General features: G+C 39.3%; 3 protein-coding genes across 9 annotated transcripts; 2 read left to right on the top strand and 1 right to left on the bottom strand.

The window, feature by feature from the left end:
- The first annotated feature begins 16,978 nt into the window (after positions 1 to 16,978).
- On the top strand, positions 16,979 to 35,097 carry SNAPC3 (small nuclear RNA activating complex polypeptide 3). Of its 2 annotated transcripts, XM_048292673.1 has the most exons (10): positions 16,979 to 17,273; positions 22,707 to 22,784; positions 24,021 to 24,105; positions 26,040 to 26,144; positions 26,657 to 26,806; positions 30,248 to 30,330; positions 31,557 to 31,721; positions 32,744 to 32,851; positions 34,519 to 34,695; positions 35,051 to 35,097. In XM_048292673.1, the coding sequence occupies exons 1-9, from the start codon at positions 17,041 to 17,043 to the stop codon at positions 34,664 to 34,666; spliced, it is 1,155 nt and encodes a 384-aa protein (XP_048148630.1). In that variant the 5' UTR covers positions 16,979 to 17,040; the 3' UTR covers positions 34,667 to 34,695; positions 35,051 to 35,097. The 2 variants fall into 2 exon arrangements, with proteins under 2 accessions (XP_048148630.1, XP_048148628.1); XM_048292671.1 differs by lacking the exon at positions 35,051 to 35,097 and having other exon boundaries at positions 16,980 to 17,273; positions 34,519 to 34,777.
- Positions 35,098 to 42,557: 7,460 nt separating this feature from the next.
- On the bottom strand, positions 42,558 to 80,912 carry PSIP1 (PC4 and SFRS1 interacting protein 1). Of its 3 annotated transcripts, none has more exons than XM_048291079.1 (17): positions 80,806 to 80,912; positions 80,142 to 80,328; positions 79,126 to 79,202; positions 74,879 to 75,017; positions 64,511 to 64,627; positions 61,774 to 61,881; positions 60,909 to 60,980; positions 59,948 to 60,047; positions 58,161 to 58,236; positions 57,069 to 57,294; positions 56,350 to 56,468; positions 53,933 to 53,988; positions 52,680 to 52,750; positions 48,898 to 48,999; positions 48,000 to 48,219; positions 44,970 to 45,081; positions 42,558 to 43,327 (listed from the first exon to the last, which is right to left on the bottom strand). In XM_048291079.1, exons 2-17 carry the CDS (start codon positions 80,211 to 80,213, stop codon positions 43,264 to 43,266), a joined length of 1,731 nt encoding a protein of 576 aa, XP_048147036.1. In that variant the 5' UTR covers positions 80,214 to 80,328; positions 80,806 to 80,912; the 3' UTR covers positions 42,558 to 43,263. The 3 variants fall into 3 exon arrangements, with proteins under 3 accessions (XP_048147036.1, XP_048147038.1, XP_048147037.1); XM_048291081.1 differs by having other exon boundaries at positions 60,909 to 60,971; XM_048291080.1 differs by having other exon boundaries at positions 80,777 to 80,835.
- A 2,904-nt stretch (positions 80,913 to 83,816) lies between these two features.
- On the top strand, positions 83,817 to 241,208 carry CCDC171 (coiled-coil domain containing 171). 4 transcript variants are annotated; one of them, XM_048291285.1, is made up of 26 exons: positions 83,817 to 83,971; positions 86,913 to 87,055; positions 92,529 to 92,661; positions 94,599 to 94,773; positions 95,885 to 96,066; positions 100,999 to 101,145; positions 112,670 to 112,762; positions 114,051 to 114,211; positions 122,491 to 122,629; positions 131,576 to 131,678; positions 137,572 to 137,675; positions 140,431 to 140,520; positions 142,356 to 142,556; positions 144,460 to 144,627; positions 146,543 to 146,731; positions 156,262 to 156,766; positions 157,526 to 157,642; positions 162,606 to 162,832; positions 163,508 to 163,687; positions 165,989 to 166,174; positions 182,894 to 183,039; positions 185,728 to 185,782; positions 198,005 to 198,136; positions 219,983 to 220,132; positions 224,659 to 224,693; positions 240,906 to 241,208. In XM_048291285.1, the coding sequence occupies exons 2-26, from the start codon at positions 87,009 to 87,011 to the stop codon at positions 240,958 to 240,960; spliced, it is 3,720 nt and encodes a 1,239-aa protein (XP_048147242.1). In that variant the 5' UTR covers positions 83,817 to 83,971; positions 86,913 to 87,008; the 3' UTR covers positions 240,961 to 241,208. The 4 variants fall into 4 exon arrangements, with proteins under 4 accessions (XP_048147242.1, XP_048147245.1, XP_048147244.1 ...); XM_048291288.1 differs by lacking the exon at positions 165,989 to 166,174; XM_048291287.1 differs by lacking the exon at positions 224,659 to 224,693.
- Positions 241,209 to 268,214: the final 27,006 nt, after the last annotated feature.

The following is a 268,214-nucleotide window of genomic DNA, read 5'->3' as shown; positions in this document are numbered from 1 at the left end:
TGTATACAAGCTCTAAAGAGAATGTTTTCTCAGTGTTTCAAGTTTGGTTTACAGACAGATAAGAGGAGAAGATTTCATTCGAGCAATGAATTGGCTGGGCACAGAGGTATTCTGACCAAAAAAAAAAAATATTATTATGTTCTTGTATCAGGATATGAGATCCTTTGGGGGACAAGGTGGTTTGTATTCCTATCAATTATGCAGAGAACAGTTTCTTGGTAAGAAGATTAAGGCTCATACTGATAAAGAGACAGCTCAGACTTTTTGTAGTATTTAGAGTTTCCATTCAGAACCACAGAACTACTTTTACTGAACAAGGACATTTTCTAAGAGGACAGAATATGTTTGGTTTTCTGTGTTGAAGCAGAATGTAACGCATGAATAGACAAGATAACGTTTTGCCTGTTTCTAGTTTCTATATTGATTAGCTAAAAAAGCTTTCAAAATTAATTTTTAACTGAAGAACATAACAATTATTAAGAAGAAGAAACATTTTCACTTTTTATTTCATTTAGAAGGTAAAGTTTAGAATACTTTGAAGTTTTGTGCGAGCTCAATGTTCCAATCTCATTTCCCACTTTCAAAAGTCCTGATTTTACTTTTGGATCTTTAAATTTCAGTATTTCTTCAGTGTGCTCACTCTGAGAAATACTTCAGCATCACATGACTAAGGCAGGGCAAGCCTTTTCAACTCCAGTACATGAACTGCCAACTCATTCTCAGATTATGGGTGCACTGACAAGATACCATGAGATATGAATGCAAAGTGAGTTAGTTATTATAGGGCTATTATTATCCAGACACTTTCAGTTGTCGAAACTGCAAGACAATTTTCTGGTGAAGGCCGGTAGGATAAGCAACTTCTCATTCTCCATTGCACAAGTTACTGTTACCTAAAATGTTGTAAATCACCATAGATTGCTTTACTGTAATTTGCTTACATTTGTCTGATATGTCCATTTCTCTATCCTGTCTGTTAGTCTATCACAGAATCACACAGAATTACAGAATCAATTAGGTTGGAAAAGACCTCTGAGATCGACTCCAACCTAACACTGAACACCTACCTCCATGTCTGCTAGACCATGGCACTAAATGCCACATCCAGTCTTTTCTTAAACACCTCCAGGGACAGTGACTCCACCACTTCCCTGGGCAGCCTGTTCCAATATCTAATCACCCTTTCTGTGAAGGAATTCTTCCTAATGTCCAACTTAAACCTCTCCTGGTGCTGCTTAAGGCTCTGTCCTCTTGTCCTATTGCTGGTAGCCTGGGAGAAGAGCCCAACCCCCACCTGGCTACAGCCTCCTTTCAGGCAGTTGTAGAGAGTGATAAGGTCTCCCCTGAGCCTCCTCTTCTCCTGGCTAAATACTCCCATCTCCCTCAGAAGAAGTTCCTCACAGAACTTGTGCTCCAGACCCTTCATCAGCCTTGTTGATCTTCTCTGGACATGCTCCAGCACCTCAGTGTCATTCCTGCAATAGAGGCCCAACACTGGACAGAGGACTGGAGATGTGGTCTCACTAGTGCTGGCTGGGTACAGGGGGACAGTCCCTGTCCTGGTCCTGCTGGCCACACAATTGCTGACACAGGCCAGGATGCCATTGGCCTTCTTGGCCACCCGGGCACACCCTGGCTCATGTTCAGCCACTGTCACCAGCACCCTCAGGTCCTTTTCTGCTGAGCAGCTTTCCAGCCACTCTGCCCCCAGCTTTGTGGCACTGCCTGGGGTTGTTGTGGCCGAAGTGCTGGACTCAGCACTTGGCCTTGTTAAATGTCATGCCCACTGGTCTTGGCCCATCTCTTCAGCCATTCCAGCTCCCTCTGCAGAGCCTTCCCACCCACCAGCAGATCAATACCAACTTGGTGTCATTTGCAAATTTGCTGATGGTGCACTTGATGCCCTCATCCAGATCATCAGTAAAGATATGAAACAGGACTGGCCCCAGCACTGATCCCTGGGGGACCCCACCAGTGACCAGCCACCAACTGGATGCAGCATCGTTCACCACCACTCTCTGGGCCCAGCCATCCAGCCAGTTCTTAACCCAGCAAAGAGTGCTCCTGTCCAAGCCATGGGCTGCCAGCTTTTCCAGGAGAGTGCTGTGGGAGATGGTGTCAAAGGCTTTGCTGAAGTCCAGGTAGACACAGCCTTCCCCTCATCCACCTGGTGGATCATCGGGTCATAAAAGGAGATCACGTAAGGCTGGACCTGCCTTTCCTAAACCCATTCTGGCTGGGTCTGATCACTTGGTTGTCCTGTATGTTCCATGTGGTCACTCTCAAGATGATCTTCTCCATAACCTTGCCAGGCACTGAGATCAGGCTGACAGGCATGTCTCTATCCTGTCTGTCTGTCTTTCTATCTATCATGTCCTTATATCTGCCCAAGATTTATGGCATATTTTCTTCATTTAACCAAGCATTTCAGGTAATTTCTAAGCAGTCCTCATATTTCATTAGATTCATAATGCTTTATTCTCAATACACTTGGGGGAGAAGAAAGAGTTAAGGCTTAAGCAGAGCAGTTACATTATTCTTATCAGTTCAAGGAAGTCAAAAATAAAGCATGTGGCAAGCAGGCAACAGACTCTGCAGTGCTGTCCATATCCCTGACCTTTCAAATCAGATCAGACAATGCCTGGAGGTCACAAAAGACTTTATAAAAAAAGGGAAAAGTTGGCTGACAGCAGTCAGTGAGGTGCTCCCCATGCCACCTTGCTTAACACGCATTTACAAATACTTGTCACAAAGATGTTTTTCATTCAGACTCCCTCTCACCAAATACCTCGGCTTCATCCACGGTAGCAGCAATTCACCCTCTGGCAGTGGGAGTGGTTGTGCAGTGAATAGGAGTGCAGGACAACCTCAAGACTGCTTCAGGAGCTGCACATGGCCATTAATTCTATGATGCAAGGATATGCTGGAACTTCTTCATCTTTTCAACAACCATGGAACTTCCTTCCTGTTGAGTCAATTTACCTTTGTTAGATGTGGGCAACAGGTCTTTTATGAACAGGAATAAGCACAAGAATACTTCCTTGTCCTGGAGGTCATAAATTGCTAAGAACAGCTGTGCTTTACATGTTCCACTAAAGTGTTCCTGTTTGATACCTGAAATGTGGGTGTGCCCTGAGCACCTTATAAAAAATACTGAGTCCTAACTTGAATTCCATTCTTTGCCAATGACATCTATGGAAAATCTTGGGTTTTAAGCCTTTTGCATAATCACATTCAAAAACATATAGGTAGGCTAGAAGAAACATAATGGACTTGCAAAATAAATTTTGTGGCACCAGCACTGATGAGAAGGACAGTTTTCTGACAGTCTGAAGTCAACTGACATGGAGAAATAGAGAGTTCCCAAATGCCAAATGGAGAACCCCTCACACACTTGGGAAACTCATAGGTTTTCCTCTGTGATATTTTGACTGGGTCTTGAATATCTACTGGCTGTCTCAATAGGCAACCACTGCTAAAGGACCAGGGAGGGTTTTAGGCAGCTAATAAATGCTCCCCCTAGTACTAACAACAAGCAACTAGCAAGCCTTTCATCTACTAATATTGTAAAGGCATCTTCAAAGCGCTAGCTCAGAAAGCTGTTAGATTGCTTGAACCTCAAAAAAAAAAAGGTATCTTTGCATATGCTTATACCTATATGGAGACACACTGAAGAGTATATATATGGAGAGTGAAAGAGAAAAAAAGAAAAACTTTGGGGTTTGATACTGTTTACAGACTAATGCATGTGGGCGATGTCTTACTGTAAACACAGATGGCTGTGAACCACACTAGGTCATGCTGAGAAGCCAAGCATATATTTGCAGGCTTTCTATTCCCCACTGAAGCAATCATTACTCAGCAGAAGGGCATATATTTGTGTCCTTAAAATAAAATCTTTTTGATTAGACAGTTTTGAATTAAAATAAATAATAGATCCAGCTAGTTGAAGCTTAAGAATGGTGTGTCTGATCATGTTCTCTTTACTGACTACAAATAAGGCCTGCACATTTAGGTTTCAAAATTTTCTTATGAAGATGGAATAGGAAATGCAATGTCATGTCTCAAGTGTTCACAAGATTTTATGCCTGCTTGAGCCAATATGAAAGATCATCCATAATGGAAAATAAGGTAGAGCACTGGGATGCAGCCACATGAAAAGACAGATGGATAGACAGGACAAGACAGAAGACAGAGAACTAGTATGAACCTTGAGTAACTAGCTCTATTGCCTGTCCCGGTACATCCTGACTGGATGACCTTGTGCTGGCTACCTAGGCTTTCCTGCCACAGTACTGTAACGTGGGATAACAAGACTAACTTGCATAAGCAGGGTGTCATTAGGTTTGATACCCTCACAGGTATTTGCATAACCACATAAGACCATATAATTACCTAGAATATATATACACTACCTGCCTATAATAGGTCAGTGTACAGACCTTTGCTCAACCTCCAGAGGTCAATGGGCTTATCTCCAGATTAGTCTTGGCTTATAACTACATATTCCTCTCACTGGGAGCTGCAGAAGGCGAGGAGACCACAGAGACTGTCTTTCTCTTGCCAGTTTTTTCCTGGGTCAGTCAAACCACAGCAGCAGCCTTACTAGCTGATAATAACCAAATGTCTCCTAGGGAGCATCAGTAGTACTTAAACCTCTGTCCCCATACCATAAACACCTAGGACAGCTGAGATGGCACCAATTCATTTACTTTGTAGGCCTCACCCCATGCACTGGCTACACAAATAAGATGTCATCATGTGAGCTTTCTGCAGCAAAAAGTTGTTTTTTCCACAATGGGAAACCCAGGAGAGTACAGGCTAGCAATTGACCAAACGGTGGTGGTTTATTTGTTGCTTTCCCTTGCATTGCTGTGTTGGTCCATGGCTCAGAGGAGGATGTGGAAAGTATTATCAGTTAAGGAGCCCTGTATGACAAAGAGACAGGCTCAGCCACCTGGTGTCCAGAGGGCACACTGCCACAGGGAATGTGGACATCAGACACCCTGGGAACCACAGAAGTGGCAGTACAAATGAAGCCAGGGAGAACAGTATTTTGAGGACCAAATTAGTCATTCTTTGAGGGCACAAACCATCTGCAACCATACCCCTGTTCATACTGAGTGTCTCAGAGTGTCTAGTTATATACAGTAACTCTCAAAGAGTTCAATCAGTTGAAAGTCTACATTTAACAGAATGCAGATTTATTACCACAACAATAAGAGATAGTTATTAAATTTTAATAGTTGTAGAAAATCTTATTGATTGAAGCATCACATAAATCTGCAAATTACCATGGTTAAGAAACTGAAGCAACTTTTCAACACACTATTCAAATCTACAAAGCTTGCCTGCACGATCAGTGAAAAGAGAGGCACAGAGAATGCTCTCCTTGAATTCTTTGCCTAATTAAGCCTCCCTTGAGGCCTAACAGTGATTGAAAACTGCAGTCCTCCTTCTCATGCATTCCTCTTCTCTCCCTTTCATTGACAATACTGCTGCTCTGATCACACAGTAAGATGAACTCCGTGTTCCAGATGAAAAGAATGCAACAACAACAGCAACAAAACCCACAGGAATTAAAAACAGTTTTCAAATGGTTCACATGGACTGCCATTTCAGGTTCCTGCTGTGCCATCTGGTCTCACAAAAGATCTGATTTCTTCCAAAAATGTCATGCAGCATAGCTTCCAGGGTAAAAATGAATTATAACAACTTTCTTTTTTCCTTTGACCTAGTCTAAATCTCTTCTACTAGAAAGATGATTTGATTTTTCATCTGATAGTCTTTATGTTAACAGGCTTTAGGCAACACTTCCTCCTCTGCCTCCAGGAGTTCAATTTTTTTTTCAAGTTGAAATACTATGTGCCTTTGAAGTAAATATAAACCAGCATTAAACTTAGGCAGCCCAGATTTCATCTACTGAATACTACTTCTTTCCTAACCAAGAGTCATTGTTACAAGTTAAAATAAAAGATTCAGCCTTCATATACATGTGAAAAACTGCCATGCTGTCCCTATTTTGGAATGTCTAAATCTAGAACACATTTGCAATCGGTGAGTAATCACTAATAATTATCATCACTGACGTTCAATAGATTTGTTTAGAGGAATAGCTTCCAGTTTCTGATTGCAATGTACCTCCCTGAATTATGCCTGCACAATGAAAAATGTGTGCAATTATTGCCAGTCATGTCACTAATAGCTGGGCTTTATTTAGAAGATGGGAAATTATTTTGTTGGCAATGGCGTCGGAAGCCTATGTTGAAGGAGGTAACAGTGTATTTTGTTCAGAAGACATCAAGGTTTGCTTTCATACTACTCTAGAAGGGCAAATTAATTTGCTTGGCAGCATGAACAGTCTATCTGCCTCACACAGCTGATATTTTTAATAATGAAGTGGGATGTAGCTTTCATGTCATACCATACGGAGAAGTGAGATAATCTCTCTAGTAACTTGAACCACAGCAAGATATGAAGAGGATGATTGGGATGATGGATTTAACATAGAATTCTAGAGAAAGCCACTGATGAAACAAACATTGCAAGCAGGACAAAATCACAGAGTGTTTCAAAATTCACTTCTATTCTTTTGGTACTTTGTTGTGGTTTAACCCATTAGCAACTGAGCACCCCAAAGCCTCTTGCTCACTCTCCCACCAGCAGGATTGGGAGGAGAATCAGAACAGTAAAAGCTAGAAAACTCATGGGTTGAGATAAAAACAGTTTAATAGGTAAAGCAAAAGCTGCACATGCAAACAAAGCAAAACAAGAAATTCATTCACCACTTCCCATGTTCAGTCATCCCCAGGAAAGCAGGGCTCCATTGTGCATATTGGTTACCTGGGAAGATAAACACCACCACTCTAAATGTCCTCCCACCTTCTGCTTCTTTGTCCCACTTCATATACTGAGCATGATACAATATGGTCAGGAATATCTGCTTGGCCAGCTGGGGTCAGCTGTCCTGGCTGTGTCTCCTCCCAAATTTCCAGGCATCCCCAGTCTTCCCACCAGCAGAGAAGTATGAAAAGGGGAAAAGGCCTTGGCTCTCAGTATTAACACAAACATCTCAGTACTGTTTCTGGCACAACTCCAAAACATGGCTCCATACTAGCAAGTGTGAAGAAAATTAACTCTACCCCAGCCCAAGACAGCATATTCTTTAACCACAAAGTGTAAAAAATCACTCAGTGAGGTTTTTTTAACCAATTTATGAAAAAAAAAAAGAAGAAAGAACCATCGGCATGGAAAAACATGGGCTTTCAGTTCCTTACTTACAGAAATGCGGATCTGTTTGGAATCACCACCCACAGCTGAAATTTTTCTGCCTGTGATTGTCTGGATACTACAAATATTGAAAAGATTTACACGGCAGTTGTCAATAATCAGGATCAGAGGGCATAAACTCCCAGTAGAACATGTTATGATGGGGATTTGTGCTCTCCTTGGCCCATCAACATTTCATTCTTTGCAGCAGCCACTGTTAACCAAAAAGTTTTTACAAAAAACTCAACATTTTAGGGTTACTTTTTGTGCCAAAGGAAGAGCCAGTATACTGTAGAATTTTATTTGGCTGCTGCTAGCATTACAATCCATGTTAGCTCTGACTTTTCAGAAGAAGAGTCATTTTTTTCCCAAGCCCTCCGATTTTATACACTTGAAGTAAAGAAATTCAGCCAAATTAAATTTAATAAAGAAATAGATTTTATTACGTGGCCGAAAGATCAGTCACACAGAAAGCCACGATCGAGAAAAGCAGCCCCGAGCCTGGGGTCGGAGCTGGGTGAACACTCATAGATCTGACCTCTATCGCATCAGACCTCCCAAGTTCACAAATGCTGCTTCGGCTGGTCCCTTCTTATACAGTTCTTGGGCAGAGTCCGAATTAATTCTATTCTTCTCGCAATTTTAGCATATGCATGATGTTTTCTTGTCCCGAAGTTGGGCTGCACAAAGCCTTTCCTGGGTCTGATGAATTGTCTATCCTGGCTGATGAATGGGCTGTCTCTGGTTCCTGGAACAGTTATTTTTAGTTCCCGGAATGCCCAATTCCTTATCAGCTGAGATGTAGATATCAGAAGGTGGCGATCAAGTCGTCCTGGTGTGAATGTCCCAGTGATAAGATCCAACCCCACCTGGGGTGGAATCCCCACCTATTGATTACATCTGTGCTGAAAGAACTTCCTTTAGTGTTGTGAAATTTTTCTCTCAGCCAGGTTGGTGGAGGGGTTTTAAAACTCTGTCTCTGCATGGTTTTATTACATTTCAGTTTTATACATAATAGCACGAATTACATACTTTATTTACAACACACTGTTTACTAGTGAGATATAAAGTGGTTTTCTTGTGGACAGCTGTCAGGGTCCCTCCCCCCCTGCCATGTAGCCCTGGGAGAGGGGCCCTGAGGGGACAGAGATGGGGTTTCCCTGCCCCTGGTCAGCCTCGTTCCCCATGGGTTGTTTTGTGTTCCCCTGCCCGGGCAAGGACCCTCGGGTCCCGTGATTGAGCAGTTCCTCGGCAGATCCCGGCCATGCGGCTGGAGAAATAAACATCTCTGAAACATCTACCAAGAATCTGTCCATATATATTTCTTTTCCACGGGACTCCTGGTTTGATGCATCATGTTGTAGTATCCCCACTGTAACAGACAGCACTCCTTACTGCTAACTTGTCTCTATTTGGAGTTTTGGATGCTATATAGAGTAGAACACTCCATCACATCTATTGAGCTACTCAAGACAAATCAGACTTGCTGGTCTGGATATAATGATTAATATACTTTAATATATCTTAATAGATGGATATAAGGGACAAAGACCATGAGTAGTGCAGCACAAGAAACAGCCTAAGAGGCTCAAAACACTTTTCTCTGGATGTCCCTTCAGGACCCAAGGCAATATATCTTCGTACAGGCAAACTGGCCTGCCTTCATATCGATAGCTAGGAAGCCTCTTACTGACCTAACTGGAGAGCCTGACAGCTTCAGTGGAGTTTACTAAGAAAAAGTCTAACTGTACACAAAAGGTGCTCTTATCTGAGACTGCTTGAAGCAGAATTCTTCCAGTCAACTTTGTTATCTAAACACTGCTATGTTTGTTATTTTATCATCTCCCCACTCAGGACACCTCAATGGTTGACACACAAGAAAAGAAAACACAGCATTGATCCACTTTGAAACAACTTTGCCGTAAGAGCATCAGGCACAAAGCAAGGAACAAAAGTGGCCCCCTGCAAAGCAAACTGAAAAATTTACACACAGTCTATGCCAGATGCAGACACTTGTGAGCAAAATGCTGTCCAGAATGTACTTTGTTCATTGATTCTTGGCAGGAATAGAGCAAATGTACATGGACAGTCTCTGGCACTCACCCTGGCAAAATTGAACATTCATTACTAATATTCTCGAGAAATGGCAACAGCCAGTTTTCATCAAGGAGGTTATATCATCACTTGGTGTAATAGAAAGCCCTTTAAATTGCACAAAAATTGTTGCTAGGGGTAATCTACAGAGAGGGTACAAAGGGTAAGATGGGGACAAGACCCTCAGGCACCGTCAAGAACAATCATCATCAGGCTTGAATAGGGTTGAATATGGAGGAACTCTTCAGTAGGACATGACTGCTGGCACCCTGGGCAGAACACTGTGTCACAGCTGTCTACTCAATAAACATGCACAATAGTCCTGTCCTCTTTTCTCTATTTGTTCTGTGTACAGGACAAAACGGGGTCCTTGCACATGACTAAGGCTCTTGGAGGAGAAAAAAGGTAATTATAAAAAAAAAAAAAAGAAGAAATAATCGTTTGTTCCCTAATCAGATGAAGAAAATATTCTAAATACCAACAGAGACTTCTATATGTAGATTCGAAAGTCAGAAAAATGATAATCCTAATATAGTCTATAGATTACATCTATCTCTTTGAGTGGTCACCTTAACTATAAAGAAATAACAAAAGTTTTGCTGTTATAATGCTTTTGGAGTGGTGAGAATATATCTGTTAGTTCACCCTCTTCTTACTTAAAAAGGCAGCAAACATTCCAAATACTCATTTGGAGTGTTTTCAAGTCAGTCCCTATCCAGAACCATTTATTTCCTTTTCTTCCATTCATTTTTTTAATTATGCCAAAGTGTACAGATTAGTATCTGGTGACTACAGCATAAAATAACTATAGAAATTACCCAGCTGGCCCACTGAAATACCTTTCTGAAGTCAAAGACAGAAGGACATTATCTACTACTAAAATTTCAAGGCAAGTTAGTTGAAATTAGCTCTTTTCTTTAGGTTTCACAACTAAACTATAACAGTTCAAAACAGGTGGGTTTTTTAGATAGATAAAATCTTGTGTATTTTCAAGACAATGAAATTTACAGTGGTATCAAATGCATCTTTCTTTTCTTTGGAAGATAATCTTCTTTTTCCCAGAGAAGTAGAGAGTACTTCTGTAATCAGCCCTCCAAACTTATAAAACAGAAATAAAAAACTACAGCAATGAATTATAGAGTTGTGACAAGTTTCCCTTCACAGTCTTCAAAATAAAGTTCAGAATTGGAGAGGACAGTTACACATAGTGCAAATTAAAGATTCGCAAATTAAAGATTGTTACTGAATCTTCGGCCAAAGGGAGAATACGGATCAGACAAGACATCTTGCAGAAGCTCAGCTATACTCCTGCTTGACTAGTCCTTTACAGTCCCATAAAATCTTTGCATGCTTTGACTAGGAAATACTTCAACTAGAAGGGAAAAATTGCTCAGAAGAAGTTTATAGTTCCTTAGGTCTTGTACAAGCATACTGGTAGTTGACACTGGAAAAAGGCTAAGTAATTCTGTTGTAGTGCAACCTGTCCCTGCAAATATGCACCTTTTCTGTACTATTTCACCTTCTTAGGTAAACCGGTATGTAAAACTGTACTAGTAAACATTTTCTCAGTCTTCTGTTAGATATGTGACTTAGCTAGACTCACAAAAGGTTCCTATGCCATAAACCTGTAGTTTGGCCTTAGAAAGTGAAGTCACGTTGACTGTCATTAAGATTTAGATCAAATTTTCTGGAAAGAAGACCTGAACTTTTGATGATGGAAAAATTTTGGTAGAAATTTCCTGGAAGAAAAATGTATGTGATAAAGACTAGAGTGGACCTTGAAAAGAGATCCCACCAAGGTGGATCAAATACTTAATACATCCTACATCTTATAATTTCTAAATTTAATTGGCACCTTTGGCTGACTTCATTGCTTATTTCAATGGCCTACCCAAATTCAGCTGTCAGATTGATGTGGTTCAGCAACATCTAAAAACTAAACCCCTGTTTGTTCTGATTTGGATTATATGCATTCCATTTTTCAATCTTTTCTTCTTCAACTTCCATCTGTTTTAATGGCAGGCAAAAACAACCATTAGAGATAGATTAAAACCCTTGAGGGAAATCATTCTGACTACTCAGTATTCATGAGGTGAAAGCATCCTGTATTTGATTCTCAACTGAGTTATGTAAAAGCAATATTCAGTCATGAAAAAAAATCAGAAATTACCAATCATGTAATGTTTCCTTCCTTTTTTGTTTTTGTTTGGTTTGGTTTTTTTTAGTTGTTTCTATTTACCTTGAGTGAGAGCAAAACAACATACTATATGCCCTGGCAAAACAATGAGCTGCCCTTGAGAAATGCTCTCACTTTTGAGAAGAGATGCAAAATCATCTGAACCAAATATGAACTGAACCAAAAGTCAGTTAAACCTCTGTCTTTGGACATAATTATATTTTAGTTACACAGCTTTCAAACTGTCTGCAGTTTTTAATGTTTAAACAAAGATTAATGTAGAGCCATTATGGCCCATTACCATGCATTAATATTTTATTGTATTTATTGTAAAAGTAATGTAAGATATGTTTTGTCCCAACTATAGCTACATTTTAGGAATGCATAATTCTTGTTCAGGTGTAATAGTAAAAGATGCTAGTGGCTGACTTTAGGAGTCTTTGATGCAAAGATTGTTACACCCCTAGACCACTCTTCATTGTCATGGGAATTTTGGAAGCAGTGACAGGACAGACATTGTTAGGCCTTCTCTTTTGTTCCCACTCCTGGTGGGAACAACCGTTGTGAGGCAACCCTGTGTGTGATTATACTGTAAACATTACAGCTTATTTTAGGCCAAGTTAAAAAATGCTTGCTCAGAAGGGTTTGGGGAGTGCTTTCAACTGGGTTTGATCTGTGCTTTGGGTGCTGCTGTCCAGAAGTCAGCAGCATCCTTAGAGCAAAAGCCAGAAGTAGAGTGCATGACAAAGAAAACCTGACAACTGCTGAAAGTTCATGTCCTAAAATTATAATCCTCTGCATAGCTCTGTAATTGCTGTGCTGACACAGTCAGTGCTTAAAAAACACTGACAGTGTTCCTTGTCTGCCAAGGTACAATGATAACATAGAGCTCAGGCTTGGTGTAATGAAAAGGATGAAGCTAATTCTAAAACACTGAATTATGTTCAACACCAGTTTGCCAAAGGTATTTTTGGACTACCTACAAACACTAAGTTTGTTAGTCATGATACTCCTGCTGGAGCTTAAGTGATGAACATGGTGATTGGAGTGGAAGCCCAGTAAATCCACTGATGTGAGACAGGGCTGAGAATAGCATAGAATTTGATTTATGATTAAGCCACAAAACTACACTTTAATAAGCATTCTCATGTCATTATATTAAGGCTATGTCTGTTAGAGGAAGTACTATTCAATACTGCCATGGAATGTGATTAGCTTCACAAATATTTATGGGCTTCTGGAGCTGTGTAAATCAAGAAAGGAATGAAGGGTGTTTCTCGTGTTAAAAGACTGGCCTGGAACTCAGAGGTTTAGTCTTTACCTTAGACTCACCGGACCATTTAGGACTGGCTTTTCAAAATTGTTATGTATCACAGTGTTTACTGAATGTAGCTGTAATTGCGAACATGGAAGCTCTGAAAACCAGTCTTTCAAGCTCACAGGATACCACAGTACTACAAAATACAGGCTACCCGATTACTTCAGTAGCACATTAGTTACAATTTTTCTTGATTCCTCTTGCATGTACAGTGCTTTTATTAGTTTGTTTTCCAGTTGGCTTTTGTACTATCTTCTCTAACTCAGTGTACTTTCACTGCTCTTTGGATTTCAGCACTGCTCAAAGAGTTCAGCCTAATACCTGCAAAGTTTACACTCCTTGAGTTGTTCATACATCCTTCATTGCTTTATTGTTGAATTATTAAAGTCTTTCCAGCAGAGAAAAGTAAATACCTCTTGGAAACTTTTAAATGCCCATGTGTCTTATGCTTAGTATATAAAGGGCAGATTAATTCCAAGAGATTAAAATAAATAGCTCTTTTTGTTCTTAAGAGGATTTGGATTGAGTGGAGTGGCTTTATAAGTATATGATTGCTTAGTATTGAAGTTTGGAAATGAAACAGAAAATGTATTACCCATTCATGGTTTAAAATTACCAGCTTTGGTATTTTCAACTTAGCTGCTCCTTGAGCCTCTTATTCAGTCTTCCTGCTTGAGGTATATGTACTTTATGGGTTTGGATTTTTTTTAATGAATACAGAACTCCAAAATCAAACCCAACATGAGGAGGAGGAAGAGAGGCAGTGAGGGAAATCCATATATCTGACTGAAAAGCCCATGAGATTATTCCAAAAAGCATGAATAACTACAGCACAGCAGCCTCTAGCTCCTTCCAAACCTCGCTCCCCTCGTTGACAGTGCTGTGGTTAGCAGTGACCACCCTTGTGCTGGGGAATCGTGTGATGTCATTTTCACATGGTCTTACAAAAAAACCTGCTGACTGATTTCCACAGTGTTTAGTTTTCCAAGGAAGGTTTTTGAAACAAGTATCTTACCTCCTTTCTATGAACACTAAAAATCCCTGATAGCTTTCTGGAAGAGTAGGGTTTAATCCTGCAACTCTTGGCTGAAATTCCTCCTACCTGTTTATGTCAACGCTGCGCTTAGATCAGTACGGTTGTGTCACTTCCACCCTAGATGTGGCTACGCCAGATAAGCGATGGGGCGTTTTCAAATTTCAGATAATGTTGCAAGTATGCAAAGGGAAAAGGTATGTTCATAATATAAACAGAGCATTGGCAATAATAACAAACACATAACAAGGCAGGCATGGCCTTGGAAATTTGAATGAGACTCCTCACGGGACAACTAATAGGTTTCAGGGAGGATACAACAGGAAGTAGGGGCAACAGCCCTTAATCAAGAGCTTCTTCCAGTGCTGAGGAGTGTCATGAAGCACAAAGGTGATGGATGAAGAAATCAGAGGGTGTAACTGAGGAAGGAAACAGAGACTGTCTATACTTATAGGAAAAATGAAGCTCAGCAAAACTTTCATAATGAGGAATAATAATTACAATGAAGAGGCAGATGTTAATGAGAGCTAATAAAAGAATTCAACATTTAAATGCAGTGCAAGTCTAAATACAACTAGGAGAGATACAAGGGCTTTAGGCCATATTATTATTGCTAAGCAAAGCAAAATATGCGCTGGCTGGGCTTTCTTACATTCTGAACTCCACCTATATTACTTCGCTTTGTGAAACTACCAGGCACATCTCATAACCTTCTCTCTTGGCATTCTGCCCATTCCACATAGCATGCAAAGTCTCCCTCCATGAACTTTTTCTGGTCTTATCTTCACCCCTTGCTTCAACACCATTTGCTAATACACCTTTTTTCCCAGTATTATTTTTCTAGTTAGAGATGTAAGAGGAATAGCTGAGATAGCTGGAGTTGTTAAGCATGGAGAAGAGAAGGCCTCAGGGAGATTTCACTGTGGCCTTCCAGTACCGCAAGGGGACTTATGAAAATGAAAAAGAGTTTTTATAAAAGCAGATAGTGACGAGAGAAGAGGCAATGGTTTTAAATTGAAAGAGGGCAAGTTTAGATTAGATGTTAGGATGAAATTCTTTAGTATGAGGGTGAGGCACTGGAGCAGGTTGCCCAGAAAAGTTGTGGATGCCCCATCCCTGGCACTGTTCAAGACCAGGCCAGACAGGGCTTTGAGCAACCTGTTATAGTAGAAGGTATCCCTCTTCACAGCAATGAGGGTTGTAACTAGATGATCTTTAAGGTTCCTTTGAACTCAAACCATTCTTTGATTCTGTGATTCCATTAATATCTTGTCCTGAAGCAAGTGCAAAGGCTGTGGTTCAACAGGTATGTGCATCAGGTGTATCAGGTTAAGGCAATCCAGAATTACTTCTGTCATCTTCCTTAACAGATAGTGCTCATGGCAGTGTTACAAATAAAGTATGTAATTCGTGCTATTATGTATAAAACTGAAATGTAATAAAACCATGCAGAGACAGAGTTTTAAAACCCCTCCACCAACCTGGCTGAGAGAAAAATTTCACAACACTAAAGGAAGTTCTTTCAGCAAAGATGTAGTCAATAGGTGGGGATTCCACCCCAGGTGGGGTTGGATCTTATCACCAGGACATTAACACTATGATGGCTTGATCGCTATCTTCTGATATCTACATCTCAGCTGATAAGGAATTGGGCATTCCGGGAACTAAAAATAACTGTTCCAGGAACCAGAGACGGCCCATTCATCAGCCAGGATAGACAATTCATCAGACTCAGGAAAGGCTTTGTGCAGCCCAACTTCGGGACAAGAAAACATCATGCATATGCTAAAATTGCGAGAAGAATAGAATTAATTCGGACTCTGCCCAAGAACTGTGTAAGAAGGGACCAGTCGAAGCAGCATTTGTGAACTTGGGAGGTCTGATGCGATAGAGGTCAGATCTATGAGTGTTCACCCAGCTCCGACCCCAGGCTCGGGGCTGCTTTTCTCGATCCTGGCTTTTGAGACCGATATTTCGGTCGCATAATAAATGATATTTCTTTATAAATTTTGATTGGGCTGTTTTGTTTATCTTAGCAGCTTTGTCACACTACTCCAGTGGGGCATTGCCAGATGGTTGGCACATATATATTCTTTTAAAGTGTTGGTGTGAGCAGTGTTAGTCGGTTAAAAGGTTGTGTATCTCATTAGCCTTGTTCATTGTACCAATGCATTAAGTTTTTACTTTGGGAGGAGAAAAAGTGATTTTCCAATAAAGGATATTAAAGGAGTTTGTACCAGGTGGGGATCGGTCTTTTTTCCCAGGTAACAAGTGGCAGGATGAGAGGACCATCTTAAGCTGTGCCAGAGGAGGTCTAGGTTTGACATTAGGAAGAATTTCTTAACAGCAAGGCTAATTGGGCATTGGAATGGGCTGCCCAGGGAGGTGGTGGAGTCACTGTCCCTGGAGGTGTTTAAGGAAAGACTGGATGTGGCACTTAGTTTTGGTGGTCTAGATGACAAGGTTCGATCATAGGTTGGACTCAGTGATCTCATAGGTCATTTCCAACCTAGATTCTGTGATTCTGTGTGGAAGTGTTTGTACCGCTGTAAAACAATGGACGCGGTGCGTTTTTTAATTAACTGAGAAATTATTTTCGGGGGGTGGTGTGTGTTTTGTTTGGTTTTTGCTTTTGGGAGTTGTTTTCTCCCTAGCGAACTCTGCCCGCTCTTTCCCGCCTGGCAGGAGAAGCTCCGCGGCCGCTTTCGCAGTCACGCGGCACGGCCCACTCCCGGCCGCCCGCGGGCAGGGGCCGGCCCCCGCAGCACCGCCCCGCAGCACCGCCCCGCAGCACAGCACCGCTCCGCCCCGCAGCACCGCCCCGCAGCACCGCCCCGCAGCACCGCCCCGCAGCACCGCCCCGCAGCACAGCACCGCTCCGCCCCGCAGCACCGCCCCCAGCACTGCCCCGCAGCACCGCTCCGCCCCGCAGCACCGCTCCGCCCCGCAGCGCCGCCCCGCAGCGCCGCCCCGCAGCGCCGCCCCGCAGCGCCGCCCCGCCCCGCAGCACCGCAGCGCCGCCCCGCCCCGCAGCACCGCCCCGCAGCACCGCCCCGCAGCGCCGCCCCCAGCACTGCCCCGCAGCACCGCCGCGGCCCGTGACGCGTGTGGCGGCGCCGGGCGAAGGCGGCCGGATCGTGACAGGTGGCGATGGCGGCGGCCATGGCGGAGGCGGCCGCGCCCGACTACGAGTCGGCGGAACTGTACACGCGCGCGTTCCGCGTGGGCTCCCTGGGCCGCGGCTGGCGGCGGCTGCTGGGGCCGCCCGACCTCTCGCTGGCGGCGGAGGCGGCGGAGGAGGAGGAGGAGGAGGAGGACGCGGCCGTGGCGGCGGCGCTGGGCTGCGCGCCGGGTACGGCGGCCGAGCTGCGCGCCGTCTGCAGGTGGGGAAGCCCGGCTGTCTCCCGGCCGGGATTTGCGGCTCCGGTGTGAGGGGGACGCCGGTGGCCTCGGCTCGGCGCTGGTGCGGGGGGGGGTGGCTGGCGCTGTCGCCGGATGCCGCAGCGGTTCCTCAAGAGAGGTGGGAGGTGTTCGGGCAAAACCACTCCAGAGCAGCCTCTTCCGGGTGTGTGGCACGTGTTTTGTTTCTATATCCCGGGTAAATACAGAATCAGAGACTGTCAGAGGGTTGTAATGGACCTTAAAGGCCATATAACCCCATGGCATGTGCCGGGGCACCTTTCACTAGAGCAGGTTGCTCAAAGCCCCATCCAACCTGGCCTTGAATACAGCCAGGGATGGGGCATCCACAACTTCTCTGGGCAACCTGTTCCAGTGCCTGACCACCCTTACAGAAGAGAACTTCTTCCTAGTACTAATTTAAGCCTACTCTCTTTTAGTTTGAATCCCTTAAAAGCATCATTTAGAGTAGTTCAGGTAGCTGGCAGCATACAGTATCTGTTGAGCACCTCTTGGTCCTTGGCCTCAACTGACTTATCTTTCTCAGGGCTGGTGGTGAAGTGAGAGCTATGCAAGTGCTTTGAGGGGGTTGAAGCAGCAGCAGCATCTAACACGCTATAGCTGGAAGGCTTTCAGGTCACATGGATAGTAAGAATTGTCATTCACCTGTAGAAAAGGCCTGATTTCAGGCAGTAGTTCCTGTAGAAATCGTCACAGTTGGTGACTTATCTGTAGTCGATCAGTAAGGAAGACATGCCAGAGTTCAGTTCCTATCTGTATAGCTTTGTGCTTCAGCTGTCACAGTTCTGGTGACCAACATAAGTTTTTACCATTACTAAGTAAAAATAGAGGATGATGTTGGTTTAAAAAAAATGTATTCTGGTGTGGCAGAAGCTGTGATAATTACTCTGTAAGCTCTTCCAGTGTAGGTGATTGCTCCTGTGCTGTGCCTTATTCTCTCTGGCGACTTTGTTGCCTGAGCCTTTGTTGCTGTTTTCATTTGAATTCCAAGGAGTTTTTCCTGTGGTTTCTGTATTTTTCCCTACATTCCTTCTGCTTTTTTCTTCTATTCTGCTTTCTTCAGTTTACCACTTCTGCGTTTCACTTGCTATCTGCATTTGCAGTTTTGCATTTGTGTTACAGAGCAATGCTGTTTGAGGCAGAGTTTACTGTGAGCAGTGGTCATCTGGGAAAGAGAAAAATGACTGGTGATGTATAATGGGGAGAGAACTGATCATGTGGCAGCTGTTTGTTGGCTTTGCAGGAGAATGAAGCTGAACATGCACATCCTGGTGTGACCTTTCCCCTGTTCAGGCTGGAAATCCCAATCTGTAATCTCTGTGTGCTTTTGCTTTTAAATAAATAAATTTAAGAGGTCCTAGCCTCTTGAGTCTCTCCTTAGCATTGGCAAACTTCAAATCGCTACCTCTGATCACTTTCACCCACCTGCTCTGAGCTGCTCATATTCCTGTCTTGAGGAGACATGAGAACACCGGGCTACACCAAGATCTGTTCTATGATGTCCTGGGATCACGTTTATTTATTGGTGTAAATATAACTTTGTAAGTGCTGAAATGAACACATAATGGATATAAAGACACATTTTTCTGACTGTAAACTACTTCTAAGGAAAATTCTGTCAAATTAAGTAGCTTTTCTTTGGGTAGAAGAGAGACGGGAAGATGTGGGTATACCTACATGTGTTTTAAAAATAGTGTTGGATTGAGAGAATCTTTCGTGTATTCAGGATGAAGTTTTTCAATACCCATCATTAAATCTTTTTTAGAGTAGTGACATAGCATACATTTAAGTGTTTCTGATGATTTAGAGTCTTCTGGTGAGGAGAAATGGTATGTTTAAATGTTATTTAACTCTTTGGGCATCCAGTGCATTGTGGTTATTGGGGGTTTTTTGGTTGGTTGGTTTTTGTGGTGGTGGTGTTGTTTACTTTTAGTTTGTTTTGTTGGGTTTTTTTTGTTTATTTATTGGTTTGGTTTTTTGTCATTGTTTTGTTTGTTTGTTTTTGTTTTATTATTGTTATTTTATTCTATTTTCTTCCTGTAATACATTCCTGCAAACAGAATGCGGGGAAAAATTTGCATCGTCAATCACTTTCATTTGACTCAGTAAGAATACCTTGCATATTGCTCAACTTGTATGCCGATAATCATTCTAGAGATTGCTTGTGTTTTCATCAGATCTTAAATAGCTGTAAAACTGTGTCCTTATCTAGAAGATGCCATCAGTAATTCTCTTAGATAACCAAGGTGTCAAAAGAGTAAAGTTCTAGGTTTTGTTCAAATGTCTTAGCAGTCTGTGAGCAAAGAAGTTTACCTTGGTATTCGTAACTGGTGCTTGAGTGACTGAAGTCCTTCAATGTTGGAGATGCTGAGTTATGTTACCCTGTTTTGTATTCTGTGTGATTTGTTGCGTGCGTGTGTAGGTCAGGCTAAGCCTCAAATCACTGTGGGTTTTAGGTAGGTCAAGAGAGGTGAGGCTTGCAGGTACCTTATTCCGCTTCAGCCCTATTCATCTTCTTGGTTTATTAGAAGAGGTAGTTGTAAATATCTCTAGGGATGTGTTATAAAGCTGCATTAAGCTAGCATTAACGTCTTAACGTATTAGTATCTGGGGTCTTGTGGTATTAGTGTCTCAAAGGTGATGAAAGTACTGCCTTTAAAATATGTGCAATATAAAGAGTAATATGGATACTGTATCTGCTTATTCTGAAGTATCAGGCCAAATATTAAAATATCTTTGAATTTCTGAAACTGAGAAAAACTCATTGTGCTGCTAGAATATTCTGGGAAAAGTAAAGTCACGGTGATTAAAGGCTTCATTGGTAGTTCTGTTTCCATGTCTACATTTTCAGAGAGATGTCTTTGGCCTTCTTATTTCTGATCACCTTAATATTTCTTTCTAGGGAACATAAATTCATGTGGCACTTTGCATTTTGTTTTTTTCAAGTGACACTTTCAACTATTGTTCCTCATCACTGTCCTGCACTTCACCTTGGTTTCCATTAAACAGCGTGGCCAGTGTTTTTCCCTCTACTGTAACCGTGTGCACCAAGTGAATTTGTTGTGCAGGCAGGGAATAGTGTCTGTGGGGACACAGGAGGATCCCAAGCTTGTGGCTGTCAGGAGTGAGGTGTTGCTAGTGCAAACTCTGTATTGCATGCACTTGTGTGTCTGAGGTGTCTGACACTGACTTAGCCTTAATTTCTGGGGGGATCAGCTGTTTGTAAAGCCTGGTTTCCTCAGGACCATGGACCAAGTATTGCGTATGTGATTCCACAGGCAGCAGTGGAGTTACACGGGGAGTTCCACCATGGCTTGTGCATAAGGCCATACAGCAAAGCGTTTCAAGACATCAATGCATGTGATACAATGACGTATGTAATTAATTATTAGACTGAGTTTTAATACTAAAAAAAGCGCTCTGCTTTTCCTGTAGAAATCGAGGGTTTCTGACTTTTCAGGAGTGAGAAATGGCAGTATCAGTGCTTGCAAGGTTCCATGGAACTTGTCAGGGGTTCCCTTTACACTAGCCACCTTTCTGTCTTTACAAGGAAAAAGAGGAAGCAGCTTTTATGTCAATTATTTTACACAGTATCTGTTTGTAGCAGCTTTTCTGGGGATGTTAGCTTGTTCCCTGAGTCAGGCAATTAATGGGCATGGTGTGGATACTACAGCCAGAGATCTCACCTAGGACTATGGGAAGAAAGAAAAGCACAAGTATTGTTAGTGAGTTCTGACATATTGTTGGTGGGTTCTCACACAGAAGGGAAATGGGAAACTGTCACCTTTGATGCAAGTGAAATGGTAGGTAATAGACATTTTCAGATCCTGTGGTGTTTAATGAACTGCATACAAAGTAATTTCCTCAAAATGGTACCTAGTCAAGTGACTTGGGCTCTTTGGTGAATGGGATCATTGATCCATGTGCTGAAAGACCTTGGATAAATAATTTGGTCATGTTGTCAGTTTTACAGAAAGAGTCAGTTGTAAGTTGATTTATCTGTCAGGGGATATCATTTACTTGATTATGTGGGCTGTTCATAACATGGCTCTATGCTGCCTGGAGAACAGCCCCATCTAAATAGCTAATGCTTGAACTGTGTTCCCCAAAGCGCTGTTGTCCATCTTTGTGTTAGTTACTAATTACTGTTTCTCAGCGTGTTTCAGTCTACACTTGACACTTCGTTGTCTGTGCCACCACTTCCTCAAGTGGGAATCTAGGAATAAGGTTCATTCTGTTTCCAGGAGGTTGTGGCTAATTGCTGCAAAGTTCCTTTAAAAATGGTGCTTCTGAAAGAATTCCATTTTCTCAGTAACTTAAAAAATTATTGTCTGTTTGAGATGAAAACTGTAAAATAGAAAGTTTAAAACTTTTTATGTTCCTCGATGGTAAGTAACTAAACAACAGTAAATTCAAATTACTGTCAATACAGAGTGACTTTATTGGCTCATCGGAACAAAGCCATCTGTCCACAATCAAATTTTATCTCTGACTTTTGCTTGTTGTCCGCTGATAACAATTGATTCCAGACTTATATTTCTCAATTACTTTGTATTCGTATGCAGTTCCACTCCAAATGGTTACTCATTACTACAGCGATATTATTGTTGACATGGGGAATGTTGTAAGATTATAATGAAAAAGAATATAATGAAATCATAAATGTTATTGAGAATAAATGGTACCGTTCAAAAGTTTTTCCTGGACTTCACCAGTGGTAGGATTGTCCCATGAAGAGATGGGTTTGCACAAGAGTTTGCTGGGATTTGAACTGCAGGTGGACTTAGGCATTGGTGTAAGCCCTGCCTTTGTATAGTCAGCAAAAGTGGAGAGACAAAAGCAATCAAGTCTGATTCAAAGCAGGTGATACTTCTCTGTTTTAAATATTTTTTTTTTCTCAGACTATTTTTAAGCTGCATAAAATTCTTTTGTGGTTAATGCAAGATGCTTCTGGGAAGGACGGCAGGGGAAGGAATGCATGTATGATTCCTCTGAATCTGGTGTGCTGCCATGCACAACCTGAAATGGGAACCCATAAATGGGACCAGGTGGTGAAACCACCTCTAGGCTGCTGCCTCTTATACTTGCCAGACTGTGAGAAACCGCTGCCGTGTCCGAAGAGGATAGCTTTAGATTAGATTAGATATCAGGAAGAAATTCTTTACTGTGTAGAATGGTGAGGCACTGGAAGAATGTTGCCCAGAGAAGTTGTGGGTGCTCCATCCCTGGAAGTGTTCAAGGCCAGGTGGGATGGGCCCCTGAGCAACCTGGTCCAGTGGAAGGTGTCCCTGCCAATGGTGCTGGGGGGAGTGGAACTAGATGATCTTTTAAGGTCCCTTCCAACCCAAACTGTTTTATGATTCTGTGATTCTATCTGATTTTTTTTATTGTTCTAGCATTGATATGTTAATGTCTTCTAAAAAAGAAGAGGACCCAGATGTTATTCCTGAAGATAGCAGTCTGCTCACTCTTCGGTATGCTGTTACAGTGTTCTCACGGTACCCTTATTTGGGGTGGGGTGGAAAATCAGCACAGAAGTACAGCTGGCTGCTTGTTTCCTTTACAGGCAGTGGTGTACTTTCTGGAGCACCATAAAAAATACCGTAAAGGCAGAAACACCAGCTTATTATGGGGTCATTGGTTGAGTCTTCTGCTTGAATGTTGCTTAGGAATATTTTATTGATATATACAGAATATGCCATCTTTCTTATTGGAAAAGGATTTCTGGACGTAGTTGCTTCTGAAGTAGTGCCTAAGTTTGGAGTGTGCAGGGACCTTCTGATAATCATTTGCGTGAGGTTCCTCCAAAAAAACCTGTGTCTTATACCTTTAGTAACTCACAGTCACACTGTAACAGCCTAAGTGCTGATGCTGTATCCAGATAACTTCTTTATCTGAACCTACTCTGTTTTGTTGAATTTTGTTTTGTTCATAGAATTTGTTGATACTACTGGTTCATTTCAGAGGTTAATCAATATATGTTAGGTTTCTATCACTTAGCAAACTTGGAACTCATGCTTGTCCAGTTCAGACCTTTGTTGTACTTTACATAACACTAGTATAAAGAAATGTGTTTAGACTGTGATCAGTGTTAAGCCTGATTGTTACTGGAAATCCTTAGGAGGATCAGTAAACTTGTCCTGGATGTTAAGGATTTGGTGTTCATGCAGTGGTTAAATACATATATTTTAGTACGTATTCTACTTACAGTGCTCTTTCTTCTACAAATGATAATGAAGGTTTGTTTTGGGGTTTTTTTAAAGTGTCTATGCTATGGGGCTGAGAAAGAATATTTGTGGGTTGTTTCTTTCCTTGTGTTTTGCTTGAATGTGTATTCAATTTTTTTAAAGTAGAAGGAATTGTTGAAACAGCTTCCTCAAAGGTTGCAAAGTGTTCTGTCCTAGGACAGCCTCTTCAAACAACATTTTGCTGTGTTTTCTTGTGAGTGTAAAACTGCTCACAAACAACCTGTTATTTGTACATAAGGGGGAAAAAACCCACGAGCTGAAATCCACAAGCTGGCCTGTGTACTATCAGGTTTTAGGAGAGTCAGGAGATGAGTATTTTAAGTTAGTCTGTCCCACTAAGGCAGGAATCCTGCTCTTTGAAAGCTGCTCTATAGTAGCTTGTGTCATTTAAAAATATTAAATTCTTGAAATTCTACATGGAAATTGTTAAATAAAATTTTGTCTTGTGTTCCTGCCCCTCAGAATTAGAAAGAAGAACTTAGAGAGGAGAGAAGAAACAATTATTGTGGATCGGGCTTGCAGACAAGAAACTCTTACCTATGAGATGGTAAGTTGCCTGTCATCTCATAGGATCTCAAGACAGCCAAAATCGTACTTCTGGCTGCTCTTTTATTCACCACTATGAAATGTACACTGTAAATGTTTGCAGATTCAAGTTTGCAGGTAATGATTAAGGATAAAGACATTTTATAGAAAGATAGGACAGGAAGTCTGCTCTTAATTGTCTGTTAATACTGGAGGAAGTTAAGGAGGAACTCCAGCTCATTACGACTATATGACTGCTTTTTCTAAGTGCTGTGAAGCTTAGAGCTAGACAAAAAGTGTAATGTTTTTGCTCCTGGAGTCCAGTGTTGGAAACTAAGCTTCAGTGTGTGAATGACTGTGAGCTAGTTTCTGTAGGGCTGAAAGAAGAAGACAGTAGTGGCACAGTGGCAGTAAATTCCTAATTCTGAGCTTTGTAACCCAAGTTTTTCAGCCATTCTGAACTGCCAGGAACCAAAAGTGTAGTCATCAGCCCCTAAAAAGCCTTATTGGAAATTTTAAACTATGTTTAGTACCTTTTTTTAAAATTATGTCTTCACAGCCATTAAAGTCCTAAACAGCAAAACCTCATCTCATAAATGTTCATAGAATCATTAAGGTTAAAAGACCTTTAGGATCATTGAGCCCAACCATTACCTTAACACTGCCAAATCCACCTCTAAACTGTATCCCTGAGCACCACATACACACATTCTTTGAACTCTTCCAGGGACACTGAAGTGCTGGAGTCTATGGCTTGAACAAGCCATGAACTGCTTCAAAAATTAGGGACAGAAGTGTAGTGAGGAAAGAACCTCATGTGACTATTAGACATTTTTTCCCCTTGAAGCTTCCTGGTTTTTCATGAGTTATCATGTTTCAGCTGTTCACAGACCCAGGCACAATATGTAAACAACATGATGCAACTACTCTGCTGGGCTCTTAGCCTGGGGAATATCTGAGAAAATATTAGCAACAGAAGCCTTCATAAAGGGTTTCAATGAGTGGTGTCTTACTACTATTACTGAAGAATGAGCACATGGTCATTTACTGCATTCTTTAAGTGAGCTGTGTCAGAGCTGTGATTCTGTTGTTGGGGCCACAGTGCCTCTGTACAGGAGGAGAGCAGTAAGAAACATGAGTTTGGGATGTATCACATGAAGAGGGCAGATGCAAGGCAGAGAGCACAAGTATCTGTGACGTCTCACAGGAGTACAAGTTCCTGTTACTAAATCTGAAGAATACTCTGTGCTGGTGGGAAGTGTTTGTGCAGGAAGTATTCTCTCTTGATTTGTCGGAAAAGGAGGAAACTGCCACAGAAAAGTGCCCTCCCTCATTCTCACAGCTGGGCTATGTCTTAAACACGAAGCAGGATGGCAATGTAGGGATGCATTTACTTCTCTTCTAAAACACAGTACTGTGGCAAGGGCAGTGCTGGGTTTTGGGTTTGGATTTTGGAGAAATTGTGGCCTCCAGCTATGTCTAGCTTCCCCAATAAGAGGAAGTGTTGCACTAACTGTAATTTTCATATGCTTCATTCTGTGTATGTTTTCTAGGTCAGTGTTTCCCAAGTTGAGTGTTGCAATCCCCCTTTACATATGAAAGCATTCAAAGACTATTTCAATGCACTAAATGGTGAAAGTTGGTAGCTGCTGGTTTCCATGAGGGCAGAATGACAGCAGCCTCTAATTCCTTTATGCAGGGCCTTTCAATAGCCAGCTATCTTGCAACAAAGCTTAGAAATGAAGGAACATGCTTGAACTGCTAGAGCAGTTTCTCAGTTTTCCACCTTGGAGGAAGTAAGCTGTTTTCAATTCAGAAGGCTACATAGTCAAAAATGAGTTAGCATTTTTCAGCATTTCTTGGACTGTTACCCAGGGTCTATCATATATAGATATTTATATATATGTGTAGTTGCCAATATAATATATATATGTATATGTGTATATATTTTTCCAGGAGTCACATGCAACTGGAAAGAGGCCAGACAATCCAGCAGATCTAATTGAGGAGGGAGAACTTCTTTTAACTCTGAACATCTTTTATCCTGTTATATTTCAGAAGGTTAGTATGAAATTCTCTGGCTTGTATTGTGATTCTTTCCTATTCAGGTAATATCTTGCTCTCCCAAGCACTTTAAATCAGTGAGTCCACTGAAGACATGTGGTAAACCCTTAAACTCTGGCAATTTCTTAAAGCTTTTTCAGAATCTGGCTTTCATTCTGTTAGCAGTTTACATAACAAAACTTTTACAGTAATTACTCAGTAGCTAATTTATTTTACAGAAAGCTCAAAATCTGAAACTAAATACATGAAAACGAAAATACTCTTTCTGGATTTGGGATAAGTGAGCTCTGACTTTCTGTCTTTCTTGCGCTTTCTGATGGAGAATGTAACTTTTGAGTTTCTGAATAAAACTAATAAATGTCAGTCTTAGGAGAGGCTATGGCAAGATGCTTTCAGAGAAGTGATGTGCCAGATGCTACCAGTAATGACCTTAAGCTGTCAAATGAAGTGCAGTGCTAAGGTTGACAAGTTATAATTTATCTGAAGTTTGTATGCTGTGTTCTTTGTAGCATAAAGATCACAAACCCTACCAAACGGTCCTTGTACTGGGCAGCCAGAAGCTCACTGAGCTGAGAGACTCGATTTCCTGCGTCAGTGACCTCCAGATAGGTGGTGAGTTCAGCAGTCAGCCAGATCAAGCACCAGAGCATATCAGCAAGGTAAAACTTTCTATGTGGAACCTTCTACATGTCTAGGAGCCTTGCAAACATAGAGAGGGAGGTAGAATTTTGTTTTGTTGTTTTTTTCTTCAGCCCTAAATTCAGCTGCACTAGTTCTGCCTGTTGGTTGCACTGCAGGTAAATACTTCGTAACGGCATTACCAAGGTGATCTGTTTTGTGCAATGTCACAAAAAACATCATCATTGCTACTGCTAGAAAATAGAAACACTAGCAGTGAGTTTTGCATAGATATATCACTGTGGACTGATTTTATTTTGAGCTATATTCTCAAACACCAGAGGTAATAGCTAACTAAATGTAGAACCATCCCACTATGCTTTGTTGTTTGCAACTGGGTGCTGATCAAAAGTAGGGATGAAGATTATTCTTCTCTCCCAAAGTTGCCAGGTTCTCTCTGGATATGAGCAAAACAAGTCATCTAGTTGAAAATACTGAAATTGATCATATGTTGTATGACATATAATATATGTCATATGATTGAATGGTTGAGGTTGAAAGGGACTTGTGGAGGTCATCTGGTCTACCCCCTCCACTCATGCAAGGCCACCTACAGCTGGTTGTCCATGACCATGCCCTGACTTTTTTTGCATATCTCCAAGGATGGAGGTTGCACAACCTCCCTGGACAACCTGTGTCAGTGTTCAGTCATGTTCAGAGTAAAGAAGTGTTTCTTGAGGTTCAGGAGGAACTGCAGGTGTTTCAGTTTGTGCCTATTGACTCTGATCCTGTCACTTGGCACCACTAAAATGAGCCTGGCTCCATCCTCTTTGCACCCTTGCTAGAGGTATTGTGTATGTTAATAAGATTCCCCTACCTGAGCTTTCTCTTCAGGGTTATCACTTTCTCACCCACTCCTTTTAGGAAAGATGCTGCAGCCCCTTCATCTTCATGGCCCTTGTGGGACTCTTTCTCTAGTATGTCCATGTCTCTCTTACACTGAGTAGCCAAGAACTGAAGAGAGGACTTAAGTTATGGCCTCACTAGTTCTGAGGAGAACTGAAGGATCACCTCCCTTGACCTGCTGGCAATATTTCATCTAATGCAGCACAGAATCCCATCTGCTCCATCTGCTGTCTTTGCTGCAAGAACATGTTGGCTCATGTTCAGTTTGGGATCCGTCAGGATCCTTTTTGCCTAGCTGCTTTCCAGCTGAGTGGCCCCCAGCACACAGTGGAGCATCAGCTTCTTTATCCCCAAGGGAAAGACCACTTCTGCTTGCTCAACCTCACCAAGTTCTTGTTGGCCCATTTCTCTGGGCTGTTAAGATCCCTCTGTCTGGCAACAGGATCATCTGGTGTATCAGCCACTCCTTCCTGTTTTGTGTCAGCAGCGGAGAAGGTAATGGTAACAGACAGAAATTAACTGAAGAGTCTGAATGTAAAACACATTCCTACCACTGTGTCTTTGTGCAGGTCATCTGAGAAGCCGTGTCTTTGGTCCTGGTGTCTGCTTTTCCTGTGTTTTGACAGCCTAGAGTTAATAGCTCAAAGAGACCTCTGCGCACAAATGAGCATCCCCAGACTGGTCTGGTGATGGAGGGTACCTGATTGTCCATGGTTTTCCCATTTAGAATAAATAGGGAAAATCTTTATCAAATCCTTGAAGAGTGGCTGAGGGAGAAAAGGAGGCTCAAGGGAGACATGATCACTCTCTGCAACTATCTGAAAGGAGGGTGAGGAGGGTGTAGCCAGGTAGGGCGTCAGTTCTCCTGGGTAACAAGAGATAGGATGAGAGGAAACAGCCTCAAGTTGCACCAAAGAAGGTTTAGATGGGATGGATACTACGAAACATTTATTCACTGCAGGGGTGGTCAGACATTGGAGGCTACCCAGGAAAGTAATGGAATCACCATCCATGAAGGTGTTCAAAAATGTGTGGATGTGGCATTTGGGGCACAACATAGTGGTGAACACGGCAGTGCTGGGTTAATGGTTGGACTTGATGATCTTAGAGGTCTTTTACAACATTAACGATTTTATGATTCTATTCCAACCACTTCCTGGGAAGCAGGGCCTCAGCATCCATAGTGGCTGCTTTGGAAGACAAATGCTTTCCCCGTGAACCATCCCTTCCTTTTTTCCTCCAGCTCTTATTGCTGAGTGCAGCATCATGTGACTTTGGATCAGTTTGGGTCAGCTGTCCAGCTACATTCCCTCTCAGCCTCTCATCCAGCCCCAGCCCACTGGTCTTGGGGAGACTTGAAGTGACAGCCTTGAAACTGTGCAACCACTGCTCAGCAGTAGCCAAAACACTGGTGTATCATCCACTCCCCCTTGCCAAAAATGCAGAGCATGCACCAGAAGGGCTGCTGTGAGGTTAAGTTAACTCCATTCCAGCCAATCTTTGTGCACTTGATCAGAACACAAAGTACTTTTCACTGAAATGACAGAGAATTATTGAAGTCTTGTCCCTTGCACACACACACGTGCACACTCACACACAGCTATCACATGAGAGCACTTCCTGGTCACATCTGTATAAACAAGATAGTTGCAGTTCTGGAAGGTCCAGTTACCTCACTTCTAGGGTCTCACAAGAAAATCTATCATCCTTCAAAATGCTCCCTTAATTACAAAGTTTGTCACATGTAGACAGTCCATTTGTAACATTCTCCTCTATCAAAGATAATTAACAGTTTATGGCAGTCGTACCAGCAGTGCAAGAGTCACCAGATGCCAAACCAACTCCAGAAGCTGAGCTAACCATTAACCTGCTGCCACCATGTTCTCTAAACCGTATCTCCAAGTGCCACATTCACACACCTTTTCAACATTCCCAGGGATGGTGATTTCACCGCTTCACTGAGCAGCTTATTCCAATGCCTGAGCATCACCTGCTGATGGGAAATAGGGAATAAATCTCCTTTTTTTTTTTCTTTGCTTCTGCATGCTGCCTTTGCATTTTTCTCATTAAGCTGCCTTTATCTCAACCCATGAGTTTGCCTGTCTTTTGTTTCCCCAGTCCTGTTAAGAAAGAGAAGTGAGAGAGCAGCTGGATAGGTATCTGGTAGCCACCCAAAGTCAATGCACTGCATCTTGCTAAATTTTTAAAATATTATTCGTTTTTAAAGTCAGTGCCTTGCAATTACTGAATTTGGGCAGTGATGCTTATGTTCTTGTTCTGTGTTTTTGTAGAAGTCCATAACTGCTACGATGGGGACAAAAATAAGAGAAGAGCACTCAAGTAACCTGTAATGGCTTGAGAGCAGTATCCGCAGAGTAGCTGCATAGCTGGCAACCATATGAGCCTAGCTGTCACACCAGCATCTACAATCAGAGCAGAACTTTTCTTAGACACCTGTAGAATGACATCTCTTAATATAATTTACATACTTAAAATGCTTGGATTTTTGACATGTTCTTGTTTAAGGTGTTTAATCTCTCATAACACTAATGGAGACTTCTCTTTCTATCTCTCAGGATCTCTACAAATCTGCCTTCTTCTATTTTGAAGGCATCTTCTATAATGATAAAAGATACCCAGAGTGCAGAGATCTGAGCAGGTACAGTATTTGTAGATGGTAACTAAGGAAAACAGTAAGGAACATAAAATTTGTTTCATTTTGTTTATGACTTGTGGTGTTTCAGATACTGGAATGTCTAGAGTATGAAGCTGGAATGGACTTTTTCTACTGTTTTTCCATGTTTAATTGATTTTTATGGAGAAGTTTACTTGCTCTAGTTATTCCTTCCATTTGCTTCACTTTTGAAAAGAGTATGAATACATTTTTTAACCTGCAAATCCTGTTTTGCTCTGTTGAGATGGGATTTCTATGTAAGGTGACAGGTGCCATTTTGTACTGGCTTTTTACGTGCCCTCCCTACTTGTGATGGCAATTTGAAGACTTGCCTGTGAGGTAGAAGGTGGGTCAGAAAGACAACAAACTCAGCTGTGGTTGTCCCGCTCAGTCTTGAAAATATGCTGAATGCCTTCATTGTAAAGTCAACATAGTGTCTGTGTGACTGCTCAGAAAAGAAATCTGAGATTTTAAGGAAGTATGGTCTTGCTGATACACTAGAGAGATTTGGGAGATCAAAATGTTTAAAATGGCTAGTATGGAAGAGCTGAGTTTGGACCCTGTTGTTCTGCCACATTTGTATGTGACTTCAGGGAAATTAATATTTTACTTCTTGTCTTTCTGTCTCTGAACAACAATGATCTTCATAGAAGGGCTTGTCATAGCATACACAGCTTGTAGAATTAGATGCCTTGTGTGTAGGAGTGTGCTGAAAAGCCAAAAAGAAATTGACAGTGACCAGTGCCCTTCCAGTGCTAAATTTTGGTTGTAACTGCACTTGTCAGCTTTGTGTTTCTCCTTGACAAAAACAAAATAAAAAAAGCTTTTCAGTACTTTAAAACAAAGTTATTGACCAAGGGGGCAAAATGACCTGCTAGTAACTTGAATTACTGGACTACTTTAGAAGTGTTGTGCTGTGAACAGTCTGACCTGGATGGGTGCCATCAGGAGCATACACTGACTAAAACTCCTCAGGGAAGCTGCCTGGTAAGGACTGAAAGGCAGATGTTCCACTAAAGCAGTGCACAGTTTTATGGGGTTGTGGTAGTGCTGTGAAATCACCTTAAATTATTACAAAATGTTGTGAACTGTTTTGATTTCCATCATTTAACTGTGTCTCAGTAAAGAGTTTTGCATGTCCCCCAAGGCATCTTTTTCTGTGCATTCACAGTTCATAGCTTTGCTATGCTGATAGCCTTTTCTGTTTTCAGAACAATTATAGAGTGGTCAGAATCTCATGACAGAGGCTATGAAAATCTTCAGTCTGTTAAGATGGAGGACTATGTATTTAATGATTTATCCCTCAAACTTGGCTTTCCATACCTTTACTGCCACCAAGGGAACTGTGAACACATCATTATAATCACAGATATAAGGTAAGTTACTATTCTTTGGGAGTCCTTAGGCAAATGAAAGTAAGCCTTCTCTGGAGAACTTCAGCCGTTAAATGCTGAATGTTTGTTAGACTAACTTACTTGCTTTAAGATTATTCTACTGCCTTCTGCAGGGTTTTTCTTCCATATACATGGGAGTATCTCTGAAAGAAGAGGAGTAATCTTCCTTGCTTTTTTCTTTCTAATTTGCATGCAAAGACTGCTTTCTAATTAGTGTGGTATGACTGTTAATAAACAGGAACGGCAACCACAGTGTCAAGATCTTTCTATGTAGAGATGTGTGGCAGATATACATACTGGTTCTGGAGCACCAGGGAGTGGAATGTTGTAGGCTGTGGCTGGGCTCATCTGGACTATTAGTTTGAACTTGAAGCTGAGGGGCAGGAACTGAAAAGAGAATAGAGGAGTGGAAATAGTGGGCAGAGGTGGATAGGCCAGGAAGAGAAGGAGAAGGTGATAATGACTGTGAGGTGGCAACCACATCCACAGTAGAACTATTGTGTACACTTTACTTAGTGCATAACTAGAGAGAGCACTCCTCTGTTTGTCTGTAGTGGGTGGCAGGTCATTTTTTGTTCCTAGAGCCTGATGTACCAATGCATGATAATACATGGTGCTTTCCAAAAGGAGCACAACCCAAAGAAAAGCATAGATGTTGCACATAGATGATCTCAGGTTTATGAGCCTCTGAAGATTTACCTGGCAATAGCTAGTTTGTCTGCATAGGAGATAAAAGCTTTAAAAAGACCACTGAAAGGAGATGGTCTGAAGACTTCTGAGTTACTGCACAAACTGAATTTACTTGTGACCATCGAATCCACAGATGGTTCAACTAGCAGTCTATCTCCAGATCTTCACCTGTGTTAAGAAATGTTAAGCAGAAATCTAGTCATAGTTTACATGGAAATTTCAATTGTGTCTTGTCTTCAATGTCTATGCTTATGTTCAGATAAATTTCAATATGGCAAAGTCTTTATTGTATGAATTTATTTATTTCCCTCAAGGCTTATTCATCATGATGACTGTCTGGACAGGAATCTATATCCCTTGCTAATCAAGAAACATTGGCTATGTACCAGAAAATGCTTTGTGTGCAAAATGTATACAGCCAGGTATGCTATGTTCTTGACCCTATTGTCATCTTAATTAAGTCTTTCTAGGTGCTGCTACTAACTTAAAAAAAATAGTAAAAAATCAAAGCTCTGTATGTGTTTCATAATAATAATAATATTTGCTCTTCAAGCAGCTGACCTTTCTCTAACCAGGAAAAGGCTTCCTGCAGATAGTGTTCATTTGGAGTTGATTCAGGAGATTCAAAAGAACTAAAATGAGTAAGATCAGTTATTTGGCTCATGTTCTTTTGCATACCTACAGCTTGGCTCTCTTATCAATTACTTTTGAAATCCTACTTTTGGGGGGAAATGCTGCATTTTTCCCCTTTGCAAGACGTGTTTCAAATTCATTTACCAGAAATCGTACAGAGCTTTTGTTTAATCTAGCATCTATGCAGGTATAGATCTGTCCAACTCTTTTTTAAAAGGCATGTAACTTTCCCCACCTAAACTCCTAACCTCTACCTGAAAACTGTGTGCTCTGCACCTGTTCTTGAAAGAACTCTTTGTGATTTTCTGCAGTTAAGAGAGCACAATATGAATTTAGTGCTGTTTATACACTTTAGTGATGTTAATTTAGATATGAGACAGACTTTCAATAAACAGGAGAAATTTCTCTAAAGACTAGGCTAGGCTCCCTGATTTTATAGATCTGAATGATTTATTTGCAGAAACACTGGTTGCCTTTTTTTCCCCCAGGACAGCTTATGCTCTCAGCCTCTGTTTGACACAGCAGCTGTGTCTTTGTTGTCTTCCTTGTATGGCCTTAAGGCTTCCCTGGAATCATGCGAAGAGCCAATTCCCCTTGAGATGGGAGTCCATCCTAGTGTTCCTAGCAGAGCCCTGAGGATGCTTTCACAAGGGCCTGTGATCTGTGAGGCATTTGGCCATAAGGGGAGGTGGTGCCAAAGGGTCAATATGGGGGAAAAATGGGATGGGGAGGGTATTACCAGAGGTGATGTAAATGCATTAAATTAAAACCAGGATTAAGCACTAAGCTGAAGTGGGGACATGCTAAACTATGGACAGCAGAGCTGCTTTGGCTGGCTATCCTTTTTGTTCTAATCTGTGCAGATAGCATCTGTAATCACCAGAGGCCTTTAGCTGTTGTGGCCTCTTGAGTGCTATCATGCGTTAATTACTCAGTGACATGGCAGGCCCTTCTTGTATGTATTAATTTGTGTTCATGTTAACTTCAGTGCTTGCTGGAGTGTGCTGCAGTCCTCGTCTTGTCTGCCTCGTTCAGGTCCTGCTTTTAGACTCCTAAATGGTTTTGATTACTCAGAGGAGCTTGGGTCAGTACATGTCTGCTCCATACCACAGTTTCTTGCATTAAGGGAGAGAAGATTTATCTTTTATGACTTCAATGGTCTCAGGGTGGACAGAAGATTCCTGGGGGGTTTTTATGCACAGTACCAGCTACACAGGTTTGAGGAGTTTCTCAGGAAGTGCTGCTGTAGCTGCTGGGATTGACACAGAATGGGTGTGAAGTCTGGAAATGAGCTGTATGCTTGGGATGAGAGATACGCAATATAGGTAGTACTTAGTCTACATGAAATTATTACTGATGTTTGTTGCTGCCATCCCCAGTCCTGAGTAAAATGTTGAGATATTTGTCACAAGTGTGTTGCACTTGTGAAAAAACACTTGTGTTTTGTAACCTGCAGGTGGGTAACCAACAGAGACAGTCTGGCCCCACAGGATCCTTGTTTCTTCTGTGATGTTTGTTTTCGGATGCTCCATTACGATTCAGAAGGCAATAAACTGGGGGAGTTTCTTGCATATCCTTATGTTGATCCTGGGATTTTCAACTGAAACTGACATGCGCCAGGATGCATTTAGTGAACCACTGTTGGGGTCTCCCCCCCTGCCATGTAGCCCTGGGAGAGGGGCCCTGAGGGGACAGAGATGGGGTTTCCCTGCCCCTGGTCAGCCTCGTTCCCCATTGGTTGTTTTGTGTTCCCCTGCGCGGGCAAGGACCCTCGGGTCCCGTGATTGAGCAGCTCCTGGGCAGATCCCGGCCATGCGGCTGGGGAAATAAACATCTCTGAAACATCTACCAAGAATCTGTCCATATATATTTCTTTTCCATGGGACTCCTGGTTTGATATATGTGTGTTACAGTATCCCACTGTAACAAATGGTGGATGAAATGCTGGCAAGACACCGATCCCTAAGGACAGAAAATTCGTGAGTAAAAACCACTCTAGATCTCTCTCTTCTCACCTTGGTTTGGATATTTTCTCTGGACTATGGAAGAATCGTGGGAAATGTGGCTCTCTGAACCACAGAAAGAAATGCATCTAGAAGTTAAAGGAATCCTTGAACAACAAAACAAGAAAGTATTTGTTGCGGGAAATCTAGAACATTTTTTTAACTGGCTTTTCAAAAATTTCTTCTATATTTCTCAAGACTTACTTTTTGATATTAGTCCTCCTGAAAATCCTCGAGCTTATCACGAGTGTTTTTGGCACGAGATCTTGTTGGAGATGAAGGATCAAACAGAACATGCATTACTGATTGAACGCTTGCGTGGATCCCTCATGGTCAGTGAAGCTCTTCAGGAGCATTTGTATGGTCCCATTACCCCTAAAGCAAAGGATGGCCATAATCCCGTGGCCGAGGCCGCGTGGCCGCCATCCCAGGAGCGCGTGACTGCAGCCGTGCCAGCGGAGGTGCCTGTGCTGGATGCGCCCGGCCCCCTCGGGAGCGTGCGCCTTATCGCAGACCCCATCCCTATCTCGGGGTCCCCGGCCGCTCAACCATGAGTGAGGGAGCGATGCCACAGGCGCCGCAGGTGCCGTGGGCCACATGCAGCAGAGAGGCGGCCCCCACGAGCAGCCAGGAACCGGGGGTCGGCGTGGAAGCCCGCTCGGAGCATACGGCTCGGAGAGCCCTGTGGAGGGAGAAGCGGCGCAGCGCTGAGCCGAAACGAGGCCGCCTTCAAAGCAGCGTGGAGTTGGCGGAGCAGAACTGCTCAGAAGGCGCGGGGCCGGCAGCGATGGCAATGTGGGGCTGCGCAGAGCCCGGACACTCGCCGGAGCAGCGCCGCTTGGAGGGCGCGGAGCAGCCGCAACGCAAGGGCCCGACAGAGACATTGGAGTTGGCGAGGCAGCAGCCATGCGGGACAAGCAGCCACGACAAACACGCAAGCACGTGATAGGAGAAGTTGTAGCAACGAAAATCACAGGAACTGTGAAATGGTACAATGTAAAAAACAACTATGGATTTATAAGATGAGATGATACAGGGGAAGATTTATTCATCCATAGAACTGCCATTAAAAGGAATAACCCTAAAAATTACCTGCAAAGTGTAGGAGATGGGGAAGTTGTACAATTTGATATAGTGCAAGGAAAGAAGGGTTTACAAGCAGCGAATGTTACTGGGCCTGGGGGTATTCCAGTCAAAGGCAGCCATTATGCACAAAATTATAAACAATATCCATCCCAGCAACTTCCCTACCCACAACCTATTTTCCCCTTTTACCCTATACCCAATATGAACCCTTTCCTAAATTTACCCCATCCCCAGTTTATTCCTAATCCATTTGTCACCCCATGGCTTCCCTATACAATTTCCTTTCCCTACAACTCCTCTCTGATGCCGAGTGGGGGATGAAAAGGGGGAGGGAAGAAATTAAACCCTCTCCTGCCTCAGTTTCCCCACAAAGCACGCCCGGAGAGTCCTGTCTCCCTTCTGTCAGCCTTAAGATGTTCCAGAGAACCTGTCTGGACATTCAAAGACTCAGGAGGGTGGCTTGTTTTGTCTTGAAACTGTCCTTCTTGTTTTCAATGTTAAGTTTTACATCTCTTTTGTTAAAAATAAAATGTTGGTCCCGCCATGTGGTCCTGGGAGAGGGGCTCTGAGGGGACAGAGATGGGGTTTCCCTGCCCCTGGTCAGCCTCGTTCCCCATTGGTTGTTTTGTGTTCCCCTGCGCGGGCAAGGACCCTCGGGTCCTGTGACTGTGAGAGTTCCTGGGCAGATCCCGGCCATGCAGCTGGAGAAATAAACATCTCTGAAACATCTACCAAGAATCTGTCCATATATATTTCTTTTCCACGGGACTCCTGGTTTGATATATGTGTGTTACAGTAATCCCCACTGTAACAAACCACATTGTTGAATCTGTTGCTTTGGCTGTTAAAATCACTGGACAGCTTGAGTTTTTAGTGTACTGCTGGGTTTTGGGTTAGGCATGTAATCGTTTCCCGTGAGGTGGAAGGAGCCCTTTGCACTTGAAGTCTGCTTGATGTGTTTTTCTGAGTAAGTAAGAATGATTTTACAGATAAGTTGGCATGGAAAAATAGAATACACTTTTACAACATCACAGTAGTTTGGATGCTATGGACTGTAAAATGTGGATGTTTGAGATTACCTGGCAAAAGAAACCATGATTTTGAGAAGCTCTGTGCATCCAAGGCTCTGTAAACATCTGATGATGAGAACATGGTCTATGGATATCTTACCTTGAAAACTAAGGCGGTTGCCATCTTGGAACAAGGGTGGGTGGCACTGCATTTGTAGGGAGGAGAATGCTTTCTTAGAGAGAAGCTCAGAATGCTGGTTAAACTCTTTGGTCTTTCCTACAAATGAGAGCTTGCATCTGAAGGCTTCTGGCGTCCTTGGTTTCTGACTCTGAGGACTGATTCTGTGAAGAGGAAACTACATTTCACCATTACTGAATTGTAGCCTGCCTTTTAAATAATTTTGTCAACTGTTTACAGTGTTCATTGTGCACCTTTTTTTTAGCATAATTCTGTTATTTTAAGTAATGATTTTTTAAATTAAAATGTGACAAATTTGTAGTTCCTAGTCTGTTGTTAAACTGAAACTCTTGTCAAGACAGGATATACTTTTTTTAAAGTCTTCTGGAATCAAGATTTTAGTGGAGATCTTTGTTGTTTAGGAACATCAGCGCTAACTGCTTTTCTTTTGAAAACTTCAGCTAGTTCTGGTTGGTGAAAGACAGCCTACTCTGACAATCTACATACAGAAAAGTGACAATCTTATTCAGGTCCTGTAGCTGCAGATTCTGCCAGTGCTTACTTGATTATCTTAGATGTCTTGAAACAAACGTATCAGAAGCACTTGCAGGACTCCATTGATCACTTACATATCTTACTGCTTTCTGGTGGTGTATTAAGTCATGTGAATATAAATCTGTGCTTTTTTCAGGAACAACCAAAAACAAGTGGGGTTTTTTTTCCTGTCTTGTAAACCAGCCGGCTGTTGGTCTGTGTATTTTAGTGAACCAACCACTTGTAAAAGCAGGTGGTGTTAGTTCTCTCACCCTTCAGGAATCTGCAGAAATGGGAGTGCCCTGCCCACCACAACTGTGACAAGTCCAACTGCTGGGGCAGGGCTGTTTTGTGGTGCTGCAGCAGCTGCTTTAAAGGTCCTCTACAATACAGTTCTGGTTGCAACTTCAGCATTTGCCTCACAAGTTGCTATTCCTCATCTTTCCCCCATCTCCTCCTCTTTCAGCTGTCTCCCATAAACATACAGGCTTCCCAGTCTTCTTCAGTATTGGATCAGGGATCACATAGAGAACTAGCATGAGTTCTAAAGCAGCAGTCAGTAGGTTTTTTGTGGGGGCATTAGTTTTTCTTACTTCAGCTGTAGGGAGAAGGAAGTGGCAAAATGAGTTTACTCTTTCATTAAATTAATTTTACTCAAATATGCTGTCTCTCACATAAGCCATTTATCTTCTTAATTAAAAGCTAAGGTCGGATATATTTCAAAGTTGGTGTCTCTGCAGATTAAGAAATTTTAGTAGGCCAGTTCCATACTTCCAATAAGGCAGAGAGAACCTGGCCACAGTCTGGATGTGGGAGTTGAGAGCATTCAGTGCTTAACTACAAAACAGAGAAGAATCATATTAGAAGCTTGCTGTTTGTATGACCTGCTCCTATTTCATATTCAGTGATTAATCTTAAAAGACAAATGGAACAAAAAAGTTACACTGTCATAGTTTTTAAAGATCCCAGAAGCTGTCACAGGACAACTGGGTCTGGTCTTGATTTGGTAAGTCTTTCAAAATGACTCCTCTGAGTGAAATCCAGCATTGCATCCAGTGACCATTTGTAGCTAATTCTCTAAGACACCAGCTGGATATTTGTGTTTTAGCAACTTATTAAATGCTGTGTTTTGGTGATGAAAACATCCAAGCAGGTTTACTACTTCATGACAAAAAATGAGAAAAAAATTTATTTCAAACATCCCAAATGTCTTGGAGATTCTCCCCCTGATGAAAGTTTTTGCCTTGCTGACAAGGTGATACAAAACCCTGTTTCTTGTACTGAGGAAGAGGAGAAGTCCCTCTAGTATTACTGTTGGTATGAAGTTCCAAAGCAAAACCTGGTACATATAGACAGTGCTACTTCCCAGTGCTAACCAGGCACTTGTAACATTACCACAGGAGTCCCCTATGTATTTGAATGATGAGCAACTCAACAGGGCTGCCCAATATTTTAAGCTGTAGTAAACTCCATTCTTGAAGTAGGGATGCTGTTGTCAAAGCTAACTCTGCTTTATATTTTGTGCATAGCTGTGTTTCTTTCTGAAGAAAGAATCAGCCTTATTCCTTGTGAGACTTTTAAGTGACTGTCCAGTCAGTATCAGCTCTAATGTTTGTATCTTTTAAGAGACACAGCTCAGGGCCATGCAGATGACCCTTTCTACAGTCATGTCGTATTTTGTGAATTTAGGTTATTTCTGGTTTGTAAATGGGCAGTAAATTTAGGCAGCAAAAGCCCAAGCAGCTGCATGGGCAGAGTGATTGCATCACACAATCAGGTGCTTCATCTGTGCATCCAATCTCAATTAACTCTTTGAAGCAGTGGCATGTTGACCCATTATCTCTGAAACAGTTGTGACAGATGTGTTAGCTTATCAATACTTCTGTGAAAACTAGGGGATTTGGCAATACAGCATCCTTGTCAAATATACAGTACCTTTTTTTTACTTTTTTTTAAATTTTGGTATAAGGCTTGATAAAAGGGGATGGTCAAAACTGAGACATGTTTTATTATGAGGATTTCCAGTACCACCTTTACCAAAATACTTCCAAGGGTAAAAGTGGGAGTTTCTTGAGGTTTCAATAAAGTACATCTCATTACTACCTGGAATGTGGAAATCCACAAAACCCAATATATAGTAACTAACCTCTATTTGTAAGCTAAATGAGAACGCTGCTTGTCTGATGGTCGAGCTGTACAGCCATGTCAGTCATTCCCCTTAACATCAGTCTGTTGTGAAGTGTTAGATTGCCTGAAGCCACAGGTTGTGGAGTCCAACCATTGTGGCCATCTGCCAAAGACAGTTTTATACTGCAGCTGCCATGGTGACTGAACTTGCAGATTTAACTTCAGGTATTGTCTTCAAGATCTGAAAGCTATTCAAACACAGGAGCAGGCAACCTCAAAATGTCCGAAGGCAACCAGGTGAAGCAGAAGGCCAGGCTGGCTGAATAGGGATATTCTTTTTGAGTCTAGACAGACCAAGAAGGTGTATGCCTGGTGAAGCAAGGACAGGCGACATGGGAGGAATACAGAGATGGTGCTCCCCACTGCTGGGAGAACATTTATGTGGTCAAAGCTCAACTGGGGCTGAAGATCTCCAGAACTGTGGGCACAATAAAAAGAGAGTAGGCTTTTTTAATATATCAGTAGCAGAAGGCAGTGCAAAAACAACACTGGCCTTCACCTACAGGATGAGGATGGTCACCTCACAAACAGGGACATTGACAAGTCTGAGATGTTAATGCTTTCTTTGCCTCTCTTCAACATGGACTGTGGGCAATGGGGGTTCCAGTGCCCTGAGCTGGAGGACTGCAAGACTGATCAACTCCCAGTGGACCCTGAACTCGTGTGGGATCTGCTGTTCCAGCTGGATCCCTTTAAATCCATGGGGCTTGATGGGACTCATCCAAAAGTACTCAAAAGAGCTGTCCGATGTCACTTCAAAGTCTCTCAATGATTTTGGAATGGTTTTGGGAATTTGGAGAGGTCCCAGTCAACTGTAATCTGGTTAACATTGTCCCAGTTTTCAAGAAGGGCAAGGATGACCCTGAAAACTACAGACCTGACAATCTCACTTCAGTGACTGGTAAAATTACGGAGAAGACTATTCTATTGAGTTCTTGAAAACACCTGAAGGACAAATGCAGGTTTCAGTCAGAACCTTCATAAGGGGAAAGTCCTGCTTGTCAAACTTAATTTCCTTTTATCACAAGGTAACCAACGTAGTTAATCAGGGGGAGCCAGAAGATGTAATCTTGTTGGATTTCAGTAAAGCTTCCAATACTGTCTTTCACAGTATCCTCCTGGAAGAAAATGTCCTGTGCACAACGCAATAAATTCCTTGTGAAAGGGGTGAGCAGCTGGCTCACAGGTCGGGCACAAGGGGTTACAGTGAATGGGGTGACATCAGACTGGGGCCCTGTCACTAGTGGGGTTCCACAGGGCTCCATCCTCAGCCCTGTGCTCTTCAATATATCCATAAATTATTTGGGTGCAGGACTGGAAGGGATACTGAGCAAGTTCACAGATGATACAAAATTGGGAGGAGCTGTTGACTCCCTTGAAGACAGGAAGGCAGAGAGACCTTGACAAATCAGAGGGCTGGGCAATCAGCAACCATGTGAAGTTCAGCAAGGGAAAGTGCTGGAATCTGCACCAGGGATGGGGCAACCCTGGATGTATGGACAGACTGGGAAATAAGGTGCTGGAGAGCAGTGCCATGGCAAGGGACCAGTGCGTCCTGGTCAGAGGCAAGTTGAACATGAGTCAGCAGTGCCCTGGCAGCCAGGAGGGCCAGCCCTGTCCTGGGGGGCATCAGGCACAGCATCGCCAGCCTGGCAAGGGAGGGGATTGTCCCGCTCTGCTCTGCACTGGGGCAGCCTCACCTCGAGTGCTGGGGCAGTTTGGGGCACTGCAATATGAGAAAGACATTAAACTGTTAGAGAGTGTCCAAAGGAGGCCAGTGAGGATGGTGAAGGGCCTTGAGGGGAAGCCGTAGGAGGAGTGGCTGAAGTCACTTGGTTTGTTCAGCCTGGAGAAGAGGAAGCTGAGGGGAGACCGCATTGCAGTTACAACATCCTTGTGAGGTGAAGAGGAGGGGCAGGCACTGATCGCTTCTCTGTGGTCACCAGTGACACGACCCAAGGGAATGGCCTGAAATTCTGTCAGGGGAGGCTGAGGTTGGATATTAGGAAAATGTTTGTCCCCCAGAGGGTGGTTGGGCACTGAATAAGCTCCCCAGGTAAGTGGTCATAGCACCAAGCCTAACAAGAGTTCAAGAAGTGCTCTCATGCAGATGGTGTGATTATTGGGGTGTCCTGTGCAGGGCCAGGAGTTGGGACTTCGATAATCCTTGTGGATCCCTTTCAACTCAGCATGTTCTATGTGTAGTCTCAGGATTTTTAAACTCTTAATTTGTAACCCGGGTGTCCTCTGTCAAAATACCACATACAAGTTGTCCTAGTATCAGGCAAAGTCTGTGTTTCAAGAAACACTTCAGAGACCTTTGTACCTGTTCTATTCCCTTTCATGCCTCCAGGAATTAAAACACTTTACCAGTGTTTCTGCTAAAATTCTAGTTAGAGGTCCCCAAGTTAATGCCAAAGCAGTAAAATCAAAACAGTACTAAAACCAGACTCATGTTTTTCCTGTGAATGGTTCTGTCTATACAAGGATCTTTTTATCAGTTTAAAATTCTTTAATTCCATAAATTGTTTAAGACAGTGTTTTCCAACCATTCTGCATGAACAGGTTCCGTGAGAACACCACACTTTTCAGTATACGTACTATACCAAAAGCAAACCATAAAATCACATTGCAGTAAATTGGCACAACGTGTTTTGCAAGAACAGAACTAAACTTATTTTAAAAAAACCAAACAATGAAGTATACTCATACATTAACATTGTAACAGCTATAAAAATGCTGCTTTCAACTCCTACGAAACACAGTGAAAAGACATCCCCAACAAGAGTTGAAAACTGCACGAACAGAGGTCAGTATCATAGGAAGACAGAAGGTTTTATACAAATGAAGCAACTGGAGAGCTAAAAGTATTTACACTTTTTCCTGCTATTAACTAGACAAACATACAGTAGTAAGTTAAAAATATACTACAACTCTAAATCCTGTAAGCATTTTCTAGCTGGGATTTTCATCTTTTGAAATGTGTTACCTGTTAATACTGGATATAACTATTGGCAAAAGTGTTTAAATACTTTTAAACCAAGATTAAAGGGGCTTTTATTCCACAAAATTTAACTTCAAAATACTATGCTTATAAAATTATTTAGAATTTCAGCAGTCTATAGATTTCAAATGCAAAACTTAACAATCCTCTTTAATTTGTAATTTAAAAAAACACCACAAACAACAAAACTCCAGTGATGTCATTTGTTTTCAAAGGCAGAATCATCTGCTGGCTTTTCAAGCTCTCTCTCTTCACCACATGTCCTAGAAACAAAATAAAGCAATGTTATTGACCATATACAAGTGCAGCAGCAAGACTTATTCCAGGTGACTGTACAGTCTAGAGCAAGCAATGGTGATGCACACTCAGGAGTACATTTATTTAAGAGGTTTAACAGCTCTTTGCTTAGAGTCAACCACACAGGTGTTTTGGACATTATTTTGTTTACTTGTTTCTCACTTCTAAGAAACTAAATGTTGCAAATAAAGATGTACAAAAAATACTGAATGAAAGGAAGTTTGTATGCTGGAGAGTCTGGAGCTTGCTTGAATTCAGATATGTGGATGCATTTCTCAACATGCACTATATTTGCAAGGGGTTAATTTTAAAATCTGGTTTGTAGCTGGTATTAGCCAACAATAACTTCACACACCCTGTGTCCAGGTAGCCACAAAGTATTTTTTTTGAAAAGTGGGTTTGTTTCTTTATCAAAGATTGTTGGAGTGTCACAGCAAACACCACACATATGCTTGATATAAATCCTTATTTAACTTATTTAAGCAGAGGGCTAGAATGTATAACCTGTATGAGAACCTACACTTGTGACTCCACTATGTTCCTGTAGCATGCTGCTTGTTCAGACCAAATGAGTATTTGGTGTAACTGGTTGAAAACTCCCAAACCCACTTCAGTACTTCTGAGGCTGCCTTACAGCACATATCAGATAAATTTCCATCTTAAAGGGTTTTTTTTTGTTTTGTTGTGTTTGAGTTTATCTTACTGTAAACAACAATATTCCACTCTTTTCTATAGTTTTAACTTGGCAGATGGTCAAAAGAATGACAGGCAGCTGCAGCTTCTCCTGATGTGGATGAAGATAATGATGAAAGGAGCCTGCTCCAACACGTAACTGCTGAACAAAAAGAATCCCTGAGTGCAAGGTGCAGAGTGCTTGGAGAAAACAAAATGTACTTCAACAAAACAAACTCTAGGATAATTCTGGGCCTTTTCCTCATGTGTTACTAGATTCTATTCTGTGTTTCTCTTCCAGAGAGATTCACTGCTTGTTTCTGTTTATAAAACATATTTTTCAGTGAAACCAAGGTTTAAAGACTTAATGCCAGACAAATTCAAGCATGCTTATGGCTTCCTGTTTAAAATGGTTAAGTACATCCACCTCTATAGAGCATTAAGACTTCCGGACTTTCACAGATCTAAGTCCTAACCTGCAATTTACTTGCATTTGAGTGATTCTATAGCCAAACTGTAGAACATTATTTGGCTTGTCTATTGATGGCAATACATGAATTCATAAAAAATTAATAAACCCCATTAGTTTCTCCAAGACTTGGTTCAGGCTTCCTTTGCTTCCAACTTAATAGCCTAAAACACAGGAAAAAGCTTTTGCTTTGCCCTGTTCCACCACACACTGATTCTCTCCAATAGCAGGACATCCTTTAATGTTTTTTCAAGTCTCCACATGGCAGCGAGCAAAACAACTTTTAAAAATTCATTTAAATCTTAAACAGAAGATTTGCACACTGTTGTTCTCTCGCGTTGAGAGAAAATTCTGTGAAGAAAAGAGTACCTCAACATGGTTAAGTAACTTCAATCTACTGCTGTTCTATTTTACATGATTAAGCTAGAGTAGAACAGATCCTCAGCTCAGTAAGGCTATTAACTCACTTTTTCTTACTGCCAGCTTCATGCCTATCTTTCTTTTCTTCAGCATTTTCTCCATTGTGTTGTGACTGGTTGGTGTCCTGGGCTTCAGAACCTCCATTCAGAATCTTTGAACCTTTAAAATGAAAAAGCAGGAAAGTGGTACTTGCAGGCAATAAAACTGTATTATAATAGCCCCCTATAATTTCTTTACCTTAATCAAATAAAATATTTTAAGTGTCTTCCCCTCATCTTGATACCCAGACAGCTGAAACAATACAAAAGACACTAATGGATATGGCTTCAGCTTCTGAAAATTCCATGCAATGTGCCTCATCCCATCGTTTTGGCAGTGGGAATTGAACAGTATGTATTTTTCATGCAATTTCAAGTTCTTCCTGTGCTTGCTAGGCTACAGATCATAGGCCTAATGCTTGCTTGTACTCTCAGCAGTGAGAGAATGTACTTCAGCAGTAAATTCTGTTTACCACTCTAACACGTCAGGTAACTTTGGGAGATTCTTGTTACTTTAACTATAGAAATTAATAGTTCACATCACATCTCATTTACTCTCAACTCCAACAAATTATGTATAATGAAAATACAAGTTATATAAATAGAGTAGAAGTGTTTAGTGATAGCATGGATTCTTCAGGCTGGGAAACAACACTAGCTAAAAGGTGTATTTAGTGAAGTCAATGCAGAAATATTTAACATCTTTTAAAATTTCTATGATGGCTACATGTCTTCCTGTGGTATTATGAGCCAGTGAATTTTGCATTAATTGTTGAGGAATGTCACTGTCTGAACCGATGGTCCATTTTACTTGAAGTTGCAAATTTATAAGAGAACTCTATTAAACTATTGAGCTACAGTAAGAAAAATATACAAGATGTTACTCATCTAAATTTTTACAGGCTAAGACATAGTAAAAAAGCAGACTTGATCATTTAAAGATGACATTCTAGTACTTTATCTGTTTATACTCGCTCAGAATCATTTCTGAACTCAAAGGCCACAGGAGGAATTAGATAAAATAATAAATGCTATATTCCCTTGTTACAAAGTAGGTAATCTGATGCTGCACATCAAGTACCATCAAATACAGCATTATTCTGTTTTGTAAAGATAGTCAGGGTTCAGGAGTTCAGTTTTTAAAAAGGCAAAAGAATGCATGTAAAGATCAAAATTTCTTTTTACAGCAAAAAAAGAAAAAATTACTTCATAAAATATCCCCCTACTCTGATAGAACTTCTTCCCATTTTCCATGTGACTGGGCGACAATATGGTATTTCACTGTGTTCTGCTGAAGTTGTGTTAGCCTTATCTGGGCTGGCTTCACTAGCCAAACTATGCCCAGGAAGTCTCAGTGTAGCTTCTTTGTTAAAGTATTAGTTGTGCTGATCACTGGTTTGGGGAAAGATCTGATAGAACCTCTACTTCATCATATATTCTCTCACCAGAAAATGGTTACGATTTTAACATCATCCTGGCTTTCTTAGCAATTACAAGTATAGCAACATTTTTACTATAGTTGTTTTGAATCCTTGGCACCTCAGTTACAATAATTTGTTTAGTCTAGATCTGGGTGGTGTAACTTTTAAATGATTTTCTGAAAAAAACCAGTTCCACTCCCAGAATTCAATTTCAAAGTAAATGGAGTTTCTGTGAGGTGCTTGTGGAGATCAAGGATCTAAATAATTTAAATAGATGGGTAGAACTCCTACATTTTCAAGGATTTAAATTCATTTGCAACATAGCTTTCCAGTGTGTCTAATTTTGTTCCTCTATTTAAAAATGTGAGTATCTATTTAAGTACTATTATTGAGCATGCTTACTCTGGAAAGCTTTTGACAGTCGGCTGTACAAGTGCTCATGATTGATGTAAAATTGTATGGTTAAGAGTATAAATACATTCTTCTGCTATAAATGATTATTTCTTTACTGTTAGGCTGAATTACTAAAGTTGCATCAGGGAAGCAACACAGAAGTTGTTGAAGTGGTTAAAAGTTGCTGCTACGCATGGTAGAGCATGCATGATACAGAAAGAGGTTAATGAAGGAAACAAAGCAGTTTCAACTTCTCCCCCAGTGATAGAAGCCTCGGTACAAAAAAGTTACTGGAGGAATAGAAGATTGTGTTGGTTTTGGCTGGGGTGGAGTTCATTTTCTTCACGGTGGTTTGAGTGTGGGGCTGTGTTTTGGATTTGTGCTGAACACAGGGTTGATAATACAGAGCTCTTTTTGTTATTGCTGAACAGGGCTTACACACAGCCAAGGCCTTTTCTGCTTTTTGTATTCTGGTCTGGGGAGGAAGTTGGGGGTGCATGGGAGGTTGGGAGGGGCCACAGCCAGGACAGGTGACCCAAGCTGACCATAGGGATATTCCATACCATATGGCATCATGCTCAGTATGTAAAGTAGGGGGAAGAAGGATGAGGGAATATATTTGAGTGATCGCATTTGTCTTCCTGTTTCATGTGAGGGGGCCCTGCTGTCCTGGGGATGGCTGAACAAACACCTGCATGCCCATCGGAAGCACTGATTTATTCCTTGGTTTGCTTTTAAGTGCACAGATTTTGCTTTCCCCATTAAACTGTCTTTATCTCAACCCCTGAGTTTTCTTCCTTTTACACTTCTGATTCTCTCCCTGATCCTGCTAGTGGAGGACTGAGCGAGCAGCTGTGAGGGGCTTGGCTGCTGGCTTGGGTCAAAGTGCAACAATGGTAGTATGTCGTTTTACTTCACATTTAATGTTTTTGGTTTTTTTGAAATTCCATAACATTATCAAGTTAGATAATTTACAGAAGTAAAATTTGCAAAACTTAATTTTTGCAAAAGTCCTTTCCTTTAGCCAATTTAGATAAAACAGCCAGTAAATGGTACATCCAATTAGAAACTTAGTCATAGCAGTACTGTCCTTGTCAACTTTGGATATGAAAAGGTTTTTACAGATTGGCAAAACTCCTACATCAAGGATGTTTTGAAGCTGGCTCAGAAATTAACAGAGATGATGTCTTTTATGTGACAAGAAAGTAAAGCCACAGTGACTTACCTGTTTGGTCTTTTTCCTTTTCCATTTTTTTGTTTGCTCCTTTCTTCCCCTGCTCTTTGGTTTTATTAGCTTCTTCATGCTGCTTTTGCTCAGCAAGTGATTTATTTAGTACTTGGGAAAGAACAGAATCTCCTTCCCCAACAAGAAACATGGTCTTGAACTTGTTATATAACATTGTAGATTTCTCCATGATAACTTGGCTAATTTTAAATTTCCGTATCTGAAATCAAAGAAATAAAACAAGCTCCACTTTGGTCCTTAAGTATCTGTGTAATTTTATTATGCGCTAGATTCAATTCTTCATTTAACCTACATTGAGATCATAGACTTTTGCACTTGAAATGTCACAGAAACACAGAACTGCCAGGTTGGGAGGGACCTCAAAAGATCTCCCAGTCCTAGCCTTCATGGGAAAGGGAGCCTGGGTCACATTATCAAGCACCCATGATCCAATCACATCTCAAAAACCTCTAGCAATGCAAACTCCACCACATCCCTGAGGAGGCTGTTACAGTAAAACAATTGTTCTTACTGTAAAAAAAGAATAGATTTTAGTATCAAAATAAAACCTTTCCGAGTGCAACTTGTACCCATTGCCCCTCATCTTCCCCGTGTGTCTCCTGATGAAGACAAAGCCTCCACTCTCTCTTTGCAGCAGCCCTTTAAACTGCTGGAATACTGTGATGACTCTCCCAGGGAGAAAGGAACTAAACCCTTTAGTCTTTGCTTATAGGGCAGGTTCTCCAGCCCTTTGATCTTCTTGATGGCCCTCCTCTGGGCCTTTTCCAGTCCGTCTGCATAATTCTTGATCTGTAGGGATCCAGACTGGACAGAGTACTCCAGTAGTAAATAAAGCTGAACAAATTTAACATAATTTAACTAACACTGAAAATCTCACCTTCTTGAGAGTTAAAATCATCTCTGTATGTTTCTGAGCTTGTTGCATTGTGACTTGAAGGGATGCAAGCTCATCAAGAGCCTCAATACACCTGTTCACATCCTGTATATAAACAAGAAATTAGTCTGAAGACTTAACTTACATGTTAGTAATGTTTAATTAGCCATACTAATCTAACTTCTGTGTTCAGTGACACCTTCCTATAATATCCTTCATTTGACTATGTACTTAATTTTAGAACAATTTATGTAGTCAAAGTTGCCTACAAAAATTTAACACCAGTTGTCTCTAAGCTACTTCCATAAAAGGCAGATGATATTTGACTAACTTGTAACTTTTAACAAGAATTTTATCCTTTCAACATACCAACTCAAGTTTTACTCTGCTTTCATGATTCTAGTACTTCTATGCTTGAAGCTGTTCACCATAGTCAGGCTTTACCATGCACAATTTCTCACAAGTGATCAACCACTGAGAAGGCAGCAAAGCATCTTAACTGGACTGTAGTTAATATAGAGAACTGTCCTTGTAGATTCCCCACGTCCCCACTGTGCTTTGCCCTCTTTTTAAGTAAATTTTCTCTGATGCACCACCATCCTGGCTGAGGGGCTCAGCCATGCCCTGCAGTGGTTCATCTGTTGCAGCAGGCTGGAACTGATTATGTCTAGCACAGGGCAGTCCCCCACCCTCACTACCAGAACCTTGCCTCCAATACCCAGAAAAACTCTGCTTCCCTAGCTGGAACAGCTTGCTGCTCCTCACGCTGCCATACTTCTTCACTCACACTTATTTTCTTATCTTCATATTTTCTCCAAACTGAACACTCCCTGCTCTCTTGGCCTCCCCTTTTTCAACATATGCTCCAAGCCCTTAATCCATCTTTGTGGCCCTTTATTTGGCACCCTACAGTAGGTCCATATCTCTGTTGTTCTAGGGAGCCCAAAATACAGTCCAGTGTCCCATCAGCACCAAGTAGATGGCAACCACCACATTCCTTCCATGTTCTGGCAACTCCCTCTCTAATGCAGCCCAGAAAGCTGTTGGCCACTTCAGCACGAGCCACCAATATGCAAAAGCATATTGGTGGCTCATGCTAACCTTGGTGTCCACCAATACCCCCAGGTCATTTTCTGACAGGCTGCTTTTCAGCCACTCAGTCCCCAGCCCATGCTGGAGGCTTGACGTTATTGCTCCGTAGGTGCAGAACTGGAACTGAAGTTGATGAAGTTCCTGTTAGCCCATTTCTCCAGCCTGTTCAAGTCTCTCTCGATGTCAACACTACCATCAAACCTTTGATTTTTTTCTGTATCATGTGCAAACTTGCTATAGGTGTGGTTTGTATCATAATCCCAGTCATTAATGAGATGTTTTAATAGTATTGACTACCAGTGACTGGCCTGTAGCTGGACTCTGCCACCATTAGTTTTTTGTGCCCTGTTGTTCAACCAGTTTTCAGTCCACCCTTCTATCCACTTTTTGAGTCCAGTCAGTTTGTCTTTGAAGCTGTCCTGACAAACAGTGTCAAAAACCTTTTTAATCTTAATATAAACAACATCCACTCCTTTATCCACCAAGCCGTTCATCTCATGGAAAAACATAATTTTAGTCAAGCATGATTTCATCTTCATTAATCTATGCTGACAACTCTCAGAGCTCCTACTGTACTTCATGCCATTGGAAACAATTTCCTGGAGGATTTGTTCTGTCACATTTCAAGGGATTGGTGTGAGACTGACTGGCCTGCAGTAACCTAGATCCTCCTTCTACATGATGAAGGTGACATTTGCTTTCTTCCAGTCCTCAGGAACCGGCCCCTCATGACCATGACTTTTCAAAACCAAAATGGAATGGATGGACAATGACATCATCCAACTCCCCCAGCACTGTTCTGTTTTTTCTGTATCAGGTCTCTGTCTAAATGTTCTCTAATTTGATCTTTGTCCTCTGAGCATCAAGGTTTTCTTGTTTCAATCTTCCCATGGTTTCAGGGACTAGGATTCCTGAAGAGAACTGTACAAGCAAACTGAGGTCAAGATGACACTGGTTACCTTAGCCATCTCCTTTTTTACCAGACTGCCTATCCCATTCAGCAGCAAGCCCACATTTTCCTAGACTTCTAAGATGAATCAATCTTGAGAAGGAGGTAATCCCTATAAGTGAGCCAGATCTCCTTGTCCTGTCTTCCCTCCAGCACAGTCTCCCAAGAGATTCTTCCAAGCACATCCCTGTAGACATTGAAGTCTGCTCTCCTGAGTCCAGGGCTGTGATCCTTTTCACCCTGCTCCCTTCTCCCTGAACTCTACTATCACCATCACTGCAGCCAAGGTTGCCCCTGACCAGATCTTTGCTGTGTAGAGGAATCAGGTCTAACAGGGTGTCTTGCCTTATCAGCTCCTTCATCACCTGTGTTAGGCAATTACCACACTCCAGAAGCTTCCCGCATTGCTGTGAAATCCTCATGTCCCTTCAGCAGATACCAGGACATTTTAAGTTAGAACCAGAGATGTCTCCCAATTGTCTTAAGATGACTTCATTCTTTAATTCTCCCTGATCAGGTGATCTGCAGTAGACATTCTCAGGATGTCACTCATTTTGATTAGCCCACTAATCCTAACCCATAAGCTCCCAGCTGGCTTATCAGCTGTCCCAGTGCAAAGCTCCACACATTTCAACTGGTCTCTCACATAAAGTTATCCTTCATCTTGTCTTCCCAGCACCCATCTTTCCTACAGAGCCAGTAAACAGGTAAGGCAAGGCTCACCTCACTTCTCACCAAATTTCTGATACCAGTGAAACCACAGCCCTGCAACTGCAGACAGATGTCCAGTTCCCCAAGGTTGCTCCTCATGCTATATGTATTAATGTAAAGCCATCCCTAAGAGAAAAACAGGTGTGCTGACGTTCCAGAAAGGTTATGAGAGTTTTCCTCATTATGCTCAATGTGCTGATGCTTGTGGTCATGCCACTTCAATCCTGTTCTGCAAAGGAGTTCTGTTGATTACAAAGTCAGTTTACATCACCCTGCTGATGTCTGTTTACATCTCATTGCTCTCCTGCTCCACCATTTCCTCCTCTGCTACCATTCCCAGTTTGATGCTCTTTAACTAGGTTGGCCAGCCCCTTGGCAGCACTACTTTTGGGTCGATCCTGCCACATCCTAGCACACCTATCCCTTCCTTTGCAAGTGTTTTCCTCAACAAAGGGACCACCACCTGGGTCCCCATACCTTTACCATTACCCTCAGAGTCACATAGTCATGCTTGATACTTTCCAAGTGTCCCCTGACTGTATCACTGGTACCCAACAGAGAAAATCTGCTGCAGCAAACAAATAGTCATAAGGCCAAAAAGCCTCAAACATCTATCAGTAACATTCCAAATCCAAACCCCTGACAAGCAGCAGATTTCCCCTGACAGTTGAGTGGAGTCCGTGGACTGGAGCCTTAATCACTAGCATCAGGAAGTCAGCCACTACTGCACCCAATGTCCTGGTGTTTCCACATGGCTCAGCAAGCTGATCTGGCACCAGATGTTCTATTTTACGTAATTCTATCTGAATGTTTCTGGTAAATAATTTATTAGGTAGTATTTTCAAACAAAACAGATTTCATTTGCTGACGCTCATCTTTCACTGCCCACAGTAACCACATTTAAGAGCAGTTATCTTTCATATGGAAAAGATTCCTTTCATTTTCAAAGTATTAATTAAAAACAAGAACACATGTCAAGTATTTCCTACTGGAATCTGACACATGAATTAGTTTTAAAAAAATATATACTTACCAGATTATCAATTTTCAGGGAGTTCTTTATTTCTGCATGTATCCTTTGAAGCCTAGAATCCACTGAAGTTTCTGAAGATCAAAAATAGTACTAATGAATATTTCTCAATCACATTAGGTTTGCTTTTGCAGAAATGATTCTACAAGTATGAACCTCATACAGAATGCAGAAGAAAACAGGCAGGCATCCGACAGGTAGGTGCACACATAAATATGCCACAGGGCTTACAATCAGAAAAAAAGTACAGTTTTTAAAGCTGAACATTATTGGCAACCCACACAGTTTTCTCCTCAGGAGTAACAACTGAAAAGAATTTTCTATTCGAAAACACAGCTGTCACCCTCTAATTGTAGGCCAGCTTAACAAGAAGTTTTAATAAATATTAAGAGTTACAAAGATGGAAGACCTTCAATGACAGGACACCTGGATATTGATGGTTTGTTTTCAGTAAACTGGTCATGGTACAATTTACAGTCTAAATCCATCCAAATAAAATGTTCCCATTACACATGCCTCAGAAGCGTGAAAGATGAATAAACCTGGCGTTCCCCAATTCACATACTGAATGCCTGTTTAGATTTGCTATGTATTCTGAACAATAATGCAAGCAGTTTCCTTTAAGTCAAACCCATCTTGGATGGCTTTGGATAGTTTTTATTCCCCCTTTGCTGCAAACATTGGGTTGGTTGGAGTCCATACCACTGCATCTATACTATACTACAAATTACAGCCAGTGGTTTGGATTGCTCTCAAAGATGGGAGTACTGAAAAAGGAATTACTTATCCCTATGAAGGTCAGTCTGCAGGTATGGGTTAGAAGACAAGACCATAGTAATCTGAATCTCAGCTTCCTACTTAGTGAGAGGTGGTATCTAAATAGTTTCAAGAGGTCCCTCAGAGTACTGTGTTATGAGAAGATAGAAAGGAAAAAATGACAGGAATAACTGAAGGGATTTATATCAAAGAATAAAAGCTTTTTTTCTCGTGTTCATGAACTGAAGAGATTGAAGTTTAAAAGCCCAAAGGACAGTAAAGTCAGAATAGGAAAGACCTGTTCTACTGCACTGCATTGCAGAACAAAGATAGAAGGACAAAAATGCACTGTTTCACAGACCTGAAAGAAGCATCACAAATCAAACACCTCAGACTGAGACCACACAGCCAGCCTCAGCAGCACATTATCTTATCCAGGAAGAAATTCCATTCAAAATAAAAAATTACCAAAAAGTACTGTTTAGATTCTATAAACTAACCTCTCTTCTTCTCAATCTTCTTAACTTCTGCTTTCTTGCCTTCTTCTTTACTCTGCCTATCAAAAATGTTGAAATGTTTTTACAATGTTGTAAAGCCTGCTTTTTTTCCCCCCAGTTTTTGGATGAGATTCAATATTTTGATATATTACCTCAGTAAAACATCAGCATGCAAAAACCACAAAGAGCCAAACCCTGGTTTTCAAGGATGAACAACCTAACAAAAATTAATTAGCTAAGATACAGCTGATAAATCCTCCATACTCACACCCATATTTTTCTAGAAGCTGCAAATGCAAGGATTTTAAAAACAAGTAATTTCCAAACTGTATTTTGGTTTTTTTGTTGCACAGATTAACTGGTAAAATGGCTTTATATGGAATTAACTTATGGAGAAAGAAAATACTTTTATGGGTTTTAATATTTACTTTTATTTTAAAAGTATTTTATAATTATAATGACAAAAGGAGTAAAATTATTTACCATTACCACAGGGAATTTATGGAGAGATCAATTAATCATAATCAGCTCCTATATGACTATTTTCTCAAATAATTAATTGTAGCAGTACACATATCTTACAACTGACCATAAATGTATCAGTAATAATTTAAAAGTTCTTGAAGGAAGTAGTAATAAAGAAAAAAAGATTTATTACAAGTGCAGTGAAACCTCCTGGATCTTTTTCCAATTGTATCACTGAAAATAAAGCTGGGAATCAAGAAAAACAAAAAAAATTGTCTCCAGTTATAGGATGAAGACAGGCAGAAGTCTTTGAGACAAGTTTTTGGGCTCTTTATTCAGAGAAGATAATGAACTTCTGTTTAACAATTCCTCAGTTTTGTCTTACTGAGGGATTTAGAAGCCTCCTTTCAAAATTTCAGTGTATCACGACTAAATGTTCTGTGACTAGTTTTCTTCCTGTCATACTAATATGCATACATAAAACATGTAGGCCTTCATGTCTTACCATCTTCCATGTTTCTTTCATAAAGTACACAAAACTCATCTGCTTCAACTGGCAGCACAATCTCAACAGTACAGATAAACTTTATATATGTACAGAATGGTGTACAAAGCACCTTAACTAAATAAATACTAATGAAGTGGCTACCAGAAGATGGGAACTATGATGATGAGCAAAATAATCAAAACACGTATCAGCCTATACTAGTTTACTTTTTATCAATATTGAGTTTTGTGGTATTAGTCATCACCTATAGTTAAATTCATTATACTTTCACTAACTAATTCTCCTTTATCTTACTGAAACAAAACGTTATCTACCCTCCAATGCATAAAATATGACAGCTATTTAAAAGCAGAAATTTGGTTGTTATAACTAAATCGATACATGAGAGTTTGATTCCCCAAATCAAATCAGGATATGTTAAATAGTGATACTGTAGAAGTTACTAAGATGCTAAGGTAATTTATTATCTCTGAAACTGGAAATGCTTAGGTTTGCTACAAGTAAGTAGAGTATTTATGTTAGGTCTCCAGAGGAGTGACAGGAAGAAGACGAAAAAGTGCTGGAACATGAGAAAAAAAATCCAAACAAACTCAATTTTTGTTAATGAATGTGAAATAGATAAGATTTTTTTGTTACAGGTAAAGGGGACCTTCGTTCTCTCCCTTTCCTCCAAATTTTTACCTTATTCTCCCTTCTGCCCTCCCACCAATGGGGGGGATGAGAACATCAAGCTCATGTGGTGCAGCTTCTTCATTCATTTGCAGAATAGCTCTAGCGAATGAGTCAGATTTCTTCCTATTGTCCTACCCTCCAAGTTCCCGGCAGGATCTTCTCTCTATTCTTGCGCTTGATTTGTAGTAAGTAATCTTCTAAATGATGTCTGTTCTTTTTTTCAGTCAACTGGCTTTACAAATGCTAGAGTAATTATTTTTTCCTTGTTGTGTGTGACAGCATGTGCTCCAGCTGTCAGACAGCAAAGGAAATGTTTTCCTGGTAACCTATACATTCTGCACCTCATCAAAAATCCATATCCATGGATTAACAGGACCTCCGAAGTCCTACCAATTTAATCTAAAAATTTTAAGAAAAATATATGGCTATCCTGAACAGTTTTTCACACTGATCCCTTTTCACATGGATATTTCTAAGTTAGTTCTAAAAGGAACCCACCAGTTGTCCTCTGCTGGAGATTCTACATCACTGAAAGACTGACATAACTTAATTTCTATGTTCCATTCTTCCCATTCTCCCACAACAGAACATTTTAATTTGAAGAACTTTTTACTCTCTCCTCAAAAAGAAGTTAAGATAGAAAACCAAAAAGGGCAGGGAGGAGGACAGTAGAACACAGTGCAAACCAGTTCAGAAGTTTTTCAGAAGTTTCACCTACTGTTAGGTTCAACATATTCCTACAACTTGCAGGCATCACATGTTAAAATATACTCACGATTCAGACTCTGTCTGTTCCTCTTGCTTACGCTTTCTTTCTGTTACTTCTCTGTCATGTTGGCTTCTTACAATGTTTCTTCTGTGAGCTGCTGGAAAACTTCTTCCCCCTTTTTTCTTCTGTTTTCATTTGGCGTTTTATGATTGGAAAGAGAAAAGTAAGATTATTAAATTATTGTTTCTGTAAACAGATGAAACTACCCACACTAAGCATCTCTGAAAAACTCTACTCCATGGAGCAGCCTGACAAAAACTGGCTTTCCCTGAAACTAAACACAATTTCATTAGTCCTTTCTCCATTTTTTCTTTTCATTGGAGGGCAATACTAAGCACCAGAAAAATGAAGACATTACAAATTGTTGGCTAGAGATAGTTCTGTACCTTTCAAAAATGTGATTTCAAGGCACATGTTCTCCAGATGCACCCAAGGAAAACAACATCTGTCTTCCAAGGAACACAGATTAAAAAAAAAAAAAGGCTTGACACTTAGATCCTTTGTTAAAATGAGAAGTGTCTTAGAAAAGATGATTTCTTAGAAAATATTAAGAGGTTCCTGAAAGAATTATTTGAGACAAATATAGTTCTGAAACTTTTATTCTATGTATCTGTACGCCAGCCACAGGACTCCTACCTTCATTAAGAACTAGCATTAACTTAAGAAAGATCTCCAGTGATACTACTTTCCTCTGTAATAACTTTATCAGGAAAGCAAAATTATACCTTGTCCCCTTCTTGTTCTTCTCCTTCATCTTCAGAATCAGAAGCTGATCCAGAACCCACTTTTGCAACGTTTTTCCTTTTTGGTTCAGCCTCTTTCTTTCCTTCCTTTTTATCAAATTCCTTCTTTGATTTCTCCTCTTCCTTCTGACTTTCCTCATCTTTTTTCCCTTGCTTTTTGGGCTTTTCTTCTGGTCCTTTTTTCTTTGCCTTCTCCTCCTCACTAACACTAAAACAAAGAGAGTATTTAGGCATCACATCCATTATTTAGAGTAACTTAAAAAAACCAACATTCTAATGCAAGAAGGGTCTGGGTTTTTTAAGCACAGAACAATAAAAATGATGAAGTTAATTCACTTTTAGTTCACTTAACAACTTCAAAAATACCCTTTCTCTAAAATTAAAATCCACTACCTGTGGGGGTGAAAAAAACCCCAGCAAATAAATACCAGTATGGAGGGTCTAATAAAGCTAACATTAATATAAGTGCATAGATCCTAACTTAAAAAGTTCACACTCAATGGATTCTCCACATGCGGATGGGACTGCAGGACCCAGACTGCATGCACTGTAAACTAGGTTTATAAAGTATACTTATTCAAGTTGTTCATATTCCAAAACTATGCATCTGCCAATCTATAGAAACCTAAACCTATGTTCAACTTTTCCTTGAGTTACTAGAAGCGCTAGACTTGACATAACAACAAGATGACAAAACCAAAATTCAGGTAACTAACAGTGTTGCAATTCCATCAGAAACGATTTCTGAAACAAAAACGTAAGAATAGAAAATCACTGTTTTATTTTTGGGTGATGTTGTATTTTCTCCTAATAAACTTCTTTCCTCTTCACTCAGCATACAATCATATAAGGAATTTTGTATAGATTTGACAAATTACGAAGATTAAGATCTCTTTCCTGTTTCAGAAGCATCCTTCCTTGAATTACTCTGTATTATAAGAATATTTACACAAACAGTAACTTATACTGAACACTAAAGGGGCAAAAACCTGTCAGGAGTAGTAATTTTGAAGTCTTAACATAAGGAGTAACACAGCTGACAATGAATAAGCTTCATATTAAGAAGAAACTCACAAGTCACCCTCCGAAAGACATGACGGTTTCACCAACTTGGGTCTCCCTCTTGGTTTTGGAACTTTTACTTCAGAAGCTAGTAGTTACACAGAAATAACAGGTTAGTCCACAGCTACCATTTTGTTCCTTGTCTATGTGGAAAGATACTAACTCAACAGACGTAAGCCACACTTAAATGAAAATATAAAGCCTTACTTTGTTATTGTATAGAATTCAAGCGTTAATTGAGTACCAAACTTATTCAAGATCTCTTTGTAAAGTTAAAGGGTTAGCAGTTTTTTTAGCTGACTGGTGAATTAAAAACTTTCATGTTTTCTAGCCACAGGCTTTGACTACTAATTCTTGTGGTTTTTGCAATCTATGCAGTTGCGATTTGCTTCACATGTTGCATAACTGAGCCTTAAATTAGATAATGAGAAACCAGAAATCACACAATGAAAAGCAGTCACTTATGCTTACATTTATACAGTTTGTTGTCCACTAGTTTTACTCATATCTTGGGTCTTCCATTGCTTTTCAGGCTAACAAACCACTGTCAAGAAGTTCTACCACCATACTACAGTGCAGACCAAATCTCTTCATTTCCTCAGATTCGCCATATTGTTAGGAGTAAGACAAACAACCTGCCTTCTTGGCACTTATGTACCTCAAATGCTTGTCCAGTACCACAGTGACTATGCTGGCAGGAAACCTAATACTCAGTGTCTAAACGCTTAGTGGTCTTAGCACAGAGCACTTCTAAGCATTCTGTCAACAACAGAAAAGGCTGCATAGTACATTTTCCAAAAAGGTTTTTTATATAGGAGGCAAAAGCACCTCTTATAGATCCTTTCCTGCTCTTCTTACTGACAGTAGTTAGTGGAAAACAGCAAAAAATGGTGATGATAAAACCACAAATATTATAAATGCGTATTTAGTGCATGTAATGATATGGCAGTGGGGGATGAATTAATACTCAACTTTCTTACAGCTTCCACGGCAAAAGTAATTAAGTCTATTTAATTGTGGTTCCACTATTTTTATATTGTCAGCAGATACAGAGGACTATAAATTATTTGTTTCCCTGACTAGGTGCTCAAACAACATATGTAACTGCTGCAAGAACTGTCTTCCAAAGTAGTAATTAGTAATGAAGAATATCTGCAAGCCTACCATTAAAGTGACAATAGATCATTGTTAATTTGAAAGAAACAGGCACTACAGAACTATCACAAAATGGTTCTAACAAAAGATTCCAAAAAATCAGTTTTATTTTCTTTTAATTTGCCTATGAATTGACATAGACCATCTTAAACATATTTTTAAACAAGTCTCTTCAGCTTTTTGTTTTTCTTGTCCTCTGAACTCCACCTACAGGCTACTTGTTCCCCCAGTTCTCATCTTTGTGTTTTACGGATCTTCTAACTCAATCAATCAAAGTACTTCATAGACACTTAATGAATACAAACCTTTGTGGAGCAAAACTGCCAAAGAGCTCCTATCATATATCTACACTTTAGCAGTATTCTGTGAAGAAGACTGACCTATTCTAAAGGTAATACTTGTACCCCAAACCAGCCAGTCTTTAATTAAGAAGACTAAACATTAATACCATACCATACATTTAAATCCACTCACGTTCTGAACTCATGAATTTGAGATATTTTCTCACTACAGTCTATTAGCAAAATCTGCCTTTAGCATGCAAAAATACTCTGTAGTACTTCAGGGGAAGGAGATAACTCCGTGACTAATGCTAATGAAATATTTCTGTGGTGAAAAAAGTAAAATCATTCTTCTGAAGTTACCTGCTGGTCTTCCTCTTTTGGGGCTTACTTTTGGAGATACTGGCCCAGTAGCTGTTGCTGCCCCTGCTGCTGCTTCTTCAGCTTCAGCTTGTTTTTCAGACTAATTTAAAGAATGAATTTCACAAGTGAAAAAACACATGGCACCAATATCTCAATTACTTTCTCAGAAAAACACCTTCAAACTTCTAGAAATGTTATTATGCTATTGCTTGTACACACAAAAGAAGTCTCTGAACTTAGTAACAGATTATACTTAAGTATTACTCATTTCTCCAATCCCAACGGGAGAAAACAGACAAGAACTTAAGTGTCCTGGACAAAGGATAACTAGACTACAGGTACAGCATGCTACTTTTCTGTGACAAACATACTAAGGTCACAGATACTTCATACTCACCCCCCATCCCTGCTGTCAGCTGTAACTTCAGAAGCTAAGTGTTTTCAAACACAAAATTAAAATCTGCCCCACTTAACTGTAGTTTTCAGTTGGGTCAGTGCCCTGATGTGGCTTGCTGTGTGACCACAAGAATTTAAGGCTAGCGTATGCTGAGCAAGCAGCTGGAACTGCCTCTGTCAATGTAACTCTATATTCTCCCAGGTTGTAGAGACCACAAAATCACAAATTTGTGAAAAACGGAGTATTTCAGGTGTTAGTTCAGTGTGATGAAGATGTTAAAAGATTTCAGAGCTTCAAAGCAGGCTATTTTATTAGCAGTTTATCAACAGTTATTATCTTATTTTTTCTTTTTTGTAATGAGTTGTTTGGGAAAGATAGGGACTCCATATTCCACATTAAGTTTAAAAAGAATTTCATTCCTGCATATCTTTCAGGCACTTGAAAAAGGGGAGAAGGGTGTCAAACACTTCAATTTATGCACAATCTGTCATTAAAGGAAATAACATCCAGTATTATCACATCCAAAAAATTCCACTAAGGTGAAGTAATTAAACATACTGTTACCTTTCTTTTTCTTCCTCTTCTAGCAACTTTAGGAATAGAAGCATCGTTTGTTTTTACCACATCCTGTGAAGATTAAAAATGATCTTAAGAGTCTTAATAAAACAAAGATATATTTAATTTATCCTGTGTTTTTTTTTTACACAACTGAAGCCTCTGGCACATACTTTAGAAAAGAAACTTGTAACGTACATGAAGACACTTCCTGCTTTTAAATTGTTAAAATCAAAAATTATTAAACATTAGGAAGAAATTCTTTAGTGTGAGGGTGGTGAGACACTGGAAAAAGCTACCCATAGAAATTGTGTTAGCCCCATCCCTGGCAGTGTTCAAAGCATGGCTGGATGACACTTTCAGCAACCTGGTCTAGGAAAAGGTGTCCCCGTCAATGATAAGCAGGTTACATCTCAGTATTTTCTAAGGTCTGTTCCAAACCAGACCATTCCATGATTCTGTGATTATCTGGTACTTAGGACTTTTTCCTGAGAGATAAAAAATAAACTAAGTACTAAATAATATTCTGTTCTAAATAAAGATGGTAGGCAGTGATGTTTTAGTCTGTCTGGACCATTTATCTTGTCTTTAAAAGAGGTACATTTACAATACAGTAAGTGGTAAGTGATAAAAAACACAGTCTTCCACCGGTTTTAACTGATAGGACAAATCAGATTAAAAATTTCCTCTCTGATGAAAACTTCAATTTCTGGGAACTTCAGTGAGTGAACACACAAAGTGTTACATAATTAAACAGCTCCTGAAACTGTCAAAGTAGTAATAACTGTACTGTCTTAATACTCAGTAATAGATTTACACCAATAAACGTAAAATTAAGATGTTCTCTGTTACACAGAAAAAAGCTCTCACATACTTCTTTACTGGTTTTGTCAGAAGGCAGATCATCTTCCTTTGAAGTATCCATCTCCTTTTCTTCTGTTTCAGCTTCTGTAGTTAAGTTATTATCCCCTTTAGGAGATAACTGCAAAGCAAGTCAACACAGGATAAAAAAATGCATTAGAAAGTATTTTATAGTGAAAAGAGAACATGCTAATTACCATCACGCTGCTCTTCACTTTAATTAGTTTAAATCTGTAGGTACACTCATTTCTTAGGTACCCGTTAAAAGCCTAATCGTACTGGACTACTTCCTCCTGCAGCATCTCTTATGAGGAAGGGCCAAGGAAGCTGGGCTCTTTCAGCCTCATGAAGAGACAACTGAGAGGGGACCTCATCAATATGTAGAAGTGTCTGGAGAGAGGGTGCCAAGAATATGGAGCCAGGCTCTGCTCAGGGGTGCCAGTCCATAGCACAAAAGGCAACAGGCACAAACTGACACACAGGGAAGCTCCACCTGAACATGAGGAAGAACTTCTTTACTGTGCAGTGACCAAGCACTGGAACAGGTTGCCCAGAGAGGCTGTAGAGTCTCCCTCCCTGGAGATATTCAAGAACTGTCTGGACACAAAATCCTGTGCTGTGTGCTCTGGGATGACTGAACAGAAAGTTGAGCTAGATGACCCACTGTGGTCCTTCCAGCCTGACCCATTCTGTGATTCTGCATGAGAAGAGCGGGAGGGAAGGGAAGCTTTTCTTTCCAGCCAGCTTTCTGCAGTTTTGTGCCTCAGCTCTTTTGCCTCAGCTCTTTTTCCTTTGGAAAGTTGAACTTTTGTTTTCCTGGGACTTCATTTTTTTTTCTTTTTCTCTCTGCTGGACGGTTTCAACATCAGAATACATTGGGAGGATTTTCCACTGAGGCCTTGGCCCTGGAGGTGGGCCTACCACCCCGTCCCAGCTCCAAGGAGGGGGAGAGAGAGATCTACGGAAGGACTCTTGAAATTTTCCCAGGTTTCTCTCAGCAGAGTGAGGGGTTTTATTATTTAGCATTATTATCCTTTTCCTGTTTGTTAAATAAATAGTTTTTATCTCTTTCACTTTCCTTTGAGGAAAATTTATTTTTCCCAAACCTGGTGGGGGAGGAATGGTTATAGCCTGCCTTCTCTCAGAGGATATATTTCTAAATTTGACCAAACCAGCACAAATTTAGTGCCAGTTAAGGATACATGCCATGGCTGTGCTTCCTCACAGGTTCTTGTGCACCTGCTCACTGAAAAACCACGGGAAACTGACAGGTCCTTGGTGTAGGGTAAAAACTACTTGGCAAAAGCTAAAACATCAGTGTGTTATCAACATTATTCTCATACCAAACCCAAAACACAGCACTGCACCAGCTACTAAGAAGAAAACCAACCCTATCCTAGCCAAAACCAGGACATATAGTAAACAAACCACAAGTAAGTTGTTCTACCATTTGTGAGATTGTAATTCATGTACTTTTCCCTGTTTTGTTGGGGTTTTTTTAACCTTTAAAATACTAGTTTTGCTTTTGCGAACGCAGTTAAAACTAACCCCAGATAAGGAACAGGTGCTATGTATTTGACACATTTGCAAATTCTTCAGTTACAATTGTGAAACAATACTGAAGAACAGCTTGCAACACTTACAGAGAAACTACATTAAATCTTGACAAATAATCAAAATGGAAACAGAGGTTAAGAATAAAGACAAGTCTATTCAAAAGAGTCTGACATTTAATTTAAGGGCACTGCCCATCCCGTTGAGTAGTAATTTCCAGAAATTAGTGACGACAATGAGATATCATAAATGTATCAATCCCACCTGCATGACAATTTTTGTCGTTTTAGAATTCTATCCTTAAAACCACTGAGAAGAGTTGACAATATACAGTATCTCTTCCGTGCCATATGAAAAATATCCCCATATCAACATAACATTCAAGAAAAGACAAAAGTTCAAAGCAGTGTACTATTAAATCATTAAATGTACAGTAAGCTATGAAGCTTCACCTCTTACAGTATAAACTATGTACTGCTCCAGCAAATTGAAACAAAGGTGCTTCAGACTGAAATGACTTTTTTTTTTAGGATAAATGCAGTATGTTTAAAGAAAACACAATCTTGTTTTGGAAGGCTTCTAAGGTATGCACACATTTACAAAGCAAAGAAGCTAAACTCTGTCTGTAAAAACTATTGCATACTGATTTCTGGCTCAAGAGTTGAATTGATACAGCTATTAAATTCTCTATATCCTAAGTTGTTCATTAAGGATATGATCTAATTCAAGCCAATTCTTATAAATCTGTTCTGACACACACACTCAAGTACCCTTTCACCCATGACAGACCCTAATGCTCTGTTCCACTTTTCAATATGAATGGTCATAATTGAAAATTACAGTCATACCTGCCTATCATATGAAAAAGTCTTCAAAAACAGAAAGGGGTAAGTTTAACTAATTCTTGGTGATCATTTCCAACTTCTCCTGCCTAGGAAGTACTGTATGAATTTAGTTTAAGTGTATTATGATACAGAAATGCAGGCTGGTAAAGAAATTAATTTTCAAAAAACACACAGAGCACCATATAAGGAAAACAGAAGGACAGAAGTATTACTGTAAGTATATCTGAAAGGAAGCAAGCACAGGCAGTTACAACAGTAAACCACTGTTAAAGTATTTAAGTAAAGACTTGGCAATATAGTTTTGACTTGAAAATGTTTCTGGCAGAACAAAGCAGAAATTCAATCACTTACTTTTGGGACAGAATACTTTTTTCTTTTGGCTCCTGCTTTTTCTTCACTCCCCTCAGCAGGCTCCTGACTGCTTTCTTCAACAGTCTCATTGATAGGAGTGTTAACGGCTGGATGGGGCTTCAATTAAAAAAAACATCAAAAATGAGATCTAAATCCCCTCCTCACCTGAGGTGTAATCTCCCACATACATTACTGAAGAAAGCATCATGTCAAGGAATTCCTTATTAGAAGGACTAGAATATTAAATACATCTTATTCATTTTATTTCATTACTTTCCAGTTTTCGATTTAACTTGCAATTTCTTTATTATTAAACTTTAAAACTCTAGTGCTGTAACGACTAACTTCTCCATTATCAATACTGCAATATAAGTCTTTTCTTTTGAATAATATATCTTAACATATCTGAAAGTTAAGAAAAAAAACCTGTTTTGGTCAAATATAACTTCTGATGCTACTATAAAGAAGTGTATTTTAAAATACACTATCAATCCTAAGTGATTCAACTACTTGTTCCTGCAAATGTAAGCAGAAAAAGGATTACAGTAAGGTAATTGGTGAACTAGAAGTTAAAAACATAGAGATAAAGCCTAAATTACTCTTTTTTCTTCCATTACATTGTGTATGGCTTTCTCCCTCTTATATACTAGCTCCTGCAAATAAAGCTGGCAGAACTCCCCTGACGCTTCTTTTCCCCCACTGGGGAAGTGGGTTTGGGTTTCAGCCCAACCTACAAGCTCCTTTCTGCCCTCTCAACTCCCTTACGAGCAGTTACAAGCAACATCTGCGAAGTATAAATACTGCTCTCAGAACATTACAGTTTTGGCAATATAACAGAAAATCTGGCTCTCAGAAGGCCTTACTAAGATAAAAAATGCAGTGGAGAACTGCTAGAAAACAACCCATTTTGCCACTGCTTGGGTCCACTGGAGGCAACAGTGGCATTTACAAAGCAAAAGCAGATTGCAGCTTCTTGAGCCTAAACTGCAGACAGTGCAAACTGAGACACCCAGGTGCCAGAACTCTCCACAACTGAACACGTGGTGCTACCTAGGGCCATGGCCATCCACGGCAGCACCACCACCAGGAACTGGGGTATATCCCAGGAATGTCGTGAACCTCGATGCATGTGCCATTCTCATGGCCCACACACTGCAGTGAAACTGCTGAGTCAGTGCCACAAAACACCACTCAGCCAAGATAGAAATGAGAGGGCAGCAAGTCCCAGCAGAGCTCTACCCACCAACAGAGGAGAGAAGGATCTTCACAGGCTGCTGCAGATTCTTGGTGGTGACTACCTTTCTCATTTTTTGTAATTCTCCACTTTTCCCTACTTTTCTATTTTCTTCCTCACTCTCTTCTTTGACAGTGAATAAAAGTGAATTACTATTTCGATCACCAACATTTGACCTTGCCTCTTAATCTTGGTCCTGGTGTATTCGAGTCTCCCCACCTCCATGACAGGCTCAGGGCACACTCCCAGACTGGGACATAGGCCCAGTAAAAGGACAAAAAAAGAGGAAAAAAATTGCAAGTGAATGCCCTGTACAAAGAGCTGACAAGTCTGCCCCTTTAATATCATCAAGGAATATCTTAAGATGCATTCACCACCAAGACCGCAGCCAAAGAAATGTGTCCATTCACCTATGAACTGAATAGTGCAACGTATTAGCAGGCCGTAATACATTATTCTACTTTAAACATTGGGAAAATGGCATATTTACTCATCAGTTACGTTACCTTTCCTCTCAGTTTCCATAAGCAACTACTTGCCTTCACTTTCAAGATCCCTCACTGCCTACGCTCATCCCTCTGCTCGTGGGCAGGTGCCGGTGACATGGGTGGAACCAAGTCCACCCCTGCCCTGAGCACGCTGCCCATTTGGTCCTGGGGAGGTGACTGGCAAGGGGTGAACAGGCCCTCAACATCCCACCTCACCTGGGAATAGATGGTGCCTTCACCCAAATAGCAATGGGAGAAGGGGGAGAGAGGACGGAGGTCATGGATGGTCATGTGATGAGAGAGGATGGATGGTCATGCACAGAACAAGATGCCTGCAGAAGGCACAAGACGTTCTGAGGCAAAAGAGGTGCCAGAGTCAAGGACAGACTAAAAGAGGAGACACACAAGCCATTGCCCAAGCCAAGCTCCAGCCTAGAGGAGCTGCCTCATGTTGAGGAGTACATTTAGTGAAGGTAACTGGTATCATCGCAGATTGAGCTGTGAGCGGCAGAAGCCAGAGGCAAGAGATCTTGAACTTTGCATAAAAAGGGAATGGTGGCCAGCCAGGTGAGTGGACACTCAAGAGACAGCTGGGACCAAGTACTCAATTGTAAAACCCAACAGTTTCCAACCTTGGACTGCGACGGTATAAACGTCCAGGGCTTCCTTTGTCCAGGCTCCCTCCCAGGAAGCACTCAAGCTCTTATTCTGTGGTAGCATCATGATTAAATTATTTTATGGATCCAGCTATCTGACACTGCTAACAGAAAGTCAGGGTCAAGCCAGTAAGGAAACCTTGTTTGACTGTGTGAGTGTGGTCTGTGCAGGGAGTCAGCAGTACACCCAACGGGATCACTGGAGCTGTCCGCTGCAAAGGGCCTCAGACCCAGCTCAGGTGGTGGCAACTGTGACTGTCACAGTGTTTCCTGGATGGTCAGACATGGAAGTTCCCTTAACACCAAGCACTGGCAGAGGGCAGACAGAAGGTACACGCCAGGGTTGGGCTGCAGGCCATGGAGGAGCCCACACCGCAGTTGCTGCGTAAGAAACAAGGAACAGTGAAAACAAAGTAACTACTTCACACCCGACTTTCTCCTATACCACCACTGTCTTACCCAGGGGACACACTGTAACGTGCAGAGAGGACACTGGGGACTAACAAAGCAAGAGCAGAGGTCGCTAGAGGGAAGCATGTTTCTCCAACTCTTTTATTTTTGTCTTTGTTTCTTGTTACCAGAACTAGCCACAAAAAGCATATGGCAACTGACTAAACTGCACCAAATTCCCTGATGTGAATGTTTTGCGGCCTATACTATACCCCTTTTTGGCAAAGATGCTGGAGCCTCAGAAGCTGATTTCAAGCACTCTGCTACCCTTAAAACAAATACCAGCTTCCCCATAAACTCCCCAGCAACCCCAGGTTCAGCTAAGATAGACATAAGTCTCTTGTTCATAGCTAGTACAGTGCTGCGTTTTGTATTTAGTATGAGAATCAAATTCAAAACTCACAGATTTTTTAGTTGTTGCTAAAGAATGTTTACTCTAAACCAAGGAAAACATTACTTAGTAAAAACTAAAGCAGTGTTATCAAAAGGATTCTCATACGAAATACAAAACACAGCACTGCACCAGCTAAGAAAATTAACTCTATCCCAAGGGAAACCAGGACATTACACACTTAAACATCCACTCCTTCCCTGACTAAAATACCCAGAAGTCCTACCCCTCAAAAAAACCCTTAGCTGTTAAATGACAGTCACAGAGACTCACCAAGTAGATAAGCATCTTTCCCTTATTAGTAGGGGCTGAAAATATATGCACGTGTTTCCCCAGCTTTGAGGAGAGGGTAATATGGCAACATCCTTGTGAACAGGAAAGCTGCAACAGCCAAACACCATGGGAACTAACCAGAACATGAAATAAGATGCCTTTGAAGTCTCAGCACTGTGAATTGTATGCTGTTGAGTGAAGTACTGAAAAGAGAAGGCTCATTTCAACGCACAAGCCAAAGCAACTGAAAACAAACCAAAAACCAACTATCATACTACAATTTTTTTCTTCTTGGAAAAGCAGAAGGTTGCTCCATCTCATCTAAAATCTTTGGCATAACAGTGACATCATACTTTAAGAACTAAACTCAAAAGGAAGTGCTTTGGAAAAAAACCCCATGAAAGATGCATGATTGAATGACCTGACATTTTCAGAGATGTCTCAAAGAAACAATCCAAGTACATCCTTACTGGCAGCTTTTTTTCAGATTAAGTAACACTTACTGTGTCCTATTTTATTTTACAAGATGTCCCATCTAGAAAGCCTTTTGCAGATGTACTCCAATAGCACCAACAAGGACTACCCACAAGTAAGAACAAAAGCTGACTAAAGGGCTTGACTTGCTCCAAGTAAAACTCGCTTTTAATAACACCTAGCACAGGGTGGAAGGAGAAGACTATCAAAAGGAAAGCCTTCTAAAGTTAAAGGGCAAATTCAGAAGAAAATTTGCATAATCTACTGCATTACTGCATTCTTTCTGTAATTCAAACCGATCCAATCTTCCTGCTCAAGCAGGGAAACACACAGCTGGCTGACCAGGACCATGTCCAGAAGACTTCTAGGTATCTTCAAGAATGAAGACTCCACAGCCTCACAGAGCAACATGTAGCAGTGCTCGGTGACCCTCATAGGAAAAAAAAAGAATCTTCCTTATATTCAGAGAAAACCTCCTATGTTTCAGTTTATGCTCCTTGCTGCTGGTCCTGTCACCAGAAACCCCTAAAAAGGGTCTGACCCAGGCTCTTTGCACCCTTGCTTCACATATTTGTATAAATTGCAGAGATTCCACATAAGTTCACCAGGGCTGAGCAGTCCCAGCTCTCTAAGCCTCTCCTCACAGCATAAATGCTCCAGTCCCTCATGTTCATGGCCCTTCATGGGTCTCTCTTTCCAGTATGTTCATGTTCCTCCATTTGTATTGAGTAGCTCAGAACTGGATGGAGGACTCCAGTTAAACCATTCCTACTAAGAAAAGTTTCTTCTTCCAGTAATTTTAAGGTTCACTTAGAGGAACACTTTTAAAATATGACCGGTGGAAAAAAAAGCTTTTTCTTTCCTTTCAGTAAAAAAATAGGGAAAAAACTGTGAAGAACAACCCAATGGCTCTAGACAGAACCTGACCAAGAAAGACAGTGTGAAAAGTGATGCTGCTGCTGAAGCTGAAGAACCTGAATGGAACTCAAAAGATGAAAGAACTATACTGCAGAAAAGCTGTTACACTAAGAAAACCTATCTCTTGGCAACATGTTTTGTGTCTTCTTCCAATTAGAGATGTATCTAGGAATGTCTGATGCTACTGGAAGCACTGCTTAAATGAAGTGACAGATTTCTGCAGTGAAACAAAATATTAGACAAACTTTTTACTGTTGATTATTTATACCCAAATTTCAACCTAGTTAGAATGACTGGTAACACACAAGTTATAGTTTACAATTACCTCAGCCACCCACAGAACACCTCTTTTCAATTGTCAGGATAAGGTGTATCAATTTGTATCATACGTTAGCAGAAAGAATCTGTTTCTTATTACTACAGTCCTTCGCACTGTGATATGAGGATTAGCATCTCTCCATATCCCAAAGAAGAAAGTGTACACCTGGAATACATCACCTTCTGACAATACTTCAGAAACTCCTTACATCTTTTTCCATGTTCTCCTTCAAACTAGAAACACAGTAACTTGGGGTATCTTATGAAGCAGGAATTCATTGGTGCTAAAATGGCAACCTGGCATGTTGTGTAAGAGCAGCAAATAAAAAGAGAAAACAGCAATTCTTTTTTTTATTATTGCAGCATTGCCTAGAAGACCCAATGTAACCAAAGTCAGTATACATTCAGTGTACATAACAAAACTAAAAGTTACAGAATGTTCAGAGCAAGCAAAGACAAAATGAGTAAGAGAATTTGTCTTCATATTAAATTTGGGTCCTTTTATGGATTGCATAGTTCTGGTTTAAGCTTGGAAGTCTTACAAAAAGGACAAGAAGCAAGGAACTACTGATGGACAAAAATTGAATCAAGTCATGTGACAGGGGCTAAAAGGCAAACATTGCATTGCTTCCGACTGCTAGAATGAAAATACTGTGTGGTGGGCGGTGAACATACATCACAAGGGACAGAGAGTTTCAGTAAGACAAGTCCCAAGTAACACAAGAACCACTTCTTGTTAGGGTGACCAAAAAGGCTTCTCCCAGGATGCATTGCTCTGTTCTGTTAATCTATCCCAGTTTGGATTCCCCGGTTGGCTGTCAGCCTCTACCCCCTCCTCACTCCCCCTGAGCTTCCCCACTGGACCCCGTTCCCTAGTCCCGCCTTTGCCCCAGCCCCGCATAAAACTGTGAGTTCTGGGCTCATGTTTGTATTTGCCTCTGTAACCTTCGACAGTGTAGCAGCAATGAATGCTCCTGGCGGAACGCACCCAAATGCCCTTCTCAACTCTTTGCTACCGACTGTAGCACTGAACCCACCCGTGCATCTGTGGGGGTACACGGGATCCCACGGAGCTGGGCAGGGACCCCACAGCGCCTCAACTGAATGGCCTCGGACCATCCCTGACAGTGTCTCCAGTAGTTCCTAGATTTAAGTCCCATTTGAGCAGCCATAGCCCCAAAGAAACCTCTGAGTTCTATCAGGGGCTCAGCAGCGGAGACTGACAACCTTCTGGGGAAAGAGAAGACTGGTCTAAAGTCAGTGGACCAATCTTAAGACTTTTATTTGACCCTCTAAGGTAATATGGGTCACTTTTGTATCCTTTTTTGTTAATTGCCTTTTATCTTGAGGGTTGGGAAGAGAGGGAGATGGGGCAGAATTCTCTCATCTCCTGAGAGGAGTTTTTCTCCCAGTTCTAAGAGTCCTTGTTCGCGAAAATTATCGTTATACCAAGGAAGGTTTAAAACATTTTGTGCAGTGGTTATTTATGCAGTGGTTAGTTGAGCATTTAAAACACTTTGTGTGATGGTTGTTTACGTCGGGAGGTTATTTGCTTTACAAGCTAGCAAAAGCTGTTGATAGTCTTGTGAAACTATCAACAGATAGTTGAGATAGAACAGATAGAAACTATCAACAGGTTGAGAAATGCTAACCCCACTTTAAAAAACCCTTTACCGCTTCCCTCTCCCTGCATCCCTGATTCCTCTGCCCTGCTTCAAGAGAAACTGGGAGGTGGATTCTGCCAGAGTGCACAGGTTTGCTATCATCTGCCTGCCTCCGCCTGATTTCTTTTGATCCCTGCCCGGGGTAGTGATGGCCAGGCTACTCCAAGTTCCTTCCCAGACCTCTTCCCTGTACCCACTTCCCCAGTTTCCTCTACTTCAAATTTGCTCCAAGATCGCGGTGGCAGCAGAATCGGTCCCGCAATCCCAGCTGCTACCTTTATTTTTAGTTCTCCCGCCTCCACTCCCCTCAAACAAAATGGCGGATGCCACGTGGAAGCCCAAGTGGTAGTGGTGGGCTTTTCACCCGCACGTGGTCCCCCTCCCCCACCTGCTCCCGCTTATGTTACCGTGTGTGGTCCCTCTTCTATCCCTGGCCCCTCCCACACATCGATAACGTGCTGCGTTGGGCCCTTCTCCCTCCACTGAGAATCCGTTCCCAGCCGCAGATCTTGCATCTCTCTCCTGTGTCCCTGTCCCCTCCATCAGTGGCCCTGCTCGTGAGAACCAACCCACCTCTCGTTCCTTTGAGGCCAAGACCGAGAGTGGGGGTGGTAGCAGCTGGGGAGACTCCAGGATGCCTGGGGACAGCAGCACCTCTGCGTGCGCTGCCCTGCCTTCCTTTCCTCTGCTGCACAGCCGTAGTGAGTTTGCAGGTGTGCATGCTAGAGAGCAAGGTGCTGCAAAACCTGCTGCAAAAACGCAGTGCCCATACCTGCTTCGTGAGGGGAGGCTGTGAAGTGTTCGCACCCACCTGCTCCAAGCCCTGTGCCGGACCAGCTGCTCCCACCAGGCTCAGCCTGCCCCTAAGTGTCAGCTCTGTGCCCTAGCCAAGCTGGCTTCGGGCACCAGTAGCCCCAGTAGAAGCCGTGAGCAAAGCAGCAAAGACTCCCCTGCAAAGCCCCTAGGACTGCACCGGCACCCTGACCCCACAGGTTCCTACCACAGCTTGAAAACCCGCGAGCCAAAGCCGTGGAGCGGCACCGGCACCGAGCGCAAGAACAGCTGCTAGAGCTGCTGTCCGAGAGTGCCCTAAAGCTAAAGTCCAGCAGCAGCTACAGCCCCAGGCTGGACTTTCCTCAGCAACCGCACGGGAGCTTCCAGAAAAGCCGTGGCAAAGCCACTTTTCTCCCCCGTCGCTGCTGCCGCCAAGCCCGCCGGCAACCCCCTGCCAGCTCACGCCTGGCTGCCTCTCCCCGCCGAAGCAGGGGCACGCCCAAGCCAGCCACACTGCCTGTGCTGCTGCTTGCCATGGCCCACCCTGGCTGCCCACGTGGTGCAGGGGTTGAAAGGGGGGGTCATTCTTGTTCTCGGCCAGGTAGACCTGGCCTCCCCTGCTGTGGCAGTGAGCTGGAGCCACTTCCTGAAGGGATACTTTGTCCTGGCACCCCCCTGCCAGCTCCACTGCTGCTATGCGAATGCTGTGATGCTACCTAGTCGCAGCTACTGCCGCTTGGCTCCCCCAGCTGCAAGAACTCTGCCCACGTGGTGTCTTTCACATCAGCCCTAGCCCTGGCCGCAGCCCCCACTCCTGTGCTGCAAGAGAAGCAGAAAGAGGGGGTGGTAGCAGGAGCCAGACTGTAGGACTCAGACTGTTCCCAGAGAGCTGCAAAAACATCGTAAGGGAAGCAGTCGACCTGACCAGCTTGCACGTGCAGCTAAAGCAAGCAGAAAAGCAGCCAAAGAAACAGAACAGTGAATTCTCAGATTCTGATGCTAAGTGTGAAGATCAAAAGACTGCGGTGAAGAAGCCAAAGGTCACGTGATACCTGGAAACTGCCAGAGGAGAAAACAAGCCCTGCACCAGCCCAGCGAACACCATTGCTGTAGACACAACACCAACCAAGATGAACAGGGTACAGTCAAAAGAGCAGACAACCACTGCTTGGAAACGGAGACGGTGCAAAACAGCACTGATGTCCACCACAGACACAGACTCACCGTCCTGTAACCAGAACTGCAAACAAGACTTGAACAGGTAAGTCAAGACACCCTTGGTGTCTCCCCAGATCTTACCTCTTCTGTTGCTTTCCCAACAGTTAATTTTCCCTACCACCACCCTCTGCTTTGCCTTTCCCACAACCACACTCCGCAATACTCCTATTGACATGTTTTCTGTTAACTTGCACTCCTCTCTTTATTTACTACTTGTTATTTATCCCCTAACCACGTGTTCCCATACCTTTGTTAAGTTATACTATTCCCCTTTCCCCAAAGTAAAAGAGGGGGGAAGGGAAAGAACCCCCCCATTTGAAATGGGAAAATTTTAACTTTCTTTGAAACCCCAACAGAAGCAACTGCCAGAGCCTGTGCCCACATTCACCACCAGGATGCCCAGCACCCAACACCTATCACCCTGCCATCCTCTGGATGTTCCTGGTACCACCAGCAGTGAATGCTTGAACTGTGCCACAGCCCAAAGAGAACTGTGTTGCTTCAACCTCACCTTCGCCTGTGAGAGCATCCATAGAGAAAAATCCTCTAAAAGATTTGAGGACTTGCTGGTACATTAGGCTGTGGGTGCTTCTGATCATTTTGTTGGCTTGTGTATATTTGGTTCTTTGGGACACTGGGTGTTGGGATCCTTGGGGGAGGCCTTTTGTTTAATACAGAAAGGAGGAATTGTGGTGGGCGGTGAACATACATCACAAGGGACAGAGAGTTTCAGTAAGACAAGTCCCAAGTAACACAAGAATCACTTCTTGTTAGGGTGACCAAAAAGGCTTCTCCCAGGATGCATTGCTCTGTTCTGTTAATCTATCCCAGTTTGGATTCCCCGGTTGGCTGTCAGCCTCTACCCCCTCCTCACTCCCCCTGAGCTTCCCCACTGGACCCCGTTCCCAAGTCCCGCCTTTGCCCCAGCCCCGCATAAAACTGTGAGTTCTGGGCTCATGTTTGTATTTGCCTCTGTAACCTTCGACAGTGTAGCAGCAATGAATGCTCCTGGCGGAACGCACCCAAATGCCCTTCTCAACTCTTTGCTACCGACTGTAGCACTGAACCCACCCGTGCATCTGTGGGGGCATGTGGGACCCCACTGAGTGGGCAGGGACAGTATTAATACTGCACACTAAGAAAGCATGTACTGAAATCTTACAAGGATACTTGTGGACATAGGTATTTGGTTTCAGAATACAGAGGGTAGAGTGACTGAGACCCCAAAAACCCACCACTTTTCAAACACAGTCACAAAGTTAAGTATTTCAGGAATATATATAGTCATAAGTATGTATGTATCTCCAGTTAAACAACCTCCATCTCTTTTTATGCTATTGATACTAGACACAAATAATAAACAGTATTTTAAATTTTTAGAATATATGAAATTTTGTCTAAGCTGCAGTTAAACAGGAGCAGTAAGTCATTCCTCTGTGTCAGGAAAACACTTGTTGCCTTTCCCCTCCTCCCCCCAAAGCAACAAAGATTTGTAGTCTGCATAGCTTACCTGCTGATGAGAGAATTTCACTTTGGGATTATTGTCAATTTCCCACAACCCTTCATTAAAACCCTTTCTTTTATTTGGTTTGCCATATTTATCTTTATTTTCTGAGTAAGGGAATATGTCCTTTGGTCCCAAAAATGCCCTTAAGGAAAGAAAGAACAAAATTTGGATTTTAATTGGTTAGTATTTTCAAAGAAGTAAGCACCATGTGTTACTAAAGGTTAAATTCATTACTACTCTTCTGCTAGTCCTTAGTTTTTTAAACTTTGGCCTGCAACACCCCAAGGTTTCCATTACTACCACCACACAGAGACTTCCCTCCTTCCCAAAGCATTCCGTATCTGGGCAAGAAACGCTCACTGCTGCATCTTAAAGAGTGCAGCTAACAAGTCAACCAGCTACTGTGAACTGCATCAATTAAAAACTAAGCTTACAACCAAACAGAAAGAGCAGTTGTTTCCTTACAAAAGAACATCATGCTTAAATGTTAAGAATAAAGCTTTCTTTAATATTTTTATTGTGTTGGATGTGAAAAAACACCACCTGAATACACTAACTGCCCCCATCTTTTCAAGAATGCTACATAAAGATGTAATTAATTCAGCATTCAGTAGTTTTTCAGGGTCTGACAACAGAACCTCACAACTTGATTTATGAAATTTAAACAATAAAGATTTTCTTATTTTAAGCTTCTCCCCCAGTCATTTTCTTGATGAAGTAAACATGATTATTGTCTTATTTTTAAGATACTTTTGGAACAGTCTTGATGCTGCCTGTATATCTTTTCCAGACAAACAAAAACCACTCCTATCCCTACTGCAACCTGTCAAACTAAAGCTTTTACCTACTAGCTTTCCTCATATGAAAAAGTCACAGTATTCACTATTAGCATCTCCAAGTTAAGACTTGGGGAAACGAGATACCATGTTACTGAGAACCAATATTATGGTTTACGCTGAAGAACATCAAAGACTATTTCATTTCTGCTCTACCTTCATGGCCTTTCACAGTTAGGATTTCACTGTACCAATGTATATGCTGCTAACAGAGAAAGACCACACTTCAGTTGTACAGTCTCAGTTTCAATCCATGCCTTGACATGACCATGTTATTACAAATATATTACATCCAACTATTTGAAAAGTTGCAGATACTTGCTTTCTAAAGTACCAGCTCATGGTAAAGTTGAACAGATACTTCTAAGCTCCACACCACCATTTCCTTCATTATCCTTAAAAAAAAGCAGCTACTTCAGACTTACACTCTACTAAAAGGAGGGGGGAAAAAACCCACAGCATCTCATAGAAAGCTTAAGCATCTTCTACTCCAGCAATAAACACTCATTTGTGTGCACCAAGTATTAAGTAAGCCATTGTCAGATTAGACTGGAAATCACCTACCTCTTGGCAAGAGATAGTTAGAGAGGATTCAGCCAGTGTGGGAAACATGCACCTGGCAAAGCGTATTTACACAAGCCAAAAGGATGGGGAGGGAGAAAGAGCAATTGGAAGAGACAAAACCAGGAAAAACATTGCCTCTTTTCTTGCCTATTCTCTGAAAGAACGCATTTTTCCAGAGTCTCTAAGCCTTGGCCCCTATTGTCAGGCATTGAAAAACACCAGAAAACAGCTACTGTGAAATAGTTATGAGGCTTAGTAGGCTCCTGCAGTTTAAACCCCATGTACCAAAAAAGAAAAAAAGAACAAGAAAAACTGAATGAAAAGAGAATACACTAATACATAAAGTCAAGAAATTAGAGTTCAGTGTGACCTGTTTGTCTGTGACCAAACAAAATTTGTACTGGTATGACCTACTGCCACAACATATCCAAACAAAGTGCTTACTAAAACAGTAGCCATTTATTACTCTCCCCACATAGTAACATGTTCAGTTGGGGTTTTTTTTACAAAACTTAAGAGAAAACAAAAAACTGCAAAGTACAGGTTAATACTTATTTACAGTAATTTCATAAACAGAGTATTATTTCTAGAAGCCAAGTAAGAATTATTCCCAAGCCAGTCTTGCTTTCCTTTTCTGCATGGTTCCTTTTTCCTGCTGTAAACATCCACATAGCCCCAAAACATCATCCTTCACACAGGACTTTTTAGCATGATAAACTGATTATGTGGGTTTTCAGAGTTGCCAGTACTTACAGTAAGACAGACTGCACACATACAGCCTACTAAAATGCTGAAGGTACAGTGTTTAACTTTGCACAGATGTGTAAGTCTTAACTGTGAGAAGCATGGCACAGAACAAGTTTACCAAATTTATTTTAATTCCCATGGAAAAAAAATGCAAGGAATTGTTAACTGTACATAATTCCTGATGGATCACTGAAGTCACTATTTACAAATAAAAACCTAAACAAAATTACATGCCAAGGAACATCAGTCTCCTTTGTCACCTGATCTGTTCCTTACTGCTGTTATTCACAGGTATCTGCTGTAAGGAATACGTAAGGCCAAGAATTATAAAAGTTTTCTCTGTTACCACTCTACAGAACTTAAGATAAGCAACACATTTAAAAAACACCAGGAGACACATGGGTCATGGAACACCCTGTACATTGCAATGTGTGTGAAACAGAGGCAGGAAGTTTCTCTTGAATTCTGTGGATTTCTGAAATATAGTAACCTAGAGCCTAACAAAAACCAGATGGCAGCAAAACTTTATTTTGTAACTACATCGGAGTGAGGAACAGACATTTCAAGTTACTCATGCAAAGTATGAAAAAGCCCCCACTCACCAAACCTTTCACACCCAAACATCTCTTAGGAGCCCTAAGCTAAATCTGAAGCAGTACATAAAACTTCTTAAAACTTGCACAGGTATTCTTAAAGCTTTAGGTAAGAAGTTATTTCTATCTCCCTTACATTCAACATGCACTCCTGAACTTACTTACAACCACACAAAACCCCAGTGCAATCCAGAATGACACACACTTCACCAATGGCAGAACCAAAGCTGTATTGCACTGCAGCTGCCAAAGAGAAAGTTCAGTTGTGTGAAAAAATTTAAGAAAAAAAAGGTAACCTAACATATTTAAAATCATAATTAAAACAATGGACAAGACAAACCTTGTAACCTTGAATCGAATTCCAGGAACTCTCCTTTATCCACGAAATTACACACACACAAAAACCTCAACCAAACTAAAAAAATTTAGTCACTGAAAGATTTATTGAAAGATGAGATCAGCTAAAAACAAATACATGGGCCAAGTACATAGAAATCTTTTTCATCACAGAAATCACTTTAAAAAAAAAAATAGTAGTAACGAGTAATGTCAAGAGTAGGGGAAGCTTGCTCTTTAATTCAACAGGGCAATGTATCTTGTCTGAGCAAGGCTTACTAAAAGATAGGTGCAAAGTACCAGATTAAAGCAATTTCAATAGGGTTAATAAGATAAAAAAAAGCCATGTCTTTCCACAACACGTGAGAAGTGGAGAACTTGTGCACACAACTTCAATCTGCCATTTTATTAGGAAAAACAGAGTAATTAAAAGCACACCAATATAGGTTTTAATTGCTTGGGCTTCTTTTAACAACGCCAACAACAAATGGAGCACTGAATCTGATGATGTCTTAAATCTACAGTAACCAAATCAGTCATGCTATGAAGTAACAGTCATTTTCAGAAAGACAGAACTGCATACACCCCAGAATATTTTCTATTAAATTCAGCAGTGGAAGATATACAGTCTCTCAAAGCAAATACTGTATCACTGCAAAACATTGCTCAAAGTATCCAAAGATCAGTAGTTTGCAGATTGATAGGTATGAAGCTAACTTCACTTCCTCATCTCTCTCCAGATCTCATAAAAACAACACCGTCCCCAACCCAAAACTTCACCAGAAAAAAAAAAAAACCCGCAACAAAAACAACGGCGGTACATGTTTCTCAAATTTTGCCTATTTCACGTTCTTTGAGAATACAGTATTGAGAATTTTGAGGATATACGGCCTACAATTAAAACTCATTACAGAAAAAAGTAAAACCAGTCAGCCGCACCACTGTGGGTACAATTTTTTTTCTTCTGATGAGCAAAGCGTACGTGTTATGGTCTACCATTCACCTGAACAGCTTAAGCAAATGTTAGAGAAGCACATCTTGATAAAAGAGATCAATTTAGGAAGATGTGCTAATAAATACAATAGGGTGAAATACACTACATTCAGAGAAGATAACTTCTTGTCACAGCATTTTAGAATGAAAAGAATACAACACTGAAATATAAAGGACTTACGTCTCATGGGTGCCAAAAAAGAAAATAGGCATTTTATTCATAGGAGGTTTAACTGCCCCATCAGGAACTTCATCCACCTAAGAAAAACAGACTATTATAATTCAAATCAAATAACAATCAAGAACAGTTTAGGGGGAAATATGTAAAAGTTAAGCATTAAAATGGGGATAAAAATAGCTACAGAGAAGTAAAGCAGGTATTGAGATCTCTTTTGAACAGTATGTAAAAAAAATACACCAGAATGAAAACCAGTATTATCAACAATAGAAAATTACAACACTTTCAGTTTACAGCGATACTTTTCACATGATGACTTTTTTTAAAAAGAGAGATTATCATGTGTTACAGGTGAAAGGCACAATTCAATTTTGTTCACGTACTGCCCGTCCTTAAGCAAAAGCAACAGCAACACTTTGGACCATTATGCTGACCTGATAACTTGTGGAAGCCCAAATCTGAAGTACTACCAAAAGAATAACAAACTTTAAAAGAACACCAATTCGTAAGTCAGCATCTTAGCTAAATACCTTTCTACCTCCATTCCCACATCCCACAAATGACCTACAGCAGTCCCAGAACTTGGCATGCCTCTTCTACGGGAGCACAGAGAACACAAAAAAAGACTGGACACGCTACCCTATTTATCAGAAAGCACAGTAGACATAGCCCACTTAGGAGGAATCCTGCCATAAGTTCGTGTTTTTCTTTTGCCAAAAAAGAGCAGTTACTAGGGGACACTATTTTTGTACAGCTCCAGGGGCCTGCACTGCTCCAGTGTCACGCTACCATACAGCAGTCTTGATTCCGTAAAGCCGCGTTACACAAATTAGGACGAGTAATGACTGCTTGAGAGGGCTACTTGTTACGGATTTGCAATGTGACTGCAAAGCCGCTTCTACCCCCGCGAGCTCAGCCGTGCCCTCCCTCACAGGAGGCGACGCAGAAAGCGCCGCTCAACACAGGTGTGTGAGCACACCCCGCAGAGAACGAGGCAGGGGGAGGAGGGGGAGCCTTACCCTGGCTGGCCAATGGGGGTAACCTTTCATCTTGGCGAAGATCAAGTCTCCGGGTTTGAAATCTCGGCTCATGTTTTCTTACCGACGTGACGCCCTGTTGCCGCCAGGCGGGCCGTGCTGAAAGAAGGAAGGGCTCTGCGCTTCCAGCAACCACCGAGGCACTGCCAGGCACACGAGGAGCCGCTCACTGCCGGGATAATCACACCAGGCCGGGGGAGCATAGAAAAGGGCACACAAGAGGGCACGTCAGCAAGGGCGGGCGGCCCCTGGCTGGGGCGCGCTGCGCCGTGCCCGCCGTTCACCCCTACAGAGAGACCCCCTGGGCACTCCGCAGCCCCAGCCCCGGCCTGCGGGCAGGGCCAGGCCACCCCCGGCTAGGAGAGCCGCCCACCGCCTTGTCCCCATCTCCCCCGTCCCCGACCGGCCACTCGCCCCCTCACGCACACGAGCACGACGGCGCGAGAGCGCTGCGGGGGGTGGGGGGGGGGGGAAGGAGGGGGCGCGCGGAAAAGAAACTCCGCCTGCCCTCCTCTCCTTCCTCCATCCCTTTTTTGCGCGCTCTCTATTTCGCCCCCGTCGCCCCCCTTTCTCTCTCTCTCCCCGCAGCTCGCCCGCCCGCCCGCCCGCCACTTCACCAGCGGCGCTGCAGCTCCCCGCTACCAACCGAGCTAGCGACCGGCCCGCCGCCCGCCGCGGGAAATACGGCCGCGCCGCCTCCTCCCGCCAGCAGGCCGGTACCACCAGGCACGCCGCACCGGGGCGGCGGGGGAGCTCCGGCGTGCCGGCGGGGACTCGGCGCGCCCCGCCGTAAGACAGACAGCTCGGCTCCCGCCTCCACGCCTGAGGGAACTCAGGCAGCCACGAGAGACAAGAGCCCGCCGGACCCGAGGCAGGCTTGGAGAAAGGAATGGGGAAAGCCTCGCTCACTCCTTCTCCCCACAGTCGTAAAAGTGGTTCGTTCCTCCTCCGGTGGGGGCGGGGCGGCCGCGGCGCCGCTGGGGGAGCGGAGGAGGACGAGAAAGAAGAAAAGAGCAGGAGGAGCAGCCGCTGCAGCGGCGCCGCTGTGAGACCGCCCCCGGCCGCGGCGGGAGCGGAGCTGAGGCCAGCCACGTATACGGGCGAATGGGCCCTGCCCAGCCACTGACAGGCTGGCGTGGTTAATGATCGCCATCCTCCTTCGCAAACCGGGCGGGTGCGACTGTCCCACGGGTCTCTTTGTGTGTGTCATGCCCCCGCGAGCTCTGTTAGAGAGCCGTCCCCTTCCCGGGCGTCTCATCCCGTGTTGCTGCCGGCCCCAAAGCTGCCCGTGTTGCTCGGGTACTCCCCAGCCACTTGCTTGATGTCTTGACTTCCCCCAGCATCCAACAATCCACGGTTTTCTTAAGTCTGTAATAGAGTCCTTACCTGTTACTTAGTCGCCATTAACTCCTGGGTTTGGTGGAGGTTTTCTTTGGTTTGGTGGTTGGTTTTGTTTTTTAACTAGAACTGCTACTAATTTAGACTTTATGTTACTCCCCTTGTCCTCTCCACATATGTTCTCTCCAGGCTTGTTGACCAACCCGTATTAAACTTCCTTCTCACCTAGCATTTCAAGCCCCTGTGCCCTCCTCTCCTGTTTGTGTCAGCTGATCTCCTTGCTGAGTGCATCAGCCACTGCCAGCCTCCCCACAAATACCTTTCTTCAAAGAGAAGACCTCAAAACCAGATATAAACCCACGAACTTCTTTCTTACAGCTTGCCTGTCGTATCTAATTCGAGTTCTGCATCAAAAAGTAGCCCATCAGCTCTCTGTGGCTTTAGTCCTACGCGATGGCCCCACACAGTACCACCTGCAAGTCATTTGTATACTTTGTCTGTGCCATACAATGGAGGCCCAAACCAGTAGAAAGCTGTAAGAGTATTGGCACAAAAAATTACTCCTTACACTGTTTGCTAGGGGCAGACCCCTAGCCACTTGTGCTCAAGTTCTTGGTGTGTGGGCTGATGCGCAAGTTTTCCAGGTCAGTTTTCTGCCAGCTGCCCTCTGTGCTACTGGAACATAAAGGCAAGTCCTTGTGAGAAGAATCATCTTACCACTTTCAGTTTTGATACTGAAACTCAAGTCAGGCCCAAAACACCCACTGCAGTTGCCACAGAGCAAGTTGTGATTTGTTCTAGGCTCTCTCCTCCTTAAATGCAAAATGTTGCTTTATAAATGTTAACTGTAAAAACTTCACACCATCTGTGTTAAGCAAGAACAAACTGCAATTTTCTGATGGCTTAAATATGTCAAATTTGCTTGATTTTCTTGGAGGTGGCAAAGCTCATATCCCTGGCACCAACTTTCTCATAAAAAATAGAAAATCGTTGATATATTAAAATATATTTCTTCCTATGTAAAAATGAATGGCCATTTGGGGCAAAAGTCCCAATTCCTGGTGGTATTTAATTTAAAAGATATAGATGCACCACTTAGGGACATGGTTTAGTGGTGGTTGTGGCAGTGCTGGGTTAATGGTAGGACTCAATGACCTTAGAGGTGTTTTCCAACCTTAATAATTCTATGGTTCTGTATAAGAGATGTATTTTTCAGTATGGGAGGAAGGAAAGGTATTTGTTTGACTACATGCACGCAGCAACAGTATTGTATCTAAAGTAATTTTTGTGAATCAATGTGAAAAACAGTGTGTGGGACATTTTGGGCAGATAAGCTAGTATTACTGGTTCAGAATCTTCCAAGTTTTTATACTGCCAAAACCTATCGGATCATTCAAACATGATCTTAAGTCTGTTTCCTTTCATATTATCACATAATTTAAATTTTTGCATTAGTTAGGCCATTTTTCATCATAGTAATTTTTGACTACTTATCAGACAACAGCAGAGAGGATGTCCCCTTCAATCTGTATTTTTATCAAAAAAACCCCAACCATGCTGTTATTAAAAGAACTGCAACATGATGAAATCTATTTTTGTGAACCTGGGCAAAGAACTTATTTAGTTTGGCACAAGACATTTAGAATAACTGCATGATGGAGAAGCAGAAAAACCATAGGTAAAAGCCAATTATACAAATCAAGACAGAAATTAGAAATTAAGTTTTGAGTCTTTACCTTAGAGGGTGAAAATATTATGGAGCTTTTTTTTTTTTTTTCCTTTTAATTAAAACTTCAATTTGTACCTTGAAGGATATTTCACTGACATGTTACTACTATTATCCACTTTCCTAGGATATTGTAGGGTGGATTTTATTCACTCAGTCTTTTATGCTGTTGTTGTTTGACATCATACATGTTTACATGTGGGTCTTGAAATGTCTCAGTTGAGATGTTTCGAAGAACATTTCCCTTTGTGCAGTGAGGCGAACAGAAGGGGAATGATAACTTTGTTACCAGTCTCCCTCATCCACCCTGCTGTGATTTTTGTCCCATGGTCTCTCAAGATCATTTACCTGTTTGTTTCTCATGATCATCTGAGTGAAGGATGTGCTGCCCTGAATTTGAGGACATCCACATCTCAATCTGGCTCTCACGCCAGTCGGTCATTTTAATTTCCTACACGCCTGTTACATTTCTGGAATTCAGAATCCCTAACCCGTGTCTGTGTGGGCCGTGTGGGAGGTGTGGGCGGCGGCGGCGCTGCCGGACCGCCCGCCGATGACGTCCGGCCGCTGCCGGAAGTTGCCGTTGGGACGAGGTTCCGCGCGCCGCCGCGTCCATCCCGGCGGGACCTGGAAACCGCGCCGCGCTTCCCGGCGGCCGCGCTCGCTCGGCTGCCCGGAGCGGCCTCGGGGTGCTGCTGCTGCTGCTGGAGCTCTGTTCTGACGGTGTTCTCCCAGCCCTTCCTGCCAGGTAAAGCGCCAAAGCCGCCGGCACGGCGTGCGCTCAACCACGGGGCCAGCGGAGCAAAGGGATGCTGCTGCTTTGGTCTTTGGCTTGCTTAAAATTTTTCAGCCTGCGTTAGTGAAAACCCACTCGCTAGCCGAAACAACTGCTGGTGAGCTTTTATAGGTTGCAACACAGATGTGGTAGTTCCGCCTGGCTTTGTGTGTTTTAAATTAGTACATCTTGGTTAGAATTAATTTGCTGGAAGGGACCTTAGAGATCCTCCAGTTCCGTTCTTTTGCCGTGGGCGGGGACACTTCCCACTAAACCAGGTTGCACAGAGCTGGTCTCCAACACTTCCAGGGATGGGGCAACCTGTTACAGTACCTCACCACCCTCACAATAAAGAATTTCTTCCCATCTCCAGTCTAAATCAATGGCCTTCATAAAGTTAGTTAAGCACATTCAGTAGTTCGTGAGGAGAATATGACACAAGTTTTGTAGGTGACATCCATCGAATGTTTTGCCTCCTCAAGCAAAAACTTAACTGTTTTGTTTAATCGTGGGGCTCTTATGAGCCACTCCATGCCTGAATTTTTTTTCCGAATTAAAATAGCGTGCTTTTGGAGTGTATCCATTTGTGTGCTAGTAAACTATGGATGTGTATCTTAGAGAGAAATGTGGTATATTCCAAATCATTAGCATTCCCAGAAAACAGTCATTAGGTATTCCCCGCCCCCCCCCAAGTAATTAAAAGACTTAAAAGTAATTTCAGAAGGTTCTAAAACTTCAAAGTGGTGTGGATATATCACAGGAGATTTTGCTTATGTTTTGAGACAGATTTTTTTTCCTGCTGAAGCTATTTGTTGGATAGTGATTGTGAATTCTTCTGGAGGAAAAAAAAAGAGACTTCTGAGAAAATTTTAGTTGCACCACTTTTTTTTTTCTACCATTCAGATTTTGGTATAAAGCGAAATATATGTTTTGGCAATAAATATTAAGAAAAGGGTGGTATGAAAAACTAGTTTCTTAGTGTTCAGAGCTATGTCTTAATGTGAAAATTTGGCACAATTGATAGAGGTATAGTTTCCCATACCAGGCTACCTCTTTTTTTTTTTTTTTTAATCCAAGCAATTAATCTTTGTTGAGTACAGTACTACAAGTAGTCTGTCAAGATTTTCTTCTCTCATGTAAAGTTAAAGTTTTCAGTGTGCAAGGCGCCAATAATTTAATGGAACTAAATATGTCCTTAGAAATTATACTACTGTCCATACTTTAAAAATGAAGTTTTCAACTGTTTTCTCATTTGAGATGGAAAGAAAGCTGTGTTGTTTTTTCTAGGTGTGTGAGTGATTGTTGCATGGTAATTATTGGGTTTTGAGTCTTATGAACACATACACCAAGGTGAATTCTCATGGATAGATGTTAAAAATCACAAAGGATACATCTAGCTATTCTTTATTAATATACTGCTTTTATGTAAAAGCAAAACAAACAAACAAAAAAACCCCGAATCACAAACTCAGAGTTTTTAAAAGTAAGGGTTCTTTTTCTACATTTTCTGTTAAAATTATAGATTGAAGCATGAATGCATTTTTTTCTTCTCCATATTTTTAGTGCAGGTTATTAGCAACTGGAATGAATAAAATTATCATTTTATTAATATATTACACCAAGTGCTGCCATTGAGCACCACAATATAAAAAAAGGCATTAAAGTATTAGCAAAAGGAGGGCCACAAGGTTGGTGAAATGTCTGGAGGTGAAAGCCTTATGAGGAATGTCTGTGGTCACTTGGTCTGTTCAGCCTGGAGGAGACTGAGAGGAGACCTCATTGTGATCTACAGGGGGAAGTGGAGGGGCAGGTACTGATCCTTTATCTCTGGTGACCAGGGACAGGACTTGAGGGAATGGCATGAAACTGAGTCAGGAAAGTTTAGGTTGGATATCAGGAAAAGAGTCTTACCCCAGAGGGTGGTTGAGCACTGGAACAGGCTCCCCAGGAAAGTGGTCACAGCACCAGCCTGACAGAGTCCAAGAAGCATTTGGACAATGCTCTTGGGCACATTGTGTGACTCTTGGGGTGTCTTGTGCAGGGCCAGGGGTTGGACTCAATGATTCTAATGGGTGCCTTCCAACTCAGCATGTTCTATGATTCTGTAAACATGTGGCTGCAAGCCAGGGATGGTAAAGATGGAGTCCAGGCTAGTGTCCCGTTTTAGACTTTAATATGAATGTCCATCTGCTATCATGTTCAAAAATAAACCTTTATGGGTCATTACTATTGACTGTTGAATACAACTGATGTTTCATGTTACCTTGCTTTAATTAATGGAAAGAGATCATTAATGAGTTTGTAGTTCAACTTGAAGTAAATAATGGATTTCTTTAAGGTCTGCATTATAAATATATTGTCTGTATTGATTTCTTTTTTATTGTAACACTAATGATTTTTTTCTAAAAGTGAGTGGAGTTATAGTTCAATTTAATATTCCTCCTGTATAGTCCTAAATATTACTGTTTTATCTAATATAATAAAAATATGTTCAAATAGATTATTCTAGGTTTATGAAACACTTGGAAAACTTGCTATGTTAAAGGCTGTTATCAGACAGTACATGCAATCATAGTATACACATTTATCTTCAATAGAATTATTTTGAAGAGAAATGGAGTTTGTAATAGTCTTATGAGATAGAGGATCAATGTATGCAAACAAAATAGTTTTATTGATATTCAGAAAACCTTGGCAGGGGCTATTCTGCTATGTTACTATATATTTATATATTAATCTACAGTTTTTAAGCTTAAGAGACTAGAAGTACAATTCTCAGAGTTGACTAAAACTGTAAAATTGTAGTTGGTAATTGTTCACATAGTAGTAACACTGTTTTCTAATTGCTTGTGAGTATTAACAAATGATTCTTTCAGTATGCTGCCAATTAAACTAAAGCATGTCTCTGTTACAGACTTTAATCATCTTGGGAGCTTGTCAAGTAAGCGTATATACAGTCAACAATTCATTCTCCAGAGTTTATAGACTTAAAATCTACCTATTGGACATCATGAGTTCATCCTCTCCAGTCAACTACTCTGTAACAGAAGCTAGAAGGTGAGCTTCGTTTCTGTATTTTTAAGTCTAGTAATACAGTTCCTGATTTTGTGGTTTATTTTCTAGATCCCTGAAATTACGTAATTCAGACTGAAGAAGAACCAGATATGCTGTGATATATGCAAACTAGGCCATGTCAATACAGTTATTAGATCCTAGAATTACAGAATAGCTAGGGTTGGAACAGGCTTCAAAGATCATTGAATTCCAACTGCCTGCTCTGGACAGGGACACCTTTCACTAGACCAGATTGCTCAGAGCCCCATTCACCTTGGCTTTGAGCTGACTGTCAGGAATGGGGCATCCATAGCTTTTCTGGGCAACCTGTTCCAGTGCCTTACCACTCCCACAGTAAAGGATTTTTCTAATATCTAATCCAAACCTACTCTCCTTCTGTTTAAAGCCATTCTCTCTTGTCCTGTCACTACATGCTCATGTAAAAAGTCTCTCTCCATCTTTCTTGTAGGCTCCCTTCAGGTACTGGAAGGCCACAGTTAAGTCACCCTGAAGCCTTCCCTTCTCCAGGCTGTACAATCCCAATTCTCTCAGCCTTTCTTTGTAGGAAAGGTGCTCTATCCCTCTAATCAACTTCTTGGCCCTCCTGTGGACTCACTCCAACAGGTCCATGTCCCCCTGTGCTGGGGACCCCAGAGCTGGATGCAGCACTGCAGGTGGGGTCTCACCAGAGCAGAGCAGAGGGGCAGAATCCCCTCCCTGGCCCTGCTGCCCACGCTGCTTTGGATGCAGCCCAGGACACATTTGGCTTTCTGGACTGCCAGGGCACATTGCTGGGTCATGTCCTACCTCTCCTCCACCAGCACGCCTAAGTCCTTCTTGGCAGGGCTGCTCTCCATCTGTTCATCCCCCAGCCTGGGCTGACACCAGGGGTTGCCCTGACCCAGGTGCAGCACCTTGCACTTGGTCTTGTTAAGCCTCCTGAGATTCCCATGGGCCTGCTTCTCAAGCTTGTTCAGTTGTAGGGGACTGTGTCAGAGGCTTTACAGAAGCCCAGATAAGTGCCATCTGTAGCCCTTCCTTTGTCCACTAATGTTGACATGTTATCAGATGATAAATTGTCTACACCTGGTGAGCTAACACAATGCTTGTTCTCCTAAAACCACTGACCTGTGGAACTGCACAATGCCCATTGTGTAAGAAGGAGAACTGTAAGTTCACCAGCCCCAGTGCCCTGCCAGCTTGACTCTGTAACATTGCTGTCCCTGACCACTATGGACTACCAGAGAGACCCCCAGGACAGAAGAACACGTGCGTAAAGGAGAGGGAAAATATATTAATGGTAGCAGGGAAATGATTATCATATGCATGTTTATTCTGGGATGATCAATGAATATCTATGTAAAATACAGTAAATAAACAGAAACTTTCCGATTTTAGAAGGAGCTACCCCCTTGTGCATCTGGCTGAATAAAGAATGCCTGCTTCTTAATGCTACCTTGGTGTTAAGGAGTTTTTTATTTTACCAGATTTTTGGTAGCAGTCACTCCATCATTACAGGTGTGCATACTGGCCATCTGATGTGCAAAAATTCTCACACAGGCATAGGAAACATGGCAGAGGTAGTTTCTGTCTCCGTTTAGGAGCAATGACGTGGACTTCCAGAAGGGTTTTCTGCAATAGCTATGGAGGTAGAGGTTGGCTATTAGTCTTGCACATGGCTCTTCTTTTTATTAACCTGATACATGTTTGATCTTTGGCACAATTAAAGTAAACTTTAATTCATCCTGTTTATCTTAACTGTGAGAACTATTTGTCACTATTTAACATCTGATTGTAAAAAACTGCCGGTTGTATAGGAGTAGCAAAATGCCATGAGTAGGTACTTCGGTCGGGAAGTCAGGCTGCAGACTACTTCAACTGCAGAAGTTTAGCATAATTGCACTGCTACATAGTAAATGAAAGAAAGTTTCTCTGATACAAAATTACAGTTTCACCCAAATACGGAAGGAAAGCTAGTGAAAACTGTTTCTCTGCAATGTTCTTTGTTGACTGTGATTAGCTGACTTGTGAAGTGAATGTGAATTTTTGAGTGTTTGGTGATGTAGAACTCAAAATCTATTTCACCTGCTCGTACGCTTTCTTAAATAGTCTTAAGGTACTACCAAAAATGATGTCTTAGATAAAAGGTCTAGTTGCTAAAATACAGATTTTCATTCAAAACCAATGATCAATGAACTATGAATATGTGAAAATGGAAGTGCAAAGCAGTCTCTGAATTCCTTAGACTGCAAATCATACATGATTTGAAACTTTCCAGGGTTTTTGTGTGATTTTGTGACTTAAGCTTCCAAGAACTTCATGCTTGTAGCACTTCTACTTGTAAATGAATATGGAAAGAAGACTCTTCTTCAGTAGGTATGAAGCTTTCACAAAGCACTGCATGTGCTGATGTCACTGTGATGATTAAAGAAAATATCACAGAAATAAAGTGGTTAATTAAGGGTAATCCCTATTTTGTTTGAAGATGTTTAAGTAGACAAATAAAATAATGAAGAGGTAACATAATAATATTCCATCAGTTTTGTTGTCAGTGTTTTTTTAGTTGCTGATGTGGTTTTATAATAAGAACAAAAATAGACTTTTCTGCTTTATAAGTTTTTACTATTAATATTGTAAGTTTAGGAGCTGTGCATAAGAAGTTACTTTTAATGCTTTTTTTCTCCCAGTACTTACTGTTATGCTGTTCGTCTTAATGCTCTTATGGACATTTTTCATTTCTATAACATCCCTAATTTGCTATGACTTGTGGTGTCACGTAACTTGTTTGTGGTGGTGTTTTTTCCCCCTACTGGTCCAGTTAAGCACATAGTTTTAATTTTTCTCTGAGTGAGTTTTAGTGTGCATGTATCTTCAGTGTACTCTTTTTTTTTTTTTTGCTGAGTAATTAATAGAAGAGTTGAAAGGAAAACCTTTTTTTAAAGCTGATTGCCATAAAAACCAAGGTAGTTTGCTTAAAGATTTGAAGGTGTTTCTTTTTAATTACTATTCAAAAAGTAGTTGTTCCCTTGCTTTCATTCCATGTGCTCTCCTTACAAGAAGTATTAAATATCAGGCTTAGTAAGCAGAATGACCTCCCCACTGCCCCCAAACTATCAAAATGGTTACCCTTTTCTTAATCCTTGCTCTTTGCATTAGTCCTCCTTAGCTTTCAGTTTGAGTCCTGTTTTTCCCCCTAACCTCTGCTTTGTTAACTTTGGTGCCACCAAGTTTTTGGCTGTCTTTAATTGAGATAGATGCTTCTTTTACCATCTTTGAATAAGACTACTTGCTTTCTTTCATCTCTCTTTTCCCTAGCCATGGGAAAACAAAGGTCTTCCAAACCTATTATATGATGTCCACAAACAACCTTTTATACAGTTTACAGGTGCTCTTGATGCTGAATTCATTCTTGCCTTTTTTTCTTTTATATATTTTCTGTATTCTTTACACATATATTTGTAGCTCTGTAGCCCATCATAGTATTTGTAGATAGCATTTTACCTACTCTATTAGACAGAAAGACAAAATAAATTCTCCAGCGGCTCCAAGCTGGAGGTCCAAGGTTAGAATCTTGGGGAAGCCAAGGTTGAAACAACTCTCCAAGACACATTTTCATAAACAAAGTTTAACTCCTATCTAAAAGAGGGGGAATTCAAAGAGGGTTGAACGGGGGGGGATTTACCTCACCACTTATGTCTTCAATTGGGGATTTTTGTCAGATATGCTAATTTGCTAATCATATAAAGATTGTATATGTGAATTGTGCACCTAGGGATCCTTACAAAGATAACCCCTTTTTATCACCTAACTGTGCCTGGCTCATAATTTTAGGACCAGCGAAAAGGCATCACTCTCACTGTTCAGATTCCTCTTACTTCCTCCATGACTTACCACTCTATCTTCTTACTGCATTAGCTAAGAGTTGCTTAAAATAATGGTATTTTACTTACCTCGTTGCTGATTGTTTTGCCCTTTGAGATGTGTTGGTTCCTCTGGGTGTGGGTCTCGTAGTAAATACTGAAAGCTAATAATGTGCCACTGGTTTTCTTGCAGTACATACAGGTTTTAATGATCCTTATCTCCTACATTTATTAAAAATATAAAATGTGTTAAGTACATGGCACTCTGTGGAACAATTACTGATGACATACAATTATTCTGATCACACAGATGAAGTCCATCTTGTTTTTAAATGAAGATTTGACAGAATTTATTAAATTATAAAATATCTGTAGGCTGCACATAAAAACCTGAAATTTCATCATTTGTTGTTATTAATGTCTTTAAAGGCTACATTTAATCTAGAATACTGTCCCCCTTGTTGATGACATTTGTGCTAGTCACTTATTTGAGAAAACACATATCATAAGATAAATGTTCTTGTTTTAAAAAATATTAATGGTGCTTGTACATAAATCTAGGAGTAAGGTGGTAATTTTTTATATTTAGAAAAACCCAGTATACTGGATTTTAATTATACTATTCTTTCTGTAATTAATACTTAAGACTTCATGTAGACTGAGGTAAGCTATTTTAGTATTTTCAGCTCTGCATGAAATTACACCATTTTTTTGTTTAATTTAATCATGGGTTTTTTTACAGTTTAATTTATATTAGTGGCCCTGACAACTTTCACTTTTGTGTGGAGCAACTGGTTATTACAACCATACTTACACAGTTTTAACAATTTGAAAAATGACTTGTATCAAATAATGTGAACACTGATTTTCAGTTCCTGAAATAAGAGTTTTCCAGTTTGAAGTTATAATAATTGATTGTAAGATAATTAAGCTAGTTGATTAAGTATGTGTTTCTATACTAGTTTTTCACTCTCTACATTAAAACTTGTTTTGATTATTTTGATATTGCTTGTGATGCTCAGAGGCGAATCCTGTTACTTGCCAAGTAGATTTTCTTTTGGCTGAAAAAATAATAGAAATAAGATAACAATATTTTAAAGGAGTAGACCTTTAGTTTGTATTTTGTTTGTGATCAATTGTTTGTCTGTAGTTTAGATGTATATATCTTTGAAAACAAAATATGAAGAGTGAGGTTTATTCCACATGTATGAGTTCATTTTATGACAGTGATGTTTTTGAGACAGTAATCCATGTTAAAAAATGAGCCTTACTGCAGAGACAAACAGAAACTTGCTAGTCATTTTAATGTATGTTATTGGAATGATGTTTTTTGGCATCCTGGAAGTTTACTGGGTCCATAATAAAAATAATGAAACATAATTAAAAACTTATGTGCTTAAATTGACTTAGGGAAATTCGAAGTGCATATCTGATTTAAGTTCCTGCTGCTACATCTCTCATAGTTTACATAAGCAACAGTAGCATGACAACTGCATGGCATAATTTTACTTAAGTGAATGTATAGAGCTTTGCGTCCACAATCTGATAATTGAAATAAAGGATGATTAAAACTTAAAAGGAATGCTTATGATTTTTAAAGCAACAATATTTTGCAGCTTATGTAATGCGGAATGTGAGTTGCTACAGAAGAGCAATGAATTGGAGTTGGATGCCGTTTTAGATCTGAGATGGAAACTTCTTCAAGCTAAAAAAGAAAATTTGGACTTAACTATTCAACACAATCAGGAAGTAAGGACTTCTTTTTTATTTGCCTTACTTTATACTTGGAATAAATTAATCTTGTTTCATTGAAACAATACTCTCACATGGTGGATCAAAAGCTGGAAAATATCAAGGAAGGTGTCACTGTACAGACCTCTCATACCCGTTCATAGGTACTGTTAGCGCCTCTTGTCATTGTCAATAGTTAAAGGTGCGGTAGGTATCTTCAGCACTTCAGAACAGCAAAATGCAGAAGAATCTTGTGCATCCCCAGCTCAGTCTAAGAGATGGTTTGTTTGGTTTTTTGTTTTATTCCAGATAATTCCAGGGATCAATTTTTTTCGATCACACCACAGTTAATAAGCCAATGGGAAAATAACGATTTAACTGAAGCACAGGAGCAAGTCATTGTGGGAGAAGCAGGCATCTCTTAATTTGAGAGACAATAAATGGATATGGAACAACAAACTAGATTTATTGGCTGTATTTAGCCAAAAAAAGATGAATGAGCACCCACATCAACTGCTCCGGGCAGACTGCTAGTACCGTCCCTGCCCAGCTCCGTGGGATCCCGTGTACCCCCACAGATGCACGGGTGGGTTCAGTGCTACAGTCGGTAGCAAAGAGTTGAGAAGGGCATTTGGGTGCGTTCCGCCAGGAGCATTCATTGCTGCTACACTGTCGAAGGTTACAGAGGCAAATACAAACATGAGCCCAGAACTCACAGTTTTATGCGGGGCTGGGGCAAAGGCGGGACTTGGGAACGGGGTCCAGTGGGGAAGCTCAGGGGGAGTGAGGAGGGGGTAGAGGCTGACAGCCAACCGGGGAATCCAAACTGGGATAGATTAACAGAACAGAGCAATGCATCCTGGGAGAAGCCTTTTTGGTCACCCTAACAAGAAGTGATTCTTGTGTTACTCGGGACTTGTCTTACTGAAACTCTCTGTCCCTTGTGATGTATGTTCACCGGCCACCACAGACTGCTTAGAGCAGAATTGCTACCTATAGTAGTAAAACTACTTCTTCAGCAGCATAGTTTAAACCAGATTATCAACTGCCAGATTGGCATTTTAGCAAATGTGGGAAGTGTGCCTAGCAGCAATATGCTGAAACTGATTACAACTCAGCACCTACCTTTTCCTGTGTTTGTTAATGGGAAAACTGATATTCAAACTAAAGAAAAGATTAATTGAATGTATTTTTGATGCTACTTCATTTCAATACTAGTTTGCTACAACAGTATCACGGAAATCCTTTGTAAAGCGGGTGATTTCCCATGCATGAAGTTCTCATTAACAAGAATTTTGCGACTTTGTAGATGTTCTGAAGGAATATGTATTTTACTTTCCACCTTCCTGTGTTGAAATATCTTTACTTTGATTTTCTGAATCCAGTTTTTGGCAGGAAATATTGTTTCTCAGCCTGTATAAGATCCCTTTTGGAAGTGTTTTCTATTCTTAGTTTGTTGTGTGTTAGCATTAATAGCATCTGTTTGACTACTGAGCATTATTGGGCTGAATTTTATGCTCGTATGTATGTTTGTGAATTATTAGGTGTCTAATAGTCTAGTATCCCAACATGATCGTTTTTCTGAGTGCTACCAGAAAACTGTCTGTGGAATATAATGTTTCTCTTGTGGCATTTTTTCCTCTGAGGTGCAGGAAGATGACAGTAATATATGGTTAGTTTTTTTAAGGTGGTGTATTTTTGGAAAAATAGAGGGGTATGTTTAAGGTAGATGAAATTAATCTAGGAAAAGGATCAGTTTGCACAAACCAATAAAGTATCAAAGTGTGCATAAACGTGCATTTGCAAGATTGTATTTCAAATTCAAATGGAATAAGATAGCAGTTGTGAATGTGATTCCAAGTATCTTTTAAAAATATTCTGTAGGTGTCTTTCTGTAACATGTTGCACTTTTTCAAGGGAACGTTGTTGGCAGTTCTGTGAAACTTTTTTTCTAGGTGTCCAACTATGAAAACCAGATAATCAAATTACGGTCGCAATTTGAGAGAGGAGAGGCTGTTCGACAAGGTCTGGAGTACAAACTGGCAGTTGCCAGAAAAGGTGCCCATCTGAAAATGCGTACTGCAGAAGAAGAGTTAAGTGATGCAAAAAACAAACTTGTGGAACTGCAAGGTAGGTTTCAAAGAAGTAAGGATGGAATAAAGGCTAAGTCTGTTTCATGTCAGTAAGGTAAGTGAGAAGTGGGGGCTTAACTAAATTTTCTAGTTACTGCTGTTTTTCTTGAATCTCTCTTAGGTTTCTGGTCTCTTATCCATTTTTAGCTTTTGAAAACTCCTAAGAGTTCACAAAACTCTTACTGTCTCACGTGTGAATTAAAACTAACTGGCTGTCTGACAGTCCTTTCCTATCATTGTGTCCACTGATTCTCTGTGTCATCTTAATGTGTTCTCTTCATTTCATTCTTTTCTGACTAGGAAGAAATGTCAGAAATCTGGGATGGATTTGAAATAAAAATCTGTTGAAAAGTGCTGATGACTTAAGTGCCAATGCAGCTAGTTGTATTCAGTAAAATGAAAAGCCATTGTAAAGTATTTTCTCCTGTAAAGCTGCTTACAGATTAGGAAGACTTCCGTGGCATTTAAGCTTTCACAGAAGAGTGTATACAGTGTTCCCCATCTCAGGTCATTTGTGGGCTGAAGATTTAAATCTGTTAAGGACCAGTTAATTTTCCTTGGAAAAGCTAGATCTTTGCTTGGTAGCCCAACCTGTCTTAGGTTTGTTGATACTCTCTTTCATGGAACAGGTGCCTATCTTTACGGTCATTTAAACTGAACTCAAATTTAATTGATGCAGACTAATATCTATATCAAAAATGACATTTGGAAATAAACTGGCAAAATGTAGAAATCTGAAAATAAGTCTTCCGTTCTATAAAGATGTCATTTCACAGAATCATAGAAAATGCTGATTTGGAAGGGACCCACAAAGAGTTATCTCAAGTTTTTATTCTTTTCCAAGAGAAAAAAGTGTTTTAATTTTTAAAAATCTCTCAACCATTCCTATGTTCTTTTGGGAAACATGCAATAGGAGCATAAAATTTTCTAGTTTCTTCTTAGTGAAGATGGTGCTCTCCTGTGCTGGAATGTGAATGTTGCAGTGTTCCACAGGGTATCACAATATACAGAAGAACTGATGATTATTGTGTGTTTGGGGTTTTTTTTCTGGATATGTTTTGCTGTACTACTTGTTTTTTTTTTTCTTTCTCTTTTTCTTTAAACAATAGTATTCAATGAAAACCTTCAGCAGAAAGTGACAGAGACTGAGAAAACATTTCACAATGCTCAACAGAAGTGGGAAGAAGAACAGCAAAGACTTGCAAGGGCGAAGGATGATATCAGCAGAATTTATAACAATGAATATGTATTCCTTCTTAAGGAAAGAAACCAAGTAGAAACGATTTTACTGGTATGGTGTATTAATAGTTGGAAAGTTGCATGAGATAATGGCTGGAACTTTCTTAGTGTGAAGTGTATAGTGGGTTGAGGTCTTTCTGATTTAGGAAAAATTCCCCAAGAAGCTAAATGCTGCAGAGTGTTTCTGAAGAAGGTAGCCTTATAAAGTTACACGTGGTGTGTCACAGTCTTTCTTGCTTTGATGAAATGTGTTGTGGCTGATTTTGATGGTAAATGCCTAAATCAAGTTACCAGTGCACAGTCCATTTGCACTGTCATGCAATACTGAGTAAAATCAGGGGCACCTCACACCCACTGATTCCATTTCCCTGTTACTTCCCCGAGTCTGACATCCAATAGCCTGTGACTATGAAAATAGTTTGTGTAATATGAAGACCACATACTTTCAGCGAACCTGAACAGTGATGATAGGATTTCCACCTGTGCATTGTACATGTGTATCGTGTGAATAATTCACTCCATACCACATATGAAAAATAAGCATTGTTGGAAATTCTGCCATTTGGTTAGATAAAAATCACCTAATACTCAAGAGATGGTCTTGTAATCTGTTTAGAGTGTGGGGTTTTGTTCTTTAGTAATTGTATTTCCTGATTTATACTGATGTTTATATATCCTTCGGGTATCAAATGTGTAAAAAATAATAAAAGTATAAGCTTGTTTTTACTCTTTTTTTAGGCAGTCAAGCTATTCAAAACTGAAATATGTTTTGAAGAAATAATGTAGCATTATGGTGTGGAAGTGCTGAGTGAACATACCTAACTTTTACTTGCTCCACAGGGACACAAACAATTACACCACTGTACTTCAATTAGACTTCAATCTTTTTAAATGTCAAGTTACATATGTTGTATCTTAGCTATGTGAGAATACCATTTTGAGGAAAAACAAGAATGTATTCAGCTGTATATACTCCATTTTATGTATTCTTCGTAAAATGGACTGTATGCAGAGACTCTGTTAAGGCTGATAGACATTTGCATTGCATGTTGTACACAGAGAACAGATTGCTGCTAAAAGATTAACTTTTTAATATATTTTCTTCCTTTATAGTCCCTTTTAAGATGTGACAAACTTGTCTCAGTTGAGATGGGCATTGGTCAAGCGGTAGAAAATTTTCTGATTGCTTTCTTCCCATCCTGTCAGCTCCAAGCCTGAGACAGTACCAAACAGTCTTCCAAAATGACACTAAACAATCCTTGCCTGGCAGCTTGATAGCTGAGTTCTGACAGCAAACCTACCTGTTTGTTTACAACCAGTAACTGTTGTACTATGTTATGGTGCTATTGGTCAGATTCTATATGGCACGTGTAGGAACAGCTCTCAAAAGAAACAGGGCAGAGACAATCCCTTAATTATGTATATTGCAAAGCTACTGTGTACTGACTCTTCAGCTGTTTGAAGGCAAGATCTGGAAGGAATGGTGCAATAATGACACCTCTAGTAGAAATCAGGTAGTGTGTGGATAAATAGTGTTTCTGTGCATGGACTGCAAAAGGAGTTGCACTCTGTTGCTTGTCTTAATTACCAGGAGACCTGATGGTGGAAAAGGATCCCACTGATTTGAATTTTCTCTGAATGAAGGGTAAAAAGGAAATTCCCCCTCAGTAATTTTGTGGATATGTTGAACAGTACTTTGAGAGACTAATTGAGAGAACTGTAAAGGAATAGTTTAGGAAAAGAAAAAGAAAGAGAAGGTTTCAGAGAAAAATATGTGAGCTCTTTGACAGGTGATACCCTGAGGTCCTTCTCAAACCAACAGAAACATGAGTCAGTTTTCCTTCAAAGTCAATGCTTAAAAAACTAGGGTTAGGTTTAGGCTATGAGGAAACTTAGACACAGTTTTCTTTTTAAGTTGCTGGGTAAAGCAGGCTAAGAGTGGAGCTTTGGCTCTGTGTTCTGGCTAACAGTAGACTGAGTTATGTTGGGAAGGGTTTGGAATGGACTTGTCATCTTTTGTATAAAGTGTTCAGAAGTACATTCAGTGCGTTTAATACTGTATGAAAAGCACGATGTTTTAAGAAGTTTTCTGTACTCTTGGAAGTGACGTTTATTCTCAGATCAAAAGGAAGAGTGGATTGCTTGGGTCGTTGTGTTCTCTGTCAATGTGTGTTTATTCAGAAGTGGAAGGTGGTTTGTAGAAGCAGGAGTTTTGTTGGAAGAGTGTACTAAAGCTATATAATTGTTCACTCCTGAACTAAATGTGATTCACTACTAGATGCCAACTCCTAGTGTGCTTTGAATAGTAAAATTTTCAAATTTAGTTCAATTTTCCTGCTTTGCTATTGTAGTGTTCCTTTGCCCATCACCCTAGTTATAGTCATACATAGTTACAAAATTCTGGGAAATAGAAAATACATACATAAATGTTAAAGCTGGACTCGACTGTGTTGTTGTTTGAAAGCTTAACTGATTTAACTTGGCATATAAATGTCAGATGGGTCTCGGTTTGTTAACTAAAACTTCAAATGTGTTCCAGTCTTTTGTGTTGTGTATTTACAGTCCTGTTTTAAATAATTTATAGTTACTTTGAGTTATGAGATGAAAGCTAAATAAAATGGTCTTAATACGTACATAGAAGCAAGATTCTAAGCATGTATGGCCAATGCTGGTTCCAAAACTGCACTTCATGAACTACAAGTCTGAACTTGGTTATGAAAATGCTGAGGTAGGCATAGAAATGAAGTCAGTTTAATCTACTAAAATGTGTCTCTATGATATGGAGGAAAAGTAATCCTCTCTGCTTTCTAACAGAGAAAGGTTTGTACTGCGCTGTATTGAGTGTGCTTAGCATAGTGTTTGGTGCATGGTGAAAGATGTTGGAGTTCATTAGTAAGTGCAATAGCATCATCTTGTGGTCAGTCAGAAATACAGTATTTGTTCACAGAAGCGCTGTTTTTCCTTAGACTATTGGCGAATTGTGTTGTTTATACACACTTTAAACCATCCAACCAGCCATGTTTTTTATAAGCAAATATGTACAGTCAGTGTGTATATGACATGTAGATACACATGTATATATAGAGGTTTTTTTTAGCATGGTGAAGTATGTTTCTTTCTGAACCTTCGAAGTGCAGGTAACTGCTGGAACAGTCTCACACAGTCATACCATGTCTGAAAAGTTCAGAGACTTCAAGGTTCTGAAAGTCATGTTGACTTGTTTAACATGCTTGATGTATTACTCATGTCAGTTTTTGTCTGCTAGTGTTAACTACATTTCCAGCATGAAATATTTTGAAGTAGTATTTTTCCAGAAAATGATCTATTACTGATTTCATATGCAGTTTTCACAGCTCACTTTTGTTGATATGTGGAAGATAAATCTGAAGAGTAATATTTTTGTATCTTTGCAATATGGAGAAGATGAGAGTAGTTGTAAATTTGAGTAAAAATATTTTTTTTACCATGCTGATGGGAAGAAACCTCTTCATTGTCTTAGTATTACAGGAAAAGTTAGAGGATTACATTAAATTTAATCCATATCCAGGTAGACTGTTTTTGCAGTATTTTGGTTTACTGAGGTTCCTATTTTTCACTTCACTTGTTTCACAGGCATGCTCCTTGTTACCTTTTCAGAGAAGGCCAAAAAATTGTGCCATAGTGCCTCTTCATGAAAAAAGAGACAATAAATTAAAATTTTCAGTTACTAATTGATAATAATGGAGTGGCGCTAGGTGTTAGTAAGGGAGTCATGAATCCCTATTGTCATGCTTAAGTGGCCAAAACTTTCTACCTTCAGTCATTAATAACTTCTAAAATTTATTTTCCGAACTTCGGAAAAGACTCGTATTTCTTTGACCTTCATGTATAAACATGGTTCTGTCAAATTTCAATCTTCTGAAGGATCATTCTTTATGAATAATTCATTTTCCTTTCCTTCTTCTCCCTGCTCTGCAGATGCCTTATGATTAGTAATCTTCAGGAAAAAGATTATGTGATGTAAGAGTAATAGCAGAATTTATAGACCAACTGGTTTATTTTCACAAAATGTCTCTTGCCACGATAACTGATAGGAATAAATGAGCAGGAGGACTTACGGTAATCTTTCTGTGTTTTGCACTGGAAGTAATTGGCTCTCCAAAGGTCCTCCAGCTAAGTCACTGGATTTGTAGCTTGTTTCTGATACTAGTTATGGAAAAGCTTACTCCTGTCCACTAGACCAAAGCTATTCTTTTTTGAGGCTTCTGGAATCTCCAGCTTAAATATGCACTAGGCTACTGGGGGCTCATTATTTGGCTACTTTCCACCATGTCTGGTGTGGCATGAATGAGGATTTTGTGTTAGTGACTCCATAGAGCTGCTGAGTCCAATAGTGTTAGTAATTACACCAACCTGTAGCTTGGTTCAACTTCCGAAAGCAGAAATTGTGGTGGGGAACAGTTTAGTTATTTTATCTTTATGAGAACTTCATAGTTCATGTAGCTAATTTTTAAATTCAGTTTCTAGACAGAAAAGTCCTCAGAACAGTAGAAATTAAGAATATTTAGTCTATGGGAGTAACTTTCAACAAATGTCTGATTATTTGATTTGAAGTTCTAACAGTTAAATTATTAACAAAGTAAAACTTCTGTCTATGTATCATTTCATCAAATGCACTTAACTGTTTCCCTCTCCACCGTTGCTATTGAGCTGTGAGAGAGAGCAGATTGGAGGAGCAGCCTTTTAGTCCTTTAGAGAAAGGTTTCCTGCGGAGAATTGGCTCTGATTTTAGTATTACTGCAGAAGGTCATGTTCATAGTGAGTTTTGAGCCAACACATGTTACCTGGTGGTGAATGAAGAGCATATCTTATGGTAAATGGTTGACGTGTACTGACGTATTAGATTTTAATAACTTGTTCTGATGCAGTCTTTCCTCTTTTGATACTTCTACTATAATATTTTATATTAGAAAACATAACTCTTAATGCCTTATTTTTTTTGTAGGAGCTGAATAATGAACTGCAAAATATGCGCAAGAAATTGAGAGATGTGGAGGTGGAACACAGTGGCTGTAATGAGGTGCTGAGAAGCCAAGCCAATGAACTTAAATGCAGCACCGAACGAGAGAAGAGACTTAGAAAGGAACTTGAAGTAAGGCTTTTTGACTATTGCTATTAGTTTCAACAGCACTGACACTGAGCAATTTAATTTTTGAGGGATGGAACCTTCCAGTTAGGTTGTAATTCTAAGTACTTGATGAACAAAATATTGAACATCTGTTTTGCAGAAAAGGCTGAGCAGATGAATGCCACTTATATTATGAGCTTGGCTTGAGACTCATGTTTGAACAGCAGATAGGAAAAGGTTTATTTAAGTGTGAAAACAAGGCTAACTTTGCTTTAGGAAATCTAAATGTCTTAATTTGTCTATCTTCTTATATTTTTGGTTTATTGGATTTCTGGTGGAGAATCTGCTGGAGCTGCAAAAATTGCCAGATGTTGTGCTGGGTGAGGGAGTAGAATATTGGACGATGACAATGGTCCCACAGCAGCCTCTTCCTGTCTAGAGTTAGTTACTGCAGGCTTAGTTCTCCTCTCTGTTGAGTGACAGCCATGGTTGAGAAGTCTCTAGTTTTTGAGAGTTGCGACTTTGTAAATATGCTGTTTACACTAAAAAGCTAGTTTCCTCCTAAGTTTCAATATTTTATTTATCCACTGATAGGCTTTGTAGTAGTTATCTTATCTGTATGTACAGTCTGGATCAAGACTTTCTTGGTAGAACATTTGTCATTGCAGAAAAGCATAGTGAGTGGACAATTCTTTATCCTGATGTATATTTTCTACCAAATGCATCTTTAAATATTTTCTCCAATGAATTTAAAAGAACTGTCACTTCTAAAAGACCTTAAAGAAACAAGTGGCATAGTTTTCAGCTGTGGTTTTTTTCTGTTGTTTTTCTCTTAAAGGCAAAAGAAATGTTTTAAGCATTGATTTCTAGGTAGGTAGAGTCCTGCATTAAAGATGAAGCACAAAAGAAAATTCCTACAGGGAAGATCAAAGCTCATCAACTAAAAACACTGACTTATTGACCAATAAGGTAGACCTTTGTGCCCTCAAAGAATGCTACAGGAAATCTATTGTCATGTATTTTGAGCTGCACTTACTGGCCTAGGTGGAATTGCCTTCAGTTGGAAATTGTTGCATACTGTGGAGTTCCAATACCCCTTTTAAAAAACAGAGTTTTGCTTCCAAGTACTTGAGTAAGGACTCTTCTTGTGACTTCATGGCTTTTCATATACTAACAGAGAAGTTATGAGCTGAAAGGAGGAGGAGCAAGGCAGCAAATCATTTATCTTTCTAAATATTTTGATTGAATATACCCACCATGTGTAAATTTGAAAAGAAAGCACTTAGTTCCTTGAAAATGTACAATTGCTATACCCTAATGATGATCTTATCAGGGAATTCTACCTATTAACCACAATCAGATAAAATTTTTTTTGCTTCTTAATTTTTGTTAAACTATTTTAACTTTCTGAATATCTTAATAATGTAAGAAAATATATTCAGTCTACAGAAAAATTAGTCTTGTGGTACTATTCAAGCAGTGATTAAATAAAAGTATGTGATGAAACCTTTTGCATTTGAAAGTTAAAGAAAATTAGCACAAGTCTTTGAATCAAAAAAACCAAACTAGATTAGACTTCAATACATATTGTTTTGTCAGCTTGCATCTCACTCTACCATCTTAAAAGTAAATTGCATGTGTGTAATTATCTGAAAGGGCCTACAATAACCTTGTAGATGGTGATTGTACCACTTCCCTGGGAAGCCTCTTCCAATGCTTTGCAACCCTTGCCATGAGGAACTTTTTCCTCATATCCAGTCTAAACTTCCACTGTTACAGGTTGAGGCCATTTCCTCTCATTCTGTCACTTACTACTTGGGGAAAGAAACCAACCCCCACCTGGATGTACATCTGGTCCCACCACTCTCTGGGCCTGGCCATCTAGCTAGTTCTTTGCCTAGCAAACAGTGTACCTGTCCACACCATAAGCAGCAAGTTTCTCCAGGAGTATGCTGTGGGAAATGGTATCAAAGCCTTTATTAAAGACTAGAGATGTAACATCCATAACTTCCTTCATCCACTAAGCGCATCATAATATCAGTATCCAAGCTGAATTTCCATTCAGGTATAGAAGCCTTAAAGTAGTATGCCCCAGACAGAACTGTCTACATTTTTTCATGAAGTAGCTCTGTATTTTTCTTATCTCTTAATAGAATTTTTAGCTTATAGATTGAAATTGATGGATATAGGATATATATCTTCAATTTCCATGCTGACTACCTCATGTTAATGGTCATTTGGTTACCAAATGTATACTTAAGTTATTGGTGATGAGAACAAACTTCTTAAGGTGATTTTGTGAGGAGTAGTGTAATTCTACTTAAAACCCCAATCTTAAAATCTTATATTATGCACTACTTGAAACGCAATGGCGATGAACATTCTCTGGAGTTCACAAATCTGTTCTTTTGCTACCCTCTGCTGGACATAAGGGAGAAATCCATTGAAAAATACTTCGGTTTTCTTAATGGAAGGAAATGTTAAAGTTAGAATTTTTTCTTGTAGTACAATGACACTCATATGAAGAATTATATCCAACAGACTATTATAAAGAAAGGAGTGTGCAAAAAGCCTGCCTGCCCCCCATTTTGGTTTTTTTAAATTTTTTTTTTCTTCAAATATTCATCTGGTTTTATCCCTCAATGATCACTCTGATCGTGCTTGAAAAGAGGAAATTTCTAGTTTCCAGAGTTAGAAATTAAGAGAAAGAGTAACAGTAAGTTTCTGTGGACTTTTCAGTTGAAAGATAGCTGTTGCTGCACTGTCAAACCTGCTAGCTTTCCAGTTTCCAGTGATACCCATGCATTGCATAGACTTGGAGTGCTTCTGAGGTAGAAAATACACTGTGCCAGAAAAATCTGAGATTGAGAACCTCAGATATCATTCTGCCTTTTTAGCCTGAGGATCAGTAGCCAAATAAATTACTGATCTATTGCTATTTAACTCATCAAGATAATACTACTTATGATAATCAGTTTTCCAGAACCAGTGTCTTTTATTTTAGCCTTGAGCTCAATTTTTAATGAGGATTCTTGGGAAATACAGAAAACTTTTAATATAAAAATAGTGTTTCTTGTGATATATGCAGCCAAAAGGAAGGGTGGGAATGTGGTTTTGCAATGAGAATGTGGATTTTACCACAAGAAACAAAATTACTAGTTTATAAATTTCAAACTCTTTGCCTTATTCCTAGAAATACAATAATTTTCTATTATTTTTTTAATGTGTTTGAGGCTGCCAACTCTTAGTAAGCTGAAGCTTCAGGTCTCTCAAATTTTTTAAGTCTTTCTTATGAGGCCTGAAAAATGTTCCATAACTTGATCTGTTTAATTTCTGAGGCTGAGTGTATTGTCGTATTTCTGAGACTTTTAGTTTCCATTTAGAGACCATTCCATTAGCTTTCACATTGCCGTTTCTACTTCCCTTGTGTCCGGTGTGTATACTGACATGTGGCGCTAAACATGTGTGCTTGTATTAGCTTGGTAATGCTGCTGTGATGGGGAGATGACTGCAAAGAGGACTTGGAGAATGGTTAGTATCTCTGTTTGTAGGAGGTATATGTATGTGCAATACTTGAAGGCTGTGGGCTTATTTCTCACTCTATCTAAGTTAGTGAAAGATGAAACTTAGATCTCAACTGAAAACAAAACTAACCCCTCCCAAAACTGCAAACGTACGTTTTGGGTTTTTTTCTCTTTATGAACTGCACTGTTAAGTAAGTTATGGTTCTCATCAGAAAGACTTGCAAAAGCTCCAAGCAATGCAGGAAAGGACACATTCCTCAGTCAGCTGACTGTTAAACTGTTTGTCATCTATGACTACACACTTCTTGACAACTTACTCCTACTTCATCATCTGCTTTCTAGTGTCTCCACAAAGCATAACTATCATCTAGGAATTCTAGCTGCTGTGGCTCTCACATATTATTTACTACATGCTTAGTATGTAGTATACTTACATGTATATGTAGATCTCTGTATCTCTATATCTAACTAAAGAGGTATACTTTCTCTAGATAAAAATATTTAGTACTATGTGCTTAGAGGATTCTAAGCACTGCAGTTTTTGTAATGGGAGCTCTGTGGTGGCTCCAAAGTTGTATTTCTCCAGTGACAAGCTCACTGACATAATGACTTCTGCAAAGCATTTGACACTGTCCCGTACAACATCCTTGTCTCTAAAATGGAGAGACATGGATTTGATGGCTGAACACTTGGTGCATAAACAGTTGGCTGGATGGTTGCCCTCAAAGGATTGTGGTTGATGGCTTGATGTCCAAGTAGAAAGCATTCGTCAAACAGGGATTGGTATTGGGACTAGTGCTTTTTAACATCTTTGTCAGTGGCACAGATGATGGGATCAAATGCACCCTCAGCAAGTTTGCTGACAACATTGAGCTATGTGGTGCAGTTGATGCGCTGGAGGGCAGGGATCCCATCCGGGGGAACCTTGACAGGCCTGAGAGATGGGTCTGTGCAAACCTCATGAAGTTCAGCATGGCCAAGTACAGGGTCCTGCACCTGGCTCAGGGAAATCTGAAGCACAAATACAGGCTGGGCAGAGAATGGAGTGGGAGCCCTGTGGGGAAAGATTTGGGGGGTGCTGATGTGGATGAGAGGCTGGACAGGACCCAGCAGTGTGCGCTCGCAGCTCAGAGACCCACCTGTATATCCTGGGCTGCATCCAAAGCAGCATGGCCGGCAGGATGAGGGTGGGGATTCTGCCCCTCTGCTCTGCCCTGGTGAGACCCCACCTGCAGTGCTGCATCCAGTAATAGGGTCCCCAACGTAAGAAGTACATGGACCTGTTGGAGTGAGCCCAACAGAGGTCCAACAGGAGGGAGTCACAAAGATGATTGGGGGACTGAAGCACCTGTCCAATAAAGACCAGTTGAGAGAGTTGGGACTGTTCAGCCTGGAGGAGAGAAGGCTCTGGGGACACCTTATAGCAGCCTTCCAGTACCAAAAGGAGCCTACAAAAAAGCTGGAGAAAGACTTTTTACAAAGTCATATAGTGATAGAACAAGAGGGAATGGCTTTAAATTGAGAGTAGGTTTAGATTAGATATTATGAAGAATTTCTCTACTGTGAGGGTGATGAGGCACTGGAAGTAGCTGCCTGTAGAAGCTGTAGGTGCCCCATCCCTCGCAGGGTTCAAGGCCAGGTTGGATGGGGCTTTGAGTGAGGTGGCTTAGTGGAGGGTGATCTTTAGTATTTTTTTGCACACAAGCTATTCTATGATTCTATGCTAATGGACTTCCTCTCAGAGAGGAGCTTCCTCTTCATAGTCTCCTGTGTCATGATATTATTGAAGTCCAGTTTGGAGACTGGTTAGTCTTATCTTACTTTCAGACCAAAGTTGTTCCAAAACTGTTTCATGTAGCCCTCACGAGGAGTTAGCAACAAGTCACATGAGTCTTGTCTATGTGCATGTATAGAGTAACAGTGTCAATTCATGTACTGTTAAGGTCTTTGCTATCTACTGAGCATGAGAACCAAAAGAGTAATCTTTCTCCCATAAAGGACTTTAGAAAGGGGGTGCAGCTCAGATGGCTTCTCCAGCTGCAGCTCAGTAGGAGATTGGAATGGTCTTGGACTTCATCCAAAGGCAACCAAACTATATCAGTTCAGCAGTCCTAGTTGTTTTTACCCTTTCTTTAACCTAAAGTCAAGCATTTGGCTTATCTTGTAGCTCCCATGCCAGTGTAATTGTTTATCCGGTGTCATGCAGGTCAAGCATGGCTATTCTGTCACTGAGACATGCTTCCCTAGACTTTAAGTACAGGAAATGTGTATAGTGAGGCTTAGCCACATTGTCAGGCTAAAAGAACATTTACTTCAGTGGTTAAGAATTATTTGTATTTAAGTAACTTTATAGTTACTAAAAGGTTGTTTGTTTTCCGGACAGGAGATGGCTCCACCTTACCATGATCAAGAGGTATCAGTGTTTCTAACACTAGGTGGAAGTGGTCAGCACATCTCCCACAGTTGTGTTTAGACCCCCTGGTTTAAGCTATGAGCCATAGGGAAATGCTTTTAAGTAGGAAAAAGATCTGAGTCTGAATATGGAAACACAAACAGAATGGTTGTATGCTGATCCAGATATGAGTCACATGTGTGTCCTCTTCACTTAAAACTATCTTGGCTGAGCATTTCACATAGTGGTTGGACATAAGCCTTGGGTAAGTGTAAGTATCCTGATAACTGAACCATCTTGCAGAAGGGGTTTAAATAGAAGCAGAAAAGAGAAAACTTATTTCCATTGCTATATCTAAGCTTAGTAAGTGTTGTAAATGTATCTTTTACTTCTTTTCCCCTACTGTTTTCCTAGTTGCTTGTCTGATAAAGGGTATTTTTATCTAAATGTAAATGTCAAACAGCAGATGTGGTATTGCACAATGTATCATGTAGGTACTAAATTAAGGCTTTCAGTATGGAGTACACCACTACTCACAATATTGCAGTACTTCAGGCAAGTCTGAGGGACAAAAAAGTGGAAGCTACAAAGGACAGTTTGGAAAATGGTACTGGAAACTGTAAGTGTGTAGAAAGTGTCTCCTGGAAACCACATTAGCATTGATATGCAACGGGACACTGAAAAAAGTGACAGAACCTTAAGAGATTAAACCTAAGCATGTTTGCCTGAAAGTTTAAACGCTGGCATTGAATTTTTCTTAGTCAGTTTTATTTAGTGTATCTCAAAAGTCAAAATTGTCTGTGCTATCATGGAAACTGATCCCAGATTTGTTCTTTAAATTATGGCTGAAATCAATCAGCTTGAATATCTAAGGAAACTTCAGAAATTCCATGAGTTTGTGTCTTCTATTTTAAGTAAGATGTCTGCCTTCATATGTCTTGTTAGGTGCACATGAAAGTTACAAGGGACTGAATCTTTTTGAATAACCAATGTTTTCCATGTTGGATGAGCAAACACTGTGTAATCAGTGGAGAACTCACTTTTTGATCCATCTTTGAGATGGATTTGGACCTGACAAGAAGCTTTCCATGTTAAACCAGAACGTATTCCCATTTGACTCCCAGATAAAAGCCTATGATCTGGATATCTGTGGCCTGCAAGCTTGTTCTAGATTGTTTTCACACAGCCTCTTTTGTGTAGACAAGCATCATGTAAAATTTTCAGACGTGATTCAGTAAGGATACTGATTCTCATCTTTCATTTGATTCAAAGACGTTTGCCTGTCTAACTTGATTCTGATACTAGTGTCTTTCTGTTTGTCAGAGAGGAAAACAAAACTCCTTCCCATTTCTCCTTTTGGAATTCTTACCATGGTTTTACAGGTTAGACTCATCCCTGACATTTTTCTTCTACTCATGGAATGTGTAGTAGATTGTTCTCACTGGTGGAGTATGCAGCTTCTCACTGTGAAGTGAAGTGCATATAAGTAGAACCTGTTTGAACCTTCATCAGCAAAATAGAATAGATTTTCTATATGGCATTTTGTTGCAGCTGTGTTCTTCCCAGCTGAGTCTTCAGACTCAGCTTCGGATCCAGGTGCAAGTTCTATGGCTGATGTGCAGTTCGATAGACTGAAATACCAAGATTCTTTTCCTTAGAGCAGTCTAAGCAAATCTGAATTTTTTTCTATTAATAAATCTGTATTGATTAGCCATGCTTAAGTGGTAGTGGGTGGTTTGATATCTCTCATAAAGTTTGGGGTTTTTTTCTGACTGATTTCTCAATGATTTGCTGGCATCTGACTTTGTTTAAATTTGCTAGAGTTATGGTGAACGGTGAGCTTCAGCAAGGTAATCATAGAGCAGAGGAAAAAGAATATTTATTGCTCCACAGTCAGAATTTACATGACTTCCTCAATACACATATGTAGCTTTTCTGCAAGCTCTTTTAAGCATCCGATCTTTTGGGTATAGTATATAGACTGGTAAAATAAGATTAAGGTTTGCCTGAGTAATCTTCTGAGACTTTTGGAAAGAACACAGTTTACTCTTCATCTTTGGTTTCTAATAATGCAAAAAATTAGTGGTAGTTCTGTCAAATCTCTGACAGTGACTTATCTTGAATGAAAAGATTTGTTTCTTTCCTTGGCTCTTTGTTTTTTGGAGGTAAGTGAACTAATTTAAACAGGATTTTAAAAATCAAAATTGTAACAAACTACTGAGGCAAAGCTTTAAATAATCAAAGTCTAGAAGAAGAGGAGCTTCAAAAGCAACAATAGGGCATTGAGGTGTTTAACTGTAGGAAGAAACACCAGTTTTGAAGAAGTCACTTTTCTCATGCCTTTATATGGGGATACAATCTGTAAGATGATACTTTTGTGTCAAAGTTTGATTTCTAGTTTCTAATATGATTTTTCTCTGTATACTATCTTGAATCTGTTTGAATGCTTTACACTGGATACCTGTCAGGTACATCTGGCTCTTCTTTGGTTAGGAAGAGCATTCATAACTCTTTTCCAGTAGGCTAGATACACTGTCTTGTTTGTAAAAAGGAGCTGTTTCTCCTATTCCAGAGTTCATCACAGATGTCTGTGGCTGAAATCCTAATTTTTGCCAGTGCTTTTTTTTTTATAGGCATACTAATCCTACAAGTTAATTCTTCAGTGACTTGTGGCAACACAAGCAAAGGCAACATCTACAAATGTTACTGTTTAAATGGAATTGCTCCTACTTCAGACGTCAAAAGAATGATATATTGGCACTTAGAGATGTCTGCCTGCTCCTGCCTTCTTCACTTACAGCCCAGGATTTTCTTAGGACTGAGATTTCTATATTTCTGGGAATTTTTGTTTCCTTCGGACCACATGGCTTGTCCTTGCATTTAGTGTCCATCATGTTAACTTAGAAGACAGACTCTTCTTTTAAAGAGCTGTACCAAGAAGTGATACTGGTATGTTCTGTTTGGGAGAATCATGTTGCTCCAGTTTTTAGTTCTTGCACATGCCCTCATTCAAGCTATTATTTGTTATTTCAGTTTTTATTTTTCATCTTGAGACTGAAAAAATCTAACATTTTTAGGGGCTTCCATTTGAGAGGATAAGTTAACCATTTTGATGGTGTTTTGCATCTCTGGTTTCAGCTGGAGTGAGGCTGAGATGAAGGCATAGTTCTACTTTGGATAGGTGCTCAGGAAATAAAATAAGACTTAGAAGTGAAATTCAGTATAGAGCTTGTGAATTAGTATGTTGTGCCTGAAAACTTTACTCGCAAAATCACTTTTTTCATTTCAGTGTTTGCTGTAAGAACAGACACTTGAACAAGCCAGCTAAAGACAGAAAAGTGTTTTTGCTCTTTAGGGTATGCAGTGAAATATTCTCAGTGAAGTTTCCATTTCTTAATTTAATTTTTTTTTTGAATTACATTTCCCACTCTAAATGTTGTAATAGATACCTTCCTCACTGCTTCCTTTGTCTTCTGTGAAACTTAAAATAGAATTATTTTCAGACAGAGTTTTTAAGTCTTATAAAAAAGAAGTGAAATCCACATCACTTTAATTTATTGTTGACTTTTAATAGGCTGGCACAATTTTTTGAGTAAAACTGCCCTGTTAACAGATGTTCAGCTGTGGAAGGATGCTAAGGAGTCCTTCCAAACTGAAGCAGGGCATAGTTTTCTAATTCTCTATTAAGGGCAAAGTGAATTAGGAGCTGATGTTTGGAAGGAATAATACCTAGAGAATATAAAGTGTCCTAATCAAGCTATTTTTCACAGAGTCACAGAATAGGTCAGGTTGGAAGAGACCACACTGGGTCATCTGGTTCAACCTCCCTGCTGAAGGAGAGTCATCTCAGAGCACATTGCACAGGATTGTGTCCAGATGGTTCTTGAATGTCTTCAGTGAGGGAGACTCCACAACCTGTCGTGGCAACCTGTTCCAGTTCTCAGTCACCTGCACAGTAAAGAAGTTCTTCCTCACGTTCAGGTGGAACTTCCCTGTGTGTCCATTTGTGCCTGTTGCCTTTCATGCTATTGCTCGGCATGACCAAGCAGAGCCTGGATCCATCCACTGACACCCTCCTTTCAGATACTCACAGACATTGATGAGGTCCCCTCTCAGCCATCTCTGCTCAAAGCTGAACAGGCCCAACTGTCTCAGACTCTCCTCATAAGGGAGATGCTCCACAGTCCCCTAATCATCCTTCTAGCCTTCTGCTGGACCAGCTCCAGCAACTCCATGTCTCTCTGGTCCTGAGGAGCCCAGAACTGGACACAGCACTGCAGATGTGCCTCACCAGGGCTGAGTACAGGGGCAGCATCACCTCCCTCCACCTGCTGGCAGCGCTCTTCCTGATGCACCCCAGGACACCACTGGCCTTCTTGGCCACCAGCACACACTGCTGGCTCATGGACAGCTTCTTGTCCACCAGGACCCCCAGGTCCTTCTCCACAGAGTTGCTTTCCAGCAGATCAGACCCCAGCCTGTGCTGGTGCCTGGGGTTATTCCTCCCCCAGTGCAGGATCCTGCATTTGCCTTTGTTGGAGTTCAGACAGTTCTTCTCTGCCCATCTCTCTACCCTGTCGAGGCCCTTCTGAAGGGCTGCACGGCCCTCTGGGGTATTGGCCCCTGCTCCCAGCTCTGTGTCATCAATGAACTTGCTGAGGAGGCATCTGCCCCTTCATCCAAGTCACTGATGGAGAAGTTCAACAATACCAGGCCCAGTACTGAATCTTGTGACACAGTAGTGACAGGCCTCCAGCCTTGGGTCACAACTCTGGGATCTGCCATTCAGACAGTTCTCAGTCCGCCCCACTGTCCACTCATCCAGGCCACACTTCCTAGTTTGTCTATAGGATGTTGTGGAAGACCGTGTTGAAAGCCTTGCTGAAGTCCAGGTAGACAGTATGCACTGCTCTTCCCTCATCCATCCAGGTAGTTGTCCCATCATAGAAGTCAATCAGATTGTCTAAGAATGATTTCCCTTTGCTGAACCCATGCTGACTTCTCTGATTGCGTTCTTGTTCTCCATGTTGATAGAGATGGTATCCAGAAGGAGGCACTCCATCACCTTTCCAGGGATTGGGGTGAGGCCTGACTGGCTAGTAGTTCCCTGGGTCCTTCTTACCCTTTTTGAAGACATTCTTATTTATGAGAATAATCTTAGAAAGTACAGTGGCACTATTTGTGATTTTTTAAAATTAAGTACGTTAAGCAGATAAATTTTCGAAGAATCTTTTCTGTGCATCATGTCTCATTTATGAAATTGTAGATGCTCTATTGTAATGTATTTCAGAACATACAGACTCTGGTTATGTTGCTTCAGGTGAGCAAATAGTGGGGCAATAGGTAGAATGTTTAACTTTTTTTTTTTATTTCTGATCCTAGCTGATTATAAAAAATGCAGCAATAACATCATGTTACATCAATTTACTTAATTAAATAGAAAATATTAATTTAATAATCTATATATGTAAAAATTATTTTTTTATGTGTTTCTTGGTATGAGTTGTCAGAGTTCCAAAGTAGTTCAGATATATCAGGTTGGTGTATGGAGTCCTATTATACTTAATGAGTTGAATAAACTTGGTGTCATATCATCTCTCTGAACTTAAATATCCTCAAAATGTACTTTTAGGCAGCTGCAGTGAGAACAAAGAAACTGGAAGAAAGCATTGAAGCAGAGAGAGCAGCTCATTTAGCATCCAATTTTGCTTCAGAGATTATCCAGGTAAACTTTTTGTTAAATATTTCATAGAAGTTTACAGTAAAACAGTTGAGGAAGTTGTGAAGGTACAATGCTCCAAAAACTGTGAAGAACACTTGCTCCAGGGAAAACCCTGAACAGATTTATTGCAATAAGTGTCAAAATCATAAAAAATAATATATAAAAGGACAGAATAGAAGAATATCTGCTTTTCAGGGAACTTTAAAGTTATTAGAATAAATAATAGAATAAGATGTCACATTTGTAAGTTTGAGAATTGCCACTAGCATTTGAAGTGTGAGGGTAAAGGAAATGTTTCACAGTAGTTAAACACTACACTACTGTTTAAATATCCTGCCCTGTATCTTCTGAATGGCCACTTAGAGCAATTTGGAGATACGGTGCATACATCCGACTTCTCTAGGAGTGAGAGTGTAATGCATCCTGAAACTGCAGTTTCAAACATAATTTCTCAGAGTACATTTCATCTTCAAAGTTATGATACTTGCAGTTACCAGTAAAGATTGATAATACGAATAATAGTGTTGGACTCAGTAAAATAATTATGGTTTATTAAAAAAAAAAGTTTGAAAAAATTAAATGGTGATTGCTTAGTAATATCACATTAGTTAACAAACTTACTGGACTTTCGAAAAACTAAGCAAAAAAGAAGGGAATTTGGTATCTTTTTTTTCCTATTTTCCGAGTAACAAAAATAAGCATTGCCATTCTTCAATTCTTATTTTCTTGATCTTCTGTATGTGCAGGCACTTAAATTTTAAAAGTGATAATTAAACTAGTAGAAAATATTTAGTTTGCCTAATTTCCTCTCTGTTGCTGCAACATACAAAGGAACTGAGAGGATAACATTCCTTAAACTTAGACACTTACGTTTTTTGGTGAATAACTGATAAAGTCTTTTTCCTTGTTTACATACATGTATAAGCTAGAAGTGTGCTTTGTTCTGAGAGGAAGTGTAGTCTTTATTGTTAGTCCCACACTTCATGAGTCTATTTAAAAACTAGAATTTCCCTGGAAAGCTTCAGTATTAATAAGAACTGAAATTGTTCAGACACCTCTAGACACCTCCAAAGGAGAAGGTAATTTTCATCATCATATCTATTTGTCTCTGTTTTGAACCTCATGTATTCTTACATTTTTATATGTGTTCAATGTTTTTTACATGTATATGCTTCTATATCGAATTAATAGAATATACTCTACTGTAAAGCAGAACAGACCATAGAACAGCACTGAAGATCATGTTAGTGTTTCCTAACTTGCTTTAATTGCTTTTTATCACTTGGTGTAGTTAAGAGTTCAAGAACTTGAAGAAGCTGTGCATGTGGAAAAGGACAGACGAGAAGAAGCTCTTTCAGATTTAGAAATGATCAAGAAAGAGTTCCAAGGGTTAGAAAGTGCATATGAGAGAGAAAAACACAATGCCCAAAAGAACTTGGAAAAACTCAATGTGTAAGTTTCCCTTTAAATTAATTGTAAAATGGCAGTAGACAGCTTGATTACCACTTATAGTTTACATTTATATAGTTTTCAGTCAGTATGAAACAACTAAATCTGATGCTATTTCCCAAACCAACCTGAAGTTCAGAACCTGGTGTTCCATTAATAATAGGTCCATATCAGTAACCATATGGGTGGGTAAAGAAAATAGCTGATCTGTAACTGATTATTTGCCAAAGCAAAAATGTTGGAAAAAATAGTTATGACAGGGTCCTGTTTCCTGTGTGCTTGGGAGGAGTGTAGGAAAGCACACATGGCAGGGTTCCAACAGATTTTTTTCTTCTGTATAGACTTACATTTTTATGAAAATATTATTTTCCACTTTAATGAGCTAGATCAATCTTTAAGACTCCTGTTGAGAAGTTGTGTATCATTTGTAGTGGTGAATCTTCATTTTCAGCTTTTGAATGATTGTGGAAAGTGTTAACTAGCTAACGAAAATAGAAGAAGGGATGATGTGTATGAGAGCAGATGAAATTACCTGGGATTCCTTTCCTGCTCCGCACAATCTGCTGTGTCCGTGGTAACAGATGTTTTTTGGAAGAAAGGTTTTGCTATATTCCCTGGGCAGAGATAGGATACACTGTACCGAGTCTTCTTCCTTGGCTGAATGAAGTTTATATTGGGGTGAGAAAATGTCAGGAAGAAGAATGGTATTGCAAGGCAGAGAACTGAGGAGTAGGTGAAATAAATGATAGTAGTTCATGAAATTTAGGGGAAGAGGGAGTTTAAGGAGACATAAAGTAGGTGGCACACTTGGGGTGTGGGGAGAGACTCAAGGTAGTAGAATGGGTTGGAAAAGACAGAGTTTGCATCTGTCAGTCTAGGATTATGGGGGTCTGTACATAAAAGTATTTGTGGTGACTTGCTTGTACAAGCAGTAGAGGGGAAAAAAGAGACTGGTTTCCCTACAAAAAAGGAATTTTGTGGCCTGAGTGTTCCTATATTCATGCTTACAGAGATGTTTTTAGTAATATAGTTGAAACGTGTGCTGTATTATAAACATCTTAGAACTCTTTGTTAAAAAAAACATCAAGAGAGGTCTGAATGGGCGTTTAGATAAACCAGAGTCACATTAAAAAGTGAAAACCTTTTTCTCAAAGAAAAAGATACAACTTTTATGATAAAAATTTGTGAAATACAGTATGATAGTAATCTAAAGTAATTCTTCAGGGAGACTGCAGTCTTCAAGCTGTGAAACTGTTTAAGTGTATAAGTAAGATTCTCTACAGTTCTAAAACAGCATCCGTTAATTAAACTGTAATCTCATCCTGCCTGGTTGTTTTTACTTTGAGCATGGGTTCTCTGGCAGCAAATACATGACATTAAACTGATACCAAGTCCTTTGCCTTTCCTTGAACTGGAGAAGGCCTCCACCACTGATTTGACATTTTATTCCATTTTTATTGTTTTGTTTTTAAGAAGTTCCTTTGCGTTCAAACCAGCCTTTTCTTGAGGAATGGCTGTTTGATCAGTAGTTTTGTGTAACAGTCTACTTTGTACTGTCTGAGATTTTCTTGTATGTAACTTTTTATTCTTACAGAGCATATGAACTATGGTTCTTTCTTTTTTTTTCATTTTGGTTTGGTTTTCTTAGTTTTTAATTTGGTTTAGTGGGTTTTTTCTTTTCCCTCGGGTAGGTTCCCATATTTGAGTGGTCCAGAAAATATGGAAAAATTCATGTTACGAAAGTTTTCTTGAACTAGTGTTCTTCCAGTGTTTGTTCTTGAATCATTTCTTCACTTGTCCCAAGACCTAATATTCCGAAGTTTGTCTTTGTATTTGTCTTGGTTTGAAAGACAGATGTCTGCTAAGGAAGGCAGGAGCTTCCTTTGGAATGGCAGATGTGACCCCTTCCCTCCGAGTTATTATAATTTTGAGATCAAGGGGCTTTTAGACAAAGATGTGGGAAATAGGAATAACAGTTCTTTACTATTATATATCTAAATGTGTATAACCAATCAAACAAACACCAATAACTCTGGCAGTAACAGCAAACAATCACAAACCCAGTGCCAGCCTTCTCGGCTGTCGGGCCCTTTCCCCTCGGGTGCAGTTCCGCTCGCAGCCGGCAGGGGCGCTGGCGGCTCCCGGTGAGCAGGGCAGGTGCGATGGTTCCCCCGCGGCTGCAGGGGGCGCTCCGGAGCGAGCTCGGGGAGCACGCGGCTCTGGTGCCCTGGGATCCCGGGAAGGATGGGACAAAGGCTTCACAAACCCCTGGGCAGCTGATCCCGGTGTCCGGCCGGACCCTCGGGAACAGCAGGCTGGAATGGCAGGCTGGAAGGGTGGGGGAATGAGCACAAATCCCGGGTGGCAGACGAGATGTATGTAAACGGAGAACCCCCGGAGGTCTGGGCAGGCAGGGCGAGCAGGGCTACGACGTAGCAGAGGCTCAAAGCAACCGCGGGGCAGGGCGGCCATGGCCTGGCTCCCAGCGGGGTGGGGAAAGGCCGGCTTGGGATCCCGGGGTTTCTCTGGCAGAAGGAAAAGCAGCCGAAGAAAGCAGCCTCCCTCTCTGTCCAAATGCCGGACTGCCCACACACCCAGGTGAAAGAAAAGAGTAGCCAGCTCTTTTGTTTTTCTTAAAAGCACCCAGCCATTTGTCCCCCTAGCAACACGTATGGGGAAAATTCCTTTAACAGAAAAAAAAAGCCAGGAGAGCTCCTAAAACCCCAACAGTATTGAGGTTAGACCGGAAAAATTCATCATCCTCAGTGAAATATGGGGCTTTTTTTTTTTTTTTTTTTTGACTAATGCTTGTTAAGCTGTAGTAGTTTTCAGTCTAGAAAAAACTGTCCTGTCTTGTCAACATGGCTGCCATAACACGGCTTTCTGTAATCAGGCAGGGAGCTGTTAGTATGAATATGTTCTGGGAATCAATAAATGATAATAGTGATGCCATGAAGATTTTTGCCTTTTATACCCGTTATACCTTTTTACAACTTCTGTATTCCTAGTGCTTTTTCCCTACATTCTTGGACTTGTTTGTCAAGCTAGGAGACTAAACATCTTAGAAGCCTCGTAGCTAGAGATCAGTGTGCCCCAGACCCCAAGGTCCTCTCCAGAACACATTCTGTAAACCAAGATAGAACCATCCAGGGGAAGGTTCCTTGGGGAAGGGGGCTCACTTGAGCCTCTCATTGGGGAATCTTTGATAGATACGCTAATTAGTAAAACCTATAATGTTATACCCAATGTTGGGGGGGGACAGACACAGAGATAGACTCAGCGGGGTGCATCTCGATGCATATGACCTGGACGTGTACACCTTAAAATAAATACCAAGGTAAAATCCCTTTTCCCTTTCTAACCGTGTATGACTCTTGATTTTAAGACCAGGAAAGGCATCAATAGAGATAAATTATTAGCTAACTAGCAGCATTTTTAATGGTAAATTAAACACCTGTTTAGATATTTTCCAAACCATTAGAATTTTACAAGTTTTACCACAAGATCTGTTTATAAAACTTTAGATTAGTAAATTTAGTTAAAAAGGTGAACATCTTTAAGTAGTAGCTTTCCAGTTAAGTCTCTGAGAAACTCTTAAAGATATTTTTCTGTATTAAATTATTTGAACCAACATAAGGATAATGGTTAGATATTGAATTGTATTGTGCGTTCAATAGTTTTGCTCCTTGTGAGAATCTTTTGTCTAGATGTATGAAGATATTTCTTTGAGAATTGAAGGGGTGTGTGTCTAGGATATTTTTGATCCACAAAAGTTACATCTTTGAAAAATGGGAATAACTCCTAAATGAAAATGTTACTCTCAAAAAAGAAAAATAAAGAGATTTTTTTAGAGAATATTTTTCTTTGTTTGGAATTACTGCAGAAAATACCTGAATAAGTGTATTTTTTGTACTTAAGACTATGGAATACAGTTTTTACAGATATGGTACCATTTGCCTTAGGAATTTCAATATTAGTGCTTACAGAGAAGTAAATACTTGTGTTACTAAAATGCAGGATGAACCTTAAAAAGCCTTCACTTTTTGCTCTAAACAGGACAATTATGTTCAGTATTTCTTTTTCAGGAAAGCAATTTGCCCTATCCTAGAGGTTTTTTTGGTATAAAACAGAATTTATGCCTACTTGAGGCATCTGTTCTCTGTGTTAATTGAATATGAGAATAAATATTGTCTAATATCCAAACACTACTTTTCACTGCTTGCAATCATGTGTTGATTCAGGCAATTACTCCTAGCAGCTTCTGCCAGCTGAGTTTTTTGAAAGCAAATTGTCTTCTGTGATTTCAGGGAATGCAAACCTGTCCATGAAAGTTAAGACAGTTAAAACACAGTTAAAACAGTTGGTGGTTTTGTTAAGAGATCTTGAAGAAACATGAGCAGCCTATCCTCACAATTTTGTTAGTTGAGACACCTAAACTTCCAGACCTCTATAAAGATAGGTAGTGAAGGTCAAGCTTTTTCTGAGGTGGACATCAATCTACTCAGTTCCCTTGAGGTAATTACATGGTATGGGCAGGTACTGCCTCATCTGTTTCCTGTGCCCTTTTTATTCTTTGAAGCATACAAGTGTCAGTAACATTGGTGAATATCAGTGATTGCTTTCACTGGACCCCTTCTGAGAGAATACAAGAGCCTTTGATCTACTTACCTTTGAAGGGTCTGGTCCTTGGACTTCAGACAATGTCAGGATCTTGGCTTTTTCTTTTAAGACATAGTTTGGCATCCAAACAAATTTTCTCTTTTTCTGGAGGAGTTGCATGAGTTTGTCTTTAAGCCTTAGTCAAATGAAAGTCTTACAGACTTTTATTTGTTGTGCTAGAACACTTGTATGTCTCTTTAGCTGGACTTGATGTAGGTAAATAATGCCAAAGTTGGAAACTATATAATGCTGTAAGAATTTATTTTCTCAGAAAAAAAGGTAGTTGTAATAACTGAAACCAAGCAAACAGGCTTTTCTGGGCTGCATAATTTTTTATTTTCTTAGAAAAAATATAGTTGTAATAACCAAAACCAAGCTAACAGGCTTTTCTGGGTTGCATAATTTATTAATTAGCTCTGAACCCAATAGCACTATGTAAATTGGAAGCAACGTGGGATTTGGGTCTCTGTGTGAATTTACTTTTCTTGAAGAGTGAGAACATGACATAGAATAATTTGGAAATGCTTTTGCTGTGTTTCTGAAAGCTGTGAGAGTAGAAGCTACTTTGGGGGACTGAAACTGGCAAGTTTTGAAGAATAAGAAGTAAAACATCTACAGCTACAGCAGAGAATCAGCCAGGCTGATGCAGAAGCGCATAGGTATTTGGAGGACTGATGTGGTCCTTCAGCTATTGATATTGATTCAAAAGCTTCAAAGCTGGAAGAACTTTGAGCTGTTTGCAGTAGTTTCAGTTCTAGGGAGACAGGAGTGATAGGAGAAGATACAAAGAGATGAGCGACACCTGGATGTTTCTACTGCTGAGAGCTACATCAAATAATAGTTCAGGTTGAAAGGAATTGCAGGAGATCTATAGTCCAACCTGCTGCTCAAACCAAGATCAGCTATGACATCAGGCTTTTCAGGGTTTTATCCAGCTGGGCCTTGAAAATGTGGAGAATGGAGATGGCTCCTCTCTGGGAACCTGTTCCATAAAGCTGGAAAACATTTCTCCTTGTTTGAACCTCTTTGGAGTTCTTGTTCTGTAGCCAAACACTGCTGTGAAGTAATCGAGTGCATTTCCTTGATAACCTCCTTTCAGATACTGGGAGGCTTGTTATACACCATGGAGTTATCTCCTCTTCAGCTTGAACATACCAAGTTGCCTCAGTTCTTACATGTATTTCAGCTGCTAACCGTGGTGGTGACCATTCCCTTTGCCCACTCCAACTTTTTTCCTAGGTTATGAGGGATGTGTGTAGTTAAAAGTGGTCATTATCCTAGATGTGTTGTAATGACTGCCAACTAAAGGGTGATTAATCACTTCCCTTGATCTGGCTATGCTGCTATTAATACAGCCCAGGATGGTGTTAGCTATCTCCACTCATATGCCATGCTGTTGGTTTGTGACTGTGTACCATGGTTACTGGGTCCTTTTTGAGCATAGCTTCTATCCAGCCACAGTTACAAGCCACATCACTTTAGGATAGTCTTTCTTCCTAAATGCAGGTCTTTGCACATGTCATTGTGGAATCTCAGAAGGTTCATTCTGGCCTGTTCTTTCTCTGTGACTAGAGAATGGCAGCTCTTCTGTTGAGCGTATCAATTGTATTGTGTTGTGATCTACCCACACCCGGTTCACTGTTAGCTGCAGGTCTTGTGAGATTGCACTCTTGGCTTATTCCAGGTGATGGATAAAGCCATTAAACAGATCTAATACAGACCTCTACAGTATTACACCCATTCCAGCTACTACCATCTGGGCTTTACCATCAAACCACTTTTATCAATGTTGTAGTTCACATATCTAGACTTAAGTTGTAACGTAGCTGTAAAAATAGCTCTGTGGGAAAGTGCTAAAACTACTACTCACCCTCCTTTTGTCCACAGCCCTGATCATTTTATCATGGAATTTAACTGGGTTGGTCAGACATGATTAAGCTTTGGTGAATCCTCCCTGAGTATTCCTAATCACCTTTGCCTCTTTCATGAGCCCAAAAAGTTGTTCTAGAAGGATTTGCTTTGTAACCTTCCAGGGCTGAAATGAAGCTCACTCGCTTATAGTTCTTTGGCTTCTCCTTTTGACCTTTTCCAAATATAAGTGCGACATTTGCCTTTCTTCATTTGCCAGGGACTTCCCCCAATTTTTGTGACCTTTTGTGATGATAACAAGCAATGTCACTTTGACGTTGGCTAGCTTTGTCAGAACCTTTGAGTGTAGGTGAGCTGGCCTCTTCAACTTCTATGGGTTGAGTTCTCACAGGTTATCTCAAACTCAATCCTCACCTATTGCTTGCAATTGTTCTCCTTTTTGTGTCCTTTTACTGATCATAGAGGCTTGGGAGTAGACCTTGTCAGGGAAGATTGAGGAAAAAAAGGCGGTGAGTATGGTGACCTTCTCTCTCTGCTGTTGATAAAATAGCTGTTTTGTGTCGAAGTCTGTTCATGTTTTCTTTCCTACCATGATAGTGGTAAAATCCCTTCTACTTGTCTTTGTCATCTTTTGCAAATGCTAATTGCCTTTCCTGAGGCACCTCCTTTCCATCCCTATATACTTAGGCAATCCTTCAAAATTTTTCCATGGATTCCTGTCCCTCTCTGTGTCTCCTATATGCTGTTGACTGGCCTTGTGGTTTTCTCATGACCCACCTTTTTATCAATGCCAGGCTTTCTATATATTTGTTTTCTTGAATACCAGGAGGACTATGTAGTACAAGAATTGCTTGAAATTTTGAATTATGTGCTGTTGAAATCATGCCATTCTGAGTAGAATTGTCATGGTTTAGGAATGGTATTCCCCAATTTAGTGTTCCTACAGAAACACTCCAAACTGTGTGCTGCTCGATCATTCCCCCCCTCCTCTTCTTCCTCCTTCTGTGATGGGCTGGAGAAGAGAACTGGAGTAACAAAAAGTAAAGATCATGGGTTGAGATAAGGGCAGTTTACTGGACACAACAATGAAATAAGACAACAAACTGTAACAGCAACAATACTAATGACAAGGTGTACAAGAAAAAAAAAGCCATTGATTCACCTGTGATTGCTCCCTGTGGAAACCCCCAACCATACCCAGTCCCTCTGCCATGCTACCCACAAGGGAGAAGTCTTTTCCCCAGAAAAAGACATGAGGTGGTATAGAATAACCTCCAGGTCCTAGCCATGCCCACTCCTGGCTACTGCAAAAATGAACCCTATTCTGGCCAGAACCAGGGTAAGAATATAGTCAGGTACGGGGAAACTTCAGGAGCAAGTTTTGTACTTGAAATCAGTATTGATGATGCAAGATGTGATGTCTTTCTGAAGAGAACTAATGTGTTAATTAAAATACAATGACTTTTGTTTATTACATGTAATCTGGAGCCCATATCCAAATGATCAAATTAATTTATGACCGGAAGTCTAAAACACAAGCCTTGGTAATGGAAAAGAACATAACCATAACTGATAAGTTTTTCTTAGAAGGAATATATAAGTTTCTTCAGTTAAAAAAAAAACAAGGGGAGCAGCTTCAAAAGTTGTATGATGTGTTAACATGATGTGATACCCATAGATTATCTTTTAAAAATATGTAGAATACTTGACATAAGTATTTTTGATAAAAGTGTTCTAATGTTGAAACTTTCCAGATTGGAAAGAGAGTGTTTCTCCTCAAACAATCAAATGAAAGAAGTGATTGAGGAAAAGAAGAAGGTAATTATAGACCTCTCTGCAAGACTAGGAAATGCTGAAAAAAGCTGCAGAGAATTACAGATGGAACTTGCAATGGTAAGACAAACAGCCTATGGCACTCGTTGTTTAGGTTTTTTTAAACATCCTGTGAACATAATCTGCATTTGCTGTGCCAAGATGTGGAATAAATCTGACTTTGTGTTACTTCGATTTTTTATTTATATTACTTTTTTTTGTGAAACAAGTAAATATAGCTAAGATACTGGAGAAGCGAATTCAAAAATGCATTTTTAGTGATACAGCTAGTATTTAACTGAGGAGTTATTTGCAGAAAACAATTGTTTCAAAAGTATGGCTATGAGTCAAGAGTAACCAGCCTCTGCATTCCTAATGAAGAAGACAATTTGTAGATACGGATTATGATTTTGTGTGACGAATGTTGTACCTTCCTACACAAGCTGTTTTTTTCTCAGGTTTGATTAGTTACCATTGTAGGCTTGCTTATTTCTGTTTCAAATAATGTTTTTTTTTTAGTGCAAGCATTTGACTGCAAAAATTTTTGAAAATGTCTTATTTGAAGGTGACAAAGTTTTTAGTTGATTGCGTTTTTATGTTTTGCTTGGTCTGCATTTGTCATATTGGATATATTTTACAGAATTACTTCATTAAATCTTTTTCCTTTTATATTAGGAGTTGGTGCCTTCCGCTGTCTCTACCCACCACAACTCTGAATAACAATTTTGCTATCCTCTTCAATAGCAGGATGGTCAAAGCAAAAAGCTTAGGATATCTTCATTAATGACATAAATGAAGGGATAGGAGTGCATCCTCAGCAAATTTGTAGGTGACACCAAGCTGAGTGGTGCAGTTGACACATCTGAAGGATAGAATGCCATCCAGAAAGACCTGGACAAGCTTGAGAAGTGGGCCCGTGAAAATCTCAGGATGTTTACCAAGACCAAGTGCAAGGTGCTGCACCTGGGTCAGGGCAGCCCCCGGTGTCAGCCCAGGCTGGGGGATGAACAGTTGGAGAGCAGCCCTGCCAAGAAGGACTTGGGAGTGCTGGGGAATGAGAGGCTGGATGTGACTCTCCTGAAAGAAAGCAAGCCAAACATGTCCTGGGCTGCATCCAAAGCAGTGCAGGCAGCAGGGCCAGGGAGGGGATTCTGCCCCTCTGCTCTGCTTTGGTGAGACCCCACCTGCAGTGCTGCATCCAGCTCTGGGGTCCCCAGCACAGGGGGACATGGACCTGTTGGAGAGAGTCCAGAGGAGGCCACCAAGTTATCACAGGGATGGAGCAGCTCTGCTATGAGGAAAGGCTGAGAGACTTGAGTTTGTTCAGCCTGGAGAAGAGAAGGCTTTAGGGTGGCCTAATTGTGACGTTCCAGTACCTGAAAGGAGCTTACAGGAAAAATGAATAGAGTCTTTTCAGAAGGGCATGTAGTAACATGACAAGGGGAATTGCTCCAAACTGAAGGTTTACATCAGATAGTAGGAAAAAATTCTTTATTGTGAGAGTGGTGAGGCACTTAAACAGGTTGTTCTCATAACAGAAGTTGTGGATGCCCTATTCTTGGAAGAGTTCAAGGCTGGGTTGGATGAGACTCTGAGCACTAGGTCTAGCACTAGGTGTCCCTGTTTGCAGCAGGATCATTAGAACTAGATGAACTTTAAGGTTCCTTCCAAACCAATCTATTCTATAATTCTATGATCTAGAAAACCCTATCTTTCTTCATTGTGTAGTAGCATTTATAGTATTTCTATACTTAGCCAATTTTTTTTTCTAAACTTGTGAATTTCTCTTCTTCCTTTCTCTTGGACCTATGAGTGTAGGAGATGACCCACATTCAGGGAAGTAGCTCTTCACTGCTACTGACAGGCATTGTGCTATTCAGTATATAGGAGTAGAGATCTGCATCAGAGAGTCTTCAGATTTGTTGGTGTCTACTCTTCAGCTGATGGAGTTATTCCATACATTGTCTTAGTGTTATCCACTTCCCAGGTAGATGGGTAATTAATAAATTGAGGAAAAATAAAATTAAAAAAGCATTCTTCTTTTGGGAGGACACAGCTTCTTCAATGCAAGGATTAAAGTATTAAAAGACATTTGCTGCCTTAGTCAACCTGAAGAAATCATTTTATCAGGCACAAAAAGAATACAAAGAAAAATTCCTTAGTAAAATGTATGTTATATGTGATGAGAATTCAGGACAAAATTCTATTCATGCTAAGGTTTTTTGGTAATGGCAACAGTATTAAATGGTGTACTCAATATAAACATTGTGTTACTGAAATGTAAAAGCAAATAGATTGCCCCACTTGAAAGAACTGTCTTATTCAGATAGCAGGTTGTTGTAATTGTTTTACTTTACTGGAATGATTTCAAGCCACAAGATTGTCTTGAACAGGTAATAAAAATAACTCATTTTCTGAGGAGCTGTATTAGAGGTCCCCCATGGGATTAGATTTTTATCACCTTGGATGGCTTTGTATTTTTCCTGAAGACTTTCGTATTTGTTTGGGAAGCAGGAGTGCCTGTGTGTGGTCTTGTTTACTCAGTATAGACAGCTTTTTTGTTATTTTTCTTCCCAAAATCAAAAAGCAGAAGACTATAGCAGAAACTAAGTATAAATTGCATTCAGTATACTGTTACTAGGCTTCCCTTTACCTATACTAAAATTGTGTGAAACTGCCAGTGCATTCTCTTCTCTTTATTTCCCCCTCCCGCTTTCTTGATCTGTTAATTACTTTCTTATATTTTGTACTATTGTTAGACACCCTGAATATGTCTTTTCCACTTCAGTCTGGTAATCTTAAATTGGTTTCTCACGGTACTCTTAACATACAAGTTAATGTTTCTGTTTGTAAAATAGTTGTAGGATACAAAAAGTTCATTATTTTGAAACTTTGTATGAAAAAGTGCTTTTTTTTCCCTTAATGGATCAGTTGAATGTCAAGTTAAGTAGTTTTTCTGCTTGTAATTTTAAATATCACCATGTGGCAGAAGTGTGCCAGAAACTTGCATGGATCAAATGTGGTAGATCTGTTACTATCAAACAAAACTGCTTATGAATGCTCAGCATGAGAAGGCTCTCAATACTTACGTTATGTTTATTTGAATAAATTGGTCTCAAGCTTGTCTTATTTCTAGCTAGGGTTTCTAGAAATTTTTAGTTTCAAGGATACAAATTTAGAAGAATGGCCATTGTGATTTAACTTGGTTTAAAATGAAACAGCTCCAGCTGTATTCCTGCCTCGTGGAAAGAATAAGAGGTGTCTTTAGGAGTTTTAAGTTACTTGGGATATTTACATTTCTAGTACCTAGTTGTGGTTGATCTTAGTATGGGACAAACAGGATGTTAAACCTTTATTTTATGAGAAATGCATATTGAAATTTGGAGAACTTGGCAGTTCACCGGAATGCATGTTAGGAAAGTGAAATAATTTAAATACTGTATTTTAGTATAAATTCCTTTAATTTGGAAGACATTTCCAGCCCTTTTTATAGATTCTATCAGAACTAGCATAATTTGTCTATAAACTGTGTAGTAGATTACACACAGCCTGTCTTTCTCCCCGTGGCATGTAAATCTTTCTCTTACAGCCATGCCTGCAGTCATGCTCTGTTTGCATCTCAGCTGTCCGTAAAAGCCTTGTAGGTTATTGTACACTGAATGTCAGAACAGAAGTGTTTGAGAATCTAGTTCCAAGATGTACACATTAACAATCGTTCTTTAATAGAAGTGGCCTAGGTATTGACTGAACAGACAATGAAGCACCCTGAGGATTATAATTCTGTTCTACAAATTCTGTTGAGTAGAAACTGGTACACAATAGCAAAGATGTAAATGTCATCTATGCAATTTAATGTGGACAATTTCTTTCAGTTAAAAAAAAGAATCGCAATCCTAATACACACTCTTCATTAATTTTGTGCTAACGATTGTTAAGTGTTGTTTTACCCTGACTCTTTTTTTTCTTGCCTTAATATAGGTAGGAGTGTTTCTTCCCAGATGCTACTTCTATTTATGTCCTAATTTAAGAAAACTAGTCAGTCTGAAGCATATGCTTAAATGATCTTCTGCAAACAAACCAATTTTGTAATTTATTCGGGAAGTGCAGCGGTCACTCAAGCTGTGTTGTCCTGGTGTTCAAAGACAAGAATCTAGAATTTAAAGCTGCAGTTCTCAAAAAATTTTCTGACTTGGAAAAAAAATAAACCCTAAAACCCAAAGAGATATTTCATAACATTCTCTCCCACGAAACGTTGTTACAAATCTGTGTTTGTGGGACAAAGAATAGTTCCAATAAAATTTGAGCATTTTGTAAGACTGAGATACTAAATTTCTTGAGTGATTGTATTTAATTTACATGTGGCCAGATCCTTCTGTAGATTTTTTGAATATTCCAGCCGATATAAGAAAATAAAAGAAGTATTCAATAGTTTGATAACTTGAGCAAAAATAAGTAGTAGCCCAAGGAGAGAGTTTGGTGGTGAGGGTGTTGGTTTTGTTTTGGTTTGGTTTTTTACTACAATTTATGCCTGATTGCTGAAAAATTTGTGCCACTTTCCTGCTTTACAGAGCATCACTTGAGTAAAACCCGTGTTTTGTGAACTGTGGAGCAGTCTTTTGTATTACTGTAAATGCTTTGATTTGCTGCCCCCAAGGTCATGCCTGGTAAACGTTCGGATACTTTTGTAAAGAATTTGCATGACCACTTTGATACAGGAGTATCTGAACATGCTGCTCTTTGGTGGCCATGTGGATAGTTGTGGATTTGGCTCTTACTCTGCCATCACTAGCTGGGATTTGTACTTCAGACTGTGTGGGTGAATTAATCCATGTGCAAGAGAGCCCCCCAGGAACCCCTTGTAACTGTAAACAAAGTAGAGAAAGTTCCTCGGGAGTAATGGCAGTTCATTGTACAACTGGACCCCAGCTCCCTGCATACTGCTGCAGTGGTTTGTTAAGGTAAGGCCTCAAAGTCCTGCCCACATGTTTATTTTTAAAAGGTTATTGAACTTGAGATACAGATGCACATTTGCAGTATCAGGTTCTGTGAGCTGTCCTGGAACTCTGCGTAAAATTTACATTTATTTTAGCAAACCATGGCTTTTGGAAAATGCTGAAAAAACAATGAGACATAATTTCTGTATGGAACAGGAACAAAAATCAAATACTGGTAGTTAAGGAAAATACGTCTACAACCACGGTAGTAGGAAATTGTCCAGATAAATAAAAATACCCTTCTGGAAGATTAACACAAGTCTGACAGTGAGTGGAATAATTTTATAAGCAGTTGGTTTTCTGAATAGTCCAGGTTATCCTTACAGATACAGATACAAGGTGTTTGGAAAAAAGATTTTCTCCTCATTGGGGTCTACAGTATTTTTAATGAAAAATGCTTGGCTTCTCTTTAATTTCTTTGAAAGGACAATTGTGTTTTGAAATTGGTGATTAAATAAATATGTTGCTAAGCACATTTTCTACTAAAAGGTTTTCGTCCTCAAGAGTTGTTGTATGATAATAGGACCCTTTTTTAAGGAAATGAAGTTTGTTTCAAGGAAGCATTGTACATGCTAAAATTCAACATATATTCTGGGTTCAGAAGGTATGATTTTTCTCCCATGTTATCAGGTTTTTAGCCTTCAGTTTGAAATATATTGTGAAGATGAGAATTGTCTTTCGGAAGTATAGGAAACACTTCTAGTATATTTTGAGAATTTTAAGTTCTCAAGTGTTCATGGAAATGCCACTAATCTCAGGGACCTGGAATTCTCAAAGGCAGATTCTGCTAGTGAAGACTGAGGTGAAAAAAGCAATGAGAAGGCTTTTTCTCTGTCCTAGTCACCAGATCACTGCCTCATTAGTAATGGGCCCACATTTTGCCTAGTCTTCTTTTTGCAGGTGATGTACTTCAGAAAGCTTTTTCTGTTTCTCTTCACATCCCATGCCTGATTCAACTTTAGGTGGATTTTGGCATTCCTAAACATATCCCTCTAGGCTTGAACAATGTCTCTGTATTTTTCCAAGTTTACTATGTTTGAACAACCTTCCTTATGCTTCCTATTAATACTTGAATTTAGTCAGGAGTTCCCTGCATACCTATACAGGCCTCCTGCCTTTGGCTTTCAAGGTTGTTTTCAAGGATCACTATCTAGGTCAAGAATGGTCCATGCTGGCGTACAGGAAGTCAAGCAAAGTCAGCAGAAGACTTACTTTACAAATATTCTTCCACCTGTTTCTGCTAATGTGGTCTGTGAAGCAAACTCTCTTATATAAAGGCTTTAGTAATTTTGCCACCTGATTTCCCTTTTGAAATAACCTAGGAAACGCTTATACCTGTACTTTTCCAGCAGTTCTATGGGAATGGCATCCCCTAACAAACGTGTTGATGGATGGAGTTGTTGAGAAGGATTGTAGTCACATCTCCTGGAATAGTTGTATCTGGCAGCTGCAATTGATTGTGTTTGACTCTATACTCGTGCACTCCATTTTCCTTTTCAAAGTGAAGTATTATGCATACTCCCTGTATTTTTTCAGACTGAAGAAAACTAAGGAGAAAATAGCTACTGTTATAAACTATCAAGTGGGTGCTTGTGGAGGAGATGGAGCTATGCATATATCTGTGCATTACAAGTATAAGAGAAAACAGGAAAGTTATAATTACCTGTAAGGAGAAAACAAAAACCTTCACTATGAGGCTTGTGAGATATTGGAGCAGGCTGCCTGGAGGGTTTGCTGAAACACCATCTTTGAGGATACTCAAAACTTGACTGAACAAGGTTCAGAGCAGCCTAACCTGACTTTGAGCATACCATGCTCTGAGTGGGGAGTGGGATCAGATGACCTCCACAGGTCCTGTCAGCTTAAATTGAGTCATGATTTTATGACTGTATACATTCTTATTAGATACCTGTCAGTGAGACATAAGAAATCAGATCAATAATAGATCCTTCTGGTCTCTTAACCTGTGCCTGGATTTTCAGCAGTGTAATTTACAGTGTTTTTTTCTTCAGTTTCTGATAATGGGGACAGTGATTGAAAATGGAAGTTAGAAAGATACTAAATATTTTGCAGTTCAAGTGTAGAGAGACTGGCTAGTCTAAGTAATTTCCTTTTGATCTGTATTACTGTTGAAAAAGGATTAAAATTGACTTAGGAAGTGTAGATACAGTTAGCAAGTAAAGCACAGAAAAGTGGTGAAGGCTGAGTAGACTGGAACACACTGACTAAATTATGGTAAATAAACTAAACAAAATGGAAAAATTGGATGAGAAGATTGAAAAAAATTCTCACATTTGACTTTTCCATAGGAAAATGTTTGTCTGGGAAGATTTAGTCTGACCTTCTCTGTGCTGGAGTATTTTATGTAAAAAGAGCATTTATTTTATTATGATGTTTTCATATTGTTGTATTTTCTTATTTTTAATTTGTGAGGTCTTGGAGATGATGTAAGTACCTGAGAGTAAATTAGTTTAATGTGCTTGCATCCCATAAAATATTTTTACTGGATCTCAGCATTTACAAGCTCTATTTATATAGATAATTTTATGGAGTAGGAATTAAACCTTGGCTATTTTTCAATATATAGAAGTGACTTGGAAATTCTTTATGAAGTGTAGTACAAACTCTCACACAAGGAAAAGTGTGTAAATGCTACAGGGGACCTAACACTGAAATACACATATGAATAATATATTAGTTGATATACAGTACATATAATTAAAATTGAAAGAGTAAAGCAAATTTATAAAATATTTAAACTGAATAGTGAAGAACACTGCAGAGAATTAAACGCATTTCTTGGGTTTTTTTATCCTGACAGTTATATGCTACCAGTATGTAGCAGTTTTCCTGGGGAGGATGTTTCCCACACATGAGAAATTGCCTGGGTTCTTTGACATGCAGTGAAGCATAACTAAAGCAACAGTTTCTGGATGTGATAAAAAACAGTAGAATTTTGCTCAATAAAAAAGGTTAACTTTCCATTACCAAGTAGAAATGGGAATTACCCAAACAGGTGTTAGAATTTAGAATGGAAATAAATTGAGCAGTTGAAAGTCATGAGACATCTTTGACCATAACCTTTGTCATAAGAAAATCGTGAAGTTATTTAAATCTAGTTTCCTCTTGAATTGGGGTGGGGGGTAGGGATGGTCGGTTTTTGTTTATTTTTGCTGCTTTTGGGTTTTCTAAATTGCTGAGGTATATTACTTTTTGTCAGTCAGCAGCTAAAATCATACATTTCCTTGAGACATCAAAACTACATATACCCAAAAGGTCTTGTCTGGAATTATTGGATGCATGTCTTTGAAAACTGCAAGTTATAATATCAGATATAAATTGAAGGAATGATTTGGTATAGTCTTTCTATTGTAGTGATTTAAAAAATCTGCTGTAGTTCTTTTCTGGCCTCAAAAAATTTGGTGTCTAGATTTGAACAATAGACTGCACTTAGTGGATAGCTTTCTTTAAGAAAATTCAGTGGTGGGGGCTGAAGAACTGTGTAGCTTTATGTTCCATGCATGAGGATGAGTTTTTGGTATTGAAGAAATCCCTATCTAGCATGGAAGATATTAACAATTGAAGTAGGCAGGTTTGCAATGAGAATAGGTGTGGGATTTGACTGAGTGCCAAATCATGGATTTCTAGCCTGTCTGCCAGTAGTTTGGTGTCTTTCTGAATGCCCTTGTAGGGTATAACAATAGATTTCACTGCTTGCATAGATGGACAGAATTTAATGTCCATTAAGGTACTTCTAAAGCAGAAGATTATGAAGACTAAGTTTTTGTACAACCATCTTTTGTTTTTCTTTTGAAGTCCTTTAGTTTTATGTTGTGTGTTACAGGGTTCTGTATTACTTACTTGTTATGTCATGTTAGATCTCTTGGCTCAAGAAAAGACATACAAAGAAATATAAGAGAAATTTGAAGAGGAATAAGTATATCATTGTGATGTGTACTTCTTCTGTTTACTTATTTTAATGTGTTCTCTCCCTGCCCCCTCTTGTCTTGTCTGTTCCTCCTGTCAAATAAAGGCCAAGAAACACCAGGTCTTTCTAACAGAGACGTATGAAAACAACATGAGAGAGCTGGAGTTACTCTTGGACAGCTTTGCTATGTCAGGCCAGCGGACAGCAGGTTAGTTGAAGGTATAAAATGACAGATGCATCTGTCAATGTTCCAAAGTCACTACATTGTGGGAATTCTGCAGATGCCTCTTGCATTCCCTCTTCTCAACATGCTTTGATTTGATGACATGATAAGAGCAGTTCTCACAGCAGTCAAATGGCCTTGCTAGCTGAGAAAGGGTGACGGATTGTGGACCTGCTGTTGTCAGCCCAGAGCTTGATTTACAAATGCTGGGGTGTATATGATCGGTCAGAAAAGGGCTCACTTGCTGTGCTCTAAATCCAACTGAGAAAAAAGTCCTTACAGTATACCTGCAAAGGGAACAGATGTTTTGCCTGAACTGAGCCAAATTCTGAGGCAACCTTCAGCAACTTAAAGGTCATATATTCAAAAAGGTTGTGTAGGACACATGATGCAACACAATACTTTTTACAGTTGATTGTGGACCAGTACTATGTTACATTCATTTAATCTCATACAGAACAAATATTTCTCTGTTTTCATTAAAATTAATTGTAAGTCCCTGGTTGTCACTCTGCTACCTGGCTTTACATATAATTTTTGTATCAGACTCAACAAACTGCTGCCTGGTTAGACATTTGAAATAGTGGCTAATGTAAACAAGATGAACTTTAACATCAAGCTAGTGATTTATTTTAAAGCTGAAAATTGAACACTTTTAAAAATCTTCATTTAAAACTGTAATTCCTGTTAGAAAAATTATATACTAGACATAAAATGCTTCAAATTTACAGTGAAAGTAAACTGGAAGAAAACAAGTAAAATGTGGCTTACAGAGCAAATGGGTTTATTTTATGTATATTGTGCTATGTTTTTGCATTTTTTAGCAACGACAGACATAAATGTTTTGTTAAAAACACTATTAAATGAAGACACATATTTTTGTGTCGTCACAAAATGACTTTTTTTAGGGCCTGCTGCTGTTAAATTTCAGTAAGGAAACAACTTCTTGGGATTTCTCTTGTCATTAAAAGGCAAGCCTTGATTCTGTGTTGTATTGATTTCCTTGCATAGGCTATATGATTTTTTTGTTTTGGAGGTGGTATCAGTTTTATTTAATAATTATAAATGTAATTTCAATGATAGTACCTGTAGGTTTACAGTTGAAAATCTCTTTAAAACTGTATGTTTCCCACAGTTTTGCAAAGTTCCACGTGCTCAGAGAGACTTAAGAAACTCCTAGGGGAGCTGGATGCTGCTGCCAAAGTGCAGTTTCCAAAGCAGCAATTGTCTTCTGGATTGTAAACCTTGCTGAGAACAGCTTTCACTTGTTTCTATATTAGAAATTCAATAACAGTACCTTCAGTATTAATTTGCTTTGTTAGAGGTAAACTTTAAAAAAATTAATTTAAAGTGATCTTTTTTTTTCAAGCTTCAGCATCTCTGAAGAGGCTCTTGAGGCAGATAGTAAAATTTAGTTTTGCAGTGGATTGACTGAGTCTTCACAGCTAATATTAAACTAGACATCGACTAAGACATTTGTTCTACATATTTGCTATGCTTCTAAGTTGGAAACTTAATTTTTAATGCTTTTGCATTATTATATTATTCCTCTGGTGTACTTACAAATTTTTGTATCTAATAGTATTTATTAAAATTTAAAAAAAATGGTTATTATATTTGAAATGGGAGTGCCTAGGTGCCAATAAAAGTTAAAATCTTAAACAAATCTTTGTAGTCTAATTACTAGATGAGGGGCTACATGAGCCGCAGCTGACCAGGCAGTCTTCTTGTTGTGGTCAACTTTGAACTCAAGGGATTAGGAGATCTACTTAAAAATCTGTCATTATTAAGATCCAACACTAAAGATCCAGCCCCTTAATTCAAGTGCCAGTTAGACTGAGATTTTTAGGCTATATAGTAAAGAGAAGATAAAACTATATTTTTAAGATCATGTCATAGGTTGACACTGGGCTGATGCCAGGCACCCGTGAAAGCTGCTCACTCATTCCTCTCTGCAGCTGGACAGAGAACAGATAATTTAACAAAGGGTTCATGGGTTGTGGTAAGGACCAGGAGAGATCCTTCAGCAAATCCCATCATGGGCAAAACAGGCTCGACTTAGGGATATGAAGTGAACTTACTACTAACAAAATCAGGGCAGGATAATGAGAAGTAAAATAAGCCCTTAAAAACCACCTTCCCCCAACCCCTCCTCCTTCCAGCTCTACCTCCTACCCCAGTGGTGCAAGGAGACAGCGAATGGGGGTTTTGGTCAGTTCATCACTCGTGGCTTCTCCCGCTGCTCAGGGAGAGGGGTCATTCCCCTGCTGCACCCTGGGGTCCCTCCCACGGGAGACAGATCACTGAAAACTTCTCCAGTGTGGCTCCATCTCATGAGCAACAGCTCTGTGTGACCTGCTGCAATGTGAGTCCATCCCACCAGCAACAGTGCTCCCCAAAGTGCTGCGGCATGGGTCACTCTTCCACAGGGTGCAGTCCTCCAAGGACAAGCTGCTCCAGCCTGGGAGCAGCACCCCTCTCTCCACCGTGTTTTCCACTGGATCACAGGCATCCACTGGCTGTGGTGGGACTCCACCACAGGCTGCAGGTGGATCTCTGCATCCCCTGTCATCCTCCATGGGCTGCAGGGGCACAGCTGCTTCACCATGGTTCTCACAAGCTGCAGAGGAATCTGAGCTCCGGTGCCTGGAGCACCTCCTCCCCCTCCTTATCCACTTGGTGTCTGCAGAGTTGTTCCTCTCACTTGTTCTCACTCCTGCTCCTCTGTAGTCACAATTAAAACTGTGCCACAACCTTTGTTTTGATTTATTCTTAAACCTGTTGTCACAGAGGCGTTACCATCATTTCTAATTGGCCCAGCCTTGGCCAGTGGCACATCAATCTTTGGAGCCACCAGGGATTGGCTCTGCTGGACATGGTGGAAACTTCTGGCAGCTTCTCACAGAAGTCACCCCTGAAGCACCCCCACTATCAAAAACCAGCCCACGCAAACCCAATAGAGATTAAAACGTAAAGAGTTTTAGAAAGCTTTTCTTTTCTTTATACATTTCAAAATAACAAGCATAAATCCATGTGTTCTCCTTTTCTAGCAACCTTTATAAATTTTTCACAGCATCGTTATTCTTATTGGTCCATTTGCATGATTTCACTTTGTATCTTTTCAGTTCATCATATTTTGCAGTTATTCAACAGGGTATGTTCTTCGGAATGTTTGTATTCAGGAAAAAAGTAATTGCGGTTGTAGTAATCTGAAAAAAAAGTGAAATGAGTGCAAAGTTCTGAGAGTGTTATCTGCTTTGATAAGCATCACCATTTAATACAGGCCACCAGTACTGTTTTGGTCAAAAATCTAAAACACAGTACCGTATGAGCTGCTATGAAGAAAATTAACTCTTTCCTACCCCAGCCCAGTACAGCTAGCAGAAAGTCCAAAACATCAGGTTTAAGAGTTTATTCACTTGTATATGTCTGTTAGACTGCTATGGAACTTGGCATTTTCCCCAAATTCTCCCCTCAAACTCTTGGGCAATACTGGGCGTACACATCAAGTATTGGGTTGGGTTTTCTATCTCATTGCTGACATGGTGCCTCTGCCACAACAGAGTGCATTTGGATTACATTGCATGTCTCCTGCATAGTTGTACGAAGACAGACAATATTTGTGCAGCATTAAAGCCATAGGCTTGTTTTCAGCTAATGCAGATACGCTGAATGTGGTATTCCTGTTGGTAGATTGAGCTGCCTAGAAATAAGGTTACAGCAAAGGCAAGGAATGGCAGCATGGAAAGTTTACTGGCAAAATTCTAATTTTGGCAAACATGATGTTGATGACAGCATTGCAGATTGGGACTTAAAAAATGAAAACATTATTTAGATATCTTGACAAAAAGTATGGCATGGAAGATAACTCTTAAATTGACCTAATAGGTATTATTTTAAACTGAATGACAATTGTGTGTTACCATTTCTCTAGAGCTACAAGTATGAAAAAATAGTTTTTATCTTTTTCTGTGCAACAAGATCAATGCAGAAGGTTCCTGTAGTGGGTAGTAGTGAGAGGTTGGTCTTGTACTTGAGAAGACTGGATTAGAGCTCTGTGCAAGGCTATAGCTGTGGTTAAGTGATAAAAATTATAGTGAGGTGTCACTTGTCGCTTTCTTCAATGTGAAATCTGAGCTTCTCAAAAAAGGTCAGATTTTGTTAATTTTTCTTAGATTGATTTTAAGTGTAACATTGTTATTTGGGACATCTCTAGGATTCATAGGGCTCCTGAGTGTCATTAAGAAGATCATGCTTTTCCCTCTGTAGACTTTTTGAAACTGTGGTAAGTAGGTGGAGTGGCTGATAGGACAGGGCAGGGGTCTGTCACTGGGGTGTGCGTGCTGTAGAGCAGATCTTGCTCCTATTACTGAAAGCAACCTTGCAAGTATGTGTTGCTTTGAGTGTAACGCCTAGTCCAGTCTGAATAGCACTCTATACTTTCTGGTGTTACCAAACGTTGGAACAGAAGAGGCTAAGTAATTGAAAGAATTTCCAGAACGGAAGTTGGCAACACTTTCTGACCTGTGCACTTATGTAAGTTTTCCACTGAGTTCTATTGGTGCATAATGTGTAGCGTACAGGAGAAATCTCATCATTTTAATACAATGCCTTAGTAGAATGTTGTTCTTATTAGATTACTCTCATTATAGAATTCTTAAAAAATACTCATCCTGCAAGTACGTAAGTACACCTCCTCTAGCTGATAAAGTTTTATGGAGAGACAAAGAAAAGGCTCAGGCTTTAGTATCTGATTTGACTTTATGAGCCACTTTGTGTAAATTGCTTAATGACACTGGTGATAAACACGTGTATCATTGTTTAGCCGTGATGGGAGTTATGACAGTTTAGCCTTCCTGGATTTCAAATGCCACAGATTTATTCACTATTGCAAAATAAGGCTGCTATTAGAGTTGGTAAAGTTAGTTTTTCTTATAGAACATATTAAAACTTGTGGAAAAGTTAATACTATAATTTGTTACAAAGTAAGTTATAAATGCTTCTTAGGAATATAAATAATGCTGAGAAGAATGATCTGTCAATAACCTGGTATTGTGGTGTAACACCAGAAAAAAAAAAGTTCTTCTTGGAAACTGAATATCAGCTGACGTCTTGTGACCTCTCGATCAATACAGTGTTGGTTTGCTTTCTTGGCACATTGTTCTATGCACTTTGGACTGGTCAGACTTGTTCATATGTCTCTAATCAAGGCAACAAGATCAGAAGTCTTCATCTCAAGGTTTAATAAATATGTTTAGTGTGTATATAATGGAGATATCAGATTTGTAATTGAACTGTTATGTAGGACTCTTCAGAGAGATAATTTATTTTATTATTTCCTTTGGAATGAAGTTCAAGATAATTTAAAACGTTTTAAGTCCTCTCCAAGCATAACATAATCATGTGATCTTTGGCTCGGTAAGGCTTTAAGTAAATGAAGTACTGCATTATTATATGCATGCTTAGTCACAACAGCAAAATAATGTCAGGAAAAGTGTAACATTCTTAACTTTCAGACAAGATGTTTTTCAAAGTATGTAATTGTGTGGTTTTGAAGTTGGCTTATCTGACTGAATGACACAGGCTTGACCATGGTAGAAATAATATGTGAGACTGCATACCAAATGCATTAGGTATAAATATAACCCAGAATTTACAGTTCTATATCTTGTATTAAAGCTTTTATACAAGTGTCTTTCAGCTATATTTTCTGTTAAAGTGTGGCTATACGGCTGTATCTCTCTTGGCAAACAAGGCTGCTCTTCAGTGTTCTGTGTTGTCACTGAAGCCCTAACTAATTCTAATACCATGCATCCAGGGTGAGTAGTTTTCTCTCTGTGGCTTTCAGGCTTAATTTTCATTCCGTGTTTTCCTTCAGGCACTTGTGAGGACAAAGATAAACCTCTGAGCTGCTCTGTCGTTGAGACTTTGAGGTGTACCTTGACAGCTTACCAGAACAAGCTGGAAGATACGTCTAATGAGGTAACACTTGCAATGTTTGGCTCTCTATGTATTGCATTTGGCCTGCAGCAGTACATACGCTTTGCTTGTAAAAAAGGGCAGAAGAGTGGGAATGTTGAGTTGACAGCTTCAAGTACACCCAAGAAAAAATCTGTCACTACTATTTCTCTAAGCTTGCCCTACAGTGAAGTTTCACTTACATTTGTGGGGACTGGGAGAAGAGTTTTTTGTCTTTCTAGTTTAATTTGGTTTTCTGGTTCAACCTTTCGGGGTTATTTTCAAAAAACATTTAGGATAACAAACCATTCATATATAGGATTTTAGTTAAAAGATAATGATCTGTGTGTGGCAGCATATACTGCAGTGTTCCTTAATACGCAATGGTTGAGCGTCAATAGTCATTGCCATCAGTTATGTAAATGATCATACTCCCCTCTACTTTTAAAACTGGTACAATTTTCTGAGGAGAGTGTGTTTTGGATGGAATCTCTTTGGGAGCTATTTTGCAGTAATTTCAATTAAAATAGGACTGTTAAAGTACTGTCTTTAAGTTATCTAAGAAAGTAATGGAAATATTTCACTTTTGGGAATCTTACCCTTGGAAAAATCAGATGTTTTTCATGCAGTCCTACTATCCTTTTGTATCACTGACTGAGAAGTTACAGTGTTGCATTTATTTTGTTGTGTGTTTTGCTAGTGTGACAAAATTACTCCTCTTGAGTGTAAATGTTTTATTAATTTATAGCTTTAAAGGCTGTAGAAAGAAGTTAGCTGCACCATTAAAACTTTTTGTACAAACTTGTGATTAGTCTTTGAATAAAATTGGCAAATACAAAAAGGCAAGATGTGATAAGATTGTAAAAATGCCAGCACTCCATTTCTAGGTTTTGTCTTTTGTTTTGACAAATGCATAGTCTAGCTAGTCAGTCAACACATTAAAAAAATTAAAAAAAAAAAAGAAAAGTATATCAGCTTTGCCCCTTTTATTGGGAGAAGAACAGTCTCCCACAAGACCTTTGAGTTTGTTCAAGGGGCACAAAAAGAAGTGACCATGGAAACAATTATACTTTTTAAACAGCAAGCACTGTTAAGTCTCTCCCAGTGAGATAAGAGAACTGATGTGTACAGTCATTATAAAACTCTTCTGAGACCCAAGTCTGGAAGCTGAAGAGTAACTAGGAACATATTACCCACAGCGAATTGTTATTTGGGAGGAGGAGCATCACGTGATAGGCAGCACAGTTGAAAAGTCGACTCAGCAGGCTTTGGCTTAGTGATGTGCTTTGTTGTGAAACTGTGCCAGAGACAGCAGTGGGGAGACCAAGGGGGTGGCTTCTAAGAAAGCAAAGAGAGTGTTCTGACAGAAAGAAGAATGAACTGTCAAGGAAAATAAATCGCAAGCAGAGCAGGACCAACAGATGACCTGCCACAAGACTTCCCAGTAGGACTGTGTGTGACTGACCCTGAAGTTGTCATATGGAGCCAGAGATCACTGAGCATCTTCGTGGTGCACAGAAAGGGCAGTTCTCTGTCCTTCTTGATTACCCCTGCCCCCACAGAGAATGCTGCTTTTGGCTTTTTATGTGTGAGATATGTTTAATAATAAAACTTTTAAATAATACAATAATGCACAAGGGGACTATGAAGGGCACTCTGCAATAAACCCAGGATGTTTTAATACACAATAGGAAGGGTTTTAGTAAGCAACACAACAGTAAGCAAATATTAGTGCTTTTCCTTATAAAAAGATTTTCAACAAGATCCCACATACTGATGTATTTATTAATGTAGGTGTACACCTGTATTTATATGTGAAATATGCTGGTAAACTTGTCATGTTTCATCTTTATCTTACTATGTTAAACTTAGATGAAAAGATCTAGTTAATTTGTGTGACTGAAAGGTGTAGAAATGTTTTGGGATTTGTAGGTAACTAGCTTTTCACTTTCTGTATAGTGCAGACACCAGAATATGTTTGGGAAGAGGGAAAAGGCTAGTAAACCAATAAAAAGACTGGAAATACCCCAGTAGCATTCTTTAATTTACTATAATTATTTCTAAGGGTACTTCCAGGTTCCCTGACATCAAAATATAAAAATAAACATATGATTTCAAAAGTAATTAATAAATTTTGTAAATGGGGTATTCTGCTTCTGAGTTGCTCCTTAAATATCAGACATTAGCAGTATCATCATATAAACAGAGATACAGATTATTTTGATAAGTTGTTATCCTTTTTGAAAGTAGACAGTGAAGCTGGTACACATTATGGTACCTTGGTACACATTAAGCAACCTCTGGGGTGGTTGCTTTTAACCCTACAGTAGTCACTGTGCCTCTTTGGAACACTGCTGCTTTTTACAGTATGAGAGTACTATCCAGTGCTCAGTAAAGAACCATGCTTGTAGCTGGACAGTTTCTGCAAATGGCCACTGACTTGAAAACTTATTTTCTCAAACCACTCCCCAGATCATTATCTGAATTTATTACGCTTTCAAGTGCATTTCAGAGTCTGTGTTTTTGTCAGATGTTTTGAGAGTTAATAGGATAGGTAAGAGTGGACTCAGTTTGGGGTTCTTTTAAATCATTATAAAAGTTATTTAGTGCTTTTGTAATGGCATGTTATTTAGATTGTATGGCATACAAAAGCTGTTCGATGAATTGAAATAAATGTTGGTTTTTAACTTTTATGTACAAAATTCTTCCTTTATATTATATTGAATAGATCACTGCAGTCTTTCTGTAAAAGCCTGTTTGACTTTCATATTTTTCACAGCTTGAGAAAACGAAGGCTTTGTGTAAAAAGATGACAAAAGAACTTGAGATATCTGAGGAGAAAATGTGTGCTTTAAGACAAGACCTTAAGGTATGGTTTAATGAATTTAGCATAAAATTTGTAAGTTCTGCAAAAGGTATCTTTCTGGATTAAAGGTATCTTTTTTTCTTATCAGAGTAAGTCTCTATATCATTGTATTCCATTGAGCAAATGAGTTTACCTTTGCAAGTTTGTGTGAAGCCATGCTGCTTTATTCTGCTTACCACTATAGGCTACATAATTTCAATGATTGCACTTCTGAAATAATTAAAATACATTTATGAATTAGCAAAATATTGTTTTATATTGAAATCGGTAACAGTAATTTTTTTGTTTAACTGTTTTTCTCAAGAAAAGTAAAAGGGAGTTTAATTACCTCTGTGCATATGAAGGTCTATTTTATTAAAGATGTCTGTTCTTTTGTTAATTTTTTTGTTTGTGTTTATCCAAAAGGTCAATGCATGTAATGCATCAAGTTGTCTTTAACAGCTGTAAAGTGTGCAGCATAAAATTTCTTAGAGTAAAATTTACCTCAGATAAAAACACTTGAGAATTCTTTCCTTTAGTTTTGGAACAAATTTTTTTTTTCTGGTTTTGGCTGACACCACTTTTGTAATGTCTTGTCTGGTTAAATCAATAGCCAAGCGAGTGAGCAAGTCCTGAGGTTGTGTTTTAACTTAATTTCCCAACTAGTAGTGTATTGTATTACTGCCAAAATAGAATGTCTGTAAACCCAGTGTTTTTCAGATTCTTTTGCTGAGAATAGGCTACTTTGTGGTTTTATGCAGTGTTCTTCTGTAACATTCGTTGAATCTTCACATTAATGAATACTTGCACATGGTGTGTTCTCATCTGTTCTGAACTTTCTTTACTAATTTATGTTCAGAAGATTTAGGACTTCTGCTTCTGTTACAGCACCTTTTTAACTCACCTAAGATTTTTGCAACCCTTTGCAATAGATACTTGTATTCTTCATGCAAAAACTGAGCTTGCTACACACAGAGGGTACTGGTTTTTATGCAATGTGCCAGTTTTCAATCTCTCTAAATTTTTGGTAATATTGTATAGATGATCAAAATCTAGATCCAGTCTGAAAGCATTTGTGTTAGAAATTTAACATTAATATTTTTATGTTTTTATTTAGAAAAATAAAACTTGTCATTTTCTGATGAATTTGATAGTATCTTTTGTATGAATTTATGATCTACGAAGCTATGATTTTGCGAAAAATAAACAATGCTTTCAGTTTGACCTTTTGCAAACTTTAGCAGTGCTGGAAAGCCAGTGTATCTGCACAACATTTTGGCTCAAAAGGGGTAGCGTATTAAGTTCTTTGTTTACCTGGTGAGATCTTGGTGCTGGTAACATAATGGTATTTATGACCATTTCTGATTATTCCTTACTTCCCATGGTCAAGCCTCCAAAGAGAGTCTTTCACATTTTTTTAATCTTGCGTATAAAGACAATGGACAACTGCAGCTGTGTTGCTTACAGAGTCAGCTGTAACAGATCAGGGATTCACTTAAGAAAATAATGTATCTTTTCAATAGGTCTGAGAGCTTTGCACTCTGCAGAGGATAAGTTGTGTTCCTGTGTTTTGCATCTCATTTGTGGGGGTAGAGGGGACTGTGAAGATCACTGCGTCATGGAGCCTTTACCTGTCAGAGATGGATTTCCAATGCTGTCTAGTTGCAAGCTGTGGAAGAGGCCTATTGTCAATTTTGAAATTCTGTTCTTGAGAGATACTGTCCACCTAGCCTGGAGTCTTGTGAATGCATGTGGTTGTATGACTGTTTGTTTCCTCAGATGATGAGCACTTGACTAAGGTAGCATTTTATAAAGTAAAATTTATACCAACCTTTCTGTTACATTACTCTGTTTTACAGGAAGCTCAGGGTACCATGGCTGATGCCAATAAAGAGTTAAACCATCTGCACACTAAGTGTGCAGACAGAGAGACTTTAATAGAAACTTTAAAAATGGAACTACAGGATGTACAGCAATGCTGGGAGAAAGAGCAAGTACGTGCCGCAGAATCTGAAAATGAAATCCAGAAGCTTACCAGGGCTTACCAGAAGGATATGGAGGTATTACTAAAGACAAGATGACTGTCAAAGAGTCTTTATTTAATCTCAGCTTTATACATTTACATACATCAGATGGTTACTCTTAGTCTTAACAGATTTATCCCTAAAATATGATTTTAAGATACGTATTTTGAAATATGCGTTTAATATCTACAAGATCTCAGGACATATTGGTTCTCCTTTCTTCTGTATCAGAACTAATAGCTTAATCATTCCAGTATTTTGAATTTTTGAAAAAAGTTTATTTAAAAAGCTACGCTTGACGAACAATTATTTCTTTCTTTCAAAATAGAAAAGTTAACAGAAATGTTTTACAACTGAAACATGTAATAGTGTTGTTATCATGTGTTAATTACTGATCCACATGGCAATTGATAGATAGCAAATATGGAATTGAGGTAGATTTGCATGCATGGCACAAAACCTAGAAATTCTTATTTTTTATCTCTTAGCTAATTGTGGTGTGCTATGTGTGGGAATGGGTCCACAATGTCTTATTTCAGAACTATTATCTCTCTTCTTATATGTATTAACAGATGTTAATTTTGTTGCTTTTTCCGCCCAATAAAGCGGTTCTGTACTAGCAATGGCAATGATATACTTGTAGATGTTGTGCATATTGAGCTCATTACTTCCACAAATTTGGACATGGATGCCAACTGAGTAAAAAGGAAACATTCTTTCCACCTCTTTTACAGTCTGGTATTTAAATGGGGTCCACATGAAGCAGCTGGAATTGTTACACACATCAGATAATGATTAAAGTGAAGGAAACGAAGTCTGGCTATATTGTAAAGTCAGCATGTCTACAACCCTGTGGTTGCATTCAACATGTGTGAATTGATTTGGGGTCTTGGAATCCTGTTTTTCATGCCAAATGGATAATTATCATGCTAGTTTTATCACAGCTCAAACAAAAATGTAATGATGGTGGTACACTGGATTTTCCTTGGGGAATTTGTAGTTCTGTTAGATACAAAGTTAAAATAAACTAAACTACAATTTCTTTTTAGTTGCCTAAAATACTATGAAATAATTGTGAGAAAATGCACCTAAGTGTAATGGAAAGGGCTCAGAAAATCCCTGGTTTCCCATCTCGACCATCCGTAATTTCTTAATGTAAAACCTCAACCAAGGCCCCTGGAAAACAATGGGAACCTTTGCAATGGTTTACAGACTTTGTTCTTGTGACTTTTGAGATACAGCTTGCTATTGTTGTCTTAATCAAAGTTGCTAAGTTGCCTATATGTGCTAAAAGCATTAAGAGTAGAATTTCTATGGCATGCTGTTGTTGCTAAAGTTTATTTATTACTTGCATCAATTTATTATACTACTGACTAAAATCAGTGTAAATGAATGAGGTATGGCTTGTGGAATTTAACTGATGAAGATATAAGCCTATTTTGTCTGGCCATTTAGTCTCATACATAATCCATACAAAAACAATTTTAGAAAGACTTTACAGTGATAGTTGTATAAATGGTGTGTTGTGCTGCCAAGCCAATCAGAGAATTTTCTGCATGCTCTGCAGTTGTTGCAAGTGGTACAGTTTGAATATAACTGAAAATGTTACCATAAATAAATAAATTGCATGTACTAATAGCATGGAATTTTTTATCTGTATCAGTTAGTGGCTGTGGTGACAGTAGTACTGTTCTGTAGTTATATAATTTATTTATATATAGACAAATAATAGACAAATTTTGTAAAAACTGTTTTCTTACATTTGCTTCAATATGTATGACTGCAAATATTAGCAATTGAAGAATTTGAAAAAGGTTTGAGAATGAGCTGTGTGGGCTTTTATTCACTGATATGTAGTTCATTTTACTGCCCATGTGATGCATGTCTTTCAATTCTAACACTGTTCAGATACAACATGTAATTTTTCCTTTTGTTTCAGGAGAAACTAACCTTCCTTCATAGCTTATACCAGCATTTGATAGCGGGCTGTGTGCTTATAAAACAACCAGAAGGCATTCTAGATAGATTCTCTTGGCCTGAGCTTTGTGTAGTCTTGCAGGAGAATGTTGATGCCCTGATCTCAGACCTCAACAGGGCTAATGAGAAGGTAAGTGTCCTTAGGCACCAGCTACCTCTATTAAATTCAGTGACATTTGTCCACATCGCAGTATCATTAAAAAGGACTGACATTCATCTTATTTCAAAAAGAATTTGGACGTTAATAATTCAATACCATTAATTATGGCTTGTCTACAACTCAGTTTGATGCCATTGCTGTGGGCATGTAAATGTGACTGAAGTCTGTATGAAGTCTCTAAGCTCCACTTTCAGTGCAGGACATGCTAATAGTACTAGCCAATATTAGCCACAGGGACCTAATTAAAAGAAAATAAATTAATCTTACTGATGAAGCAATTCAAAGAACTTAGTCATTTACACTAATAAAGCAAGTCTTTATTTTACCATAAAACAGAAACAAAATGCACTTACTCTAGGAATATAATCCTTAAACTATGTGTTTATTATTCAGAGGTACTATTTGAAAGAGTGACAATGTATTTTTTTCATTTAATTGTAATTCGTGGACTATGAATTGTATTCAGAAACATGAATAGAAATTACCTATTTTTATAAAACATGTCAATATTTGCTATAGGGAGGAGCTGTACTTTTTGGAATTATTTTGATGTAAGTAATCTTATGTGGCCTTTCTCTCAAGAAATCCCCGCATTTTTAGGAAAGAAAAGACTTTGTTTTTAAATAAATTAAACTGATTCTGCAGACTAACATATGACAATCTTTAAGATTTCAGTTCGTTTTCTGCCTCTGTTGATCAGATCAGTCCTAAGACTAGTACAGCAACTCCAGAACTTGTCTGTGCTGACATTTTTTGAGACATAGTAAGGGGAAATCTTCTTTTGACATTTCTCATCTTCTGGAGTGACCACTCTTCTGGCTTGAGTAAGATGCAGGGCTTCTTACAAGTGAATTGTTTTAACTCTGCCCGTCATTTAATAAATACCCCAGCAGTCATTTGGACCTACCCCCTTACTAAAGGGGATAGGATGCAATCTGGATTATGAACATTAAATGTACTTTTCTATTTTGTTTTCAAAGTAGAGGAGGAAAGGGAATGGAAGAGAAGGGAGTGAACATTATTGGCAGTGTTTGGGGATGTTGTGTCATATTGTTTCTTGCTTTTTAATTTAGTATGATTATTGATATTGACTGTGACGTCTCTAGGGCTCTTATCATATACTTACGAGCTTTTAAGGGGTTTTGAGCAGTGTGTCACTTGTGTTGTACCCACTTTATTGCAAACAAAACTTTTGTCTTGAATTTCTCTGTGACCTATTTGAAAAGTAGCTTGCTGATACTCTCTAGTAATAAAGTGTAGGTGTTTGTATTTAAACATTATTGCTACCTTGATTCATTCCTCCACTTAGTTTGCATGGGAGCTCCAAAGTTATCCACAGAGTGAATCCATTTGTGCTTGTTAAAAGCAACTTCTGTATGCTAAAATGTCCTGAAATTCTTCTAATACTTAATAGTATCTGGAACATCCTGGGTTTCCACTAAAACAAAAAGTAAATTAAGGACTGTGTTTTTACTCATTATTTGCAATTCTTGCAAACTTCTAAAGGACTGGTATACTCAGATTGGTACTTTAGCAACACAAGATTTAATGCACTTGTGAAAAAAAAAAAAAAAAAAGAAAAGAAAAGGAAAAAAAAAAAAAAAAAAAAAGGTGTCCAGTTCAGGTTTTCAACAAAGAAAGCAACAAATATCTGCAACATGGTACAACAATGGCAAAACCAAATCCAATTTTTTGTTCACTTTCTTGCACAACTCAAGTTAATAATCTGTCATGAAAGGCTTTTACTTAGTTTTGATGAATATACTGAAGAAATTACAGTTTAGATTTTATGCTGGGATTGTCTGTGGTTAAACTGATATGTACAGTAAAGTAAAAAGGTGTTTAGAGAAGTAAAAGAATTTATTTTTAAATGTTTGTCACACAGATATCTCACCTAGAATATGTTTGTAAAAACAAGTCCAATACAATGAAGGAGCTTCAGCAGAGCCAGGAAGATGCTTTAAATAAAATGGCTGAACAGATGAAAGCACAGGCAAGCAGTTGGCAGAATGAAAAAAAGTATCTGGAACAGCAGTACGCAGGTCTCCTTGGGGAGGTTCATGCAAGGGCACAGGTATGGTGCTATGAACTTCTGATTTTTTTTTTCTTGTAAATATTTAATGGATTATTTCAGTAGTGTGAGCCCCTAACCAGTTTAAGGTTGTTTAAAATAAAAAAAAAAAAGCAAACTCCATGCTAGTATTAACTTCATTTGTAATAAGAAATAAATGTCTTTGTTAAAACATTCCAGAAGTGAGTTGCCTAATTTGGTTTACAGTTGCTAGTGATTCTTTTTTTTGAGAATGTTAAGGCTGTAAGATTGAATTTGCTTGGTTTAAGAATTATATAGGGCAGCAGTGATTATTTTCAGTGTCATGCTTTGCAAATACTGTGTAGAGGTACAGTAATATGGTGTCATCTGGGGATAAATTTAGGTATATACATTCTGACCCTAAAAACCAATTAGCAGTTACATTGGTAGATTTCAACAGTATTAAAGGACTGTTACACAGATGCTACAGTGAGCAGTGGGTCAAAAGTTTAAAACTCTTGGCACTGATTGTTAGACAAATTATTTGCAATTTAAAATGTTCACTATTAATTCTACAACCACCCTTCACCATCTTTTCAATCACATTCATCTACATGTGTTTCAATTAAAAGTGTTGTGAAATTGAGGAAATAAGGTATGCCTTGTTACTTGTGACTGCCACCTGCAACTTACTGCATCTGAAGGATGCTGTATTTGACTCAGATTTTAGTCTTGGAAGTCTTTGTGTGCTGAAAAATGTATCTATGAAGTATTTTTTTGACAGAGCAATTATGGTGACTTCTTAGGATTGAGTTATAATTTTGTAGATTTTTTTGCTTGATATTTACATTTCACATTGGATATTGATAAGGCTAGAAACATCACTATGAGTGGAATAAGTGACATCTAGGTTTATATTAAATTTCCCCAACTTCATGTAGTTTCAACTTATAGGTTTCATTTGCCAACAAAAAGAATGGTGGAATAAGGAAGCTTAATTGTAATTTTAAACATTACATTTCCTTCCTAAAGAAAAAGTGGAGTTACACAATTTAGATTACTTCCTCCTATGAATGATGGTTCCTACCTTTAAAAACTCCAATGTTTTGTGAAAAATAGGTGGTCTGCAGTACTGCACCATTCTTTGGGATGGTGCTGAACCTGCCAGTCTCTGCAGCTGAGTTGTATAGACAGCATGTAAAGCACGTACTGAAAAAGTGTATCTTTTTTGTGGAGGGCACATTAGGCATGTCTTTTGGAAAAAACTTCATCTGTCAGCTTGCTGTACGGGATTACTGAATCTCTAAAAGGAAAAACAATCTCTAAGGATGTTTTCCCTTAGAATCATCTGGGCATGTTTTCTAACACAGGTTATGTAATGTCGGAGTGCTAGATGGTAGTTTTGTAATCTAGGTAGTGCAATGTCTGTATACACTTAGATGATTCAACAGTCTGTTTTCCGTCTTGTGTTGCAATTTGTCTTCCTTACCATTCAGTGTCAAACTCTAAAGAAGACAGTCTAATTTCTTCTCAATTTCCAATTTGTGACTGACTTTTGCAAATACCAAATTAAGCCTTTCCCTTCCTATCATCCATAGGGTCCATAAATGTCTACTGTTAGGGCTGTCCTAGTCCTGATTGCCCATTTTTCCTGGCTTAACTGTATTTTACCTATTGCATTTTGAGCCAGTTAGCCATATTTTTCTTCAAGATCGCTGCTTTGTTTGATCAGAGGTGTGCAGACAGACTAATGTCATAGCCTTATTTCCAAAGGAAACAAGGAAAAATGTGCCACAAGTTACAGGATGTCTTCAAAGGATTTTTAAGATTTCCTAACTGCCAGTGATTACATAAAGATGCAGAATGCAATAGTTAAATTTAATTATTTTAGCAAGCTTTATTCATTACATTTTATAAGAAACATATAATCAGTGCAAGTGGAATATAATTTGCCAGTATTTCATTGTACAGCTGAGGGTCTCCTCACTCTAGGACACTTATTCTAGCACTACCAGGAAACTGTAGCAATTTGCTACATTTTCCATCCAAAGATCTGAGTGTTAATTGCAAGCACTTTAGTGAAATAACCCCTTGTAGGGTTTAGTTCCATTCTGAAAAGGGAAGATGAGTGATTTTTGCTGTTCTGCATCAACCTAACGGTACATCATGGGATGCTTCCTTTTATTTTTAACTTTGTCTTCAACCAGTGTTCCATGACTACTTCTCGATATTTTCTCCTCAGAGGTTCTGTGTTTTAAAAAAACTAAAACTTCTTTAGTTTTTCAAGTTGCTGATATGTGTGTGAAAGCAAACCATAGAGTGTCAATTCACACTCTCAAGAGTTAACAGAGAGCTCTAACTGCACAGCAGTATAAGTAATGTATCTTGAAAATTATTGTTTTGGTTTATTAGAACTGCAGTAGAGAGGGCTTTTCAGAATGGTCTCCTTATAATTAAACTGCTGGAAAATCTGGAGATTTTAGTGGCAATGACACTTGCTACTGCTTCTGTCCCCAGCCAGTACTGTTCAGGGTCCCTGGTTCCACAATAGGATCTATGAATGTTAATAGGTACTACTTCACAGCTGGTACTGTAGGTCAGATGGATGGTGTAATCAGAAAGCAGTTTTACTGTTTTTCTATAGGACAGAAATTCCCAGAGTAGCCTTATCACAGATCAGCAATAAACAAGACACTCTGTAGATACCACTCTTTGTCAGTGGTCTCCATGTTTGGAGAGTCAATGGAGCTTAAAATACATATCCTTTTTCTTTGCCTTTGGTAGCAGGAGTCTGGTCTTCTTGATTTGATAGTGTGCCATTTTGAAAATGTTACTATGCTGTTCCTTAGCCTCACACAAATTATTTATTATTTATAGTCTCACAGGAAATGTCCTCTGAATTTTAACTACCAGTTGTTGTTTGTTATAAAGACATTTATTAATCTGTCCCCATTTTTTGTGGCAACTGCTTAAAATAGAACGGTTTTATTCTGATATCCAAAAGAAACTGTATTGTAAGAGAAAAATTCTGTAACTACTTTAAAAATGTTAATTTCAACAGAAAAATAAAAGGTTTGCTAAACAGGAAAAGGAAAAAGTCCTCTGGGGAGAAGAAAGTGTTGGTTTTTTTTTTTGGTTGGAGGCCTTTTACAGCAAGGCAGGTGAATTAGATAAAGGATGGGATATATTGCAATTGTATGAAAAGTCACTGCCATCAGTCCAAAGGGAGGAAGAGAAGTGTGTGTAACTATCCTGGTCCTGACCTACCAGATGCCTTTGGTAGGCATGTCTGGCCCATGTACTTAAAACACAGCAAAGGGAGGACAGGACTGTTGATGTTGTTTATAGGTATAGATATATATACACACATTCAGAAAAATAAAATAGCTGAACTTTACAAATCACTGACTCACAGAATCAAAGAATGTGTCAGGGTGGAAGGGACCATAATGGGTCATCTGGTCCACCCTCCCTGCTCAAGCAGGGTCATCCTAGAGCACATTGTGCAGAATTGTGTCCAGATTGTTCTTGAATATCCTCAGTGAGAGAGACTCTACAACCTCTCTGGGAAATCTGTGCCAGTGCACTGCCAGTGCACAGTTCCTCCTCATGTTCAGGTGGAACTTCCTGTGCATGAGTTTTTGCCCACTGCCTCTTGTCCTATTGCTTGGCACCACTGAGCAGGGCCTGGATCCATCCACTGACGCCCTTCCTTTAGATACTTTTAGACACTGATGAGAATCATGGAATTGTTAGGTTTGGAAGGGACCTCTGGAGATCATCTAGTCCAACCCCCTTGCTGAGGCAAAGTCACCCAGGGCAGGTTACACAGGAATGCATCGAGGAGGTTTTGAATGTCTCCAGAGAGGGAGACTCCACGATCTCCCTGGGTAGCCTGTTCCAGTGCTCTGCCACCCTCAATATAAGGAAGCTTTTCCTCATATTGGGATAGAACTTCTGTTTCAGTTTATGACCATTGCTCCTCATCCAACATCAGTGTTGGGCAGCACTGAAAAGAGTCTGGCACCATCCTCCTGACACCCACCTTTGAGATATTTGTATGTATTGATGAGATCCCCTCTCAGTCTTCTCCAGACTAAACAGGCCCAGCTCCCACGGTCTCTCCTCATAAGAGAGATGCTCCAGACCCCTGATCATCCTTGTGGCCCTCCACTGGACCCTCTCCAGTAACTCCTTGTCTCTCTTGTGCTGAGGAGCCCAGAACTGCACACAGAACTCCAGGTGTGGCCTCACTAGGGCCGAGTAGAGGGGGAGGATCACCTCCCTCGACCTGCTGGCCACACTCTTCCCCATGCACCCCAGGATGACATTGGCCCTCATGGACAGCCTGTGATCCACCCAGAGTCCCAGGTCCTTCTCCACAGGGCTGCTCTGTAGGAGGTCAGCCCCAGCCTGTGCTGGCACTTGGGGCTGCTCCTCCCCAGGTGCAGGACCTGACACTTGCCCTTGTTGAGCCTCATCAGGTTTCTCTCTGCCCAACCCTCCAGCTGATCCAGGTCCCACAGAATGGCAGCAGAGCCTTCAGGTGGGTCAGCCACTTGCCCCAGTTTAGTGTCACCAGCAAATTTGCTGAGGGTGCATTTGATGCCTTCTTCCAGGTCATTAATAAACAAATGCAGTGAGATTGGAGCCTTGGGAACACCACTGACTGCAGGCCTCCAGCTGGATTCTGGTCTACTGATCAGGACCCACTGAGCTCTGCCATTGTCAGTTCTTGATTCACCCCAGGGTCTGTTCATCTAACCCACATTTCCTGAGCTTACCTGCAAGGATGTTGTGAGAGACAATGTGTATGAGGTCCCCTCTCAGTTGTTTCTTCTTGAGGCTGAACAGGCCCAGCTCCCTCATTCTATTTTAAGAAAGATGCTCCAAGTCCTTTTGTCACCCTCTGCTGGACCTGGAGGCAGGATCACCTCCCTTGTTGTCCTTACATGCTTGGACACATTTAATTCCAGATGCACCTTGACCTTCCATGTCTCATTTCTACTTACTCTGACAACCTCTCTGTCTTCATTCCAAGTGGCCTGACTCTGTTTCCATCTCCTGTGTATTTCCTGCTTATGCCTGGGTAATGACAGTTCTTCATTTGTTCATGCAAGTCTGTTACCCACTTTGCCTGACTTCTTGGTCATCGGGACGTGTTGTTCTTGAGCCTGGAGGAACTTGCCTTTGAATATCAGCCAACCCTCTTGCACCCCTCTTCTCTGCAGGAGCTGTTCCCATGGGATTCTTCCAAGAAGATCCACAAAGAGGCTAAAGTTAGCTCTCCTGAAGTCCATGGTTGCCATTTTACTTGCTGCTCTGCTTGCTCCTCCCCTGATGCTGAAGTCTTCATTCTCATGGTCACTATAGCCAAGGCTGCCCCCAACCTTCACATCCCAAACAAGGCCTTCCCTGTTTGTGTGAGGCCAAGCAGCACAACATTCCTTGTAGGATCCTCCACTGCCTGTGAAAGGAAGTTGTCATCATTGCTTTTCAAGAACCTCCTGGGCTGTTTGTGTTTCGTGGTGCTGGTTGTGCAGCAGATGTCAGGGTAGCTAAAGTCCTCCACAAGAACCAGTGTCCATGACTCTGAGGCTGCTTTGTGCTGCCTGTAGAAGGTCATCCACCTTCTCCTCCTGCTTGGGTGGCCTGTAGCAAACACCCACAAGTGTCATCCTCAGTGGTCTGCCCTTTCTTCCTGACCCTAAGGTCTTGACTCTCTCATCATCCACCCCAAGACAGAGATTGATACAGCCAAGTGTTGCCTCAAGAGAGGATAACTCCACCACTTCGCCTTCTTGGTCTGCCTCTCCTAAATAGCATTTCCTTTATGACAGTATTCCAGTCATGTTAGCTATCCCACCACATCTCTAATTGCGATGAGGTCAGAGTCCTTTGATTGCACACAGATCTCTAGTTCCTCCTGTTTGTTCCCCATTCCATGTGCATTGGCGTACAGGTACTTCATAGTAGTATTTGATTGTCCCAATGTCTTTGGATGCTTGTACTCGCTGAATATATTCCCACTTAAGCCTCCTTTTGCTGCTCAGGTGGTCACTGTAGTTCTCCCCTTCCCACACCTCTTCTTTGTTGAGCCTGGCCCTGTCCCTGTCCCCCTTCAAATCTAGTTTAAAGCTCTTTAAGTGAGTCCTGCTAATCCTCTTTTTCCCCTCTGAGACAGGAGGATCTCATTTGTTGACCCAGTGTCATACAAACTGACCCATGATCAAAGCCCCATGAATTCTGATGGTAACACCACTCTTGAAGCCAGGAGTTCCTCTGTGGGATTTTCCTGGGTTTTGCCCCATCATTTTCTGCAACTGGCAGGAAAGAAGAGAACACAATTTGTGCTCCAGATCCCTTGACCAATTATCCCAAGGCCCTGAGGTTCCTCTTGATCATTCACAGCCTTTTTATTGGGACTTCATTGCTACCCACCTGGTAAAGAGGTAATGGGTAGTGATCAGTTGGCTGTACCACTGGGAAGTTTCTTGGTGATGTTTCTTACCTGTGCTGCAGGGAGGCAACACGCTTCCATATAGGTTAATTCCAGTCAGCATATTGGGCTCTCCATTTCTCTGAAAAGGGAGTCACCAATTACTACTACCTTTCTTTTTTTCTTAATTGAGGCGGTCATGATGTAGGGGGTAGGTGCCCTGTCCTAGACAATCGGTCCAGCCCACATAAAGTTTCATCCACATCCTCATCGCTGTGATTCTGAGATTGCAGGGTCCTATACCTATTGTATAAGGGCACCTGGGAAGGTGAAATACTTTGGGAGGGGATTCACCTGCCTGTCCCAAGGAGAAACCTGTTTCCACTCACCTCTGTCTTTAAGGTCCCCTGCTGCCTGGTGGTGAGAGGGTGGGGGATCCATTGCTTCATGTGAAGTGGACATTTGAGGTGTAGTAGAGCATGGCTCCACCACTCAGTCTCTTCCTCAGACTCCCTAATACTTCTTAGTCTTTCTACTTTGTCTCTCAGCTCTGGCCTTAGGCTTTGTAGGTCACCTACCTATCATACCTCACACAGCTGTTGTCTCTGCTGCCCTGAGAGCAGTGCCAGGCTCCATCGTTCCCTGCAGCCTGAGACCTGGACTCTTGCGTGGTTTCGTGGGCACTCCGTCTGGGTTGCCCCATCCTTTCTGGTGTGCACAGAGGAAGTAAATTTTGTCCAAACACTTGAGCTCTATCACTGAGGGTGAAGATCACCAACTGAGGTAAGGGCTTGAGTTGGCAGTGTCTCAGTGCCCTTCCTTCTTGCCCTGCCTGTGCAAACAGTGTCATGGTGCCCTGGCTCATGTCTCATGCCCTGTTTGCCCTCTCTGTTCATCGTCTTCCTGCTTGCTTGCCCTCCCTGAGGACAGCTTTAGTACGTGTGGGGGTGGGCCCTGTCCCTTCTGCTGCCATCTATGCTCACTCAGAGCTCCAAAAGAAAAACCTTTTAAAGTCTCTGTGTCATTATATTTCTAGTTTTCAGTTCTGTTTCCATGTCAGAGTAAGGAAGAAGTAGGATAAAATAGTTTCGCTAGTAGCACCTGATTTTTTGTTAAGATTTCTTGGAATTGATGAAGCTCTGCAACCCAGTGAGGTGCCCCTCAAAGCTCAAACACCAAAGGAAACCAGCTTGCCAATGTTTAGGAATAAAAGTCCTTGTCTCTTTCAAGAACTGTGCTTTTAAGCTTTAAAGAAAATGTTAAAAACAGTGTTTCGTATAATAAAAGTAATTATTAGCCAGTTAAAGAAAGAAGGTATATTTTCTTGCAAAATGTACCTTTCTGAAGTCAGAGGCTATCTTACTTGCTTTTGCATATTACCATATCACAAAAAGCATAAAAAAAGCTCTTTAATTAGCAAGACCATTGAATGTTGGTATTGCTGCCCAACAGCCCTATAGGGATCACAGCTTGTAGATATTGGCCTTTCACCTGTGATGGCCAGAAACCCTAGGTTGTTTTCTAAATTTGGCTTACCTTTTCAGTTCCTTCCAGTCATGCTACCAGGGTTTTTATCTATAAAAATCAAACACTGTAAATAATGGAGTAGCACTGAAAGTATTGTCCATGTTCATACTTTATTTTAGCGTAGTAAAGTGACATATGTGGCCTGTAAATTGCATTTTGAAATTAAATCTTGTAGTGGCCTACTCTATTTTTGTATCACTTGAAGTATTTTAATAGCATTACAAATGCTTTCCCTTCCAAAAAAATTATAAAATATTTATTTGGTCAAAGACATTTTGTACTGACTAGGGTACATCTCTATAGAAGTGTGGGATCTTCTATTTTCATTCTAGAGACAGCTATGTATTTATTTTCCCTTTTTGTGCTTGCAGAATGGAGGAGGGAAAAGAAACTAGGCTGCTCTGCTCACCACTTATTTGGGACCTGTAGCAAATAGAACACAGGAGAATATGACTAGATGATACCATTTTGCTTCTTTTTAGACCAGTGCTAACAGGAATAATGTCACACCATGTTTAATAAAATTGTCTCTAGCTCTAAGAGAGGTATCTGAAACTTATCACAATCCTCTGTTTTCTTCATCATTTCAACTTGTAATTCCAGCAATGTTTGCCTTTTTGTGACCATGTTGTAGCTGAAGCATAAGCATTTAGCTTGAGCTTGTGCCTTCTTTGTGAACAGTGCCTAAAATTTATTATATCCCTATGCAAGTGGAGCCTGTTTAAATGTAGTCACTGTTTCAATCACAGCAGGCTCTCATGTATCAAGAACCCAGTTTAAGTCTCTGAGGTCACTTAGAGCTCCCAGCATAGTGTCTTGATTCCAATACTACAGTCTGCATCCTCTAACTGTAGTCCTGGCATTTCCTGACTTGTTAGCATCTTCATTTCTCTATACCAGTTTGCTATTTAAAATCTCCCTCTTTCCCTATTTCAGGATATATAGAAGAAAAAAAAATGTTCTGCAACTTAAAAAAATCTGTAATGGCACTAGGCAAAATAAAAATGTCTGCATTACACTGTTCTTTTGAAAACTCAATTCTGTATGAGGCCTAATTAATCTGTGAATATATAAGTAGGGGGTTGATTACAAAGTAATTAGGAGATCACCTTTACTTCCCCTTTTCCAGCTGCTGCCAATCTGTCTATATTTATGTTCCAGAGCTTTCCTTATTTTTTTTCTCTCCCTTACACTGACTTATTTCTGCTTTGTAGAACAATGCTCTTTCTGAAATTGGAGCATGTAATTGCTTACTCTTAAGTCAACTCTTAAAACTGTGTTGTGGACAACCAGGGGCAGGCTATTGGAGTACTAAGGATTATCATCAGGAACCAGGAATCCATTTGTAGCTGAAGACTGTGCAAACTTTACTCATACTGTTTGTTTTCATATATCTGGTTCTGCAACTGTTTACTAGGAGAGATACTTTCATCATCGTGACTAATAATGTTTGTTCCTTTAATGTGTTACTAGAATGTGAGGAAAAAAGAATTTTCTTTTAGCTTTTGTCTAGGTAAAAATTATTTTGTTACGTAAAAGATCTTGTTGTTAATATTTCTTCTGGTTTTTTAAAATTTTCTTCTGGCTTTTTTTCCTTTTATCCCAGGAACACCAAGAAACAGCAGAGAAAAATATGGAAAAAATTTATGTCCTTGAAAAAAGTCAAGAGAAATTGGCTCTTGAAAGCATTTCTGTGAAAAACACGTTAACACAGTTTCAGAAGGAGCATTCCTCGCTCCTGGCAGCCTGTGCACTATTGGCAGGTGCCCTGTGTCCTCTGTATGGCCGATTGTGTGCTATGTCTTCACAAAGAGACCTTCTCCAGGATCAGGCCAATATTTATGAATTAGTGAACCAGAAGATTAGGAGCCTAGTTCATGTGCTCTCGGATGATAAGGAAAACAATCAAGATGAAGCAAAACTAAAGAAAAGGAAATTCCAAGGCCTGATTTATGTATTCCGAAGAGCTGTGATTGCGGTTTTGGCGGCCAACAGACTTAAAGTTTTAGCACAGTCTTCTAGTTCCCTCTTCACCTGGACAAATGGCTTAAGAGAAGGCATTGGAATTACAGTTTGTGTAGGAGATCACAAGGGCAAGCGTAATCTGTCAAGTAAGCTAATTTTTTTCTTCTTTGATAAATGTTGTGTCAAATGACATGGTTAGTGAATAACCATAATAGTGAATATAATAATATTATTTTTAATAAAGTGTAAATAAAAATTTAATGACATTTTAACAAATGTAATTTCTGAATTTTTACTTTTTAGATAACTTGATAAATGTAATTTCCCCTAAAAGGAAATGTGTAGTCTCTTCAGCAATGCAAGTAAAGTTGCAACTACACATATGAACTCCCATTGTTTGATATCCTCAATATTTGCATTGTAGATTTCAGAACTAGGTGCTACTGCATCTGCTCTCTGTGATAAATTTCTTGAAACATTCCTACATTATTTACCATCAACATATTTTTTGAAAAGGTATATTCTCTTCTTCTATTAATAACTTGTAGTACTTATTTCCTACTGAAAAAAGCAAAAAAGTTTCTTACTGATTCAGGTAAAATATTAGTGTAGGATTTCTAGATTTCCTTTAGCAGTTATGTAGTCTTCTTGTTCCTTTCTGTTACCAAACCAGCTCATGCTTCCCCCTACAAGTCAAAATGGTGTAAAAAATGCTCTCCAAACTAGAAGATTTGTCTATTTTTCTGGATTAGCACACATGGAAGCATATTTAATATGGTCTAAGTTATCCCGAAAGTATTCTGTGGCTTATGTACTTTTAGGTTTTAGTCAGTTTCTGAAAGAGGAAGTAGTGTGCCTTATCTAAGTTATTCAGTTTTATTGGTAGCTACAATTCTGTTTCACAGGTTGTGAAGAGGAAGAGCTTGACTGTGCGGAAGCACTCAGCTGGTTTGCTAGTTCTAAACTCCTTGCTGCAATAATCAGTTCCGTCACTGAATTACAGGACGTTGTTAACAAACCAGGTAATTTGAAAAGTATATTCTTGTAGTTGAAAATTGAAAAAATAATCAGGGTGGTTACATCATCTCCATTTTTAGGATTTATCTAAACTATTCTGGATCAAATCTCTTGAGAGCTGTATTGATGAAACAGATTGGATTTTCTTTTATTGGTCATATGATACTTTATCTTTTTGGTATATAGAGTGACAGGAACAGAAGGCTGGAGAGTGCTTTTAGAAAGCATATATACCATTTTGCCTGTTTGGTTGTGAGATATTAAAAATAATCTGTGCCACACCAATAGATATTCGGCTGTTTTTAAACATAATTTGTTTTTAAAAGCTTCCAATGAAGCAACTTTTACAAGGTTCCTAGTTATCTTGTTCCACTGGTCTAATATTCAAAAAGTGGTTCCTGGAGCTCAACCTAAGATTTTTCCATAGAGAAAATCTATGTCGTTTTGTTTTACTTGATCTGTGTATTTCTTAAGTGCAGGCTCTAAAACTGGCACATATTCAACTTGGGACATTACAGCTGCTGACTGAAAGGAAATAATTTCCTATTGTGTTTTATATGATATGAATTTAGAATTTCCAAATCTGGAAAACAATTCAATTTCATGCATACTATTTTTGTGTGTTTTACTTGCTATCTTACAGTTTTTGAGAGAGAAATAAAATGCTCTCTGGTACACAATGTGTAGCAGTCCTTATTTTATGTCTCTATAGTGTTCCATCTCTATGCTTAGTTACGTTTGTGTCTAGATATCCTATTTTTCTCAGTCTTCTGCTTGTATAGAATTCTACTATGCCTATGGATAATTGCAGTGTCAGTCTCTGGAAATGTCACCTCATGATTCCTAGTTGTTAACTATTTTCCTTAATTTATTTGCAGTGAGAACTTATGTAAGATTTTGCTTGGTTCATCTGCACAGCTGCCATCCTTAGTTCTTTAGTAACTTTTAGTTTTAAAATACCAACACTTCTGTCACAGAAAAAAGGATATTTAAGGAGGGATAATTTATATGAATACATGGAAGTAGCAGGACAGGGATAAGATGATTCATTTCCCAGAAGCTTAAACAGCAAACTGGTACCAGAAGACATTGAAACGAAAGTTTTTTGATTCAGTTTCAGGTGCTGTCTTTGGTCATCCTGTTTTCAGTAACTTAAATTTACATCCTTACAAAGCAAAGTTTGAACTGTATTTCAGAATATTTACAGAGTTTATACTGCAAGTGCTCCTGTGTACAGAGTGTTGTGTAGGAATAGCAAATTGAAGAGGAATCGACAAACTCATCAGCAGCACGGATGTGCTGAAGTGACTAGTTAGAATATCCTAAACGTCATGGTATTTTGCCAGTTTGAAGTATATGAGAATTCTGGTGGTCTCTATTTACTAGATATCCCTGCACTCAACACAGGCTTGATTTTGAGAATTAGGAAAAACCATGCTGGGAATGTTAAATGGCCACAGTCAGTTTGGTGATCCTTTCATATCTTATTTTATTTTATTTATTTTTTATTATTTATTTTACTTATATTATATTTATATTTATAATTAATATTATTTATTTATTATTTAATTTTAAGTAATTTTCACAGAACGTCAAGGTCTAACTGCTCATGTATTACTTGGAGTTCTGTTGCTCATGAGATCAAGTCTCCTAAGAACCTTTGGTTCAAAAAATAGTAATAAATAATTTAGAGTTTGACATGAAATTTCCAGAAGTATTGAAGTAATTAGGCTCTGAAGGAATATATTTGAAAACTTCCACACTTAGAAAATTATATTATGTTCTATAAATAATATTTTAAATAAGACTTAAACCTTCAAACTGACTTCAGTGTTGAATTTAAAAAAAAAAAATTTAAATAGGCAGTCTCTTCATATCTTTAAATAATGGCAGCTCCAGATCAGACTACACATCACAGGAGAGAATAGTATAAGAAGGTGCTATCTGGATTGTCAAGATGGAATGGTTCAGTGTCTTAGAAATTATGTTTAAAGATAGCTAGGTTCTGGAGACCATTTGAGGCAGATGAAAAAAACCAAATCCAGATCACTCAGATGACACTGGAATATTTGGGTTTGTGTGCTCTGGTGATTGGACACACCTTTCTTGATCTTTTAAATAAGTGGTTTTGTTTTGACATTGATGATTGTTTCACTTCATAGTGTTTGTTAGTTTGGTTCTCATTCCAGCAAGTCTTGGAATGATCTCTTTTCTTCAGTTTCAATGCAAGTTCATTACAGTGTTGGAGTTTTTTGGTTTGCTTTGGGGTTTTTTTTTTTTTGGTAAGGTTAGTTTTTTAGGTTTGTTTGAACAGAATCTGTACTGTGATAAACCAGAGAAGGTAATGGCCAATGTTTTCAATACAAATATCACCAACTGTTATATATACAAAGCTTTTAAAGTTTGACATGAACATTTTAGTCTTGCATAGTACTAAGTTAATCCTGCTGATTTGGTGTTCAATTCACCAAAAGAGAGCAAACAAGAATTGTTTTTTCATCTTTCAGTGAAGTAACATTTGACACTTTTTTTTTATGTGTTTAATGTAAGACTTAATTGCTCTTTATCGTATATCTGTATTTGTGTTAATTTCTTAGGCACATCATAATGTACATAATTTAATGCTTTTATTATAATTCTTTCATCCTTCATGGCAGATACTTAAGTTGTATATAAGCAGCCTGTTCTCTTATCAATTATTATTGATACAGTTCCTTGTGGAATTGATTTATGTTTTCATTTCATCTTTAACTTACTTCAGAATAGTTCTGTGTATTTATTCAAAGCTACTCTTCATAAAAACAATAGAGGACATGACTATTTATCCCTATCCCAAGAAAATGCCTTATGTTGTGGATGCTGAACTGTGCTGGATAAGGGGAGTGCTTGTTGTGAAGTGGAATGATAATTTCAAAATGCTACAACACAATTGTCTGAATTATTATTTTAAATTTATTTTAAATACAGTTAAACATTAGATTCTAGACATGGGGAAAGGGGTGCCATACTAGGTACTGCACATATGGAGAAACACTATTTTCTGACTGGCAGCCAGTCTCATAAACTGAGATAGCAAGTGGAAATACTGGGAAAAGTGAATGAACAGTAGCTCATTGAGGGTATCCTTTTTGTGATACGTACCAAAAATCATGGCAAAGGACAGTTTTTGAGAAGGTTTTGGTATCGTCTTACATGGAAGGGGATAAAAATGTTCTAGTTTAAATTTTAGATTAATTTAACTAAACATTCAACTAGCGAATGTTCTATGACTGGAGAAAAGAGAGTGTCTTTGAAACTGAAAGACTAGTATGACAGGATAATCTGTGATAAGAGTTAAATTGATGAAGGTAGTTTTCTTTTTTGTGATCAGTAATAGGGAACCAACATAACGAAAAGAGAGGATCCTAGGCCAAAGTAGACGGAGCATTGCAATAGCAGTTTTTTCTGGGTATGAAAAGAGTAAATTTTTTTTATTGCAAAGGATGTTTAGTTAGTTGAAGTGCAAGATAAAAATGCCTCATAAGATTTTTAACTTTAAAGATGCTGTCTTAGTAGTGAAGAAGAGGCACATCTACAGTCGCTGAGGTTATGGAGAGCATGTACTCAAAAATGATACTCCAGTTAAGCACTGGAATCGTTGGAGTGGTGCTATTCTAAAACCAAGCAGGAAAATGGCTTTGAAAATAAAATATTTTATTTTATCATGTGCATTTTTGGTATTGTTTACAGATAAATCTCAACCTCACGTGTAAATGATCTTCTTTACAATGAGAATTGTAATAAAAAAATACCAATAATCATGTTCTGTTTGCTGTGTACCTCTGGCTTTTTCCTTCATAGTCTATAAACAGAAATTCTTTAACTTAAGCCAGGGTTATTTTTTTCTGTTTATACTCTTAAGTAAATACTTTAGTTCATTGCAGCAACAGGAGATCTGCTGTACTACTGAATGTAAATAAGCTCTTCCATGCTTGTCATCTTACACTGATAGTATCATAAGACAAGTAATGACAGATTAAGACCTGCCTAGCAGAGGGAAAACTAAATTACAAGACTTTTATTAAGGCATAAATAAACCTATTAACTGTTATCTGGAATACCAATTAGTGGAAGGAGCACTGACAATTTTATTTATCAACATTAAACACAATTATTAATTACAGACCTGACGAATCTAGCAGTAAGCAGGACATGTTGGGTGTGCTGGGGCCTTAAGTCCATTATATGAGAAGGATGATTACCAAAATCCTGTGGGGAAATAAGTAATTGTAGCTGTAAAATTTTAATTGCCTTGGAATAAGGTAAATTATATTCTCTTGTCTCAGAATATAAATAGTATGGCATTAAGGTACCAAGCCCCACTAATTTTGAACAGCAAATGATTTAGACATCTGTAGAGGGGAGGGAAGAGAAATCAGGAAAGCCTCAGAAATTTGCATTGTAAATATTGCAATAAAGTGATTTACCATTGTGCTATACCTTCTGACTTACTTGACCTGACTTCCATTTGCTTGCTTGCATCCATCTTGCATGTTTTCTGAATTACAAAGTTAGAACACTAAAGAAAGTCTTAAGAAAGTATGGTATTGGAGAACATGATAACAACTGGACAAATAGCCTTTGACAAACAAATTCTATTCTTTAGAACCTTATCCTACCCTCCCATTCATAAATTGATTGGAGTAGAATTTTGACTGCTAAATACACAATTTTTCCTAAAGTTTCTCTGTGAGATATTCCTTTTAACTCAGTCTTCCAGTCTTTAATGGAAAATTTCTATTGAGTATCTTAAAGGTGTTGTTTGTTGTGGTTTTTTTCACTGAAAGAAACTGAAACTAATAACCTACTTGATGTTTCTTTTCTGTGTTTTGGTTTGGAGGTTGTTGTTGTTGTTGTGGGGGTTTTTTTGTTTGTTTGACTCTTTGTTTGGGGGTTTTGTTTGTCTCTGTTTTTTGGGTTTTTTTAAAGGTACGAAGTCCTGGCTTTCTGGAAAGTTACTTTTAAGTGCAGCCAGGAATTCGTTTTCAAAACTTATGGACAAGCTGAATGTTATAATGGAGACGGTTCCCTTAGACCACAGCAAGTATATTACTTACCTCAAGAAAGACTCCTTGGTACAGAGCCTGGCTCATGGACTTCATAAAATAAATACCGAGGCCCTGGAAGCTGGATTGTGTGACAGAGTATCCAGTATGGTATGCATAATTATAGTCCTACTCCATGTAAGCAGTAGGTTCGTGGCCTAAGTGTTAGGATGAAGCTCTCTTGATAGTATGATTAATTTTGTTTCAGATTGTTTTATAAGACTGTTACATTGAAGTCAACTGTGTAGACATCAAAAGTTGATTCCTAACACCCAGCAGCATTAGGGCGTGAATTTATTTTTTCTTTTATGTCAAAAAATTTTAAGAAGAAATTTGATGTATCCAAGAAAAAGGATTTTTTAAAGTTCTGTCAAAATTGTATTTGCTTTGTAAGAACTAGCTTACTTTTGGCTTCAAGTAAATGTTATGGGGTTGGTTTTTTGCTGTGTGTTTTAGTGGGGTTTTTTTTTTCTGTTTTCTCCTGCTTTGTGTTCTGTCTTTCAGTAAAGATAGCCTTCTTCCCTTTAATCAGAGGGAAAGGAGAAACCTTCCAAAATAATTGGTCTTTTATTGTGGGCCTTACATGAAAATGGTACTTCTTGAAAACAGAATTTTTAGTAACCCTCAGGAGTAGGTGAAACAGGGTCACTTTTTTGCACTCGTGCATCTTAGAGATGATGAGCAAAATGAGAGCTTTGTCTAATTTGCTTGAGTATTACATGTGACTCTTTTATTGCTAAAATAGTGCATGTTAAAGTGCATACATTTGTTTCTGATTACTAACAGAAAAATGTAGAATCCTTGCAGAAGCAGATATTTGAATTTACACAAAGACTTCATACAGCAGAAGTGGAACGCCGCTCACTGCGCCTACAACTTGCAGAATTCAAATCGAATTTCAGTGAGATGAAGAAAGAAGCAGACAAAGCCCAGAGCCTGCAAGAGCAATTAAATATGCTTAAACAAGTAAGTATATTTGATTTAGAGGTGACTGTTTATAAGACACATTTTTGTGTGTTCTTTTGAAAAATGAGTATAAAATCATTCTAATAATAAAATAATTTTCCGGAAAATTTGCATCGTAAGTGTCACTAAACTAGAAGTCAGATGCGTTTAGAAATATTTCCCTTCCACAAGAGTTTCTTTTTGATTTGTAGAATGAGGTATTCTTGTTTGGTCTTCAGCAATCAAGATCATCTGTATGTTGAATATGTTGATGTGATTTATATACGCAAAAAAGCATTTATAGATTTCACTTCAGCAGGGTAAAATCAGCTGCAATGAGGCTATTGAATAAGTATGTCATGAGAACTTCAAAAAGTATAAATTCTGTGTGGATATTGCTGAATATTATGATAGACATTTTACTGTGTCTTTAACACTAGGCTATGTCCTGAGCTAGTCAGTGCAAATTTTAGTGTGGCTGTTTCCCTGAAGGACTACATTTATGGAAGGGGAAAAAAAGGCCCTCTTTTACATTCCTGCTAGCATATATGCATCAAATTCCTCTGACTCCTAGCTGTCACTGATTGATTTACTTAAACACTATGTATTCACTAACCTGTAAATACGTCTGACAGGAAGGAGAAGACACAACAAAAAGGTTCTTTAACCACTTGAAACCACAATATCATGACTAATGGACATGGTGTTCGGGGGATTGATGCCATTTGGAGGGTTCTCAGTTGACCCCTGTCATACATACAGAACTGTGCCTTCAGTCCTTGGAGGGGAAGAAACTTGTCTTGCTTTAGCATGCTGGAGGTTCACTAAGCACCTTTCCTACTATGCTTATTTCTTGTAGGTTGCATTCAGAATTGAACGGATGTTTTAACTATTTGAGATAGTGAATGGTTAAGGATTCTTATACATGCTTTACAGGTACACAGTACAACTAAAACAGTTGTGTCCCAGAAAAAGCAGTGTTTTCTGTAGCTGTGAGCAGCACTGGTACTGGAGCCTAGTTGGTAGACCTGTCAGTGTGTCCCAATCAAGACACTTCCAAGCGAATATTTAACAGATGGTCTCACATCCATTCTCTTTCCTCTTCCTAGCTGGTAAAAAATTGGTGGTTTTTTACTCAAACAGAAAAAATTATATCTAATAATTTTCAGTTTTGCTCATCCTGGGTTTTATTTGCTTACAATTCTGGGACAATTGGAAGAAATTATCACAGTTTAGATTGCCATTCAAATGTAGCCAATGATTTTACTTGAAGAACTATTTTGTCTTTCTGGAACAATTTTCCAAAGGGAGAAAGAGTTTGTGGGAACCCAGAATGCAGAGAATATTTCTCTGCCTGTTTTTGCCCGTTACCCTCCTGGACAACACTGTTTTTGACCTTCGTCCATGGAGAAAATTGCCTACCCTCTGGGAAGAATTAGAATCTACACTGGTGTGAACTAGGTGATAGAATACTATGTAAGATTGTCACAGGGTGAAAAATTTAGAGTTTTTGGGTTTATTAATATAGTAAGTTGATAAAAGCAAAAGACATCAAAATGGAGGATTGTTGTTGCTCTCCAGACCTTCTTCTTCTTCTACTACTCCATATTCTGCAGCAGAAGTAGTTTGGGATGATTGGATAAAGAATTCCACAGTTCCTGTCTGCATGACCAGACAATTTACTAGACATTGGTAGAAAAGTGAAATATCTTTCGTTTTAAGTTTTCTTTGAGTGATTTACCTTTAAAAGACCGTGTAATCTTGATAATTCAGCTTTTCTTGCATTCTCTACTTCATGCTATGTCTGGGTCACGGCAGTGGCTTGTATTTCACTAGTAAGACTTAAACAACTACAGAAGAAAAAGAAGGCTAAAAGTCCCGTTCATCTCTGACTCCTGGCAAACACTCTAAAAAGCCTCCCCCATCAGGGGAGACAAAATTAAGGCACTGGACTGCATCAGAGTTCAGGAAGATGTTTACAAGGGTTAACAAGATATGCACTAAAATGTGGGACATTGATCTGCATATTTCCTTCTAAATATTGGTTTTTTGCAACCTTGGGTGTTAATTTGAATAGAATAGCAAATGCATGCTGTTTATGGTAGCCTGAACGCTGTTTCGGAACATTACAGTGAATAAAGTTGTCCGGCCGTTTTATTGCTTGGTGGTCTGTCTTTGAGTTAAAAACCTTAAATAATAATAATAACCTTTAGCATAATTTTCTTTTAGAATTTAATATGTTTGCAAGTGGAACTTGGAAAGTCAAGCATGTAAACAGATAAGTATAGTTACATAATCAACACAATTTATTTCTCTTATCAGAAATTGATCACCCATGAGAGGTTTGAAAGTGTATGTGAAGAATTAAATAATGCATTACATCGAGAGCGTCAGGCACAACTGCTTTTGAATGAACAAGCACAACAGCTACAGGAGTTAAATAATAAACTAGAATTGCAATTCAGTGAGGAAGCAGATAAAACCCAAGTCTTAAGTGAATCTGTACAGGTAAGACGATTGTTGTTCTCAGTTAGGCACCTGAAATTTACTTTTTGGTGAACAAGCCAAATGTTGCAGTTCTTGTGCAAATAAAATGTAAATGCACACATTACCATTGAAATTTTAGGGTACTCCAGAAGCACTTTCAAGATGCTACTTCAAGGTATAACATCATTTTTCTGCTCTTGCAACTAGGTGATGTACACTAATATATGTGAAGTGTCTGAAATTTATAGGAGACATAAGTGACAGCAGTCCTAGCTATCCCAAGGTGTTTGCAATTTATAGAAAAAACAAATGAAGAAGTACAGGGATACTTTGATTTTTGATAGAGGTCACAGTAATATTTTAAAACCTGCACTGTCTGTTTCCTGAATATAATCCTAGGATGGAGAATACATTTATCAGTTAGGAATATGCAAGGTGACGATAGAGAGAAATCCTTTTTCATCAGAATTTAGAATTTTCTGTAGACATAATGAGTAATAAGGGAAAAGATGATGTTATCAGAATCTCTGATAACAAATGAAAAAACAGAGAGAGTATTAGAGGTTTGAAACCAGGTGGATATCTAACATTGGAAGAGAGAAAACTTTGTGATGGCAAGCCAATAATGGGTGATGACCTGAGCTCTGCAGCTTTTATTTATTTTCTATTTAAAGCAAGCTTTGCTGCTTGTATCTGCTCTTCAGCCCTACTACTGTCTTTCCATCTCCCTGGAAGAATTCACAGAAGAATACTCCCCCAGTATTCTGTGAATTGACAACTGAGCAAAAGAGACTGCTTCTCCAGTATTTTGAGAAATAGAAGCACTTGCGAATCTGAGAGACGAAGTGTCAAGCAGGAGGAGAGCCAAAATGATTCAAGCTGCAAAACTAGTAGAAATGTCAGAAATATTGAAAATATAACAATGAAAGTAGATGTCAAGGAGGATGAGTTGCAGCAGAGTTGAGATTTGAAGTGATGTATAACGGAGGATGCTGAAGGATGTTGTTAAATTTATTAAGTAGGGTTTCCACTAGTGGTATTATTTACTAAAAATGCCTTACCCTCACTAAGGGTAAAAGACAGTGACATTTCCAATTTACCTGTTGGGTTTTGTGGGTTCTTTTTCTCCCTCACAGTTCTACTTGTGGGTGTTTCATCTCAATGGAAGAATAAACTTGTTTAGTGTTTTCAGTCAGGTTGCTTGTTAATAATTGCTATTTGCTTTCTGATATAACTATAGTGTATGTATAAGCTGTGAGTCTTGTGTTTGACTTCTTTGAGAAAGGCTTGATTTAAGATTTTTAAATGGCTATTAGGAATATAAAGAAGGGAGGGACTAGAAGACAGATCCTATTTGAAGTCTTCATTTGTGTCTACTTTTTATCCATTAATACATGTTTTTTCACCATGTTTTACTTTATTTAAAACACACCTTTTCATTTAGTCAGAGAAAATGTAGAAAAAGGTCAATTGTAGGCAATTAAAATACAGGAGGAAGTTTTAAACAAGTATGTTGCATAGATTATTTGATACTGAATTATATTTTACAGATTCTGGTTTTTATTAATTGAAGGCTAGATACAATTTTTTGGAGACAGTCGTGATCCTAAAATGCATCCTAATTCTGCAGTCCTTTAACAGTTGTTTGCTACTGGAACAACTTCCTTTAGTGTAAAATGCTTGGTTATTGCTGAAAGCTTTAAAGATACAATGCAATGTAATAATGTAGATGATAGGATGGAGGCAAAGAACATTGACAAAATAAACCTTAGGGCTGAAGTTTACTACTTATAGATACACTGATTTGGTTTATTACTCTTTAAGTCTCAATCCTTTCCACGGAGGAATTTTAAACCAAATTTAAGTTATAGACTTGTTGCTGTGTACTGTCCCTCAACTTAGAAGATTAATTGATATCTCTCAATTTCTTTATGATGTTTACTACAAGAGGCAGCACAAAATTGCATTTTGGTTGTAAGAGCCTGTATCTGTGACTGTATCAAAAAAGGAGACAAGAACAGTTGTGGTAACATGTCAACACATGTTAATGATCTAGTGGTCCTTGATTTTTTTTTTTAGTCATGCAGATACAATTTTATAATGTATGCATCCTAAATCGTTATTTCACCTTCACTTTTTGTCATTGTTTTTTACAGTTCTGAACCTGTGTTGAATAAGTGCTTTCAAAATTCAAGTGGCAGTCTAATATAACCTACTTTGATACCAAGGAGTAAAAGTACTTTTTTAATTCTGAGCTCTATATGTTTGGTTTTTAAAATTTAAGAAAAAGTCTCTTCTCTCCCACAGTTTACCACAATCCAACCTTGTTCATGCCTTTATTCACAACAGGAAGAAATGGTCTTTGCCTTTGCCCTGACATTTTAATTGACAGTCCCTTTTCCTTAGCTAATTGGATTTTGTGACTTAAAATGTTTGGGTTTTTTTGTAGCTCTCATTTTTCACGACAGTGAAACAACCTAATCATTGTGATAATCAACATTGCCCTTGTAAAACACTGTTCTTAGAATTGTATAGGTTTTTAAGTGCTTAAGTAATAAAGAAAAAAAAAGCACTGTAAAAAGTGAAATAGAAAAATACATGCCTCCATCTGCATCTTAAGATACAAAATAATATTACTGGTATAGACTAAGTGTATATAAAAATTTGGTGAGTATGGTGACATACAAGTGAGGTCAGGTAGAGTAGAGTATCATGGAGTGAAAAAAAAAAAACTTGCTTTGAATTCTTTATTCATAATTTTTAAACAGGTAAGAAGAAAAATATTAAAATATTAGATACTTTCACTTTTTATAGCTTGTTTTTAAACTTACAGTTCAGCAGCAATCAGTAAGGAGATATTTTGGTATTCATGTACTTTCATAAAGTAGGCTTATTAAAGGAGTAATACTTAATTTCTTAGCTTTATCAGTTCAGATTTTAATCCTGTATATTTTTATCTTCTTAATGGCATATACCATGGAGACATCCAAAGTAGCCAATTACGTTCAAGGTCAGCTGGAACTAAGCAACTCTTTAATACCACTTCTTTTTATTAGGTGAGGTGAATCATTTGCTCTGATTCCTCATTCTGTGAAGAGAAACTTTTACACAAATGCTAAACAGGTATCAATAACAGACAAATTTTTAATTCCTGTTACCAGCTGGTCTTAATCAAGTAAAATTTTTTTTTTTTTTTCCTATTGATATGCACAGTCTATGTACTTACTTCCTTTTAGGTACGTTAGTGCCTGTAATAAAAAGAATATATTTTTAAGGTTCTATTTATGGAACAAGTTCTATAAATTGTTAATTAATCGCTCCAGTGCAATAGATGTTAAATCATTTAACTTGATACTGATATGCCTCAACATAGACTTCAATACTTGTTTTAGAAGAAGGTACCCTAAATTTTTGGTTTGTTTAATCTGCTGAGTTTAGTGAAGATGCCATTAATTTATGGCAAAATAAGTGAGGAAAAAAAATCTCATCCAAATGCTTTTGTAACACTCACAGCAGATGTTTTCTGGTGGGAAGATTTGGAGTGTTTATTTTCAGTACCTATGTCATTCAAATCATACATACATCCTCTCTGTCCAGAGTATCCTTCACTCAACAGGCATATCTGGATTCATTAAATTCAGATGAAGATTGGGATTTCTGTGTTTGTTAGAAGGGGATGTTTTCCTTCAGCAAGCTCTCAGTTTTTGGGTGAATTTGAGGTGAAGGTGGTACACAATTTTCTGCTTTTCATTGCTTTTCCTCTTCATACATTTATAGCCACACATTTTCCCTGAAACGCCATTTCAAATATTTATACAATTTCTTTTACTAATACCATTGCACTTACTTTATAAATCAGTTTTACAGTTATTTCTGAAAACACTGCAGTATTCTAACTTAGAGAAAGGTTAAATGACTTCAGTTACATGAGGAAGACCAAGTGATTTTCATGCTTCTCAAAAAGATTGCAGTAAGAATAGAAATAGGATTTGAGATTTTTTTTCCTCTGACATCTTAAGTCAAAAAGGTTGTTAGGATTTGGATGCACTGAGGGATATGTCGATTCTGAAAACTTGTTTGTCACATTGTCAAGAAACTGCATTTCTGTGCATTGCCTGATTAAATGTAAGGCTGTTCTTTAAAGAAAGTAGTATAGATGATTACCCCTAACATCTAACTTAACAGAGAATTTGTATTAATGAAGTTTAGCATGTTAAAGAGAAGCAAGCTCCCTTCTGAATAGGTTAGAAACAAAAATTCATAATTAATTAATTAAATATAGGGGGTTGTTGGTTTTTTTTTTTTAGTTTCCACACTATGTTCTGAACACCTAAATAACTTATAAAGTAGGTAAGAATGGATTAGTATTGTCATCTGTTCTGTTCTTAGTCGAAAGAGGTAATGTGTTTTCTTAGTACAATAAATTACAGGTTAAAGAGATTTGTCAGGTATTTCAATTTGTGTTAACACTATTTGTAAAATAAGTAGGCCTGTTCATTTGGCTCTGTTACATAATTTCCACTACTGCTAACTTCTTAGTCTTCAAAGATTTAGGTTAACTAGAAACGGTCATAGAGCTGATCCTTTGTGCTTTTTTGTTTGTAGGTTGCAATGCATTGTATGTGAAATTTAGGTTTATGGGATAGTCTTCCTTCTAGCAGCTGCTGTCTTTACATAATAGGAAGACACATAGCACACAATTGTGGGCTGGAGCTGAGAGCTTTTTTTTGCAAAAGGAAAGAGAACACAATTGAGATAAAGGCTGCATTCTGTTATTACTGAATCTGTATTTCAGATCTCTAAACTTAAACTTCACTTTAAATTTCACGCTTCTGTGGTTTGTCCAGGGAGTTAGATTCATAGAATCACAGAATATCCTGAGTTGGAAGAGACCTACAATGATCATCAAAGTCCAGCTCCTGGCCCTGCATGGGACCATTCCCAACTCACACCATGTGCCTGAGAGCATTGTCTAAATGCATCTTGGACTCTGTCCAGCTGGTGCTGTGACCACTGCCCTGGGGAGCCTGTTCCAATGCCCAATCACCCTCTGGGTGAAACCTTATTTCTAGGCAGGTCATGTCTGTGTATTTCCTTTGTTCTGTATCTAGAACATTCATCAGAATTAGCATTAGTCTAGAGGGAATGAAGTCAGTACACGGCTTTTAGATTTGTTTTTGTGCCATAGTCATCAATGATGCAGCCAAGCAACTATCAACCCAGTTGTTGAAGGTCTGCCTTAACTTTCCTGAGTCAAGTTTTCTGGAAAATATGTAAGTAATGACCAGAATGGGAGAAAGAATAAAGTTAAAATTTGTGGTTATGAACTCATTATATGTTTGCATTAACATGAAGGTCAATGCAACAATGCAAAATATTGTAGTATAAGTCACACAAACATAATTTAATTAGAAGCTGTTATTTTGAAAGGATATCAGCATTACTGTTGTGTTACTGTTTCATTTCTCTGCATTTCCTCTTTTGTCCAGTTTTACAAGTTGAATGTCAGTAATAGTTAAGTTTTGAGCAATGTTAGGGTTTTACATTGGAATTTGAACATGCATTCATACCAGGTGAACTTTTTTTTTTTAATTATGCCACTGCACAATATTTTATTGGTTGGTATTAAGAATATTATTCAGGTATATTATTTACTATCTTTACATAGCAAGAAAATAATAAAATGATATCCAAATTGCTGCTACTTTACATTGGAGGGAGAATGAAAGTAATTGGCAGTTTATTACAGAAGTAATTGGCAGCTTATTACATTTATGTTCAACCTAACAGATGTAAACATTATTTATCTAATAAATAAGAAAAAGCATCCCTAAGTAAGAAATTTTCATGTTTTATTTTTAACTTGCTGAAGAGTTTAAGATAACTCCGAGGAAAATGCTCTCACCATTAAAACAATTTGTATGTAACAGACTCTGAGAACACTGTAAAAAGTCATGTTTACATAACATCACTTTAGCTAATCTTTGAAAGCTAATTACAGCTAGGAGTTAAGTTCCAGGTAAGAATAGGTTTACCCTTCTCCAAAAAATTATGGAATAAGTTTGTTCATGCTAGTCTGATTCAGTAGTCTCATTTCAACAGTCACTTTATGAGTCATGCACTTAGGTGCCCTTCTGGTGGTTTGTGGAAGAAGGCAAGTAACCAGGACAGGTAGACTGGTGCATGGGAATAATGAAATTGTGGAAACAAGAGTCCACAAATCTGGACTGCAAGTTACTTCTCGACAGATGGCTGACGCCTTCGGTTTTTTGGTCCAATATATGACTGACTGGCTCACAGTGAAATCCAGAGTGCTTTAGTATTAATAGTGTAGTGACATTGCCTATTTCAGAGAATACTTTTTGTCCTGAGTCTGATCGCTGCACTATAGTACTAAAAAAAAGATAAATCTGACATTCTGTCAAAGTTTAGATAGAGAGAAAATATAACTTAAACAAAGTAATTGCATGAACTCACATGCAATTACTTTGCATTTGTATTTTTAGTCTTTTACAAGTAGCTTCTGATATTTTCTGGGTAGTCCATTTGTAGGAACTATTTGCCTCCCTTGGGGGAAGGAGAGAATAGATGGAACAATATGAGGATCTAAAAGCTTAATGGTTTTATTTCTGCATTGTAATTATACTAATAAATACCTCTGTCCATGACCTTAGAATTTATAGTGCAGTGAGAAAGATTTATTGACAAGTAATTTGGAAGAAAAATGGGATTATTATTATTACAGTGTGTGGTTATTAAGCATATGTATTTACATATCATTTATCCCTGTTATTTCAAGACCTTCACCTGTCTTTCAGTTTTCACTCAAAAACACTGAAAGGCTTCTTGGTAAATCCAGTGCCTGGGAGATCTTTTTTGTATTATTGGATCAACTACAAAGTAACTGTGTTACCTTGAGATGTACAGAGGGGATCAATAGATCTTTAAAACAGCATGTGATTTTTTAAAGAGTGTGTTCTAAAACCTATTTTTCCTGGTAGTGTAGATATCAATGTGTAGGACTTTTTGCTATACACATTCTATATCTTCTTGATATAGAAGTCCTTTATACATAGATTTGCTTTTTGCTGCTGTTTATCTAGGCTATCTCCAGGGCCTCATCATATTTCACCTTAGTCATGTTTTCCCATGTTCTCCCTTTCTCTTTTTGTGAAACTAATTCTGCAAATATCTTTATATCTTCTTCTGAAACCATAAGTAAAATCTTTCTAACAGCTATTGAAATATAGTTAAACTGTTGGAATATAATTATGTATCTAACTGGCATAAAACTAAAACAAGAGATGCATTGCTTTGCACCTGTGTTCCCTTGGCTGCATACTATGACACCAGCCATCCCTATCCTTCATATAATTTGATCTTTTAATTTAATTTGACACTCTATTAGGTATTCAGTGATTTTCAAGGGGAAGGTTTTTCAAAATTTGTACCAATTTCAGCTTCCAAAATCTGTACCTATGCTGTCCTCTTTTAATCATGAAGAATATGGACGCTCTTCCAAATTATAGCAGGGCAACAAATTCAAACAGAAATAATTTTTTATGCTGCCTAATTTTTTGTGTTGTCTTTTACAATATGAATTTGTGAAAAATCCAGTGAGGTTCTTATTGCTACAGCTTTTTACTTCTCTGTTAAAAAGACTTAAAAATGTTTCCAAATCTTTGTAGTTAAAGTAAACCCACCTTAATCGTGTTTGTTTTGGGGCTTTTGTTTGTTAGTGTTTTGTTTTGTTTTGTTTTGTTTTGTCTGTGGACTTTACAATAAGAAATTAAGTGATTTTAGAATTATGAATTAAAGATTCTCAATTCTAAGTAGCACTCCCAAGATTTCATTTGTAAATACTACTTCATTGTTATACAGGAAAATTTCTTAGGTGTGAGAATGAAGAAATAAGTGTTCTTAAAAAAAGTTAATCATAATTTACTAAAATAATTGTGTGGTATCACCTAGTGATAGGCATATTTATTGCTGTCATTTCTGTAGGTGAGTGAAATAGGTAACTTTCCAAGTTTTGTACTGTCATGGTACCATTTTGTCTTTTAGTTAGGAAATATACCAGAAGAGAAAAATATAAATAATAATTCAATTTTACAGTTGCAGTGATTTATCACTGTCACTGTTTAACTTGCCTGTTTCAGGATCTGTATTTGCCATGCTCAGGGAACTTATTCCTTGTTTTAGCTTTGTATTCTTGTTTGCCATTTGGTATGACTCAAAGCATATCCAGAAGGAAGTGAGACATCCAATCAATATGTCTTTACAGCACTTTGATCTCCTTACTGAATTTTGGGATGTAATATATCTTTGCTGCTTTTTCAAAATAATGATTTAAAAGTTGCCTTTTATGTAAGTTAAATTTTGTTTTATCGTATCTGTTCTTTTCTGCTAAGGTGACTACTCTCCAGTTTTTAATGAAGGGAAGGATAGGGGTTACCTGTATAGAAGAATAGACCTTTTAATACAAAATTTGATATTTATCAATTCTTTCTTATTTTATTGAGGTTTAAAAAGTAAAAGGGATAAAGAGAATCAAGTATACATGTTTTCGCCCTGCAGGTACTTCATGCAGGATGTGGCTGCCCTGATACTCAAATAAAACATTCATGCGCTAAATGATACTTGGGGCTCTGTGAAAACACACATACCTTGCATGTATGGTTTGGTCAGAACTCTTTCTGGATGGAAATGCAGTATTTGAATGTAGACTATATAAAGTGATAAATCTTATGAAGCCCACATTAATGTTAGTGCCATGCTAAAAAAAGAGTTTTGTCTAATTAATTAATTAATTAATTAAAGAAAATCAAAAACTCTTTATGAAGCAAGATCAAACCTTTGTGTGGCACTAATTGACACTCTTGGCATTGCCCCTAACTCCTCAATGCAATGGCTCACATTAATGCACTTGTGTCTGGTAGAATTGTGCAGCAGGCTTTTCCAAGAAAGGGCTGCAGAATAACCTGCAGCAGTAAAAAATCTTAGCTAGGACCACCAGTATATTGAGGTCATTGACAGTATATTTTTGTACTCAGAACTGAACCTTAAGTTCCATTTAGAAATGTCCTTGAAACTGTTCTGACGACTCCTAGTATTCCCATTTTTTGAACCAATGTCTGAAGAGAAGACAGAGACAGGGTACCATAATATTTGTTTCTCAAATTTAGTTCTGAAGCAGAATGCTGTGTCATTTAACCTGACTCTGATGACTTTTTGTCTGTGTCCAGATGGTCCCTAACTTCAGATTGTATTCCTTTTTAAATAAACAATGGGAATTAAATTGTGGTTATTTACTTTGTAAGAAACATTTTGTTGTCATTGTTAATATTTTATTGCTGTTACTTCTTCTTCTTCCTGAATTAACTGAGTGTTACCATTTAGAAATATTCTAAACGAATTTCTGATACAAATATAATGGAAGAGTATTTCTTGAGAACTTGAAATAGTCTCTTCCAGAGCTTAGAAATGTCACTGGTAATACAAGATCATTAAGACCAGTAGGTCATGATCAGAGACAGATGGTTTGAGGCCATGACAGATGAGAGAGGCTATAATGAAATGCAAGAAATTGGTACAATATGTTGTGTCCTCATAGATATACAACTAAATATTTTTATGTTTGTACATGTGATAGAGTAGCACTTTTTAAGTGAAGTCTAAGTGCTGATCGGGTTTTTGTCTTGCATAGTGTGTGCTAATGTGCACAATTAGATAATGTGTAGCAAAATTAAACAACAGAATTGCAGAGGGCAGAGCTACAGAGCAGCATCAGAGTTTGCTTGTAATGTTAGTGCCTCACAGGTACATGACAGTTATGAAAAGTCATCTTTTGCAATGTAAACCAGGTGCAAACCATCGTTTTGAAACCTTGGAACTGTACCAACTATAAGGCTGAGGGTCTACCAGGGTAAAAATTGTAACAGTGAAAAAACCTAAGAATATCCTTTTTCTGTGGTACTTAAGTATCTGATTTAAAGGCATGACACTGCCAAAGCACAGAAAATCTGCTGCTTATGGAGGGCTGGGTCTTTTCTAGTCTGTGGCTGCAAAGGGCTAAGTGTTGTGGTGGGAGAGAAATTTACATTTTTAAGGAGAAAAAAGAAGCATTAGTCCTGAGATAGCATGTCAGAAATCGAATAAGGAGTGAATTATCATGTACTCATGTGATCATGCATGTGATTCAAAAATTTATTCTCACTTAACCTCAAGGATTATTATTAAAACTCATAGTGATAAAGGCTGAGTTTTCCTAAAATTGTATTTGTTCTGTTAAGTGGTATAATCTTTCTCTGCAGCTTTCCAGTAATACTAACATAATTCACTTACCTTAGAAGATGATTAAAATTTCTAAATTATAACGTGCATAAATTTTATCATGTACTTCATCATTTTCCAAAAACAGTTTAAAAGTAGGTCTCAATTATTCTCTGTTTGGATTAGTGTATGTCTGAAAGGCCCAGTACATCTTGTTATTCAAAAGGGTCTCCCTCAACAGTCCATGGGGATCTAGGCTATGTGTGGGTAGTTTATATTTTGTAATTACTTCAGTTTAAAAGTTTTGTTTAGTTTTACTTTGAAGCTGAATGAGCATACGATGTGTCCTCTGGAAGAGATTTTATTATGTGGAATTATTCAGAAAAAGCTAATGTGTTTAAATTACTAAGCTCTTTTAATTCACAAAAACTTTAAAGCATATACAATTCAATGACTCCACAAAGCATTTTCAGTCATACTTTGCTAAACATCTTGAGCTAATGCAGTTGAAAAATAGATTCCTTTCTTGTTGATCAGAATAGATTTTCTGTTGAGAAATGTTTGTGCTATAGCAAAGAGATGTTAAACGTAGCTGTAAGTCTTTGAGGCACTGTAATCCAGCCTGAATCACTGCAGGTGAGCTGTTTGAGGTACCTAAACTTGCTTGGATGTCTAAGGGCTATGTTTCTGTCAATAAATGAACTGTTGTCTACACGTACATAGGTAATGAATGTAATTTGCTTTCATGACATGAGTCCCTCAAATTTCAAGTAACTTTTGTAAGAAAAATTTCTTGCAAAATGAAAATGTGTGCATTTTCCCTATCCCATCTATTGAATGACTCTCAAATAAAATTTCATTTAAATGTTTCTTAATACTCATGCTCTAGATCTTGTACAGCAGCTGTATATCACAATTGTTTTTAGAGCTACATGTACTGTAATTTAACTCATAATTGTCTTTAAATATTTGAGAACATTTTGATACTGATTTGGATAAACCATAGTTTGTACTCCAACATTATGAGGGTTTTCCATATAAAACAATCACAATCAATTGTATTTGACATTGTGTTAGAAATGTGAAAATATGTCTGCAAGTATGTCTTTATTCACGAGTATTTTGTTGGTTATTTATTAAAATGATTGTGCTGGTTGATATTTCTTTTGCTTAGTAGACCCACTCGTGCTATGTGACCTCATTACACAAGGCACTTACAAAGACATGAAGAACATTTTGCAGCTTGTTAGCTACACTGAGATCTGTAAACTATTTTTAACTGCTTCCATGCTATATCACAATACGTCAGAGAAGAGTCATATGGTATGTTCTTTCTCTCGGTGCCAGCATATGTAAAGATTGCTGTTGTCAGGATGAAGGTCCAGTAGCAGAGGTTGAAAAAATAACTGTTTTCTTCTGCAGTGCAGATACAGCTCATTCAAGTGTCCTTTTGACCAGTCATATTTCTTTTCCTAGTGAAATTTGAAGGACATAGGAAAGCATTTGTTTTTGAAGGGATGTCATGGGTGGTGAGCCACAGTTCTGCTTTGCAAGAACAGATCAGCCACGTGGAGTTCCTTTCAAACTGTTTTAAGACACTACTTCAGACACTGTAAAAACACAGTGAATCCAAATCTAGTATCTTGATAGTTTCTATTTGGGAAGTGTAAATCCATCTTATTTCTTGACATAGGTCCCAATGTACTTTTTAGGTATGTTTGAGTTTTTTTAAGTATTGATGAGAAGTCTCAGTTATGATTTTTTTTTTGGTCTCAGAACTTTTTTCCCTAAGATTTTTAATCCCCTCTTTTGATAGAATAAGTTTATTTTTATTTCTTCTTGATAAATAAAGATTCCTTTCAAAAAACATCCTGTGGAATTTCAGCTGTATAGTTTGAACTGATGTATTTGGTTTGCATTGCAGTGGTGCACACTAAAAATATGGTAAACATTAAATATTAATGTAACTTGCTGTACCTTTTGCATTTGAACCATTTGAAACTGCAGACTTCTCTAGGTTACTTGTAGACTTATGAAGGGCACTCAGAGACCATTATGTTTGCCAACAAGGATAATGGGAAATGTGTTTCAACTGGTGAAGGAATGGCTGCTGCCTAAACTTTCTATACTTCTTTTCATTGTGAAATTTTATTAGTTATGTGTGTAGGACAGCTTTCAGAATGTATTTTTAAAAAGTAATATTTTGCATCTAAATAGAGAATATACATATAAAACTTCATCTGAAAGAGAAAATCTTAAATTTCACAAATTAGTTCATAATACTTATACTGCAGAGCATTTGCATATTTTGTACTGCTGTGTTGTGTCTGTGTAATTTAAATCTAATTTACTAAGCAGTTTGATGTAGCTTTAGTTGATCTTGGAAAATACAGTCTCAGTATAAATGTGTCACACATGCTTTGCATGAATTTAAACTGTGTGGCTGTCATTGTTCATCTAGAGTGATTGTCCATCTGTTATCTTTTGAATAGAGTGCCTTTTTATGCGTAAAGAATGACAACGTTAAACTTTGATTTCTTTTTGTAATGGGTTTTGAATAAAAAGATTCCTTACTGCAAAACCTAAACTTGTTAAAGGAAGCTTATGGAAGGAGCAAACCAACAGGAGCAAACCAATGAGATTTTTCTTCAGTGCTATCAATTGCTTGCTGTTCTCTCTAACAAATGTTTTTTCATGCTTAATTTGTGAGAGAAAAAAAGTGTAAATCTAAATGTCTCTAATGGAAACTCCTTCTAACGATTCTGATGAAAACTCAACTGATCTCTGAGATTTTGGCAGACTGGAGAGGAAGGAGCACAGTGATGTCTGAATTAGCACCCAAATGCCTGAAAACCTGAGAAAGACAGATAACTGGCATTTTACGGAATGTTAATAAATCGGAGTTTAGCTTCTAAGTTGGTTCAGAATCACTTGTACTTGAAAGTGAAAGCTCAGCATCTTCACAGAACTATGTGCAAACATACTAGGTTTTTAAAACCTTCATTCTTCTTATCATAGTTAGCCTCAACTTTCTAACAGTTGTAATTGTCCACAGAAAACATTTCAAGATAAATGCATTATCAGGTTTTGAAATTTTCTTATTTTTGTAAATACTAAGACCTGGGGGGCAAAATAAGGGCTATATTGTGGATTAAGTGAAATATCTCAAGGCTGTGCTTTTCTGATAACTGAACCTGAAGTGACCTTTCTCAGACACAATTACAGAGCTGTATGTTTTTCCTTGAATTTCATCAGGGGTTTAATTAGTATACAAATAAAACTTCCCTTATCTTCCTTTCTACCTAATTGGCTTGTCTTTGCTTATATATGAAGAATGTGAAAATGGGCTGTAATTAGGGTGACCGTGTTAACCTTTTTTTCTCAAATGTACTGTTGCCTAAAGGCCTCAAAGCCTAAAACCAGTGCTTTGGATTATTGCTTTGCAATCACTATGGCTCTCCCATAGGTTTTCTCATGAGCAGAAGGGCTTTGGGTGCTGCAGGTTCCCACTGCTTAACGGGATCTTCATTCTTCTGCCCACTAAATGTTTATTGATTATCTCCCTGCTCCACACTCAGCCTCCAACAACTTAATATCAGGTGACAGTCAGGAGAGTTCTCCAAGTAATTAGAGTGGAGCATTGAGGGAACAATTAGGAGCAGAGTTATTAAACTTGATTTATCCTATTCTCTCCTGAACACTTTCTTGGATATCAGAACATCACACTTTCACAATCTACCCTAGCTGAGAAATTAGTGGCTAACCTGCTGCTTATCATTGTTGCCTCGCTGCCTTGAGGCACACCCTCTTGGTTTCAGTCACTCAGCTGGAAATATTAGAGTCCATAAAGTTTATCAAGGGTTTTAATTAGATCAATCTGAAGAAGCAAAAAAAGAGGCTTACCAGCCATTATTTTATAATACACCGCATTGTATTTGAACATTTCCAAGGCTTGACTTTAACCCACAGTAGCAAGAAGCTTCAAGTAATTGCCAAAACTGCTTTTGGAGTGCTAAAATCAGTTTCCATTTTGCTTAGATATTGCAATACTTACTACTAGATAAAGTCTGAATCCTTTGGAGATTTCTGTAAATAAAGATTTTGATTTATTTTTGAATATAATAGAGCAGCTCTTTAGTGAGATACTTGATTTAACCATTTCTATATTGCTTCATCACCAGCTAGTGTGGATTGCTGGCCATGCCCTTAAAAAAGTTAGGCCCTGCTATTGCCTCATTAATAGGCATGTGCTTGCAATGAGTAACCTAGATTAGTTAGCAGCTCTCAGATTTTTACTAGTGGGTCTTTTCACTTTGGGTCAGTAATGAAAGCTTTATGTAGGAGCAGACAACTCTTCGACCCCTGCAGAAGGATAGCTATAAGAAAAATGAAAAAAATATGCACAGTGTTCCTATTATCCTGTCTTTCTCTACTCTTTTAGACTGCTAGGATCTTGGAGCTAAAATGGGTTCAAGAGCATCTACATCAAAAATGTCTTACATCAAAATAGTTGCACAAATGACTTAAAACTAGGTTTTTCAATCAGGTGGGAAACTGGGTTGGACCAAACACTGATAACAGAGACCTTGTTCTGTGTTCAAATACATTCTGTTTGTCAAAGGTGGGAATATGGGTGGGGGGTGACTTGACTTGGTTTTCAGAACTCTTTCCTCTATGTTAAAAGCAAACAGTAAACACAATAATTGGAAGAAGATAATGCTCTTTGGTTTTGAATTAGAGATGGATCCCTTTATTCATGCTATTCCGCATTTGGGTTCTTGGAAATAACATTTCTGAAAATCTGATAATTCACAAATTCATCTGTTCAGACAGGGATTTGATAGGTGCCAGTGGCTTTAGGGTAGAATTTTTGAAAGCAAGACTTCTGGTTTTGAATATCCTTGTGCAGTGCATGAATGATATCTGTGTGTTTATCTTTTCTTAGGGGAAATATATCAATTGTTTATTGAAAATAATGACGTAAGAGTCAGAATAGAGTTATTCAACCTGCAGTCATTTGAGCAAGAATAATATTAACATTTCTGGGTTTAGAGTTTCTTAAATAAACTTCAAATTTTTTTTTCTTATAGTTGTGATTAATTTCAACCTAGCTTTTGTAAATTCCTGAACAAGAGTTCAAGCAGTGGTGCTGTACCTTCAAAATACACCACCATTGAAGTAACTGGTTGCCTTTTCTCTTTAGGAATGTTAGAAGAAAACTTATGCCAGTCCACAGATTACAGTTTATTTTGCAGGACTATGCAGTCCTATGATATACATTGCTATTTTATAGAAATTATCTCTATTGTAATGCTTTTTGAAGTGCCTCTGGCCCTTAGATAGGTCTGAAACTTCTTCAGATTAGTTGAGTTTTCAGTGCCCTCCAAATTTTTATCAGCATTTTGTATATACTATTCTTCATACTCATCCACAGCATAATACATCTCCATGTTTCACAGACCAGGACAAGTACTCATGAGTACAAATCATGCAGAGCATTCTTAGAATTTAAGCGGAAAACATACCCATAAATTTTTGAAAAAAGGTGTGCAAGAGCTCAGTCTTGCAACTATGCAGCCTTCTCTTCCGCATTGTTTTAGAATATATCAGGAAATACGCTATTTGTGAAAGAATGTTTATAACCACCTATTATAATTTCTTTCTAAAAAGGCAATTAACAGCTGTAAGTAAAATGTAAAATTTAACAAATCATGCAATCAAATTATTAATACTCCAGTCTATAAATGTATTGATTTATCCCAGCAGAAAGGAGAAACAACCAGCCAGGTTCTGTATTAATTAGTCCTGTGTGCTATTTTTCATCTATTGGATTAATCTGAATTGATTAAAGTATGTTGTGTTAATTCTAAGCCAGAGAGAAATGTGTAAAAATACACATACTATTTTGCATATTGGAAAACTAATCTTAAAATAGTGAAAGCATGATAAAATAGTGAGCTATTCTTAGCAGGAAGTGCAGCAAAATTGTACTTGATGCACTAGCAGAGAATATGAAATTATTTATTTTACTGAAATTTCTGAACAGTGCAGAATAATTAAATAAATGCTTCTTTGTTTATTCCCTTTCTTTGTGAATTCCTTTCTTTTATGTTTATTTTAAATTAAGTTTTGACAATATTCTGTTGTTCTTTAAGCTGTACTCTTGATTATTTCCTTCATGTTTAGATCTGGTATTTGTAAATACAGCACTTGTAGCATATTATATGTCCCTGCTTGATCCAAAAATCATTTTATTTCATAAATATAGTTGTACACAGTCAGTATACTAAAAACTGGGAGGTTCTGAGTCAGTAATGTTTTTGCTAGAGAATTCATAAAACCTTAGTATGCAATGGTCCAAATGTACTTCACAGTCAGTCTGTTTTCCACCTTGTTTAATAGCCTATGGCATAAACTGAAGTTAATTATTTGGGCTGACAAGTAACTCTGCTTTCTGTCTGCTTGCAGAGTCTCTCCGAGGCAACGATGGAGCTGAGAAGAAGAGATCGATTTCTGCGTCAGCAAAATAGACTTCTTACCCAGCTGGAGCAGGACAAGCGTCGACTGAGCGAGAGCATCCGTGATGCAGAGAGTGCCCTCTGCACGGCAGCGAAGTGAGCACTGGGACCTTGGGGAGATCACTTAAAACAGACAAAAGATCAATTCTTACTTTCATGCACAGGGTTTTAGCCTTCGCTAATGTAATGCTAGAAAACAAAAGTACATCTGCCTCTCTTTGAAATTCAGTGATAGTCTTCGAAAAAGAAAACTGTTAGTTCAAGATACTACATGTTACATTTTCTGTAGTTATCCCATAATAGTGCTACAAATTCTTGGTCCTGAAATAGCATAAGCATTTTGTCTGCCAATTACCTTACTGATTTGACAACATCTCTTTGGTAGATCCTTCACATTCTGTTTACTTAAAAAATGATTGTTTGTTCTAAAGGGGCTGAAACCCATTTTGGACCTAGTCTTATCTGTGGAATACTATAGATATTTCTGCTGATTTCAGAAAGTTTTGGATTTAGATGTAAACCCTGTGCCTTTTTGTACTATAACTTGAAGAGTGGAAGGAAATGTTCAGGGAGCATTTTTGAAAATATTGGTAGTCAAAAGCTGTTCCATTGACTTGAATGAGATTATTACTAACCTTTTAGAGTTATATAGTCAGATAAATTATAAATCCTTTCAGACTTTTTAATCTATTTCTGTTACAGTAGTATGCACTTTGAATATTATTGGTTCATGGCCTAGATTTAAAAAAAGTTCAATTTAAAATTAAAATTTCTCATTATACCTGGAGTATATTTGACCTCTGAAGAACAATAGTTTAGAAGCTTTAAGGGGTTTATGCGCCAGCAAAAGAATGTAATTAATATAGTGATATATTTAACAAGCTAATTAAAATGACAATATATTTGGTATAAATGTATCAAAGCAGATTATGACCCGAAGAAGGATTTGTTCTCAAAAGCTTTCCCCTTTTCACCCTAGCCCAACCTATATTATGCACTCCAGTAAGGATCGTTCCCTATGGCCATCCTTGTATTTAGAAAAGGTTTTTCTATTGTGAAAATTCCCAAACCAGTCATTGTTCTACCAACTCTTCATAACAAGTGCAAGTGTCTTTTTTTTCCTTTGGAACATGTAAGCAAAGTAAATAGACTTTGGTCTTATCCAGAAAATCTTATTTTAATATCTATTCCATGACCTAGGTGATTGTAAGCAATGCATGGGTGTCTTTCAATTTCTTCCCTAAATTTTTGTGGAGCTTTAAAAGACAGTAAGATGTCTAGCTTGTTCTGAGAATGGCTGTCTTGATTTTCTTTTAGTGGCGGCCAACAGTTCTTTCCACTTTCCTCCTGAGTAAGAAGCAATATTAATAAAAGTGTCTGAAACAGTGAACCTGACAAAAATTCAGTAGGCTTTTGGTAATTTCTCTGTATTGTGGTTTAACCCCAGCCAACAACCAAGTACCCTGTCAATCTAGTCTAAAGAAAGGCAGGATCCTGAAAAAAGAAAATTCTGTGTGGCCTTATTAGAAGTGTAAAAGCCAGTTCTACACTTCTGGCCACCTTCCTGTATTTTCTGTTAAGATAATATGAATCAAGAAATGACAAAGCATCATTGATTCCATGGGGAAGAATGCCATGATTTTGACTGGAGAAAAAGAGGCTGAGAGAAGACCTTATTGCTCTCTATAGCTACCTGAAAGGAGGTTGTAGTGAAGTGGGGCTTGGTCTGTTCTCCCAAGTAAAAAGTGATAGGACAAGAGGAAATGGCCTCTGATTGTGTCAAGAGAGGTTTATATTGGATATTAGGAAAAAATTCTTCCCTGAGAGGATTGTCAGGCATTGGAACAGGCTGCCCAGGGAAGTTGTGGAGTCTGGAGGTATTTAAAAGATGTGTAGATGAGGACCTTGGGGACACAGTTTGGTGGTGGGCTTGGCAGTGCTGGGATAATGGTGGGACTCAGTGATCTTACAGGTCTTTTCCAACCTAAATTATACTGATTCTGTGAATTCTGGTTTAGGTATTGTAAAAGCTCAAACCAAATATACACATAGCTGGCAAAATAAAAGACAGTCCTGAAATACTAAGGTGTATTATTAGTATTTCTATATAATTTCTTCTGATCCTTATCCCATAGAGGGTAATAGAAGAGAACTAAACCACTACACTGCTTTTCTGGCATGGATTCCTTTTGACTTCCTATGTTGTTTTGTTGGTCATGCTGTCCTTTCTCCTTAGTCATACGGTATTATGCAACTTCAGTTCTATTTCTGTCAGTCGTGAGTTGAGGCCAAGGCTCTTCATGACAGCATAACTGATGAAAGCTGTCTTTCTTACTGAAGCCCTAATCTACAAAAGGGCATTAGAGAATTGTTTCATTCTCCAAACCTCCCTGTTGTAAGGATAGGATCCTTGGCTGGACTTTTTTGGGAAACGTATGAGAATGCACTCTCTTCCTGCTAGAAGACTCCATTCAATATGCCCTTTATATCTAAAACTCTCCAAGAACACAATAGTTGTTCATTAATATGCCCATAATTACAGCTAGTTTAATTGGTAGTCCACAACAAAAGCAAATTTCATATAGAAACATGCCAAATAGTTGTACATAAACTATTTCTTAAAGTTTGCATTGGGGATATAAAAAGGAGAGACAAAAACATAATACTTAAGAGTTACCAACAATTATTTGAAAAGACATGATAGCTAAAAAGTAGCAGAAAATTAATTTCTAAATCAGTTGAGTTTCAGTTCTATGATCTACCTCTTTTTTTCTCTTGTAATAGAGATAAAGAATTGATCATTAGTCATATGAAATCTGTGGAAGACACTCTGCATAAGGTAAGAATTTAAAGTGATTCCTCTGATTTGTAATTCTAAACATATCAAAGTTTTACCACTGCTTTTGCTCAGGGAAGGAGAGGAGTAGAAATTCTAAAGTGGCTTCCTTTCCTTAGAGTTTGTTTCCACTTTCAACTTCTTTTATCCTAAAAAACTATTCATTTTTAGTGAAATAAAATAAAATTTTATAGTACACAAACTTCTTATTTTTAATATAAAACTTACTACAAAATCCATTTTCCTTCCCTTAATCACTGAGAGCACTATTTCTGGTTACCAAGTGAAGACTATTGAACATCCAAACAGCTGACAATTTCTGTGGAGTTAAATCTGCTGTGTAAGTCAGAGGTCATTTGGTGATGTTACATACATGGTGGCCATAAAACATATGGCTTTGTGCATGCTACTTTAGTCTTTGATATATGATAAAAAAATAAGGAAAAGAGTAAGTTGTAACCTGCAGTCAGAAGCTTCATGATATTTTTTGAGGACATTTTTTAAATTGAGTAATAATCTTAAGTAGTCTCTGTGACTTGCACTATTTTGCCCTGGTATAGCATCATTTGAAATTCCAACAAAGCTTTATATATTAATTATTTAGGTGAAAGGACTGGTTTTAACTGTAGCTCTAGTTGTTGATTGCTGTCTTAACTGTTTTCAGTCTAGAGCAACACAGAGCAAAGTAAGTGTTTTTATTACCTTGGAGTGTTAATTTCCCTTATCACATCTTGAATTCACAGCAACATGGGAATCTATTCTTCATTTTGGTTTTTGTGTTCACCAAAACTAATTTAATTTTCAGATACTTTTTTCAAGTCTTTCTTTCCTTTAATGTTCAAGAAAGTGACAGAACCTAAAACTGTGTATTTTAGCTGCAGCAAACTGTGCTGGTAGAGACTGTCTTTCTTTTTGCTCCCACGTTTTTCCTACTGGCTTCTTTTAAGCTTGAAAATTAATGTCATGCAGAAAGCGTTGCGTTTTTTCAGTAAGAGGTACATGTAATGTCCTTGGCATTCAGAATTTGTTGTTCTGGATTGCAAGGTTACATTTTGGTTTTGAAAGCAATGCACAAAGATTGAAGTGTTTGGGGAAAGGCTATAGAGAAGGTCACATGCTTAGTAATGATTAACCTGATGCAGTGAATTGATTGAGAAACAGCCATCTATTTTTTGAAAATTTTAGTTACCATATTGCTTCTTAATTTTTGGTGTACATAGTTCTTCGGCCCACATAGCACATTAGTGAGTAGCAAAATAATTTATCCTTTCTGGTTTGTCAACCTAAAGAATGAGGAAAACATAAGAATTAGAAACGTCAGGATGCTCCTTTCAGGAGGAACTAAAAAAAATTAATTGTAAATCATTCATAATTTGATGTACCATTTCTCCTAGAAGAACAGAGGTAAGTTATTGATTTTGTTTGGGAAATATCTGAAATGTAAACCCTACATCATAATGGTAACTAATTACCTAGCATTAGTGAACATGGCTTGTGTGTAAACTATAAAGTTTACACTGTTATTTTTAAAGGGTTTCTCACTCAGTGAACAATCAGAATGTGAAGAAGTGGATTAAGTACTAGTAAAGGAACCATAAGCCTATCTTACTCCACTAGAAATTGTGGGAATTACTTTCGTTTTAAGAAAAGAAAATGGTTAAAGTTCAGAATCATCTGAAGTTGGACTAGTACTACTATTAACTGCAGTTATACTTACGGGAGTTTGAAATTGAAGGTTTTGGTATTTCTGTGTTGATGTATTCACGAGCAAATATCCACAAAATTCCACTGCATCACTTCAAAATCTGTATTATTAATGCATAATGCTAAATTTTTACCTATAGATCTCAGAGGGATTTTACAGACATCCTTAGTAATCTTAGTTAGACTCAGGATAAGACAGTATACTCTGGTCCGTCAAAGTGGCCTCATTCCTGTCTGTACTCTATCCCTACAAGAATTCCAGAAGTCAGCAATGTAGGTACTAGATCATCTGCCTTTGGGTATACCGGGGTGTGACATTCAGCAAACAAAGTAAGAGAAATCAGAGCCGAAGGAGACAATCTCTGTGCATGCTTCTAATATACCGCTAGACCGGGGATCATTTACACCACTTTCTGCCCCACACGGTGACTGGATGGAACATCTAGTATCATACATTTGACTTTGCCGAAGCATGCTTGTGCCCAGAATGATTCTTTCAAGACCATTGCAGAACTACCTTTTTAATCTTCATGAATATTTATGAAGCATAACTGTTGAAGAGCTTGAGCACTGGATATGCTAAGAGTGAAAATATTTTTAGCAACTAGTTCTGTGTCCTTCATAAATTACAAGATGTTCTGTTGAAGGTTATTTTTTGTCTTTTCCTGGGTCTTGTCACATTAGCAATCTTTATCCTACTCCTGGAGCTGAATTATTTCCACAAAAGTTCCTGATAAAATAAGAGAACTTTTCTTCATCTTACACCATCTAAATATTATGGACAAATACCTAAATGCAAAGTGCATGTTTTAACAAATTAAAAAAACCAAAATAGAATATCACCAAGGGCAAACAGAGACCTCAAGAGGATTATGGTTTGTTTCAGTTTTATTCTCAAAATACTGAAGATTACAAAACGGTAATAGCAAAATGACAGCAACAGAAATAAATAAAATTTTTCTGAAAGAGTTCTGAAAGGAAATTCCATCTACTTGACATTCAAACATAAAGAGTTTTCTTAAAAAGTCTTCTTATAAAAAGAAAAAACATTTAAGAACATGTCATTTTTAAACCCATGGGCAGTCCTTTATTTATGTATGAAAAATAAGTTATTTCTTGAAACACTTTCCCCTCGAAAAGTTGAGCTTATTTTTGTTATAAATAGACCCTTGTTATGCTTGCTGATAAACTGTATTCCATTACTAATTTCTTCTCTACTTCTTAATATTCTGCTTGTATAAACAGTGCAAGAGACATTAGATCTATTCATTTTCTATAACTAGATTCTTTAACATTATCTATTAGTTATATATATATATATATATATTAGTTATATATATTACCTATATATATATATATAGGTAATAATGCCAAGGTTGTGGGTTCTATCCCTTTATGGGCCATTCATTTAAGAGTGGACTTGATGATCTTTGTGGGTCCTTTCCAACTCAGAATATTCTGTGATTCTGTGGTCCTGTAGTCCCATCAGAGGAAGAAATCATTTTACACTATCTCTGCTAAAATTGTCAGCCTTTCCCTTGTATTGCTCCTCAGTTGGAGTGTTTGTAGTGGGTTAGCCTTGGCCAGCAGCCTGATGCCCACCCAGATACTCTCTTATTCCCCTCAGGAGGACAGGGGGACAAAACAGGATGAGAAAATTCATGTGTTGAGATCTAGATAGAGACATTGCATAGTAGTTATTATCACAGGTAAAACAGTTGACTTAAGGAAATTATTTTAATTTATTTTTGAAGTAGATTTGGAGAGTTAGAAACATTATCTTGCCTTTTAATCTCAGCTTCACTTGTGACTCCTCTGCTCATGCTGTGAGGCACAGGGGCTTGCAGTCAGTCCACAGCAACTCTCCTCATGCTGTTTCCCTGCATCACTGTGGGCTCTCCATGTGGGCTGCCATCCTTCAAGAATATCTGCTTCAGTGTGGACTTTCCATGGCCTTCAATTCCTTCAGGAACTATCCACCTGCTCTGGCATGGGATCCTTCATGGAATATGATGTGGACATGTGCTCCAGCATAGTCCTCTCTCTGGGCTACAGGGAAATACCTAATCCAGTGCCTCAAGCATTTCTTCTACACTTCTTCTCTGACTTTGATGTTCAGTCTTTTTCTTCCTTCCTTCTCTCCCTGTGTGGTGGGTTTTTTCCGTTCTTAAATTCATTTTCACAGAGGTGCTACCAGCAGGGCAGTGGGGCTTAGCTGTGACCTGTGGTGAGTGTGGAACCAGAGGTATCTGGAACCAGCTTTGTCCTGCACTCATCTGTCCTCACAGAGGCTGCATTTGGTACACTACTATAGCTGCCTCCTTTTCAGCCTGCCTAAATCCCCGTTCTCTATGTTTAGCCTCTGCTACATGCCACCATGCAGAAGTCATTCCAGCGAGCCAGCCTTCACAGTGACAGAAAATTGTTTGTCTCTCCTTGTACTCTTAACTATTAAAAACTAGACAAGCTTATTCTATCATAGTTTTCAGCCTGTCCTGGCTCTTAGGATTCGGCTGTTTAAGCAGGTTAATAAAATAAAATGTACACACTGTTTTTCTCAATACCAGTTAGCAACATACTCATTCTGACACTTTGGGACAGGTCAGGGATCAAAGCAGCTATCCAGTGTGCTCTTTTCCTTCTGGCACTTGGTCAGAAAAATTACTCTTTGTCCACTTCTGTAGTGCACTTCACTTCTGCTGATTGAAAGGTTCATATGCTGGCTAGCAGAACAACTTCCATGCAGACCTGTCAGCAGTCATGCCTTGAAATCCTTCCACTGTTGTGTTTCACTGCCTCACTGCCACCCCTGTTGTCTCCTCTGAAATGTCCCTAAACTATGAGAGCTGGGTCCCATGGTTCTATCAGTTGAAAAAAAATATGAACACTGTATCACCCATCCAATTATATGTTTGTAAAAAATATAAAGACAGAATTATCTTTCTTTATCTAATTTAATGGTTTGGCTTTTTATAATACAGCACAAAGCAGTTGGAGATGGGGTGAGGTCACTGAATACGTGAGAATTAGTAAGGTTTTAGCAGTAGATTGTTATTTCTGATGTGGTCCATAACAATCAAATGCATTTCCTTATGATGACAGTTTTATGGCCTGCAAGGAATTAATTTACAATAGGTTTAAGTCTGTATACAAGTGACTACATCAGTAAAAACACTCAGTATAAGTGGCAATAATTGTTAGTTGCAGCAAGGAGACCACAAATTGATCAGGTCCTGGAAGAAGAGAACAGTTACGAGTCTTAAGTTAGCTGCCTCAGTCATACTCCAGTAGATATGACCTGTCACATTTAGGTACACTTTTTAGCCACATTTCTCTTAGTTAACTGGGATCTACAGTCCATCATATTATTTAGTTATCTCAATAATGATTTAATAACCCTTGTTTTAGAGATCTCAACTTAATTTTTTTTGCTTAGCCTAATGAAGCTCCCAATATGGTTTTTCTGTGTGTTAGACACATTAATATTAAGGGTGAAGCCTGCTTGCGTGTGTGCTCAAAGTCTGTGCATCACTGTGGTCCTCGGTTGTTCTCAAGTGGCCCTATCACAAGCCTGTTGAAACAGTGAGTATGTGTACATGCAAAAAAATCACAAAGAAAACCCAATTAGTTTGTTAAAATTCTAAGTAACTCCTGGAAGAAATTTATAGTAGGAAACCAGTTATTATTTCTCTGTGGTAAGAAAAAAATGCAGTAAAAACATTACTTTTTCTCCTCCTGCATCTCAAATGAGTGCTTCTTAATTTCAGTGTGTGATGAATGACTTTTGTTTCCTCTCCTAGTAATCTGACTTTCTTGATCCATGTTCCTAAAGATCAGTTGTGCAGGACATACAGGTGTTAGCACAGCTGGCTTGCTGATGACAACTCTGTCCATATAGCTGTCTAGTGTGTCATCACTCATATTGTTCAGTGTCATTCTGACCTAGCCAAGCTAAAAATGGTACTCCAGCTCAAGAGGGATTTAAAAACCTTCACAAAGTAAAGATAAGACATTGCCGAATGTCATATCCATGTGTTTAACTGTTTTCAGTTTCGACATCTCAAAATAACTAATTTCAGGATGCATTTGTCTTCGTCTTTTGGTTTTCTTTGTTGGTTTTAGGGTGTTTTTTTGGTTTTTTTGGGGGGTAGATTGTTTTGTATCTGTTGGTTGAGGTGGGTTTTCTTTTAGTTAGTTTGGTTTTTTTTTTAAAGGCTGAATAGTGTATAGTTTGCCTTCAGTAAGGAGAAATCCTTGTTCAGAGAATTGTGGAATTATTGGATACATTAACTGTTATTTTCTCCAGACATAGGTTTGTTTTCAGCCCAAGGTCACTGAAATCTTTTCATAGGGGTTGTATTATAGTACCCATCTTGCAGCTACAGAGAAGCTTAGGTGCCATGGTCAACATTTGCAAAAAATCAACTCAGGATCAGATCTTATTCAACAGACCATGTAGTCTGTGTATGTAGTAATATGAGAAAGCATGAATTAATCTTAGAGGTAATTCTGGGATGGTACTCAGCTCTGAAAATTAATTTCCATAATCTTGACTAGTCTTGAAGGGAAAAAAAAAAGCTGAAAAAAAAAAGCCAAGCACATCCAAAACATCAGTTTTATGAGAAATGTCTCCTTACACAAATACTGTTATGCAGTAATTAATGTTCTCTTAGAAACCACCTGTGAAATGGCTTGTTTCGTAATTAAATACAGATTTGTATGGCGGTAATCAGAAAGGATAGTCACTGAATCTGTATGCTAATACAGAAATTTTCAGTAGTTATTCTATTGAGGTAAATATTCTGTATAACTAATTGCGATAATGTATGGCTACCTACAGTAAGGTATGTCAAAATGCTATTTAAACCTCCACTATCAACTAAAGTCAGACCCTTGGATTTGAGGATGTATTTCTTCTTTTGATGAATGAGCGTGCAATGATGGGATGGCTTTTAATGACTACTCAAACCTAACTGTGATGGCCATGTAGTAAGTATCCTTTCAACTGTACCATGTATCTCTTTTCCCTTTCCCTCCTATAACACACGCTTGTCTAAGCAAAATACATTCTGATTTGGTGTAGTTTGATTTTTATCCTTCTTGGGGGGAAAAAAAAAAGGTTCGATGGGGTGTTTTTGCAGTTCAATTGACTAATTTGGTTCCAAATATCATTCCTCACCTCATTCTCTCTCTAATTGTGGCTATAGTTTTCCAGTTTTTAGATGTTTGATTTAAAGTGCCTTCAGTTTAAGATATGCAGTCTTGTCACGTGCAGTTTCTTTACTTCTGGAGTGATCCTTGATCACTGAAACATCCTGTTGGAAAATATTGTATCTAAAATTATATAGGCCCTCATTCAATAAGATGAATATACACTTCTTGTAGTAATTTCCTTACTTTCAGAGCAGACTCAGACTCTGGTGTTAAGACCAACCAATATTAACAGATTGACTCTTTGATCTGACAGGGTGCTGTGGGATGTACTTCTTTGGATATTGCTTGTGGCAAATTCCGCTGCAAAAAATTTGGAGTCTGTATTCCCTTAAATGGATAACACTTAGGTTGATCATGGTTTTCTACAGAGTCCACAGTATATGAATGTATCATGAGGAAAATAATCTGTATCAGCAACTTACGTGAAGAACTACTGTTATCAAGATCAGTATTATTGTTGGTGCAACTTCCTGTATATTCATTTGTATTTTTAATAGAGAGTAAGAAAACATCAACAATTCATACTAAACATAAAAAAAATTAGGACGTGTTCATGAAGGTTTAATTCTATCCAACAATGTATATAATTTTTTATTAGTGTTCTTAGTTCTATGATCATTTGTATAACACTATAACAAAGACTTGCCCATTGAAATCAGTTACTATGTAACTTACTTCTGTTAAATTGCTTCCCATGGCGAAGGACAGTGTCCAGCAGATGTGCATGTTCTTAACTTGTGTAATATGGCCCCACCCTGCGGGTTGCCCTGGAGGTACAGACACTATGCCTCTAAATCGGCCACATGCTTGCAAGACTGTGGTTAAGACTAAGATGTGGTTTGCATTCAAACTTCTTTCTTCTTTCAAAAAGTTGTAAACTCATTTTTGCCTATTGCATGTCACATGCAGAACACACAGCAGTGTGGTAGAAACCATTTTGCTTGTACTCTTTTAGAATGATTTCTGTATTTGCAGCTTCTGTTAAATCAGCAATATGGTCATCTCAAAGACAAACAGGTTAAATCACTGTTTTTCATTCGCTTGTGGCCAAATCACTGTAGATCTTGTTCTGCTCTTTAAATTGCAGATAATATGCTATTAAAAAAGTAGTAGGAAATGAAAGTAAAATAATCCCAAAAATCAGTATGTTTTAAATGCAGAGTTGATGAACTTTGAACTTATAAAATGTTCTGATATATAGCTTACATTGTGAAGTTTATATCCATAAATAATTTTTATTTTCTTTTCACCATAAGAAAGCATTGATTTAGGAACAAAATAGAAACTAAAATCTCAGGTTTGTTGTACCAGTCAGATAGCAACTGGGAAAAGACATTAGGAAGCACATTCTTCTACCATTTACAACTTGCTAACATTCAGTACTGTCTCTATTGGCATAACTGGACATACCGCATCAAACTGTGCATAGAAAAACTGAAGTGAGCACCACAGTGGACTGTAGACAAAACTATTGTTATCTTGAGCAGCAGAAAATTTTAAAGTTCATTTTTGGACATGTAGAATTAGCCCATCAAATTCTACAGCTTGGTTCGGTCAATAATGTAACTTCAGTTTATTATTCAGTTTCAGCTTTGATCTGAATTAATGAGTACTTTATTGATTTTAAATTGAGTGGCTATAGTGTTGTCTTCTTTGTTGCTCTCTTAATTAATTAAAAAGTTAAACACTGTCATAAGTCACTCTTCTTTATTTTAAAATGCTGTGAGTATTGTAGTAGAGTTGTGTGGATCCATTTGTGATTTTGCCTGTTTTCAGATAGTATATATTTATATATATATTTTATATATATATCTGAATATATATATATATATTCAGATATAGATATTTATATATGTCTAAACTGAAAAATCTAATGATCATATTTAGAAGCATACTGTCACAGTACTTAACTATACTCTGTATAAAATCATTCTTGCAACTTTTCACAGTATCAGCTAAAATTATGTTTACCAAAATCAGAAATGGCCAAAACCTTCACTAGCACTGGATAAATATAAATTTATATATTTTTTCTCTATATTAATTTTAGAGTACAGGGAAGTGAAACCAGCTTTAGACATTTTTAATCCTTGCAATAAGCCTGATCAGCTGAATAGTTGGTTTAGATTTTAACATTAAGCTCTCTAGCTTAGGGAGACCTTTCCGACTATGTGGTCCTGCTTTATATTTCATATGGAGGAAAGAAAATGTCATTAAATACAAAAAAGCTCTGAAAATCGCATTTTAAAGCTTAACTGCATAGGGTGGTTCTTCTGCCTGTTGAGCTTGCAGAAAAACCCTCTTTTAAAAAAAAAAATGAAATTACCCATTTTATCTTTGTCTCATGCTTCTTTAATGTAAGTTTGTATGTGTGTATTGTTTTTACTTCATTAGAGAATGAGGAAAAAATACAGTTTCCCAACTCCTGTCATTTTGTTTCTGGATCTCAAAAAGCCAATAGATGGAAGTTATTAAATTAGTTCTTTACTAAGATTTCATACAGAAAATCCAACATGATTGCATGCAGGCATGGCCATTATAGCTTTCCAGTCCTTGAATTGGTAGGCAACTTGGAATGTTTTTCACTTCTAGTGAAACAATATAGTGATATTTGTACAGTATACACCCAGTCTTTTGTTCTTACAATTTTTCCTGAACCCTCATGAGTATTTTTCAAAGGAAAAGTCTGCCTTAATTTTCAGTTTCTCAGTATGCATACTGATAATGAGATGTACTCTCTACAATCTTAAGTATTTACAAACACAAAAAAATGTTGCGTTTGTTTTTTTAATTGTGAATCCTCATATCAAAAATCATACTCTTTAAGAAGCTAATACATACTTTTCTGATGCAGTGGTATTAATGGCATTTGTTTACCACAATGCAGCCATTTAAAAAATATGGTTTATATTTTGCTGTTCAGTGAGTGTCAGACCCCAATACTGAAGTAGAGAGTTTGAAACTAATAGGGTTAAAAGGACTTCTCCTGTCTGTATTGTGTGTATATATTATACCTACATTGCTTATATATTGTTTTTTTCCCCCTAGTATTAGCAATCTGCTTTTGTACTTTGACATAGGGATTTCCCTTGTGAATTTTGTCACAGAAAAAAGAGAATCATCAATATCGCAGTTAAACTTGACTTTCAAAGCTAATAGTATCTCATTTGGGGGCTGAAATTTAATAAATTTTCTTTGATTCTGTTTGAGTTTTTAAACATCAAACAATGAATTGGCCAGGGTGCAGTAAAATATTTAGATCTATTGACTACGGTTCAGAAGGGTAGAAGGCAAAACACTGGTGGTTTGATGTTGATAAATTCTTAGTACCTTAATCCACATTAATGTTTTCTTTTATCTGTGTGCATACTGGCAGCAAAGACACTGAAAAGTTGGTGTATATATAAGCTATAAAAATGTAAATCCAGTGTGTGTGTGCGTGTGTATGTGTGTGTGTGTGTGTGTGTTTGTATTTAAAGCAATGTATTTTGTTATATTCAGCAAGGTTAACATCTGACCAGAATTACACATGCTGACAGAACACTCCAGAGAGCATGTTTGTTCCATAGGACTGTGTATCCTGAACCTAGTGCACTATGTGTGCAAAAAATGTGTGGAGGACCTTTCCTGTTATAAAAATTGCATCATAGTGCATATGTTTGGCAGCCACAGGTATTGACAGGAATTCTTTAGGTCAACCTGGGAAATGTAGGGCTCCCTATTCTCACAGAACAGAGGAACGAATAAAATAAAATCTTTTCTTCTTTGTATCAGTAGATTTGCACATGCTTCTTTCAATCAGAGCAGATTTCAAAGGCTCTGCTATTATCTGAAATATGTTCCCTCATAATCAACATTTTACAAGAATCTAATTTTGTGGTTACAGAAAAGTAATCTGGGATTTAAAATGAATAGATTTATGTTTTAATTCAGGTTCGGTGCATTTTTGTGGACAAGGCAGCTTCTAACAAAAACTGAAATTTGGCAAAATAATACTTAGCAAATGGTATATTTATTGATTTATATGTATTTGGTATATATCTAGTATATGTTTTAGTATATATTCAGTATATGTTTCAGTATTAGACTGTGTATTAGGTCATTAAAACAGTAAATTTTTTTTGCAGTACTCACTATTGCTACTCAACAGATGCAGTGTATTCCAAATGAATAGATTTAATCTATTCATTTGTACTAACGTATATTTGTACGTGTGTCTATCCATCTGTATTAGAATAAAATCCGACTGCTGGGATCTCCTGGAGGCGGACGTTGTAATTTTTGTATTAAACAGAATGAAAAATGGGTGTGTGGCATCATATGGTGTGTGAACATAAGTGGCGTGCCTGTGGAAGTTGCGCGTTAAATGCGTATAATCGCCTGTCCATGCTGGTAGACTCACGACGTGCTGCGATGTGCAGCGCAGGGCCGCGTTTCCAGGAGCGGCCCGGCGTTCCCGCTGTGCCGCGCCGTGCCCGCGGACAAAAGCGCGGGCGGCGCTCCGCGCGCGGCCGGCAGGTGGCACTGCGGCACCAACGGCGCGCGGGCGGCCCCGCGGCTCGGGCTGCGCGCGTCCCGCTGCCGACACCGCCCGGGCATGGCCTGTCTGGGCTTTGTGCAAATCCTCGCCTGCCCGCTCCGAACGGCGCCCTTAGAAACTGCGCGGAAGTCGATTAATACCACTTAGTGCGTTATGCCTTACACCGAGTCCGCAATAAGCTATCTAGTAACATTTTCTCTTCGGCCCTCCCGCCCCGCCCTCCCCTCCCCCCCCGGCCCCCCATTAATTGGAAAGCTACAGGTTAGTTCATTTTGCTTTGCTTGTGGATTATTCATTTTATTCTGACTTTTAACTGAGTTGTTTCTAAATGAACCTTATTCTGGAGGACTGATACCATAGTAGACAGAATCCACATGCCAGCTTCTCATTGATGTGATCACATGAACTTTTTAATTTCACAGCTTATGTTTGTTTCAGTTAGAAGTACAATTACTGTTTCTTTTCTTATGAGGTTTTTACAGGCGACAGATCTGTGAAATGTATACGCCAGCTGGGCTACAGAGCCCTTAGTGTCTTTTCTTCTCATTTCAGACCAGGGGAAGATGCTTTTTCTTCTTAACATTCTCTCCCAGCACTCTGAATTAGAGATTTATTTGCAACGAAAAATCAATTAGTCCTAAATTTATTCATGGATTTCAGGTCCAGCGATCAATGCAAGTCCACTCAGTGGGCTCAAGGGGACCCAGTTCATCCCAGTTAATGTGTCTGAAGGGGAATTACCATTGATGCTGTTTTTTTCCCTTTAGGTCAGAGATCAGGCCTTGCTGCCGTGTACTGCAGCAGCCACGAATGACTTCACCCTGGAGCTACCCAAACTGCACCTGGAGACCTTTTCAGAGGAAGGGCTGAAGGGCAGGCCAGAGGCTGCAGCATTTCAGGTTGGAGTATAAAATAATCCTGTTTCTTGTTTTCATTTTTTGCAACTGAGAACAAGAAGCTAGACCACTCTGAATGTTTGGAGAACAAAATGCTTCAAAACTATTGCAGTCAACAGTTGAAAAAGAAATAATTTTCATATAAACCATTGGACGTGGTATTTCAGAGATGATGTGAACTTTTAATTTTGCAGGTATAATGTTAAATAACTGACAGAAATATGACCATGGAAAAACACAAATTCTGTATTTGAAAATTAATATCACCCTATCCTATCCCCGTTTCCTCTGCTTAATTTACGCAAGATAAATAGAAATTAAAAATGGGGGGAAAAAAGGACAAGATTTTTATGCTGCTACTTGGTCAGTACCAGATTCTTTCATATTTCAGTTGTAGAACTAACAATGATTTTTAGCACTCACAATTTGAAAGAAACTGCTATTTGGAATACTTTAGTATAGAAGCTATTTTGTTTAAATACTTTTTAAATACTTGTATGTTTCAAAATACTAACTTCATTAGGAGGAAACTGGGGAAAAGAAATTAACTGAAAATGTACATATTTTCAGCTCTGAAAATGGATTGTGTGCAATGCCTCCTTATTGTTTTTAAGTTTGTTATGTCTTCTTCTATACAAACTATGCCTTAGTCTTTATAGCTGTGCAGAATACATTTTTGTTAAAAGCAGAATATTTTGTTTTCCCAATGAGAGAACAAAAGGAAGAGTGAGTACATTCTTCTTTCATTGTGGTCTTCTATCTGAATCAGTGAGAGTAAAGGTAGTCAAGTAAAGTGCAAGGATGTTAGACAATGCAAATATTGTATAATATGTATACTTTTTCATAGTAACCTTTTTTAATTGATTGTAGGTTTTCTGTTCTACACGCAGTATATAGTTGCAAAACCAAACATTCAAGAAAGGCAGATTCTAAACTGGAAATTTCTCACTGTTGCCCTTTTGCATGCATGTCTTTCAATATGAAAAAGATTTAAATTATGTGTGTATTATCATGTTTCCATAATAAAGTAGTAATATATAACACTGTGAGATTCTCATGCACCTTAGTAAGCACAGCTGCACATCTCTGGCAGAGGGTAGGTTGGAAATGCCTCTCCATACAGTGATGATCACTTTTAAAGCTGCATGAAAAGCTCCACAGGTGCATCTTTTTTCAAAGAAGCTGTCATGGAAATCACCGGCTTTTAAATATTACTGTTCTAATTCAGGAGCCTGTTTGGTGATATCTGCTTCTGTTCTTTTGTCTCATCCCAACTTCCATTCTTTTTTGACCTTCCAAGGATTGCAGAAGCATTTCCAAGACAGCCTATTTCATCTTTATTTCTAAGATTACAAGAAACAGTAGTATAAAAAGTTGCATTTCACATTTGTACAGAGTACTTATTTGTGCTATAGCTAGCACACAGTAATGTATGTGCTGCACTGATAGTGCAGTGATGTAAACCTACTTTTTATTTACCTGACAGCTTCAGTTACACTTGGTTACTCTGTGCGTACACAAACAGCTCCAATGGTTCAGTTTGTATCACTGTAAAGTTCCTTTTCTTCTTCCCTTTATCCTTTTTCCTTTCCCTTCTTTTCCTTCCCCTTCTCTCCCTCTCCCTAGTTACATAGTGCTTTTTTGATAATTTTCTAAGCACACTGTAGAGATTTTCTTGTAAAATTTTCCTTTCATATCTGGGAGTCAGCTAATTGATTTTAATTTCATGCAAAACTACATTAAGAGCAATCTGGTAATCTTGAACAAGGTAAACAGTGAGTAATCACTTTATGGACACTTCTCTTTAAAACCAGTGGAATTGTTTGCATACATGTTCTCTAGACCTGCTATAGTTAGTCTGTGATAAGTACAACTCCGTTAAAGACCGTATTATCTGCAAGGGTTAGACATCAGGATTTTTCTCCCAAGTCTAAATTTATTGGTATTTGATGGTATATTTTTTTAAATTGCATGAAAAATTAAGATCTTAAATTAGGCAGTGTGATAGGGATGAAGCACTGGCTATCAGAACTGGTGAGTACTGACAGAAGATGACATTGTTCTATTTTTATTATTCATGCATCCAGTTTGTAGTAGGTGGCTGAAATCAGTAATTAATTATATATTCATTGGTCCGAGCGTATCACTTCTTCATCATAGGGAAGTGGTATGCATCTTTTAAAGAATTGTATGCTCCAGCTTAGACCTTTAGGTAATGAAATGAAATACTTGGACACACCATTCTGTATATCTTCTCCAAAGCCTGCACTTTATGAAATAGCTCCTAAATTGCAAGGTTATGTAGTAGGTTGAAATGTTAAGTTATGCAACAAGAATATCCTTGTACTGAGCATCTTCTAAAGCCCCATGCAAGTAGTGAAAGTAGGCATTTGTTAAATTCTTGAGGACTGCAGCAGAATTACTATAGTAGTTTGAAAATGTCACTTCAGCTGGATAGGTAATGGAAAAGGTGCAATATTTCTAAGGTTAAAATTAGATTGCTATAGCTTTGAAACAGTCTCACCTGATATTTAATTGCTGTAAAGAATGTTAAGTCACAAAGCTGTGCCGTTTGCTACTTAAGTTAGAAAGTGGAACATTATAGTATTGTTTTCAAGCACCTGAAACACAATGAACACAGGATTTATGGTGTGCTGTTCTGGCCATGCTGGAATGTTCCTACTGGAGACAAAAATTGGAACCATATATGAAGCCTCCTATGAATATAGGATACAGAGTTAAAAAGGCAACTAAAATGACATGGTATTGCCAATCCTAGTAGCCTTGCTTGGCAGATGACTATTTAAATTAACCAGTAAAGGTAATCAGCTCTTTATAAAATACAAAATTCAATTGTGTTACATCTTTAGAACGAGGTTAAGGTTACTTAATAATCTTAACACTCTCTTCTGAAATAGTTTTTTTTGGCTCACAGAAAAAGTGGGCATTCAGGACACTAATTCTGAATTGTCTCAAGTACTTCTACATCAAATATGTAATTGATACTATGCCAAACATTTCTACCTAAAGACAGTTCATAAAGCCCCCAAATAAATCAGATGAGATTAAAATGTTTATGTATAAATAATTAAGCACCAGTATATTATCACTGTATGTTTCTTCTGTTTGGAGAGGTAGATGCAGAAGGATAGAAACCGGTATGAAAGAAACTTCTTTAAGCAAATTTAGGTACCTCAGACACATACGTTAATGTTATGTTTTAAAGGAATTATAGTTGATTTATGCTAAAACGGCTTCTAAACATTTATCAGCATGATCCAACCTATCTGAAGACATGACTCCAGATACTAGTTGAACACACAAAAGGAACAAGAAAAGGAACAAGAAAAGGATCTGGGAGTGCTGGTCGACAGCAGCTTAACACAGGCCAGCTGTGCCCAGATGGCCAAGAAGGCCAGTGGCATCCTGGCCTGGATCAGCAATAGTGTGGTCAGCAGGACCAGGGCAGGGATTGTCCCCCGGTATTCAGCACTGGTGAGGTCAGACCTCAAATCCTGTGTTGAGTTGTGGCCCCTCCCTCACTCAGTACAGGACAGACACTGAAGTGCTGGAAGATGTCCAGAGAAGGGCAACAGAGCTGGTGAAGGGTCTGGAGCACAAGTCCTGTGGGGAGCAGCTGAAGGAGCTGCGGTTGTTCAGCTTGGGGAAAAGGAGGCTCGGGGAACACATGTCCTAGTTTAAAGGACAGGTGTCTGCCAAGGAAGGCGGGAACCTCTCTTGGAATGGAAAATGTGACCCCCTTCCCTCCAAATTATTATAACTTTGAAATGATGGGACTTTCAGGCAAAGATATGGGAAAAGGAACAACAATTCTCTACTAGTATGTATATGGACGGCAAGGCAAACAAACAACAATGGCAGTGACAACAAACAAGGTTTCTAAAGGCAGCGCCTTCTCCGTCCCTCCTGCCGGCCCCCCGCCATTCCTCAGGCGAGGGCCGGGGCCGCGCTCGCGCCGCGGCGGCACCGAGCGGAGCCGGAGGCCCGGGGGCGCCCCCTCGGCCGCGGGCGCTTTCCCGCCGCGCAGTGCCGGCCGCAGCCGGCAGGGGGCGCCGGTGGCTCCGGGCCGGCCAGGGCAGCGGCGGTGATTCCCCCGGGCCGGCAGGGGGCGCTGCGGCGCGAGCGCGGCCCTGTCCCTCGCGTGAGGAATGGCGGGGGGCCGGCAGGAGGGACGGAGAAGGCGCTGCCTTTAGAAACCCACAGCGGCAGCTGGTCCCGGTGCCCCTCCGGATGGAGAAATGAGCAGCAGCAGGAACCTCGGAGGCTGGCACAGCAGAGGCGAGCGCACCCAGGGTGGCCAACAAACTGTAGCAAAGACTCCGGAGCTGTGCCAGGAGCCGCGGGGTGTCCAGGCGGGCATGGGGTGTCAGGTTAAATAAAACTGAAGCAGCGACACGAAACAGTGGGGCTGGACAGCGGCAAGGCGGGCTGTCACAGGAAGCTGATGCAAGCAGCCAGGAGACGCTCCCTCCGGGAAGGGATCGGGGGTCAGGTCCCCTCCCAGTGAGGCTGGGTGTTGGAAAGTCCCAGTTCAACAGCTGCTCCTACGAGCAAATGCTCACCCACAGTAAGGAGAAGGCAGTGCCACAGTGGCAGCAAATCCTCTGGGCAGCAACAGTCCACCCCAAAACCCGCACCTGTCCCACTCCGATCCCAGGAGAGAGAGAGAGAGAGAGAGAGAGAGAGAGAGCGAGGGGTGAGCCCAGCCCCTCAGCCCCCAGCCAGAATGTCACAGTATCTCTGCACTTCCCAAGGGAAAGCCCTTCAGCCAAGAGATGGCAGCAAACGGCACCCTTCGCCCTCCTCCCAGCCACATCCTTTGTCTCCCAGGTATCGTTGTTACGGTGGGAGAAAATTCCCTGAGAGAAAGATAAAAAAAGAAAAACCCTAACCTCCACGAACACCTCATTGCTCTCTACAGCTACCTGAAAGGAGGTTGTAGTCAGGTTGTAGTCAATCTCTTCTCCCAAGCAACTAGCAACAGGACAAGAGGACATAGGGCTCAAACTGTGCCAGGGGAGTTTCATGTTGGACATCAGAAAGATGGTAAGGCATTGGAATGGACTTACCAGGAAGATGTTGGAGTCACCATCCCTGGAAGTGTTCAAGGAACAATTGTATGTGGCACTTAGTGCTATGGTTTGTTGGTGTCGTGGTGTTCGGTTAAGGGTTGATGATCTTGGAGGTCTTTTCCAACAGTAATGATTCTGTGATTCCTCCAGGTGGGTTTGAGATGGTTAAGTTTTCACTTTGTCTTGCCTGTCTCTGCCTCCATTTTTGTCTCTCTCTGCCCCAGACTCTCATGCTCTGCTGCCTGTCCATGTGTCCTCTCTGCACACTCTCCGCTGCACACATGCCCTCATGGGTGTGTACTTGCTGCTGTGTGCACACCAACCATGCACACCAGCTCTCTGGTGCTCTTGCTTTCCCTCTCTCTGCCCTCCACACTCTTGAGCTTTCCTTCAGTCAATCTCTGCCTGCTACTCTGCCTGGGTCTTGCTCTCTCTTCAGCTTCCTGTGCCTCTTTCCCACTCTGTCTTGGTTGCTCTGAATCAGTCTTTCTGTCCCCACTGTTCTTCTGCCTCTCCCTCCCACCTGCCCCGACTTGCTCCCTCTGTCTTCAGCATGTATCCATCTGTTCATGCAGGTTTCGGAAGTCCACATGGTATTTATATGTACTTCTTTGCCGTTCTTAGGTGTTTGGAGGTATAGTCAAGTACTGACGTATCTTCAGTGTTAGCATATAATCATTATAAATTTACAAAGAAGTAGGTTCTTACCATTTATGCATTCATGCATGATTTAGCCATGCATTATCTAATTGTGCTGTAGGTCCATTTTTTGTAATTAATTGGACAAACATAAATGTAGTTTTAGGAGCTTCCTAATTTGTATTTATTTTCACGTGTTTATTAATTTTAGATTTGCTTGATAGATTTGGTGAAAGATATGCATAGTTCTGCTGATAATTTTCCTCAAAATAATAAACACTTCCTCATTTCTGTGTTTGCTTGTCAATAAAAAAGTTCTTACCAAATTGAGGAAGCAAGTGATTTCAAAGGTAATATTATAATTCCGTCATTAGATTTTATCCTCTGCATAGGGCTTGTCTTTCAAACATAAATCAGTTCTGGTATGAGAACTTAATGAGATGAACTAATCGTAGAGCAGCTGCTTAAAAACTGTGTTATTAGTATTTTAAATCTTGTACTTCTGTTTGAAAGCTTTTTTCTTTTATTAAAATGGCTGCTAAAAGAAAAAAAATATTTTTCTCTCTTAATACTTCAGAAAAAAGAAATGTTTTTTAGAGAGTCTTAAAGGTGCAACATGCACACTCTTGTAGTGTTTTATTTTTACTTACACCGTTTCACCAGAGAAGGAGCTATCAGTGGTATTATAGAGGCCAGAATGCTGCCTCCTCTAGAATCAGATTGCTGGTTTTTGTCAGGTAAAACTGGATCTTCACTGTCTGGGTGTTCAGCAGCTTCTATCAACAGCAGCTGGGCTGCCCTCCCACCTCCAAAAGGACTAATTTCTTCTCCTCCTCTCCAAAAGGACTAATTTCTTATCTAGTGTCAAAATGTGGTTCTCCTGGACTGACCACAAGCCTATCTAAAATATACTGTTTAAAGAGAAGAATGATTCTTTATTACTCTACTGCTAATTTACACTTTCAGTTTGGGTTGAAATACTCATAAATAAGTAAATGTTTCAAAAGCATTAGAGTGGGGCAACACCTCTTGCAACCCTGACCTTTTGCACATTTTAATTTATCTAATATAAAGTAGGTATAGGACTTAAGCAATAACTGACAACTGAGTAAAGTCTGAATAACCAGACTGAGGAGTTGCAAAATGGAGAACTCTAATTTAATCTTCTTGAAAGTGTTCAGCTGGTGTCTGGAGTCATGTCTCCAGATAATGTTGTATCATGCTGCTAAATATTTAGAAGCCATTTTAGCATAATTCGACTGTAATTACTTTAAAACATAAGATTAATGTACATTAGGAAAATATTGTTTAAAACTTTAAAAAGCAAGACATCTTGTAAATGCCAGTGATGTTGGAAATTTGCTTTCTATAATTTGAATTTACTCCTTCTCCTTTCTGCCACTTAACTGCTCAACTTCCTTTCCTCTTCACAGCATTTCTGTTAGCAGTCTTTTCCTTGCTCTCCTCTATGGGCTCTCTCTCCTTTCCTCATTTCCCTGCTCCTTATCATTAGCCTCTTTCCCTCACTTTCTCAGCCACCCTTGCACTTTTTAATTTCTTCACTTGCCTTTCTTCATGCTACTAAATTAGGACAGGTTATATGAAGAACCTTCTCAGAGGGTGTTGTAGTTAACTGGGACACTCTTGCACTCCAGCCATGCTAAGTCTTGGCCTTATAGACCATAAATATCAAAGTCAGTGTCTGCAATCACCACTTACTGAAAGCTCTCTTTGTGCCTGTGACACTACTAACTCTTGTCCAGCTCCTTTCATAAGCACTATTAGTTTTGTAAATCTTCTCAGCTAAGATGATGATTGTCTTGATTATCTTGAATGCCAAAGCTAGTGTATAATCATTTAACCTTTCAGTAACCTTTCTCAATGGAAAGTTTTCTTTTTTGGCCCTATCAAGCAATCATGTAACTACCCATCTTTATCCACTTAGACCTTTTCATACATTTATATCTGTTGCATGTGGGCGATGTTTAAGGAATTACCTGTGCTAATATGCAAGGAAGCTCTTTAAGAACTGTGTAAAATACAATCTTAATTCACTAAGTTTATTTATTTAGTTTTGCTTCTGCTTGTAATCCTGGGATTTTTTGTTTCACTTGGTTACCAGGCTGCTGCATCTTATAGCAGGAAGTATCTTTCTTGTTTGCCACTCACTATTCTTTCATGAGAAAAATTACTCTAGAGTCATGGTGATCTCAATATGTATCCAAAGCTGCGTCAGTGAATAAGGGTGGACTCCTAATAGTTAATTGCAATAACAAAGCATCATTTAATCACAAAAGATATCAAATATAGTTTTCACAGCACCTTGTTAGGCAATTTTTTTTACTTCAGAAATCCCGTCTTTCAGAACTGCATGGGTTTATCTGTGCGCTGTATCTTCAGAAAAGGAGTAGTTTTAACAGATAACAACTGTATAAATTTGTGACTGCATTTTTTTAGAGAGTGAGCAGTGTGTACCATTGTAACACAGACAAGTCCATTAAGAAGTGTTAGATGTTTAATTGTTGGTAATCATGTGGATTACAAATTAAATTCATGAAGTAAATACCAGGAAAGATTAGGAATTGTCTGGAGTCTTAAATTTTTTGTACTGGTTCTTTTAATTTCAAAAACTAAGAAAAAATGCTGAGCAAGTGAGTGTAAGCAATAGAAGTTAGTAAGGCAGTAGACTTTATTACACAAATGTTTAAGTAGCAGACACAGAATCAGACTATTTTCTATTCTTAATTATATTTTAAAAAAACCCCCTTCAAATGCTGAAACTTTGTTTAGTCTTTTTTTTTTGCTTAACTGCTTAGTAGTCCATTATTATAAAACATATGTCTCCCTGTTATTTTTATCAACTGCTTACAGAGTAAGAAAAAATAATTAAATATTGCACTACATTAGTACAAGAATTTTGTAATGGAATCAAGGGAGACGTTTCTGCCCAGATATTGCATTTTGTTGGGCCTTGTAGTTAAAGACCTGGAAGAGGAAGGGTTATCAACAATTTGAGCGACTTTATTATGGCTTAGTGATTTGCTGATTGATTTCATTTGATGTCAGTTAAAGCTCTCTTAATGTCAAGCTTTCTTTGCATAATGCCTTGAAATAAAGACTGATGAAGATTTTTCAGATTGATGCTGCTTACATAAACTGACCCTGATTTGCCCTTCTGCATGACAATGTAAGTGACAGCAGTTAGACAAAAATATAGCAATGAATATGCAACTTAAGGATTAAGAAAAATACAGTAAACCTTTCAGAATATAAAACCAGGCATAAAAAACAGGCTGTTCTCTTATTTCCACACTTTCCATGTATTGAAGAAATAGACTGGGATAGCATCCCAAATGCTATTGAAATTCGAAAAGGATAAGTTTTGAATGGATTAAAAGTTAAACTGTTTTGTTTTACCAGATTCTAACAATTTGTCACTAATTAATTTTGGTGGGGGGGTTTGTTGGGTTTTTTTGGTGGTGTTTTGTTGTTAGTGGGTTTTTTGGATTTTTTTTGGTGGAAAGGGTTATATAAATTTTGGCTTATAAATGTACATATGTTATTAACTGCAAATTTTATTTTTTATATTGTTATTTTGCAGGAATCATAGCAAGCTATTTTGAAGCTGTCATCTTGATTTTTCATTAACTGACTTGATTGCTTGTCTAGTGACATATGTTGCTAGTATCCTAGGATCACAAATTCCAACATTATATTGGACTGTGAAAAGGACAAATTCTTGGGATTCATAAAATCTTTGCTATAGGGGTTCCAGGACTAATATGCTTTAAGTAGGGCACTCAGTACTTGTCCATTGCAGTACCCAATTTCATGATAGTATTTTAGAGCTCTCCCTTCATTATGGTCTCTCATTTTTGATCTCTCCCTGTTAGATGCAAAAAGGTGGTAAGAAATTAGGGGGTGAGGAGAGAATGGAGACAGCTGGAGGGTGCTCTAATTAATGGAAATAGGATGAATGTGGAACTGTTGTGTAAACCTGAATAATAAGGATACACAGCCTGCATGTTGGCAAGTTTACCTGCAAAGGATTGGATTTTTTATGGCTTTTAAGAACATAATATCCATGGAATGATAAAAATTTGTTTATCTTCCTGGAACTTTGATAGAACTTGAGATTCCTCTGGATTGCTTCAACGTCATGATCTTTTTTGATAAAAGAGCAGTTCCAAACTAAAGATCAGGAGGGAAGAGTAATCTCTTCCACCTGTGCGGGCAAACTTATGTTGTACATTTAATGCCTGTTTTTAGTTCTGATTTCTCTCTGTTAAGAGGCAGATTGTGTGTTCTTTAGTACCAGCACCCATTGGTGGATCCTCCTCTTCCTGATTCATCTTAATTGACAAATACTAAAGGGAGAGATCAGAGAGCAAAGCCTCCTGCCATTGCCACAGTGTATAGTGGCAGACTTTCCCTCTAGCCAGTTTTCCAATCTTGAATACTTTTGGTCTTGGATTAATATTGTGCAAGTGAAAGATTACAAGTTGAGATTTAAATTCCCAAGTTTTTACACATGCTGCAAAGACCACAGGACTGGGGTTTGAGCAGAGATTCCCCTACATGTCAAAACGTGATGTTTGCCTGTACCTTGGCAAAGGTCACTATCCTAGATGCCTGATTTTTTCTGCCTGTATTCCACATGAGACTTGTTGCAAATTTTACTCCTTTGGGAAATAGACTGTGGGACTGAATAAACATTTAATGCCTAGAGGGCACATAGAATAGCAGTAAACTGATTGTCCCTGCTTAAAAATAGCTTGGGCAGGGAAAATGACAAAAGAAACCCCAGAGTATAAGAAACAGTGCAAAAATGTCTCCTCAGCCTTCACCATTTTTTAACAGATTAACAGATAGACTTTAACAAATCAACAGATCTTCTGAAAAAAAATTATATTTGTGTTCAGCACCCATTTATTGTCCCATTGCTCTTTGAGCCCACATAAAGCTAAGTATTTTCACATGACTTGTGGAAAGGACTTCTGCAACTTAACAACACACTTTCTGAAAAACTGTTTTTTAGGTTTGTTTTGAAAATGGCTTCTATTATTTAATTTAATGTTAATATGTTAATGTTAATAAATATTCCCAGTTTACCTTCTTTATACTAGTCATGTTTTCTCATTGACTGTCATAATCACTTTCATTCTTGGACACTCCATCAGAAGTTTCTTTTCAGGTTGCTTTCCTCATTGCTGAACTACAAGAAGGTGAGAACAGTAGAAATCATCTCTAGTTTTTAGAGTTTTTGAGCTATGGAAGTGATTTCTCTGTTACCAACATTCATAGGCACAATTACTCATAAATTACCTAACTGCAAGTTGTGGTCCAGCTCTGAAAAATGGATAAAGGAAATAGTAACAACATCAGAGGGCGTTTGAAAAATGCTACTCTCTTGGGTGTTTTTAAGTTATGATGGCGTAACTTAAGTTAGGTTTTTCAGTTAGGATTCATGGATAAGAACCAGCTGCTTTTGTTGATCCACCATTAAGGTCACCGCTCAAGTACATGATACTGTGATACCTGCAGTCATTACCACATTCAGTAAAAAGATTAGAAAGGGCTTTCTCAGTCTCATTACAACACCCCATGATATGGGATGTTTTACTTCTGATCCTATTAGTGAAGAATACTTTATGCATTTTAGACAAACTCATCTCACCAGTCCCTATCCTCCTTGGTTTTCTCCTTTCACGGTTGCTATAAGCATCCAGTTCTATAAACAGAATTCAGAATGTCACTTTATCTCTTATGCTTCTAAGGAATTGGGTCTGATTGTTGACTGTTGACCAGACCAGGGAAAGGACCTTACTTGCCATGCTCCCAACCTAATAATCTGAATCACATTCTGCAATCTTACTGTAAGTTCCCATTTACTGGAAAGGCACTTGGTGCATTTGCTGAAGACAAAGCAGAAAGTAGCATCTTCTGAAACATTATCTAAAAGGCTCATCTGGTAGAAACACATCTTTGAATTGTTAGTCTGAATGAGGACAACCACAGCTTTGCCATCAGAAAAGTTAGTGTCTTCTTCTCTTTTGTTAAGGAAACTTCCCAGTCTGGCCATCCATGAGACTCTCTGGCAGTGACATTCCCAATGTCAGAGACTTTCACTGCTGGTAGTGAAGCCCCTTCACAGTTGGTGACTCCAGTGAGCTGATGGGTGCCCTGCTTGACTCCTTACACAGCCCACAATCACCTACAGTCAGACCAGGTTTCCTTACAGGTTCTACCCCAGGTTTCCCATAGCAGTGTCTCAGATGTCTCAGCCCATAAAGCCATTTATTCATGGCACAGTAACACAGAAACAGCTTGAGCTGGTGCCTCTGAGCAGGACCCCAGCAAAGGAACCCCAGATCTTTTACACCCTCAGTCTCCCCACATGGAAGTCTTGCCCTTCCTCCTGAGTCTTCAGCTTCTGTACCCACTTTCTGTATCCATCCACCTAGCTGGTGTCACCAGTCTTCATCTCCTTTGTTATCCAAAAGGCTGGCAATTCCCAGCTCCTGATGTGCCTGTCATTGTCCATTCAGCTGGCTGCTGTCATCCATCTTCATGCCCCTTGTTATCCTAAAATTTGGCAGTTCACAACCTCTTGTCTCAGGCTCCCACCCAGAGCTCAGTTTACATCTCAATCTGAAGCTTGCCTGTTCAGCTATCTCGACCAGATGTATTACTCAACACTTTCAACCTGTTGTTCCAGGTTCTCACTTAGCTTGTTGACCTCTTGCACAGAAGAGGCCAGACTTTAGTATAGTGGAGCATCACTTATCCACCAATTTTTAGCTTGTGTTGGTTGGGATTTATACCTTTCTGAGCTGAGCTAATCTCTCATATGATAAATGCCAAAAAGGCAGACAAACACAATCACTTTTTCCCAACAAGAGTTTTCTTCAGCTGTAAATCCATTGTTATAGAACTAAATATTCAGAGATGATAGGGATCATTTTATTTGATCTTCCTCAGATTATGGTGGTTAAAAGCAAACTTTGTGAAAAAAAAAATTATTTATCTAATACTAACCTTTAAGGACAGCGAATTGTCAAGCTCAGTGATGATGCCACTTCTGTCAGACATTTGCTCTGGAAAGAGGGATGCTAATGTGGGTGCTCATTGTGAGGGTCAATATTAGGTTTACTGTGTTCTTTAAATTTCCTCCTTATATTTTGGAACAAAAGCTGCTGTCACTGGAACTTCTAATAAAACATTTTCATAGCATAAATTAAATATTGAAAGTAAGTCTTTTTGAAAATCTAGGCATTTGCATGTTGTTGGGTTGGTTTTTTTTTTTTTTTTTTTTAATGTTGCTAAAGTTTAAGACTGTATGAAGCAAATTAGTTATCTCATTAGCAGCTGAGTTTAGGCAGAATGGAGGGAGGATACCTGTCCATCTGTCCTGGGATGATATTATAGGGTTATTTTATTCCTTAACCACCTGCTCGATGCCCAAGGACACCGTGTCTTTAAGATGGACCCGGGGGCAGGGCCGGGGCCGCGGGACCCGGTGCGGGTCGGTTCCAGGCTGGGCCCAACGGCTCGGGCTCGAAGGGTCTCAGCGGGGCTCCGGAGGGAGTGCGCGGGGAGCGCTCTGCTGCTCTTGGGGGTTTTTTGTTGCAGCTAGCTGGAAAACGGCTGTGTTGGGGTTTTTTTCCCCTTCCCTCCCCCTTGCCTCACTGCCTTCCTTCCCTTCTCTCCGGTCTGGGGTGCCTGTGGGGTGGCCCCGGCTGGTCCGAACACCGGGGAGGGCCAAGCCATTGCGCGAGGGGATGCACAGGTCCTCTAGCTTCGCCTGCTTCGAGGAGGAGGACCGGGACCGGCAGGCCCGCGGGGTGGCCCCGGCTGATCCGAGCCCTGAGGAATGCCGAACCGTTTCACCGGCTATGGGGAGGAGGACCGGCACCCAAGAGTCAACAGGTTTTCTGTCATGTGCCCTGCTCCGGGCTGCTGCGTGGACGTCCCTTTCCCCTTCCCTTCCCGGAGTTTGGGGGAGCCCAGTTGCCAGCCCGTGTGTTTTTTCCTTCCCCGGGCACTTGTTGTATTTTGAGGGTTTTTTTCCTCTTCTACTTTGTCTTGTTCTGTGTTAATAAGCAGTTCATTTTTTTGGTTTTTTTCCACGTTCACCTGCTGTTATCAATTTGTCTCATTGGCAGAGGAAAGGGGAGGTCCTTTCCCTTTGGAGGAGACGCTCATTCTGGAGCATTTCCTCCCGAAGTTTTGTCTCCAAAACGGAGACATCATCCTGTATGTGGCAGTTAACATTAGATTAAGGGTGTGTCCGTGAATTTGAGGAATGCAGTTCAACTTTTCTTGGTAATTATGTTCTCTAGAGAAATTGACTAGGGCTTTTTCCTGTGGTGGCATCATAAATTTGTGTAATTAACTGGAATTTTGGTGAGAAGCCAAAGTGAAAAAATTAATTTGCTATCCAACCTAACAGGTATACTTTAGATTTTCCTTGCAAAACTACAAAATATTGCTTTATGTAGGATGAAATACTTACGTTGAATTAAAATGCAGTGCTACCATGAGCATTTTTAAGAAAAGCAAAAGAAATGAAGCAGGTGTTTCACAAAACTTTGCACAGGTTTCTATTCCCTAGGCCCTTTAGACTTGACCATTCACCTAAAATCTGATACAAGGATTAGGACTCAGTAGTGAATATTTATGTGTGAGCCACATAATCACAGTTGTCATATTGAGTAAACCTGCGAGCAGAGACCTTTGTGTCTCCTAGTAAATGGCAATTAGAGCATAGAGTATGCTCAGCTTTTTGCATGGAAAATAAAAAGTGGATATATTTCCACCTTCTATCCATATGTAAAATATTTAATTCAGCATGAAAATGTTTTATTATACAATTAAAAACCAGCTTCTTGTGGCCAGAAGGGAATAATCTATACCCCTTCATAGCTCTAGTCAAAATATTTAAGGAAATGGCTATACTGAGCCCAGATTTTGCGGGGTAGTCATTTTTTCCTCTTGGAGTCAGCGACAGACTTTTTCTACAGTGGTTAAAACTAAGTCAGTATTTTTTTCGTAAGTAAAGCATATTTCTTTCCTAAAAGTAATTGAAATTGGTCTTAATTAAGAGACCACTATTTAAAACCAATGAAAAAACAATATTCTAACTTTCAGTAACCTACTGTGTTGGCAAATAGTTGAATTAGTTAACTTACGTTGGACAGTTTGTGGACAGCATTTCAAAGAGCAGAAGAATTTGTCAGATCTCACATTTACATTCCATGTGAAGTTGCTTTAGATTTTTCTACTTAGTAATCTGATAGATTAATGTCTGCTTCTCTCCCTTCCTTAAACTTTTCTCCTACACATTCACCTATAGTTAATCAATAGATTTTAGACAATTAAGACTTAGTGTTTAGGTAACATTAATGTATAAAAATTGTTTTGTTTATATAAGGTATCTTATCCATATGTAGGAGTTCCTTAAAGTGAGAAAGACTACTAAAAGACTTTCTAAAATTTATTTTACTAACATATATTTGGTTGTGGAAAACAAAATTCTATACTTCAGTTTTTGTGTGTTTTTTTCTGGTTCTAAGATGTCACTTCAATAGGCCAAAAGCAGTATCATCAAGATTCAGACAACTTGTACTTCCACTTGACATTTCACCTGAATTTTCATGAGAAGTTTTACTCTCTTCTTTCTCCTCAAGACTGAATGTGTGATGGGATACTACCATGTTTTATAATAAAACTGCATCCTGACTTTTCTGTAGTGACTGCTGCTGTTTGGTTCTTCTCATCAATGGTAATGCATTATGCTCGCATTAGGTAGGTTTTCATGCTCACTTTAAAGTGAACTTTATAGTAGTGTCAGTGACTTCCCTTCTCTCTTTCTTTAATCCCTGTCTAGAATATACACTGCAAAAGAAGCCGTAGACAGGATACCAGCCTGAAATGTCTATCAGTTTCTATTTCTTTCTCACTAAAACCACTTGCATGAAAAATTCTAACCCATCCTCACAAGCTTAAATATTCATTTTGAATCCAGACTGTGTAAGAGGATGAGAAGAATACAATTCAGTGGTAACATTTTCCCCATTGCTGTAGCTTAAATTACAAATTCTTTGGGGCAGGAATTGTTTCTCCTTCACATTTTGCATGTAACTGTGCTTGACTTTGGGCAATAGACAGTGAGAACAGCCCTTGCATGTAAATGTTATTGGCCTATAAAAACCTGCATTTCCTTAATTTTGTTAATTGACAATTTTCTTCCATGATCTAGAGCTATTTTTAAGTAGTCAAGGCTACAGGTAGCTCCTTTGCTGTAAAATTCTCAGGATGCTTTCTACCTATCATACCAAGTAAACACATTTGTCTTAATTTATCAGTTTTTAAAAGATCGAGGTAATTTCTGAAAGTCTTACACGTCGTAATAATTTTCATGGCAATTGTTGTTACGCCCATCCACTGTGGTTTCTAGTAGAAGCACTTTCCCTTCCGTCGCTGTCAATTTCAATGCTCCCTTTTCAATTTTCTTGTAGGAAGTCGTGTCATTACCTCTTGCAGAGAATCTAGCCTTTTATTTAGAGCTTCATTCCCTTGGGCTATCCGCTGAGACCTACAGGGTAAAGTAATTGTTATTGAAGCAAAGGGGATAGAGTTAGGCCCCGTGTGTGGCACTGAGTCAGCTTTCGTTGGGGGAAAAAAAAGTTGTAACAAAACTGACCTGCTTTTTGGCACATTTAAATTGTGCATGCCACGCTTGAATGGAACTGAACAAAAAGTTTAGTGTTGAAATGAGATACAAGGAGAATAGATCATTAAAGAAGTGCCAAACAGCTGCAAAAGTGCAATTTTGCTGGATGCAGTTTCCCTTGAGGTTTTTTCCCCCATGCCAGAGAAGCTGCTGTATTTATATCCTTCACTGATGCCACTAGTCATTTTGGACTATGGGTCAAGGCAGCCAGGATGGGTTTTCAAATGCTAAAATGTATGGGGGAAGTTCATTGTAATAATTTCTTCTCCAAATATAGGTCTTCTAAATATATAATAATTATCCTGAAATCTTGTTTCTGAAAACAAAAAGTAATTGATGTATGTTTTCTTTCCTGGGCTCATTTTAATGAGTCTTATTTATGTCAGTTCAAAGCAAGGCAGTAATGACAGGCATGCAGAACTCTACTCCATGGAGTTTTGCTTTCACACCAGTTGTTTCTGCCTGAATTCCACTTCAGCCAAACTCTGTACCATAAATTAAATTCTTGGTCTTTTCAGATTCTCATGTAATCTAGTTAACCGGCATTAATCTTTCATTCTTCTGAAGTTCATTCATTATTCTTTCTCTTGTTCTTTTTTATCTGTTTGTAGTCCTGGGGTACCTTGCTACGTGCTAACACTGTGTTCAGTTGAAGAATTCCTGAAGGAAGAACCAAGCAGTCAAACATGAATTTCAGCTTTTCTGTACATTTTTGGTTTCTAAAGTATGTTGTGTAAAGTAGATGGTCTTGTTATTCTGGCTGCTCCATCTGATGTTACAAAGTCAATGCATATATTGTCAGGCTGTAGTCTGACACCTTTTAATAAGCATCATTTCAGCATAAGGTCTCCTTTCTTTAGGTTCATTCCTTCCAAACATGAGATGCAGTTCTATGATAAGAGCAGGCCAAATAAGTCCAGAGTTAGTGTTATAACATGGATCTAAAAATGAGGAAACAGATTTTTAATAATTTGGTATTTTATTTGTAACTTCAGAATAGTGTAAAACTTCAGATGGAAATTTTCATTTGCTACAGTTTGTAACTCATAATCCAAATAATTTTTTAAGCTGTGTTCTCAATGGCCAAACACTAAGGACAAGGGAGACAACCTAGATAGTGTTTTAACTGGGAATTTAAAAGATCTTTTTTTTAATGTATGATGAATACATTAACACTTTGATGAGCGGTCTTCTGCTAATTGGCATATGCTGATCTGTGTATTTCTTGTTGTATGTTTCTACTATAACTTCAATGAGAACAGCTGAAGTTTGAATAACCTTTGAATTACATGAGTTAATTTTTTAAAAAGATCCGTTTTCTTTCTGTGTTTCCAATTTCTTGGAGATTGTTACGTAATTTGTCAGTAATAAAGTACTCCTGCAGATTGAATTCTTTCAGTCTTGTCGGTTTACAGGCAGCAATACATGCAGATGCACTTTTACAGCATCTATAGCACTATCCACCTGAAAATTACTGGTTCTAGAAATCGTGTACAGAACTAGACACTGCTTGGTTATTCAAAAGTACACAGCATATTAGAAAAAAGTGGGTTTACATGTCCCTTGGAGAACTGTCCTAAGCTTAAGTGTTCTCCGTCCTTTTAAAGATTAATATGGAGAAAGAAAGCATGGCTTAGATTTTGCTCTTTTGCTCTGATGTTCACTGGTTTGCAGTTTATAAACAGCATCAATTTGTTTTATTTTTACTCTCAACTTTGGTTTCTCATCTTCACCAACTCGTAGCCAAAGCTGAAACTTTTTATGTATACCTTCATATTAGAGATGAGACATCTCTGAACAGGTCATAAGGCCTTCTTTCACTCAAAATCTTCCGAGGCCCTTTTTCTAATTGAATAAAGATCTAAAATTTAAAATACTTTGTTCCTTTATGATATGACTAACACCTGATTTTTAAAAAGTTTTCTGATTTTGTACTGAAAGATGGTTAAAGTGCTCTTAGTGATTTTCTAGATAGGGATACTGTTTTAAATATTCAGTAGCTATAAAAAAAAAGAGATCGTTTGAAGTACTTAGGCTTAAAATAATCTGTCCATTGAAAGTTATATTTGAAAATGGAATTTTGGGCACTCTTGCACATTTTCTTCCTAGTCCAACAACTTCAGCCTAAAAGCATCCTTTTTCCGTGCCAACCACAGGAATATACTTTCATCTTGTGTGTTGTAGCCAATTATCTGGGAAGTCATGCATCTGTTTTCATGAAGCGACATGTGTCTTGTTTTAGTGCTGGAGCAGGGGTCTCTTCTCACATTGAAGACACTTTTGGATTAAAAGCACTCCTACCATTTGCTTCTGCTATATCAGTAGTATGTGATGGAGGATGTTGGTGTCATAAATAATAGTGACATCCTCTATACATTAAAGCATTGTGTGGGGTGAAAAGAAAGGAAGGGTATCACTGTAAAAAAACCGAAAACATTCAGCGTCTGATTATTTATTCTTTTTATTTTTTATTAATGTGAAGGAATGACTTACAATTTGTGCTCTTAAAACTGACAGTCTAGGTAGATGTCAACCATTACCTGGATTTGTGTTCCATCCCTAGGATGACTTTGTAATCACTGAATTAGGTTGAGTTTGGAAGGGACCTCTGATTGTCCTTTGGTCCAAGCCCCTTGCACAAGGAGGGAGGAATACCTAGAGCCAGTGATGTTTAAAATCAGTATTCTTCAACTCCACTACTTCTGTGGCCTCCTTGTTTAAGTCTTCTCCTCACTAACTTTCCCTCAATAGTCATCTGTCTGAAAATGTTTTAGATTTTTGAAAGGAGTTGCAATAATATCGGTTCCTGAAAGATTTGGGGGTCACTACATCTTGCCTTTCTGAACAGAAGTCATTTTCTGGTGTGTATTCTTGTAACATTTTGTCTGTAACTGAAGACAAATTTTTATTGCTTTATGGTCTGTTCCCAGTTTTAATGTCACACTTTTACCAGCACATTCAAAACCAGAAGTGCTCGCTTAAATGCAGACAGTGCAGATGTGTATAATTGCCAAAGTTTATGTTATAAAAATTAATCAGGAATGTTGCTGCAACATCTTATTGTTATGTGTACTTAAAAACTATATATACATCTTACTGCTATGTGTACTTAAAAACAGAAGAAAACACTTGTTAGCAGGAGAGGAAGAAATTTCTGCAGTTAGATTTGCATTCTGGGAAATTCTGTCAACTGACTTTCTTAATCACAGAACAGTTTCCAGAGCTGCAGATATATTTGTAACTGCAATGTTCAAATAGGGATCTAAATTGAAGTTCTGAACTCCTTTACAGATGCATTTAATCATTAGGTGACAGATATTATAACTTGCAAGTGGCCAGGTTCTATGCCCGTTCCATGTGTATCAGGCTTTCCAGTAAGTGTAACTTTTGTATTATTGAGGACAGATCTGTCATTCAATCTGTGACTGACATAAGTGACTTAAAATCATTTATGCCTTCCAATGTTACATCTAAAAATCCAATGTATTTGCCTTTCCCCAGATGTCATTTACAGTAAGTGTTCTTCATGCTCATGCCACCCACTGGAAGACCCAAAAATAATGTTTGTCCTAACCTGTTCCTGAGCAAGAGACACCTAAACTGACCCTGACTTTTTGCTGGGGAGTTGGGATATACTGTAAGGAATGTGTACTTATGGGTGCATAAATGCCACCTTCCACATTGGTAAGGGATCATTAGTAACTGCAAAACTACTTTCTTCTGTACTAAGAAGAAATCTAAATTATTAAAAAAAAACAATTGCCATGTCTGAAAATAAAAGCTCATGAATACATTTTTCCTAGATTTAAAATTTTCAAATTAATTAAACGAGAGAACAAATTAAATATATGAGTAGGTCAGCAAGGAATTAGAAACTGCTGTTTCAGATAACTGCATGGACCTAGTGCCTGTGGAGGTGTAGGATGAAGCTGTATAGGTTAGTGGCTCCACTAGATCTGTAGTAGCAGAGGTAAAAGGAAGAAGTTAAGGAAATGTCTCTCTACATTCTAGTTCAGAGAAACTTTTAAATACTGTGCGCGAAGTAATTAAAAGAACACATGAGATTTTTTCTCTGAGACTTGAGACACAGCTTGTTATGCAATGGTATAATCCTTGTTTGTGGGTCACAGGCCCAGGTCATAGTCCTATTTCAACATGTGTCTCATTTTTAACATGGGGGCCGTTGCCATTTGAAGACTCTCAGGCAGTATTACGTAGAGCATGAGCTATATCCCCATTACTGCTTGGTATTGTTTCTGAATAGATGCAGCATTTTAGTTGTGTTGAGTGAAATAAAAAAATTTAAAAGCAGGATTAGAACTGAAAGTGGCAGACTTAGGCTATGTGAATACACTTTCAGGGTTAGCACCACAGTATTTAAAACATTTTGGATATTCTTTTTGATAAGAAAAGATATGATGGGGTTGACTTGCCACAGCAGTTTATTACACTTCACAATGAAATAACCTGATTGATTTCAGCGATGTTAATTTTTATTCTGAAAAGCAATAGTCTGTTTGAAAACAAAGAAAGGAAAACAGTAAAAACCTTTTGTGAATGCCTGTTTGTGGTACTAAGTTTATAAGTCTGTACTACAGACATATTCAGAAGGCCAATTTCATATTATCTGTAATATATTCTTACAGTTGCAACTTGCTGCAGCTCATTTCAAAGGGGAAAACTGTAACTTATAAACTGTTATTAACCAGTTGTAAAGAAGACCAATAATCTCAAAAGTGTTAGACTATTTAGGATAGATATAAAGTTACCAGTAATGTCAAATCATTTGTTCTCTCTTGTGCTGCTAACTTTATTATCAGTCTGATCAGTATTGCATGACTGGGACATTCTTACACTATATACATGAAAACAATTATATTTTCCCAGATACACTGTAATCAGATTATTTATTTCCAGAGATCTGTAGTTTTACTGTATTTCTTTTGTTTCTGACAAATTAATTTTCTTAACATGAAGTGGGAGGACTCATTTTGAAAGTATGAAAATTTACCTGAAATTGTGTAGTGATTCTTTATAAACATAAATTGAATGTGCATCAAGAATTATAGTTAAATAAAAAATAGTATCAACTATTCAATGCAGTACTGCATGTTTGAAAACAGCTCACTTTATAATTGGGGTGCACAGTCATTTGCTTTTCCTCGATGCTGTTAATATTTCAGATTTTTGAAGAAGTACAAAATCCTATGTTAGACCTTTGTTTAAGTCCTGACTTACAACCTAACTGCCTGGCTTACATCTTTTGTTTGATTTTTCCAATTAATAAAAATTAGGGCTGATTTTTTAATGATTTTGGATGTATGCTACTTGGCATTTAAATATAGCTTGTCTGGCACTGATGATTTACTTTACTTTTTAAAGGCTGTGATTCAGAGTTTCATGGAAGTCTACCAACTTGCAGTTTCCAGAGTTGAAACATTAGTGAGAGAAACAGAATCTCTTCAGCTTCACATTGCAACCATGAAGTCCAGGCTCCAAATAGCTAGTCTTCATGAAAGTGACCTTAAAATGGTAAGTCTGCTTTTCAAGTAATTTTTGTCATTTGAATGTGGTTTCTTACCCAGCATCTCCCTTCATGCTGTATAGTTTCTGTAGGGAAATACAATAATATTTATCTATAAACATAATAGAGCAATAAAACTAGTGTCAACAGAAACTTTTTCTGAAGAGAAAAGGAATGGTAAAAGTTAACACAGGGTTTAATTTTTACTACTATATCTTCTACAAGGACCTGTTCATTGCTGCTGGAAAAGTATACATTGTGAAGTTTTAGTTTTACCGGTACAGTAAATAGTTGAACTTTGGACCTGAAGAATTTTACATCTAGAGATGTAGTATATTAAAACAGAATGTTATTATCTTCATGTAAACAAAGTGTTTGTTAGGAGTTATTTTTATAATTGTTGTTACTTCTCACTGAAGTTACAAGGTTAAAATTAAATTTCAGGAGTAATTTATTGTCTAAAATTATTTCCCACAAAGGTACTTGGATTTGCTTAAGGCTAATAAGGTGAGTCTTCAGATTTGAGATCTCTCTCTAGGGGAATTATTAAATGCAGATTTATTTGTGTCACACAGGACAGACACATAAACTGTCATAAATATATAGCCAAGTATCTCTAGAATGAGACTGCAGGATGTGCAACTTGCATACACTCAGTGTATTTCTCCTCCATCTCTTTTTATTTTTTCACAGAGGATAAAGGAGAAAGCTTTGGAGTTCATTTTATTGGTTGTTGTTGTTGTGCTTCCCTTCCTCCTTTCTTTTCTTTTAGTCTTGTGTAGTAAATAACCATAAAGAAAATGAGTATTGTTTGTCTTTCTTTTTGAACCAGAAGATTTGTAAGAAGAGAGCTGTCACAATGCAAATAACATAAACACACTAGTAAACATATATTCAAAGGTTGTGACTATGGCTTTGGCTTTGGTTGTTTCCAACAGAATTACATTAATTTCTTAACCTGCTTCTAACAGCACAGTGGGAAATTAGTGCGAATAGAAACTATGTTAGTCAGTGCTGAATTTATTTTGACATCTTGAGGTGACAATTGTTGAATGAAAACTTTATTTGTGACTACAAAACCTTTCTAAGAAATGAAATTACTTCACTGAAATTGCTTTTTTCCTCCTCCAACCAGACTCTTTTGATGTTTTCTGCTAGGTTTATGTGTGTCCTGCTGAGCCTGTGCCCAATATAATTGGGCTGCTCCTTTGCCTGTTATGATTGTTTTTGTTGTTTAAATCAAGATGACCACTTGTGTACTGAAGACTGGGAAACTTGCCAAACTTGCAGCAAGGTTTGCTTTCATTTGGATTGAGAAATCTTTTAGCAAAGATTATGCTAGTCCTGTCTTTGAAGGGCTATGCAGCAGCCTGATATGTTACAGTGAAAACCAGCTCTCCAATGTTTGTGATTAAATGCTGTGTTTTTAAAGTAATTTGTATCTGCATGCAGTGTCAATGTAAAGATGATACTATTTGCGTTGTGGAGGGATCTGTTAGCCCTCTACGGAGAGCAATAGTTCTTCCTTTAGATGCAGTTTAATTTGAATCTAGGCCTAAGCATTAATAGGAAGTGTTTTAAAATTTTAACGTAAAAGTGAAAAAATTCAGAATGAGAATCTCAAGCTGCCATGAAGAAAGTATTAGTGATTATGGTTTATTTTGTATTATTTGGGTTTTCAGTAAATTTCTCTGTATGTTCTGCATATTTGTAGAAGTTGTATTAAGCATAAATTTTAAGAACTTCAGGCATCGCAGCTTTGCAGCATGACTTAGATTTTAACATTCCAGTTGTTACTGTTCTGTTCCGATTTTGAGGAATAAATTCTGCACTAAATTGCTTTCTCTAGTAAAAAAAGTAGAACAGATTTTTGTTACTTTTTTTAAATGAAAGGGAGCAATGACTTCTTGAGCACGTATTTGGTTTCAAAATTAGACAAGCTTTGTTAGTTTTAATTCACCGTGTTCAATCATATATCCATTGCAGGCAAAATTTTACATGGAGGAGACAAACACAGCACTTGGACTGTATCAGTTGCAGGCCTTCATATAACATGTGTTTGTGCTCCCTGAACAGTAACTATTGCTCAGTGCTGAAATATATTTTTGAAGTCTTCTGGTTGTGTATTGTGTGGACTCTTACATTATAAAATTGGGTTTTATCTCACAATGTTGTGGCTGTCTCTTGATGTCTTTTATGCTAGTTGCTTAAGGATCTTGCCCTGCCAGCTGTCCATTGCATTCAAATTTGGGCCATTCATGAACATTGATATTTTCCATGTTCAGATGGTATCACTTTCCTAATTGACCTGTTTCTACTGAAATTTCATAACTATGCCACCTTTCTTTCTATTCACACCACTTCTTTCTTCTGCTGCTTTGGGTTTTGCTGATAATTGTATAACCAAAATTGATGCCGTAAGGCAAAATTGGTGGTTCTAACTCCTAATCTTTTATCTCAGGCTTTGAATTGACATCTCCATCCTCCAGTCTATTTCTAGTCCAAGCACTTTCCTTCTGGTCAATAGAGTTTAGATTCTGAGATTGCTATATGTGGTCATGCTAACGCCAACAGAGAGGAACAGGAAGGGATATGGTTATGATGGACAGAGGTGAGATGAACACTGGAAACACAGCTTGCAGAGAAGAGAATTATGGGGGGAGAATTGAAGTCAGTGGCAGAATGTCTCTCTACTCTCCATTAGTGCCCAGCTATCTATCTGTTGTACTTGTCTCTGATAATTCTTACTCTGTGCAGAGAAAAGCCCTGTGCATTTTTAATTCTTGCAACTCTTTAAAATTCAGTATGGCTGAAAAACAGCTTAGATCTTCTACCAGTCTACTTTTCTTCTTCTTTCCACCCCTCCCCCTGTTCCCCCCCTTTTTTATTGTTTTCTATTCCTATTCCTGTATCTCTTTTCTCTTGGTTGGATGGGTTCCTGGTTGGCTGGTTTGGTTTTTTTTACTTCTTCTGGTTTTCTGTTCTTTACCAGCTGGTTCTGAAATTTCCCTTACATTTCTAAATTGTCCTTTTTTTTTCCTTCTATTAGGAAACTATCACCATTTTGTAATAGTCCTTCCTGCCTATTTCTTGTTCAGCAACTTCCAGTAATATAAACATCATGAACTGTGCTGAATTCTGCTGCTTTTATTAATTTTAATTCTTCTTCAGATACGTTAGTTTATTAGTATACTTGCACATTCATTCAGAGTAGCAGTAATAAGTAGACCTTGAACTGAGAGCTTAGAAGTGCTGTACTGTGCAGTAGAATAGTCATAAGCAGTTACTTTGTGGGTGCTGCAGAGCAATGTGTCATCGTAGTTAGTCACATGGCAAGTGAATCCATGTTGTCCAAGGGGTTTTCGCTGCAAGTGCAGCATTGCAGAGTGTAGATGCAGTGACAATGTCTTTTCCAGTGTGACTGGACACATAGGAGGCATAGTGAACAGAATTCAGTCCATTATAAAACTTTTTCAGGACGTGTTCTTGTAGCTTCCAGCCCTAAGATTTTATGCCCGATCTCAGTACTGCTGTCAGAAGCTTAAGAAGGTAAAATAATCTGGTCTCAGTTCTGGCAAACAAAAGAAGCCACTTTTGTTATGACAAGTGGTCAGGTGCTTCTCTGAACCTGAGTGTGCACTGATCTGGTGATACTTCTTCCTTTTTCTGTTTTTAACTCAGAATCAAATGAGAATAGAAAATGAAGAGGAAAGTACAGTAATTTCTAAAGATGATGAAGAGAGAAAAGCTTTGTGTGTACTGGAGAAATGAAAACTGGGGGACCCAAAAGGATAACTTTATCTGAAAGGGGGAGAAAGTTAGTTTCAGATGGATGAGAGGGGTGAAGTAAAGAGGTCTGTAAATGTAGCAGAGTTCTCTAACTAACTATGAAAACAACTGTTGTCTTTTGATGCTTCTCCTAGCTGAGGTGAAAGTGAAATCACTCATTGGTTTATGTGGCTTTGTGTCATATCTTTTTTGCCATAGTTGTATCTGTGTCTGTCCTTTGTCTGGAAATGTCTACTGATATCCCTTAAAAGTATTGAAAATACAGAAATGGTGAGTTTTGTTGAGATGAGGGAAGCAAGTAGAATGATCTTTTGCATGAAAATTACGTATTTGTCCTTGAGATTGTAGAGATTGTAGTAACTAACATATGGTTTCATACTTGTGTGTTGAAAAACTGCACTAAGGAAGATGTACACTTTTCTCCCTAATCAAAGCGGTCAGCTCTCAATTCTTATGATCTACTTGAACCCCATTCATGGGGGGTAGAGAGAAAAGAAATATTTAATACTCAAACTTATGAGTTAACTATTCCCCTGACAGTTTCTTCCTACTTAACCAGGCCGATCATGGCAGTGGTTTGACATGTCTTTCCCCTATACACCTTGTTTCCTAGTCACCAGTTCAGTCTGTGTTTTATAGCTACAACCTGCATCTGACAGGGATGCATTGTCCCAAATTTAGAATTATGAGGATGGAACTATAGAGAAAGAAGAAATCCCAACTATTTGCCTTATCTCTGATGTAGCTGGAGGAATTCTTCCCAGATGTTGCAAGAAGCAGGTATGTCCTGAATGAAAACTCTCCTTGGCTTTTTCACCATCTCATGTAACCTTATGCACAGTTGAATTTGTTTTGTGAAAGCTTTGGAGATACTGGTTCTTAAATTTCCTTGCAAAAAGTAGTTAGACTTGCTATTTTTATTGTTACTCTCTGTCTTGATGTGTTTTCCTGGAAATAGTCTTGGACAGAATTCAGTAAATATGGACCTCAATAATCATAACTTTGCTCAGTATTGTTACTTACTAGTGCTTAGTTGCTGTAAGACGTGAATATTCCTGAAGTGATAGTAGGTAAAGAAAAATCTGACAGGCCCACAAGGAAAATTTCCCAATCATTGAGATGGTCATAGACATGAAAGTGTATCAGACAAGTGAAAATAGAAAACTCTAGTCATAAGATTTACTAAGTTTAACGTCTCTATAAGACTGAATCCACCAAGCAGTAATATCTCCCTGAAATTATGTTTTTATTGAAATATTTGCATTTCTCACCTGATTTTATGTAACTGGGCTTCACTTGCCAGCCTTACTAGGTAGCCAAGGAATGCACATATCCTAATGCAAATGATCACCTGTTCATGTGCTACTGCTTACACAAGTAATAGTTGTGACCAAAAATAATGTAGTTTAGAATACTAATACTACTACTAATAACAACAACAACAAAAACAATCTATATTATAAATCACATTTGTAACTTAGGGTAATGTAGTAAAAAGCAGTTACAGTAATACAATAACACATTTGCTACTTTGTAAAGAATGCTTCCTTTTCTATGCAAAAATTTTTTTGACACTCAATATTCTAGGTATGTGAACTTTAAACTTGTCAGACTGTTGTAACATATTTGAAAATTATAGTAATTTGATTAAAATGTTGCCTATAAGGCAAGAGGTTCATTTAATAGAATCCATATGTAATTAAAGTGCAGAACCAAATGTAATCAGACCCCAGTGACTGGTGCCTTCATATTGATAGTTTTACAGTGGCCTCTGGGGTTGAAAGTTTATGTTAAAGTTACCAGTGTAGCTGTGCTCCAGAAAAAAAGCAGGACAGGGTAGCTGTTGAAGCTAGTGTCAACGTCCCAAACTGATAATCACACAACAAAAGTAATTGATAGTCTGAATTTTAGGGCTGTCTTCCACTTGACAGGTGGAAGAAGCACAAGACTGCTGTGGTGTGCTAGTCCAAATTGCATTCTGCAGCAGCACTGCTATGTATACATTCCCAAATGAGAGAAGTATGCCCAATGAGAGCAAGTAATGGTGTATTTTTTTAGTAATACAGTTGCTTGATTTGTGTGAATTCATGTTTGAATCGTCTGAAAGTTATAGACACAACACTATGTACCAAGCCACAAAAGAAGTTTGAAAAAATTTCCTGAACTTTAAAAAAAAAAAAAATATTTTCTCTGGACAGTTATAAGAGTTGACATCCTGTGTTAGAGTTCTCTAATCATCACCAGCACAATTTACAATCAGAACACACAGAGAGCCAGTTCAGACCAGCTCATCTGTTGACTTTGGCAGAAGCCCTTAATCTCACTGTGTGCAGCTGCCACTTGAGAGCTGGGGACTCGGCAGAGAGCCGAAGGAGGCTGGGATGCAGGGTTGGTCAAGGCATGAACACATAGGCCTGCTTCATTTCAACAGCCGTACACTGCTTTTTTTAATACTCTTTTCATTTTACAGCCTTTTTTTTTTTTTTAAAACCTGAAATTAAATGAGGACCTCTCATGAGCCACTGCGCTCCAGGCATAAGAAATTGTAATGTCTGGCTTCCAGAAACTGTCCCGTCAAAATGTGCTTCTGATTAGGTGGCTTAATTACAGCTGTGAAAACAATGTTGATTTAGGCCTCAAGATTCCAGTGCATGTCAGCCGTTATTAGCTAGCCTTGGACTGAAGCCACCATTTTAAAACTCTGTACCACTAAAGTCACACACTGCCTGACAACTTTTTATTTAGGCAGAAATGTTGCCAGAAGCAACACATTTTATGCAAAATATTTTTCATTGCGCAAATTTCAAATGTGACACAGTTGATGGACATAAAATGGGTAGTTATGGGTGGACCTCACCAAGTCCAAAACCCAACTTTTACAAAAAAACCCCTACCCCAACACATCCCCCTCCCCCATTTCAAATAGTTTTTCTAAAGTTTGACTGACATAATGCTTAATTTTAATTCCTTTAATTCAGTTTTATTCCAAATCCAGCTTGTTGGTTTAACCACCCAATTTTATTGCATCTAAATTTTCCTGACAGTTTCATTTGCTGTTGGGAAATAAAATTGCCATTTTTGCAACATGGGAAATAATGGCTAGTTTCAAAACCAATATGTTTGAAACTTCCTTTGCCTGAAGCAGGTTAAGGCACACACTCAATTTACTTTAGGGGAAAAAAGCTCATTAAATAGTTTTTAATATTTTAATATAATTTAAGTAACTGCTTTCACAATGAGAAGGCTTATTAGGCCCGTGTATTTACACCTGCAGAGAGGTAAATGTTTGGGTAATTAGGTGGTTTCCAATAATTCAGTTTTCAATTGCAGGGTTAATGCTGCAAACACTGTAGATGGACAGAATGAGTTCGCTGCATTTAAACATTACATTTACACTTGTAGCATTTTCCTTTCAAGTGCTTAAGAAAGAGGCTTAAGTGGGGTTGGTTTGGGCTTTTTGGGGTGTTTGGTTTGGTTTGGTTTTTTTTCTTTGTTTGGTCTGTTCTTCAACTCTCCTTAATGACATGAATTGGCTAAGGAATGTGAGAGAATGTGTGTGGGTGTTAACTCTCAGCAGAGGTCCGTACTTGGGAAAAGTAAGATCTACATTCTCACTTCACTGTTGCCATGAAATTCCAAATGTCCATGCTGTGTGTTTTAATGGAAACCATGAAGTTCCTAAATGACCGCAGGTTTGTTCCGCTGTTAAGCACAAAACAAATCTTTCAAGTCATTGGCTAAGTCTCAAAAAAGGAGGGTCATGTTTTCAGGAAGGTAATCTCCTTTCCTTTTTTTTCCTTCATGGTTTGCATTTCTATGGCATTAGAAATGTGTTTCTAGTGAGGTACTGGAACTACCAGCTCACAAACAAGGGTCCTCAGTTCTCAGGACTGAAAACAAGACACTTGGAAGCTAAAGCTGTATTCATCTCTTACCCTAAGTGCAGGCCAGTGCAACAATTGTACCTTCAGGGGCAACTAATTGGAAATGGATTTAGAAAAACTAATGATTTGGATAAGGAAGCAAGTCTAAACTATAGGTTCAAGTTTGCCCTATAAAAAATCATCATGTGTTCATTCTCTGCCTGCAACAGATTAGAGAAGAGCAAGGCAGTGAATGCCTACGCTTCATTTTGTTCAGTTTTCAAAGGAGAAATACTGGAATGAGCTAGTCTTCTGTTTTCTTTGCAAATACTAGGTGGAGTTTCCTGAAAAAGAATGTTTCAGAAATGCCCCAGTTGCTGTGGAGGGCAGCTGTAAGTCAGGAGACTTTTACAGCTAAAAGCCATGTGATGGCTTTTTCCTTATTAGACACCTTTGCACTAGCCTTTTGAAATGCTTTTCATTGGTAATATGCAGTGAGTTTTATTCATCGGCCACATATATTTGCTTCCTGTTTGCTACATACCACTGTTTCTTTTGCCTTCTTCCCACACCTGTCAAAAGAGCATTTCCAGGACATAAAATTAAAAGAAACATTAGTGTATTATTACATATATTGTTAATGCTGCAGTAGAAATAAAAGCATTGGGAGTGCTAGACAGGCTGTTATTTTGAGAACTGGATATTATAGACCAGGACATTTAACCCTGGGAATAAGTTTTTACAAAAGAACAGAGCCAAGGACACAATTTTACTGGCTTTATAGAAGAAAAGGAATATTCTCTACAAAGGCAGACAGATTCACTTCTTTCCAGACTCAAGGACTTTTACTCAGGCCAGAAGGTGCTTCCTCCTCCCTTTTGAAGAAGTTATTTCAAGAAAGAGAGCTGGGAAGCTTCTATTATTCCCCACTAAACTGTGGGTTAAACATAAAGGGAACGTCTGTTTGTTCTGACTCTGAATTTGCTGAGAAATTTTTGGAGGGGATTAAAGCATAGCTGTGCCTGAATGAGTCTAGCGTAGATGCTTAAATGGTGAGTGAATCCACGCAATCCAGTCTGTCATCTTCCTGATATTTTCTTGACATTTTAGATTTAGATCCTACAAGGTATACTGTTGTGAATAATTATTTTGTTTTGACACCTGTTTGGTTTTGTGTTTCAAGCTAAGTATGTAAAGCACTGTTTATAAGGAGAAAATTCAGTGCTGATCTTCAGATATTAACTTTGATAAAGAGTGCAAGATGTGTAGATGCAACCTGTGGATAGCAGTTCACTTGATCGGGATGATAGGTAATAGAAGGACAATTTTTGTTGTCTTTTTGCTGTTCTTGTTTACTTTATACTACTAGCTCACTGCCTAGATCACAGGGGAAAAAAAAGATTAGAGTATGACCTAGGGCAGTGTTGCTGGGAGCCTGCCCCTTTCTCGGCTAGCCTCAGAAATGTGTGTATGTGCAGCATGCACTTAAAATGTAGCATGGTTAATGTTACATGCACCCATTAAGAAAAATAATAATTAAAAAAATATACATATAAATGTATACACGCACGCTCTTTAAGTTTTGTAAAGCAAAATCTCATGTTAAGAGGTTTGTGTTTCCCTCTGGGTGGCTGAGAGGCAGTCATAGCCCCACCACCAGATCATTTGGTGCCAGCTAGCAGTCAGCCTTCCCTCCACAGGAGACAGCTGTCTCTGATGCTCTGTCTCCTCTTAGTTTCTGCTTCTGATGCACAGACCGGGAGGAAGGTCATGGGAACACAAGGCTGGGTATTGTCTCTATCCTAGGTCCCCCAGCAGATTTTACTATCAGAACTCACCTCACTAGTTCATGCAAGGGAGGGTGGATCCGCTTCAGGCCAAAGGGAGATAGTGAGCATGGTAAAGAAGGGTAGCTGCAAAACAGTCTACTTTATTTTGTGCTTTTCTGGAATTTATGAAATCAGCTTGTTATCTTGTTAACGCTCTTTTCCCCTGCCGTCTCCTCTAACTGTGCATGTTTCCATCCTTTTCAACTGTGAAGAAAAACTTTGCTTTCCTTTTTGTGACATGTTTGCAGTAGAATAACATATTTCTTGTAAAAATGCATATGTTTACCTACTTTCATTAGCTTACATTTTGTACTTTAAGCATAAAAGTTAATGTGAGAAATGAAGAAAAACCAAACCTTTGAAATATGTTAGAGAGTATGACTTGCAGAGATAGAAAAATAGGAAATTCAATTAGTGAACAAAGCATAATATTGTTCTTAATTCATAATTTTATTCCTGTAATGTTGGCATAATTTAAGGGAATACTGGCAGCAAGTTACGTCTTCATATTTCTTTTCGTTGGGTCTTACATTAAGACCATCTGTTTAATATTTACCCAGGGTTTTATTTATTTATTTATTTATTTATTTATGCTGTTTCTAAATTATGTGTAAAAACTTTTCATTGAATTCTGTGAAACCCACATTATGTGGAGAGGGCACTGTTTTTCTAGCTGATCATAGCAAGGACCTATTTTCTCCAGAGAGTGAACTCTGTGAAGCAGTTTGACCTGTTGAATAAACTAATCATTGAACAAATTTTTAAAATGGGAAATGAGCATTCCGTAGGGTAAAGAGCTTAGCTGTCAGCTAAAAAGATGTTATTATGATAATAATCTTGATTATTCAAATAACATTTGTTTTGTTCAGTTTATTTAACAGTTCAGTTAAAGAAAGAGATTTAGAAAGAAATGTGCTTCTTAAACTGAATTTCACTTCCCTATTTTACAAGAATTTGGGGTTTTGTTGACTTGTTTTAGAAATGCCATCTTTTGGGAAGATAGGAACCTCTTTTTGTCAAGCAATCAATTCACCCTTTTTTTTCCCCTCTGTGGAGGGGAGGGTACCTTTAAAATGAACCGTGAGTAATAAAATTTACTAAGAATATGGTCACGAATAGTGTGGTTAATCACCAGCAAAATTTTCCTGGTACAGGAAAAGCAGTGACATTGTGATAATGCAATCATTCCATTTCATCCTTCAGATGGTGTAACTCCTTTAATTCCTAAAGGAATTCCTATTTTCAGAGAGGCACCTATAGAACTCTTAAAGCCGCACTGATTTAAGACATCACACTGGGTCTCAGCTGATCTGGTCTCAACTGATATTGGCCCATAAGCTCATAGTTCACTCAGTAAATGTTGCCATGAAGCTGACATTGCAATACTTGCCTCTCTTAAATTTGTATGTTGACCAATACTTTGAAAGCCTTTTATCCTATCTAGGTGTTGCAGGTGGTTTGACACATACAGTTTCTGAAGGCCAGACACAATAATGAAATAATTCACTAATTTTTCAGCTTTTGTTGAGTACTGAGGGCCTCCTTTGATCACAGAAGGATCATCTCGTGTGGTGATTATATGCTTATGGTCAGGGGCCTGTTAGTCTTTCAAAGCCTGTGTGACATCATGTTTCCTTTCACAGGGTCTATTAAAACCATTTCATTCTTTTGGGAATCTGAGCATTAAACATTGTAACTTAACCAGGGCTTTGCGAAGCTTCCTGACACATCAAGTTATACAGTTTAATTTTAATTTGTATATGTCAAAACATATATTGCTTTAAATATTTTAATAACTTACTGAAGTTTACTATGCTTTAAATATGAGATTTTTTAGAAGACTGTAATCTAAATGGGAGCTCTGAGTAAAGGAATTGAAGGTATAATTCTGGAACATACAAGGCACACCAAATTACTGAAACATCCCTGTTTTGGGTTTTTGGTTGGGTTTTTTTTTAGAAAACCTAATTTTTTTAAGTTGTATTACACTTTTTTTGTTTTACAAACCAAAATGCTGAAAAAACTTTCCCAAATCTTCCTCTATGTTCTTCATGACTCTTCTGCTAAAAGTTTTACATACCTGATGAAAGTTTGAAGTGTTTTATGTGTCGGTGGTTTCTGGATTTTGGGCTGTTTTTTTATTTGTTTAGTGTTATATGTGGTGGTGGTGGTGTCTGTTTTTGTTTGTTTGGGGTTTTTCTGTTGTTTTTAACTTTGTGCTTTCAGAACACACATTTGGCTTAAATATATATGAAAGGATGAAATTCCATTAGCATTTTTTTAATGTTTATTCATCTAAAATACGATTGGTATGCAGGACATACTAGTTCCATTTGCCTAGTGGACTCACTTGAACTGCATATTCAACCTCACAGAAAGAGATGATCTATTACCTGAGCTAAGACCAATTCTTGGAGGCTGTGCTCAGAAATCTAGTAAGTATAAAAAGTTCTGTTGAAGTAATTATTAGATTTTTTTATTTAATTTCAGTCTGAAATATAATTGTATATTTAGATTTGGCCAAATCCAATAGAGACAGTAAACCTAGCTCACGCACACTCAAGTTGTTTATAACTGATAAGCTTGATTCCTTGCCCAGTTAATGTAATTTGGATCTTGGATTTACAGAAGACCTACATGTTAGCCATCAACTGAAACAGAGCCTAAAATATTTTTTCTAGGCTATTCAGATATCAACTGATACTTTATAAGCAATACTGCTGGAAAGCCCACTGTTTTCCCTGACCATTACTATTACAAAACTACCCTTTAGAACTCTGTTGAAGATACACTGTTTCTGATGTTGCATGTAGTCTGTGGGAGAGGGAATAATTCCCTCCTGAAGTTACTTCAGCTAAGTTTTACTGGGGATCAATGAACATTAAAGTACTTGCCTTGAATAAGCAAACAAAACTTAGAGAATGATACTAAACCTACAGGGAGCCAAATATACCTCTTCCTGGTGAAGAAGTAATCTTTCTGTAATCTAATTTATGGGGGAGCGGGATGGAGCCCTTATCAGGATTTTGGCTAGGATGTAGAAGCCTACACATCGGCAGTGGTCTATCCAGAAAATCTACGTGCATTGGCCAGTGCTAAAAGGATGGAACCCTTTGTTCTCCTCATACCTTGATGATTTTAATAATAAACCTTCATTTTGAGAAAATTAAATTGGCAGTAACATTAGTTCACTTCTAAACATGTGGTGTAAGTCAGTCATTCTTTGCTCCATCACACGAGGATTTTTTTAAAGAGACTTCTCAGTTTAATACAGTTATTTGGGTTAACTGAGATTCAGATTAGCCTGTAGGCTAATGCAACTGTGCAGATGTTCTGACTCAAAATGCAAGTGTTTGTATTTTGGATATCAGATTCCAATCAGTCAGTTTTTCAAATAGGTGCAGATAGGTTGCATAAACCATGTTTGTATCCAGTTTATGCTCCTATTTCCATTGTCTCCAAAGAGTGAACTTTAATCTACTCTTCGGTAGCGGATAGTAAAGGCTGTCAGATCTTGGCATCAGCATTTTCCTTGTCACTTCAGGATTATGAACAACAGCAGGTTATAATCTCAATACCTAGTGAACCAAAATAATATTTGTTCACTTACAAGATCTACAGTAATAATATTCACTATGAGGCCATGCATATCCTTGACACTTCATTTTAATTCTGAGTAATGCCATTTTCCTACATGGAATCTGACTGAGGTGTTCACTATATTTTTTTCATTGCTGCAAAACTATCCACTTCTGCATCAGCAGCCTCTTCCAGAGTATGTGAGCTCCCGTTCCTTACGATTTGCTGCTTTTCACCACCTTTCATAAAGATAAGTTGTTCTATGTTCTTCCCATAAATTCCTGTCAAGAGAGGAGTCTGCTTTACATCTTAATCAGTGTATTTCTTTTTTGTTTTCCTTCCTTCATGCTTAGGACTTCTCCTGAGCTTCTACTTTCTACAGTCTCAATGTCTGCTTCTCTTTGTGAAAATAAGATTTCTTGTGTGGAAAAAATGCCCTTTCAAAGATTTTTAAAGAGAAGTGCAAGGGGACTTTTACCTGTAGATAAGCTGGGAAAGAAAATAGATTACATAACCTATGTGAGTTTGCTGTAGTTTAGCAAACCAGAATCTTAAAGGGCTATGTAGATAATCTTTTGAGTCCTGTCTTGTTGGAATTGTGGTAGTTGAAACCCATAAGGCCACTAGAAGGTATTTGCTATAGTGGCTGTTATAATTTCAATGTCTAGACACCAGTGCTCAATCCAGACTCTTCCACCGTCTTCAGCTAAGAGCCCTTGAGCATCATCAGTACTTACTACATACATATTGACTTTTCAACGGACTTTTCTGACCTACTCTGTATATTTATATAGAAATATGTTTGAGAGAGCTAGTGAGCAAATTGAAGTATTCTCAAGGCATCTGTCAGCAAAGTAACAGTGAGTTGCATGTTTGTTCTTGTTTTTCTATAAGCTATCAAGTGAATCCTAAAATGTTGATTTCCATATTTTTAATAGTTCATTTGTTTTATTAGCTACACAGATCCATATTTCTAAAAATATTCCCAGAAAATACTGCATATTTGGCAGAAATGCATAGCAAAAATTAATCTTCTGAATACCTAAAGATTTTTTAATGCAAGAAAGCTGAATCATAGACACTTGCATTGTTTGCAGACCTTCCTCCTTTATGTTGCTAAGTGCTACTATTGTAAATAATTACTTTTTCCCCTCTTTCTGCTTGAAACCAAATTGATGTTACAGTATATTTTTGTTAAGTATAAAGCGATCGAAGTATTTTACTGAATCAGTGTAATTTCTTTTTTTGCCAAAATTTCTTTGATTATTAGCTCTAGGATAGTTTTTGGTAAGAGACAAATAAATGCACTGCTGGCAAAGATCCACTGTCCTTGTTCCATTTAGTAGCAGAATGCCTAAATTGTAGTTGCGCCGGTTCGTTGCAAACAGACAAAAAGGAAGGTAGCATTTTGCTGTGTGTGAGCAGTTAGGGGGCAAGCAGACACCGTGCACCTTGACCACCTATTATGAAGCTTTTTGCTGCAATGTCAAGTGAAAGCGAGTTAATTGGGTGAAGCTGTAGAGCATGTTAGGGGCATGGTAAAGGGTTGCTGTCTGACAGCTGAATGTCAGCAGAAGCTAGTGAAGTGTGGCTGAGAGACAGAGACCTGTCACAAAGTTCATGTGGACTGTAGCACAGTTAGGGAGATGAAACGTGGTTCTGTCTCACTTTCTCCCTCATTGCATTCAAGCACCTTAAGATTTCACACTGTATGTGTCAACCCTTGTTCTCTAAGCTGTTTTCTCCTAACACTTCTGCATTCAAATGATTGGACAGAAGATGCTAATGTTTGGCAAAATGAATGTAAATATACTTTTTTCCTTTTTCTGCTAGAGCAGCAGTATACATGCAACTCAGATGAAACTTTGAAGGCTTACGTCAGACAGTCCCACTGGATAGGAATTCGGATGATGGCTGAATACATATCTCACTAGAATATGAAGGTTGACACTTTAACTAGTGGAATAGGGACTGTTTTCCCAGAAGAAAAGGCTAAATGGGGGGATCCACTCTGTGAGCTGGTGGTGCCTTAGCATGGTGGTGTGAGTCTTTTAGTCTCTTGGTTGTAGTCTTGTTCTCCCCTTCTTGCTGGAAAGAAATGGAGAACTGAGAGGGAACCATGAGAGAGCGACATACTGATCTAAGGCAGTGAGAAGCTGTGGGAAAAGTCACATAGTAGGAAAGCCTTCCTTGGAAGCAAGAGAGGCATCAGTTAAAGGCAGCGATGATCTTACACACTGCTGTGAAACATAGAGTGGTGTCATAATACTAAGTGTAGTGTACCTTTCAGTGTTGTTTGCAGCATGCAGCACAAAGTAAAGCAATAGTCATTTGGGCTGGCCACCAGGATTCTAAATAAATAAATAAAAGTTGCTTCCATTCTTGAGAGAGTGGAAAGACAATGATGGTATCATGGGCAAAATGTACTAAAGAATTTGGAAACTTGGATTGAAATCAAAACAGACTGGTCATTTCACCGTGAAAAAAAGAGCACAGCATTGTGTGTCTAATACTTTGGTACTATCAGTGCAGTGCAGAGAATTTGATCTAAAAATGGGAAACTTCCCTGTGTATTCCACTGAAGCATCTTGAACAATGACTTGTGGTCTAGGCTGTGTGTGGAATTTGGCCAAAATTTTTAGAAAACATCAAAATTAGCAATGCAGAAGCAAGTTATTTGTCTTTAAGCCAACAAAACACTGAAGATAAAGTGTTCATCTGGTGTGATAATCCATCCAATCCTGTGTGTTCTTCAAACATACCAGATTTAAGTATGTTTGAATGAAACAGAATTTTCTTTTAGAAAAACAAATACAATATATAATGAAATCTTTCTCTTAATTGCTTTTAATTGAGCCTCCAGAGTGTGATTTCACTGAACAAATTAAATGCAAAAGCATTAGGAAAGTAAGAAAAAATTGTAATTTGCAGATATTACAGACTCCTGTTTGTTTAAAAACTCCTGAAAGTGGAAGAGGGAATTCTTGATAATGAAAAAAGCCATTAGTATTGTTGGCTAGCAGCACCCAAAGTGTGCTGTGTGTCTACCTTCCTGACTTAATATGTAATGAGTTGGCAGCCCATAGAATTATTCTCTGATAGCAAATTGTTTGCACAATCCAGGCAGGAGTGCTGACAATTAAAATTTATCCTGAATGTTACCATTTTCTTATATTGTGTCAGAGCACCAATTTAGTTCTACTGCTTCAGCATACAGAATTGCAAGATCACTGACATGGGAAGAAAACTTTCCAGTTTCGGCCAGCATACAATTCCTACTTTGAAAAAGTTTGTAACTAGCACTGTATTGCACTGATATCCATCCCCAAGTAATACTTTCCATTTTAAATACCTGTTTGTAGCATTTTATTTGATTATTTCACTGAGAGTAAGAAATGGCTCTTGGAGTTACTTTTAAGAGAAAAAAAAAAAAAAAAAAAAAAAAAAAAGAGCAGCATACTGGAAGTGCCGTGGCATTGTCTGGCAACAAGCAACTCAGTTTTGGAAATAGCAGTCTGAGTAGGAGGTTGTGAATGATCTGACAATGTACATCTTTCTCTATAGGGAAATTGGGTTTCCACATAAGTGCTGCAAAATGGTTATTGAAGACAGTGGTTCTTTTTTTAACACTTACTGGAATTGATATTGCAGAGTGAAATGATTCAAGCTGCAAGGATAGCATAGGTGGGAGAAGCTGAAAAGAATATTATTGGCTATTTGATTTGCTGTCTACTGGTATTACTGTGTATTTGTATGTACTGGAGTTGGGCTGAGAGGAGTGAGTATCAGAAATCGATTGTGGAGAAATATATTGACTGTTTCTCACTTTTCCCCCACCATATGTAGTTAAATTACAATTCTTCCTACTCTTGAGAAACTGTGCTACTGTCTTTCCAGAGATCTTAGGGGTTGCTAGAATTCTGAAGAAACTACAGCTTGCTCCTCCCTCTGCACTTCTGTTTACTGTCAGCCATCTTCATACACCTAAGTATGTCCTGTGTTCTGGTGAATTCCAGATCACATTTTGGCCTCATAATTCAACAGTTGTATTGCATTTACTTTGAGATATAACACTATACTTGTTATTGCACCTACATCATCACAGACAGGTAGGGAAATGTCATAACTTGTATTCAGTATTAATCTTTATGCTCTTTTGTCTCTTATCTGGTCTCTTCTGATTCTAAGCAGTTTCATGGCTTTTTCACCTCAGTTGAAGTCAGCTGTTACTGCACGCATAAGCCAGAAGCCTTAATGCACAAAACCCTTATCACTATTTATTACTCTGATTTTCTAATAATATATATTTTTAATAAGGTAGCATGTTACATATCAGAAGAAAGCAGAAGAGAAGTTTGGGCTACTGTGTTTTGAAATTGAGTATTTGAAAGCAGTTTGAAGTGACAAAAACTCGTGGTGGGAGACCTGAGAAGTGGAAGAAGTTTTTGTAATAACATACATAGCTGAGGGAAATTGAAAAGCTGTGAAAATTTTCCAGTAAAATTATCTTTGTGTAGATTTTGAAGGCTGAAACTGTTCTGACTGATTTGCAGCTGCAGCTGTAGATTTTTGTCCTACAATTGAAGATAAACAGTATACTTGCTACTTCCTTATGAAATTATCTGTTTGCACCGCTGTCATAACACATGCATAGTTGTCTCATTTCAAGTGTCCAACTGTGCATATTATTCCACAAATATGGATATACAAAAGCAAAATGGGTATCTTTGATCACAATGTGATGCTATTGGGTAGGCTGGCATTGCAATAAAAACATAATATAAGGGTATTGTAAGTTATGGTATGAAAATATTGCCTCACAATATCATCATAAAAAAGTAACCCACTATAAATGAGTTTTAACTGTGGTAAAACAGCTCATATATCATGAGACAACCTTTAAACTAGATCCTAAATTTGATCGTAGGTTAGTCACAGAGCACCCATGGAGAAGAACTGTTTTAGAAGTCTTTTCCACGTCTAGTAAAAAATTGCTTGAGTTAACTAAGATTTAGAAAGCAATTACTCCATAATATAGACTAACTTCTCATATTTTGTCTTTGAGAAAACATGTTTTATAAAGTTAGGCTATCAAACTTTGAAAAATGTGCACAGGACATGACCAATTACTATATTACATAAATATTTTGAAGGCATATTTTTGCTAGACATATGTGTTCTAAATATCTATTTACCTGGTGACATGTAACAGTTGAGACGGAGTCATGTACAGCTTACAGGGTAAATAAAAGTGCTGTGCTAAAGATTTACCCAAACAGACACCTTATTTAAGATAAATAATTCCTCTTTTAAAAATTACCTAAATGCATATTTATATGATGGATTATCACCACAGCTCTGGCGTAGTCATTTGAGTTTGTCAATTTAATACATGTTTTAGAAAGGTGTCTAAATACAATAATGGTGAAAGAGGTCTGTTGGGGAAATTATAACTGCCTTTAAAATTCCTCTGTAAAGGTATGTGTTCAGACAATGAATGTTATACCAGTTCTGAGTATTTTTTTCTTCTATAGAATACTATTTTTTTATTCATCATGAGGTTATATAAAAATATTGGATCATAACAGTTCTTATGAGTAGCAGCCAATTTTTTTTTACATCAATCACATTGCTATTAAATCTGATTTCCCTTCTGTTCAATGACTAGTATTCTGTTCTTTGTAAGAAGTAGAGCACAGACTCTAGATAACTAAACCAGAGCTTTTTTTTTCCCCCAACAGTGAAGCTTTTACAGTAACATAGTCTATTGACTTGCTGCCAATCATTAAGTTTCATACATTTTTTTTGCAACTCTCAAAGGAAATCTGATTTCTTATCTCTTTACTGGGATGTTGATGCCATATTCTTCAGAAAAAAACCCCCTCACTACAGCTTGGAAAAGAGTAATATGCGCGTGTAATCATAGCATAAGATTTTTCATTCATTGTGGTATGCTGATTAATTTCAACCCAGTTGAAAGCAGTAAAAACCAATATGTTTAAATTTGTCTTCAATATTTGTTATCCAGAGTAAAACCCATTTGTAGCTTCCACCTTATTGATTTAAGTTTTTTTACATGTGGAAGTTTTTTTGGAACATCACAAGTTGTTTGCGTATTTCAATACTGTTGTAATGGTTTTAATGAATGATCTTATTTTAGAGAGAATTTTGTGTGTGTGGTCAGCTGATTAAAGTATACAAAGAACAACAGACTGTTAATTGGTGTAGTAGCCTTCACTGAGATCCCATTTCAGGTCTGCTGGTACAAACGGAGCAAATCTCATTTGTGCATTGGCTTTTTAGCAGTTCTGATTTGGTAGAGAGTTGACCCCAGAAGGACGGAAAAACCGGAGTGTTACAGATCTTACCTGCTAGTCCTGCTGGTTATCTCATCCTCATCTGCACTATAATTTAGAAAAACTCAAGGCGCGACCTCATTTTAACTATGTACTTGAAACAGTCATTTAAATTTGCTACTGTATGGGTTCTTAATGAAGGTCTAACATAATCTGGTTGTTTACAGTGGCTGCAATACAGCTTGTGGTGAATCAGGAAATAAAAAGAGTCCATATCAAAGGGAACTGTTGAAGTAGGTGTTAGAGGCAACAATTGATTTTTCTTCAGCAACAGTAAGAGAGGAAAGGGGAATCTTTCATGAATGTGTCTTTATATGCATGATTGAGACTGGATTTGTTGAAATATGAATATACACATACCCTTCAGCTTCTCTCCAGATATCTATGAGTATGTGTATTGGAATCTGTGTGTCTGTATATATGGGTTTATGCCTCAATGTGTGTGTGTGTTTATATATCCATGTATACTCTTCCTTAAATGCTGAAGAGAGAGTGTTTTAAGCCCAAAGATACTGAATGGTCATTTAGTGTGTTAATTTTTTTATTCCATAATTATGCTTTGCATGTGATGCTTTCACATATGTTAAAACCTGATGAAATGTTTGTTATTTTCACATCTTGTAGTGCATTGGTAAAGGGAAGAAGAGCAATATGGCATTGAGTTTTCTTTTATTTGTTTAGGGGAATACAGAATGTCTTTCTTTACAATTTTTTAAAGAATTATTAGTACTGATATACTAATATTATCCATAATCTTTCAAAGTAGGATGCCTGATGTTTTGGTCCTGGAAGTTCTTTAATGTTGAATTTTAACTAGTCTAACCTTTATATCTGTTTGACTGAATGTTGAGACTTATTGAAGTATGAGTCATGTTCCCATCAATGTACATTCAGTGTATATTTTCTGGGCATTTTCTAACAGGCTAACATTTGAATAGCATTAAGTGTATGATTTCAATTGATGATAAAATACATTTAAAAGTAAACAAATGCCTTCCATGCTTAGCATGACGTATGTTTCCTAGTAACAGTGGCAGGGAGACTGTGGAAAAAGTTTGTTTATTTGATAAAAAATAAATCTGGTCATTATAATGAACAGGGGTAAAAGTTCTCGATAAGTATTTGTAGCACTTCAAATAAAGTAGGTTATTGTTTTCTAACACTTACTAGTGAGGAATACCTGAGAAAATGTCCTTTGTTTCTTTTTATTAAATATGACTGTTGGTTCTCAGGTACCAAAGTAAGTGTTTAAAACAAGAAGCAAACACTTGCAAATACTTCATATACATACCTTTGTGAAAGGAATTTAACAGTAAATGTAGATTCTCTTTTGGTTGTTTTTTTATTCTTTATTTATCATTCCAGGAAACAAGAGGTAGTTCAAACATCAGCATGGCTCCAAGCTAGAAATTCAGCCTGACCAGAGTTCTATCCCAGACTTTTTGGCATTGCAAGCTGAACCTGACACATCCATCCTACAGTGTTATGCAAAACAGAGACAGTTCTCTGTCTTCAATCTGTATCTTCAGCCTGGATGTCACATCCAATCCCAGAAGAACAATGAAAAATGGATTTTCAGATTCTTAGTATCAATAATCTTCTAGAAGGGAAAAATTGTATTAATGTAAAATGATGCCATTAAAGTGTAATTTTGTTGCTATCTTTGAACTGGAGTTCAGCGCTTGTATTTTTTGACATTAATTTTATGGTTTTATGAAAATGTGCATTTGTATGTTCACATTTCTGCACTTGTCGGTTTTGCATACTGAAGCAGTTATTTCTTTAAACTTTTATTTATTGCTGTTGTTCATTTTTTATGTAGTATATTTTTAAATGTTAAAGAATGACACATTTTGGGTAATTTTCCTCAGTCTTAAAAAAAAAATCAATAAGCCATTTTAGTCTCTATCTATCAAAGTTGTTTCATACTTGTCTATTTTAAAGCAGGACTGCAATACTTTAATAGGATTGAGAGAGCTATTTGAAATGTATGCCAATGATTCCTGTCATTTCATGGCAGCCCTGCCATGGTTCACTGAGCCCCCTCTTTTCTCTTGTCAGCTCAACTGAAGACAAGCATTTAGTTGCAAACTTTAAGCAGGTTGTGCAAAACAGAAATGATGTGACTGCTTCTCTTCCTGCACAATAATGTCACTGCTGGTCAATGTGAGAAGGTCAGGTTGCTCCTTGTAAAGCTACATGATACCACTTGCCTATTTGAACAAGTTAAGTTAACCACTGAATCTGGTCCCTGCAGGCACTGAAAACTCACCCTTTTATCAAGTCTGAATTTCATAAGAAAGAAGAACAATTGTGGAGGGAGGATTTCTGATGATATGTTTATATACTTTATAAGGACAGTTCCCAAACCAGTGTTGCAGGTAATGTATTTAGTTTAAACTGAAAGACTAAAAAGTAATGGCTGTTTTGACCTTCAAATAGACTCCTTTTTTGTTGTTGTTGGTAGGACCCAAGAGTGACGCCCATCTTTGATGCTGACAGAATTTAAAGCAAGGCCATTGCCCTGCATTTTCTGCCTTGTAGCACACAAAAGTAAAATTGTATGTCAGGCCGAGATGTCGGGGAGCTGACAAGATGCCCCAGTGACATTTCAGCTGGAAAGAGCAAGTGTCTTGCAACCAAGTGGTCAAATATCAAATAATAGGTCAAGCAGGAAGGAGCTGAGTTCTAACCACAAAGAGGTTTCTGGTAACTTACTTGACAAGCTTTTGGGTGCTTTGTGGCTTGACAAAGTGATGTTCTGTTGGGTATCGCTAGACAGACTGTTCTTTATCGCCTTCAGAAGATCAGACATTGACATTGATTAAACTCTTTAACCCTTAAAGGTTAAATCCTAGCATTTTCATCATTGTGAATGAAGAACAAAAGAAATTTTGTAATATACCATTTGTTTTCATATTAATCACAGAACTCCCTAGTGCTATTAACTTTTGATGTGCTGTGTAGTTTTTGACAAAAAGATTGAATGCAAAATCTATAGAATAGATTGTTTCTCAGTATGGGCCAGTGATACATTAGAAAAATAATATTATGCATTATGGAATTTGTAATTTCTTCTAATATGTCAAATGTAGGATTTGTTTCTAAAGCTTCATGACTACTACTGAAGTTCTATTCAAAATACTTCGGATAGAAAAGAATATTTACATAAATGATATACCACTTAAAATGAACAAATCTTCCAACTACCCTTGTTTTCAGGTACTCTAGAATCATAAAATATCCTGAGTTGGAAGAGACCCACAATGCACCAAGTCCAAATCCTAGCCCTGCACAGGGCAATCCCAAGTGTCACACCATGTGCCTGAGAGCACTGTCCAAATGCATCTTGTACTCTCTCAGGCTGGTGCTGTGACTACTTCCCAGGGGAGCCTGTTCCAGTGCCCAGCCACCCTCTAGCGTGAAAATCCTTTTCCTGATATCAAACCTAAACCTCTTCTCACACAGCTTAAGGCCACTCCCTTGGGTCCTGCAGAGATCAGTGCCTGCCCCTCCTCTTTCCTTCTTGAGGAAGTTGTAGACTGCAATGAGGTCTCCCTTCAGTCTCCTCCAGCCTGAACAAACCAATCCACTCCTAATATGCCTTTAAATTTTCAACAGAAGACCTTAAATCTAAGGTAGCTCCAAATTTTCAGGTATTCTCTATTGTACAGTCCATTGCTCACAGCCATGACATGCATGTATGTGTGTATCATAATACAGAGCCATGAAATGTCAAATAATAAATCCTGAAGAATTCTTACATGTAAGAGCTGACAGAGGAAGAACATTCCTTTTCTTTATGTATTTAGTCTTGAATACTGAAGAAAGAAGTTTTCATTTTCCTCCAGTTGTCTTGGCTCCACTCTTCCAATGACAGTGACTATTCTTAAAGGCACCACAAGTACTGTATTCTGCTCTTCCAAATTTAATGTCAAAGATCTGTTACATTAATATGAAGAATGAAAGAATATATCTCACTGATCATTTTCCTCTCTACTGCGTATAGATGCATTTAAGCACTTTACTTTTTAAAGTATATTCTCATGGTACTCTATAGTTTGAGAAAGAAAGTGCCTATTTTTTGCTATGTGGTCTCAAACTGCTGAAGATTTGCAGCCTACTTGTCCTTTTCCCATCATTGCAAGTCTATGTGATATTGTGCATGTAGAGACAGAAAAAGGATTACTTTCTGAAATCCATATCCTATTGAGAGTAGGACTATCTCCTCCAGTTATTCCAGTTACAGCTCCAGTCATGGGTTTATGTGATTTCATGGGGACCATAACAATGGCAAACTGACTGCAGTTAATAGGAATGGTCTAGCAAGCTATCATTTCTCACAAGAACTAGTTTGTAAGTTTTCATTGAAGGAGAACATCTACTTCATTCATTCTATTTAAATATTGAGTTACATACAATTTTTCTTAAAGCTATCCACTTGGAAGGGACTTTGAAATATCTTTTATTTGGCTGTCAGATGTCCCATTTGTAATCAAAATCTCCTCTTTCTTATATTGTGAAGAAGCTGAGAGTAGTAAACTGGATTACCTTTAGTGTGATACTCCTGAGTTGCTTTTCCACGCATTTGATAAATTGAAATTGTGATAAATTCCAAATAAATAGAAGATCCCCTGTTAGTAGTTTACAAATGTAGTTTGTAGTTTACCAAAGCATATTTTTCCCTATCTTTTGGGGACACAATAAAAGTCATGCTTGTGTAGAATGTGGCAACACAGTTCAGTAACAGTAGCTCTCAAATGAACATCCTGTTACGTACCATCTGCGCTGCCTTGCTTTGAAAATTACAGAGCTCGAGACCTTGATCCTTACTTACAAAGCTTTTCATTTTTAGGGCCTAGAATTTGAGGACGACTAGTTCCACTTGTATAATCTCAGCTTCATCATCAACACTCCTCCAGAAGAACAACCAGTTTCTGTATAAGAAAGCCCATGTTTGGTGGGGCTAAAATGTTCTCCATGGTTTTTGAATGTGGTGCAACAAATAATTGGCTTTTCTGATCAGTCTCAAAATTAATACTAATTTATTTACCCACCAAGCAACACATCTCTGAAAAGAGACTGTGAAATACATTATTTCTTCCCTGCAGTAAGTTTTATAGCTGTTAGTACAAGTTGGTGTGTGTGCCTGTGTGCATACATATGTATATCTTTCTCAGCAAAGATTTTGGTTATTGGACTGACTATATTATCACTCCACATACTCTAAGCAATTCCTACTACACCAGTAGTACAGAGGGGTTTTTTGGCTCCTGCCTCCCACAACTATTTGCAAATGCAGCAGAACCTTTACTGCCTCTCAAGTTGGATAGACATTTATGGGAGTATCCTCCATTGTAAAAGATCTTGAATGCCTTTACCAAGTTAGTCCAAGGGAGCTGAGGTTTGAAGGCACCTCTGAAGATCACATATTCCAGCACCGCTGCTGAGAATACAACTACAACAGGTTGCTGAACACTGCCTTTTGTCCTGTCACTAGGCACCACAGAGAATAGTGTGACTCCATATTCTTTACAGGTATTTACACAAGTTGGTAAGATCTCCGTGAGCCTTCTCTTCTACAGGATAAAAAAAACACAGCTCTTTCACCTCTTCTCATATGACAGATGCTCCAGTCATTTTATTAGTCATCTTTTTGGTCCTTCACTGGACCCACATTTCCATCTCTCTCATGTGCTAGGGAGCTCTGGACTGGAGCCATTACTCCAGATACAGAGTCACCAGCGCTGGATAGAGAGGAGAGATTGCCTCCCTTGACTTGCTGGCAGCTCTCTTCCTGATCCAGAGGGGCTGTTGGCCTGCTTTGCTGCCAGGGCACATTTCTGCCTCATGGTAGAAGAGGAAGACCAAGAACCTCCAGGTACTTTTCTGCCAAACTGCTCTCCAGACAGTCGGTCCCCAGACAGTCTCGGGTCCCCCTCCTGTCCTGGTGCTGGAGGCTATTCTCCCCAGGCAGAGCAGCCTTTCTTCTCTTTACTTGAATTTCATCACGTTCCTGTCAGCCCTTCTCCAGCCTGTCAAAAGTCCCTCTGGATGGCAGCAAACCCTTCTGATCTGTCAACCACTTCTCCCAGCTTAGTATCATCTGCAAACTTGTGTATTTTGCACTGGGTGCCACTATCCAGGCCATTAACAATGTTATGAGTCTGTACTGGTCCCCGTATTGACCCCTTGGGTACACCACTAATGACTGGCCTCCAGAAGGACTTTGTGCCATTGATCACAATCCTTTGAGCTCACCGGTTCAGACAGTTTTGCAGCTGACTTACTGTCCATGTATCTAGTCCATAATTCCTTACTCAACAAGTGGGACATTTTATTTTGTAAATGGCTTCCCAAGTTTCCAAACACTGCTAAAGCCCTGGATTAAGTGAAATGCAATATTTTATATAACCTCTTTGTCAATTAGGTCAGTTTGATCATTTGATTACTTACAAGAGCATCTGATCATTCTGCTGTCATTCTGTACTTGAAAGGTTTTCCAGTGCTTTGAGATAAATTTGCATGTGCTATAACTTAGCTCCTAAAAAAATATTTAAACTCTCTTCTATACAAAATTGCTTTAGTAGCATTTTTCTCGTGTTGTGTTTTGTAGCTCTTTGATTATTCTCCAGTGAATAAACCCCAAAAAGCCCCTGGCAGCTTCAGAGTTTGGATCAAATCTGTATGTGAAGTGCGCCTCTCTTCTACTGCTGGTGATGGAATACCAAGCTTACTCAGCATTTCTCTCTCCATTATGTTGTTGCTTGGCCTTGAAATCCAAACTAACAAAAGAATCTATCAGGACATTCTTCCCTAACTTTTCATCCTGTCCAGTATGAAATTAGTACATTTTGTCAAACTTGACTTCCCTTTGGTCTTTGTAATCTGATCATTTTTGGACAACCATTTTGCATCATACTCTCCATATGGCCTAAAAATATACCTCAGTATTTCCTCAGAAAATGCTTAAGTGTCTTCTTTCCTCTTTGATGAATATTCAGCTAAACCAGTGGAATCTACAGCGATTTTTGCATAAATTATTTAACATCTTTATGTACAAAGTTTAAACTGGAAAACTTACATTTTCTGATAAGTACTCTGACTCTACTGTGACTTCAGTTTTACAGACTTAGACGTGACTTTCAATTAGGTCTCTGCAAATTGTCCTTCAATGAGAGATGGAAGGTGACATGCTCTTTGTCATGCTAACATGGATCTGATCACTGTCATGGGGAGCACCATGTAGGAATTTTGGGCAATTTATATAATTTTATGTATTGCAGTTCAGTGCTTTACAAACCAGCCATTCAGCAATGCATATGAAACTGAATCTTTGTCTGCTATTTCTGGTGTCCAGTGACTGATGAATAAAATTGAACAAGGACAAAGCAAAATATGAGGAAGTGTCTGAAAACTAAATTGTTTCCAAGGAATGCTCAGCAGGAGGTAGAGAGATCCACTGAATAATTTTTCTTCAGTTCTTCATTTACCACCTCTACTGTACCATGCTTTTTGTCTCTTTATAAGATAATAGTACTAATAATTATTACTGATATCAGATTGCCTTCTCATGGCTCTACTGTGTCCGATTAAAGCTTCATAAGAGGTTGGAGTTTGTTTTGACTAATCCCATGAAAGTCAGTAATTAAAAAATAGAAAATGTTACATTTAAAGATTAGATTTTAAGCGCAAGTATTGTCACCATTATTGTATGAGTATCCTTTATTTTTCTTGGTAAATAAATATTTTTAATCTCCAACTGCATGATAGTAACAGGGCGATTGTTCAAAATTAAAGCAATGCTAATTATGTTTAAATAACTACATTTCTGTTTGTGGGATACACAGCTAACCCATATAGCAGCCCCACTAACTGTTGACTTGTAGATGTCTGAATGGTTTAGTTCACACTAGTGGTGTGGTCTTAAATTTCCTGGAAACAAGCATCATAAACACTGTACTTGTGAGAAGTACAATTAAGAAAGGCATAAACCTGTAGATGTAATGTAGAAACACAATACAGGAAAAATGCTGTTAGGGTTAAAAATCTGGCACATGTGCATAGCAAAATAAGTGGGGGGAACTTTTGTATGGATCAGGCAAGAGTTTCAGTAACTTTCAGTGTATGCTGTGTCGACTTGCCATCAAGACTTCATAAAGACATAAAGTCTTTCTAATGCATGGGATTCTACTAGCACACATGAGGAGGAACGCAAAGCTACACTCCATCCTGTGACATTCATATATATCATTTGAGATTTTTGCTGACTAAAAAGCTTTTGAAAACAATTTTTAAACCTCAGTCCATGAGGTAATTATCAAAACAAAAGCAAGAGAATTGTGAATTAAATATTAAATCATTTCCTACCTCAACACCATGTGAAGGTTAATAAAATTTGTTCCCATAAAAAATAGCATGGGAGAAATCTTAGTTGCAATGTTTGCAGTAGTAGATAAATCCTGGTTTCAGGCTGCATTCTCAATTGGCTTTCTGAAACAAATTTATGTCAGACATTTGGGGTGGGAAGCTGTATATATTAAAGCACTGACCTTAACGAGAGTCATGCAGCTAAAATCCTGCACTGTTCTTTTAAAATGTCAGGGGTTAATGTTATTTAAATGCAGTATTTGGTGGTTTAATTGAGTCATGCTTCGTTGTCTTTTACTGCACATTAATGCCAATGAAACACTGATTGTTGACAGAAAGTTCTCTTCAGCAAAGTATACACTGACATATCGTGCTGCTATAGAGAAACCAGTGTGCAAGACAGAATAGTCATACTCTGCTGGCGCAGGAATCCTGTACTGTCTAAATGGTGGCAATATCCATAATACACTGACAGGAAACGTGAGCTAGGCTTGGTTTTGTTGTATATCTTTTCAGACTGCCTCTTGAGACAACTGGCAAGACTTAATTATTGAGTCTTTAGACAAATAAATTAATCTCAAGGGGTTTTTTGTTGGATGTGTCACACAAGTTAGTAAATGTACCTTGAAAAATACAAAGCCAACTCCTGAAAAAAGTTTTGTTATAGAAGTGCCTTCTGACAGCTTTTGTAATCTGGCCTTAGGACGCACCGATGGCTTTTCTTCTTGTCTTTGTATAAGTTTGGAAAAAGTAACTTCATATTATTTCTCTGAATACTTCTCAGTGTTAAGTCTTCCTTTAAGCCAGCTTTAAACCCCCAAGAGGGAAGAGATGCTGGCTTGGCAGTTGAGATGTACAAAATAGTGCAAATTGTGGACTCAAAAGCTTTTGAAGAGAAATACAGGAAGCAACAAACATTAGTTTACAAAAGCTTGTGTGCACACTGGGTAGGATATATTTGGTGGTGTGCTTTTGCACAGTAGAGTAACTATTCCAAAGTAACTGCCCTCATATGGACAGCTGCTTTATACTTTCTTATTTTGGCTGGAGTAGTCTGCGTGCTGTTTGTCTAGTCCCATAGGACTTTGTTACACTTTTGGACTCTGAGCTTTCCAGGATTTTTCTCATGACTGCAGGGTGGTTTCTGGAAGTCATTAGAATTCTGTCTTGGAAATGAGTTTGCAAATGCTCATGAGTTATGACTTTCAAAAAAATTTTTTCAAGCCCATGTAATTTTCCAAGTTGATATCAGCCAGCCTGCTTGAAGCTTGCAATTGCAAATGGACCTAGCTTGTAGAAAACTTTTGATGCATTTGGTGAATTTCCTGATCCTTATACTATCTTATTAGGTGACATTGGTACATCACACTTGGCCTTCTAAGGGAATAACTAAGTGTTTGAATCTTGTGTGAATAGTAAATCACGAAGAGTGGTTTTGTGGAAAGTTGTAATAGTGAGCTTTTTAGTAGCAGCATTTAAGCTTGCTTAAGGACCTGCCTTAATGGGTCTAGCTAAATATATTTAGTTTTCCTCCTCATGTCTAAGATATTATGAAAGTGTCGGAAGCAGATTAACTGCTTCATGTAGGAATGACTGGTGACATTTGCAGATCTGCGTCTTCTTCCAAGATCTGCATTGAGTCTGTTGTGTACTACAAAGAGCTGTATAGTTCAGCAAGTAAGACCTATAGAGCTCTGACCTGTGGGGACTTAATTCTCTCTACCACTGGCTCAAGGGCAAAAAGCAGTTCTTTCTAGCTTCCAGAAACTCACAACTGTGCTGCAAAGAGCACTGAGCAATACAGAGGTATGAAGCCATAAGGAGACTTGTGGGAACCTCCTGTATTTCAAAGTCTAATTGTCCATGCAATGCATCTGTATATGAACATATGAATTAGGTATTGGCTTTTTGAACATGTTAATGCTGTATTTTACTTAAGTCTGTGGTGTGTGTGCACATATTGTGTGCCTTGCCCTGAACTACTTACTTTTCCCAGAAGCACTTGTAGCAGTCGGGTAGAACCAGCTGTTGCTTGCTGAACTCTTTAGCCTCTATCAAGGCATAATTTGTTAAATTATTAGCAAGAAAAAAGGGGAAAGACAATTATTAACAGCAAAGTGTGAAGAATTTATTGTTTGGCATTGTAAAAAAACCCCTTTTTAAAAGAGTGAGCCAAATATTATCTTAGGCTAACTACAAAGCAGAGCTAGTCATTTTGCCAAAAAGCTCCAAGAAAAAGATATGTAAAACTGACCAGTTAGAAAAATTGTCATAATGTTTTCCTAATGGATGCTCTAATTTAGGAAAATAATGTATAACAGGAAAGAATATCTAGAAGCAGCTTTAATTGTGAAGGATCAGAAAGAAAAGAAAACCAGTGAATTAGGTTCAGAGGAGACCTGTAGCCTTGTTCAGGCTCTGGTTATTTCTAAAGAGAGGCTCCTGTGATTTTATCAATAAATTAGGATTTGGACACCAAATACTGCTGTGGCTCCCTATAAGAAAAAGAGAAAGAAAACACTTTATGTTTAATGTCAATTGCTACTTGTAAAACCAAAACAAACCAACAAACAAAAAATCTCCCAGTTTACCCTTTGAGATGGAATTCCTTTGTCCAGGAGTCTGATTGTAAATTCTCATTAAGACCAAATTTCTACCAGTTTTACTCCAGTACCTTAAAAAAATGTTTTCACTCTCAGATGAAAAACATTATCAATCTGCAACATCTGTTCATTGTTATGTCTACTGTATTAATGTCCTGCAGCCTGTGAATGTGTCTTAATTTACTGAAAATGCAAATTTTCTCCAGTGTGAAACACCTTTACAACTGTAACTACATCAAAAGTCTTCACTGAGTATTCGTGGAATACTTGTTTGTGTTGCACTTTTGTGACTGTATGAGTGGCTGAGCACTGCACAGAAAAAGGTAGGGAAATCAATGAATGTTACTACTGAGATATTGGATTTGCTAGAATATCAAACAAATTGCTTAAAACCTAGGAAAAGACACCCTGACTCAACTGACTGGAGTAACAGTAAATTTAAAAGGAAGTGATAAATAGGATCTCGTATGAATGGCTCAGGCTTGTTTTTCTGTAAGCTAAACTTAGAAGCTGCTGCTTTTCTGCTTAGGTAAAACCTAATACCTTTGTTAATGGATGTAGTGTCCATTTGCCTACCATGGTCCCCTGTTATCACAGGTTCTAACCAGACTACAAAAGGATGAAGATTCACAAGCCATATAATGCCATTCTCTGCAAAGGAAATACAGGTTGCTTCCTCTGTAAGAATTGGGTAGTTTTACACTGGGTTGAGGAGAACCATATCATTCTTCCTATTTCAGCAAAAATGTTTCTGTCTCACGTACACACACAGCTTGACTTCCTAAAGGGTACGGATTAAACAGTTGAGGTTATTTGAAAAGTGTCTGAAGTTCTCTTCCTAGCCATAAAGAATTGCACTATAAAGATTTATAATTTGAAAGGGAGGAGTTTCCTCTTTTCTGCTGCTGCACAAAAAAGACTTAGTTTCTTTTAATAACTGAAATGGTTTCTACCTCTGTCTGAGTCTACAAGAACCTCTTAGAAAGTTCACAGAGCAGTTACAGTTCACCATGTGAGCTAGTCAAATGCAAACTTATTTCTTTGAACAAGCATTAGTCATCTTTTTGATTAAACCAGTTGTCTAATGAACATCCAATTTAGATACTATAATTTTTATAGACAAGTCTGAGGACCTCAGGAAGATATGAAACTTAGGGACATGAAGATGAAGTGTGTAGAGGTACTTGGGTTGACTGTAGACTGGAATCTGGACTGTAGCCCTAAGAAAAGTCTTGTGATGGAAATTTCTGCATGGCTTCCACAAGCTTTTTTTTTTTTTTACCCTCTAGTTTCCTGTTCTCCATTTCCTGTACATCTGCTTTTTTTTTTCTGTTGTGTGTGTATATGTATATTTATTTTCACAATCAAAATTCTTCCTTTTCCAGAATGAAGGAGTACTCTGTGAGAATGAATGAAGGAAGAAAGTAGATCCAGGTAGTACAACTTAGAGTGTTTCTAGAATTCCTCCTGTATTAGAGCAGAGTTTAAATATCCTATCAGAAAGATAGCGTTAGTCAACTGGGTTGTAAACCTGATACTCCAGTTTTCTTGTTTTGACCACCAACATAAGTCAATTCTAAGTAGTATTTTAATGCATTATCTTTGCCCTGGTTATACATATTGTGAGGGTTTTGTCTTAAAACAGCTGTCCTATCCCCAAAGAAATTATTTTACCATTATTACGTGAACTCAGATGCTTTTCTTAAAAGAATCAAATTCTGCCATACACATACCACAGAAACACCGAATCACAGAATATGCTGAGTTGGAAGGGACCCAAAAGAATCATCAAATCCAACTCCTAGCTCAGCGCAGGACAGCCCCAAGAGTTACACCATGTGCCTGAGAGCACTGTCCAAACACTTCCTGAACTCTGTCAGGCTGGTGCTGTGACCACTGCCCTGTGGGGCTGTTCTGGTGCTCAACAACCCTCTGGGTGAAACACCTTTTCCTAATATCCAACCTCAACCTCTCCTGAGACAGCTTCAGGCCATTCCCTTGGGTCCTGTCACTGGTCACCACAGAGAAGCGATCAGTGCCTGCCCCTCCTCTTCACCTCACAAGGAAGCTGTAGACTGCAATGAAGTCCCCCTTCAGTCTGCTCTAGGCTGAACAAACCAAGGGACCTCAGCCACTCCTCCTACAGCTTCCCCTCAAAGCCCTTCACCATCCTCACTGGCCTCCTTTGGACACTCTCTAACAGTTTAATGTCTTTCTCATATTGCAGTGCCCAAACTGCCCCAGCACTCGAGGTGAGGCTGCCCCAGTGCAGAGCAGAGCGGGACAATCCCCTCCCTTGCCAGGCTGGTGATGCTGTGCCTGATGCCCCCCAGGACAGGGCTGGCCCTCCTGGCTGCCAGGGCACTGCTGACTCATGTTCAACTTGCCTCTGACCAGGACGCACTGGTCCCTTGCCATGGCACTGCTCTCCAGCACCTTATTTCCCAGTCTGTCCATACATCCAGGGTTGCCCCATCCCTGGTGCAGATTCCAGCACTTTCCCTTGCTGAACTTCACATGGTTGCTGATTGCCCAGCCCTCTGATTTGTCAAGGTCTCTCTGCCTTCCTGTCTTCAAGGGAGTCAATAGCTCCTCCCAGTTTTGTATCATCTGTGAACTTGCTCAGTATCCCTTCCAGTCCTGCACCCAAATAATTTATGGATATATTGAAGAGCACAGAGCTGAGGATGGAGCCCTGTGGAACCCCACTAGTGACAGGTCTCCAGTCTGATGTCACCCCATTCATTGTAACCCCTGGTGCCCGACCTGTGAGCCAGTTGCTCGCCCATCACATGATGTGTTTATCCAGCTGTGGGCTGGACATTTTGTGCAGAAGGATCCTGTGAGAGATGGTATCAAAAGCTTTACTGAAATCCAAAAAGATTACATCAACTGGCACCTCCTGGTCAGTGAGGTGTGTTACCTTGTCATAAAAGTAAATCAGGTTTGATAAGCAGGACTTCCTCCTCATGAAGCCATGCTGGCTATTAACAACTATTGCATTGTGTTTTAGGTGCTTTTAATAGCTCTCAGAATAGTCTTCTCCATTACTTTGCCAGTTACTCAAGTGAGACTGACAAGCCTGTATTTTTCAGAGTCCTTCTTGCCCTTCTTGAAAACTGGGACAATGTTCACCAGCTTCCAGTCATCTGGGACTGCTCTGGATTCCCAAGACCTCTCAAAAATCATTGAGAGAGGTTTTGTGATGACATCAGCCAGCTCTTTGAGGATTCTCAGATGAATCCCATCAGGCCCCATAGATTTGTAGGGATCCAGCAGGAGCAGCAGATCCCACACAAGTTCAGGGTTGATTGGGAATTTTTAATTCTCTCTGTCATAGTCCTCCAGCTGAGGGCACTGGGACCCCCTTAGTCCATCATCGCTGTTAAAGACAGAGACAAAGAATGCATTAAATACCTCTGCCGTGTCCTCATCCTTGTTTGTGAGGTGACCATCCTCATCCTGTAATGGGCCAGTGTGGGGTATGCCCAGCCCCTGCCCTGGAGGGATCTCTGCTGAGATAAGAGATTTCACAATCGCCCAGCAGGACTCCCTGGAAAGGCAACCACTTCTTTGATCACCACAAGAAAAGACAGACCCACAATCCTTTAGGAGACACTATGCAGATCCTTTGTAACCCATTGGTCCTCACCCATCTCAGATCCTCTATAACCCATTGGTCCTCACCCATCCCCTGTATCCCTATAAAAGCAAGCCCGCTGGCCCTGTGGGGCTCAGAGAGAGTTCTCGTCCCTGGCTTTCCCCTTTGCCGGAGGGGACCCACAATAAAGCTACCTTCGTGTGGAACCAGCCACACGAACCTCTCGACTCTCTCTCTGGTCTGGCTTGGCCTGGAGGCTGCCCCGCAGAGCTGAGCTGGAATCATGAGCTGACAATCACTAAAGAGCTGACAGCCTCTGCAAGGGCCCTCCTGCCAGCAGCTGAGGGAAGACACCGGGCCTCGGGAAGGCGATTCCTTTTGGGACCATCTCCCCGGGCCGGTCACCTCTTCCTGGGCCAGAGCTGCTGACCCCTTCACCAGCTGTAATAACTGGCACCCCGAACAGCCTTGAACTCCGGACCCCGGACCTGGCCTGAGCTGCGTCTTGACATCGCCAAGACAGAACCAGCTGTTCGTGTGCTGATCCTCTGAAGACAGACCTACGTTTTAGCAGGCCTTTCGGATGGGGACAGTTCTCGAGTCCCTCATCTCCCACCTAGGACAAAGTCCCTGAGGATCGAACTGCCGGACCATCCCCCCAGCAGTAGACCTTTCTAGGAGCCAGCCTCACCAGAAAACGGGATTTGTAAGTTTAAATTTGGAGGTCTCCTCTTTCTTGTGCGCAACTTAAAGTAATTTTGGGTTTTTTTCTCTTTTTTCTGCTGAGGGAGAAACTAAGATGGGACATAGGCAAGCTAAACCCAGCCTTTTCCAATCTGAGAGAGACCTATACCCCTTTCTTGTAACCCTTCGCTTAAAATCTGACTTTAATTTCTCTAAAGGTATTCTTTCTAAGAAAAATCTTAAATCTTTCAGTAATTGTATATCTCGAAATTTTCCTGATGCTACCACAGACTCTGTCCTTTCTGATCCGTTCTGGGACAGAGTGGGGAACAAACTGTATTCCTCTCAAGCCTCGGGAAACCTCTCTGTTTCCAAATTCATTCCTTTATTTCATTTATTGGTTAAAATGTGTCATGCAAAAACCCCCCCTCAGCCGAACTCCTTCTCTGCCCTTCCCCCCTCCCACCCCCCCTCTCCGCCTCCGGTAATGGCCACCCAGAGCGCGGACCCCACCAGCCGCTCTGGCCCTGGCCCGGTTGGGGCGCCGGCCACCCCACTTTCCTACCCCAATCCCCTATTTCCAGCAGTCCTCCCATACCCAACCCCCCCCGCTCGCCCCCTCAGTTCTGCTGCCACCTCCCACGCAGCGCACGTGGCACCCATCCCAGACCCATGCCTCTGAGCCGCCCCCAGCCCCATCTCCCTGTGCCCTTGGTATTTCGCAACTCTTCACGCATGACACCACCCTTCCCCCTCTCGCACCAGCCCGTGGTGCCTCTGACCCCCCCCCCCCCCCCCCCCCCCCCCACTGCGTCCCACCCCACCATGTCCCAGCTCCCTGCCGCGTCCCTGCTCCACGCGGTCCTGCCCCCCCCACACCCCAGCGCGGCGGCCCTGTCCCAGCCAGCCGCCCCGCCGCCGCTGCCCCCCCCCCGCACCCACGGAGCAGCCATGGTACAACACGGGACCGGTCCCGCAGAGCTCCGTGCGCACATCATGGGGCACGGAACAAGAGTCACGCCCCCCGCCAGCATCCGCCCCTTTCGCCGCCATCCGCGGCACCGCCTCAGGCTACCGCCCGAGGAGTGGAATCTCCCTTCCCCCTTCCCCCACCGCCAATGGCCCCAGCACCCTGGCAGGCGCCGGCACACCCGCTCTCCCCCCCTCCCAGCTGCATCTTGCGCAATCCCTGATGCTCCCCCTCTCCCTGCACCCCCCCTCTCCCTACCACGGGTTCTTGCACAATCCCCATCTCCTCCGCTCCTGCCCTAAAGCCCACCGTCCCCCACACCCTCCTACAGCCCATCCCGACTCCACACAGAATTGCGAAACCGGCACTACCTGTAACCCGACCCCCCCCCCCAAACGACCTGCTGCTGTACAACCTCTCCACCCCCATGCTGCCACAATAGACCCCCTTCCCACCCCTCAAACCACCCCCGACCCCCCACTATCCCTGCCCTGGCTAAAGGAAAGCCGGCATTTCAAAGATGCCGCGCTACACCCCCTGTATCCCGGCCCCGCCCTGTCACAGCTTATCCCTCCTTTTCAGATGACAGTAGCAGCAGCTCTGACTCTGAATCTGAGGATCAATGGGCACAGACACGCAGGGAAGCGAACCAGGAGGGAGACTGGGAGTTAGCCCAGAAAATCTCAGCCTTTCCAGTCATTATAGGGAAAGGGAGGAGGGGTGGTCCAACTACAAAAACATGGGAACCTATCCCATACAAAGAAGTCAAAGAGCTTTGCAAGGCAGCAAAAGAACATGGGAGAGGGTCACATTTCTTTAGAAACTTATTGGAAGCCACTTTCTCTGCCTATACATTAGTACCACATGATATTATAAACATTATTAATTGCATCCTTTCCCCTGCCGAATATATCTTATGGGAAAGGCATTGGAAAAGACATTTAAAAACACTGTCTGACACTTATGCTAAAGATGCAAATCAGACAGATTGGACAATAGAACAACTGGCTGGAGAAGGTGACCTCCAAAAACCCTCAGATCAAGCTACAACCTTACCTGAAGTAGCATTACAAGACATAGCTATTGCAGCTAAGACATCGCTGCTCCTTACTCCTGATGATTCTGTTCCTATACAATATTTCTCTAACATCAAGCAGTCAGCAAATGAAAGCTTCATTCAGTTTGTTGATCGTTTAAAAGCTAGCTTAGAGAAACAGATAGAGAGTCTGGATGGACGAAAAGAACTTTTGGTTAAACTTGCCATGGTAAATGCTAATGAAAAATGTAAGAATATCTTGAGGGCCCTACCCATGGACACAGAACCCACAATAGAACAAATGATAGAGAGCTGTACACGACACACATCTGTAGAACACACAATGACCTAAGCAGTTGTAAAAGGCATCACAGAGGGAGTTTCTGGTTCATTTGCTGCAGCAGTCTCTAAGGAGAACGCCCGCTGTTTCTATTGTGGCGAACTTGGACACTTTATAAAGGACTGCCCACAAAGGTCACCCACCCAGGACCATCGTGCCGCCTACCAAAGGCACCAGAGACAGCAACAGCACCAGCAGTGTCCAAAAAAACTTCTATTGGAGTGCGCTGTCAAGGCCCCGCGCTCGGACAACAAATCAAAGGCCATACCACCCCCGCCCCGGCTGTGAACTCCACATCGGACCACTGAGAGCAGACAGCTGGACCTCGCCCGGCACCATCATCCCAGATGACACATGACAAGGACCCAACACACGGAGTGCTACTGATGGGAACCAGACGTCAACTGGTAACATCACTGCCATTTAACTTTGTTGACAAGCGTTTTTATCGTATCCCCACAGGAAAGTATGGACCACAGAACGGCCCATGGGACATTCTTATCCTAAGCGATACCATCCATGGTCCAGAACAACTCTTTGTATTACCTGAGATACAAACAGTGCACCCTGGACAAGAGATTCTTGTCCAGCTTTGCTGCACAGCCACACCTTTCTTTCTCCCACAGGGAGCACCGATTGCACAAGCTTTTTTACTTCCACAGAACCACCCAGAACAGCTTCCTCTCAATCCTACAGCAATGTGGATAGAGATTGTGGGCTCAAACAAACCGACCATCGAGTGGAGCTTGTTCTGTAAAGGAGAAAGGGTCTACTGCCCAGGGATGCTGGACACCGGAGCAGACGTGACCATCATTGCCCGCTCCGAGTGGCCAGGGAATTGGGAACTGGAGCCAGTGGCAGGTACGATCTCCGGGATTGGTGGAGTTGCAGTATCCATGAGAAGCAAACGAAACGTTGTCATCGAAGGACCCGAGGGCAAGATAGCGACCACCCGACCATTCGTGGAAAGAGCGCCCATCACCCTATGGGGCAGAGACCTTCTATCCCAGTGAGGTGCCACCCTTATAATTCCCAGCCAGGATTTCTGACTGAGGCCACTGAGAAACGCACACTGCCATCTACTCCCCTGCTCACCTGGAAGACTGACAATCCAAAATGGGTGAGGCAGTGGCCCCTTGAAAAAGAAAAACTCAGAGCGCTGGAAGCCCTGGTGGAAGAGCAACTCGCTAAAGGTCATATCACCGAGACCACAAGCCCTTGGAATTCCCGTCTTTGTACTGAAAAAGCCTGGCAAGGACAAATGGAGACTACTCCATGACCTGCGAAAGATCAATGAGGTCATTGAAGACATGGGCCCCCTCCAACCCGGCCTGCCATCACCATCGATACTACCCCCGAGACTGGCTGCTGGCCATCATAGACATTAAAGACTGTTTAACATCCCGCTTCATTCCCAGGACGCACCCCGGTTCGCCTTCTCCATCCCCTCTCTTAACAAACAAGCCCCACTCAGAAGGTACCATTGGCTCGTCCTCCCACAAGGCATGAAGAACAGCCCGACCATCTGCCAGTGGTATGTCGCCCACATTCTGTTCCCCATCAGGAGCCTATTCCCAGAAGCAATCATTTACCACTATATGGATGACATACTAATCTGTGCATCAGAAAAAACTTACTTGGATAGAACTCTTAAAAAGACAATTGAAGCCATAGAAGAAGCAGGGTTCGAGATTCATGAGAACAAAGTGCAGCACTCCAGCCCATGGACTTACCTTGGCCTCCAGATCCGTGAGAGAACCATCGTACCCCAGCAACTCGCCATCAAAAAGGATCCCAAAACCCTAAGGGACTTACACAGCCTGTGCGGATCCATAAATTGGATACACCCCCTACTGGGAGTCACAACAGAAGACCTCACTCCCCTCTTCAACCTCCTCCACAGCAGCGAAGACTTGGACTCTCCATGCGCCCTCACACCTGAAGCCCGAGATACCATCACCAAAGTCCAGGAAGCCCTGTCTTCACACCAAGCCCATCGCGTCGAACCCAGCCTGCCTCTCCAGTTTGCAGTTTTGGGTGAGGCTCCCCGTTTACACGGACTGATCTTCCAATGGGACTCTCAGCTCAGAGACCCTTTGCTGATACTTGAATGGGTCTTCACAAGCCATCAACCTACAAAAACAATAACCACCTTCCAAGAAGTAATGGCACAGTTAATAAAAAAGGCCAGAACTTGTCTCCGCTCTCTTGCAGGGTGTGAGTTCACATGCATGTACTTCCCATTGACCACTGAAGATCTAAAGCAGTTGCTCCAGACCAATGAGAGCCTCCAGTTAGCCCTAGATAGCTACAAATTTCCAGGCCAAATTTCCAATCACATGCCAAAACATAGATTTTTCTACCGTGATGCAGCCTTTAAATTGATTCCAAAATTAATCCAAAGTAGGAAACCTCTTAAAGCTCTGACCGTCTTTACTGATGGTTCGTCACATCGGTCTGTCATGACATGGAGACAACCCAATACCCAGAAATGGGAATCTGATATCCAAATAGTAGAGGGATCTCCACAGATTGCTGAGTTAGCAGCTGTTGTCAGAGCCTTTGAGAAGTTTAAAGATGAACCTTTTAATTTGGTCACAGATTCGGCTTATGTCGCTGGCATAGCTATGAGGGCTGAACATGCTTTTCTAAAGGAGGTCTCCAACCAAAGATTGTACCAATTGGTTTCTACATTAATTCATTTAATCTCGCACAGAAAACAGCCTTACTACATTATGCATGTGAGGTCACACACTGACCTCCCTGGTCCCATTGCTGAAGGGAACAGGAGAGCAGATGCACTGGCCATGCTAGCAGAGACTGCAAACGTCCCTGACATCTTTGCCCAGGCAAAGTTGTCACATGCATTTTTTCACCAAAACATTCCTGCCCTCGTCAGAATGTTCAAGCTTTCAAAAGATCAAGCAAAAGCTATCGCTGCAACATGCCCGAACTGCCGGAACTACCAAATACCATCTATGGGCACTGGAGTCAACCCCTGTGGTCTGAACAGCTGCCAATTATGGCAAACCAATGTAACCCACTTCCCATCCTTTGGGAGATCCAAATATGTGCGCGTGTCAGTTGACACATTTTCTGGGGCAGTGTTTGCGTCAGCCCATGCAGGGGAAAATGCCATCCACATCATCAAGCATTTTCTCCTTGCCTTCACCACCCTGGGAGTCCCTGAAGAAATCAAAACAGATAATGGGCCTGCCTACACCTCTCGTAAGTGAAAAGATTTCTTCAACCAGTGGGGAATAAAACACAAGACAGGCATACCTAGCAATCCCACAGGACAATCCATTGTAGAAAGGACCCACCAAACCCTCAAAAGAGTTCTCAATCAGCAACGGAGAGAAACAGAAATCTTGTCTCCTGTTGAAAGACTCTGTAAGGCTCTCTATGTCATTACCTTCCTAAATGGTACATCATCAGAGCCTGACCCCCCAGTACTCTGCCACTTCTCAAATTCAACCCAAGCTAAGCTCACAGAGAAACCACCAGTGCTGGTAAAGGACCCTGAATCACACCAGGTCTCTGGGCCTTTCCAATTGATTACCTGGGGGAGAGGCTACGCCTGTGTCCAGCTACCATCTGGCCCGAAGTGGTTCCCAGGGAAAAGTATAAAACCATACTTAGGCCCTACAAACACTGCTTCCACAAACACCAACAAGAACTCTCCTGAGTCAAATACAGGACCTCCCCAAAACCAGACCAGCTCTGCATGGAGACGAAAACGTCACCGAATGCACACCAACCAGGAAAAAGATCGTCCCACCACACGGCAGCAGATGAAACAGAAAGCTGAACAAGAAGCTATGGCAAAAGTCAAGCCATAGGCCAGACACAGCCTGAAAAACTGATCCTAAGTTTATATGTTATCACCCCTTGTTACCCCAAAATATCCCCTTCCCTCAACCCTTGTCAAACCTCCCTAAACCCCAAAACTTCCCCTCTCACCACGAAGCTAACAGATCTCGATTATATTTCCTCTCAGAAGCCCCATCCCTCCCCAAAGATGAAATGTGTCTACGTTGATGCTGTCCTCACTGCTACCTCGATGACCTAAAAGTAGATAAGAGCCTAGACTGGGTCAAAGACCTTTTTGGACGATGGGGAATAACGGGATGGATTGCATCTTTGATTAAGGGAGCTTTGTGGGTATTCATTGTAATTATTACTGTGTTACTTATGTTCTCTTGCCTCCTACGTTGCTGCAGAAAGGCTGCTGGGAATGCCTTTTTAATAAATACAGAAGGGGGAGTTGTGAGGTATTCCCAGCCCCTGCCCTGGAGGGATCTCTGCTGAGATAAGAGATTTCACAATCGCCCAGCAGGACTCCCTGGAAAGGCAACCACTTCTTTGGTCACGGCGAGAAAAGACAGACCCACAATCCTTTAGAAGACACTATGCAGATCCTTTGTAACCCATTGGTCCTCACCCATCCCAGATCCTCTATAACCCATTGGTCCTCACCCATCCCCTGTATCCCTATAAAAGCAAGCCCGCTGGCCCTGTGGGGCTCAGAGAGAGCTCTCGTCCCTGGCTTTCCCCTTCGCCGGAGGGGACCCACAATAAAGCTACCTTCGTGTGGAACCAGCCACACGAACCTCTCGACTCTCTCTCTGGTCTGGCTTGGCCTGGAGGCTGCCCCGCAGAGCTGAGCTGGAATCACGAGCTGATAATCACTAAAGAGCTGACAGCCTCTGCAAGGGCCCTCCTGCCAGCAGCTGAGGGAAGACACCGGGCCTCGGGAAGGCGATTCCTTTCGGGACCATCTCCCCGGGCCGGTCACCTCTTCCTGGGTCAGAGCTGCTGACCCCTTCACCAGCTGTAACAGGCCAGTATTATTTTTATGCTGCCTATTGCTATTAATATGAATGAAAAATCTCTTTTTATTGCTCCCAGAGTTCTGGCCAGCTTCATCTCCAGTTGATCTGTGGCCACATGAATTTTCTCCCTACAATGGTGATCAGCACCTCTTACTGTTCCCATGGCACCTGACCTTGCTTCCACTGGTCATACATCTTCCTTTTTTGTCTTATTTGCAAGACAAGATTCCTGCTCAGCCAAGCCAGCCTTCTGCCTTGTCTGCTTGACTTCAGACATTTGGGAATTGCCTGCTCCTGTCCCCTTAGAAGGTGGTGTTTAAGAAGTGACCAGCACTGCTGGACCCAAGCACCTGCAAAAACATTTTCCTGGGGGAAATTAATCACTAGTTCCCTGAGCAGCCTGATCTCTGCTCACCTGATGTCTGGAGTTGAATTGTTGCCAGCACTTTTCCTGCTGTCAGCTGATATTTTAAGCTCGATCACTTTGTGGTCACTATGACCAAGACAGCCACCAGTGTCCACTTTGATCCAAAAGACCCTCTCCATTGAAAAGCAGGAGGTCAAGGAAAGCATCTTTCTGAGTTGGCTCCCCTAGGACCTATTCCATAAAGTTGTCATACAGGTTTCTGAGGAATCTTCTGGCCCGGGTTGTTCCATCTGTGTGATGCTTCCAGTTGATTTCTGGCAAGCTGAAGTCCCCCATAAGGACAAGGGCAGTTGACTTGGAAGTATCCCTTAGTTCTTCAAAGAATAATTCGTTGGCATCATTGTCCTGGCTAGGAGGTCTATAGTAGAGTCCCATGATGACACCTGCATTATTTGTTTGTCCCTTGATTCTTATCCAGAGGCTCTCAACTGTGTCATTGCCAACTATGAGCTCCATACATTCTTTTCATTACATACAATGTAATGAAACAAAAGGAACATATCCTTTTCATTATATACAGTGCCACCCCCCAGCCTCTTCTGGCCTGCCTGTTCCCTATAAAGAGTCTATACCTGTTCATCAGGGCACTCCAGTCACAGGACTCATCCCACCAGCTTTCAGTTATGCAAATGATGTCAAATCTCTGGGACTGAGCCAAGCTTCCAGCTCGTCTTTTTTGTTCCTCATATGGTATGCATTAGTGTAGAAACATTTCAGGTGTGGCACATTGTAGTCAATGAAGCTGATTGAAGGATCCCATGAGTGCTTGTTTCCTTAACTTTTGTCACACCATCCCATTGCTCACCATGGCAAGCCTGGTTTGGTCCCTTTCCCCCTTCCAAGCTAGTTTAGAGCTCTGTCAACAAGCCCTGCTAGCTCCTGTGCTAGAACTCTTCTTCCCTCTGAGAAAGGTGCATCTCTTCAGGTGTCAGTAGACCAGGTGTTGAGTAGAACATGGTCAGAAACCCAAAATTTTTTCCAATTACACCCGCCTAAGAGGCACACATTGACCTGATGGATCTCCCTATTCCTATTAATAACATGTGTGTTACCACAAGGATTGAGGAAATCACAAGTTGCGTTCCTGATCCTTCTACCAATCTTTTCAAAGCACTGACTTCTCTTTGATTGCCCTTGAACTTCTCTTTGTTAGTTCATCACTGCCCTGTTGAACAACCAATAAAGAATAGTAATCACAAGGCCTAACTATACTGGAGAGTCTTCCAATAATTTACCTTATCCATGAGCTATGTCCAGTCTGCATTTCAGGCCCTCCATTCCCCTTACAAGGGAGTCTCCTATTACAGCTACCCTCCTTTTCCTCTTAGTAGGAGGTCATGATGCAGGATACAGATGCTGTTGCATTAGGAGGCCACTTGATCCCAGAAGGACCTTCACCTGCCTCGTCAGTTGTCAGGCCACCTATTTCCAGAGCCTCACACCTGCTGTAAATGGTGCCAGTCCTACTTGTCAGATTCTGAGAAGGAGGACAAACCTTCCTCCTGGTACGTGTTGTGACCTGCTTCCAGTCTTCATCGCGACAGACCCTGGACTAACAGACCCTGGACCAATTACTATGCAGGGTTCAGAGTCCATCTGCTTCTCCAGGCAATGGAAGTTAGAGACTCCCAAGAGCCTTGAGACTGTAGTGTCTCTGAAAATAATCCTCAGCCCCTTCCTCATTTGCTCATAGCCTGTTCACTTCTTCCTGTAGCTCCCTCCTCTGGTGACATAGCTCCTCAACCACAGCACATCTTGTGAAAAATAAAGTGTTTGTCAACCCTGGCCTTGCAGAAAAGTATCAGGCACTCTTGGCAGCCTGTGAGCTGGAGAGCTACATCTTCCATCAGCAGGTCTGGCTGTCTGGAGACCTCTGACACAGCTGGTTCAGTGACTTCTGTAGCTACATGGGATTTAGCTTGGCGTGTCAACACCTTAGCTGAGGAACCTTGAACTAGTACACTAAAAAGATTGGGGCTAAAAGATGCTCTTCCTTACCAGCTACTCAGTCTGTTTGCTGCTTCTATTGGCTGCTCCCAGATGGTTGGAGAGGAGGCCCTGCTATTTGCTGTGCTTGTGTGAGTTGCCATGCAAAGCGCTGTGCCATGCCCTCACTGCTATGCCATGCCCCTGTTTGCCCCCCCCCGTTTGCCATGCTTCCTGAAGCTGTTCATATCTCCTATGAATGGAACTCCCCTTGTACAGCGTGACTTAAGCCTCACCTCCAGAGTTACTTCAGTCACTGCTGCCTCGCCAATTAACCATATTAATAAAAATGTTTTAAGATGGGAACTTAGAGGACAGGAAAGGTGATAGAAAAATTAAGGTCATTAAAAATTGATCCATTCACTTGGCACAGGTATGAAAAACATTGTGTATAACACACAATAATGATGAGACACACCAATACACATGTGAGTGGCTGTCAGTCTAGTAAAAGATTGGAGGGGAAACTTCATCATTTTGAAACCTGAGGTTTGTATCCACAGCAAATGAGAGGATGAGCATATCCTAAGGCGCTATAGTTCATTCCCTCTGTCTGTAGCTTAAAGTACCCAAAAGCATTTGGTTTGTTTAGGCAATGTTCCTGTTTTATAATAATTACTTCATCTATTCCATGATACCACTACATGAGTGATGTGACCATTCTCATGAATCACAGAACTATTTGATCAAATTCATAAATTTTTGCAGCATACAACTGTAAACAAACCACTAGCTTACAAATCAGAGAATTACAGAATGACTAAGGTTGTATAGGACCTCTAAAATCTAGTTCCAAACTCCTGCTCAGAGCAGGGCCAGCTAAATCAGGTTTCCTGGTCTGTGTTCAGTTGGTCTTTGAATATCTCTAACGATGCAGACTTCAAAACCCCTCTGGACAACCTGTGTCACTCTCACAGTGAAAAAGTGTTTCCTGATGTTCCAAGGGAACCTCCTGTGTTTTAGTTTGTGCCCATTGCCTCTGGTCCTGTCACTAGGCACCACAGAAAGAAATCTGGCTCCCTCATCTTCATTCTCTCCTGTTGGGTATTTACGCAGGTGCTCGACATCTCCCCTGGGCTGGCTTTTCTTCAGGCTGAACAAGCCCAGGTCTCTCAGCTGCTCCTCATATGAAAGGTACTATACTGCATACAGTACCTTTGTTGCTCTGCATGAGTTGCTCCAGTATATCCATGTCTATTTTGTACTGGGGAGCCCAGATCTGGCCATGGTATGTCTACATGTGGCCTCACCAGTGCTGAACAGAGTGGAAGGTTCACCTTCCTCAGCCTGCTGACCCATCTTTGCCCAAAGCAGCCCATGATAGTGTTGACCTTTTATGCTGTGAGAATGCATTGCTGCCGCAGGGGTGCTGCTGGTTGAAACCCCAAATATTTTTCTGCAAAAATTATCTCCATCTGGGTAGCCAGCATATACTTGTGCCTCGGGTTATTCCTCCTCAGTTACAGGATTTTCAATTTCTCCTTGTTGAACTTCTAGAGTTTTCTCTTGTGGAAATGCCTCTGATTGTCAGCAAAATGCCCTGGTATATCAATCACACTGCCCAGTTCTGTATCATCTGTGAACCTGCTGAGGATGCACTTTATCCCATTCTCAAGGCCATTAATGGAGATGTTGAACAGCACTGGGCTTGATTATTCAGCCACTTTTTAATTCACTGGTCATTTATTTAAATTGTGCTTTGTTGGCTTGTCTGTGATGATGTTACAGTAGTCAGTGTCGGAGATGCTGCCAAAGTCAATGTAAAAACCATGCACTGTTCTTCCTTCATCCACCAAACTAGTTGCTGGTGGATGAAATGCTGGCAAGATACCAATCCCTAAGGACAGGAAATTCATGAGTAAAAACCACTCTAGATCTCTCTCTTCTCACCTTGGTTTGGATATTCTCTCTGGACTATGGAAGAATCGTGGGAAATGTGGCTCTCTGAGTCACAGAAAAAAATGTATCTAGAAGTTAAAGGAATCCTTGAACAACAAAACAAGAAAGTATTTGTTGCGGGAGATCTAGAACGTTTTTTTAACTGGCTTTTCAAAAATTTCTTTTATATTTCTCGAGACTTTTTGATATTAATCCTCCTGGAATTACTGGAATTAATCATGGGTGTTTTTGGCATGAGATCTGGGATGAGATAAGGGATCAAACAAAACATGCATTAATGATAGAACCTCTCTGTGCATCCCTTGTAATCAGCAAAGCTCTTGAGGAGCATTTGTATGGTCCCATTACCCCTATAGCAGAGGATGGCCGTAACCCCATGGCCGAGGCCGCGTGACCGCCATCCCAGGAGCGTGTGACTGCAGCCGTGCCAGCGGAGGTGCCTGTGCTGGATGCGCCCGGCCCCCTCGGGAGCGTGCGCCTTATCGCAGACCCCATCCCTGTCTCGGGGTCCCCGGCCGCTCAACCATGAGCGAGGGAGCGATGCCACAGGCGCCGCGGGTGCCGTGGGCCACATGCAGCAGAGAGGCGGCCCCCACGAGCAGCCAGGAACCGGGGGTCGGCGTGGAAGCCCGCTCGGAGCATACGGCTCGGAGAGCCTTGTAGAGCGAGAAGCGGCGCAGCGCTGAGCTGAAACAGGGCCGCTCTCAAAGCAGCGTGGAGTTGGTGGAGCAGAACTGCTCGCAGGGCGCGGGGGCCGCGCAGAGCCCAGACACTCGCCGGAGCAGCGCTGCTCAGAGGGCACGGAGCAGCTGCAACACGGGACAAGCAGCCATGACAAACACGCAAGCATGTGATAGGAGAAGTTGTAGCAACGAAAATCACAGGAACTGTGAAATGGTACAATGTAAAAAACAACTATGGATTTATAAGATGAGATGATACAGGGGAAGATTTATTCATCCATAGAACTGCCATTAAAAGGAATAACCCTAAAAATTACCTGCAAAGTGTAGGAGATGGGGAAGTTGTACAATTTGATATAGTGCAAGGAAAGAAGGGTTTACAAGCAGCGAATGTTACTGGGCCTGGGGGTATTCCAGTCAAAGGCAGCCATTATGCACAAAATTATAAACAATATCCATCCCAGCAACTTCCCTACCCACAACCTACCTTCCCCTTTTACCCTATACCCAATATGAACCCTTTCTTAAGTTTATTCCTAATCCATTTGTCACCCCATGGCTTCCCTATACAATTCCCTTTCCCTACAACTCCTCTCCGATGCTGAGGGGGGAATGAAAAGGGGGAGGGAAGAAATTAAACACTCTCCTGCCTCAGTTTCCCCAAAAAACATGCCCAGAAAGTTCTGTCTCCCTTCTGTCAGCCTTAAGATGTTCCAGAGAATCTGTTTGGACATTCAAAGACTCAGGAGGATGACTTGTTTTGTTTTGAAACTGTTCTTGTTATGTTTATCCAGTTGTTTTCAATGTTAAGTTTTAAATCTCTTTTGTTAAAAATAAACGGGTGAAATGTTGGGGTCCCTCCCCCCCTGCCATGTAGCCCTGGGAGAGGGGCCCTGAGGGGACAGAGATGGGGTTTCCCTGCCCCTGCTCAGCCTCGTTCCCCATGGGTTGTTTTGTGCTCCCCTGCGCGGGCAAGGACCCTCGGGTCCCGTGATTGAGCAGTTCCTGGGCAGATCCCGGCCATGCGGCTGGAGAAATAAACATCTCAGAAGCATCTACAAAGAATCTGACCATATATATTTCTTTTCCACTGTCCTCCTTGTCTGATACACGTGTTGCAGTATCCGCACTGTAACAAGTTGCCACATTCTAGAAGGTCTGGATACAGTTTCCATTGCCTTCCTAGAGACTGAGGTGACGCTGAAGGGCCTGTTCTTCAATTTTTTCTTTTTTTTTTTTT

The sequence above is a fragment of the Corvus hawaiiensis genome, chromosome Z (genome assembly GCF_020740725.1).
Source record: "Corvus hawaiiensis isolate bCorHaw1 chromosome Z, bCorHaw1.pri.cur, whole genome shotgun sequence".
Lineage (NCBI taxonomy): Eukaryota > Metazoa > Chordata > Aves > Passeriformes > Corvidae > Corvus > Corvus hawaiiensis.
The sequence above is the reverse complement of the archived record's forward strand: the minus strand, read 5'-3'. Positions and strand labels throughout refer to the sequence as shown.

Coding starts and splice junctions, on each gene's coding strand:
- SNAPC3 (XM_048292673.1), top strand. CDS start 17,041: ATGGCGGCGGCCATGGCGGAGGCGGCCGCGCCCGACTACGAGTCGGCG. Junction 22,785..24,020: donor AGCAGTCTGCTCACTCTTCG/GTATGCTGTTAC, acceptor CCTGCCCCTCAG/AATTAGAAAGAAGAACTTAG. Junction 24,106..26,039: donor AAACTCTTACCTATGAGATG/GTAAGTTGCCTG, acceptor ATATTTTTCCAG/GAGTCACATGCAACTGGAAA.
- PSIP1 (XM_048291079.1), bottom strand. CDS start 80,213: ATGAGCCGAGATTTCAAACCCGGAGACTTGATCTTCGCCAAGATGAAA. Junction 79,203..80,141: donor ACCCCCATTGGCCAGCCAGG/GTAAGGCTCCCC, acceptor TGTTTTTCTTAG/GTGGATGAAGTTCCTGATGG. Junction 49,000..52,679: donor CCCTGAAAATTGATAATCTG/GTAAGTATATAT, acceptor GTTTATATACAG/GATGTGAACAGGTGTATTGA.
- CCDC171 (XM_048291285.1), top strand. CDS start 87,009: ATGAGTTCATCCTCTCCAGTCAACTACTCTGTAACAGAAGCTAGAAG. Junction 131,679..137,571: donor GTCAGGCCAGCGGACAGCAG/GTTAGTTGAAGG, acceptor GTTTTCCTTCAG/GCACTTGTGAGGACAAAGAT. Junction 156,767..157,525: donor GGGCAAGCGTAATCTGTCAA/GTAAGCTAATTT, acceptor TCTGTTTCACAG/GTTGTGAAGAGGAAGAGCTT.